The 269071-nt window shown below is 41.4% G+C and overlaps 1 protein-coding gene and 1 pseudogene across 1 annotated transcript; one reads left to right on the top strand and one right to left on the bottom strand.

Annotated features, from left to right (window-relative positions):
• The first annotated feature begins 13991 nt into the window (after nt 1-13991).
• Nucleotides 13992-24471, top strand: LOC119918510 (annotated as a pseudogene).
• Nucleotides 24472-32259: 7788 nt separating this feature from the next.
• Nucleotides 32260-238527, bottom strand: tmtc1 (transmembrane O-mannosyltransferase targeting cadherins 1). Its single transcript, XM_038738692.1, has 19 exons — nt 238111-238527; nt 218346-218523; nt 188892-188965; nt 183526-183702; nt 149468-149549; nt 149118-149221; nt 138506-138695; nt 116437-116558; nt 94713-94880; nt 93763-93876; nt 81890-82033; nt 75448-75556; nt 75134-75236; nt 69923-70058; nt 69189-69333; nt 68868-69005; nt 66218-66340; nt 36987-37064; nt 32260-33987 (listed from the first exon to the last, which is right to left on the bottom strand). The coding sequence occupies exons 1-19, from the start codon at nt 238404-238406 to the stop codon at nt 33862-33864; spliced, it is 2607 nt and encodes an 868-aa protein (XP_038594620.1). The 5' UTR covers nt 238407-238527; the 3' UTR covers nt 32260-33861.
• Between the last annotated feature and the right edge of the window lie 30544 nt (nt 238528-269071).

Raw genomic sequence — 269071 nt, forward strand, 5'->3', positions numbered from 1 at the left:
AAAAACAGGTGAGACAACAATCTCAACAATTTCTTTGAGGTCCATCAATATCTCCCAAGCAGGTTCTTGTTCCGGTATGCTATTTCCAATGAAGAACTCCAATGAAGTAACAGAGTCCAATTTTCATGGCCATTGCCACCTATATAGCTTTGTTATGACCCTGTGTGTTGTGCTTCTGTTGCTGTGGGTGTGTCTGTCTCTCTTCTGCAGGTGGGTGTGTCCTGAGCATGACGTTGTGTGAATCCCGCAGCTGGAGCTGATCAGCAGCAATTAGTGGGGCATATAAGATGAGCCAGTGAAGTGCTCTTGGTGTCACTCACTGTTCCTTGGTTGCTCACATCAGTCTGTGTGGTTTACTGTGTGGTTCGTAGGATGTGATCTGCTGGGTGCCGTTCGAAACATCTCCTTCAGATTGTTCAGTCTAGCTAAACGATCTGTGGAGGCAGCCGTCGGCCCGGTGTTCCCGATCAGCTGGAAGCCGGTGTGGTGAGCGCGGGAGACCTCCACATGTGCTTCCCCAGCATGGTGGGAGCCGTGGAGACTGTGTGGCCTATTGTGTTGCATCCTGTGTAGTTTTAGTTGATTAAACGCCTTTTTTGTTACTTTAAGAATAAATACATTAACTTGACACGTGTTTTGAGACATGCTTGGTTTTTCCACCCAGTTATTTATCTCTTTGTTCGTCCCACACCCCTAGACAAGCCGGGGATGTAACAAGCTTGCTTTACAAATTGGCTTTGGTTTATTCACCCTATCTGACTATTTGAAGGTAGGCTAAATGAAGTTATTGTGCTATTCAGCCTGTCTAAAGTAATAAAGCCTTCTGTAATCAACTTTAAGACACAAAGACAGTTCTATTGGAATAACACCTTCAAAGAAGTCCTGCAATACATCTGGAGGAAAACCAGTGACAGGGTGAAAATATGATAGATGCTTACTTCACTAAAGAAACTCATGAAGTTTTAGAGCAAAAGGAATACTTGGCTCAATAGCGCTGTGACTCTGTCAGCCTGGCTGCAGTGCTGAAAAGAAACCTGGGGTTGTTCCTATTTTCCTCTATTAATGACGAGTAGTACGCTGCTCTGGCATTACGGAGGGCCTTCCTATAAGTTTTAAGACTATCTTACCATGTTAAATTGCTTGTTAACACAAATAGCTAATCAACAGAATACAAAAATAAAATAACTGTATTCCGTTACAGTATAGAAAATGACGTAATATGTAGGCTACTTTGTAAAAACGGACATTACACAAAGGGATTGCTTTAAGGACAAAGTTTCCATGAAACGGAAAGCAGATTGCTATTTGCTGTTTACGTGATTCCTGTAAAAACACAAAGCTAGTGAGGAATTTGTTGCAGATATTGATTGGCGTGTATCCAGTAGTTAAATGTGGTTACGCCCCCATCCCGTCATGCACTCCGACTCTGTGCGGACTGATTCCAGCTCTCAGTGAGTGAATACAGAAGCCGTACCCGTTCTCCTTTTATTTTCACGGACTCCCATCATTGGCTTATGGTAAATCCCTCCTTGTCCCTTCTCACTGGCTCACGGCTAACTCTGTCCACATCCTCAGAGAACAACGGAGGCCAATCTGACCACTGGGAATACAGATGAAGGTGGTTTTATTGCCTGTTTGGCTATGTTCAGACCAGTTCATGTCGTGTTCACTGGGAGGCTTCTGAGCGCAGTTTCGTTGCTCGCTCGCCCGCGGCGCTCCCTGCAATCTTTCCCTGCCGGGTCCCCACTGCCTCCAGTGTTTGAGTAAAGGTGCAAACCTAAACACACACTCTGGTGTTTCAAGGTCCCAGTACAGGCAGAGTAAGCTAATTTGACCAGTAGCTGCAGGCTAACTGAGCTAGCATACAATAATCAGTGGTGCCCAGACACAAAAACACTAATTTTCATAAAATTATAAAAATTAAGAAAGCTTTTTATTGGTCAATAAATGAATAACGAGGATGATTGATCATCATATTCATCATCATCATTGGTGGAAGGGGTTTTCCAGGAAATAACACACTCTAAAATTGGTCCAGATCCTGCCAGTGCACGTGTAACCCTCTGCGTCCGTCTGTAGACTGAGTGTGTCCCTTTTGTGTCTATGGCGTGGAAGGATGGCACGGCCACACAGGACTTGCTCTCACTCTGGTTCCCCTTTTATTCTGGTATAAAAATCAACAGCACACAATCAGTAACTGTGTGTTATGCAACTGCAACCATCAGATCTCTAGCTTGGAAGTGTATAAAATACATTTTCACAGTATTATAGTCTTTTTCTGTCCATACTAGTATAAACCAAACACAGGATCGTATAGTGGTAGTATTATGTATGATTTCTAAAGAGCATCTAAAGAATGAGAGCAATTTTCTTCTATACCCACAATAAAAATCCTCAAACATTCTAAACAAACATTTTGACCATAGCCAATTAATAGAACATCTCATATTTTATACAGTGCAACATGTTACTGTCATATTACAAAAACCTTGCATCGACATCTTAAGAATGAAAAAAATAAGTTTACTTCTACACTTGACCACGTCCTTCTAGAATTCCACAATGGATCATAGATAAAATGTGAAACACCATTAGCTCATTGAAGCCAACAAAAGTTTTCATTTCACACAACCCACATTAAATTCTAATATTGGAATTGCAAGATTTTCATGCAATGACAATATGTGAATCCTACATTTAACAAAGCCTACCTGGTATAAAAATCAACAGCACACAATCAATCAATTGTGTGCTCACACAATCAGTCGGGAGCTAGCAAGCAGGTGATTAGCTGACCAGCTAACGTTAACTCAACCTATGACTGAAAGTGCTACTTATGAATAAAGTTACTATTTCTGCATGTACGTGTCAAGTTACTTTTATATTACATGCTAGTAGTGCTTACAGTCAAAATACATGTTACTGATAGTCATGAAACCAATTTTAAAACATTAAACATGGAAGTATTGATCACAACATTGCTCACGTGCATCTACCTCTAGCTTGGAAGTGTTTCCTTTGCTAGAGGCACGTACGATACGTGAGAAAGAACCCCATGTATGCAGTTGCGCTATTAACCCACCAGGTGGCTCCAAAACTACATAAAGTAACAGTAGCATATCAATTTTGTAGAAATTCACAAGCGATTATTTTTAACTCTGTTACACCCACCCCCACAGAATTTCGCCAAAAATCCTAGATATGCGAAACATTACAGTCACCATAAAACATCAAAAAAAAAACCTTAACCTGATGTGGTCCAACTCAATGAGTATCCCCAAAAGGATGAAGCGGAAAGAAAAATGGCGCCTAACTCTCTACCAGCTTCTGGAAGTAGGATGCAGTCTACACCCCACACAAACCACGACCCATACGTAAAAACAGGCCCTACGCCTGGAGTCAGACTCGTTCATGGTGATGCAATGACATATGAAAACCTAAGAGTACACTGAAATCGACCCACACTTGAGAACCATTAATTCACTGGAATACCTGAAAAACTGACTTAGAAACTTTGTCAATGAACTGACTGGCATCACATGAAGCAAACGGTTAACTGGCCTCACCATGTGCATTGTCTGAGCATACAGATGGTGCAGCGTGTGTGTGTGTGGGTCTGGGTGTCAGCAGAAGAGGCATAAATGCAGCTGTGTCTAGGGCTGATCCCTGTCCCTGACTGTGAGTGCAAAGTGCCCCCACACTCAGGCTCGTCGTCCACACTCAGGGCATCACCAGGCAAACCATCCCCCGCATGGCCATTCGCACATGCATTCGACAGATTGCCGACCCACTCCTGAGTTCTGCTCTGAACATCCTCTTCTTCCACAACAGCCTTCAAGCCATCTGTGTCAGTGACATCGTCCGACTCATTCTCACTGGAGGACACAGTGGTGCTATCTGGGGAGCAGTCCACATCCACAGGCAAGAAGTTAACAAGCATCAGCAGGTTGCGATGGACAACTCTCTCTTGGCCAGTCATAGGATTCCTGATACGATATGTGTGAGTTGAGGCATTCACACTCACAACAGTGTATACCGTGGACTCCCATCGGTCTGCTGTCTTCCGTTTCCCTCTGTCACGTCTGTTTGAGACCAGAACACGGTCACCTGCAGCGATGGGCTTCCCTTTTGCATGGCACGATCTCTAGAGGTGCAGAGGTCTTTATACTCTCAAGAGGTGCCCTCCCCTCTGGATCTGCAGCCTTGCTGATGACACACCTTGGACATTGGCGGACATAGTATTTGACATCTCGGTCTATGAGAGGCCAGAAGAACCTCTGACGGGCCAGATTCAAACTCCTAAACTGCCCCTGATGACCCGCACTATCATGAATGCCTCTGAGAACCTCAGATTTGAGTGAGTCAGGGACCGCAAACTGGTATCTCTTCCTCCTAGAGACCTGATCCTTGGACACTCTGTAGAGGATGTCATTACACGTTGTCATTTTCTCCCAGTGTTTGAGGTATCTGATGACCATGACATGTTCCTTTGTTTTTTCTCTCCTGGATGGGAGCTGGCCACGTTCCACAAAATAAAACACTCGTGAGAGGACAGGGTCACTCAACTGCCCTTCATGCAACTCTCTCTCAGAGAACACAGGTAGGGGATCTTCATCAGGAGGGGTAAGCTGTGGAAGCTGATGGAGAACTTCCACAGCGCGCATCCTGGCACCTGACTCCCACAGGTTGTGCGTCTCGAGGATGGCAGACACCTCCTCTGTGGAGAAGGACTCGGTCTTGACACATTCAGGCCCATAAGGATCTTCCCTGTTGCGGCCATTTGGAATGTCTGAAGGTGTCCTGGCCAGCCAGGAGGTCAAATAGAGGCCTTGCTATGCTGGAGTAATTAGGCGCAAAGTGCTGGTAATAGTTCACCATACCCAGAAATGATCTGACACAAGACTGGGATGGTGTGACTCCATCAGGCTCCATTAGATCTGCAGTGGTCATCTTGCTGACAACCTCCACTTTGGCAGGGTCTGTGGACACACCAGACTCATCAACAACGTGCCCAAGAAATTTTACAGACGTCCTGAGCAGCCAACACTTCCTCGGTGCCAATTTCAGGTTGTGCAGATGAGGACGACTGAAAACCAGCTCCAGTCTTTCCAGAGCTAGTTCCTCCGATGGCGCGAAGACCAGCAAGTCGTCAAGGTAACACAACAAGCTGAGAAAGTTCTGGTCACCAAATATGGAGGTCATCATCCTCATGAAGCTGGCTGGGCGGGTGCACAGGCCCTGAGGGAGACGGTTGCACTTGTACAGACCCATGGGTGTCGTGAATGCAGAGTACTTGCGGTCCTCTTCAAGCAGCGGCATGTTATAAAAGCCAGACATCAGATCCATTGTGCTGAAAAATGCATTTCCGCCCAGGGCAGCTAAGCAGTCAGCTTGGTGAGGCAGGGGATGAGCGTCCTTCAGTGTTCGTCTGTTGAACCAGCGAAAGTCTGTGCACACCTGTAGGTCACCATTTTTTTCCCATACAAGCACAAGAGGCGAGGCAAACTCACTGGTGGACTTCCTTATTATTTCTTTCTCTTCCATCTCATTAAGAACTAGCCGGAGCTTTTGGTATTCAGCAGGCGGGACATGTTGGTAGGGCAGACGAGATGGCCTCTCATCTGTGAGACGAATCCTATGCACAAACCCTGTGGCCTCACCGCAGTCTAGATGATGATGAGAGAAGATGTCTTCATACTTCAGCACAAGGTCAGCCAGCTTTCTTTGCCAATCAGCAGACACGTCACAAGACTCGAGGTCCAGGTTCCCCAGGCCAGCATGCTCCAGTCTCTCCTGCACAGTGTTGACATCTGTAGTCAGAGCTGATTGTCCAGCAAGCTCTACGGATGTAGCCTGGTGAGAGCTCTTGAGCTCTGGGACCTCCATATCTTCCAGCGCAAGGCAGGTGTAGACATCTGCGAGCTTTGCATTCTTCCGCAGGGTAACAGGACTATTTGAGATGTTAAGGATTTTGAGTGGAACCCATCCATCACCCCAAAGAGGTGTCACCACCCTGGCAACCATGATGCCCCTGGGCGAAGAGTGAGAAGAGGTTGGCTCAGTCACGACAGTGGTTCCTGGAGATATCTTAACATTATTAGGAAGTCTCCCCCACATCAGGTATTCACTGCCAGTTGGCAGGGTGACGGCTTGGTTGCATCTGACTGTGCCTACCTTGTCTGGAACCTCGTCACCAGACCAATGTTCCAGGCCAGCTAGTAGAGAGAGGAACAGTTCAAGTTCTTGGCTACCTGAGCCAGATATGGATACGGCTTCCCAGTAGCTTACATTTTTCTTGAACTGACTGATCAGATGCCTGATGACATTTGAGCCAACAATCAAATCATCCTGTTGATTATTCACAACCAAAGTGGGGACTGATACTCTGCATCCATAGACTTCCATCTCAAGATTCACCACTGACTTTGGCTTCACACGAACACCGCCACAACCGACAAAGACAACGTTGGTCACCTCCTGACTGCTCAGATCTACACCAGCTTCTATAAGTTTCATTTGCACTCCTTCACTTAATGAGCAGGCCATTGAGCCACTATCTAACATGGCATCAAGGGTCACTCTGTTTCCAACTGCAACAGAAGTGTAAAATAGACTGTCACTGCTCCTGAATTTCTGTGTGTTTTGAACAACAACTGTCACAGACTCATCCAAATCCTTAATGTTGTTGAATAGTTCAGCAGCATCATGTGTGTGGGAGTATGTTTCATGACCCGTACGGCCTCCCTCAAAGCACAGGTCATTTAGTTTCCCTGCACATTGTCATGAGCTGAGGTCCTGCTGGGACATGAGCGCCTTGATTGACCAGGTTTGAAGCATGTGAAGCAGAGACGAGCAGAACGACAGTGGGACTCAGTAGTGTGGCCTCCATCATCACAGACCTGACAGCCCGTGCAACGGGTAGTGTTGGCCTGGTTCCAACCTAGTCTGTTGCTATGCCGTAAGGGTTGCTTTGCATCTTCAGCTTTCACTTTAGCCAGGAGTTCCCTGAGCATTGACATCATCTCACTGAGCATAGCATCGCCACCCTGCTGTTGACTCAGAGGCAACTGGCACTGTGGTGCAGAAGAGAAGGGGGGTCTCTGGTGCTGCGGCAGAGGAGAGGGAGTCTGTTGTTGATTCCGCAAAAGGTGGCAGGGACTATATAGGCCCTTAGGAAGTGGAGGAGAAGACTGCTGCGGATTCTGGGACAAGACAGGTGAGGGCGAAAAAGCAGGCACAACTCCAAGAGAGAGAGCTGGAGAAGAGGACGAGGTGACACTGGATGTCTCAATGTTACAGGTATTGCAAGGCTCCGTGTGTGCTTCATTGCAAGACAGCGCAGCTGCATGAGTCTTTGGCATGTGTACTTTTACAGGAGACACCCGTTCCCACTGATGTTCATCTATCCTCACCTGAATCTCTTTTGATGACCATTCATGTATCTGCTTGCATTTAAACACAGATGCAAGCTCTGGATCTGGGCAGTGCTTCACAAACATCTTGGCGATTTCTCCTCCCATATCCTCTATGTGTCTGCCTTGACGCTTTAAGCCTTCCTCTGCCATGTCTGCAGCTTTATTAAGGCGTATCCAATAGTCAATGGGATTTTCTCCCTTGTGTGGTAGGGTTGAGTAGAAGTCTTGCAGGGGCAGGTATGAGGAAGTGTTACTGAATTATGTTGTATATTACATCTGGGGTACAAGTAGTGTTAAGCGAGGGGTCGCTCCTCAAGCCTATTTTGACCACATCCCTGGCTTTCCCCATTAACCTCCCCATCACCTCCTCTGTCTGTAGTGAAATATCATAGTTCTGCTTCCTGATGTATGATCTCATTAACTCAACCCATTCAGTCACTGTGTATTTATCAGAATTATCACCCCTAAAAATAACAGGTTCCCTGTCAGATTTCACGATGACATTGAATTGTGTATTCTCACTGAGTGTATTCACATTGCTGTAAGGTTGAGTGGCATGGTTGTGTGAAGGACAACCTTGGTCAATGGTACCAATAACGCCACTAGACATGAGTTTGGCTGCAATAGACTCTCCTATCTGTGAGCCTAACTGGTATATCATGTTGCTGAACTGGTGTAATGTGTCACTTTCACCACTGGGTGTTGAATGAAGTGGCCCACCGCATGACATCTGCCCCACAGGTGAATCAGCCGGATCCTGTCTTGACCCTAAATCCCTATCTCTTGCAGGTAACACAGGTGAAGCACCCACCTGTCTCCCAACAGACCCACTGAACTGTAAATGGGCTCCCATTACACCTCTACCCCTCCCCAAAGAGAAGTGTGTATAGTCAGACATATCACTCGGCTGAAGCTTGTCAGCCATATCGCTATGAAGACAGAGAAAAATAGAAAACACTGAAATAAAACTTAAATTCATTCCCAAACTTCTAAATTTTAGCGGTTCAACCAGAGTCCCATCCAGTCAGTACAATTATTGACAGTCCTGAGTATCTGCCCATAAATCAACTCCGGGACAGATGATCTTCCACTAAGAACGTCTTCCAACCACTTCAGTCCACAGCGCATTCCTGGTCAAGCGATCTTTGTAAGACGGATCTGGAATCACGGAATCACGGCACCAGTGTAACCCTCTGTGTCCGTCTGTAGACTGAGTGTGTCCCTTTTGTGTCTATGGCGTGGAATGATGGCACGGCCACTCAGGACTTGCTCTCACTCTGGTTCTTCTTTTATTCTGGTATAAAAATCAACAGCACACAATCAGTAACTGTGTGTTATGCAACTGCAACCATCAGTTCTCTAGCTTGGAAGTGTTTCCTTTTTGCTCACAAAAGACTAATATAAAATACATTTTCACAGTATCATAGTCTTTTTCTGTCCATACTAGTATAAACCAAATACAGGATCGTATAGTGGTAGTATTATGTATGATTTCTAAAGAGCATCTAAACAATGAGAGCAATTTTCTTCTATACCCACAATAAAAATCCTCAAACATTCTAAACAAACATTTTGACCATAGACAATTAATAGAACATCTAGAAAACCTTGCATCGACATCTTAAGAAGTTTACTTCTACACTTGACCACGTCCTTCTAGAATTCCACAATGGGTCATAGATAAAATGTGAAACACCATTAGCTCATTGAAGCCAACAAAAGTTTTCATTTCACACAACCCACATTAAATTCTAATATTGGAATTGCAAGATTTTCATGCAATGACAATATGTGAATCCTACATTTAACAAAGCCTACCTGGTATAAAAATCAACAGCACACAATCAGTAACTGTGTGTTATGCAACTGCAACCATCAGATCTGTATAAAAAGGAACAGAACAATTATCATCCAAAATAACTACTAAAAACATCATGGTCGGGAGCTAGCAAGCAGGTGATTAGCTGACCAGCTAACGTTAACTCAACCTATGACTGAAAGTGCTACTTATGAATAAAGTTACTATTTCTGCATGTACGTGTCAGTTACTTTTATATTACATGCTAGTAGTGCTTACAGTCAAAATACATGTTACTGATAGTCATGAAACCAATTTTAAAACATTAAACATGGAAATATTGATCACAACATTGCTCACGTGCATCTACCTCTAGCTTGGAAGTGTTTCCTTTGCTAGAGGCACGTACGATATGTGAAAAAGAACCCTGTGTATGCAGTTGCGCTATTAACCCACCAGGTGGCTCCAAAACTACATAATGTAACACAAGCATGTCAATTTTGTAGAAATTCACAAGCGATGATTTTTAACTCTGTTACACATGGTTTTTGGTGCTAGAGGGGCTGGTCTGAGTATTTCACAAACTGATGAATGTTTTCATGTACAATCTCTAGGTTTTACAATGAGCGGAAGCTGTGTGGACGAAAATTGTGTTCCGAGGAGAATGGACAGACTGACTCAAGATGACGGAAAGGCAACAGTAACTCAAATAACCATTTATTACAACCAAGGTATGTAGAATACCTTCTCTGAACGCACAACACGTCAAACCTTGAAGCAGATGGGCTACAGCAGCAGAAGACCACACTGGGTGCCACTTCTTAGCTAAGAGCAGGAACTGAGGCTACAATTCACAGGCACACCAAAATTGGACATTAGAAGATTGTAAAAACGTTGCCTGGTCTGATGAGTCTCGATTTTAGCTGCGACATCCATATGGTAGGATCAGAATTTGACGTAAACAACATGAATGCATGGCTCCATCCTGCCGTCAATGTTTCAGGCTGGTGGTGCTGGTGTATTGGTGTGGGGTATATTTTCTTGGCCAATTATTACCAATTAAGCATTACCTTTCCAGTAGTCTTGTGCTTTCTGGTCCTCCTATCACTTTCTGCAGGTGGTTCTGGAGCTGTGGCTGCCTACATGCTCGACACCCTCTGCTACAATTGTTATTAGTAGTTCTATTGTGATTACTATTGTATTATCATTAACATTATGTTATCGTTAACATTACTATAAATATTTGTACCATTATTCATTCAGTCTGTACCAACATTACCTTTACTGTCTGTACTTCTGTGTGTGTATTGTTTAGGCTGCTCCCCGCTACCCCTCCATCCCTCTCTCTGCCCTATCACTCTGTCTTGCCCTTTCTTAGGCTTTCTCCTGCCCATTCTCTCTCTCTCTCTCCCTCTCTCTCTCTCTCTCTCCCTCTCTCTCTCCTTCATCCCCAACTGGTCGAGGCAGATGGCCGCCCACCCTGAGCCATGGTTCTGCTCAAGGTTTCTGCTTCTTAAAAGGAAGTTTTTCCTTGCCTCTGTCGCCTAGTGCTGCTCTTGGTGGGAATTGTTGGGCTTCTGTAAATAACATCACAGAATTCAGTCTAGACCTGCTCTATATGAAAAGCGCAACTGTTGTTGTGATTTAGTGTTATATAAATAATATTGAATTAAAACTGAATTGAATTAAACACGACCCAACCCAGTACTAGCAAGGTGTAACTAATAAAGTGTGTGTTGCTTAAAAGGAATTGTTGTCCCCTAACCACACACGTGCCTGCTCACAGTATATTTGCTGTGAGATTGGTTTCTCTCCAAAACTTTTGTATCCTTCTATGGGTATTGCCTTTAATATGTGACTGACAGGTCATTTTATAGATTCTTAGACTTTCGTGAGTGGTAGCTTACTGATCTCTGTGTATCAGCTCCTTCAGATTGTTCAGTCTGGCTAAACTATAGAGTGCTAAATTGCATGTGCATTCTAAAATATTGCATATTGTAGTATTTGTTATGGGTGATCAACTAAGAACTGCTGTTTGCAAACACAATGGAGGTGGCAGTATTTAAATGAGGAGTTTGTGTGCTTTAATGTTTTCCGCCATGGAAAGTCTTGGTTTGTTTCATTCAGTGTGTCCTGAGTAAGTAGAAATCGTACCTGCCCATCCTGCCTAAGAGTGCACTAAGTATTTGGGACAGCGCACCTGGAAAACTGCTTTGGGTCATCCCAGCAGAAACAGGTACAGTAATGCTGGAATGACACAGACTCGAGGAAATACCAGTAGAACGCGCTTCATCCAGCCAGAGGGAACAATCACAGACCATCCGCACCGTGCCCGATGTACTACTGCAGCTGGGGGCTGTCTGCAGCGCCACGCAACTTTCGAAACTCTTGCATCTCACGGAGAAAAGAAGTCAGGTCGAAATGAAATTGGCTTTATTGGCATGAATGTTAATACAACAGTATTGCCAAAGCTAAAGGAAAATACAAAAAAATTCTATTCATATAGTTCATCGAATAATAAATAAAAGTATTTGCATGTTACCCTCCCATTACTTCCCCCCAAAGCCCCAAACTGCATATTCATTATTCAAGTCATAAAGGAACAACAGACGTCATTCTCCAAGCACACTCTGTCAGTAGATCTTGATTGACTTGAATTTTTGTGTCTTTAGATGCTATGCACAGCTCATGACATGAAAATTGTACATATAAAGCCATTTTGCTCTAAAACTGTAAAGAGTTTGTGGACCTGTATCAAACGAAAGTGTTTTAGATGATTACCTTTTTTTCCTCACATGGACACATTCTGTTGTTACATGACTGCAAGGCATTATGATCTCATCACTGGACACCTACAGTAGCACATTGTAGCTCAACCATGCTCCCTTGCTCTCAGCAGCAGTGTGTCAACCCTCTTGGATCAGTGACCCTCAAGCAGACCATGAGTGCCTCCTGTTTGGCTTCCTGAATCCCCTGGAGGTCCACGATCTATGCGGAACACAACACCTGTGACACTGTTGACCCAGAAGACCAAATTTTGTCCAGAGGACCTCGCTCACCTGAAAACTGGCCCACTACGCCTCAGGGAATGCACATTTATATTGCTTTGGAAAAAGCAGAGGTGCTACTGTGACACTTAATACTGCGAAGGCAGTAGTGTAGTAGCTGTAGTAGTGTACTACAAGTAATCAAAATCAAATTAATCAGATATATATGTGTCCCAAAAGGTGTATTGCTGTTATTACACTGACTAAGGCACAACAAAAGTATATTTACACTTGTGTAAACTGTGTATTTCTAAAGCATGTGCAGGTGTATATGTTCTAGCTTTTGATGCTTCAAAATATGCTGATTCTTTTTAACCCATATGTTAAACATTTTACTGCACTTTTTCATGCTGAAAAGCATGAAAAAGTGCAGTAGGAATAATACATATAAAATTTAAAAATTTTACATGTATTATTCCTACACATAAGATGTTTTCCCTGCGGGATAATAATAATAATAAATTGAATTTGTATAGCGCTTTTCACGAACTCAAAGTCGCTTATAAGCGACTCATGGTCTTATAAGCACAAATTGAAGCAATGCATTCCAAAAACATGTTGCATGTGACTATTAACATCGTAATAAAAGCTGCAAAATGCTGATAGTACTCATAGCAGTGTCAATATTCAATATGTCCTCATTGTTTAGTAGAAAGAGCTTGGATGTAATTTCAGACAACACGAGAAAATAATGTGCATCAACTAAAATGACTACATCACTAATATTAATTCAACTTCAGACTTCACATCACATCCTGCAAGACTGCCTGCATTAGGTTGCTTGTTGTATCCATAGACTTGAGGAGTTGACAGATGAGGAAGCCTGGGTGGAGCTGAGGTGGTGATAATGCCTGAAACACGGTGAGACCATCTTTAAGTCTTAGTATCTCCTTAGGAACAGCGATCCTCAAACCTACCACCAAGCACTACTTAAAAGATGATACATTAGTTATCTAGGCCTTGGCAGTGAGACCATAGCAAACACCCTTAAGGCCCCGACAGAAAGCGCTTTGCAGGTTTGAAAACGCGAGGCGCACAGCACTGCCTTTTTTGGATGAATTTGTAAAAGAGCAGTGTGCTGCGTTTCTAGCTTTAATAAGACAGAAAACGGAGGGCGCTACCCTGGCATTGTTTGAGGGTAGGCGTACAAACACGCAGGAGACGGGGAAACGGAGCTACGGAGCCAAGGCTGGTGGCTATTGAAGCAGCTGGTGGTACTTCAAGCTTCGTCTTAAAGATGGTTGGTTCAAGGCTTATTTTAGGATGACTTGCGGGCAGTTTGTTGCACTCTCCGGACTTCCGTCACCACAACTGAGTGCCATTCATTCGATTGGACAATGCTTGGTCACATGGACTTCACCTGGGCCCCCATTCCTCAGTTGTACCTGTAGATGGTCTCAGAGACTCTGTGCCTACACAGTTACTCACCAAAGTAAAGTTATAGTCATTTTATTTTGCCGGCCTGCATACTAATGACGCATATAACATACCTAAGAATCCTTAGCAGGGACACATTCACTCGATTCATTTCTATATGATTCAAAGCAGAATAAGCAAACAAAGAACACTATAAAAGTTAATATCATGCTTTGTGTCCTCCTTACCATCTTTATTGTCAAGAGCAATCTCACATGCGATACCGTTACATACGCTTCATAATTTATGCCTTCACAATATGGTCCATGGTAAGTGGTTGTCTGTATATGTATGGCCCTGGGATGGACTGCCGACATGTCCAGGGTGTACCCCGCCTTTCGCCCGATCAGGTCAGCTGGGATTGCCTCCAGTCCTCCCGCAACCCTGTACGCAGGATAAGCGGTTGACGATGGATGGATAGATGGAGGGACGGTATGCCAACTTTTTTTTGGAAACAAGTCTTTAATCCAAGTCTCTAATCCAAGGTACCTATTAATCTTTTACAACAGTTTTCATGAACCCAGTTGTATCCATAGCTAACCAAGCCCTCCAATGGGTATTTGTGGATGAAGTGGCTGCTTCACAGAGTCTCTTATCGAAAATATAATTTTTTCCAAAAGTCTGAGGATAATAAAAAGAAATATATATGTGATCTAAATGTTGTTTTGCTTTCTTTTTTTTTTGCACTGTTTTTGTCCTAAAATAGAGTCAAGATATGTATGAATCCTAAAATATACTATTTAACTGAATTCCTTGGGTCAGATTTGTATGGAAAATTCAACTCATTGATCTCTGTATGTTATTTACTTCAAAAGTGATGCAATTTTCTGTTTTTTCAGTTTCGGATTCAGGTTGACAATAGTACCAGGGTTATAAATAAAGGGTTTAAAAAGCACCATGGGACATTATTTAAGCACTTCAACTATTAAGAAAAAAACAGTGGCGAAAAAAAGCCTCCCATTGTTTGCTAAAGAGGTTAGCCGACAATGGTCACACACAAGGCTAGTCTGTCACAATATCAAATCGAACAGACAGGATAAACCTGGGACATGTGATCACAGTGAGAGTATATCTCTCCCTCCCACTGTGTACAAGCCTTTTCCATCTATTCCAAAACTAATCGCCATAAAGAGGTGATTTTGTAGACAAAGGATCCTAATTACTAACAAAGGTGAAAAGAGGGGGAAATCTCATTCAGGGTGAAAAACAGTGCACTTGGCCGACTTGAAACTGACAAAACTTAGATGACAGAGCCTCACTGACTGAAAAGGCAGTCCGCCATACTCGGGGACTACCAAGACCTGACCTTTGTTCTTACTTAGGTGTTTGACCAAAAGCCCAGTTCTGACACTACATCTTGGGGGGACACCAGATGCCTGGTGCTTTGTTGTCCTGTTGCTCATTGTTTGTGTTGCTTAATTTATACTGAACTAAATGTTTGTCATTCTGCACCCATTTGCTGCCATTTAATGATAAAATGTTATGCACATGAACAATAGGAGAAGCCAGAACTGATGATGTCTGCTCATTCCATATTGTTGAATGTTGAAGGACCAGGTCATTCCTTGTTACTTTCTAACCTCAATCTCCTTTAGGGCAACTTAATAAGTTCTAAATATAGTTTATCACTAAGATAATACTGTGTGAGATGCTGAATTGAGGTGTTGGGGTTAGCGGCCCCAATGTGGCCCCTGAGAAGAACTTGCTTGGGGAAGGTGCTAGAAGAGCCTTTACACACTAAGAAAGGGCTTCTTGTGACCTGTTGGACTTTGGAGTTATATTTAGGTCCCTTTCTGTTGTGTGAGTCAGAACCGTCACAGGACCAGGTGTTTAGTTAGACTTCAGCTTCACATCAACAAATATCAAGTTGATACACCCATATGTAGCTGTAATACACAGTGAGACCATTGTAGAACATGTCTCTAGATGCTATTTTGCCACGGTATGAGGCTGATATGAATTTTGTATTAGATAGATGTTGCAAGTGTATGGTATGACTGAACCATGTTCAGCCACATATGGTTGTATTGACTTGATATTTCTTGATGTGAAACAAATCTAACTAAAACACCTGGTCCTGTGACTAATCTGACTCACACAACAGAAAGGGACCTAATAATACCACAAAGTCCAACATGTCACTAGAATCTTTACTAAGAAATAAGGATTCTAAGGAAGCTTTTACATACTTGAAACTCTCCCAGAAGACTAAAAATGGGAATCCCATCAAGACTCTTGAATCTCCTTGCACCTTCCCCAAGCTAGTTCTTCTCAGGGGCCACATAGGTGCCCAAAATCACACAGCTCAATTCTTCATCCCACACCACTCACACAGTACAAATTCTTTTGTTGTTATAACTATATTTAGAACATATTAAGTCGCCATTATATGCCACCTCTTCAGCCGGGGGGGGGGGTTTCCATGTACTTGTGCGCACATGGAAACGTTTAAAATAACTGACAGCAGCATCTCTAATCATGAAAGTAAATGGTTAAAGAAAACACTCATACTACATTTAAACACAAAATAAAGAAACCACTGCAAGGATAAACCATAGTTTATATTAACACAGCGCAGTGAGAATCCAGACGTTTCATAGAGGAGAGAGTGTCTGTTAACAGACTGGAGTTCCGACACTTCACTCATAAACTGCAGAGCAGCAGAGCAATACAGGCTTCATGATCAGGGATGGTTTTTAGATCACGTCCACACTTCTGTCTATATCCCCTCTCTGCTGTGAGTCTGCAGTTCAATCAGTCAGTTGGTGTTTTTCATAATACGCCATTCATACGCAATGCGCCTGATATGGTCTAGTTAGGCTTAGTTTTATACTCAAGATGTTAGTAGGCTACTACCTGAAGGTGTTTCATTAAAACTAAGTGTGATATTATAAAAGATTGATGGCATCGAAGCAAGCACACGAAAAGGATTAACACAAAATGACCAGCAGGTGTCGCACTGCACCTCCCTCAGCTTTGATCACCTGGAGCCACTTGAGAAAACAGCTCCACTGAGTTAATTCTGCAGTGTTTAAAGATTCATCACACCTGATATGGTCTAGTTAGGCTTAGTTTTATACTCAAGACTGCCAACATTTGAACAAATTCCTGAGTAAGAGAAAGGGGTGTGTTACAACCCAGCTCGTTAGGGTAGGGCAGTAACAAGGTATTTGGGTTAAATTAAGGTGGTAAGGACAACTGAAATCAGGTTGAGTCGAAGTTTAATTAAATGAGTTGTCTCCAAAAAAACATAACAAAAGGAGGCTATGTAGGTACTGACAAAAAAAACACTTAACAAAAGGAGGTCAGTACCTACATGCTGTACAGGAATGTAGTGTAACCAAACAAACAATTTTCCCCCTTAAAGGGTGCCACTCACAATCTAGTTTACAAAGGTTTTTACTGACAAGAGTCACTTAAGCCGGCAACCAACACACAGATCAGATTTAAACACTCAAGACATTCACAGGGGTACACAACCAACAACAAGGCGAACTGATCACTGGCTCACAGTCGCCTCGAACTGCAGGAACACAAACTATTTGTAGGCCAGCTGGTGTTGATTGGTGAGTTCTGGTTGGCAGGTTCGGTAGGATCCTCGGCCACACCAATCAGACGCCAGCAAACAGCAACCAGGAAGTGGGTGGTTCCAGGTCCAGGGGAACCAATCCTCGACAGGTGCTTGCCGTGGGGATTTGCATACAGCTCAGAGAAATCCAAAACACAACTACTCTAAGGCAGCCAGCGGCGGCCGTAACAGGGTGTTGCACCTTTGTAGCTATAGCTAATCATTTAGCACAATTAGCTTCTATCATCCATTCCGTATGTGACAACAAATGTGTGTCACAATTGTTAAGATATTTTGTGTAATAACCTGTAAAAAAGGGGCATAATGTGAATGTATTTTGCACGGGGTTTGAGTAGTATTTTTGAGGGTGTAATTGCTTAACGACGCCACAAGAGGGAGTATCCACTTATGTGAGCGCTAGTAGGGCTGCGCGGTGCTTCTGCTCCTCAGACAGAGAACAGTCTGCTGAACGATCACGAGTGACATCTCCTGTCTCTGCTTTTCCTCTACAAAACAGGTTAGTAATGTGTGATATTTTGCTGCAATACATCTCTATGGACTTTTAAAACCTTTGTTATGTTGTTCTGACAACGTTTGATGTGTAAAACAGTGGTTTATTCAGTTAAGAGACTTTGAATTAAAAGTGTAGCTAGCACCCATGTAGAAAGTGTAACCAACATGGCGGTTTTGTTTATGGTCATTGCTCCTGGACATTGCACTTTTCTTTGTATTTGCGAAAGGTAAAGGTTGAGCTACGATTATTTAAAGTTTGTTGAGTTGAGGATGTGTCAAGTCCTGCATTCAAGTCCTGTCATCGTGATAATACTGAACAATGTAACATGTTGATAAGGTTAAAAAAAACTGTCTCTTGTATAATGTAGGCCTCTGTATTGTTTTTATATGTTGTATGTGAGAATGTTGTGGAAGTGTGAAACAAGTAGGCTTAACAGTATCAAAGCTACTGGATGTGTACGATTTTGGAGCTAGTAAACAGCAGTAAGTGTGAGTTACAGTACCAGATGAGGCTGGGAGAGGTGAATTATTTCTGTTGAACTGATATATAATTTGTAAAATATGTTATTCCAGCGGTTTAATGCATTAACATCCATGCTGTAGTGGGAACCTAAAAGTGAAATTTGTTAAAAGGAATGTGGTCAACGTGGTTTAAGTGAAGGAGGGGGAAAAAGAGATAAATTCTGTTTAATAAAGACAGAGAACAGCCTGCTGATCTCCTGTCTCTGCTTTTCCTCTACAAAACAGGACACAATATCTGTTCACAGGTTGATGCAAGCCAATAAGACAAAATAACCATATCATATTTTATTATTAATTAATATTGCCCAGGTTTTATCGAATTTGCTAATAAAACAGCTGCCATATGGAAACACACTGAACAAAAAGCCCAAATAAAGAATAGAACGTGATAACACAAAATCAGCCTTTGTACATCTCAGGTGTACTTTTATCGCGGAGCGAAGTACTTGGAGAAAGCACAACACCAGATACTAAATGAGAGAGTGAGACAGTTCCATTTCACCACTGAAGCCCTGAATAAAGAATCAGACAACTTACACCAAAAACTGGAAACACATCTGCCCAGCACAGTACTGGAAAAGGTCATGGATCATTCATCAAGATAGCCCAGCTATCTCAACACAACAAGAGCAAAGAAAGACAGACCCGAAAATTCCAAAACCTACAGGCGAGCCAGGAACGCAAACAAAACAGGAGAATTGTCTTGGACGACAACCCAACTGCATGGGAAACAGATAACAGATGGGTGAAAAATCTGACAGAAGTGAACTCACCCAAACAGAGCAAGACGTTTTGGCCAAAGGATTAAACTTTGCCATCACACCACAGCAGAATCGGCCATTAAGAAAAACAAATGAAGTAAAATAGAAGCAGAACAGCTCAGGCTAAATGTATTGGCAGTCCTTTCTAATGCGAAGAAAACTCCTTTCAACACATGGACACAAACACATATGAGACACTGAAGCGCGACCCAACCAGCAGGTACAAGAAGAAGCCCATAGAATGTCTACAACAACTTCAGAAAGACTCCATCACCCGGGAACAGTATTAGGGGAGAACAGGGGCGAAAGTACCATTTTTCAGGAAAACCTCATTTTAAAAGAAAATGTTTCAGACAGATATATTTTTGCTGTGGTCACTAACTCACAGATGTGGTCTATCAATATCAGGTGGTATTTTGTACAAATGTAGAACGACTTCCGTAAATTTCACTTTAAACATAAGTGGCACATTGTTACTTTCGACCCCATCAGGTGTTCAATACAAGCTAGATGTTTTGTGTTACCCTTGTATTTAATAAATCAACATGACTGTGACCTTGTTAATGTGTAACTGCAAACATTTTTTGTCCTATATCTTTAAAAAAAAAAAATTCAAGTTTCAGTTTTAAAAGTGACCTGACAGCTCAAACTTGAATTGTTTAGAATATTTCATATTATATTAAGCATATATTATAAATGTATAATATAAATATGCAAATGTGTGCACCTAAAACAGGGGGGAAATGGTAAGATGGACATTGTTAACGAACCTGACATGATTAAAATAAAATAATATTTTACTGATCCTGCACTGGGGATATTTGCATGTTGCAGCAGTTTCAGAAACAGTGAAAAAATTAAACATAATTTAGAAAGATAAGACAAAAAAGAAAATAAACAATATAATTAAGATAAAAATTAAAAAGCTATTTACAGAATAGGCCTATACAAATTTCACATTTTGAAATGAATTTAAATTTGTTATAGTAAGAACAGTATGAGTGATCTGCATTTTGTGTGCATGTTAATGACACCTGACCACTGACCTCCTTAGGAGACAGGCCAAAATAAATCTCAGCTGCTCTGTTAATTTAAGCATGCAGCTTCCTCTCCTAGTCCAAGGAGAAGACTTAATAATGTGAATCTGTACCTGTGGTCTAGTCTTCTCCCCAATTATCTCTGCCCTCCTCCTGCATTATCTGAAAAAAGCGCATGGCATATGGCATGGGACTTTATCAGCTGACCTGAGACTAATGTTTCTAATAGAGATGTCCAGAAACGCCTTCTCATAAACATATGGCTGAATCAGACCTCTGTCTTTCTGACCCACGCTATTGGCATATTCTGTTGGTATAATATGACATAAACATGTTTTAATAAATGCCTCAACACAGAGAAAGTCACCACATTAGCAGCGGGACAAAACAAACACTTGTGGTCAGGTGTAGCGAGACAGGAACTCCTGACATATAAACACAATTTATTTTTATACTGAAAAACTCTGACAGGGCAAACTTCAGGGTGTGTTAAAGCACTAAATAACCTGTAGATTAATCCTTACTGTGACACATGAAATGAGAGACACAACTAATTCGAAAAACAGTCCCGCTTCAGAAATTTACTTGCCGTGCTCGAAAACAGTTTTCCGAAGACGGCTGTGGGAAACAATGACAAAATCATGCGATATTTGGCAGCTCTATCAAGGGTTGCGTACTGAAGGTGCTGTCACAGCTTGGACTGAAAATGCAGTCAGGGCTCTGAGAAAATCGCCTTGTTACTTTCGTCCCGTGTTACTTTCGCCCCAGTTTACCCCTACCATTTGTATCCTGGAGAAGCCATTCCTTGCAAATATGGACTATCCAAAATACACAAAGAAGGAGCCACACTCAGGCCAATTATCAGCAGCATTAACTCGATCACCTACAACATTGCAAAACACGTTTCTACCATCTTAGCCCCTTTGGTTGGCAACACGCCTCACCACATCCAAAACTCCATTGACTTTGTAAACAAAGTTCGAGGACTGAAACTGGACCCAGATGAAACCATTGTGTCCTATGATGTGACCCCTTTGTTCACCTGCATCCCCACCACGGAGGCACTAGAATCCGTAAGGAAACGGCTACTACAAGACCACACCCTGGACAGCAGAACCAGCCTCAGCCCTGACCAGATCTGTAAATTACTCGACCTCTGCCTAAACACCACCTATTTCCAGTACAACGGAGGATTCTACAGACAAAAGCATGGCTGTGCCATGGGCTCACCAGTTCCACCTATTGTGGGAAACATCTACATGGAAGAAGTGGAGGGAAAAGCCCTCAACTCTTTCAGAGGAACAGCACCGAGCCACTGGTACAGGTATGTCGATGACACCTGGGTCAAATTTAAAACCCAAGAAGTGCAAGCCTTCACAGAACACATCAACTCCGGGACAGTAACATCAAGTTCACACGAGAAGATGTTCACAACAACAGTTTAGCTTTGATGGACTGTGCTGCACACATTGTAGAGGACAGGAGCCTGCAAATTGGAGTGTACAGGAAACCCACACACAGATCAATACTTACTTTTATTTTATTTTTTATTTTTTATTTTTTTTACCTGTCCTGCCCGGCAGCCTGGTATGAGTATGAGGAGCTGGATACCATATTGTGCCAGACAGATTTTACTTTAACAAGAGAGTGTTAATATACTCCTTTGTCTGTATTGTTATTTATTCAAATTTATTTGTCACCGGGCCAGACAGGGGACAGACATGGGGATGGGGAATAGAAACACCACATAAACAGACAGCACAGAGAGAGGGCAACACCTGCAAGAGAACAGGGATGGGGGGGTGGGGACAACGGGAAATAGCAGAAGGAAACACCAATTGCAGAAAGCAACAAAACCTGCAATAGAATGGGGAGGGGGGCTTGGGGCAGAGAAAAAACAAACAACAAACACACAAAATAAACAGACAAAAACAAAGAGACAACCAGCCGAACAGCAGCAATAAACAGCTGACATAGGAAGACAATTGAGAGAGAAATGAAAACGGAAAAATAAATAAATCAGGCAACATAAATAAACAACTCAGCACCGCAGTGAGAGCTGAGATAATAACAATTAATTTAAATAAGTAACTTAATGAAAAACATCAAGAATAATTCTACCAGGGAGAACTTTTGTGTCTATATGTGAGTAGCCAATAGGGGTGGAAAAGAAGTCAACTCCCAACAAATTGCGACGCGAACGCAGAAGAACCCGACCCGACCAGCAAACGCCAAAGACACCAGCCATCCAAATGCCAACTGACAACGCAATGCCGTCGGAACACAAAAGGCAGAACCCGCAGAAGAGCGGCACCCGGACCAACCGCGGAATGGGCAACTAAACCACCAAAATGCCACCCAACATCACCGCACAAGTTACGACCCCAACCCGCACACCACATGAGCACAGCGACACCCACCGCCCGGCAGCCGCCCGCGTGTTCTGCGTGCGAGGTCGAGCAAATGTGAGAAAGCAAGCGGCAGAACACAAAGCCAGCAGAGGAAAAACACCAGCAGCAAGTCCCAGACAAAAACACCAGCAGCAAGTCCCAGCCCAGCAGCAAACACGCTGCCCAGGCCAAGGTGCACCCGCCAATAAAAGTCCGCCGCCCCCCCCCCAACCGCCAGAAAAGTGGGGGCCACCAGCGCCAGCCCAGCATCCCTCATGCACAGCAAACCCTGCCATGCAACGCCAGCCAAACCAGCAATGAGGCAAAGTCACCGCCAACCCACCCACCCGTCAAGGGCCGGGAACCCCAGGCACACATCCAGAACAAACCTGGAGCACACCTCTGCCCCACACACACCCTGTGCATCCAGACAACTAACTACCTCAGTCTCCAAAGGAGTCCAACAACCGGCCGACAGAGAAACAGGGGAGCTCGGATCTGAGGCCAACAAGGCAAACCAGGGACGCAAACTAATCCCCCTAAGCCTACCAGGAAATGCCCCCCTGGACTCCAATGCACAAACCAATGCCCAGCAGCCCCCCAGAGACCCTGCACAGAAAAAATAACTGCATCAAAATGCATCGACAATCGCCCCACAATCCCATCGCAGCCATCCAAACCGCAACCAGACCGACCCGTACCGCACTGCGCCCAGAGCCCCGCCCCAAGGGAGAACAGCAGAGTGCCGTGCCGAGGAACTCTCTGCTGCCAGGGAGCGATAACGCGGGAATACCAGGGCTGACAGTCCCCCAGCCCAGCCGGCGGCATCCCCCTCCAGAGTGCAGGCAGAGCCAGCAGCACCCGAGGTCAGTCCTATCCCCGGATGGGGGCCCAGCCCATCCAGTGAACCACCCCCAAGGAAGAGGTCCAAAACCCACCCCATGTGCCCCATGGACTCCCGAAAGCCCCCCGCTGTGAGAGAGGAGGCAGCGGGAAGCAGCGGGGGGGCCCGACGAGGCCCCAGGTCCCAGGCCCAGGGACACACCACCCGCCCCAGAAATGATCAAAAGCCAAATACCTGAGTCCCCAGACCCCCATGTCCAGAGCGGGCACCCACGCCAGGAGAGCCACGCCCCCCCAACCCACCCCAGGACAGACGAGGCGGACACCAACCCCACGGCACCCTTGACGCCATGGGGCTCCAGGGGCAGGACATGAGGCCAATGAGACCCCCCCCCCCCCCCCCGCCTGCCTCTGTAAATATATTGTATTGTATTGGACACATGTCATGGATTGTGAAGTGTTGTATGGTGGAGTAAAGATAAGGTGTGTGGTAACTAAGGTGCAGTTAAAACTGGAGGGTAGTTGTGACACAATACTCAATACTTACTTTTTGATTCCCACCACCCACTGGAACACAAGCTAGGGGTCATCAGAACCTTGCACCACAGAGCGGACAACATACCAACAAGTGCAAAAGCCAGAGAGAAGGAACAGAACCACCTGAATGGGGCACTTACAGCCTGTGGATACCCTAAATGGACCTTTGTGAAAACAGACACAAAATCCAGGAAGAAGACCAACACTACAGGGGAGGAGGAAAAGAAGGTCAAACCCAACAACATTGTTATTCCATATGTGTCTGGAGTATCAGAGAAACTCAGGAGGATTTTCAACAAACACATCCCTGTGTTTTTTAAACCCAAGAACACACTAAGACAGATACTTGTCCCCCCCAAAGACCACACACCCAAACACAAGAAAAGCAATCTAGAGTATGCGATCCAGTGCAGTGAGGAATGCACAGAACTGTACATTGGGGAAACTAAACAACCACTACACAAACGCATGGCTCAACACAGAAGGGTTAACTCCAGGGGCTAAAGTCAAGACTCAGCAGTTTATTTAAACCTGAAGGATAAATCAACAACTGCAGTTCAGTCAATTGGTGTTTTTCATAATGCGCCATTCATACGCAATGCCCCAAAGTACAAGTGTACCTGACTGTAAAGCTACACCTTTCTTTAATTCGCTACAGTGTAACAACACCACAAACTACATGATCATACAGTTGACTCGCCACCTCTCATAATGATTAATGAAGGGGGATTTGTATTATGTAATTAGTTTTTGCTAATAAACTGTCAACTATGTGTATAATTTTGTGTAGACATTGCATCTTATGGCAAAGAGGGAGAACCACAGCAGTAATGGAAATTCTTTGGTAGAACGTTTATTTTGAAGAGTAGCCTGAAGCATAGACATAACTGGTAGGTCGACGAGAAACGAAAAAAAAGCCGTTCTCCCGTTTTTGGTTTCTGAATCCAAAAACGAAAAACAACTAAACCAAATTCAAATTTGTTTTTTTTAAATTCCTATTTTTATTTCTTTACAGAGTACGGTCTAGACCTGCTCTTTTATGAAAAGCGCTGTGAGATAACTGTTGTTGTGATTTGGGGCTATATAAATAAAATTGAAATTGAAATTTCTCCGTTTGAAGATAAACGTTAAGAAAAGAAAGAAGTAATGGTAAACATGTTAAAATAAAAGCCAAGCTTGTAGAAAGGTCAGATCTGTAACATTATGCAGCACTAAATAACGTTAGACCAGGGTGATGTTAGATGAAAATAAATAAATAAATAAACTTGGACCGAGACAAATAAGCAACAGTAGTTGATTATGCACTATAATATTGCGCATTTATTCAAACAAGAGCAAGCAAGAGTCACGTTTTTTTAAGCGCATTGTTTAGTGCAGGTTAATGTAGGTAAAGCCAAGAAATGATTGTGTGTGCAGAGTTGTTACTGTCAGCGCTATATTTTTAATATTAAATTCATATTTAATGTGGTTTCCACCATAATGAACCAAGCTGTTTCCCCTTTCTACCAGCAGGTGGCAGGATTTAAATGAAGGCTTTATTAAACGTTTTGAATCCAGATTACTGATATCGATCGATTTATTCATTTCATGTGTTTTATGTTTTATTTGCAGCCTAGTTATCATGTTCATCATTCACCCTCAGCCCAGAGTTAAACCTGCATGCCCTTCTGTTCTAACCTGCTTCTAACACTGCTGTCAGCTTCTCAGCAGCTCTGACAACAAACTCACATCAGAAATGTCCTTATGTAGGCCATCTGGCCAAAAGAATGATTTACCAGTGTGCTATATACTGTGTGAATCTTTCTTCTCCATACACATCCCAGTGTGTATAAAATACAACACTCCCATTGTGTCATGCAAGTGAAGAGAATCCATACAAGTCTTTCCATACATAATTTATTCAACATATATAGCACATACATGCTTCAGTATGGCTGCAGAACATTGACTGTGACTATAAGGTAAGAAAATTTTATGAGGTCCTCAAAAGAAAGTCCAAAAACATAATTAAGTTATTAAAAACAGGCTGTCAATGCTGAGTACGTCAGCAATAACTGCAATAAAACATTTTCAGTAACTTTTGTTAACAGTTCTGCTCAATTGACTTGTACAAATCTTTGCCCTTTCCTCTGTACAGAACAGCTTCAACTCTTGGATGTTGGTGGGTTTCCTCACATGAGCTGCTTTTTATGTCAGGACTTAGGGTCAGACCCACCTCCACCTTTATTTCCACACATTATTAGGGCCCGAGCACGACCAAAAATTTGTATTTTATGGGTTTCGTGCATGGGTGTGGCAAAATAGCTCGCTTGCGCCCCCTATAGAGCAGCCCCGGGACAAAGTTTCATCTAAATGTACGAAATTTCTGTGGTAGGTGTATCGTGTCCAGACGTACAAAAACGCCTCTTGGAGCCATTGCCTAAACCCAACAGGAAGTCGGCCATTTTGGATTTAATGGTCTTTTTTTAGCGATTTACACACTTTGTACTTTAACGTACTCCCCCTTAGGGATTTAGTCCAATTTACTTAAAATTTTTACTGTGCAGTCTAAACCCATTGACAATTAAAAGTTGTACAAACGGTTATTATCAGTCGACCAGTTGGACAGCCCGCCACGGGCAAAAATCGATGATTCGCCATGAAACAGGAAGTTGTTGTAACTTTACTGTAAATTGATGAGGCCATGTTGTAAAACTTGTGTGTTTTCGGGTAACAGCGTGGTGGTGGCGTGGCAGTGAAGTTCCATGCTTCATCATGACAGGAAGTTGTTGTAACTTTACTGTACAACTCAGATCTGTACAAAATTTTACACATTTAATAAGACTCCCGCCCTGAACACATGTACATGCCAACATTCACCCATAGTCATAGGGCCACCTGCTGGCACCAGGAAATGACCTTTAACGAAGCAGCCCTTGTGGCCTACATGTATGAAATTTCTGTGGCACATGTATCATGTCCAGATACTGTTCGCTTGAGGATCTGATAACATGCTATGGAGAAGCAAGGATGAGTCATTAGGAAGACGCCTGCAACAGGTCACGTACCACTGAATGTGATCATGGCATGTACACTGTAACAGACTTTTTTATAAGACCAGTCTTTTTGAAAAGTACAATGCTATACACCTACATTTGATATGTTAATCTTTGAAAGAATCATGTTAATCTTTTCTAAAAACTTTACTTTGTGTGTTTAAGTTTTAATGGTGTCAACGTATGCATGTAAACTTTTAAAAAATACAGTGAGATTGAGTTTGAAACCTAATGGTGAATTTCTAATCCAGAGTCTCTAAAAATATAAAAGGCTATATTATAACAGTTAATTAGGATAAAGAACAGCTAAAACTAAACAACTTCAATGAAACAAAGAGGTAGAGAAAGGGTTAAATTTGTGAAAACAATACATGTAAGAAGCCACTAGATGGCAGCAGAGGATAAGAAATTCACCATCAAAGAGGATGCGGTCAGCGTACACGAAGGTGGAGACTAGGAGGAGAGTAGGTAGAATGCCCACCTGAAGGGTGGGGTCTGAGGTGAATATAAGGCGATGTTCACTGACTGCGTATTCAGTTCCAGAGACGTTTTAGGCATTTTTGACAAAGTTTCTTAAAGTGGGGAGGGTTAGGAACAGGCCTTCAGCTGGCCTAGCCCGGCCTTTTCTTACCATACTTTAACGACTTCAGAGTTTTGCTGTTCAGTCTAAGCCCATTGACTATTAAAAGTATACAAACTGTGAGATTTTGTGAAACGGCGTGCCCGTGGCGTGGCATCCGATGATGATTCACCATAAAACAGGAGGTTGTTGTAACTTCAGTCTACATCAGCGGTCGGCAACAGGCCCACCAGCAATAACATCTGGCCAGATTGCTTTGATAACAGAAAACTAAAAAAACACTAAAAAAAGCAGAAAACTAAAACATGAATAAATTGATAGCAGCTGGTGCTGAAGTAAATCTCAGTCATGACAACAATAATTACTCACATAATCACTTCCTCTTAAGTAATTGTGCTACAAAATAAATTTTTTTTTTTGCAGCAATGCTTTATGTTTATTGAAAGCTTTTACTTTGAAAAGCTCTGAAGGACATTTGAAAGAATCTCTGGCTTGCTTGACACATCTCTGGAAAAGCCGTCAGTAAACGTATGATTGGATTCCCAGAATTTCCTCAGGGAAATGAAAATAAGCGTCCATAGGGTTTATGAATGCAGATCAAACGCTGAGATGCACACAAACTATAGAACATGCTTTATTGTGAGCATGTGCAAAAGTTTCCTTTGTGTATAATGTAGTAAGAGTTAGGCTAATCAATTTGTTTAACAAGGGAGAAAAAAAAGTCGCTGGATTTTGGGATTGCTCACCCAATTCCCTACCGACTGAGCTAAAGTGGACATGAGTAGGCTATCCAAGGATTTGAAATAATTTAATAACAATGTTCTGGCCCGTCATGTAATGGCTTGAAAAAAATTCGGCCTGATGCCAGGCTTATTTGCCGACCCTTGGTCTACATGCTCACATCTGAACCAAATTTGGGATGGATTATGAGAGTCTCGCCCTGAAGACATCCACATGCCAATATTCATTCAAAGTCATGGCACCACCTGCTTGCAACAGGAAATGACATGTTTTATGTTGTAATGTACTAGAAATATTAATAAAACTATTAATATTCTAAATTATTAATTATAATTTATAAATAAGGGGCACCAAACTGGAATCAGGGACCAGTAACCAAATATGAGCCAAACATGGTGAGTCCGTACACTGGCCGTGGCAAACAACTCTTACTACATTATACACAAATAATGACAAGCACTTCTTAAAATTATAATAGGATTTATTCAACTCAAGCATAGATAAATGATCAACAACATTATCAAGTAAACCACTATTAACTATTCTAAGCAAAATTAAATAAAGCCAATAAAACAAATCATACAAAAGCATACAACAAACTAGCAAGCGTGTGTGTGAGAGAGACAAAAGAGGGGGAGAGACTAACGTGGATCCGACCACGTGGGTGGTCGCAGATCCGGTTCAGAATGGGTTAGAGGCCAGCTGATTTTGAAATCAAGATGGCGGTTCAAACCATGTAATTTCAGGATGGTGGAAAATCTCTCTCACTTGAACTACAAAAAAATGGAGACGCACTCTGATGCAAGCCCGCTATGGGTTACAGGTGTGGTGAGCTTCTGGTTAGCACAGAGAAAAGCTGTATACAATATACCACAGTCTATCCTACAGCCACCAGCAGTGAATGTTCATTGCTGGCTTTGGATTAGATAGAATGTGAAATTGTATCTGTTCTCAGCCAACAGCAGCCAGCACCAAAAATCCTAATTACTGTTGCTACAACTTTATCAATGAGAGGGACGGTAGTGAACTTGCATTCAGCTACCGTGTTCCTTGGCTTGATAAAAATACTGACACGTTTCCACACAGTCATGGTACTGGTACCGGACACAAACAACGTGCCTAGGTAAATATCCCTTTGGAGTTTCTTAACAGAAATTCACCACATGAAGCTTGTACAAGTTACAATAACAAAGTTATAGAACTATCTGCTGGCCAGACATACTAAAGCTTCTTGCGTGTCACTTTTGGTAGCGAGTAGATGCGTCAGTCCTTTTAGGAAATCCAGCAGAGTTTTTCTCTCGGATCGGTTCTAACGATGCCGGTAGTTTCAACGGCAAAGCTGATTCTTCGGCGGCAGCAACAAGAATTCAGTGAAGTCGACGTTGGTTGAGAAGGTAGAACACAGAGGTGATCTTCTCTCAGTTAAGCACCAAGTTTATCCGTCTTCTTCTGCAGGCATTGTTGAGAATTATTTTAGAACATTGCAGCCTAAATTGTTATCATTAATTGCTAGAGCGAAGGTGGTCTGCATTGGCATCATTTAAAGTATTATTTTAGAGTGTAAAGTTAAGATCACAACGCTGAAACTCCATAGCTCTGAGAGTGTGTGGTCCTCTCTGTGTCTAGCTGCCCAGAGGCAGTAACAGTAGCACATGTGTGTGTAAGCAGGCATGTGTGTAAGGAGCAGGATGAGCACAGCAAGGCATCATCAAAAACCCCAGCAGAGGAAAATGTAGAAGCAGACAGTAATAAATGACAGCTGGGGAACAGTGTTAATTGGTAAAAACAACACAATAACAGAGGAAAAGAAGTTCATCATGAGGAAAGGAGGGGGCAAACCAGCCCGGAAGAGATATATATATAAGGCTGTCTGCAGACCATAGGATGGACTTCATCCTCCGACCTGCTGGGATGTTGTACGGACGTTGTATGTGTTCTGTTTTGGAATAAACTCTTTTGCACCGACTCTTGACCGTCTCCAGAGAAGTTTTTGATTGCAAATTTATTGACTATAATAGAAAGCTAATGGAGTATTTTTTGACAAAGTTTATTAAGTTGGTGAAGGTGGGGACCAGGCTTAACTGGCCCAGCCTGGTCGTACATATGACCCAACAGCATGAAACGTTATCTTGTGTATAACGGTTTCTTTAGGGATCCAAAATTGTGGTGGTAACACAAAGGGGAAAAAAAAAAGAGGTAGGAAAAAGAAGAAAACAAGAGTAGGTCGTCCAGAGAGTAAAATGTGTATTCAGGAACAAAGAAAGTTCAGCGCTGAGAAAGTTGTGTCTCCTATCACCGCTTGCACAGTCGTGGAAAAGACAATGTGCTGGCTGTGCTCAGGTCTACTTATACCAGAGGGGGGCACCTCGCCGGAGCGACCTGCAAGATTACAAGCGCAGCCAACAGTGGCTCTGCTTTTAGATCTGACTCACTATTTCGCAGGTAGGTGTGAAACAGGCTTTGGTGCCTGTTTACAGTCCTTTGTTTGATATAACTCCAATTCAGGCTTTTGGGAATTCAATAGGCTCGGGTCAGGCCTGTAGGATGTCACCAAGGAGGTAAGCCAGGGATTGAAAAGTGAAGCTGACCAAAGCCTGCACGGAGGGCTCCCTGTAGACCCAAAAATTAAGTCAAAACCCTTTGACACCCTGTCGCACTTAAGAATGTAGAATGTATCCATATTGATTAGATTCTAAACTGTCAGCGGATCTAAAATAAATATTCGTCCATCAGTGACGCTGTGTTGGTGTTTGGCAGGTGTTTGACGATCCGAGTCAGACAAACACACTGAGCCAAGAGACTTTTTGTTGGCGCAGCTATGCAGCTACCAGAATTACGGTGTTTCTGCCATTGTTCTATGTCACATGCTCGATCATGCGCAGTAGACGCTGGTGCCAACAGGAAGTAGCCCTGTAGTAGTATTTTATTGGTCCAAAACTGGCTTCACTGCTCTCCATTCAAATCAACGGGGTGGCTATGGAGGTCACAAGGCCCAGTCTTTGTTCTACCAGACTGTGAGGCCCAACAACAGTCACACCCCATATACATCTACATGCCAATATTCAGTTATTGTCATAGCGCCAAGTGCTATGTAGTGCCACAAAGGGGACACAGGAATTGATGATTAACACCTTGTGCAGTGTCTCAAGCGCATGGCAAATTCACAGCTGCAACTGCAGAGCAATGCGGCCGCCTCACACCTTGACACGTGCGAGGACCCGTCCAACGCTGCTTGCAGCTTTAATTGGTAATGAAGGTTTTTTAAAGGAATCCTCCCAACCCTGGGTAACCTGGGGAATTTGTTTAGGAGTACTGTGCATAGATGTGGTGTCAGAATAATTGAAAAACTTATTTCTTGACTGATTCAGCATATTTGGATGACAATGACGATGCTAATCCAACACATTTTTGTAGTATGCTGTGTTGATTCTGACTTAAGCCTAGTTCACACTACACGATTTTTAGCCGGATTTGCCACTCGGCGAGCAGTTTCAGCAACAGCTGATTTCTGACTCACGATGTCAGAAACAATTCCTGTACAATAAACCAGTAATTCTGTCTCTAATCAGCCATTCACATAATCACATTATTTATTCACCATTCTCTATTTCAGTGCTGTTCATACCGTTATATTGTCCTATTGTAGATACTGTATACCAATCCACCTACCTCAAGTCATTACTCCTGCGCAAACTACTTATTTATTCCAGCATCCTTTGCACTATGCTTCATTGCACTGCGTACATGTATGCATGTATATGTACCTGTATATCACATCTGCCTCCGACATGTACATACTCCTGCATCCTTTGCACTCTGCTCACTGCACTATTTGTCAGTATGTCTATATTGTTTTTGTTCATAGCTTCTGTAGTGTACTACACAACGCTGAAAGTCGTGTAGGGTTTAAGAGCACACAAAATCACGGAAGTTGGAAGTATTAGTTTATCCAACTTCCTGTCAGAACCAGCTAAATCCAACATGCTAAATCCAAGGGTATACTGGGAAATGTAGGAAAATTTTGTAAGGTTGCTACACAAGTTGGGTCCAGTGGAGTGTTTTTTCCAAACACCATTTAATCAAACATATACTTTATTTATTTGATGCAAATCAGTCATTGCACTTGTCACTTCACTTTCGTCCAATTGTCATTCCACAACAAAAATTAATCCACAATCAACATGAATGTCAACAAAACCACAAGAAGCAACCAAACAGCAATCTTCAGAGGTTATGGTACACATGAAGCCACAAGTTTCAACTCCTTACACAGGAGCACACTAGCTTATTATACTTGCAGAAGGCTCGCAACATCAGGTCTAATACTGTAACCAGTTCTGAAAATGGAGGTCAGATGAACATAGTATAGTCTAAGGAGAAAGCAACTGTTATGATTACATTTCTAATAAGTCATATAATTGAGAGCTTTACAGATTTTATAATAATAATCCAAATTCAAAAGGCCCACTTAGTAGCTTTTTGGAGCTTTCAAGCATAATATTTAAGTGAATGGAGCTGGCTCAGGTGTCGTCACATGGCCTTGTGACTTCACCTTATTTTTGACTTGATATCAGGTCTATTTCATATGAAAGATTTAAGCTCATTAACTTTAAAGTTTAGGACAATGTCTTTGAACTTGACTCAGAACGTCATTGTCAAAACTTAAGATACCAGTATTGAGTAGCGTAATGGCACTGCATGTAGTTAAGTCCCTAGTTTAAGTAAATTTCCCAGTAGCGCTTGGGTTGCGTAGCTTAAATCATGTAGCAGTAGTGTTGCTGTACCCTCGTCTCTTCCAATGAAGGATCACCTGTAGCTTCAGGAGCAACATCTTCAAGCAGTTTTCCCAAATCTGCCTGTGATTTACAAAACAATGACTTGTCCAACCTCTTGTTTGTTTTGATTTTCTGACTCGTGGTCGAGGATTTAGGTTGATATTTTGGTCAGTACTGACTGAACACTTGTCAGTACTGACCAAAATATCATCATCGTGACTGATGTTTATCTGTGTATGACCCGAGCAAACACCGTTAGCTGAAGAAGACTTTGAGATGTGGATGAAAGGTCTGAGAAGCTAGTAAGTGGACCGTTGAACTTTTATTTTGTTGCACATGGTGTTCTCATAGGTCGAGAATGACCTTTCGTGCTTTTTCCCTTCATAACAATACAATTTTCCATACACTTTCACTGCACTAATGTAAATACATGAATAATTCTCATTGGCAGAGCAGAGCACTTAATTATAATCTGTGATCAAGCGCCAAAAAAAAAAAGACTTCACATTAACCTTAATAATAAATCAATCAAACACAAATGTCTAAAGCAAGAAGTGCATGTTGAAGTAAAGCTGATGCAGACAGGGCAACACATGGAACTGGCCCTTCCCTTCTGCTTACACCAGGAAAGGTTTCTGGACCTGTGGCTTGATCAGTCTCTTGACTCAGTACTCCCTGTCCACCTCAGAACACGCTGCAGTCCAGACAAGCTCACCCTCTTCCTCTGCTTTCAAACAGGCAGGTTGTCTTAGCAACCAGGTCCGTTTTATCCAGCAGCCTGGTGACTGGTGTTTGGGCTCCAGAGGGCTGGGTGGGGCCATGCTCCCCTGATCTGTGCCATGGACGATGCAGCGTCTGGGATCATAGTGTTCATCATAGTGGTCTACGCCCCCCCTGTCAGTCTCCGCTCCAGCCGGTCCAATTTGGCCAGGTTTTCCTTCAGAAGTTTGGAACCGGGGCTCAGATGTAGGGCTCGCTGGTAGTACATCCTGGCTGCCGCATAGTCTCCCTGCATGCATACACGCACACACACACACACACACACACACAAAACAATACACACATTACTATGTGTTAAATCCAGTACTACCTGGGGCTGTTGCTCTGTCAAAAGCTTATAACTGCTGTTTAATTCCATTTAAATGAGGATCTAAATTCATGACCAGTGAAAACTAGTCAAAAGCATGACGTTGATGACAGATGAAGAAGAGCTCAAAGACAACTTGAGACTGAAAGACTGAAAAATGCTAGACTGCTTCCAAGAGCCTGACAGGCTGAGTATGTGACTGATGGCTACATCCACACTACTACATTTTTGTTTTAAAACGGAGACTTTTTGCTACGTTTGCACCTCCCGTCCAGACTAAAACGGCAAATCAGAAGACCTAAAACAGAGAAGTTTAAAATGCTGCCAACAAAAATACGTAAAACAGTAATGAATGTGTAAGAATTTTTGAAAGTGCAGTAGCATCTATGTACATTTAGTGCAGGTGCCGACCATTTAAGGAGGTAGGTCAGATTGTATGCGTAAATGGTATGACAACAATAAAAATCACGATATACAAAATATAGTATATATATAAATAAATAAAAAGTACAGAGATCTATTTTGTGCAAGTTGAGTTCTAATTACAGAGGTAAGTCAGGTGGTGTGCAAAACAGTATGGCAGTAGTGGTGGGAAGAATGACATTTGAGTATACTTGTGCAGATGGAATGGAGCAAAGGAGCTTAAAACAGATGAGGCAGCGGTACAGGTAAAACTGTGCAACTAAGAAAGGGACGTGACAGAGCAATTTTAGTGTGCAAAAACAGTCCGTGAGTGGTGGAGGAGACCTAGCAAGTACAGAGATCGGACAAGAGTTCAGAAAGACGTGCTTTAAAGGGAGTGAGAGGGATGAGGGTCTCTAGCTTGAGGGTTTTTTGTAACTCATTAAGGTCGTTGCCAGCGGAGAACTTGGTGGCGACGTAAGGTGGTATGGGGTTTTGGGGTGACCAGAGAGATGTACCTGCTTGAGCTCGGGCTGCGGGTGGGTAATGATATAGACACCAGTGAGCGTAGGTATTGGGGGGCTCTGCCTAGCAAGCACTTGCAAATAAGTTGGTACCAGTGAGTAAGGCAAGGAGTGTGTAACAACGGCCAGCCAATTAATGCGTAGAGGTCGCAGTGGTGGGTATTAAATGGGGCGCCGGTAACGATGGCACTGTGGTAGACCACATCAAGTTTTTTCAGGAGAGAGTTTGAGGCAGATCTGTTGATGACATCACTGAAATCTAGCATGGGTAGAACAGTCATTCTTACCAAGGCAAGTTTGGCAGCTTGAGTGAAGGAGGCCCTCTTGCGGAATAGGAAACTGATTCTGGACTTAATTTTAGATTGAAGGTGGTTTATGTGGGGCTGGAAAGAGAGGGAACTGTCTATCCAAACACATAAGTGTCCACATATTCTAATTCTGACCCATCTAGCGTTGTGATGCTAGTCAGACGAGCCGGTGTGGGAAGAGATCGGCTGAAAAGCATACACTTAGTTTAGTAATAGATGGAGGTTTCGGAAAGGAGTACAGAATGGAATTAAAGCTCTCCTGGAGGTTTGATAACACAGTGTACAGTGATGGGCCGGATGTATAGAGGATGGTGTCGTCCGCATAGGCAAGCGCAACATCATTGATATACAGAGAGAATAGAGTCGGCCCAAGAATTGCACCCTACGGCACCCCCATAGAGACAGCCATAGGTCCAGACAGCAGCCCCTCTGATTTAACACACCTATCGGAGAAGCAGTTAGTGAACCAGGCGAGGCAATCATCTAAGAAACCAAGGCTATTGAGTCTGATGATCAGAATGTGATGGTTGACAGAGTCAAAGGCTTTAGACAGATCAATGAAAATGTTTGCACAATAATAATTTTTTTATCTATGATGTCATTTAGGACCTTAAGGGTGGCTGTAGTGCACCCATGACCAGCACGGAAACCGGATTGCATGGGGAAAGGGTACGGTGGGATTCAAGATAGTGGGTAATCTGTTTGTTGACTAGGGTTTCAAAGACTTTGGAAAGACAGGGTAGGATAGATATAGGACGGTAGCAGTTTGGGTCAAGGGTTTCTCCCCCTTTAAAGAGGGGAATGACCGGGGATTTCTGAAGATGAGAGAGACAGGTTGAACAGGGTGGTAATGGGGGTCGCAATAATATCTGCAGATAATTTTAGGAAAGAGGGGTCCAGATTATCTAGCCCAGCTGATTTGTAGGGGTCAACATTGTGTAACTCTCTCAACACATCAGCTGTCTGGATAGGGGTGAAGGAGAAGCAGGGGGGAGGGCTTGGGCGTAAAACTGCAGGGGGTGCAGAGCCGTTGGCTGGGGAGGGGGTAGCCAGGTGGAAAGCATGAACAGTTTCAGCAAAAAGACAGTGTTCCCTGATTTGAGAGCAGTGGGCAGCTGGGAGGAGGGGCTCTTGTTTTCTAATTAAATAAAATACCAAAAATTAAAATGGTTTCCATCACCACAGTCACTTTGTATTTTCCACCTTGTTGTTGGTCCATGCAAAAAAACTCTGGTGTGGTTCTTCGCCATTGCTATTCTTCTTTTCCTAACCCTTCAACTGAATTAGCTACCCCAGGCTATAAGTCACTAGATGTGTTGTGAAAGTGATTCCCACTGCAATTCCATGGCCAAAATGTTAAACAACATGAAAATAACTCCGGCAAAGGTTCCTTCCTCATTACCTCACAAAAACAAAAACAACAAAGATTCTCACTGCAATATAGTGATGATGGAGAAGGAGTATGGCCAGAACATGTTTATGTTCTTGCATGTTGTGTGATGATGTTGCATGATTTTAATGTGCAAAATGTTCCATAATACCCTTGAACCCTTTGGTATTGTGAGCTAAGCATGTTGGATTGCTTTTAAGAAAATCAAACAACTCAAAACTGTTGTTTCAATTATCACAGTATGGATAAGTAAGTGTTTGTGTAGTTTGCGTTTAGAAACTGAAAATTGTTTGCTACCTTAATGTGCTGAATCCCTCCCATGTTCATCCAGGCCTGGGACTGGTCAGGTTTGAGTTCCACAGCAAGCTTGTAGCTCTGGTAGGAAAAAACAAAAACATTGTGGTCAGTTTTATATCTTATCAGACCGTCACGACCGTCCACTCAAGGAACACAATGCGTTCTGATCCCAGCTAAGAAACTAAGGAGAGAGCACATATCCAAAAACCGTTAAAAATCATCCAAATCACATTCAGAGGTGGTTCAGGAAGCATGTAGACACACTAGACAACCTTCATCTGCATGAACGGAAATATGTGTACTGTTCCAATGAAGAAAAGTGCAACTCAGAACAGGGTGAAAGACGGATGTAGATACAAACATTGGGGAGATGATATATGCATTGCTGTATACAGTATATGAGGTAGAGGGGAAAACTGACCACAAGTGGTCACTGGAGACAGATTTGAAAGCATGACACATGACACAGATGCATGTACAACTGCAATCAGTCTTTCTGTATCTGGATAAACTGCATACAGATAACCTGAGCTATATCAAATCTTGTTTAAAATGGATCAACCTCAAACAGCCCTATAGCTGAATAGTAATTGTTTTATTTTATTTAACCTTTATTTAACCAGATTTAACCATTTAATGGATCCCACAGTGAATTGGACTTCAGGCTTACTGAATTGGGATGATGGGTTAAAGAACTGCTACATGATTCCAGGACACCATTTTACTTACTATTGTTTGATATAGTATATAATAGTACTCCATAGTAATGTATGTATGTTTATGATTTTAATAAAAAATTATTACTGACACTGCATAACTTACATGTGTTATAAAATGTGAAGCACTGCAGTGTGAAGCATAAAAATAGTCTTCAGGTAGCATTTAGCGTGAGTAAAACACAAGCTGTAGAAAGCTGGACTTATTCAAAATAAGCGGATTTATTCTGTCAGACGAGTGCGAGAGTTTTGCTGTTGCTGCTCACTGACTCTGAAACAAGTCTCTGTGTTTACTCAGAAAGGAATTCAGATGCGTTTTTCAGTAATCTGTCAGAACAGACGTGCTCAATGCTTGCTACAGTAACTAGCACTCTGAATCTATTACCTATTCCAGTATTCACTTACATATCATTCATGTTATTTACTTATGTTATTAACCTTATTGCAGCTGTGTTTACAGTCTGTTCATCACACCTTTGAAATCAAACCTGAATGCTGAAATACGTTCAGTAAACAAGAATGAAAACAGAAAAACGGACAATCCATCCATAAAACGGTGCTTCAAACGGTTTCTCTGTCTGTTCTGGTGTTTGTCTTGCCCTTTCAGGACTGCTCTTTTTAAAGCTGCAGTAATCAGAAATGGCCTCTTTGGCTCTTCCTGTTTTGTTTCCACACCATCTTTCCCACAGTAATCTCTCTTTGGTTTGTCTGCTTTCTCTTTTCAAGCCTTTTTCTCAGGAAGTCAATCAAAGCTTCCTGCAGGAGAAATGCCTTCCAAAAACTTTCTTCATGCATGAATCTAAGCGATGGGTCTTCTGACAAGTGTGCCAACTGATTTGTCTGAATGGTAACTCCCAAAGTGACAGCAAAGCCTATGATAACAAAAAAATAGCCACGGGTTCGGGTCTCAAATTCAGCAGCACTTGGGTGTGTGTATATATACACTGCTCAAAAAAATAAAGGGAACACTTAAACAACACAATGTAACTCCAAGTCAATCACACTCATGTGAAATCAAACTGTCCACTTAGGAATCAACACTGATGGACAATCAATTTCACATGCTGTTGTGCAAATGGAATAGACAACAGGTGGAAATTATAGGCAATTAGCAAGACACCCCCAATAAAGGAGTGGTTCTGCAGGTGGTGACCACAGACCACTTCTCAGGTTTGCTGTGTCTGTCAACGTAGTGTCCAGAGCATGGAGGCGCTACCAGGAGACAGGCCAGTACATCAGGAGACGTGGAGTAGGCTGTAGGAGGGCAACAACCCAGCAGCAGGACCGCTACCTCCACCTTTGTGCAAGGAGGAGCAGGAGGAGCACTGCCAGAGCCCTGCAAAATGACCTCCAGCAGGCCACAAATGTGCATGTGTCTGCTCAAACGGTCAGAAACAGACTCCATGAGGGTGGTACGAGGGCCCGAGGTCCACAGGTGGGGGTTGTGCTTACAGCCCAACACCGTGCAGGACGTTTGGCATTTGCCAGAGAACACCAAGATTGGCAAATTCGTCACTGGCGCCCTGTGCTTTCACAGATGAAAGCAGGTTCACACTGAGCACATGTGACAGACGTGACAGAGTCTGGAGACACCGTGGAGAACGTTCTGCTGCCTGCAACATCCTCCAGCATGACCGGTTTGGCGGTGGGTCAGTAATGGTGTGGTGTGGCATTTCTTTGGGGGGCCGCACAGCCCTCCATGTGCTCGCCAGAGGTAGCCTGACTGCCATTAGGTACCATGATGAGATACTCAGACCACCTGTGAGACCATATGCTGGTGCGGTTGGCCCTGGGTTCCTCCTAATGCAAGACAATGCTAGACCTCATGTGGCTGGAGTGTGTCAGCAGTTCCTACAAGAAGAAGGCATTGATGCTATGGACCGGCCCGCCCGTTCCCCAGACCTGAATCCAATTGAACACATCTGGGACATCATGTCTCGCTCCATCCACCAACGCCACGTTGCACCACAGACTGTCCAGGAGTTGGCCCTCAGGAGACCATCCGCCACCTCATCAGGAGCATGCCCAGGCATTGTAGGGAGGTCATACAGGCACGTGGAGGCCACACACACTACTGAGCCTCATTTTGACTTGTTTTAAGGACATTACATCAAAGTTGGATCGGCCTGTAGTGTGGTTTTCCACTTTGATTTTGAGTGTGACTCCAAATCCAGACCTCCATGGGTTGATAAATTTGTTTTCCATTGATAATTAGGGCCCGAGCACGACCGTGCGAGATCCCTATTGAATTTGTAAAGATTTTTTTTTTGTTTTTTTTCTGCAAAGTAAGCTCCATTTTGGGGACCTGGTTTCGCGCATGGGCGTGGCAAAATGACTTGCTAGCGCCACCTAGAAAATTGGAAAAAATTAGCCCCTCGTTCACGTTCAACCTACATGCACGAAATTTTCTGGGGACATGTATCGTATCAAGACGCACAAAAAAGCCTCAAGAACCCATACCCTAAACTCAACAGGAAGTCGGCCATTTTGAATTTTACGGCCATTTTTGGATGATTTACACACTTTGTACTTTAACGAACTCCTCCTAGGGATTTAGTCTGACCGACTTCAAATTTCTGCTGTGCCTTCTAAAGGCATTGACGATGAAAAGTTGTTCTATTTGCGAGTTTTCGTGGCGTGTCTGTGGCGTCCATGATTCGCCATGAAACAGGAAGTTGTTGTACCTTCAGTGTACATGCTCACATCTGGACCAAACTGTACATGTAGGATGAGAGTCCCGCCCTGAACACATGTACATGGCGACATCCACCCACAGTCATAGCGCCACCTGCTGGCAACAGGAAGTGACTTTTAACGAAGCAGCCCCCGCCACACGTTTCACCTACGTGCACGAATTTTCTGTGGTGCGTGTATCTTGTCCAGATGCACAAAAAAGTATCTTGAAGCCATAGCCTAAACACCAACAGGAAGTCGGCCATTTTTAATTTTACGGCCATTTTTGGATGATTTACACACTTCGTACTTTAACGAACTCCTCCTAGGGATTTGGTCCGACCGACTTCAAATTTGTGCTGTGCCTTCTAAAGGCATTGAAGATGAAAAGTTGTGCTATTTGCGAGTTTTCGTCAATGGGCGTGTCCGTGGCGTAGCGTCAAAGATCAACTCTTCGCCATGACACAGGAAGTTGTTGTAACTTCAGTGTACATGCTCACATCTGCACCAAACTGTACATGTAGTATGAGAGTCCCGCCCTGAACACATGTACATGCTGACATTCACCCACAGTCATAGCGCCACCTGCTGGCAACAGTAATTGACCTTTAATGAAGCAGCCCCCGCTGCACGTTTGACCTACATGTACGAATTATCTGTGGTACGTGTATCATGTCCAGACGTACCAAAAAGCCTCTTGGAGCGATGCCCTAAAACCAATAGGAAGTCGGCCATTTTGAATTTTATGTCAAATTTTGGATGATTTACACAAATGATGATTCACACACTCTGCATACTTTAACGAACTCCTCCTAGGGATTTAGTCTGACCGACTTCAAATTTCTGCTGTGCCTTCTAAAGGCATTGAAGATGAAAAGTTGTGCTATCTGTGAGTTTTCGTCAATGGCCATATCCGTGGCGTGGCGTCAAAGATCAACTCTTCGCCATGACACAGGAAGTTGTTGTAACTTCAGTGTACATGCTCACATCTGAACCAAACTTTACGTGCTTGATAACTCTCCCACCCCGCAGACATCTACACACCAATACCGATTTATATTCATAGCGGCAACTGCTATGTAGCTCCACATAGGGGACACAGGAAGTGACATATAGCACCTTCATGCAGCGTCGGAACCGCGTAGCAAATTCACAGCCGCACCGGCAGAGCTCCAGAATATGCAACTCGGCCGGCTCACACCCGGACGCGCTACAAGTGCGAGGGCCCGCCCAACGCTGCTTGCAGCTTTAATTTTTGTGTGATTTTGTTGACAGCACATTCAACTATGTAAAGAAAGGAGTATTTAATGAGATTATTTCATTCATTCAGATTTAGGATTTGTTATTTTAGTGTTCCCTTTATTTTTTTGAGCAGTGTATATATATATATATATATATATATATACACACACACACTCTCCACAATACCACTGTTAGGTTCATTTAACGGAAACAACAAGAGATTGTCTAGATTTACCGGTGTAACCTGCATGGCTACAAGAGAGGAAAAGGGAAAGAAGTGCTGACTCACGTTAACTTTGAAGCGCTTGTTAAATCCACTCGTTAAGTCCAAATTTGTCCGTTCCTTGATTATTTATCTTCCTTTAGTCTGTAAGGGTCCACCCATCAAAAGAATCAAAACAGCTTTTCAGAAAAATTTATCCAAGTTGTGAATCCTGTCATGTGAAGTCCATCGTTCTCTCATCCTGCACCTGTTGTTGTTTTCGTTAGGTTGCTGCCTTCAAAATAAAAGTGCATAAGCCGTCTGTCGGAGCTAGATCAAATGAATGACGTGTATTTGATATTTTTTCTGTTTGAAATAAATAAACTGTTTCATAGTAGTTTCAATTTTGTGCAAAAAGAATTAAAGGCCTGTCCCATATGGACGCCTCTCTCAATTATAGGCAGGATCGATTCAGTGATTTTAGCAAATAAAAGCCGGGGCTATTATTCAAAGTTTTACGGTAGATATATATATAAAATGTGTGTGTGTATATATATATATATATAGGGTCCTGAAACTGCCTCCAGTACTGCAGCTATATCATACTGGCTCGTCCACACAATCTCTGTTGCAGTCCTCCGCAATGAAAAGGGCTCTGTAAAACTCCACTGCATGTTGTCTCATGTCATCTAGGTCAGTGGTCACCATACTGACAGGGTGGCAGAGACAGACCAATTGTTTGGTCTGAGGAACAGACTTCTCCAGGTTAAAAAAGAAAGAGGTGGGAGCCTCCATGTCTCTTACACCGGTGAACCGTGACCTGACCTAATTCCTCTTTCTTTTGCTGAAGCTTGTGTCTGTCTCTGCTGTTTTGAGTGAGTAGACTGTTTTCTAAATCCCCAATGTCTTTTTCTAAACTTTGAATGACTCTTAACTCTTACAGTGGAATGAATTGTATATCGCTGATGAAAAACTCGTATATGTGCCTTGCCCACTTCCAACCACTGACTCCTCCCATCCTCCAGATTACCCAGAATATCTCAACATGTCTGACAGAAATTGCTGTCCTGAAGCAGCTTGACATTAAAGTGCCAGTAAGAGCTGCCTTTAGTGATTGGTGAGATATAAATATCTAAAGTGACTAAATGATGGTCAGTGAAACCTATTGGGTAAATGTAACTGTTCAATAACCTGTTGCAAAATCTATATGATATGTAAATCCTATGCAGCCTGGCTGCACTCACGATCCCATTTATCCATGTGTACTGCCCAACCTGGGGATGTTTGGCCCCCCATACATCCACCACACCTGACTCTGAAAGATCTCTCGAAGGCTTTGACGTTGCTGACGTACTGCAGTAAGCGTGTCGACTCATTTCCGTTTCCGGTGCTAGTGTGTTGGTAGCGTGTTGTGCTGCTCTCGCTAAATACGAGTCACATTTGTTAGATTACAGCGGCCAACTGTCCACACCAAACACTTATTCTTAAAGTAATTTGTGAATTTAGCGAAGCCAGCGGCCATAGTTAAGTGCATCCCTGGGGCCAGAGTGGGCGACATTGAGTCTTATTTGAAACTACTGGCTAAGGATAAACGTAAATACAGTAAGATTGTTATTCATGTCGGCGGTAATGACTCCCGGTTACGCCAATCTGAGGTCACTAAGATTAATGTTGAGTCGGTGTGTACATACACTACCGTTCAAAAGTTTGGGGTCACCCAAACAATTTTGTGTTTTCCTGAAAAGTCACACTTATTCACCACCATACGTTGTGAAATGAATAGAAAATGTTGTCAAGACATTGACAAGGTTAGAAATAATGATTTGTATTTGAAATAAGACCTTTTTTACATCAAACTTTGCTTTCGTCAAAGAATCCTCCATTTGCAGCAATTACAGCATTGCAGACCTTTGGCATTCTAGCTGTTAATTTGTTGAGGTAATCTGGAGAAATTGCACCCCACGCTTCCAGAAGCAGCTCCCACAAGTTGGATTGGTTGGATGGGCACTTCTTGCGTACCATACGGTCAAGCTGCTCCCACAACAGCTCAATGGGGTTCAGATCTGGTGACTGCGCTGGCCACTCCATTACCGATAGAATACCAGCTGCCTGCTTCTGCTCTAAATAGTTCTTGCACAATTTGGAGGTGTGTTTAGGGTCATTGTCCTGTTGTAGGATGAAATTGGCTCCAATCAAGCGCTGTCCACTGGGTATGGCATGGCGTTGCAAAATGGAGTGATAGCCTTCCTTATTCAGAATCCCTTTTACCCTGTACAAATCTCCCACCTTACCAGCACCAAAGCAACCCCAGACCATCATATTACCTCAACCATGCTTAACAGATGGCGTCAGGCATTCTTCCAGCATCTTTTCATTTGTTCTGCGTCTCACAAACGTTCTTCTTTGTGATCCAAACACCTCAAACTTGGATTCATCCGTCCACGACACTTTTTTCCAGTCTTCCTCTGTCCAATGTCTGTGTTCTTTTGCCCATCTTAATCTTTTTCTTTTATTGGCCAGTCTCAGATATGGCTTTTTCTTTGCCACTCTGCCCTGAAGCCCAGAATCCCGCAGCCGCCTCTTCACTGTAGATGTTGACACTGGTGTTTTGCGGGTACTATTTAATGAAGATGCCAGTTGGGGACCTGTGAGGCGTCTGTTTCTCAAACTAGAGACTCTAATGTACTTATCTTCTTGCTCAGTTGTGCAACGCGGCCTCCCACTTCTTTTTCTACTCTGGTTAGAGCCTGTTTGTGCTGTCCTCTGAAGGGAGTAGTACACACCGTTGTAGGAAATCTTCAATTTCTTAGCAATGTCTCGCATGGAATAGCCTTCATTTCTAAGAACAAGAATAGACTGTCGAGTTTCAGATGAAAGTTCTGTTTTTCTGGCCATTTTGAGCGTTTAATTGACCCCACAAATGTGATGCTCCAGAAACTCAATCTGCTCAAAGGAAGGTCAGTTTTGTAGCTTCTGTAACGACCTAAACTGTTTTCAGATGTGTGAACATGATTGCACAAGGGTTTTCTAATCATCAATTAGCCTTCTGAGCCAATGAGCAAACACATTGTACCATTAGAACACTGGAGTGATAGTTGCTGGAAATGGGCCTCTATACACCTATGTAGATATTGCACCAAAAACCAGACATTTGCAGCTAGAATAGTCATTTACCACATTAGCAATGTATAGAGTGTATTTCTTCAAAGTTAAGACTAGTTTAAAGTTATCTTCATTGAAAAGTACAGTGCTTTTCCTTCAAAAATAAGGACATTTCAATGTGACCCCAAACTTTTGAACGGTAGTGTATGCAAAAACAATGTCGGACACCGTAGTTTTCTCTGGACCCCTGCCAAATCTGACCAGTGATGACATGTATAGCAGCATGTCGTCATTCCGCCGCTGGTTGTCGCGGTGGTGTCCAGCAAACGATGTGGGCTTTGTTGATCATTGGCAGACTTTCTGGGGAAGATTTGGAGAGACGGCATCCATCCCACTTGGGAAGGAGCAGCTCTAATTTCTAGAAATCTGGCCAAGTTTATTAGTGGACCAAATCCATGACAAGCCAGAGTTGAGACCAGGAGGCAGAGTCGCAGTCTAACACACTTCTCTGCCCTTCTTTTTCAGCAGTTACCCACCCAAAACCCTATGCAGAGTCGCAGTCTAACACACTTCTCTGCTCCTTTACTTAGTGAAAATCCTATAGTGACGGGGGGGGCGGCTGTGGCTCAGGAGGTAGAGCGGGTTGGCCGTTAATCGGAAGGTCGGCGGTTCAATCCCTGGCTCCCCCTGGCTGCATGTCAAAGTGTCCTTGGGCAAGATACTGAACCCCGAATTGCCTTGGCTATTCCGCCAGTGTATGAGTGAGTGTGAATGTTAGTTTCCATTTGAGCACTTAGGCTCAGTGTGTGACTGGTGAATGTAGATGTAGTGTAAAAGCGCTTTGAGTGGTCGAAAAGACTAGAAAGGTGCTATACAAGTACGGAGCATTTAATACTCACATTCCTCGAGGCACAGGCCGAGGAGGTGGAGTTGCAGCTATCTTCGACTCTAGCCTATTTATCTGCTCTAAACCTAAACCAAATTATAACTCATTTGAAAGCCTTGTTCTTAGTCTTTCACACCCAAGTTGGAAATCACTGCAACCAATTCTCTTCGTTATAGCGTACCGAGCACCTGGTCCGTACTCTGAATTCTTATCTGAATTTGCAGAATTTTTGTCAACTTTAGTCCTTAAAACGGACAAAGTTATTATTGTAGGGGATTTTAATATTCATGTGGACGTTGAGAATGAAAGCTTTAGTACTGCGTTTATCTCTCTGTTAGATTCAATTGGCTTCTCTCAGAGTGTTCATGAACTGACTCACTGTTTTAACCACACCCTCGACCTTGTTTTGGTGTATGGTATTGAAATTGAACATTTAATAGTGTTCCCACAGAATCTCTCTCTATCTGACCACTGTTTGATAACTTTTGAGTTTGTATTAATGAACTACACGCCATTGGGCAAACATTTCTATACAAGATGTCTGTCTGATAGTGCTGTAGCTAAATTTAAGGATGTGATTCCATCAGCTCTAAATTCATTATCAGATGACAAAGTAAAGGACTCCTCCTATGCTAATTTCAGTCCCTCCCAAATCGATCATCTTGTTGATAGTGCTGCAGGCTTGCTGCGAATGACACTCGACTCTGTAGCCCCTCTAAAAAAGAAAATAATAAAACAAAGACGGTTAGCTCCATGGTATAATACTGAAACTCGCAAATTAAAGCAAATATCGCGGAAACTTGAGAGGAATTGGCGTTCCACCAAACTGGAAAATTTTTGTTTAATTTGGCATGATAGTCTTAAAACTTATAGGAAGGCCCTCCGTAATGCCAGAGCAGCGTACTACTCGTCATTAATAGAGGAAAATAGGAACAACCCAAAGTTTCTTTTCAGCACTGTAGCCAGGCTGACAGAGAGTCACAGCTCTATTGAGCCAAGTATTCCCATAGCTCTCAGTAGTTACGACTTCATGAGCTTCTTTAATGATAAAGTTCTAACTATTAGAAACAAAATTCACCAAGACCTGCCCTCAACTGGCACCGACTTATCTCTAAACTCAGGAACCTTAGAAACAGCTGTAGAACCAGATACATGTTTAGACTGTTTTGCTTCCCTCAATCTTTACCAACTAACTTCAATAATTTCTTCATCTAAACCATCAACCTGCCTCTTAGACCCCAACCCGACTAGGCTGCTTAAAGATGTTTTACCCTTAGTCAGCACTTCTCTACTAGATATGATCAATCTATCTCTATCAACAGGCTATGTACCACAGTACTTCAAAGTAGCTGTAATTAAACCTCTCCTGAAAAAGCCCAAACTTGATCCGGATGTTTTAGCCAACTATAGACCTAAATATCTAACCTTCCATTTCTCTCTAAGATCCTGGAGAAAGCAGTTGCTAAAAAGCTGTGTGACTTTCTACAGAACAATAGTTTATTTGAGGATTTTCAGTCAGGATTCAGAGTTCATCATAGCACAGAGACAGCACTGGTGAAAATTACTAACGACCTCCTCATTGCATCAGACAAAGGACTTGTCTCTGTACTGGTTTTATTAGATCTTAGTGCTGCATTTGATACCATTGACCATCAGATCCTATTACAGAGACTGGAACATTTTATTGGCATTAAAGGAACCGCTCTAAGCTGGTTTAAGTCCTATTTATCAGACCGATTTCAGTTTGTACATGTTAACGATGAGTCCTCCATGCACGCCAAAGTTAGTCATGGAGTTCCTCAAGGATCTGTCCTCGGACCAATCCTCTTCACTTTATATATGCTTCCTTTAGGCAATATTATCAGGAAATATTCCATAAACTTTCATTGTTGATACTCAGTTATATCTATCGATCAAGCCAGATGAAACTCATCAGTTAGCTAAACTTCAAATGTGCCTTCAGGATATTAAAACCTGGATGACCTGTAATTTTCTTAGTTATTGTTATTGTTCTGGGGCCTAAGCACCTCCGTGACGCATTATCTAAAGATATAGTTTCCCTTGATGGCATTGCCCTGGCCTCCAGCACCACTATGAGGAATCTTGGAGTTATCTTTGATCAGGACATGTCGTTTAAGTCTCACATTAAGCAAATTTCAAGGACCGCCTTTTTTCACCTACGTAATGTTGCGAAAATCAGGAATATTCTGTCTAAAAATGATGCAGAAAAACTAGTCCATGCATTTGTTACGTCTAGGCTGGATTACTGCAATTCTTTATTATCAGGCTGCTCGAAAAAGTCCATTAAGACTCTTCAGCTGATCCAGAATGCTGCAGCACGTGTTCTGACAGGAACCAGGAAAAGAGATCATATTTCTCCTGTCTTAGCTTCTATGCATTGGCTTCCAGTAAAATCCAGAATAGAATTTAAAATCATTCTTCATCCTACAAAGCTCTTAATGGTCAGGCACCATCTTATCTTAAAGAGCTCATAGTACCTTACTACCCCACCAGAGCACTGCGCTCCCAGAATGCAGGGTTACTTGAGGTTCCTAGAGTCTCCAAAAGTAGACTAGGAGCCAGAGCGTTCAGCTACAAGCTCTTCTCCTGTGGAACCAGGTTCCAGTTTGGGTTCAGGAGGCAGACACCATCTCCACATTTAAGAGTAGGCTTAAGACTTTCCTCTTTGATAAAGCTTATAGTTAGGGCTGGCTCAGGTGAGTCCTGAACCATCCCTTAGTTATGCTGCTATAGGCCTAGACTGCCGGGGGATTTCCCATGATGCACTGAGCTCCTCTCTCCTCTACTTTCTCTCCCTCTGTATGCAACCTCATCCCATTATTGCATGTTACTAACAACTTCTCCCCTTTCTGGTAGTCTTGTGCTTTCTCGTCCCTCTCCTCTCTCCTCCTATCACTTCCTGCAGGTGTTTCTGGCTCTGGAGCTGTGGAGTCTGGATCTGTGGCTGCGGGTCACCTGCTGCCCCCGTGTTCCTGCTCGACACCCTCTGTTACAATTATTGTTACTACTCCTATTGTTATTACTGTAAATATCTGTACCATTATTCATTCAATCTATAGCAACATCACCTTTACTGTCTGTACCTCTGTGTGTATATTGCGTAGGCTGCCTCCCTCCTCCCTCCTCTCTCTCTCCTTCCATCCCCCTCCCTCTTTCAGCAAGTACTTTTAATAATTTTTTTTATAAATTCAGTTGAGGAGTTGACCCAGAGCCTCTCTCGCAGAACTATAGCTTGATCCATCCATCGTCAACTGCTTATCCTGCGTACAGGGTCGCGTGGGGCTGGAGCCAATCCCAGCTGACATCGCCCTAGACAGGTCGCCAGTCCATCGCAGGGCCACACATAGACACACAACCACTCACACTCACATCCACACCTAAGGAAAATTTAGGGTCACCAATTAACCTAGCCTGCATGTCTTTGGATGGTGGGAGGAAGCCGGAGCACCCGGAGAGAACCTACGCAGACACGGGGAGAACATGCAAACTCCACACAGAAAGGCCGGGACAACTGGGGTTGAACCCACAACCTTCTTGCTGTGAGGCAACAGTGCTAACCACTGCACTGCCCCCCATCAATGATGCCAAACCAATTTTTGGAATAACAGAAATAACTACATTAGAGGTTCAGAACATTATAAGCTCCTTAATAGACTCAAAAGCAACAGATGCTTATGGATTGGATACCACATTTCATTAATCAAATAAGGATGTCCCATTGCTCTTCTGATCAACTTATCAATTAAGCATGGAATTTGTCCATAACATGGGGCTGTTGTGAAACCCATTTTTAAGGCAGGTGACCAAAAAACTGTGGGAAATTACAGACCCATCAGTATTTCACCCATAGTGTCTAAGGTTGCTGAAAGATGGGTAGCAAAGCAGCTGACCACTCATCTGAACACAAATCACTTTCCTTTGCATCCAGTGCAATTTTGATTCCGTTCCAGTCACTCTACCGAAACAGCTGTTATTTTATTGAAAATATAAAATCAAAATTAGATGAAGGTGGTGAATTTGGATCTAAAGAAGGCTTTTTACACAGTAAACAAAGTAGTGAAGTAGTGAACAAGCCAGTGTGGGTTTGATTATTTTATATCAAAAAGAAATAATCCAGAATCTCTCTTTGTCTCTCCCTGAGAGACAAGGACGGAGGGTGAGATATCAACCCTCAACAGACAGCTGAAGTACATTCATTCCACACAGACTGATATATTTCAAGTGTTCATTCCTTTTAATTTTGATGATTATAACTGACAACTAATGAAAACCCCCAAATCAGTATCTCAGAAAATTTGAATATTGTGAAAAGGTTCAATATTGAAGACACCTGGTGCCACACTCTAATAAGCTAATTAACTCAAAACACCTGCAAAGGCCTTTAAATGGTCTCTCAGTCTAGTTCTGTAGGCTACACAATCATGGGGAAGACTGCTGAGAAAGCTGTCCAAAAGACGACCACTGACACCTTGCACAAGGAGGGCAAGACACAAAAGGTCATTGCTAAAGAGGCTGGCTCTTCACAGAGCTCTGTGTCCAAGCACATTAATAGAGAGGCGAAGGGAAGGAAAAGATGTGGTAGAAAAAAGTGTACAAGCAATAGGGATAACCGCACCCTGGAGAGGATTGTGAAACAAAACCCATTCAAAAATGTGGGGGAGATTCACAAAGAGTGGACTGCAGCTGGAGTCTGCTTCAAGAACCACCACGCACAGACGTATGCAAGACATGGGTTTCAGTTGTTGCATTCCTTGTGTCAAGCCACTCTTGAACAAGACACAGCGTCAGAAGCGTCTCGCCTGGGCTAAAGACAAAAAGGACTGGACTGCTGCTGAGTGGTCCAAAGTTATGTTCTCTGATGAAAGTAAATTTTGCATTTCCTTTGGAAATCAAGGTCCCAGAGTCTGGAGGAAGAGAGGAGAGGCACAGAATCCACATTGCTTGAAGTCCAGTGTAAAGTTTCCACAGTCAGTGATGGTTTGGGGTGCTATGTCATCTGCTGGTGTTGGTCCACTGTGTTTTCTGAGGTCCAAGGTCAACGCAGCCGTCTACCAGGAAGTTTTAGAGCACTTCATGCTTTCTGCTGCTGACCAACTTTATGGAGATGCAGATTTCATTTTCCAACAGGACTTGGCACCTGCACACAGTGCCAAAGCTGCCAGTACCTGGTTTAAGGACCATGGTATCCCTGTTCTTAATTGGCCAGCAAACTGGCCTGACCCTAACCCTATAGAAAATCTATGGGGTATTGTGAAGAGGAAGATGCGATACGCCAGACCGAACAATGCAGAAGAGCTGAAGGCCACTATCAGAGCAACCTGGGCTCTCATAACACCTGAGCAGTGCCACAGACTGATGGACTCCATGCCACGCCGCATTGCTGCAGTAATTCAGGCAAAAAGAGCCCCAACGAAGTATTGAGTTCTGTACATGCTCATACTTTTCATGTTCATACTTTTCAGTTGGCCAACATTTCTAAAAATCCTTTTTTGTATTGGTCTTAAGTAATATTCTAATTTTCAGAGATACTGAATTTGGAATTTTCATTAGTTGTCTGTTTTAATCATCACAATTAAATGAAATAAACATTTGTATATTGTAAATATATCAGTCTGTGTGTAATGAATGAATATAATATCCAACTTTCACTTTTTGAATGGAATTACTGAAATAAATCAACTTTTTGATGATATTCTAATTATATGACCAGCACCTGTATATTCTCTAAGTAAGAATATTTAACAGCCAATATTTTCCAGGAAGTATTTAGTCAAGATGCTCTTTCATCTGCTGTGATCCCTACAAAATGTTTTAACTATTTTTTTTTTTTAAATTAACTTCTATTGAGAAAGCATGTTAAATTTTACAATTGTTTGACATATGAAGTACATTACGTTGCTTTACCATTGTCTATATAAAGTTGAGAATATAATGTCTTGTAATAATCCAGAAAGCATTGTTGAATTTTTTCCTGTTCAATTTCTATTCGATCCTTTAGGGGATTCTTAATTTTGTGAATAGTCTCTAAGTTTCCTAAGCTTATAAGAAAGAAGTTTCAATGATTTCCCCCGTACCTCATAGTACTGTTGCTTTATAAGAAAGAGAAAAGAGTTTTTTCTGTACGTCCATGGTTCAAATCATCTATTTCTTTGTTCAATTTTATTATATCCGATTTAATATTACCATTATGAGACCCGGAGTGTTGGTGTTGCAGATCTAACAACTTATCTTCTAAGTGCCGGAGTTTTTGCTGACCTACTTTTTTCAGGTGAGAGGAAATACCAATTATTTTCCCCATAATCACTGCCTTAAGTGCATTCCATAGTATTCCCGGTGACACCTCATCCTTATAGTTATATTCTAAGTACTCTATTTCTTTCTTCAAAAGCTCTTTAATATTTGGGTAATTAAGAATGTTTGTGTTCAACCTCCATAAGGTAGATCTATTCTTCCTGTTCAGGCAGATATCAGCGTAAACTGGGTTATGGTCTGATATAGTACAGGTTCTAAACATGAGTTCTAAACATGAAGATATAGTCTAACCTTGAGTAGACATTGTGTGCGCGTGAATAGTGGGTATATTCCCCATCAGTTGAATGGCAGTCTCTCCACACATCAACTAATCCTAATTCGTCCATCAGGTGTACCATTCTTTTCCCAATATTTCTTGCATCACCTTTCCCGTTCGAAGAATCTAATTTGGCATTTAATGTGAGGTTAAGATCACCGCCACATAATAAAATTCCCTGACTCCTTGTTGTTGTTAATTCTAGGATCTGTTTATACAAGGACCAATCCTGGGGGAATATACATGTTTAAGAGACTCAAAGTAATACCATCAATCTTACCAGTTACCATTATATATCTACCCTCCTTATCTTTATATTTTGATATATGTTCATAATTTAGAGCGCCGTACACCAAGATCGCCACACCTCTTCGCCTCCCCGAACTGTCAGAAGAATAAAAGACATGTTTAAAACCAAGCTTGTTCAAGTTTTTCATGTTCACTATCAGACAGATGTGTTTCCTGCATAAAAACAACCTGAGCTTTATCTCTTTTAAGTTTAGACAGCCACCTTTTTACCGGATTATGTAAGACATTAATATTGATTGATACCATTTTCACTGATCTGCTACTTATCTAAATTATAGAACGAATACACACATTTTAATATGCTCCCCGCACACCCTTGTAAACACTGAACATGGAATACGTGAACAAATAACATAAAAAAAAGACAAAAATCAAACTGAGGTAGTTCTAACTTCCAAGGTAGGGGTCCTTGGGGTGGACCCTGCTTCGCCTTTAAAGGCAACTTCTTCATCAGTCAGTGGAGGAGGCCCTCAATGGCTAAGGCCTCACTGAGAAGAACACCCTCCAAAAACCTTACTTATCTTCTTATCACACACCATTAAACTGAATAACAGTTTTTTAAGTGGTGAAAAAAAACAAAAAAAAACCAAGGGGGAAACAACAAAGTGGGTGAACCTCAATTTCCCGAAGGCGTAGGTGAGGTCCTCCTGAAGGCTCTGAGTTTTTCTTTGTAACCGGGTTCCTGCCTCTTGTTTGCTGCGCTGCTCCCCGCTCCTCTGCCAACTCTGCTCCAGGTCAGCTGCTTCAGTTGCTCCAACGCTGTTTCTGGTGATGTGATGACCTTCACCGCATAGCCTCTACTGGACATTCAATTCAATTCAATTCAGTTTTATTTATATAGCGCCAAATCACAACAACAGTTATCTCACAGCGCTTTTCATAAAAGAGCAGGTCTAGACCGTACTCTATGATGCTATTTACAGAAGCCCAACAGTTCCCACCAAGAGCAGCACTAGGAGACAGAGGCAAGGAAAAACTTCCTTTTAAGAGGCAGAAACCTCGAGCAGAACCATGGCTCAGGGTGGGCGGCCATCTGCCTCGACCGGTCCGACATATCTGCAGTATTTGCATATCTGCATATCTGGAAAGAGAGTCTGAAAGGGGATCTGCTGCTCTTTCAGAATTTTGCGCACCTCTGCGTATTCTCTGTGTTTCTTTAAGGTGAGGGGTGGATAATCATGGTCTAAACTTACTTGTTTGCCATTCCAGGTAAATCCATTTTTCTGCCATGCCTTAGGGAGCACAAGTTCTTTGGTCTTAAAACTGAGGAATTTCACAATAATAGAGCGTGGGGGTGCATCGTCTGGCGGTGGTGGGCCTAGAGAGCGATGCGCCCGTTCGATGCATATGTCAAGCTCATCTTGGGACAGCTCCAAGCCATCATGCAGCAGCTTCTCCACAAAATCACTCATTGTTGGAGAGTCCCGCTCTGCTGTCTCGGGTACACCGTAGATGCGGACGTTTTCCCTTCTCGTACAGCTCTCCAAGTGCATTAATTTATCCTCCAATCTTATTTGTAACTCTATTATTTCCGTATTGGCGTCCTCTGTGTTCTAAATCCTCTCCTCCGCCTTCTCAATCCATCCTTCAGCCTGGTCCATTCTCGTGCTCATCTTGGACATTTCTTCCTTAATTTCCCCTAAACTCACATTGTTTTCTTGTGGAAAGTCCCTCAATTCCTGTACCACGTCTATGTTGGCCATATCGTCCGTTACTGCGAGCGTTTTTCCCGCAACTACCAGCCAGCCAAAGGACTCCGGATAATCCATCGGCAAAACCCGCTCGAGAAGCCGTGTGCTGTGCCAAGCCACGGATGCCCTGACCACACGAATGAGCTAAGCCGACGGTGAGCCTTTGTCAGACGGTGGATAAACTGAGAAAAAAATAAAACAACCTACATTCTGTGGTCGAGATGATGTCCTTTAATTTTTATCCTTTATCATTTATCATAACTTACGTTCGTACTTTAGTTCTCTTTCTCTCTTAGACTCAAATGCTTTAACAATAGACCAGCTAAATTCACACTGAACTCCATCATCCTCATTGATTGCATTCTATTTGTTTAATCATTATCTTAGTTTTATTTCTTTGATATATTTAACCTCACTCTGTATTCACTTTAGTTAGTTAATAAATTTCACCGTAATCACAGGAACTGTGTGTGTGCACTGTTTAAATCCAAGTCACTGGACGGAGGATTCACGACTTTGATATCAGACTGACTCATTGATTAAACTGATGAATGATTATTGGCAATTATTAACCAACTGATCACTAGTAAATGATTGTAATTATTAATGCTATACCCAAGGAGTCCTAAAGCCTTGGGCAGACAGCAAATTTTAGGTAGTGCCCCAAAACAACGAGAGTTTTATGAATTACAGTGGGTACGGAAAGTATTCAGACCCCTTTAAATTTTTCACTCTTTGTTTCATTGCAGCCATTTTCCAAAAATCAAAAAAGTTCATTTTATTTCTCAGTAATGTACACTCAGCACCCCATCTTGACAGAAAAAAACAGAAATGTAGAAATTTTTGCAAATTTATTAAAAAAGAAAAACTGAAATATCACATGGTCATAAGTATTCAGACCCTTTGCCGTGACACTCATATTTAACTCAGGTGCTGTCTATTTCTTCTGATCATCCTTGAGATGGTTCTACAACTTCATTTGAGTCCAGCTGTGTTTGATTATACTGATTGGACTTGATTAGGAAAGCCACACACCTGTCTATATAAGACCTTACAGCTCACAGTGCATGTCAGAGCAAATGAGAATGATGAGGTCAAAGGAACTGCCTGAAGAGCTCAGAGACAGAATTGTGGCAAGGTACAGATCTGGCCAAGGTTACAAAAAAGGTTCCTAAGAGCACAGTGGCCTCCATAATCCTCAAATGGAAGACGTTTGGGACGACCAGAACCCTTCCTAGAGCTGGCCGTCCGGCCAAACTGAGCTATCGGGGGAGAAGAGCCTTGGTGAGAGAGGTAAAGAAGAACCCAAAGGTCACGGTGGCTGAGCTCCAGAGATGCAGTCGGGAGATGGGAGAAAGTTGTAGTAAGTCAACCATCACTGCAGCAATCCACCAGTCGGGGCTTTATGGCAGAGTGGCCCGACGGAAGCCTCTCCTCAGTGCAAGACACATGAAAGCCCGCATGGAGTTTGCTAAAAAACACCTGAAGGACTCCAAGATGGTGATAAATAAGATCCTCTGGTCTGATGAGACCAAGATAGAACTTTTTGGCCTTAATTCTAAGCGGTATGTGTGGAGAAAACCAGGCACTGCTCATCACCTGTCCAATACAGTCTCAACAGTGAAGCATGGTGGTGGCAGCATCATGCTGTGGGGGTGTTTTTTCAGCTGCAGGGACAGGACGACTGGTTGCAATCGAGGGAAAGATGAATGCGGCCAAATACAGGGATATCCTGGACGAAAACCTTTTCCAGAGTGCTCTGGACCTCAGACTGGGCCGAAGGTTTACCTTCCAACAAGACAATGACCCTAAGCACACCGCTAAAATAACGAAGGAGTGGCTTCACAACAACTCCGTGGCTGTTCTTGAATGGCCCAGCCAGAGCCCTGACTTAAACCCAATTGAGCATCTCTGGAGAGACCTGAAAATGGCTGTCCACCAACGTTTACCATCCAACCTGACAGAACTGGAGAGGATCTGCAAAGAGGAATGGCAGAGGATGCCCAAATCCAGATGTGAAAAACTTGTTGCATCTTTCCCAAAACGACTCATGGCTGTATTAGATCAAAAGGGTGCTTCTACTAAATACTGAGCAAAGGGTCTGAATACTTATGACCATGTGATATTTCAGTTTTTCTTTTTTAATAAATTTGCAAAAATTTCTACATTTCTGTTTTTTTCTGTCAAGATGGGGTGCAACTGAGAAATAAAATTAACTTTTTTGATTTTTGGAAAATGGCTGCAATGAAACAAAGAGTGAAAAATTTAAAGGGGTCTGAATACTTTCCGTACCCACTGTAATATTTCAGAATATTAATATTCATAATTTAATACACAATTAAATGGATGAACTCATACTTAACAAACAGGAAGCAAAGTGTACATATTAGCAATGCTCAATCTACACTCCTAAACTGTAATATTGGTGTTCCCCAAGGGTCAATGCTGGGCCCATTTTGTATAAATGTAAATGCTCCGTATTTGTATAGCGCCTTTCTAGTCTTTTCGACCACTCAAAGCGCTTTTACACTACATCTGCATTCACCATTCATACACTGAGCCTAAGTGCTCAAACGGAAACTAACATTCACACTCACTCATACACTGGCGGAATAGCCGCCAGGGGCAATTCGGGGTTCAGTATCTTGCCCAAGGACACTTTGACACGCAACCAGGGGGAGCCAGGGATTGAACCGCCGACCTTCTGATTAACGGCCAACCCGCTCTACCTCCTGAGCCACAGCCGCCCACGTGTCTCATTTTAAATACTTGGAATCATTATAGATTCAAAGATGACATTTAAAAAGCTGGTAAAAAAAATCATCAACATGATTAAATTCAATTTGGCTAATTTTAGACATATCAGACCAACAGAGGCAGCCAACCTCTTTATGCATGCTATGATCTGTTCCTGTATAACATTGCTTTACAAGCTGGTCTCAAACAAACACTACAACTCTGAAACCAATTGAGTCACTGTACAAACAGACAATAAAAACTCTTGATAGAAAGGTCAGTAGCTATTATCACTGTCATATAATAAAAAAATACAATCTATTCAGTTTAGATAATTTAAAAAATGTTGCTTCTTTTTAAGGTGTTACATGGGCTAGCCCCTCCCCAACTAAACCAGTTCATAAAGCAGAAATATAGCAGAGGTAGTGTAACAAGGGCAGTTGTAGAGGGGACTGTATTTGGGCGGCTGTGGCTCAGGAGGTAGAGCGGGTTGGCCATTAATCAGAAGGTCGGCAGTTCAGGATGCATGTCGAAGTGTCCTTGGGTAAGATACTGATACCGCTTTGAAAGGTGCAATATAAATATGGAGCACTTACTACACACGTAGTAAGTTTGGACAGATGGCATTTTCAGTTAGAGATACCCGTTACTGCAATTGTTCACCTGTTTAATTGAGAGCATGTTTAACTGTTTAACTTTTAAACAAACTTCAGACATGGCATAAATCCAAAGATATTTACATAATCAACGTTTTCACATACTGTACTTCTGTCATTTATGTATTATCTTGTATTTCTTCTTTCTTGCAATACTTGTTTAGGTACTATACTGATGATATTTGGAACTAAACTGTGTTTTTAGGGCCCGAGCATGAAGCATGTGAGGTCCCTATTAGAACTGAAGGGATTATTTTTCTTTTTTTCTGCAAAGCAATTTTGGGGACCTAAACATGCTTGAAAACTCACTAAACTCAGGCAGGGCGAAAAATGTTGTATTTTATGGTTCTTGTGCATGGGTCTGTCAAAATACCTCGCTAGCACCCCCTACAGAGCAGCTCCCGGACAAAGTTTTACCTACATGTACAAAATTTCTGTAGTATATGTACCAAAAAGCCTCTTGGAGCGATGCCTAAACCCAACAGGGAGTCAACCATTTTTAAATTTATGGTCATTTTTGGATGATTTACACACTTTGTACTTTGACAAACTCCTCCTAGGGATTTAGTCTGACCAATTTCAGATTTGTGCTGTGCGGTGTAAACCAATAGATGATTAAAAGTTGTACAAACAGTGAGTTTTCATGGAACAGTGTGCCGGTGGCGTGGTGTCAAAAATTGATGATTGGCCATGAAACAGGAAGTTGTAATAACTTCAGTGTACATGCTCACATCTGCACTAAATTTGATATGTATAATAAGAGTCCCGCCCTGAACAGTCATAGTGCCAAGTGCTCCGCAGCGCCACAAAGGGGACACAGGAAGAGACGAACAACACCTTCGTGCAGCGTCCGAAGCGCGTAGCAAATTCATAGCCACACGGGCAGAGCTCCAGAATTTGCAACATGGCTGCCTCACACCTACATGCACTACACGTGCGAGGGTCCACCCAACGGTGTCTGCCCCCCGAACAATAAAAATTATTTAAATCAAAGGTAAACAGAAGAGGAGCTGTGCATAAAAACCTCATAAAAATTAAAACCACAAGAGCAATAGTGCAAACGAATAGGAGAATTAAATGTGGACTCTTAAACATCAGATCTCTCTCTTCTAAAGGTGTACTAGTAAATGAACTAATATCAGATTATGATATTGATTTATTTTGTCTTACTGAAACCTGGCTGGGTGATGGAGAATATGTTAGCCTAAATGAATCCACCCCTCCCAGTCATATTAATACTCACATTCCTCGAGGCACAGGCCGAGGAGGTGGAGTTGCAGCTATCTTTGACTCTAGCCTACTAATCTGCTCTAAACCTAAACCAAATTATAACTCATTTGAAAGTCTTGTTCTTAGTCTTTCACACCCAAGTTGGAAATCACTGCAACCAATTCTTTTTGTTATAGCGTACCGAGCACCTGGTCCGTACTCTGAATTCTTATCTGAATTTGCAGAGTTTTTGTCAACTTTAGTCCTTAAAACGGACAAAGTTATGATTGTAGGGGATTTTAATATTCATGTGGACGTTGAGAATGACTTGAATGCTTTAGTACTGCGTTTATCTCTCTGTTAGATTCAATTGGCTTCCCTCAGAGTGTTCATGAACCGACTCACTGTTTTAACCACACCCTCGACCTTGTTTTGGTGTATGGTATTGAAATTGAACATTTAATAGTGTTCCCACAGAATCCCTCTTTATCCGACCACTGTTTGATAACTTTTGAGTTTGTATTAATTAACTACACGCCATTGGGCAAAAATTTCTATACAAGATGTCTGTCTGATAGTGCTGTAGCTAAATTTAAGGATGCGATCCCATCAACTCTAAATTCATTATCAATTCACAAAGTAACGGAGGACTCCTGTGCTAATTTCAGTCCCTCCCAAATCGATCATCTTGTTGATAGTGCTGCAGGCTCGCTGCGAATGACACTCGACTCTGTAGCCCCTCTAAAAAAGAAAATACTAAAACAAAGACGGTTAGCTCCATGGTATAATACTGAAACTCGCAAATTAAAGCAAATATCGCGGAAACTTGTGAGGAATTGGCGTTCCACCAAAGTGGAAAATTCTCGTTTAATTTGGCAAGATAGTCTTAAAACTTATAGGAAGGCCCTCCGTAATGCCAGAGCAGCGTACTACTCGTCATTAATAGAGGAAAATAGGAACAACCCCAGGTTTCTTTTCAGCACTGTAGCCAGGCTGACAGAGAGTCACAGCTCTATTGAGCCAAGTATTCCCATAGCTCTCAGTAGTTACGACTTCATGAGCTTCTTTAATGATAAAAAGCTATTAGACACAAAATTCACCAAGACCTGCCCTCAACTGGCACCAACTTATCTCCAAACCCAGGAACCTTAGAAACAACTATAAAACCAGATATATGTTTAGACTGTTTTGCTTCCCTCAATCTTTACCAACTAACTTCAATAATTTCTTCATCTAAACCATCAACCTGCCTCTTAGACCCCATCCCGACTAGGCTGCTTAAAGAAGTTTTACCCCTAGTTTAAACCTCTTCTGAAAAAGCCCAACCATGATCCAGATGTTTTAGCCAACTATAGACCATTTCTCTCCAAGATCCTGGAGAAAACAGTTGCTAAACAGCTGTGTGACTTTCTACAGAGCAATAGTTTATTTGAGGATTTTCAGTCAGGATTCAGAGTTCATCATAGTACAGCACTGGTGAAAATTACTAATGACCTCCTAATTGCATTAGACAAAGGACTCTGTACTGGTTTTATTAGATCTTAGTGCTGCATTTGATACCATTGACCATCAGATCCTATTGCAGAGACTGGAATATTTCATTGGCATTAAAGGAACCGCTCTAAGCTGGTTTAAGTCCTATTTATCAGATCGATTTCAGTTTGTACATGTTAATGATGAGTCCTCCATGCACGCCAAAGTTACTCATGGAGTTCCTCAAGGATCTGTCCTTGGACCAATCCTCTTCACTTTATATATGCTTCCTTTAGGCAATATTATCAGGAAACATTCCATAAGCTTTCATTGTTATGCAGATGATACTCAGTTATATCTATCGATCAAGCCAGATGAAACTCATCAGTTAGCTAAACTTCAAATGTGCCTTCAGGATGTTAAAACCTGGATGACCTGTAATTTTCTCATGTTAAACTCAGATAAAACTGAAGTTATTGCTCTGGGGCCTAAGCACCTCCGTGACGCATTATCTAAAGATATAGTTTCCCTGGATGGCATCGCCTTGGCCTCCAGCACCACTGTGAGGAATCTTGGAGTTATCTTTCATCAGGACATGTCGTTTAAGTCTCACATTAAGAAAATTTCAAGGACCGCCTTTTTTCACCTACGTAATATTGCGAAAATCAGGAACATCCTGTCTAAAAATGATGCAGAAAAACTAGTCCATGCATTTGTTACTTCTAGGCTGGATTACTGCAATTCCTTATTATCAGGCTGCTCGAAAAAGTCCATTAAGACTCTTCAGCTGATCCAGAATGCTGCAGCACGTGTTCTGACAGGAACCAGGAAAACAGATCACATTTCTCCTGTTTTAGCTTCTTTGCATTGGCTTCCAGTAAAATCCAGAATAGAATTTAAAATCATTCTTCTCACCTACAAAGCTCTTAATGGTCAGGCACCATCTTATCTTAAAGAGCTCATAGTACCTTACTACCCCACCAGAGCACTGCGCTCCCAGAATGCAGGGTTACTTGTGGTTCCTAGAGTCTCCAAAAGTAGACTAGGAGCCAGAGCGTTCAGCTATCAAGCTCCTCTCCTGTGGAACCAGGTTCCAGTTTGGGTTCAGGAGGCAGACACCATCTCCACATTTAAGAGTAGGCTTAAGACTTTCCTCTTTGATAAAGCTTATAGTTAGGGCTGGCTCAGGTGAGTCCTGAACCATCCCTTAGTTATGCTGCTATAGGCCTAGATGGCTGGGGGATTTCCCATGATGCACTGAGCTCCTCTCTCCTCCTCTTTCTCTCTCTCTGCATGGAACCTCATCCCATTATTGCATGTTACTAACTCGACTTCTTCCCTTTCCCGTAGTCTTGTGCTTTCTCGTCCCTCCTCTCTCTCCTCCTATCACTTCCTGCAGGTGTTTCTGGCTCTGGAGCTGTGGAGTCTGGATCTGTGGCTGCGGGTCACCTGCTGCCCCCGTGTTCCTGCTCGACATCCTCTGTTACAATTATTGTTACTACTCCTATTGTTATTACTGTAAATATCTGTACCATTATTCATTCAGTCTATACCAACATCACCTTTACTGTCTGTACCTCTGTGTGTATATTGCGTAGGCTGCCTCCCTCCTCCCTCCTCTCTCTCTCCTTCCATCCCCCTCCCTCTTTCTCTCTCTCTCTCTTCCCCCCAACCGGTCAAGGCAGATGGCCGCCCACCCTGAGCCATGGTTCTGCTCAAAGTTTCTGCCTCTTAAAAGGAAGTTTTTCCTTGCCTCTGTCGCCTAGTGCTTGCTTTTGGTGGGAACTGTTGGGCTTCTGTAAATATCATCATAGAGTATGGTCTAGACCTGCTCTTTTATGAAAAGCGCTCAGAGATAACTGTTGTTGTGATTTGGCGCTATAAATAAAATTGAATTGAATTGAAATGCAAAAAACGGGAAGTGATGTTGTTTTTTGGGACCTTATGTGTCATGCCTTCACGAGGGGCTGTGTGAAATTTGGTGTCAATCGGCCTCTAGGTGGTGCTGTTCATTTATATCAAATGACACTCCCATAGACATACATTAATTGTATATCGTCATAATCACAAGTCCCGTTAATGTAAAACTCAGGTAATTCATTTACCACCAGCCCCCATTGCCGTGTGCAACATTTCATGCAATTCGGACAATAGGTGGCGCTGTTATTGCAAACTCAAGGGTGCAGGAAAATATAATTTCAATACACAGGATTTTCACATTATGCCGGCAATGTCATTCGTCAGCTTGGCTCCCTCGTCGTCCACGGGGTGCCGGGGTGGGCTTGCGCGGCCTCTGCGGGGCAGGGGGCACGGTTCGCGTCGTGTGGCTTGGACCCCTATCACAACTGCTTGCAGTTCCAGTTGTCTTTCTGGCTGTGTGTCTCCTGCAGGAAAACTATGTCTAATCTCTTCAGTGTGATCATTTCTGAAATGACCCACCATTAATATTTAAAGGGCAGACCCTCACCTTCATAAAAGACAGCGAGAAAGAGATGAAATCAGGAGGTAGAGAAAACGATAAGAGGAAAATCAACCTATGAAACACATTAGTGACTTATTAAGTCTTAACCGTTTTGAACCTTTTCTTTTGTTGGTCTGGAGCATCTTTCTAAAACTTTTCACATGCTTTTTTAGGCGGAAACGCCTTTTCTCATCTAAATAGTCAACACCAACCACTTTCTGCAAGGTCATCACGCTGTAATGAACTTCTCTAGATCTGGAAAATACCCAGAAACTTTTACAGATTTTCTGTAAGTTTCATCCAGGAAGTCGTTTATTTCCTCCAGCGTGTGCCGATCTCACACGTGTGAGTGTGATTCTGCAACAGAGATGCAGTCAGAATCGGTGTTGTACTCCATCTCCTCCTCACCAGCTACACTCTCCACAACACACAACCTCCCCTCCCAATCCATCGCACCAGCCGCCTGACTTCGGTCAGATTTAGCTGCCGGTGTTCTGTTGATTTATGCTACCTATCGAGATGTGCTACTCTGCGCATGCACATGACCCACAAGTGTGGTCTGTTTCCACGGCCATAAATCCGTGCAACCTTGCTGTTGGCCATGCTGTTGAGACAGTGGCTGATCATCAGCAATATCAAAATATAATCATTATTAGTCTATCAGAATACGCTACCCCTGATATCTTACATGGCATCTAAACATGGCTTAATATAGTAGCCTATTTCAAGATGCTCCACATCTCTTTACGGTAGCTACACATGGAGTGAGTAGTGGTGCGATACAAAATGATTCTGCAGTGGGAGGATTATTTGATAGGGGATATTAGTCTGTCAGAATACGCTACCCCTGAAATGATGTTATAATATCATAAAAAAACAGAAGATATCTTATGGGATTAGAAATGGGAACACATGTGGTGGCATTTTTCGATAGGGCAGAGTGACTTGATAGACTCTGCCATCAATTAGTGCTATGGTAGCATTTTTGACAAGGCAGCATATATTGTCAGAACACCGGCTCTTTCATGCTACCCTCTCCACTCTGTCCGATAACTTTCTATGCTCCTTTCCTTTTTTCTGCTGTAACCCTGTTAACCTGTTACTGCCTCTCTGCCTGAATCAGCTTACTGTTCCCCAATCTGACTGTCTGCCTGCCCGCTGTATCTAGGGTTGCCACCTTAAAATACGGAATCGGCCCGTATTTGAGAACTAACTAGCGTGTTCCGTTTTGAATCAATATCGGGGTGCGTTTTGTCCCGTATTTCCGAGTTGTCTTTAATGCAGCGTCCCAGTCAAATCATCCCACCCACATTCTGAGAAGACTTGTTCTTTTCTACCCCTGACTGGGTAATACTCACTGCCATTGATTTGATTTTTAAAGTTGAGGTATACAGTCAGACACATAAGCATTCATTTAATAAGAGAAAAGAGAGAGATATAGGTTATGCTTAACCAATCTACAGAATTGCATCCTTCAGTAGAATTAACAATAAATAAGGCTGAATAAATAAATACATAAATATATTTACTGACCAATCATAAAAATGGTAATAAATTAATTGAGAAATGTTTGTAGATATTTTAGCCAAAATCTGTGTTTACACCACCCTTTACAATTACTCAAGTTCATTTGCAATTATTTACCCTGTCCATCAACAGCCACATCATAAGCATCGCAGCATCCACTGGTTATGTGGAAAGGATATTTTCCAGAACGACCAACACAGTGACTGCAAGAACAGGTGTGGAGCTCATTAGGAGCTCTTGATCACTCTCAACTTTGAGAAGTCCTGTTCAGTTAGTTTTACTGTAGCTGTTTGAAAGACAACCAGCTACTCAGTGCTGCATGAGTCTTAAAGAGAAAAGAACAAAAAAACATTTATAAAAGGATGTATGCTCCAATACTGCACACAAGGCCTACTACTTCTAATCCACTGATCTTCATGATGTTCATGGAAAATCCCTTGCAAAATCGTATCAAAACATTTGTTTTAGCCTGTTTACAGTTAATTAGTTATGGAGATGTTGATTTAATAAGTTAACAAAATACAGTTCACATCCTATTTTTTGTATTGTCGCTGTCACACATTGTTGGCCTATGTATATTATTGTCGTAGCTGTGTATTCAGCTATGACAATATGACCACTAGTCTGTTGAGTTGTGACAGAGAGAGACTTTCCTGAAAACATGTTTTAAGTTATGATTTACCACCACCATCGGGGCTGTGGTTGCTGGGCCCCTGAGGAGTGTGGCCCCCGCTGCGGCAGGCAACCCGTATTTTCTGTTTTGAAGGTGGCAACTAAAAGCTGTATCCCTCTCCTGTCTCAGGCCCAGTCAGCGCAAGACACGGTCCGCCAATCCAGCAGTACGCGCACCCTCCTGTGTTTAGCGGCCGATCCGGCCTCTGGCTCGGAGCGGCCCTCCTTTGGCCTATGAGGACATGCTGTCCTCTTGTGCAGTAACGTTACATCCCCACACTCAGAACGATTCATGCTGCCTGTACTGGCATACACCTTTGTAGGCCTACTGTCCTTCCCCGTGTTTTAGATTTAAGGCATCGTCCAGCGTCTGTGACTGACAGTTCAGAGACATGAACACCTGTCTCCTGAAAGACTGGACATGTTTAAGTTTATTGCTCTTATAGTCCAAACCCACAGTCCTAAAGCCACTCCCTAGCTTCCTGAAGCACTGCAGCTCTCGCTCCAGTGCCTCCAGGAATTTTGGGCTCAATGACAAAAAAATCAAATAGGGCCCCCCCTGCGAAGTTGTTGTCACCACATCTTTATCATCAAAAGCTTTATATATATATAATGTGACTATAAAGGCATGCAACTGTCTTGCTTCTTGTACTTCAATACTAGTACTAATATTTACATGCATTAGATACAACAGATTTTTTTTGTGTGCACGCGCGTGTGTGTGTGCAAGCTTCTCAAATAAATTGCCCTTCATGATGGGAATAATAAAGTCTGTATCGGGAACAGATGGGTTGAGCTGGACCCATACTCCATGCCTCAGAGACAGGAACGGCATCTCAGAGGACACCATCTGCGCCATGAAACACGGTCTGCCGCCCACCAAACACAAAGCAAACACACACCAAGCTACACTAACACTAAGAACAACAGCTACAAAACACTCATACAGTGAATACAGGACGAGAAAAATACAAAAGTTTGAAATCACGCAACTCTCAGCCACACTCACCCGCTCTCCACCACCAAACCGCCAGCATGCAGAGAGAGAGAGGGAGGGGGGAGAAGGAGGAGAAGAAGAGAGAAGTACCTCAAAGGCTCGGTCCAGCTGGTTCATCTCTCTGAGCTGGTTTCCTTTGGAGAAATACAGCTCTGCTCTCACTGTTAGATCACTGGGGTTCTGCTGCAGTGCCCTGTCCAGAGCATCCAGAGCCTGGCACAGACACACACACTAAGTACAGGCTAACACACAGAAATTAGTATACACAGAAAAAGAAACTTGCTGTTTGAGTGTACTTCCTGGCATGACGGGTTAAGATTCACTGCTGGTTTAGACCAGACATCACTAAAAGCCCCCTTCACTATCTGCTACACAAACCATGAAGACGTCTGAAGGAGAGAGGGATGGAGGAAGGAGAAAAAGCAGATGATATGATAAGTCTAAACTGAATTAAAGAAGAGCTAGCCAGACAGACAGAGTACGGAGATGAAGAGCACGATAATGTATTCCTGTCTCTCTGTGCTGAGTAAAGGTGTGTTCACACTGAAAGTGAATCCAGCGTTTTGGGCGGCTTGATTACATACAAAGTCAATGCAAAGACGCAAATTCCTGCGAATTCGCTCTGAGAGGCATGAAAGAGGTGTTCACTGGTTCGCGCAAGTTAAAATTTTTCAACATGGGCGAGAAATTTGCTTGGTGCGATTTTGCGAAAGATTGTCCAAAAGTCACCGGTGGCTTCGGAGCGTTGTTTGGAGAGGACCTGGCGAGCGGTGTAATGACAATCCGCTGGCCAACGGAGAGCTGCTAAAGAACGGGATAGTGTACGGGGAGCAGTGCTGCAGTTTTTGAAGAAATAAACACCCGTAGTCGGTCTGGATTCTGCTCTGACAACTACGCCGTTTACCCGCGGAGGAGCTCAGAGTTAACTGCTTTTAAATTAGCTTTTTACTTTAGTTTTTGGGATTACAACTTGATTTATCTTCACACGCACTTCTCCGCAGCTAGCTTCCGTGAACATCCGGTTCCACTGTTGTTGTTAGCGTCAGATGGCACCAGAGTTCTGCTGGACTGCTACTTCATATTTATATAAACTGGACAAAGCTGGACATTACTTGGAGAAAAGAAAGCAAGTGTAGTGGCGACAACAGCGAGGAAGTTGGAACTACCTGGTGAGTTCAGAAAATGTGTGTCTGTCACTTTATTCCAGCTATCGTTGTACTTGTTGTTGTACAAACATTTTAAAAGTTGTTGTCCTGCTGTCTTGCTGACAGACCTGAGAAAGCATGAATTGATATGTCTTACAAATCGGAATCATATTGTAGCAACAGTTTGATCCGTTTATTGTAAATCACAGCAAAAGTTTACTTTGGGTTCATATAGCTGTATTCGCAAGTTGTGTTTATTTACTTCGCGTTGTGTGTGAACACCCAAAATGTCCAGTTGTTCAAACTCGCGCGAGTAAAGCGAGGCGAATATTAACTTCGCTTTCAGTGTGAACACACCTTAAGAGCAGTCTCAGCCAGGGCTGGCAATTAACACCCACCAAGCACCAAATGCGGGTAGATTTTCCGTTTGGCGGCTAAATGTTGGAAGACTACTCGCCACATTGGCAGGTAAACGTATTCCGTACGATATTGCTATGTTTTTTGTTGTGTGTCGCACTGAAATTGGTTCTCACTGTAACCAGGGATCTAAAATCGTGTAACACACGGATTAGGGGCGTTCATTGGTTGCTGCTATGTTCATTTCAGGTTTCTTGTGTTCGATTGGCGTAGATTTGTAGGGGGGTGGGAGTTTGGGGGATTGGAGTTGGGAGCCGTCAAGTCGTGCTTGGACTACCCAGAGTGTTTTTAGCATTTAGCTAGCTAGCTACCACCGTAATGTGCATACCTGTCGACCATCCCGTTTCCCCCGGGCCTTTGTATGTGTGCCTCCCACTCACCTTCATGACTCAGTCACTGCCAAAGTCAATGCCCTCAAGTATAATTTCAAAGCCCTTGTACCTTACTTGAGTATTTCAGTTTTATGCTGCTTCATTAAACCCTTATGGGTGTGTAATGTGCTCACACTTACAGACAGGTGGCTATGCGTAGCATCAGATTTTCAACATATGTCACATATTGTACATACACGTACACTTAGGCAAGTCCAATCACACTGACACAGCTCAAACACAAGAAAATATATTCTTACATTATTTTAGTAACAAATGGTCCAGTCCGGATTGATTTTGGTTATAATGTGAAGTAGTTTTCATTGGTCTTGTTGTTATTTCTTGGACTACACTTATATACTGTGTAAATTCTGGTCAGTTGTACGCACAGTAGCTCCTCCATTTCTGCTATGAAAGCATTACTGGGCAATAGTGACAATAATGTTCACCAATACTACACTGGATTTTAGAATGCGTGCTGGCATTTTATCGTACTGACTTGTGAACACTCTTGACTCAGTCTTATTCACATATTTACTGTGAAAATGGGTCGCAGGGAAAGTGAAAGACAGACAAGCACAAGTGCTGATGCTGGTGATAGAACAGAGTGGGAGGATGAGTGGCAGCTGCTTGCCAGCAAATGGCTGCTGGTCTGATGTATAGCAGAGGTGATCAGTTTCCACAGTAACTGTTGGAGGGGAAAACATCTCCTGCTGAGAGTTGATCATTCCTGACTGCAACAGACACCAAGGCGATTAGACGCACGCACACACACACACATTTACTGTCACACACACACACACACACCTCTGTGTAGTTGCCACGCTTGCTGTAGATTGCGGACAGGAGGCGGTAACATTCGATACAGCTGCCTTCTCTGGATATGATGTCAAGGGTCATCTTCTCAGCCTCTTTGGGACGACCTGCCATGGCTAAAACCTGAGCCTGGGACAGATATACAGTGTGTGTGGAACAAGAGAAACAGGTTTTTCAGGATTTGGCAAAATGTGTGTGGCCAGACAGATGTTGTTTTGGTGACTGTCCAGGATGTGGCAGCAAACACACACCCAGATGTCCTGGCATTCCATCATTCAATGAGTGTGTGTGTGTGTGTGTGTGTCTATTCACCAGAGCCAACCAGATGTCGGTACTGTCTGGCTGCAGGGAAGTTGCCTCTCTGTACACCTGCAGGGCCTCCTCGTAGCGTCCTGTGTTGTAGTACAGAGCTCCAAGTGGAGTCAAAATGTCCACCTTCCTCGTCACCTGCAGCGCCCTGTAGGCAAAGGTCAAAGGTCACAAGATGCCTGGCTCACAACAGAACAGAACAGAAGTACAGAACACAGATTGAGAAAGACTTATGCGGTGTCCAAAAAATTCTCCTTCTTTACTATTTAGTGCACTACATTTACCCTTCGCCATTTAATTTCAGGAACAAATATAGTGCCCATGGCATGTACACGTCTTTCTGCTAATAATCCCACAACATGTTGTTGGGTGACTCAATTCATATTATATAATTATATCATAATTATCCAAAATCCTACCGAGTATATGTTTTGTAGTGAGTAGTGAATGAGTAAATTTTACATACAGAACTAGTCTATTTGTGTCTCTGTCTCAAAATTAATCAATAGATAATTAATTGATGCTAAGATAAAAAATAAAGCGGGGTTCGAAAGTACAACACATTAACAACTCTGTAAATTTCCCGACTCCAACATTTTAGGAAATAAACATCTTTGCTTTCTTGCCAGGAGTTAGATGAGAAGGTCAATCTTCTGGGCTTATAAATATTTTTGCTCCAGGTCACCCTGAGTAGAAACCTGACTTAAGCTGCTGCTAAAATAGGATCCTTTCTTCACCTCTTGTACCAAGACTCGGCTTCTTTGTTCTCATTGGAGGATCGGAGCAGGCGGCCCAGGTTCACCATGGCAACGTAGTGTGCTGGTTTGAGTCTAACAGCTTGCTGGTAGTGAGCAGCTGCCAGCTCACCTTCTCCTTGAGGAGAGAAGAGAGCAAAGACAAAGAGGAAGGAAAAGAAGCGGGTGGACAGAGAAAAGGCATCAAGGAATGGGACAAGAGTGGTAGAGAAATCAGGAAAAAGATAAGAAACATGTACAGCAGGGAAAGAAAGATGATAGAGATAGGTATAGAAAAAAACAAAGGTGAGGTAGTGAGGCAGGAGGCAGATGGAAGGAATGGTGGAAGACCATCTATTAAATGTATGTGACCAGAATTTCCAAATTGAATACCATCTACTGCTCATTTATTATGGAAGCTTTTATTATAATATAAGACTATTATTTGAAACCCACAAATTTCAAATTCAAAGTACATTAATCTAAAGTCAGAGTAAAACTAAAAGTGACCCTAAGTAGCCTCTACGGGTTCTATATTTATGGCGGCACAATGACCAGCAGAAGCAGTGCTCTGACAGTTTGGTTCTTTCCTGTGGTCCTCAGGAACCTTAGAAACAGCTGTAGAACCAGATACATGTTTAGACTGTTTTGCTTCCCTCAATCTTTACCAACTAACTTCAATAATTTCTTCATCTAAACCATCAACCTGCCTCTTAGACCCCATCCCGACTAGGCTGCTTAAAGATGTTTTACCCTTAGTCAGCACCTCTATACTAGATATGATCAATCTATCTTTATCAACAGGCTATGTACCACAGTACTTTAAAGTAGCTGTAATTAAACCTCTTCTGAAAAAGCCCAAACTTGATCCGGATGTTTTATCAAACTATAGACCTATATCTAACCTTCCATTTCTCTCTAAGGTTCTGGAGAAAGCAGTTGCTAAACAGCTGTGTGACTTTCTACAGAGCAATAGTTTATTTGAGGATTTTCAGTCAGGATTTAGAGCTCATCATAGCACAGAGACAGCACTGGTGAAAATTACTAATGACCTCCTTATTGCATCAGACAAAGGACTTGTCTCTGTACTGGTTTTATTAGATCTTAGTGCTGCATTTGATACCATTGACCATCAGATCCTATTGCAGAGACTGGAATATTTCATTGGCATTAAAGGAACCGCTCTAAGCTGGTTTAAGTCCTATTTATCAGATCGATTTCAGTTTGTACATGTTAACGATGAGTCCTCCATGCACGCCAAAGTTACTCATGGAGTTCCTCAAGGATCTGTCCTTGGACCAATCCTCTTCACTTTATATATGCTTCCTTTAGGCAATATTATCAGGAAACATTCCATAAGCTTTCATTGTTATGCAGATGATACTCAGTTATATCTATCGATCAAGCCAGATGAAACTCATCAGTTAGCTAAACTTCAAATGTGCCTTCAGGATGTTAAAACCTGGATGAGCTGTAATTTTCTTATGTTAAACTCAGATAAAACTGAAGTTATTGTTCTGGGGCCTAAGCACCTCCGTGACGCATTATCTAAAGATATAGTTTCCCTGGATGGCATCGCCTTGGCCTCCAGCACCACTGTGAGGAATCTTGGAGTTATCTTTGATCAGGACATGTCGTTTAAGTCCCACATTAAGCAAATTTCAAGGACCGCCTTTTTTCACCTACGTAATATTGCGAAAATCAGGAACATCCTGTCTAAAAATGATGCAGAAAAACTAGTCCATGCATTTGTTACTTCTAGGCTGGATTACTGCAATTCCTTATTATCAGGCTGCTCGAAAAAGTCCATTAAGACTCTTCAGCTGATCCAGAATGCTGCAGCACGTGTTCTGACAGGAACCAGGAAAAGAGATCACATTTCTCCTGTTTTAGCTTCTTTGCATTGGCTTCCAGTAAAATCCAGAATAGAATTTAAAATCATTCTTCTTACCTACAAAGCTCTTAATGGTCAGGCACCATCTTATCTTAAAGAGCTCATAGTACCTTACTACCCCACCAGAGCACTGCGCTCCCAGAATGCAGGGTTACTTGTGGTTCCTAGAGTCTCCAAAAGTAGACTAGGAGCCAGAGCGTTCAGCTATCAAGCTCCTCTCCTGTGGAACCAGGTTCCAGTTTGGGTTCAGGAGGCAGACACCATCTCCACATTTAAGAGTAGGCTTAAGACTTTCCTCTTTGATAAAGCTTATAGTTAGGGCTGGCTCAGGTAGTCCTGAACCATCCCTTAGTTATGCTGCTATAGGCCTAGACTGCCGGGGGATTTCCCATGATGCACTGAGCTCCTCTCTCCTCTACTTTCTCTCCCTCTGTATGCAACCTTATCCCATTATTGCATGTTACTAACACAACTTCTCCCCTTTCTGGTAGTCTTGTGCTTTCTCGTCCCTCTCCTCTCTCCTCCTATCACTTCCTGCAGGTTTTCTGGCTCTGGAGCTGTGGAGTCTGGATCTGTGGCTGCGGGTCGCCTGCTGCCCCCGTGTTCCTGCTCGACACCCTCTACTGCAGCGACTGTTGTCGCTGGTCTTATTGTTATTATAATCATTAACATTACGATGGTTACCATTAACACTATTATAAATATCTGTACCATTTTTCATTTAGTTTATAGCAACATTACCTTCGCTGTCTGTACCTCTGTGTGTATATTGTGTAGGCTGCCTCCCTCCCCTCTCTCTCTTACATCCCTCTCTCTCTCTCTCTCTCTCTCTTTCTCTCTCTCTCTCTCTTTCACTCTCTTCTCTCTCTCTTTCTCTCTCTCTCTCTCTCACCCAACCGGTCGAGGCAGATGGCCGCCCACCCTGAGCCATGGTTCTGCTCGAGGTTTCTGCCTCTTAAAAGGAAGTTTTTCCTTGCCTCTGTCGCCTAGTGCTTGCTCTTGGTGGGAACTGTTGGGCTTCTGTAAATATCATCACAGAGTATGGTCTAGACCTGCTCTTTTATGAAAAGCGCTGTGAGATAACTGTTGTTGTGATTTGGCGCTATATAAATAAAATTGAATTGAATTGAATTGAATTGGTTAAATTGGCATAACTATAAAAATAACATTTCATGTGGTTAAAGCAGGAATGTCAGTAAATCAAGCTGCATTTATCTATAAATGAATAAATGGTTGTCCATAGCTGATTTACAGCCTACTGTATGCAAAGTTTCTCCTTCAGTTCATTAAGTCTCTGCTGCCTCTGATTTGAGAAGTGCTGCATCAGAGTGCAGTGTCATCACATACAGCCATCTACTGTATTTACCGTCATTAAATAACATACAATTCCACACACGTCAGACATGTATAACTTGATATTCTGGTTGTTTATAAGGACATGTTGGATAACTGTTGCACTAGTTGTTACTGAGCAATTAAAATATGGCCCTATTAGTCTAAACAGGTCAGTTTCCATGACTGAGGAACGACCAAAGCAAACTGAGCAACTTGTCATAATAAACATATTTGCTAGGACCAACAGCACTGATATATCACAGTTCACCTGACACTCAAATGCCTCTTTCTAACCCTAACAGAGAGCTGACCTGGAACACAGACACCACCTGCATCCTGTCTAATCTACAAGGAGATGAGACATGTGACTTCCTCCATAAAAGCTCCTGTTGCCTACATGTACACTAAATAATCCAGTTAGTCTCTTCTGACTGAAGTATACTTGGGAGCACAGGCTGTTGCTTGGTGGTGTGTTAGGTAGCTTTGTCTTTGGAAGATTTAGAGTCTGTGGACACAAAGCATTATAATCACATGCTATCTTGCTGGAAAGTAAAACTGGATATTGTGATAAAAAACAGCAACAGACTTTTCAACAAGCATGTCCACTCTGTGGCCACTTTATTAGGAACACCCATACCTAATGCAATTCAATTTCAATTCTGCCATAAACTCTACTTTACAGGGTTTATAAGGTTTACTTTTTGCTGACATTGTAGAACATGTGTGTTATGATATGTTTATTATTAAGGTCATAGTTAAAGATAATGTTGCACTACATCATATTTAGAGGTTTTTCTAATTTCTTTGTACAGTAAAAACCATCACCAACTATGACCTCTATGCTAAAATATTTAATATTTAATAAAACACCTTGTGATGTAAATTCTAATTACCCTCAATTTAACTTTAATTAACAACCAACACAGTTTGATTTTGCATTTAGGTTTATTATCATTTTTTGACATGCATCATTTCTAGAAGGAGGGCACTTGTTATGTCATCTTTAAGCTGCATTGAAATAATTTTCTTTCTTTTGAGGTGCTGGTCCCCTCAATGTAAAAGACTCACTGATACAATGGGTCTGTACTGAATTGGTGAATGGGTGAATGTGTCATGTCACATTCACCTGTTCACACACATTGACAAACTCATGGCAGAGGTGCAGACTGCGCATCAGAAAGGAACTAATCATTGGAATACTTTGGGGTTCAGCACCTTGCTCAAAAACACCTCGACATGCAGACTGTGGTAGCTGGGGATTGAACTACCAAGCTTCTGATTAGTGGGCGACCTGACCCTGCCCCAGCACGGGGATTTTGGGGAGAGAGCCTTTTGTTTGTAAATTGTCTATGTAGTGAGTATTTGTAGTTAAGAGAGTGATTGTGTTTTGTTCACCTCTTGTGTATGCTAAATAGTTTGACCTGCCATTATATATCTTCCCCTCCTGTCATTAGTTATGTCAGTTTTGTCTTTGTTGAGGTCAGAAGTCAGAACTGAATTGGATGAACTGACCTCAACAAAACAATGTATTTTCAGTTCAGTTCTGTTTTGTTGACCTCTTTTAGGAATTTTTTGATAATCTAATTTTGGCAAAACATCGTGCAGACTAATTGTTGGCTCTGACAGATTAGATCTCTGCAGCCAGTTTTAGTTCTCTGGTAACAAGTTGATTTGTATAATGTAATATCCTGAACTGAACTGAAGTTCACTGAAATCAGTGGCTCCCTGAAAGGTAGAACATTTTAAAAACATCAGCAATGCTTAACAAAATATGCACTTTACTATTAATGGGCCAAATCAGCAGTTAAAATTAAATTAGGATTAAAAAACAGCACAGTCCTTTAAAAAAACTATGAGGTATGTAGGAAGTGGTTGAATATTACTGTAAACCTGTGTATATCTATGCATTATAAGGCTATGGTGTTAAAGGGAGCCTGAGTTTACCCACCAGCCCTGGGGCCAGAGAGCTGCTTGGTTCAACTCACCCGTATCCACCAGAAACACTCCGTAGTTATTATGCAGGTCAGAGCTGTCTGGACAGTTCTCTATTCCTTTCAGATACACTTCATTGGCTTCAGCAAAGCGTTTCTGTGGGAGAATAAAGATAGAATGAATACAAGACACGAACTAGACCATGGTTACAGGAAGCTGTAGTTTGTGCAACTGCCAAACAGATTAGCCAGCTACATATTAAGTTAATTTAATTCAGGAGTTATGAAGTAGTGATAAGTTACAACCCGCCTTCAGGCACATAAGTCAAATGTGCTACTAATTTATATGTATGAATGCGTTGTTTCACCTGCTCAGCATAGAGTGATGCCAGACTAGAATAAGCATCAGCGAAATGTGGACCATAACGTATGGAGTCCTTCAGCAAAGTCTCAGCCTCTTTCTCCTTCCCCTGGGACCTGGAACACAGCATCATCATCATCCTGATCATCATCAACAGCCCTGTCATCATATGTTCATCATCATCATCGTTTCCATCAACAATATCATTAGCCATTAGACAACTCCCTACCCATCCGTGTGTATACATGGCAAGCTTGAGGCGGAGACCAGCAGTAAAGACCACCCAGGGTACAGAACAGAGCAGGCATTAATAAATTGCATTACATTTACTCATTTGGCAGACGATTTTATCCAAAGCGACTTACATTTGAGGAACAACTTACAACCATCAACAGAGCATCAATACAGCACGAGATCTACAACTGACAACACATACTAGTAAGCAATAAACACTAGTAAGCGCTAATAGCACATACATTACGGCATCAATGGGAGAGTTAACAAAAAAGTGCAATCGATATAAGAGAATTAGAAGGGGATAGAAAAAGAAGAGCACAGGAAGTCCATGTTAGAGGTTAAGGGTTAGAGGTGTATAAGAGAAAGTGTTCTCGGAAGAGATGAGTTTTGAAGAGCTTCTTGAAGTTAGAGAGACACCTCTGCTCTGATGGCATGTGGTAGCTCGTTCCACCAGATTGCTTTGTATGAAGGGTGAATTTGATTCAGGAGGCCATGGGTAGCCAGTGGAGGTCACACAGTAATGGAGTGACATGAGTCCTTTTGGGCTGATCAAAAACCAGACGTGCTGCTGCGTTCTGAATCATTTGTAGGGGTTTCACCGCACAAGCTGGAAGACCCACTAGGACGGAATTGTAATAGTCGAGGTGAGAGATAACCGTGGCCTGTATCAGAAGCTGGGTGACATACTGAGTACACTGTAAAAAAAATTTTAATTTTACAGTTTTATTGCTTTTTATTTTACAGATTTTTTCCTGTATTTTTGAACTACATGAAAATATCAAAAAATTGCAAAACAAAAAAAATAACATGAAAAACCTGTAGCTGTGAATAACAATAACATTCATGTTATTTTAAAGAAAATATTAAATCATTTTTTTTGATGTAAAAAAACTGTTCCAATACATTCAGGATTGTATTTTCACAAATATTATTTGTCTTATTTAAGACACTGTTAAATTTAAGTTTAATACTGTAAAAACATTTCTTAAACTTGGTACAATTAGTAACAGTTAACCGTAACAAAAAACATGTGTTCTGTAATTTGACATAGATTTGCTTGTTAATTGATACATATCTCCTATAATTATGGGTATTTGGAATATGGAATTTGGAAATAAAAACATTGAATAAATGTTATTTTAATAAGTCTATAATGTCTACAAGCATTTGATAACTGAAAACAGCCACAATCCATCGGAAGATCCACAGGGGTCGGTACCTTGACGGACCAGACCCGGGTGGCAGAGGCTGGCTCTGGGGACGTGGAACGTCACCTCTCTGTGGGGGAAGGAGCCGGAACTTGTGCGGGAGATGGAGCACTACCGATTAGATCTGGTGGGGCTGACCTCCACGCACAGTCTTGGTTCTGGAACTGTACTCCTTCATAGGGGATGGACACTATTCTTCTCTGGAGTTGCTCAAGGTGTGAGGCGCCAGGCAGGTGTGGGGATACTCACAAGTCCCAGCTGAGCGCCGCTACGTTGGAGTTTACTCCGGTGAACTAGAGGGTTGCCTCCCTACGCCTTCGGGTAGTGGGGGGGAAAACTCTGACTGTTGTTTGTGCATATGCACCAAACAGCAGTGTAGAGTATTTGGCCTTCTTGGATGGAAATCTCCTGAATGGAGTTCTGTATGGGGCTCCAGTAGGGGACTCCACAGTTCTGCTGGGAGACTTCAATGCGCATGTGGGTAATGATGGAGATACCTGGAAAGGCGTGATTGGGAGGAACGGCCCCCCTGATCTGAACCTGAGTGGGTGTTTGTGCCTCTGCTGTGGCAGATGCAAAGCAGCGGGTGTGGGAGAAGTTCGGAGAAGACATGGAGAAGGACTTTCAGTCGGCACCAAAGTGTTTCTGGAGAACTGTCCGCCATCTCAGGAGGGGGAAGCGGGGAACCGTCCAAGCTGTGTACAGTAAGGATGGGACCCTGTTGACCTCAACTGGGGAGGTAATTGGGCGGTGGAAGGAACACTTTGAGGAACTCCTAAATCCGACTGACACGCCCTCTCTAGTAGAGGCAGAGCTGGAGGCTGATGGGGGTTTCTCGTCAATTTCCCTGGTGGAAGTCACTGAGGTAGTCAAACAACTCCACAGTGGCAAAGCCCCAGGGATTGATGAGATCTGCCCAGAAATGCTAAAAGCTTTGGGTGTGGAGGGGCTGTCTTGGATGACACGTCTCTTTAACATTGCGTGGAAGTCGGGTACAGTGCCCAAGGAGTGGCAGACTGGGGTGGTGGTTCCCCTGTTCAAAGACAAAGGAAGTCTCTGTGCAGGAGTCCAGAAGTTACATCCCCTTCCACCCATTGTAGCAGTGTGCCTTACTTCCATCACTGTCAGGACATCTGATTGGATAAGGCAGGGTACATGTGCATATGTGCATATCAAGATGCTGATCAGACAGCATGGGTATTGCACAGGTGTGCCTTAAGTGTGAAGTTTCACTGTATTGATTGTGAACTGTGGGTGCCAATTACAGAGGTATCACACTTCTCAGCCTCCCCGGTAAAGTCTACTCTAAGGTGCTGGAATGGAACTCTCACAAGGATCCTGGAGTGGGCCCATCCAGTCTACATGTGCTTTGTAGATCTGGAGAAGGCGTATGATTGGGTCCCCCAGGAGATACTGTGGGAGGTGCTGTGGGAGTATGGGGTGAGGGGGGCCCTTCTCAGGGCTATCCAATCCCTGTACATCCAAAGTGAGAGCTGTGTCCGAGTACTCGGCAGTAAGTCAGACTCTTTCCAGGTGAGGGTTAGCCTTCACCAGGGCTGCGCTTTGTCACCAATCCTGTTTGTGATATTCATGGACAGGATATCGAGACGTAGTCGTGGCGAGGAGGGGCTGCGGTTCGGTGGACTTGGGATCTCGCCACTGCTTTTTGCGGATGATGTGGTCCTGATGGCATCATTGGTCCGTGACCTTCAGCTCTGGATTGGTTCGCAGCCGCGAAGTGGTTGAGATGAGGATTAGCACCTTTAACTCTGTGGCCATGGTTCTCAGCAGGAAACCGGTGGAGTGCCAACTCCAGGTAGGGAATGAGTCCTTACCCCAAGTGAAGGAGTTCAAGTACCTCGGGGTCTTGATCACGAGTGAGGGGAGACTGGAGCAGGAGATTGGCCGGAGAATCAGAGCACTCGCTTTACCGCACCGTTGTGACGAAAAGAGAGCTGAGCTGTAAGGCAAAGACAGGCATTCTGTGCCTGACCTCACAGATGCGCTTCTACAAGAATGGTCAAAAATTCCAATGGACACAATCCTAAAAGCTGATTACCAGTTTAAGAACAGTATTTTGACCTTTTTTAAATGGAAAATCTATTGTTTGCGAGTCATCATTTTTTTAGATTAAACATTGATTACATTTACAAGATTTTTATGTAAAATTATATAATAAAACTTCCACAAATGATTTGTATTATAGCGGTGTTCAACTGTATTTATTGGTAATTTAATTGTTTTTACAGGTGTATATGTTCTTCAATAAACATTAAAAGCCCCAAAATATTTTTTGTAAAAAGAAAGTTACAACTGTACTGTATTGTCATCATGGAATATTACCGTACTTTTACGAGTTAGTTATTTACTGTTATTTAACGGTATTTTTCTGGCGCCCCAGCTGCCGGAATATTTCCTATTTTTCACCTTTTTTTTTAACAGTGTAAGATGGGACCGGATTTTTCTTATGTTGTATAGAGCAAAGCGGCACAACCAAGAGACAGCAGCAACATGGTCTGAAAAGGACAGCTGGTCATCAATCATGACACCCTAGTTTCTTACCACCTTGGTTGGAGTGATGGTTGGGGAGCAAATTTGTAGTTTGTTGTTGTGGTGGATAGATTGCTTGGCTGGAATGACCAAGAGTTCAGTCTTAGAGAGGTTTAGTTGAAGATGGCGAGACTTCATCCATGCAGATATGTCCGAGAGACGCGCTGAGATGGTGGGATCGTCGGCAGGAAGGATAGGTAGAGTTGCGTAATCATCTGTGTAGCAGTGGTAAGAGAAGCCGTGCGTACTGGGGTGAGGTGGTGTAAATTGAGAAGGGGACCTAGCACCGAGAGTTGGGGAACCCCTGTGGAGATTGAGTGGGAAGAAGATAATTATCCTTGCCCCAAAACATTGTAGGAACTCCGAGAGCCAGGATTCAAACCACAGGAGTGCTTTACTCGAGATGCCTGTTGCTGAGAGTGCGGGTAACAGGATCCTGTGATTGACTGTGTTAAAGGCAGCTGATAGGTTGGCAGGATAAGAACCGAGGACTGGGCTGCAGCTTTAGCTTCTGTGACAGACAAAAGTGCCGTTTCGGTAGAGTGGCCACTCAGCCAGACTGTAAGTACAGAAAGACATGACTAATCAGATACGGCCTGCAATGGAGTGGTGGATGGTGGCGGCAGATTACAAGCTGCTTGCAGAGGAAGCAGCAAGGGCAGGCAGGCTATAGCAGCTTAAATAAGGCGCCTTGTATGGAATTTGCCAATGAATGCTAACAGAGTTATCAGCTGTGAGCTGAGCTGGACTTTGTTGCCTCCCTGAACTAACGCTATGCTTCATTTATTATCATCATTAGCAGAAATTCGATCGTGGTCTCAGGTTGTCCTAAAACAAATCATTGTCAGTACTAGCTTTCCCCTGACTATAGCAGCAATATTTCTTACAATCATCCTGATTAGTAGAAGCTATAATAGCATACTCTCATCACCATTATCATCATAATCATCAGTAGGAGTTATATTATTATAGTCATCATTATCATCATCTTCACCGCTGTCATAATCAACATCATCATCAACAGAAGCAAAATTAGCAATTGTACACAAATCAACACATGGACAAACAAACACACAGTGCTGTTGTGGGCTTGCAGCAGTGGATCGATGGTGTGTTTGTTCTCACAGCTCCACTGATAACACAGAGGTGGTCTGAGCCATAATAATGGACTTCGTTTCAACTGCAAATATTGATGTAATTTTCTATTAGTGCCAGCAGAGCTCAGGTCAGTCTATGCTGTTTGACCGACCAAACAAAAGACTCCCCAGCTGTATAAACAGCTGGTCTGATTACAGTGGCGGTGTCATCACAAGTGTTGCATTATTTTTTAGGCCCGACAGCCTCTGACCATTTATTTCCAGCTATGTTTTATGTTTTAACATTTCTCTTAATTCTGTTTGTGTCCACATTGACAGACCATGACTCCAATGTAAATGCTCTGTACTTGTATAGCGCCTTTCTTTTTGACCACTCAAAGCGCTTTTACACTACATCTGCATTCACCATTCACACACATTCATACACTGAGCAAACGGAAACTAACATTCACACTCATACACTGGCGGAACAGCTGCCAGGGGCAATTTGGGGTTCAGTATCTTGCCCAAGGACACTTCGACATGCAACCAGGGGGAGCCAGGGATTGAACCTTCCGATTAACGGCCAACCCGCTCTACCTCCTGAGCCACAGCCGCCCCGGTTCAGTAGTGCAATGAATCATGGTCAATGAGTTTAACAATGGTTTGTTGATTGAAAACTATGTGGGTGACCTGAAAGCAATCCACAACAAAAATGTACTAGGCAGAGAGTTGACTTTCCAACCCAGGTCTGATATTTCTAGGGAGACACTGACATATACAGGTTTTTTCCTACGTTCCATCCTCCTCCTCATCATCATCATCATCACCACAGGCTGCAACAGTCGCATTTTGTAACCATCTTTGGACACAGTGCTACTAAATGTTATACCTAGGAGCAGCACCAGTAGCTAACGCTAGGCTCTTGTCATCATGACAATTCAGGATGGGCAATTCTACGAAGGATGTCCTCTATATCTGGTCCATAAGTGCTCTTGTTTTTTTCCATAATAACAGTATGGGGACAGATGCACTGATACAATTGAACAGCTTAACAATTAAAGATGTTTTTTCTGTTGTTGTGATCATTCTTGGGAGCTGAGGGGGAGAAAATATACTTAAGAAGTTGTTGTAGAACATTAAGAATGTCACCAGCTGTTAGGGCCACTTTTGGGAGCTCTTTGGAGAGCTGAAAAAATACTTTCTTTCCACTAGAAAGATGTTAACATGATTTCTGCAAAGTCTCCAGATGTGGATAGTGTCTTTCGTTTCTGTCACATTTCACAAAGTGACGGTAAAGCAGTACCGTGTGATCAAAAGTGGGTGCTATCACCGTACAGCTGTTCTCCAATAGCTTTTAAATGTGAGTGTGTCTTACTTGAGGAGGTTTCCAAGGTTAAACAGAGCTCGGTTATGCTGAGGGTTTGTGTCCAGTGCTCTCCTGTAGTAGCGCTCAGCCTCCTCTGGGTTGCGAGTTAGAGTGCCGAGGTTGTTCATGGCGCTGGCATGGCGGGGGTATAACCTGAGAGGGAAGAAATGGACACAAAAAAAACAGGAGAGGGGAGGTTGGAAAGAGGAGGAGAGAAAATAAGGAGACAGAACAAGAGTCCAATTCAATTGATAGTATACAGTCTGCAGAATAACTGCAAATGTTTGACTTAAGTAAACCTGTAATAACTGACTTTTTTCCCAAGTAGTGAACACAACATTGAAATATACATACATACACACACTTTTTAAGTTGATATGGTGAACAAACAATAGCTTATTTACACATGCAACATTCGCTTGGAGTGGTGTTGAAAGTCGTCTGTAACAAGCATTACAGTCAAACTATGTTCATATTAGGAACCACTAATGGCTGCACACTTCCAGAGGGAAGCATAGCATAACATGATCTTGTTTGGACAAAGTGCCTTGTGACAGTGATAAGGATTGTCTTAAGAGCAATTGGTGATGATAACTCAGCAGCAAGTGTGGGGAATCTGCGTCCAACAGGCTCTCTGCTGACATTTACTGCTGCTCTCCATCACTGCAAGACCTCTGTGTGATTAAAATACACTTTTATAGTTAGTGCCCATTATGGTGACTCAAGCCTCAAGACACAGTGGGCAATGCTCTTCCCTGTTCCTATGGTAACTTTGTTACCCCCTTTTTAATGGGTTGGCATTGCCTTGTGCAGAAAAAGATGCAGTCGTGGAAAAACCTGAGAGAAGCCAGCACTGATCAACAGAGGGAGAGCCGTCACATAACACCAGTGGCAGCCTTAAGCATCTGGAATGATGAATGACCTGTGGAATGATGGACCATCATTCCACAGTTCACAATCAATACAGTGAAACTTCACACTTAAGGCACACCTGTGCAATACCCATGCTGTCTGATCAGCATCTTGATATGCACATATGCACATGTACCCTGCCTTATCCAATCAGATGTCCTGACAGTGATGGAAGTAAGGCACACTGCTACAATGGGTGGAAGGGGATGTAGCTTCTGGACTCCTGCACAGAGACTTCCTTTGTCTTTGTTCGAATGGGGCCTGATGCTGTAGTGACAAGCTCTTAAGTGCAGAGACACAGCTCATGCAAGGTTAACGCCTCCCAACATTCAAGTCTATTGTCCACAGCTTTAATTAAATTCTAAGCTAGTTTCAACTAGCTGTACCAATTCAAATCAACACAAATGCTAAAAGTTCTAATTGAGTTTCTGTACTCACCAATGAGGTCAGTTACAGCTTCCTTCTCCTTAGAGCCTTGCTGCTAGCGTGGCTAAAAATCACCAAAATTAGGAAAACTAAGGAAACCTAACCTAACCTAAGGAAACAGATGTAACAGCATCTGCTTACATCCCTATGTCATATACACTTCTGGAGGAGACTTAAAGAATTAACTTATTGACTTCTTTCAAGTGCTCATTATGTGTCCTTGTCTCCTCGCTTCTCTATACAGCAGCCTATGACCTGGAAATCAGTCAAAGGATGCCATTAATAAATCAATACCTTTAGGATTTAGTCAGATTTCTCTACTTCTAGTTGATGGATTATGTCTGACTTTGGGAATCAAAAATTGCCCTGTTAATTAAAGTAAGTTTGAGAGGTCGGGTGGGTTTGAGGTTAATTATGAGCTGGGATGTGGTTTGGCGCTGGATGAAAGCTATTGGGGCTCTCTGCTCAGGGTTGGTAGGCTGGATTAGCAGAGAGCCATTGTACCGTGAGTGCATCGCAGCACACAACTCTGCTGCTACAGGAAGATGCAGAGAATGAAAAGGAGAGGTGGAGAAGAAGAGAAAAAAGATCTACGTGACCACCTCAAGTCAATTTCAGACAGGTTGCAATCATGTAGCGTGATAGTTGTCAAGTTTAAATGACAGACAGTTGGTGGACAGAGTTCCATTAAACTTGTAAGCACATCATATTGTAATGAAGACTGATTACCATCACCTGTGTTAGGGGGTGGGCAGGATCATGCAGTGATAAAGGGAGTGTTTTGAACGGCCCAATTTGGCTGATAGAGAGACTAAACTACTTTAGTCTGTGGCTGTGGTGGGAGGGTGCTATTCGCTACTTTTAGTGTTCCTGGCAGTGAAGATAGCCGGCAGGGGGTCTGTTCCTGTGTTAGGAGGGGAGGCACGCGCCTTTAGGTAGAGAGGGACCCGGATCTAGTAAGTGCCTGTGTCTGTGTTTGACTGTTTCTCAAGTCGACATGCCAATCCAAGTGATTTTCCGCAGCCAGGGTTTGAATCCAGCTTATGGTTTGGAGTGGTCTTATTATGTGTTGCATTTTTATATGGTGTCTCGGCAGTTTTTCAGGGTACAGGTTGCTGTGTGGTTGATACAGTATGCAGTGGTCCTCTCGGGTACAACCATCAACAAGAGAGGTATAAAATTCTACTCATTGTCACAGATAAATAGCTGCCAGATTACAGATGGACTAATCTGAAAAAAGGACAGAAGGATGGAGGCGTACACATGAGAGAGGAGAGGTTGAACCACATCTCTGTGGTTCCTCAGGAAGCCTCTGCAGTGACAGGAACAATTAATGGACACTCTCCTCATCAAGGCAGCCTGTGTGTATGATAGATGAATAGAGCACAAGCTTGCAGCTGAAACCAGGCCATAACGTGCATGAACTTGCTCCAATTAAAATGCATTATTCTGAAATAAATTAATTGCACTTTAATCAATTAAGAAACAATAGACAAATTAGGCAACAATATTGTTGTTTAAATGAAAAATTAACCCACATATTTGTTGCACATTGTGTTTTTGCACCAGGGAATGTTATGCACTTTCTTGTGTTGGGTGATGAGATAATAAAATTGAATGTGAAATAGACTTTTCACTTACAAACTCTTAATCTAAAAAAATTACTGCAATTTGGACCTTTGCAGTTGAATTTGAATTGTGCCCTGATTTCATGACAGGATTACACCAAGCTTCTTTTTGGAAATCTGGCAACAGTATAAAAATGGCCATGAAAAATTTTGTCATAAAAAATGTCATTTTACATTCAGTTTCATTATCATTACGACAGTGTTGTGTTTAGGAATACACTAAAAATTGTCAGTGAAGTTTTCCTTACACCTTTTCATTGTGGCAGTAATTATGCATTTTCAAAAATGAAAAGACAACAAGAGCTCATGCAGATTTTAGTAACAAAAGTTTTGTGTGACAAATGTATTTGCATAAAATCCCTATAACAACCCTTGCATTTAGGTTCCAATGTCACAATACTGTATGACAATGTATTACAAAAAAGCCCTTATGCTATTTTAAACTTACATTGACTCTACCAAAGACTGTGTGCAAATTCCTGCATGGAAATTCTACGTCGCAACACATTTGCTTTAAATTGTCTGCTTAATCAAGAAATGTGTATAAAGCTATGTCACAATATATTTGATTTAAAGGGATAGTAAGTAGTTGTAATCAAATACACTTCATGTTAAATAATACATAATATATGGAGCAAAGGAAGGTTCTAGCAAATGTGTTTTGACATACTGTGATTTATGCAAATAAAAACCAATTAATGGTGACATAGGCACTTGTTATGCAAATGTGTGTGCATATTCTGGAGTCCAATGAGCTTAATAAAAGATAACATTTTGGTAAAGATTGAGTCGTGTTTTGAGACCTTGTGTAGTATGCAAAAGAAGGTCATCAAAACCTTCCAGGAATATGGAAACTTGAAACAGTGATTTATGACCATCATAACCAATCATTTCTGCAGTACTAAATTAAACTGATGGCTCATACAGCTCCACAGATATTGCACAGATTCATGTCGATACAATTCAGACAGAAGTTATGGAAAAACAAGCCACTTACTGCATTATTTTCTATACCTTCAGCACAATTCTTCGGGGCCTTGGTAGCTGTTTGACTGCTCACATTACATGCAATCATTTTTATTTTTAGCCAAACATTTTAGGGTTTTTGCTGGGCATTCAGCTGTAGCCTAGGGCTGGACGAAATGCCCAAAAATGTTATCACGATAAAAAGTGTCATATTTTTCAATATCGATAATTATCACGAGAAGTATCAAACCGTTATTTCTTTCTGATTTAAAGGCTGATTTTTGCTCCTGAGTTAAAGTTAAAGGAACCTGATGGTTAATTGTGGTTTAAACCAGGGGCATAGGAGCGACTTTGAACCTGGGGGGGATGCAGAAGGGCTGGGGGGGTTCGGGTGCATTCCCCCCCGATTTTTTTTTTCATTTCTAATGACTTTTGAAAACAGAATGTATTTATTAGTGTGGCTCAAAGAGGGTATTTGCAGTGACAGAAGATGGAGAATAGAATGGAGAGGGGAGATTATGAAAACTCTGGTGCAGTTTAATATAACTTGAACAAAACCGACTACATACCATAAAAACCATGGAACAGCTGCTAGTTAATGTAGCTAGCCACAGTACAAATGTATTTAGTTATCCTAATGTTAGACTTGTGAGCTGTCTGTGATATTTCCTGTATCTAACTTGGCCCTGACTCTCCCTGTAACAAATGTTTGTGAACACAGAACTGTCTTCAATGCAAACTCTGATGACATGCCAATGGCCTAACAAAATCTTTTACTATGTGAATATTAGAATATACAGTATGTCTAGTAGCTATCCATACAACTTACAAGCTCATCCTACTTTGTTTTTTCTACTCCTACTCCTGTGACCTCTGACCTCTTCCTCTTAAAATACTGCAGGATGCTCGTCTCTGTGTGACAATTTTGACTACTTTTAAATTGTTTATGGACACGTAGCAGAGACACATACACACCTCAGGACACAGGGTTTTAAGGTCAAGGACAGGCACAAACAAATGGCCCAGGAGTTTGTCCCTGGTCAGCCCACTCTCCAGACAAAGCATTTGCTGGGGCCTCTGGGTCTTCAGAGACCTTTATTCCTGCATTCTTGAGAATTTTATGCAATTACAGTACATAACTAAATGAGCCTTTAAAATACATTTTCAAAACTAGAAACTCCTCTCTTACTCTCCTAAAGTTCTGCTATTGCCCTCATCTCTGCTGTCTGTTGCATGTTCACCATATCAGAGCTAGTAGTGGTGCCGCTGGCCAGTGTTGGGTAGCTACTCAAAATCTCTACTCAAGAAAAAGTACAATTAATCCCATAAAAATTCAATCAAGTAAAAGAAAAAAAATGACAAACCTACTCAAGTAAAAGTATAATATATTTAATAAAACATTTAATCTGCTGTTCATCAGGTTAGAAACAGCTGAGCAACAGGGTTATTTCTGGAAATGCAATTTGCTGTGCTTGTTGATTAATTTAGCTTTTATTGTGGCAGTAACATGCAGCAGCTCATTGTTGAAGCAGGTAAACCTACATACAGAGGAAGCTGCGCGTCATGCATAAAGCCCAACAGGACTGTTTTATCCACCATATTTTCTCTCTCTCTCTCTCTGCGTGAGTTAATAACAGCGGGAAGCTGCTGAGTGAAAGCCATGATTAGTTTCACCTGCAACATTCTGTTTACGGACTCACCGTCGGACAGCGCTAAAACAAATAGTAGCCTAACTTATGTGAAATAACAGGCTAATGTCTATCAAAAGAAAGCGATGCTCTTTTCAACAACAGGATACTGTTAATATATCAGAGTCAATCTGGTGATCATCTGGCTTAGATGTTACAGAGTGAAGTCTACGTTTGCTCTGCAAAGAATACGCTTTAAATGCGCCGTTAATGGAAAGTGAAAGTACTTTTTACCGGTTTGTTAAAGAGCGACGCATGAAGCTTTCCAACACGGCCAGCAGTGCCATGGTGTGCTCTCACTAGATTTCAGTCGTATTAGTAGAACAATAAAGCCTTAAAATGAAAAGACTTGCCTGATTTTCTAAATGTTTGCATCTGCCCAGCTCTGTGACTGTGACAAGCACCCGACATCAGCGCTCTTCTGCGTAACTGCACACAGCCTGGCTGACCGCTCATTTCGGTTAATGAGGCCGGATGCATATTACAGACTGGTTAAATTATGAAGGTATCAACGAAAATGTAGCGCAATTAAAAACTGATTACTGGCCTAAAGAAAATCCTAGAGTAAAGAGTAAAAGTTTTAAAAAAGGATCATGAAAATGTGCCAATGACTTTGTTTATTTTATTTATTCATTTTGCAAATTTGCGTTACTCCTGCTGCATGCGTCCTCACTACTGTCTTCAGGCAAGTAACAGCAGCACAAAAGAAAAGTCTGTAATATCAACCCGCTGCACCAGCCTCGAGTGAACTCTTTTTTTCCTCCCTTGAGTTTTCAGCACCACTTTTGTGTGGTGTCGGACTTTTTCTAGAGGCCTAACGTTAGGCTACATGTTTTTTGTCCGCGTTTCAACTATTTAATCATGCCTGATACAGAGTGTGATTGATTGACTAGTCACTCAAACCGCACCTGCTATGAGCCAACTCCGAAATCGCCTGAAAAAAGTGAAGGGGACAAAACATCGATTTTGAAATGTGGGGGGGGGGGCATGTCTTACACATCTTATTAAAAAATTAAGTCCTAATTCGTGTATAAAAAAGTGAATAAAATCAAACATTTATTGAATATTTATTGAACATTTATTATATTGTTATTGAAAAAAAAAAATCGATAATTATTGATATTGTTTTATTGTCCAGCCCTACTGTAGCCTGACTAGGGTCTACTAGGGTGACTGTCCGAAGGAGGAATAGTCGTAAGCATTCAAAGTCCACGGGGCACCATCAACCTGTTCACATTTCTAACAGATTTTCCCCACTCAGCGACACACCCGCTGAGAAACCAACTCTGATCATTGGCAGCTCCATTTTGAGAAACGTGAATTTAGCGAAGCCAGCGGCCATAGTTAAGTGCATCCCTGGGGCCAGAGCGGGCGACATTGAGTCTTATTTGAAACTGCTGGCTAAGGATTGTGGTGTCCGAACGATAATGCTGCGATGATGTGTTGAGAAGAAATCCGCTTGACACTGTTCTTGATTATAAAAGTTTATTACATCAAAGAATTCAGCATCAATTACAAGCTCTGCAGCAGCTTGGAGAGTGACCCAGCCCGATGGCCACTCTGTCTCTCTGTACATCAAACACAGCTTATATAGGACATGTTTAGGTCTCTGCTAAAAACCATATAAGGGCACAGTCCCTTCATACACACTAATCTCTACTCCCCCTACCACTGGGTCAGAGGTCAAATTCCATAGAAGGGTTCACTCTTTGCACACCCATCAATCATTACTTCCCCATAAGGGTTCACTGTCCCCAGCTACAGAGCATTATGTTAAACTGTAATGGTCAAATGCACATATGTTATACCACAGGATAAACGTAAATACAGTAAGATTGTTATTCACGTCGGCGGTAATGACTCCCGGTTACGCCAATCGGAGGTCACTAAGATTAATGTTGAGTCGGTGTGTACATATGCAAAAACAATGTCGGACACCGTAGTTTTCTCTGGACCCCTGCCAAATCTGACCAGTGATGACATGTATAGCTGCATGTCGTCATTCCGCCGCTGGTTGTCGAGGTGGTGTCCAGCAAACGATGTGGGCTTTGTTGATCATTGGCAGACTTTCTGGGGAAGACCTGGTCTGATTCGGAGAGACGGCATCCATCCCACTTGGGAAGGAGCAGCTCTCATTTCTAGAAATCTGGCCAAGTTTATTAGTGGACCAAATCCATGACAACCCAGAGTTGAGACCAGGAGGCAGAGTCGCAGTTTAACGCACTTCTCTGCCCTTCTTTTTCAGCAGTTACCCACCCAAAACCCTACGCAGAGTCGCAGTCTAACACACTTCTCTGCTCCTCCATTTCAGGAGTTACTTAGTGAAAATCCTATAGTGACGGTGTCTGCCCCCGACCATCGAAATTATTTAAAAAGGTAAACAGAAGAGGAGTTGTGCATAAAAACCTCATAAAAATTAAAACCACAAGAGCAATAGTGCAAATGAATAGGAGAGTTAAATGTGGCCTCTTAAACATCAGATCTCTCTCTTCTAAAGGTGTACTAGTAAATGAACTAATATCAGATTATGATATTGATTTATTTTGTCTTACTGAAACCTGGCTGGGTGATGGAGAATATGTTAGCCTAAATGAATCCACCCCTCCCAGTCATATTAATACTCACATTCCTCGAGGCACAGGCCGAGGAGGTGGAGTTGCAGCTATCTTCGACTCTACCCTACTAATCAGCTCTAAACCTAAACCAAACTATAACTCATTTGAAAGTCTTGTTCTTAGTCTTTTGCACCCAAGTTGGAAATCACTGCAACCAATTCTCTTCGTTATAGTTTACCGAGCACCTGGCCCATATTCTGAATTCTTATCTGAATTTGCAGAGTTCTTGTCAACTTTAGTCCTTAAAACGGACAAAGTTATTATTGTAGGGGATTTTAATATTCATGTGGACGTTGAGAATGACAGCTTTAGTACTGCGTTTATCTCTCTGTTAGATTCAATTGGCTTCTCTCAGAGTGTTCATGAACCGACTCACTGTTTTAACCACACCCTCAACCTTGTTTTGGTGTATGGTATTGAAATTGAACATTTAGTGGTGTTCCCACAGAATCCCTCTTTGTCCGACCACTGTTTGATAACTTTTGAGTTTGTATTGCTGAACTACTCGCCATTGGGCAAAAATTTCTATACAAGATGTCTGTCTGATAGTGCTATAGCTAAATTTAAGGATGCGATTCCATCAGCTCTAAATACATTATCAATTCACAAAGTAACGGAGAACTCCTGTGCTAGTTTCAGTCCCTCCCAAATCGATCATCTTGTTGATAGTGCTGCAGGCTCGCTGCGAATGACACTCGACTCTGTAGCCCCTCTAAAAAAGAAAATACTAAAACAAAGACGGTTAGCTCCATGGTATAATACTGAAACTCGCAAATTAAAGCAAATATCGCGGAAACTTGAGAGGAATTGGCGTTCCACCAAAGTGGAAAATTCTCGTTTAATTTGGCATGATAGTCTTAAAACTTATAGGAAGGTCCTCCGTAATGCTAGAGCAGCGTACTACTCGTCATTAATAGAGGAAAATAGGAACAACCCCAAGTTATCTCTTAACTCAGGAACCTTAGAAACAGCTGTAGAACCAGATACATGTTTAGACTGTTTTGCTTCCCTCAATCTTTACCAACTAACTTCAATAATTTCTTCATCTAAACCATCAACCTGCCTCTTAGACCCCATCCCGACTAGGCTGCTTAAAGATGTTTTACCCTTAGTCAGCACCTCTATACTAGATATGATCAATCTATCTTTATCAACAGGCTATGTACCACAGTACTTTAAAGTAGCTGTAATTAAACGTCTTCTGAAAAAGCCCAAACTTGATCCGGATGTTTTAGCCAACTATAGACCTATATCTAACCTTCCATTTCTCTCTAAGGTTCTGCTGAACAGCTGTGTGACTTTCTACAGAGCAATAGTTTATTTGAGGATTTTCAGTCAGGATTTAGAGCTCATCATAGCAAAATTTTAACGACCTTACTAACGACCTCCTTATTGCATCAGACAAAGGACTTGTCTCTGTACTGGTTTTATTAGATCTTAGTGCTGCATTTGATACCATTGACCATCAGATCCTATTGCAGAGACTGGAATATTTCATTGGCATTAAAGGAACCGCTCTAAGCTGGTTTAAGTCCTATTTATCAGATCGATTTCAGTTTGTACATGTTAATGATGAGTCCTCCATGCACGCCAAAGTTAGGCATGGAGTTCCTCAAGGATCTGTCCTCGGACCAATCCTCTTCACTTTATATATGCTTCCTTTAGGCAATATTATCAGGAAACATTCATAAGCTTTCATTGTTATGCAGATGATACTCAGTTATATCTATCGATCAAACCAGATGAAACTCATCAGTTAGCTAAACTTCAAATGTGCCTTCAGGATGTTAAAACCTGGATGACCTGTAATTTTCTCATGTTAAACTCAGATAAAATTGAAGTTATTGCTCTGGGGCCTAAGCACCTCCGTGACGCATTATCTAAAGATATAGTTTCCCTGGATGGCATCGCCCTGGCCTCCAGCACCACTGTGAGGAATCTTGGAGTTATCTTTCATCAGGACATGTCGTTTAAGTCTCACATTAAGAAAATTTCAAGGACCGCCTTTTTTCACCTACGTCATATTGCGAAAATCAGGAACATTCTGTCTAAAAATGATGCAGAAAAACTAGTCCATGCATTTGTTACTTCTAGGCTGGATTACTGCAATTCCTTATTATCAGGCTGCTCGAAAAAGTCCATTAAGACTCTTCAGCTGATCCAGAATGCTGCAGCACGTGTTCTGACAGGAACCAGGAAAACAGATCACATTTCTCCTGTTTTAGCTTCTTTGCATTGGCTTCCAGTAAAATCCAGAATAGAATTTAAAATCATTCTTCTTACCTACAAAGCTCTTAATGGTCAGGCACCATCTTATCTTAAAGAGCTCATAGTACCTTACTACCCCACCAGAGCACTGCGCTCCCAGAATGCAGGGTTACTTGTGGTTCCTAGAGTCTCCAAAAGTAGACTAGGAGCCAGAGCGTTCAGCTATCAAGCTCCTCTCCTGTGGAACCAGGTTCCAGTTTGGGTTCAGGAGGCAGACACCATCTCCACATTTAAGAGTAGGCTTAAGACTTTCCTCTTTGATAAAGCTTATAGTTAGGGCTGGCTCAGGTGAGTCCTGAACCATCCCTTAGTTATGCTGCTATAGGCCTAGACTGCCGGGGGATTTCCGATGATGCAATGAGCTCCTCTCTCCTCTACTTTCTCTCCCTCTGTATGCAACCTCATCCCATTATTGCATGTTACTAACACAACTTCTCCCCTTTCTGGTAGTCTTGTGCTTTCTCATCTCTCTCCTCTCTCCTATCACTTCCTGCAGGTTTTCTGGTTCTGGAGCTGTGGAGTCTGGATCTGTGGTTGCGGGTCACCTGCTGCCCCCGTGTTCCTGCTCGACACCCTCTGCTGCAACGACTACTGTTGCTAGTCTTATTGTTATTATAATCATTAACATTACGATTGTTACCATTAACACTATTATAAATATCTGTACCATTTTTCATTTAGTCTATAGCAACATCACCTTCACTGTCTGTACCTCTGTGTGTATATTGTGTAGGCTGCCTCCCTCCCCTCTCTCTCTCCTTACATCTCTCTCTCTCTCTCTCCCTCTCCTTCACCCCCAACCGGTCGAGGCAGATGGCCGCCCACCCTGAGCCATGGTTCTGCTCGAGGTTTCTGCCTCTTAAAGGAAGTTTTTCCTTGCCTCTGTCTCCTAGTGCTTGCTCTTGGTGGGAACTGTTGGGCTTCTGTAAATAGCATCATAGAGTACGGTCTAGACCTGCTCTTTTATGAAAAGCGCTGTGAGATAACTGTTGTTGTGATTTGGCGCTATATAAATAAAATTGAATTGAATTGAATTAGCCACTCTTTGGCTGATCAGCAGCACAGTGGAGAGGAGTGGAGTGTACATTAATTGACTCAAGGAGTAATGTCTCAAGGCAAGGTTTTGTAGCATTTGCAACATGAATTGAAGCTCAGGTTTTTTGTAAAATGTGAACAAAAAGAGCCACAGGACTAAACCACAGTGGCATCACAACGAGAGGGAAACTTTGTGTCTTTGTCATTTAACAAGCTGATGTTTAGAATTTGAACAGGAACATCAATGAAACAGTTCTATTAGCAACAGGAAACAGCTTTGACTTAAATGGAGGGGGATTAGTACAGTTTAAGAGAGCTTTGAGAGCTTTGGCTCAGAGTCAGACCTGAGGGCAGTGGTGTAGTGGTGAATGGCCTCCTGGTGCCGGCCGCTGTCTTTCAGGAAGTTGGCGTAGTTGTAGTGGACTTTAGCATTGTGAGGCAGAGTCTGGATACCAGAGCTGAAACAAGGAGGAAGAGCGGGAAGAGGAGGAGGCATGAGGTCGGGCTGTAGAAAGAAATGGGTTGCAGACATCTGAGCAAAATAACTGTGATGAACGGAAGCCTGCAGCCCCACTGGGACTGGATATATGTGTGTGTATGGGGGGACACATTACTTGTGCTAGTCAGTGACCTTAACCTGTCCAGAGCGCCTTTTTGGGTAATTTTTCACGCCCACCCCAGTAATAATTACAGCCACAATGACCTCTTGTTTTTCTGTGAACTGGCTGCTCTTCCTGTCATTTAAATCCCATCCAGAGGAATGTCCTCCTGTTTCTAAGTGTCTTATCAGCTCAGAGTGAAATTTGAGTTTTGTGTGACAACATGCTGTTGCTACTCTGAGAGATGGAAACATGCGAACACCAACATATAGGCTTATCCTGGAACCAATATGACAATAGAACAAAAGTAAAGCATTCAGGAGACAGCTATTCTCTTTACAGCCTTGTTTTTTAGCCGATACATGGCTTGCTGCTAGGTGGGGATGGTGGTGGGGCTTTAAAACATAAATGCCTAGGAGCCCTTTGTCTCATAATCCGTCCATGACAACATTACATGATCATATGAGCACCTGTAACTCTGACAGGGAGCTTATTCCATTCTATAATAGCTTTAAAAAGGGTAGATAGAGCAATGCCATGATAATCTGTTTTTTTCATCTGTGAAAGAGGTGGGTAAAAAAGTTTTGGCAGGATAATTTTTTTTCTAAGTTACTATTTTTCACCTGTGAAAACAGGCCTTAGCATATGTTAAGGAAGTTCTCTCATTCTCGCACATACCCACAGTATCTCCTTACCGGAAGAGGGCCTCCCTGGAGAGCCAGACGTGGTTCTGCTGGACGGTCTTCCAGGAGAAGAGCAGGAACAGAAGTAGCATCGAGACACTGAGAACTGTGGTGCCCCAACGGCCCACCACCGAACACAACCGACCAAGGCCATGAGCTACCAGGATACAGTAACCCATACTTGAAGAGGAGAGGTGTAGGAGGGAGGATTTAAATGAGGGGAAAGGAGGACAGAGGGGAGAGTGAGAGACAAAAAGGCAAAGGTATTATTCATGGCCCATGAGTTCTTCTTGATCTGTTACTGCAGTCCTACATCCTCTCAGTGTTGCTGTCATTACTCAGCACGTGCCTCTTCAAACCTGTGTGACATCATGTCATTGCCCCCGGGGGCCTTTCATCCAAATCACTTCAGGTCCCACGGATGGCTGCTGTGGCCTAATAATAACAATCCTGTAGTATAAAGGTAATTTCCACTAGACCAAATGCGCATCTGCCTCTTGTGAAAAACAGACCTGTGGTTGTGTTTTGTGTTTGGAATTGTTGGGTTTCTGTAAATAACATCACAGAGTACGGTCTAGACCTGTTCTTTTATGAAAAGCGCTCTGAGATAACTGTTGTTGTTATTTGGCGCTATATAAATAAAATTGAATTGAATTAAATTGTTTTTATGTATAAATATAACGCCCTGAAGACCTTATTGCTGACAATGAGCTAGACTGCCTATTTCTTACTGAAACCTGGTTGGGTGAGGATGCACCAGCAACACTTACAGAAGCCTATCTCACAATTTATGTGTTCTTCCATTCCTGTAGAGAAGGTAGGAAAGGTGGGGGAAAAGCTGCAGTACTCACTGAACCTCTAAAGTATAGAGACGCTGACCTTGGAGTGTATTTTGAGAATAATGCAGTAACCTTGAGCTGTTACCTGCCATTGTTGAGACTAACCATCTACAGACTGCAAAACTCTCTTTTTTGCTGAATTCTCTGAATTTCTCACATGCATTCACGTTAAATATGATCAATAATAATACGTTCAATTTTAATTGGTGATTATAATATACATGTTGATAACAGGAGAGTTAATAAAGTGAAGCACTTTTAATGTATTAGAGTGTATGGATTTTAAACAGCATGTTAATGAACCAACTCATAATGTAGGTCACTCTTTGGACCTGGTATTATCATATGGGCTGAACATAAATGTTTCTTGTATTGTTCACTTGGCTCTCTAAGAACACCACTGTGTATGTTTTATTTATTTTATTGAAAAACAAAACAACCAACATCTGTCAACTCCACAAGGCCATAACAGCTGAAGACACACCCAGCATACACTGTGAAGCCCTGCTGGACAGTTTCAGCCTGGTTGACATGCTCAGGGAAGTGGTAACAACAATTAAGTCCACTCCACATGCACCCTTGACAGTTCTCAAAAAAAGGTTTTTAATTTGGTGTCTTAAGCATTGGCATATACAAAACAGCTCGCCTGTGGTCCAGCCCTTTCCCTTTCATCCCTGTGATGTCACAGGGATAACAGCAAAATGCACGATAATGCTCGCTAAGCATGCTCACTATGCTGCTGTAGGCCTAGACTGCCTGGGGACTTCCCATGATGCAATGAGCTCCTCTCTCCTCTACTTTTTCTCCCTCATTTAAAACTTACGGATGAAAGATACTTTTGTTACAGATTAAAAACTCACCACTCTCAAATTCTTGCTCCATTCCACGTTGCTAAGCTGGTAAGGGGATATACAGCTGAACCGAAGCCATGTTTACCAGCTTCTCACTGACTGCCCTTCTCTGCTTCTGATTGGCTAGGTTCAGTGTGTAATATTTCTGAGGATCTATTGAAAGAAATGCAATATAATATCCATAACTATGTTTTCAGTGGTGTGTAAAGACCTTACATAATGAACCATTATGTTTTTATTACCTTAGAATGAGGTATTTTTATCTACATAACCATGGGCACCCCCTTCTATGGAGGTCGCTGTATTTTGTCGTCATGTTTCTATTGTAGCTGTCAACGAACAAACCATCACCGCGTTCTTCTTCTGCTTGTATAATTCCAGCTGTGTAGACGCCCATCACTACATTGAATACATACATAGAAGAAGAAGAGGGAATAATAATAATAATAATAATATAAAGTCTCTGAGTAGTCTTCTGGTTTATTAGAGTTAAGAATAGAAGTGACATTTGGACAAATGAAGAGCACACGTGTTATTTAGTACGAGAGCCAACAGCCTGTGGATCTTTATACCATGAAGCCAGAGTCGGGACAGATGCAGACAGCTGACGGCAGAAATCACGGATGTTGTGGATTTTCCCAGATGGAAGACTATAATGTGGGACAGATGTTTTCAATGCGGTGCTGAAGTTGTCTGTTTTCTGCTGGACAGGTAATTAACTTAAGTTTGTCAGACTTTAGCGATGCAAATGAAAGCTGTTGTTTGATAGCTTTAGCTTGAAGCTGGCCATAATCACAGAGAGCCGTGAGGTGTTTCCCCTGTTAGTGGTGTGAAATATGTAGTTGCATTAATTTCATGTCGCCTAGTTATTCTCCAGCCTGTGGGTTGGCTATGCCAGTTACATTAGCAAGACAATCAGCTGATTAATTCGCAATAAAACCGTAACATTAGCTTAGAGCATAGAAGCATCAGCCAGCTAAACTCTGCGCTCTGTTTTGGCTTTGTCGGTTATGTTTGTGAGACAATCAGCTGATCACTAATTGGCAATAAAATGATAGCTTCAGCCAGCTAAACTTTTGCACACAAATGTGTAACTTTTACTTTCACACGCTAAATGCCCATTAAAAATGTAGCACCGTTTTACCACAAGCTGCAATTATGGCTGTCAGTATTACTTTGTGTTTCTGTAGTATTTTAAAAAATTCAAAAAGACATTTTAGTAAGATTTGCATGCTTATCTAATTAAGCAAAGTGAGAGGAGCCTTGATCCTCACCAGCCAATGCCTTTGTAAACTTCATGTATTATGTGGTTTATAATGGACTATGGTGCAGAAACAGTGAGCTTACATTGTCCTGTTATCTGTCAGTGGTCAGACTTGATGCACTAGATGTGATAGTTTCTGAGATGTTACTTTGGTATGTTAGTCCAGATGAGCCAACCCTCCCAAGTTGTAAAATACTGTATTACAGGAGTATGAGAGCACTTCATTTCTTGATGTGGCTGTTGTTGATTAATGAACAAGTAATAATAATATAAAAAAATATATGGTTTTACTGAATAATTAAGTAAATATAATTCCTTAATATACAGTATCTATCTACAGAAACCTAATTTCTTGACTGGCAACTCTCTACTATCTCATAGATGACATCTTTGCACCGTAGCTATACAACTCTCTTGGATAGGGGAGGGGGGTGCAATTCGCAACCCTCACCACTAGATGTCACTAAAACGTACACACTGAACCTTTAACTAGTAATTGGCATGTGCAACTGCCAACAAAGATCATGTAGAGACAAGATGTATCAATCCATAGCTAAAACAAAGCCTTCAACACACAAGGTGAAAAGAGGAGCTGCAGCAATGCGCAGTATGACAAAAATATGGTGTTTTTTGAAAATTAACCTATGTAAACCTGTTCTGGTACAACCCCTAAATAAGATTATGAACCTGAAAATGAGCTGTATGAATTTCTTGCTGGCTAAATCAACAGTGGTCCACAGGATGGTAATATGGGTGGCGTTAGTTGGTGAAGTAATGTGGAAAGCATATAACTTTGCACCGGATAACATTAGCGACTGCTCGGTTGTTCCGACCCGGCGTCCCCACATTAAAAGCAGAATAGTGGCTGATGCAAGCAATGGAGAAAACAAGTGAGTTTTGAGCCCATTGACAATAAGGCAATGAAAATTGGATTAATTTCATTGAAAAATTTACATATAGTCCCTTTAATATCTTATTTATAGGCCTTATTATTATACTTATTTAATTAAGTTGCAGTCTTTCGTGATTTGAAGAGGGCACAAAGCCAGATATTATTTCATTTAACAGATCCTTTGCTAAAGCAATGGCGTAAAACAATGTTAGAGAACATTTTATGTTTTAAGTTTGTGAATGTTTATGCTTCATTATGAAACTGTGGCGGAACTATTTAGACTATGGCAGGCCGCACTGGACTGGGAAAATGGGAAACACTGGACTATATAAAGTCATATCCCTATTTTGGCTACATTCAAACAGGTGGTAATTTTAATGTGACTTTATAGGCGTTAGCATAATACTTTTTCTATTAACATAGTATGTATGATTGTATGGGAGTATGGCGGCTCTCTGCTGTTCTTCCTTGGGGCGGGGTACAGCTTCCCCCGGGACATGCGGTCTGGGGTCCTTTGCGCTTTGGGGGGTCGCAGGGTGCCCTGGCTTCTGGGGGTGGGGGTCTCTGCGCGGGTTGATCCGATTGCGGTTTGGTGGGCTGCGGTGGGATTGTGGGGCGATTGTCGATACATCTTGATGCATTGTGCTTTTTCCCTGGGCAGGGTCTCTGAATGGCTGCTGGGCGTTTAGTTTGTGCATTGGAGTCCGGGGGAGGCATTTCCTTGTTGGCTTGGAGGGACCTGTTTGCGTCGTTGGCCTCGGATCCGTGCTTCCCCATTTCTCTGTCGGCCAGTTGTTCTGTCGGCATTACGTTGTCAACTGGCATTTGGGTCGGGGTCTTCCGCGTTTGCATTGCGGTGCATCTGGGAATCTTTGGGTTTTTTTTGATTGATTTATTCTTTTTCTTTCTCCCACCCCTATTGGCTACTGGGGCTCTTGCCTGCCTGTTGCTGGGGTAAGTGTGGCACAGTCGTGGCGTCCCACTCTCACTAACAACTACATTCTTTAACAGGCTTATGCGCACACACATGTACCCACACACATACAGACACATTCACCCACACGCACACAGACACACACAGACACAATCAGTCTCACACATAGACACAAACAAATTTAGGTTGTCCCTGGTAGAATTATTCCTGATGCTTTTCTTTCAGTTACTTATTTAAATTAATTGTTATTATTCCAGCTCTCATGGCTGTGCTGTATTGCTTATTTAGTGTGCTGGACTGTTTCTTGTTTTCATTTTTCTCTTAGTTGTCTTAATATGTCAGCTGTTCATTGCTGCTGTTTCGGCTGGTGGTCTTTTACTATTATTATTATTTTTATTGTTTGTTTTTGTTTGTTGTTGTTTTTCTCCTCCCCAAGCCCCCCTCTCTGTTCTATTGCAGGTTTCGTTGCTTTCTGCAACTGGTGCTTCCCACAGCTTTTCCCTGTTGTCCCCACCTTCCATCCCCCTTTCCCCCTTCTCTTACAGGTCTTGTCCTTTCTCTGTGCTGTCTGTTTGTGCCCCCCCATCCCCGTGTCTGCCCCCCTGTCCAGCCCGGTGACAAATCAATACATAATTAAATAAATAATAAAACAGACAAAGGAGTATTTTAATACTGTCTTGTTAAAGTAAAATATGTCTGGCACAATATGGTATCCAGGTCATCATACTCTATACCAGGCTGCTGGGCAGGACAGGTTTATAAAAAAAAAAATAAAAAAAAAAGATGGCGCTGAGTATAGCTGCCTAGGTGTTAGGTGCTTGGTTTTGTTTTGTTTTTGTGACTTAATTCAGTTTTCGGCTGTGATTCCCGATACTCTTTCACCAGGGAGGAGCTCATGAACATCAGGGGAACAACTCCAGCAGATTTAATTCCCACTTTTCTTGCGTCATCAGTGGAATTATTGGACATTTTGGTCAAGGGCTCGCTTGCTGTCGTTTGCGATGTGAAGCGCCGCAGGAGAGGGAAATGAGCAAGGGTCGCTTCGCCGGCGGGGAATCCGCACACCCCTACCGGCAATATTTCTCTCCAATGTGCGCTCACTGTGCAACAAACTTAAGCTTCTGGTGGGGAAAAACAGAAACTTGTATTCATCTTCTGTTCTGTGCTTCGCGGAGACGTGGCTGTGTGAACTGATACTGGACTCCGCACTGCAGCTGGCAGGCTTCCAACTGTGCAGAGCGGACCGCGACACAGAACTCTCCGGCAAAACAAAAGGTGGAGGTGTCTGTTTTTATATTAACAATGGCTGGTGTACCAACATGACATTGATTCAGCAGCACTGTTCTCCTAATCTGGAATTTCTTATTAACTGTAAACCGTTTAACTCCCCCCGTGAGTTTGCTTCCTTCACTCTGGTCGGTGTTTACATGTCACCACACGCCAACATTCAGGATGCACAAAGCATGCTGGCCGACCGGATCCTGTGTGTGGAGCAGACAAACAAAATTACGATACTAATGTCATAATATGTCATAATGAGAGTTCATAATATTTTTATTCTAGCTGGCCTCTACTCTGCTGTGCATTACCTTATTGATCCGCTTGTATATAGCCTATCCCCTTTAGACCATTAGACCAACACAGTTTGGGACAGCATGCTGCATGTGAACCCGAAACAAACCAAAAACACTACAGATTAGGCAGATAGGCCTTTCTCACCACAAATCCACAGGTTAATTTCAACAGCCCCGATAAAGTACCGCTCACAGTCCAAAACAGCAAGGCTGCGCTTCAATTTTAAGATTATTAAATTGCATAACTGTAGCCTACCAGTTATGTTACTGTCACAGCGCGAGCTGGACATCATTAAAATTGCCGGGGTCACATCAGCTGGGCAGAGTTGATTTGTGCCAGAACCTCTTGCGGCGCAGTATGTAGCCCCCTGACATTTTGCAGCCCTTTCAGATATAAAGCGATTTGTGCTGCGCCGGACGTGGGATTCAGCGCCATGGGTCGGTCCTGGTGCCTCTGCAGCTGGGGACTATCCGCAGCAAGCTGAGTCACAGTCAGTCCTGTCTTTGAGCCACCTGAAAACGTGATTCTTTTTTACTCAGTAACGGCTGTGATTTAAAATGTAGCGAAGTACAATACCTCAAAGAAAACATGCTTAAGTAAAAGTAAAAATACAGATTATAAAAATGCTTTTAAATATTAGTACACAAAAAAATCCCTACTCAATTACGGTAACATGAGTAAATGTAATTTGTTACTTTCCACCTCTGCTCTACATGGAATCAATCTTCCCTCACCATTTTTCTGTGTGTGCGTGTGTGTGTGTAGTCAGGGTAATAAATTGTCTATTAAAAAAGTTGAACACAGTGCCAGCCTTACGGCCAAAGCTTGTTTTTTTGTTTTACTACTTAATTTTTCAAACATGTGAGCAACACAGATTCACCAGACATTCATCATTCATAAATCTGACATGCATAAATATCGCTCATTCTGACACAGATTACAGTCAAGATTTTGGTGCACCCATTAAGGCCATGACACAGACCAGGACTTGCCTTAATGGGTTTTCCTGGGTAAGTGTTATGTCTCAGAAGTATTAAAAATGGCTTATTCCCCAACATGCCCTCTCCCTTTTCACACCCAGTTGTGAAACTAGTGAGGAAAGCCAGACGCCAGAGAAGGACACAGCCTCAAATTCCTTTGTAGACAAATAAATATTGTCTCCTTATAAACTTGCCTATTACCTTGTTTGAATTAAATAATCTTTGTTAAGTTACTTAGTGGCCTACCACTTTAATTTCAGTAGTTCTATTACCATGCGTGGGGCCATCCATGCCACCTGGCAGCTGAGAAACCAACAAGCAGTAAGGCAAACTACATTCTGTGGTCAGTTGATGTCCATTAGCTTTTAATCTTTTATTTTTAATCCCTTAGCCTAAACTCCTAGCCAAATTGAAGTTATTATCATAACTTGCGTTCATTTGTTCCCTTGTTCTCTTACACTCAAATTCTTTCCACAATAGGCCAACTAAATTCACCATAAACTCTGTTATTCTCATTGTTTGCATTCTGGCTGTTTAATCATTATTGTTCTGTGTCTTTGATATATTTAACCTCACTGTGTATTCACTTTAGTTAGTTAATAAATTTCACCGTAATCACAGGAACTGTGTGTGTGTACTGTTTAAATCCAAGTTACTGGATGGAGGATTCACGACTTTGAGACTGACTGATTAAACGGACTCAAAATGATTAGCAATTATTAACTAACTGATCACTAGTGAATAATTGTGTAATAATTAAAGCTATACTCAAGGAGTCCTAAAGCCTTGGGAGGAGAGAAAATTTTAGGTGGTGCCCCAAAACCAAGAGTTTTTATGAATTAATATTTCCAAATATTATTATTCATAACTTACATAACAGTAGTAGGTTCACTACACAAGTTACAAAGAGCAATCAATGTAAACATTTGCATCACACACAGTGGTGTGCAACAAATCAAACATAAAACAAGTCCATGTACCATTAAAGGAAAAATAAATCAGAACAATAGATCGCTCTTATAGTAGTATATATATTACTTGAGTTTCGTGAACGCAGCAACAACAAAAAATAAGTAAAAGCTTCTAAACCGGGGTCGAGGCGAAGCAGAGGAGGGAGGGCTGCCAGGGTCCGAGGAAGAAGAGGCAGGACGAGGAGGACCAGGTGCAAGCCGAGCAGCACATACCTGCCTCGAGCTTCACACTCATAACAACAACGGCATATGAACAGGTATATATATTTTAATATTAGTCTATTATCTCCCAGTGTGCTTGTCTCAAAGTTTCTCTGGTGTTTCCCCCTAAGCCCTTTGACTGTCAAAAATAAAGTGCTTTATAAATGTAATCCATCACTATTGTTATTACTTTATTATCGTTTACTGATTACTACAACTAACTACAGCTCTGCTTCAGCCATGGGCTCATCTGTGTCATGTACATTGACCTGGTGTGTAATGTAGACACAGAAGTCCCGTTAGAGAACAACAAACCCCTGTTCAATAAAAATATCTGATTATGTTCATGAATGTTGTCTTGTTACACCGATCTTTCCAATTTGGGGTTCTAACAACTATATATTCCTTTACAGGCCAGAATCTGAGGACTGTGGACAACATCCAGACTACAGTGTTTCCATGCACCACACATGGCTGACCTTCCAGACCCAGGACAGAGTAACAGACAGTTCAGTCATGCAGCATACAGACAGTTTGTAGTGTGGCAGTGTGGAGCACTTGGTCACAGAGTCGTGATACTACGTTGCTGTTTCTGGAAGATATGCAACTGTTCTCCTGATCCACCAGGACAATACAGAGGTATAATCCTAGCAGGGTGGAAGATGTAATGTCACTAACTGCTACACAAATAATTCTCTCCACTGTGTGAATAAATACCTGTACATTGTTTTTGTTTTATTCCCAGGAGGGTAGAGAAAATACAAAGTATATTTTCCCTGTAATATTTTCATTATTTTTTAAACAAAACATTGAAAATGATAAATGCCTTTTCTTTACACTTGCAGCGTAAACAATCAAGCAACTACATTTATGTCTTATGTCTCCAATAATGACATCCAAATGTGGTATAACACTTGTTTATTGTTATTAAATACTACTAAAACTACAACCTATAACACAAATAGATCATTTTAAACATCATTAAAATAAGTATATACAGGAAGAGACAAGGTGTGTCCAGATGTATCGACTGATTATGAAGACAGTCCAGACTTTACTCATAGCATCATATCACTGCTGTGGAGATGATTAAATATATCAGTCACCTCTCTGACATGATTACCACATTTCAAAACCAAGCATATTACTTTTTGATTTATATTTTGCTGTATCTAGCAACACAGTTGGGGCAGGGACACCTGAATGAACCCCATGTTGACAGGGATCATCAGGTCTCCTGGTTCTGCTTCTAGGCATCCCCTCAGGCACTCTGGAGGTCTGCGATGTAACTGTCTTTCTCCACTTTCAATGAGTACAAGCTCCACTTCCTGGACTTTTTGTTGTACACCTTGCTGTACCCGATAATACAGAAAGGAGGATCGGCTTAGTGAAAAGTTTCTAACACCTGACATTGTTCTCTTATAGAGTAATTAGTAAACTATTTCCACATAAAATGCAATCAATAACAATAAATCAGCACCATCTATCTGTATTCCTCATACTGTTTAATATTTTTTGACTCATCACTTATAAATGTATTGAGTAAAATGCATAGGAGTAATAAGAATGCACCATATTGAACTGTGTCATCAGCTTTTCTCCTGGCTGGACTGTAGACACGGTGGTTGTAATCCAGGCCAGCCAGCATTGTCCGATCAGTGTACTGGTGAGAAGCACAGGGCTATGGAAGATTGCAGGTGACCTGAGGGCACAGTAGAAATAAAACATACAGGATTTTTTACTTCTGGTAAAATAAGTAATGGGATAACAGCACCAGTTACAGTAAAAGGTTTTCACACAGTAGATTTAGCTATGAAAAATGTCAAACTATATTATAGGTAGCTTATATACCAGAAACACAGATACTTGGGGACCTTTAGCCGTCATTTTTTATGTACAGTAACGTTGAAATGTCTTTCTCATAACTACAAACACACAGCTACATCATTTGTAAAAGAGTAACATACAGTCAAACAACGCCTGCAGACACAAGATAATTACACAAACATATTAGATACAAGGTGTAAAGATAGGTGTAAACATAGTATAATAAACCCAGATAGTGAATAACTAAACTGGCGCAGTCTACACCTACACTGTCTAACCTAATATTAGCATTGGAAAACACAGCTTGCGCTGCTGTTCCAGCTCACCTACAGCTAGATATAATTCATCGTCTCTTCTCTGGCTCCTACACCAGCCTGCATTCGTAGCAACAGTTAGCTGAATGCTAAGTAGGTAGCTACCGTTAGCTCTATGCGTAGGTAGCTACGTTTGCTAGCGATGAAAGTAACAATTACCATCAAAATGATAAAAGCCAGATTACCTGTCCATCAGAAATGAAGCCACTACGGTGTGTCAGCCCCTTGGTGTTCCTCAGTTTTCAGTCACTATCGTTGAAAAGCCACGCAGATATCACCCACCAGTCTGACCGCTTCGCTCGTCAGGTCTGAGAGCTGACCAGGTGCGCGCGCGGGGGCAGCTCCTGTAGCAGCAGGGCTGGTAGCCATGGCAACGAGGGAGAGTGACAGTCAGCCAGCCAATCATTGCATTCGGTCCGAATGAAACGTAGCTGTGTTTACTGCAGCCCTGAGAGGACTACAGACAGCCGATTTTTATGCTCTCTTTTTCAGAGAACGCTTTCCGTTTGAGCACTTTGGCTCAGTGTATGAATGTGTGTGACTGGTGAATGCAGATGTAGTGTAAAAGCGCTTTGAGTGGTCGAAAAGACTAGAAAGGCGCTATACAAGTACGGAGCATTTACATTTACATCTAACTTTTTAATATGCATTGGTGTTTATAGACAGTAAATATGACAAAAAGTGTTTTTGAAGCAACTTGCCTACCCTGCCTTTAAGGTGTGATCACACTCTTGCCTCAACTGTTAGCAATCTATCCATATTTCAGATTTTAAAATCAGTTACTTTGCTGAGCAGTGTTAATACTGATAGATATGATGAAAAAACTACAAAAAAGACCCAAGTAGTAATTAATCACGACTTTCTTTAAAAAGCAATAAAATAAAACAGTGAAAAGTCTTGAAAAGTCTTGAAAAGCATGTCTGCATGATGCATTTCATGGCTCAGCTGTTCAAGATGTCTCAGTCCCTAATGACTAATGACACTATGAGTGGTCGAAAAAACTAGAAAGGCTCTATACAAATACGGAGCATTTACATTTACAATGATATTAGTCATTAGTCATTTGGGATATTAATCATTTGAAAGATGTAATGAGGTGAGAAGCACTCACTTTAGCTGCGCTTTGGTGCGTGCCTGTGGGTCCTCATACACTCTTACACAGCAGTATCACTCTCTACTGCACTTCATTCTCAAGTCAAGAGCCTCTCCACTCTCACTGGAGAGTCTCTACTTATTTTGTTTTTGTGCTCTCAATGGCTCTCTGTCTTCCTTTTCTCTGTCAGTTAATCATTCCCTCTGTCCTTGAATTCCACTGTCAATCTCTCTCCATCTTGCTCACTACTACCACTCGCTCAAACTCCAGTAGGCAACTCTTTAGAGGTGATTGTGACACAGAACTTTCTGGCAAAACGAAAGGTTGAGGTATCTGTTGTTACTTGAACAGTAGCTATTGTGATGATGTGACAGTGATCCTACATCACTATTCTCCCCCTGTGAGTTTATGTCCTTCATACTGGTCAGTGTTTACATACTCCTGCAGGCCAACGTGCAGAAGACACAGGGCATGCTTGCCAACCAGATACTGTGTGTGGACCAGACAATCCTGGACTGCCTAGTTATTGTTCTTAGGAACTTTAACAAAGGTAAACTAAGCCACGAAATCCCCAAATAAAGACAGTATATCAAATGTCTGACCAGAGAGGAGAATATTCCTGGGGGATATACAGGTTAATGCTAAACAACTTTACTTTTGACAAACTCAACAACAGCAGTTATCAGCAAATTCTCAAATTCATCCTCAGCAATGCTCCATTGACTACAGTTTATTTGTTTTTACCATTTTTTAATTGCTTCTATATTAATGTATATTGTCTGCTATGTAGCAGAAGTGAGTTACAAACTCAATTTCACCACTTGTTATATTGCAGTGTTTCCCACAGGATTATAAGAGACTATGGTGGGTGGGCCTCGGACACTCTCGGCGGGTCCGGGGGCATGTACCCCCGGAAGAAAGTTTTGTACATTTTAAAGTTAAATGCATTAATTTGGTGTTCCTGTTCATCTAGCATTACCATAGTTACCTGTTCTCTCCACTGGAGAGCAGCGAATCTTTCAGAAGTAAAAAAGTACCAGGAAATGAAAGCTGAAATTCTGAACTCTTGTCTCATCTTTTGATCTTAAACCCAAATGTCTTCAGTGAACAACAAAAACAAAGGAAGTGGCCTTACCGTACCAATACGTTTGGACGGGACTGTATTTATTTAAATGGGTAACATTACAATTTCAGCTGGCTCTTTGTCAGGTCAAAATGTTTAAAAATATACCGTAATAGATCATTTCCTGCACGGCTAATAACTCGTGGATGTTAGGAAGATTGGAAGATTACACTTTTTCAGTTCTGACTGACATACCAACAACTGCCCAAGCCCAAGAGAAGGAGCATCATCACCTTAACCATGTACAGTGGGTACGGAAAGTATTCAGACCCCTTTAAATTTTTCACTCTTTGTTTCATTGCAGCCATTTTCCAAAAATCAAAAAAGTTCATTTTATTTCTCAGTAATGTACACTCAGCACCCCATCTTGACAGAAAAAAACAGAAATGTAGAAATTTTTGCAAATTTATTAAAAAAGAAAAACTGAAATATCACATGGTCATAAGTATTCAGACCCTTTGCCGTGACACTCATATTTAACTCAGGTGCTGTCTATTTCTTCTGATCATCCTTGAGATGGTTCTACACCTTCATTTGAGTCCAGCTGTGTTTGATTATACTGATTGGACTTGATTAGGAAAGCCACACACCTGTCTATATAAGACCTTACAGCTCACAGTGCATGTCAGAGCAAATGAGAATCATGAGGTCAAAGGAACTGCCTGAAGAGCTCAGAGACAGAATTGTGGCAAGGCACAGATCTGGCCAAGGTTACAAAAAAAATTCTGCTACACTTAAGGTTCCTAAGAGCACAGTGGCCTCCATAATCCTCAAATGGAAGACGTTTGGGACGACCAGAACCCTTCCTAGAGCTGGCCGTCCGGCCAAACTGAGCTATCGGGGGAGAAGAGCCTTGGTGAGAGAGGTAAAGAAGAACCCAAAGGTCACTGTGGCTGAGCTCCAGAGATACAGTCGGGAGATGGGAGAAAGTTGTAGTAAGTCAACCATCACTGCAGCAATCCACCAGTCGGGGCTTTATGGCAGAGTGGCCCGACGGAAGCCTCTCCTCAGTGCAAGACACATGAAAGCCCGCATGGAGTTTGCTAAAAAACACCTGAAGGACTCCCAGATGGTGATAAATAAGATCCTCTGGTCTGATGAGACCAAGATAGAACTTTTTGGCCTTAATTCTAAGCGGTATGTGTGGAGAAAACCAGGCACTGCTCATCACCTGTCCAATACAGTCTCAACAGTGAAGCATGGTGGTGGCAGCATCATGCTGTGGGGGTGTTTTTCAGCTGCAGGGACAGGACGACTGGTTGCAATCGAGGGAAAGATGAATGCGGCCAAGTACAGGGATATCCTGGACGAAAACCTTTTCCAGAGTGCTCTGGACCTCAGACTGGGCCGAAGACAATGACCCTAAGCACACCGCTAAAATAACGAAGGAGTGGCTTCACAACAACTCCGTGGCTGTTCTTGAATGGCCCAGCCAGAGCCCTGACTTAAACCCAATTGAGCATCTCTGGAGAGACCTGAAAATGGCTGTCCACCAACGTTTACCATCCAACCTGACAGAACTGGAGAGGATCTGCAAGGAGGAATGGCAGAGGATACCCAAATCCAGATGTGAAAAACTTGTTGCATCTTTCCCAAAACGACTCATGGCTGTATTAGATCAAAGTGGTTCTACTAAATACTGAGCAAAGGGTCTGAATACTTATGACCATGTGATATTTCAGTTTTTCTTTTTTAATAAATTTGCAAAAATTTCTACATTTCTGTTTTTTTTCTGTCAAGATGGGGTGCTGAGTGTACATTACTGAGAAATAAAATGAACTTTTTTGATTTTTGGAAAATGGCTGCAATGAAACAAAGAGTGAAAAATTTAAAGGGGTCTGAATACTTTCCGTACCCACTGTAGGTTATTCTCCCACATGGCAAACGTAACTTGGTTTTGTCCACATTTATAAAACTCATAAATGCTGTCTTACAAAGGAAATTTTTCAGTGTTCTAGTTGTACTCTCTGCTGTCTAAACAGACTGAATGCTGTGTTTCTACACGTCTAAACTAACTGCAACTCCACAACTTGCCCATGGACCCTCCTCTTTTGTCTAGCTGTGAAATTTAACATGCAATGGTCTGGGGCTCATGGAAAAGGGTTTGTTAAAGGCTAGGAAAAACAGGAATATTGAATGAACAATGATTAAAGATTTGTTTTTAGCTAAACATATGTAGTGAGCTACACATACTGTTGAGCATGCAAAACTTGATTTTTTTGTTATGTACATTATAACAAATGTCAATGGTATTTTGAGTGAGGTTTTGTTACTTCTAAAACAGAAGAAAGAGGGGAAAAATCAGCAACAAAGCCATGAAATTCAGAAAAACACAAAGGCTAATTCCAAGAGCTCAAAGCAGCTACTTGTGCCTTACAGGCCTTTCTCTCTCTTTTTACACTCTTTCACACCATCCGTCCCTATCACTATTCATCACTAAAGTGGCAGGTAGACATTAACCAGCTAAGCCACTTCCCCCACTCCCTCTGTTCTTCACTGTGTGCAGTCATCATTCATTGTGTCTGATGCTGTACGATGTGCTTGTGTGTGACTGATTGTGTTTTGTTGTGTATTTCTCTTGTATTTCTCCTGCTATACAAAATAGATTGTGATCTCAATGAGACTACCTGGTTAAATATTGGTTATAAAAAATAATTCCCAGAGGCCGGTAAGTTTCAGCCCAGTCATTCCCAGGGTCCCAGTGTAAGGTCTGTATAGAAAGGGTTTGGTTGATACTAGCATACCAACATATAGTATCAAAACGTGATACCATACCAACATCAAATGGGTCACTAGGATCTTCCAAAGTCAGATATTTTCTAATTCAACAGGAAGGGCCTTTAAAAAATGAGCTGAGCTGACCATAAGAACTAAAGTCAGAATGTACACCAAAAGTTAGCTAAACGCATCACTTCACATAGATCCAGTCAGTGTGGTATTGTGATTCCTGATATGGTATCCGTGTTATCTGGCATTGACCATCCTTGGTTTATTTGAAAAACAAGACAAGGAATCCCTGTTCTCTCCCCACATGAAGAGTATGGAATGACAGTGTTATTGTGTTTACTCTTCTTTTCCTCATCACCTGTAGTGTTGATGTTGCTCCTGGATTGTGTGGCTGTTTTCACAAAGGTCCATTTTGGATATACACAAGCTTTAATTGCATCCTTAAGGTGATGATGCTCCTTCTCTTGGGCTAGGGCAGTTGTTTGTATGTCAGTCAGAACTGAAAAAGTGTAATCTTCCAATCTTCCTAACATCCACAAGTTATTAGCCGTGCAGGAAATGATCTATTACGGTATATTTTTAAACATTTTGACCTGACAAAGAGCCAGCTGAAATTGCAATGTTACCCATTTAAAAACATACAGTCCCAGTCTGAAGTGTTCATTAATTAATTTGGGATTATTTGTAGCACCTGAGTAGGTTCTAATTTGTGGGATTTGGTGAGAGGACACTGTCTGTCATAAGTAGTGAGCAAGGAGTCAACTTGCTTTATCCCCATGCTCATAGTATGTGGATCTGGATTTCAGCAGGAGGTCTTCAACGTGAGCAAAAGCAAGAACATCATATTCTGCTTTCAGTGAAAGCCGTTCTTTAAAAAAATGAGGTGATGGGGAAATAGCATAGATATTGTCAAGCTGAATTATCTGTTGCTTCACTACAGACAATTTTTTCTTCCAATGCTTGCTTTCATAGCTTGAAACAAAATAATTTCCCCTCGTAAATAGGCCGTCAGAGCTTCCCAAATCACAGACATGGAGACATCAGCAGTTTAATTTAGTGATTGAAAATAGTCGTTTTGTAGTATTTGTTGTGAGATAAAACTCACAAAAGTTTCATTGGATAGGAACCATGTGTTAAGACGTCAAGGAGGACGCGCAGCACTGTAGTCCTCAAATTGAATTTCCAAAATAACAGGAGCATGATCTGAAATTACAATAGCATCATAAAAACAGGAGTGTACTGACGATAAGAGATGGTTATCCAACAGAAAGTGGTCAATCCGTGTAAATGTGTGATGCACATTGGAAAAAAAGGAATATGCTCTCCCTGAAAGGTTGAAAAGGCGCCAGAGATCTGACATGGAAAATTCATCCATAAAGTATATGGCTTTGGTTGATTTTGAAATTGCAACATTTCTAGTGGAGGAACGATCTAATGTTGGCTTCATCCAACAGTTAAAGTCACCTGCAAGTATGGGGAGATACGAGGGCATGTTGGTTGATTTAGGGTACTAACTGGAAAAAGGCCTTATTGTCCCAATTAGGGCCATAAATACACTGCTCAAAAAAAATAAAGGGAACACTTAAACAACACAATGTAACTCCAAGTCTGTCACACCCCTGTGAAATCAAACTGTCCACTTAGGAAGCAACACTGACTGACAATCAATTTCACATGCTGTTGTGCAAATGGAATAGACAACAGGTGGAAATTATAGGCAATTAGCAAGACACCCCCAATAAAGGAGTGGCTCTGCAGGTGGTGACCACAGACCACTTCTCAGTTCCTATGCTTCCTGGCTGATGTTTTGGTCACTTTTGAATGCTGGCGGTGCTTTCACTCTAGTGGTAGCATGAGACGGAGTCTACAACCCACACAAGTGGCTCAGGTAGTGCAGCTCATCCAGGATGGCACATCAATGTGAGCTGTGGCAAGAAGGTTTGCTGTGTCTGTCAGCGTAGTGTCCAGAGCATGGAGGCGCTACCAGGAGACAAGCCAGTTCAAAAAAATGATGCATGATACATGATATACATGTCCCCAGCGTCCCCAGTGTAAATGACACTATGACCCTATGATCTCCCTGCTTCCTTCCTACAGGTTGAGCTACTCCATGCTTACCGCTTCAGCTCTACTCTTCTCCTGCTCACTCAGTTACAGTGTTCGCTAACACACACCTCCTCCTCTGCTTAGCAGTAGCCGTGACTCTCCTTCACTCCTTCAAGTGTCTGTGCCTGCACTACGTCGGGTACTGCAGCTGATGTTGAAGCTACTGCAGCCCCGGTAGCAAAGATATTGGTCTGATGTTTTTGACCAGCAACCTTTTACAGTCTATGCCAGGGGTCGGCAAATACGTCTGGCAGTTTTTTCAAGCCGTTATATGGCGGGCCAGAACAAAGTCATATTATTTCAAATCATTGGATACTTGCGTGCACGTTTAGCTCAGCTTAGTTAAACAAATTTATTATAAGGACACTTTTGCACATGCTTACAATAAAGCATGTGCTGCAGTTTGTGTTGTGTTGTAGAAGTACACGCATATCGAGGAAGTGTGTATGAGGTGCAGTATGTGACTCCATTGCTCATCCGACATAGTCATCCTGAGGTCCTGGTCCCAGACGGCCCTCAGGAGTCCAAGCATACTGGATGTATATTAAAAATATACTGTAATTATATATAACTGAGGTGATCCCCCTTCCGTTAGTGTCAAGTGTCAGGAAAAAGTCCATCATGGAGTCTGGGGGGCGGTTGGGGAAATGGGGAAATTGATTTTGTACGAAGTGACGAATTTGAAAAAAGCGTTATAGATTGTTATTTGGCAAGCTGAGTTTTACTGACAGGTCCACAAATGAGGTAAAGATACAGTTAGTGTACAAATCATTAATGGACTGGAGGCCCCTATGTGACCAAATCTGAAAAACTGGATCCGAACAGGAGGGTGAGAATAGGTGGTTACGAAAGACAGGCGCTAGTCCAGATGGGGTGTGTAGACCAAACTGTTTACTGAATTGAGAGGTAACTGGGAGCAAACTACCAACCAAAGTGAAATGCAGAAAGAGCCTGTTTCCATCAAAGCCCACTGAGGCTGTTTACCTGGTGCCAATTTAGTGTTCCAGAAAAGACGTTGACAGGCCACCTTCAGGCCACCTTCAGATCTGGGGAGTTGAAGGACCGATCTTTTAATACGTGCACGTCTGTTACCCCATAGAAACGAGTTTATCATTTGATCAAGTGTGGAGAAGAAAGATTTATTGATTAATATTGGAATATGTTGAAAAGCATATAACTGTGGTAGCACCACCATTTTTATCAAGTTAACACATCCCATTAGAGAGAGGAATGGAGGACCATCTGGCCAGGTCTGATTTACAGCGGTCTAATAATGGGCAAAAATTTCTAACAAAAAACTCAGTGGTCGATTTGGTGATGAAGATCCCCTCAGAGCCCCTCAGCAGGTGAATTAATGGGGAGGTATTTAGCTTTTCCCAAGGTTGAGCTTGTAGCCGGAAAGTATTTGAAACTGATCCAGGATGTTTAAGATAATGGGAAGAGAGGATGACAGATCTGAAAGGTAAAGCAGAAGGTTGTCTGCGTACAGGGAAAGCTTATGTGACAGACCGAACCGAGTGTTACCACTAAATCCCTCCTCCTCACGGAGCCAGATGGCCAAGGGCTCTACAGCGATGGCAAATAGCGATGGAGTAGCGGGCAAACTTGACGGATTCTGCACGCAGGAGAGAACAGGTCAGATTTTACTCCGTTGACATTGACTGCTGCGACAGGAGTGACTCGAGTCACATGACTTGGACTCAAGTCAGACTCGAGTCACAAAAATGATGACTTTAGACTCGACAAAATCAAAGAAGACTTGACTTAACTTTAACACCAATGACTCGTGACTTCACTTGGACTTGAGCCTTTTGACTTGAGATGACTTGCCACTCCCCATGCCCAACTATAAATTATGATAATTATAAAAAATTGTGCAGCGCATCAACATAGGTGGCGGTGCTCAATTAGATGTGGCTTCCTCCAGCAAGAGGGAACAATCACCGACCGTCCGAAGAGCGGCCGGCCGCACTGCAATCTCTTGTCTCTGGCCCTGTACACCCCAGCAACCCACTCCCTCTCCGGTACCTTCAGTGGGTTGTGTAGTAGGCCTACTACCAGCGCGCTGTGAACTGTTTGTGATCGGACCCTCTGGCTGGATGAATTTTACGCATAAATCATGCACAACAGCTGCAGCGCCACACAACTTTCTAAATTCCTCCATCTCACGGAGAAAAGAAAGGTCAGGTCGAAAACGTGTAGAGAGACTGCTGCAGCTGTTGTGTGAAGCTGCTTCCACCAATTATAAAACAAGTTAATTAAGATAAAACTATAATAGCGCTGGGTGCTGTTTCACAATGACACTTGTTTTGTTTTATAAATCCAGCGCACCTCTTTCCTTTACAGCTGAGGCCCTACCTAAAAGGTGTGTTCAGTGTTGCTTTACCTGATCGGTGCTTGTAAAATATCCACCGTGTCTGCATCTTCTAACGTCATAGCAATTTATAGTTTTCTCACCGCTGGTTTCTGTCACTGCATCTCCCGAAAAAACACCACGGTTGTATTTCAGTGTTCTGTAACGTAACTTTGTCAACTCGAGTAGCTCACCTGTCACCTGCTCTGCTCCCCTCTGTGTACACACACACACACACACACCTACACAAACATACACACACAGAGCCCCCTCAGTGACCCATCTGTCACCCAAAGCTGAAACTGTGCTGCTACCTCTTGTACTGTAGATGCTGCAAAGTTAATAATGTTGGATTATTGTTTCTTATTTCATGGGCTATATGAGATTTTGGAGTAATGCATATAATAGTTTTTAAGAATAAAGTATTACATTTTAGAAGTTCAATAGTTTAATGTTTCCTAAGGCAATGAGTAATCCTGTTAAATAATTGTGATCTCAATATTGACCAAAATAATTAGCAGCCCTACATGAACATTTAATTTAATTCATGAAATTACATGAATCACATCTGTTGTGTGAAACTGCACCTTTACCTTCTTTCTGTACATGCTTCATTCAATAAATTTTTTAATTTATAAAAACTTTTGAAATGGTTTTTAAATTTGGTGAAGAGCGCATTATGACTTCTTTAGGACTCGAAACTCAAAGTTTAAGACTTGGACTTGACTTGGACTTGACTAGGACTTGTTGGTCCTTGACTTGAGACTTGACTCGGACTTGCCAGTCATCATCGGTCTGGCCTTGGGATTCGACTTGGGACTTGAGTGCTAAGACTTGAGACTTGACTTGGACTTAACGATGACTTGGTCCCACCTCTGATAAAATGACATTTAACAACCTCCTGGTATTAGAAAACGAATGCCTACCAGGAATAAAGCCAGTTTGATCAGGGTTAATAAGGGTCGGCACAACCTTCTGGGGACGGCCTGATTCTAAGCTAATAAAAACATAACGGTTCATTATGGAAGGTCTTTATACAACACTGAAAACATGGTTATGGATATTATAATCCTTATTATATTATATATCCTTATATTGAATTTCTGTCAATAGATCCTCCCAAAAACTACACACTGGACCCCTAAGCTTTGCGGGATCACCGCCATTTTGGATCACTTTGCTTTATGTTTAAGGACCAAAAAAAACATTAAAAAGTGAGCACAAGTGACTGACGATTGCAGGATTTTTGGTTCCCCCGAATTTTCACGCCGCTGTCTTTGGTTGGCCCAACTCAAAACTGGCTGTCGGTGGACAACTTTTGCTTGGGACAGCCCAGAAAACCATGAATAGGGGGCAACCAAAGTTTGAAAACTAGCTGTCCATCCTTTCTTGAACATGCTCTCTTTTCTTGTTCTAAGAAAAACAGATCTTAAAGTGGTAATCTGAGATAAAGTGACTTAAAAAGTGATTAATGTATTACACAATGTGTATCCGGTGTGATCAGGGCCTACAAATACGATGGAGCAAAACCCCTTAAGTTTTGTTGAAAAGTTGACTAATAAACCTAACTAAAAAGACCAACCATATATTTCAAATTATTTTAACTTACTCTTTATTGAAGAGTGGAAGTATCAGTGCAAGTACATGCACACATTCACTTACCCCCCCCCCACACACACGGCTCACCTTGGCATGTAAAGAACCCTCTCGGCCACAACAAATCCCACCCTGAAGAAGAGGTTACTGGCAGGAATGAAGGGAAACACCAGAAGCAACATGCCCACCAACACCTCCCTGCTGTCCTGTCTCTGCAGAGAGAGAGAAAGAGAGAGAGAAAGACAAACACGGATATATGAGCACATTCACAGCAACATCTACCATTCAGACTATGCCAACACACATACACACACACACTTACATGCATACATGCATCGGTCTTAAATATTAACAATCATCTGTGCAACAGAGAGGCAATGAAGGCAATCAAATTATCTATTTAGTTAATTCTTCTTTCTATAAAGCCCATATGATGATGCCATTCATATAGGTTGGTGATGGGGCAGTGGATACGACACATGCCTTTGGTGCCTTTGGAGACCCGTATCCGATTCCCACTGTGACACATCAACCATTGTGTCCCTGAGCAAGACCCCTAGTTGCTCCAGAGGCGTGCGACCTCTGACATGAATAACAATTGTAAGTCGCTTTGGATAAAACCGTCAGCTAAATGCAAATGTAATGTAAAATGTAAATTTCGTAATGGTCTGAGCTGGCTGCTGATATGACCTGATCCTAACCATAAACAAACATTACACCCACCCCCCCAGTGAGGCAGCACCCCACACACAAACCCCCGCCGTCCCCAAAAGGAGAAGGATAGCAGCCACGCTGTGACAGCAGCAACAGCCCTCCAACTTCCAGGAGGCCACCAGACGCACCCAGCCACTAGGACCCACCTACCAGCCGCACGGGACCCAGAGCAGCAAGGCAATGCATGGGACCACTCACTGCCGCAGAATTGATCAAGGGGGACCACAAAGAATGGAATTCTGCCAATTGTTTTTTTCTTTGGAAGCAGACACTCTCTCCATGCTAATGTGGCCTAACAGGAGATTACTATATTTGGTGATACTTAAGTTCTTTTTGGCCTTACAGTTCATGAGGATAGTTTTCTTGGCGATGCATAGAGCAGTGAGAAGCATGTATGATTTCTCAACCTTTATGCTAACGTTGTTTAGGTCCACCAGAAATTGGGATAGAGTAATGTAGCCAAATTGATAGGTCTTCACATATCTTCTGCCAGAACTTTTGGAAAGGTGCACATCGCCACATAGCATGCATGTAACTATAACAGATGTTACTTGAGCAGTTCAGGCACATGTTTGACTGCATAAGTCCCATTCTGAACAACCTTTGTCATGTATAGTGTGTTATGTGGAGAGTTTTATACTGTATGAGTTGTAGACTGGGATTTTTAGTCATTCTAAAAGTATTTAAACATATTTGTGTCCAGTGGTTTTAGTCTGGACTAATGGATAGATCTTCCACTTTAAGAATGGGAGAGAGACTGAACCATCTGTTTTCAACAGTAACATGTTTATATTTGACAATAGCTTTGGGGGCTAGAGTTTAAGAAAGTCAATTATCACTGGAGGTAGATCTAAGTCCGTTTTGTTATACTTAAATATCGCCCGAATTATGGATTTAAACTGTTGATTTTCAAGAAATGTATTATTGCTAATTCTATATTGTGCCACTAGATCCTGGAATGGAATAAAGTAACTGCCCTGGATACATGCTCTAGACATTTTATCCCTTTATCGTACCACAGTGGGGAATTTAACGTTTTCTTATTTAGGAAGATGTCAGGATTGTTCCAGATTGGAGTAAGTCTGCATGGGATAGGTGAAGACCTAGATATTTTGAGAAATTCCCACCAGGCTGCCAGGGAAGTGCTTATTCTAATGCTTTTAAAGCAGGTATGATGTTTGATACTGGGACTGATGAGTGGCATATCACAAATTTTAGTTTGTTTTATGTTCATCCATAAGTGGTCCAGTGGGCTCTGATTGATCCATTTTGAGATATACTATATTACCAAACGTTTTAGGACACCCCTCAGAATAACTGAATTCAGGTGTTCCAATCACTTCCATCGCCACAGGTGTATAAAATCAAGCACCTAGGCTGCAGACTGCTTCTATAAACATTTGTGAAAGAGTGGGTTGCTCTCAGGAGCTCAGTGAATTCAAGCGTGGTACTGTGACAGGTTGCCACCTGTGCAGTCCATTTGTGAAATTTCCTCACTACTAAATTTTCCATGGTCAACTGTTAGTGGTATTATAACAGAGTGGAAGCAATTGGGAACCACACAAACTCAGCCACAAAATGGTAGGCCACATAAAATCACAGAGTGAGGTCAGCGCATGCTGAGGCGTACAGTGCGCAGAAGCCGCCAACTTTCTGCAGAGTCAATAGCTACAGACCTCCAAATGTCGTGTAGCCTTTGGATTAGCTCTAGAACAGTGCATAGAGAGCTTAACTGAATGGTTTCCATGGCTGACCAGCTGCGTCAGATGCAGTGGTGTAAAGCACGCCACCACTGGACACTAGAGCAGTGGAGATGTGTTCTCTGGAGTGACGAATCACGCTTCTCTGTCGCCAAAGGACAAATCTGGGTTTGGCGGTTGCCAGGAGAATGGTACTTGACTAACTGCATTGTGCCAAGTGTAAAGTTTGGTGGAGGGGGGATTATGGTGTGGGGTTGTTTTTCAGGGGTTGGGCTTGGCCCCTTAGTTCCAGTGAAAGAAAGGAACTTTAATGCTTCAGCATACCAAGACAATTTCATGCTGCCAACTTTGTGGAAACAGTTTGGTGATGGCCCCTTCCTGTTCCAACATGATATAGCACCAGTTCACAAAGCAAGGTCCATATGTCATGATTAGGCCTAGCCTCCTCTCACCTCCTAGTGTTTTCCCAGTTTTCCCTCCCCTGCTGTCTCTGTCAGTCTTGTTTGTCATGTCCTGTCTGTGTGTGTGTGGGCGTGTCCGGTCCTGGCTCTTTACCACCTGCAGCGTATCGCACCTAGTCTCACAGTGACACTGAGTGGTAAAACTGTTATCTACAACATAGACGTAATTTAACGGTGCACGTAACGAACAGTAAAGTATAACGGGCAGATGAAATTGTAACATTATAACTTATATACGCGTAGGAGCCATTATCCCCCTCATATTTCAAAATCTATGTTTTGAACTTACACATAGTTGGTACAACCCAGTGCTGACCTCAACCTGATAAAACACCCTTGGGATGAATTAGAGTGGAGACTGCAAGCCAGGCCTTCTACTCCAACTTCTGTGCATGACCTCACAAATGCGCTTCTAGAATAATGGTCAAAATTGCCTATGACCACACTCCTAAACCTTGTGGACAGCCTTCCCAGAAGAGTTGAAGCTGTAAAGTGTGGGCCAACTCCATATTAAACCCTTCAGATTAAAAATGGGATGTCATTACCCTTCATGTGCATGTAAAGGCAGGCGACCCAAAACCTTCCACAATATAGTGTAAATTGTAGTTCTGTTGGCCTGGAAGTAATGGGCAAAATTTGATAGTTCTTAACCACCACAATCTTTTCCTTTTTGTAGAGTTTTTAAACTGATTCGTGGGGGTTTATTTTCCAGAAGAACTGAGAGATGTTTGAGTCCACTGACATAAACCAGACAGCAGAGGGTTGGGTAACAGGTAATTGATTTTGGATAGGACCATCATTTTTATGGTGGCGACTCTTCCCATGAGTGATATGATAAGTATCTTAGAAACTTTTAAATCACTGGGACTGTCCTCTATTAAGAAAAAGTAGGCTATTGCCATACTTTAAACACTTTTATGATCTTAGTGCTACGTGAGTGCGGCCTATCAATAGCACTAGCCTGTACTGCAGTGACTGGAGTTACAGCTAATGCTAATTAGCAACAAGATGCCCCCCTTCTCCACGGACGACTTCCACAAACTTCTACAGAAAATTACAGTGCTGGAAACCAAGATCCACAGGTTAGAAGTGAATGTGGAAATGAATGGACTATGTGGGAATGACACTACTTTACCATGGACCCAAAACAGTGGACAAGAACCTGCTAACACACAGCTAATTAGCACCAAGAAGCAGGAGGCCTGTGTACTGAGTAATAAATCTGAAAGTTGTAGTCCTCCCTGGAACTCTCTTGGTGCAAAGCCTAAAAGTAAATCATTTCCTTAGGAAATGAGAAGACAAGTAACAGGCAGAACCCAGCTCCCGGAGATTTGTGATGCGACTGGCTTGCCTGCATTATCATCCAGGCAGAGTGCCTCTTCAACCCCTGTTCTTAGTAGGACACAGCCATGGACAGCTTCAAAAGGGACAGTTAGCAACAAACCTCCCCAACAACCGAGTGTGCAACAGCAGAACAGATTTTCACCACTATTGCAGGACCCTGGATCTCCGTCTGATGACCTGGATAACATCCCATCCTCACACAGAAGGGTAAGGACTGAGAGTAAATCAGAAAGTAAAAGTCTGCAGGGAAAGCTAACGACTGGGCCTCAAACTCTGACTGTGGGTGATTCTGCTCTAAACGATGTAAGAAGCATGTGCAGTAAGAACACCAAAATACTCTGTTTTCCTAAGAATACGGTGTCTGACTTGGCAGAAAGAATCCTGCATATCGTGGCTGAATATCCTATTCATTTCATGGACACAAGACCTACAGAAGACCACCTGATACCAGAAAAGTAGCTGGGCTACGATGTCCCAAAAAAGTTTCCAAGGAGACGTGTCAAGAGGTTAGCAGACACAGGAAAGTTAAAGCATGTTTAATTGCTACGCAAGGTAATGCTAACTCACATAAAGCCAACTGTCTTTTAAGTTTGTTCTCTCTGTATATTTATTGATTGATATATCAATAAATATTTTTACAAATGTCCTGTGCTACCAGTGATGAAAATCACTTCTAGCACAGGACATTTATAAAAATTGGAAGCAATGTATGCAATATGATTCTTTGAATTAGCACCAATACTGTTGCTCTATTAGTTTGGTGTTAACGTAGTTCTAAGTAGTCGAGGTATGTTTTATATTGTTTGCTAAACTGGTTGTGGGCTTATTTGGACTTGTGTTTGGTAGATGACAGCCGATGTGATTCAGAGGCTGACCAGACCGTTTCACAGTCAGTCACCTATGCATAAAGATGCTGACACTCAGTGGGAGGTTCAGGCACTGATGGATCACATATTAGGAGAAATGATGAAGGATGTATGCCACAGAGAAACACAATGTGGTGGAGAAGAAACCCTTGCACCATGTCATCCTGAAGAATGACACTAGCTGTATGTTGTACACAGGCCTTTCTCTCAGTGCCTTTTTTGATCATGTTAAATATCTGGAACAGTTCTATAAAGCAAACTTTAAGATGCACGTAATGGATCAAATATTGATGACAATGATGAAACTTAAGTTGAATCTACTCCAGGGTGATCTCGCAGAACGCTTTGCTGTGTCCCAGGGGTTAGTGAGCAGAATCCTCTCCTACTGGATAGACACAATGGAGGAGCACAAGAGAATCTACATTCCTTGGCTGCCACGGGAGACAATCCGGAGCACAATGCCTCAGTGCTTCAGGGAGAAGTTCCCCAACACCACCTGCATCATTGACTGCACTGAGACCACCCTGCAGAAACCACACAATCTTGACTCCAGAGGTGAGTCATACAGCCATTTTTATTCCAGCAATACTATATAGTATTTAGTTGCTATTGCCCCGCGTGGGCTTGTTATGTTCATTTCTCCTGCTTATGGAGGCAGGTGTAGTGACAAGTTCATCACTCAGGAGTCTGGCTTCCTGGAGTATCTTCGTCCCGGCGATGAAGTGATGGCAGACGGAGGCTTTACCATCAGAGATCTGCTGTTCAACCAGCGTTCACTCATAAAGGAGGGCAGTTGTCTGATGAGGATGTAACTGCCACAAGGAGGATTGCAAATGTGCGCATACATGTGGAAAGAGTAATCAGGAGGCTCAGAGTGTTCAAAATAATCTCCCAGACTGTACCCAACAACTTGGCACACAAAATGGACAAAATTCAAATTAAATTTTTCAATCTGTTTTAATTTTAATTGCTAATGTTATTTGTTGTATTTAGTCATATTTTGATTGAGTGGATGTGGTTCTAACCACATGTAAAGAACTTTTTTTAAAAAAGTGTATTTTATGTACATAAACTGGCAAGAAGATACATGTCATTTGTTTACATTGAATGTAATTACAGTTATTCACTTTTAAAATGGTAAAACATCACTAAATTTAAACATTTCACTTATGGCATTATTTGTATGCCATTTAATTTATTATACATATTAATTTCTAATTATAATTACTCTTAAAATAAATGGTAAAACATCACAAAATTTTTAAACATTTGACTCATGGCATTAATTTAAGCCATGGAAGTTATATATATATACACATTTATCACAATTACTATTAAAATGGTAAAACATCACCTTCACATGTAAAACTGAGCACTAGCTATAAAAAAAACACCAAGGAACTAGCCTAACAAATGGTCAGCGGAACAATTATTAACAGTTAGGTATCATCACACATCAACACAGACACAGGAAGGCTGGTGTCTGGCATGCCCATACAGCACGTTAAAGACTAGAACCTCAGCCTATTTACACATATGTACATATTGATGGCGCAGTGTGTGTAACGGCCCTCGGTGGGTTAAGCAAGATGCAGAGAGTCTCGACTGATGTCTTTACAGTTTCTTTATTTCTCTCTCCAAATGTCGTAGTGCATGGTGAAAACTATAAAAATATACAAAATATATAAGTACCTTTATACACATTACTTTGAAAGAATCTAAAATCAAACATACAAAAACGTAGACCTAATTAAATACATAAATTAAACTACCATTACTTTATACCAATAACCTTTAAAACACACAGTTGAATTATTACATCAAAGCTAATTATCCAACGAATGTTAAAATCAAGGGCAACTGGACTTGGTTGAAGATACTAGAAGACGTTTCGTCCCTCATCCAAAGGACTTCTTCAGTTCTGACTGACTGGCAGGGAAACTCAGCTATTTAACCTCAGTGGGGTCTTTGGCCCGGGTCATCGATACCGCTGGTTCGTTAGTGTTCCTTGTTTCTGTGACGACAGTCTTTACAGTCGTTAAGACTACCTGTGGCCAAGACTGAACGACCATCGTTGGTATCTTCACCTGAGGCCAATAGGTTAGTACAGTTTCCTGTGATGAAAGGACAGCATTGTAAGTGGGGGATAAGTGGTGGCGTAGACCCCTGTAGATGGCTTCCTTGACACCTCTTTCAAACAGGGGAGGGGGTCTACACCACCACTTATCCCCCACTTACAATGCTGTCCTTTCATCACTTCCCAGGAAACTCAACAAACGTAACCTACAATCCCTGGCAGCAGGAGTTTAAAAATGAGAAGGACTTGAGTTTAGGTAGAACTTGTGAACAATACTCCAAATCAAATGGCACATCAGTGACAACTTTCTCAGATGGAGCCCAGACAAGCAGCTTGCATCTCTCTAGTCTTGTACAAAACATACCTGTAAATGTAAATGCTCCGGTTTTGTATAGCGCCTTTATAGTCTTTAACCACTCAAAGCGCTTTAACACTACATCTGCATTCACCAGTCATACACATTCATACACTGAGCCTAAGTGCTCAAACGGAAACTAACATTCACAAACTAACAATGTCATTCATACACTGGCGGAATAGCCGCCAGGGGCAATTCGGGGTTCAGTATCTTGCCCAAGGACACTTTGACACGCAACCAGGGGGAGCCAGGGATTGAACCACCAACCTTCCGTTTAACGGCCAACCCGCACTCCTGAGCCACATCTCCTGAGCCACAGCCGCCCAGAACAGGACATTTAATCTCCAGTAGTTCTGTGGAGTTAACCATGCCATCTGGGCTTGCAGAAAGCCATGGTTCAGTGACACTAACTACAGTGCCTCTCTTCTCAACTATAAACCCACAGCTCTCCATCCATGCATAGGCCGCCACCTCATTCTCTTGGCCGTACTTGGTTGCAGTGTTCCCATGGAACCTACGAAACAGGTGCTCTCTAAGAAAATTATCTGGCTTAGTAGATGCACGCACAGGGACCTTTTTTGCAGAGCTAGCAGTTACTCTTAATTTACGTGCATCAAACCACAAGTGGGAGGCACTCTGCATTTTAGTGAACTCCACCAAACTGGCACATTTATCCCCATCTAATTTAATGTACATATCATAAAATGACATGCATTTCTGGCACTGTATGTCAGTGCCATGCATTGTGCAAATGCATTTGTGCAGAAGGCTGCCAACTGGAACATTGGCAATTTTTAAGCTCATCTTCAGTGCTTTGTTTGAGCTGTAGGCAGGGGTTAGCAGTAGAGATGGAGAGATGGGCAGGGTGTTCTCAGAGAGAGCAGAACTTTCTTTGTGGTGCTTGAAACATATATCGTTCAACCTTTTGGGGACTAAATTGCGTGTCCCTGAGTTCCAGTGGCGCTGGACAATCCAGTCAGACCTTTGGACACAGCAAAATGCACCTTTAACAAATTGTAACAGTTACATATTTTTAATGTATTACAGTCCTTGGTTTCACAATACTTATATAGAAAATATGGACAGTTTATAGTGACAACAATAAACTGTTCATTTTTTTCAACTTACCTTGATGATGTACTTACCAAAATTGCCATTTGAGATTAGAGTGGTATGAATTAAATTGGTATACTTACCTACACAGAAAGGAAGTGGTTTTCACCAAAATGTGGTGTGCTGACAGAATATTACCTTTACCCAAACTTGAATGACCTTACCTTTACCCAAGCAACATCAATGAACAAGAGATTAGACTTTTACTTATCTGGAAAAGGTGCACAATCTGTTGATTAAAAAATAAAAATGTTAGTCATATACTAAATTTTATTTCACAAATGCCTTAAAAGCCAATGTTTTCATCAGCTCTTTAACACTGATACCCAAACAGTACAAATGAAATTACAGCTTCAATGTAAATCTAACTTAAATTTTAATGTGACAAACTTGTATCAAGAGCTCTGTGACTATATATCAGATTGGTACAATGTGTCAAACTTCAAGCCTAAACATTATGAGGTAGGCAACAATTTAGTTAATGTTTTGATATCCAATTGTAACGTTAGTTCAATCCCAAACATTTAGCTCTGCTATCTATGTAAGATAAACTGACTAGGACTCTAATCACAACGAGGCAACAGCTAAAATGCACTGAACAGACAATTCATTAGCCTACCTTCCATAAGATCGTCGCTGCGTGACTGCAGGACTTCCCCTGACCCGCGACACAGGAATACCCGGCCGTCCCAATAGTGCCGGTTGATGTAGTCAGGATCCATGCAGAGTGAATGTCAGACTTGCTTTGGCGTGGTTGTACATCAGTCTTCAACAATACCAGGTCATCGATGTTGTTATTGATTAAAACCGTGCCACCTTTTCCACTGTGGAGGTACAAACGCCTCTGTACTTTTGTAATTGCGCATTGTAGACCCATCCGCACCAAGTGACAACACGAAATAGTTAAAAATGTCGTCGTACGTTATATGAGGCCACTTCCTCATATCACTCCTAAGAAAGAGCAATCTGGACAGGTCACTAATGAGCAATTATATGCCCATATCAAATCTCCCATTTTAAGTAAAATTATTGAAAAAGCTGTTTTTCAACAGCTTTTCTTGGCACTAAATAACTGTTTTGATGTCTTCCAATCAGGATTTCGACCACACCACAGCACTGAGACGGCTCTTGTTAAGGTCTTCAATGACATCCATTTAAACACCGACAGAAGCAGAATTTCAGTCTTGGTATTATTGGATCTCAGTGCTGCATTCGGCACGGTTGACCACAACATATTACTAGACAGACTTGAAAACTGGTTGGGACTTTCTGGCACAGTACTAAACTGGTTTGAATCCTACCTAAAGTACAAGGACTACTTTGTGTCTTTAAGGAATTACACATCTGAGCTAACAAAAATTATGTGGAGTTCCCCAAGGCTCCATTCTGGGGCCTATTTTGTTTAACATTTACATGCTTCCACTGGCTCAGATTATGAAAAACAACAAAATATGTTACCATAATTATGCAGATGATACACAGATTTACATAATGATATCTCCAGGGGACTATGATCCCATAGAAGCGCTGAGTAACTGTATTGAACACGTCAACGGTTGGATGTGCCAGAATTTTCTTCAATTAAACAAAGATAAAAACTGAAGTTATTGTTTTTTGAGCCAGGGAGGAACGACTGAAAGTCAGAGATTAGCTTCAGTGTGTAATGTTAAGAACCACAAACCAAGCCAGAAATCTTGGTGTAGTCATGGACTCAGACCTGAATTTAAGCAGCCACATTAAGACAATTACAAAGTCAGCCTACTATCACCTGAAGAATATATCAAAGATTAAAGGACTCGACTACTGTAACAGTGTCCTTACAGGGCTCCCTAAGAAATCCATCAGACAGCTGAAGCTGATTCAGAACGCTGCTGCTCGAGTCCACACTAAGACCAAAAAGTGGATCACATCACTCCAGTTCTGAGGTCTTTACATTGGCTTCCTGTCTGTCAATAATTGATTTCAAAATCCTGCTAGTTTATAAAGCACTAAATGGTCCATCCATCCATCCATCGTCAACCGCTTATCCTGCGTACAGGGTCGCGGGGGGCTGGAGCCAAATCCCAGCTGACATCGGCCGAAAGGCGGGGTACACCCTGGACAGGTTGCCAATCCATCGCAGAGCAGCACTAAATGGTTTAGGGCCAAAATACATTTCTGATTTTCTGCTTTGTTATAACCCAACTAGACCTCTCAGGTCACCTGGGACAGGTCTGCTTTCTGTCCCTAGAGTCAAAATGCTCCGTATATCTGGAACAAACTCCCAGATAACTGCAGGTTTGCTGAAACTGTCAGTTATTTTAAATTGAGACTGAAGACTTTTCTTTTTACCACTGCCTTTAATTAAATCAAATTTAATAAAGCCGTAGATTGGTAACTTTCACTGCACTGTAACGTCCTGTTTTCTTTTTCTTTGTTTTTAGATTTTCAGTGAACACTATTTACAAGGTGAGAAATGAGTAGGTAATTGAGTGAAAAGATAAAGAGGGTAAAATTGAACAGAGTGAAGGAAGTGGTCTTTAATCTCGCACCTGAGTGATTTGCAGGACCCTCTGTCCAACAGTAAACGCGCAAGTGGGTCCAGAGTATAACTGGATCTAAGTGGCCTGCGGACAGACATGTCCTGGTTTCTTTGTAGTGTCCGAGGGTTTTTTGAGGTTTCCAGTTGATAAGTTGGGTTTGCAACGCGTAGCCTCAAACATAACCAAACTCAGCGGACCCAAATATTGCTATGGACCCGAGTACAGACTAGCTAGAGAGAGTAGATACTTTTCTGTTTATTCTCTTTTCAAAGACAAAAAATAATTGTAACTCAATTATTTGCTCAACCCCTCAGCCTGTGTTTATTTTCTATTTCACCCTTTTCAAAATTATATTTTAATGTGTTTCTTTTTCAATTTCCCTGTGTTGCTTTTATGTTTGATGTAAAGCACTTGGAAAAACAAAAGCTGATGTCCATATCCTTGGAATATGGAAATCAGCTTTTGTTTTCCTTATTTAAATGGGGGTGATCCAGCTATTCTAAATAACTACAGGCCAAAATTCTTCAAGCTCTTGGGAGTGATCTACTTAAGTTTTTATACTTCAATGCTTTTTATCAACATATCAGTCAGGCTTTACAAAAGTACACAGTACCATCACAGCAGCTGCAATGAAGTCGATAAATTACATTTTGGTTGCATTTGACAACAGCAACATCCAAAGCTTTCGACACTGTTGATCATGATGTTTTAAAACTTAGACTTCCTATCTCAGGACTACCTTAGCAATCTGTCTCTAGAAGCAGGTGCCATATAGCATACAAAACCGTAGCAAAATATAGCTGGGGTCAAGAAATGTAACCACCATGCTCTGAACACACCTATAATAAACACTAGCAAAAAGTAACATTTGCATTTTGGAACATAAAACAGCAACTTAACAAACCACTCGGTCCAGCACTGCGTGATGTGAAATGCGGGCTGTCACTACTATTCAAACCGTCACTATTACACACCGGAGCAAAGAGCAGCACACTCTGCTCCACCTAGGTTACAAAATGTAGATTCATATATATTCAATGCCTTATTGGTAATCAACCCCACATTTATGTACTTTATCACATTAATGCAAAAATCATATAAAAATCCAATATAGCAATAAAACAGTCCTACACAATCACTTACAAAATTGCCTATAATGGTCTTATACAAAACGGTGATATTAAGGGGATTGATACCATGGTATAGAAAAATCTGAATGTTGACAAATTTTTAATGCCCAATCCGACTATAATCACATACAAATTCTGTCTACAGACAGAATGTCCAGAAATTGGTAAGGAAAGTGCTGAGACACAGTTGGTTGTTATTATCTTTCAAACCAATAAAATAGTGCTTGTATGACTGACACAATTTCTCAGTACCGTTTTTGCTAATTCTTCTTCTCTTTCCCTCCATCCATTGACCTCTTTCTTACTCTACAATAATGCATTTCATTGCCATTCTTCCCCTCACGCTTTGCTCTCTTCAGTCCGCATTCTGCTACTCCTATTTCGCCATCATCACCTTATTTCCCTGACTTCAGCAACTCCGCCCATCTACCCACCCTGCACCTCATTTCCTCATCAGCCACTCATAAGTCCCTTTTCCACAGGATGGTACCAGCTCAACTTGCCTCGACTCTACTCGCAGTTTGCCTCTTTGTAGGGTTTTAGGTATCGCCTCTGTTGAGGGTCAAAGTGAGCTATTGTGCACCAATCAATATTGTGTGCGCCAGACAGGGTGTCCTGAACAAACTAACCATTTTAAAATATTTTAGCCAGAGACTGAGAGATAGTAACTATAACAATACTCACTGTACTTTATAACTTTATTATTGTTAAATTTTGTAGTACATGTCGTGTGTGGGTCGTGTGTGTGTGTGTGGGGAGTACAATCACGATGCCAGCTCAATATTGTGATGTCCCAACCCTAACTTGGTTGTAGTGGTAGAGCGGGTTTACCACTTATTGGACGATCCGGAGTATTGGACGCGGCTCCTCCTGTCTGTATGTTGAAGTGTTGTTCCAGATGACTGTGCTATCGGTGTATGAATTCTGTTTCTGCTGAGCAGTTGCCACCTTAGCCTCTGCCACCAGTGTATTAATGTTTGTGGATAGCTAAATGTGACATGTAGCGCAAAGCCGCTTTGAGTGGTTGGAAGACTAGAAAGGCTATACAAGTATAGACCATTTACCATCTGCCTGCTTCTGTCCTTATTTGGGTCCGGGATGTGACAATGACATCTGAGAGTGGACCCAGCTGCACCATCCAGGAAAAGAATAACAGCTGAATGAAGACCTACTGCCCACACTGGAGAGGCTAGGCTGAACCACAGATGGCCTTGCAACTCACACACATTTATAAACAAACATGCAGAAACTGACCACTGGCTCTTAACACCCACATACAGGCCCAAACACACTGACAATAGCTCCAAAGACATAAACAGGCACAGATAAGATGGACACACACACAAAACTAGAGCATGCTGTAGCCATACAATCCTTGACCACTGTGCTGAAGTTGCTGCCAAATTCTTCCAGTGCACTTCTATGTTGCCAGTTTCCAAACATAATTCTGTGTGTGCATGTGGGATCCAGCAGGTCAGTGACTTCCTTTCTGCAGAGCACATGGAAAACAGAATGGAGCTTGATTTTTAAAGTGCAACCTTACCACTCCTTCAACACAGGAAGGAAGTCAAAATAGAATCCACTGAGGCTCAGGACTTGCCTGAGGTCGTTAACATCCTGCCAGTCACATCACAGGGTCGAGGGAGAGGGCAGAAAGGTGCACGCTGGAGCACAAATTACTTCCTGAGGTTGCAGTGGGGTCAGAAGTGTGTGTTTTATAGAGCTGGACTGCAGCTGCAGACTGCAGTGAGAAAAGGCTGCAAAGGTCAAGAAAAAATATTCAAACTCACAGCTGCATGCAATTTGGGAGAGATGGAGTGTGTGTGTGAGAAACTGACTTTTAATTAATGAAACATATGGCCAAAGTGTGGCGACCTAAAAAATCTCTTCTCCCTCCTTCTCTGTCATACACACATGCAACAAAAACAATATTGGCAGTGCTGACAGCCCTCACAGCTACAATTAACATTCAAATACAACCCATCACACGCTCCTTTCCCATCCTGCAACTTTCCTTCTTAGAATATCTTTAAAATACAGAATATCTTTCCAGATAGACTATGTTGGTGGCTCTGCATGATTCAAAACACCTCACCTGAGATGCTTTATAAGAAGCACACAGAGTTCTAAGACCAGCCTGTCACACTAAATGAAATTATTGTTGGAGCGTAGAGAAACTGAATGAACAGTGATGGAAAAATGTATCTCTTTCGTCTGGTTTTATTCAAATCTGAACAGCCTGCTTTGACACTAATGGACCAAACGTAGGTGCTAAGTTAACAATAAAATCTGATTCAAACTTCAAAATATTACATCTGATACACTTGAAACTGCACTCTCTTACAAATGAGACTGACTGGCCTAAACTGGCCACTATAATTAAAGAGGTGGTATTATGCTTTTTGGCTTTTCCCCTCTCCTTTATTGAGTTATAAACCTGTTGTGCATGTAACAGGTTTGCAAAGTGAAAAAGCCCAAAGGGAGTTCCCATCTCCCACAGAAAACTCTGCTCTGAACTGCCTGAAAACAGCTCGTTTGTAGTCCAGCCTTTACTTCCCTTTCATCCCTGTAACATCAGAGGGATGAAAGCTAAATGCGCCTCATAAAACGCTCGCCAAGCGGCTAGTCCGACATGCCCTCAAAAACACCAGTGGAAAAATTGTGAGCTGCAGCACACCTCTCCTCTCCCTTCCAAACACTAGCTACCCTCCAGTGGACATAAAGTTGTTACTGTGATGTAGAGACAGAGCTCAGTTAAACTTTATGGATGAAAGATCCTTTCGTTACAGATTAATAACTCACCACTCATTTAGAGACAAGATGTATCACTCCATAGCTAAAACGAAGCCTTCAACACAGGGTGAAAAGAGGAGCTGCAGCAATGTGCAGTATGACAAAAAATGAAAATTAAACCATGTAAACCTGTTCTGGTACAACCCCTAAATAGGATTTTGAACCTGAAAATGTGCACAATACCTCCTCTTTAAAGGTCACACCTACACCTACACTGCAAGTCTGTTTGACATGAAACTTGCTTCACAATTCCAGCTGTCCTTACTTGCCTGAACTGATATAGTGTTGCACAGCTTACTTGTATCAGAGACAATTTAGAGGAGACATGCCATTCAATCACATCCTCAATACAACTCTATGGGGAAAGCCCATAACGGCAAAGATGGCGGTTATCCTGCCCCTCTCTCTAGAAAGACAATCGTCTGCTTTTAACAGCCAAAGCGGGAATCATATTTCAGCCAATCGTGTGGTTCCACTGACGTAAGGGTCCGTATTACTTGTACTGCATTATCAGATTTTAATGCTGATTCTATTCATTCAGGACTATTTTATGTCCTGGTGACCTGCATAAGTGCAGTTCTGGCTCTCTCCCCATTCATTTAGATAGGAGCCTGGTCTTGTTAGTCCGAAATAGCTGCCCAGAGGCATTGCCAAGATGGCTGCCGAGTGGCAAGACTTGCCTAAAAGGACTTTTTTTTCTCCATGTATGTTCCAATTTTAGCTGTTGAAGAAGACTGGAAACAGTCCCTGGTGACTGAGTGGCTGAATCCAGGTCGCCAGTCCATCGCAGGGCCACACATAGACAGACAACCACTCACAATCACATCCATACCTAATTAACCTAGTCTGCATGTCTTTGGATGGTGGGATAAAACCCACATGGACACAGGGAGAACATGCAAACTCCACACAGAAAGGCCGGGGCAACATAGGTTTGAACTCATGACCTTCTTGGTGTGAGGCGATAGTGCCAACCACTGCACCACCGCGCTGCCCCAGTAGCATTGCCATACTACTGAATAAAACTACTCCAATACAATGAAATATCCTGCATAGTAAAAGTACAGAAGTATCAGCAACAATATCAGTATCGAAAGTAAAAGTAGTCATGATGCACAATGTTCACCGTCAGTGTTATATTATTGGATCATCAGTTTTGATGTATTGATATGTAAGCAGTACTTTGTGGTTGGTCAAGGTGAAACTAATTTGAACTATCCCATACTTCATTTATGTTGCAATTTGTAGTTATTGCTTGTTTGTGTAGTAGTTTTTAAACAGATCACATTTTGTATGTAAACTCTTAATCTAAAGTATCTAGTAACCACAGCTGTTAAATAAATAAGAGAATATAGTTGAGTAAAAAGTACAATACTTCCCTCTGAAATGTAATGGAGTAAAAGTTTAAAATGAAAATACTCAAGATGTGGAATGGAATGATCTGGGATCCAACCTGAGGAATGGGCACATAGGCATAATGGGTCATATCGAGCACTATGTAACATAGCTAAAATTAGGTATTTTCTGTCTTTGGCTGATGTAGAGATCCTAATTCACACTTGTTTCATCAAGACTTCATTATTTCAATGCTATCATTTAAAATCATTCTGCTCACCTACAAAGCTCTTAATGGTCAGGCACCATCTTATCTTAAAGAGCTCATAGTACCTTACTACCCCACCAGAGCACTGCGCTCCCAGAATGCAGGGTTACTTGTGGTTCCTAGAGTCTCCAAAAGTAGACTAGGAGCCAGAGCGTTCAGCTATCAAGCTCCTCTTCTAAAATGTAAATGCTCCGTATTTGTATAGCGCCTTTCTAGTCTTCTGAGCCACAGCCGCCCTGTGGAACCAGGTTCCAGTTTGGGTTCAGAAGACAGACACTATCTCCACATTTAAGAGCATGCTTTAGACATTCCTTTTTGATAAAGCTTATAGTTAGGGCTGGCTCAGGTGAATCCTGAACGATCCTTCTGATATGCTGCTAAAGGCCTAGACTACCAGGAAAACCCCATGATGCACTGAGCTCCTACTGTAATTTTACTTGTTGGTCAATTCTGTACACAACATCTATTTCTTTATTTAACGGGTGGTGATGGTGCAGTGGATAAGACACATACCTACGGTGTGACAGACCCGGGTTGAAATCCACTGTGACACACCAATGAGCAAGACACTTAATTATGAATGAATGAATGTGACTCTCTGTTCATCCTGGGAGCGGGATCCCTCCTCTGCTCTTCCTGAGGCTTCCTCCATTTTTCCTGTTAAATGAGTTTGTTGGGGGGGGGTTCCCTTATCCAAAACAAGGCCCTAAGGACAGAAGGGGTGGTGTAAAGCTCCTTTAGATGAATGTGTGATACTGGGCTGACTAAATAAAATTGACAGCAACGACGAATGAAGAAAGTGCTGGCATGCTCCCAGCTGGATAGCATGTTAGCAGTTAGACTGGTAGCTACCGTACTCCACCAACTAGCCCTGCGATGGTCCCTACATCACCATGTGAACAGCAGCTGAGGCAGACTTTCTGGAGAATCACAAAAATTTCAGAGAAAATGTGCATGCAATCTTTTGCTGATTTGCATCTGCACTTTGGACTTTATGAGTATGTGTCCATACAATCCACGTCTGCAAGTGCTGGGAAGTCTGGAAATTTAGACATACAGTAAATATGAAGATCAATACCAATTTCACTTCTGTGTAGTAAGTACAAAGCTAGAGCCAAAACCAGGCTGGCTTTGTCCAAATGCATATTTGGAATATATTACATGGATCCTATGCGATTCTGCAGAGAGTTTGTTGATATTTGAGTCCAACTGCCAAACAAACATTCCCCTCCCTTCACTGCTCTTTCAGAAGCTCCTCCCCCCAAACACGCATTGCCATGGTAACCAGTCCTACTCTGCTGAAATATAGCAGAATCCACAGCCTCAATAAGAGGGCATGTTTTAGCAGCACTGTAGAAGGTGTGACAACAAGCCTGTCAATATTTAAAAATGTACTGAAGTAAATTACTTTTCTAAGCCTAAATCTAAGACACGGAGTCTAGTTTATTTATCGATAGGATTATCAAGATTAACTTAAATAGTAAAAAACTAGAGAGTTATTTGAAGTAGTTTTTTTTTTTTAAATACAGTGACTGATAAGAGCACAGGAGCGACTGTTTTTCTCCAGGTCCAAGTCAAAGCTAACTTTGGGGCTAACCTCCTTCACTTTATTCAACAGTTGACAGCAACACACAGGAGCTCCTCTTTAGTCCTGAGAAGCTGCAGTCTTTATTCACCAGCCACTGTAACTTCTACTGTACATTTACTGCTGAACAAGGTGCTGACCCGTTTCTCTCTATTCACCTGGGTTCTGTTCAGACATGCGCTCCGTCTATTTCTCCCCTACTGCCACCTGCTGCTCACTCCGAGCAGCTTTGTTTGTGCTCAATGTACAGACCCAGGGCAGTGAAGGAAAACAAGGTTTTGTTTCTGAGCACACGAAAAACACAGAGCTAGCGACCCATGAGGAAATATTTGCTTAATTGAACAAAAAACGTATTTGATTAGAATCGCAAAGCATCCCTTTAAAGGAGCCTGTTCAAGCAGAAGTGGTTTATAAAGTTGCTCTTTATAGTCTATGATCATATTAGGGTTACATTCAGGCTATAAATTATGTTGTGACTCAGAGCTGCCTACTTATCTTAAGATTCAAGGAACAATATTCCAGTACAAAATGTTCTGGGAAAATACAGTGATACTGTTTGTACATTCAGAAGCACAGAGCTCTCTCTCCTAATCCACTGAAGCTCAGAAATGATTTTGAATATTTTTACATCTCAGACTGCAAGGTCCACAAGCATGACAGAAACGTGTTTTTTTCATTATGGAAAAAAGTTACTAAATATGAACAGAGATCTCCAGAAAAAAACAGCCTGCAAGAGAGTAGCAGCAACAAATGGCAACATTTAGTTTGACAAAATGATATTTTCTGCCAAGAAACATTCTGTTTGAGGAATGTTTTCTCCCCATAAACTGCAGTGCAATTTGTTGTAGCCAATTTTGATGTGTGCTATATGTTGTGTTTGTGGTAAGTTGTATAATGGTGACCTCCACCTACACACCAGGGGGGGCATACGCAGGGAATCACAGTGGTTATATGGGCTATATGAGGGAGTCACAGGTGAACAGCTTGGGGGAATTAGGATCTGTGGAAGCAACACAGTTTTTCAATCTTACATGCGTACATGTCTGTTTTTATTACTGATTTTGTCAAATCCTACCATGTTTGTAGTTATTGCATACGTACGAGGTCATTTTACATCAGTCATGCAAGCAACAATGTTTTATAGGTCATTTTTATCTGCTTAAAATAAATTGTTAAACGCCTGCCATGGCAGACCTGATTTTTGGAGAAGACTTCAAATTCCCTATAGTACGATCGCCACTACACAATTCAATATAGACTCAGTGAACCAAATATCATCAGAAATGTACGCTGAGAGGCATTGTGGGAAAAAGAAATTAGAATGTAAAATGCTCTAAAGGAAGGACAAGAGATATTACAGAAAGGTGGTGCTGATGAGAGAGTAGAAACCTCTTCCCCACAGACAACACAACACTGGAAAAAAACCTTTATACACAAACACACACTTTTGTTTTTCAGCAACCAGTTGTATGTTTGTCTACTTGATGCTATTGTATTTCTATGCATTTTAAACATAGAGTGGGTTGACTGTGCTGACGTGTTCAGCACACTTGCCTTTAACAAAGCACTAATAAAGAGTCTCAATGGGATGTGAAAGCTCACTGATTAACAGCTCCTTATATACACATTGTGCTCTTTAGTGGAACACTTGAAAAAAAAAGTCATGTCAACAGAGCAATGACGAGCTGTTTTCACTTCAATCAATCATTCATCAATTCAAAAACTGTCTGTGATAAACTGTCACACAATGTCACTGAGCACTGTAGCTTACACTATCAAAAGGCTTTTGAAGTGAGAAGACTACTGAGTGAAAAGGTTTGTTAACATGACTATGCTAGATGTGTTTCAGTCACATGTTTCAATCAATCCATGTCATGCACCTTTAAAAAACTCCAAGGGATTCTTTGCCCCAGGTACCACTGAGATGATAAAATAAGATCCAGCAAGACCAGGTTCAGTATAGACTCCGGTAGACACCAGCATTTAATGGCACAACACTGTTTTCATTAAAATAACATTTTTTTTTTTATGTATCTGCCAATTTGCAAAAATAGTGTCAAATTTTCACTGAAAAATGATTTGTTATATTTATAACAATAACTTTAATAAAACAGAACAACGGGAACATGTTGCTCTCAGGAGGAGGTGCCTAGAAGCAGCACATATACTCAGGCTAAATCTAAATCTGTCCACTGCACATGCACTATCCACAAGCTGGAGGAGTAACTAGTATAAATATAAATTAGTGTGTATATATATATATATATAAGTATAATGTTAATATAATAGTATGCTTTTAGTATAATATTAACATATACATTTTATTACTGTATTACAATATTCATTAAAATTTCATATAATAGTCTAGTATATAGCGTACCACTAGTATAATTAATTCAATTACAGCAGTTTAATTTGTGTTGATTGTTCTCATTCATTAAATCCTTGTGCAGAAAAATGGTCTTTTTTGTTTTGAGTCTCTAAGGCTACGTTCAGACTGCAGGCCTTAATGCTCAATTCTGATTAGTTTCCCAAATCCTATTTTTTTGTTTGTTCACATTATTGCTCAAAGGTGGCCCATATCAGAATCCAGTGTAAATTGTCAGCGGCCTGAAAGTGACCCGCATGCGCAAAAGAATAACACGACGTCACACGCGGCACGCTGTTGTACAGAAGTAAACAAGGAGCCACAGAGGTTAGCTCATACTAGCTAACCCTCCCAATTTTCACCGGAGACTCAAGTTTTTCATTGTCCTCTCCTGGGTCACATTTCTTGCGAATAATGACAAGTGTTCACAACTATGTGTCCTTACGGTTTCTGGCGCTGTAGCTACAACGCAACTTCCCAACTCACGGACATGTAACATGCACATAACTCAGAAGAGAGCTCCCGGTCCGGTGGATTTCAGGTGGAAGAAAGGGAATTTGTGAGCAGATGATAGCGAGGTAAAGAAGAAAGAGAGCCACATGTTTAATTATGGCACTTGTGGAGCTTTTTCATTCACCACGGCTCCATCTACAGCAGAACTGTGACAACAGCTGCTCTAGAGTGACGTCAAAGTCGCATAAATTCTGACCTGAGTCTGGACACTCAGGTCGGAATTTAAAAAGATCTGATCTGAATCGGATGTGGACCACATACAGAAGTGGCCCAATTCCGAACTGGAAAAGATCAGATTCCGTATGACTTGGCCTCCTCACACAGTTATGAAAAGATCAGATCTGAGTCACATATGAACAAAAAAATCTGATTTGGGTTACATTGGCCTGCAGTCCGAACATAGCCTAATTAATGCTAAATACTATGCAGAACAATGACTTCAACATTTTGAAAGTTTGCTCTAGCACATCAAACATTTTTTAATGTCCCGCCCCATCCAGGGCATGATTGGTCAATTCACAAAAAGTGAAAAATTGAAGATGTTTCAACAAAAGGCACCAGATATAGGTAAATGCCAGCCAAGTCCAAACCTGGCTTAGCATATCCATGTTGTTTTCTGTCTTACCGCTTCAGCTAATGTTAGGTCTTCACTCGCACACTGTGCTCATAAACCATTTTTCCGTTTCGCACATATTTTTAGGGGTATATGCGAGTGAAATAGATTTGTAGAGTCATGATTTGCAATTAAAGAACAATATTCACTGCTTTATATTTATTGCTAATTGCTACATTTCAGAAACCTTTAACTGTCACTATAACTTTCTTGATATAACCATTGGGCTTTGTTTGAACCTTGTTGCTGAACCTTATCTAGAATGTTACCAGCCCTTACACATCTTAACTTCTCTTCAAATGATGCAGATATATGATGTAATAAGGAAAGACAAGCATCAGGTTAACAGACTTCATGGGAAATGTCTTAGGCGCTTTGCAGCTACTTTATTGATTTTACCTGCAGTGAGAAGATGCAGCGCAGGCAGAGAGCGACCATCACCACAGCCAGCAGCACGGTGGCCACGTTGCGCACGTCGCCCAGCGATTCCACCAAGGGTATGCTTCCCACCTGCCAGTCGTAACACAGCATGATGGGGGCCAGCAGCAGCCAGGCATTGAAGGACAGCAGGTAACAATAGGTCAGAATCCTGGGGAGAGAGGGGAGAGAAATATGGATGATGTGGAGAAAGGGAGAAGATGGATGTAAGGCAGATACAGATGGAACCGAGGATGGAAGGAAGAAAAGAAAGAAAATCATTTGAATCACACAGCTACGCTATTTATTGTCACACCTAATCAGAATTTCAATCAATCATGATAATCATCCCGTTTATCTCAATGCTAAAGTATATGGCAGTTTGCCAGAGGATAAAATGAACAGAAGGTTGTTCAAGGTTAAATATTGATTGGGAGTAATTTTCTAACCTGACATTTAGAGACCAATCAAATACGCCTATGCCAAATATATTGAATGCTTTTTCCTCCACCTTTCTCTCAGTGGGTTTACAACCTACCTACCTTTTTGTCCTTATACTAGAATGATAATTAGTTCAGCCAGACCTTTCTCCAGTGCTGGCACAGAGCTAAAACCAAGTGTGGAGATGGCCTGGCTATGCAATACTACTTGGTCTGGCACATACTGAAGAAGAGTAAGTAAGTACTAAGTAAAGTTTATTTAATATAGCACCTTTCTGTCATACTTTTGGTAAGTTTCTGATATTTTGTCCATTCCTGTTTTACTCTTTGCCTCTGTGTTCTTGTTTAGGTTTGGTTAGTTGATAATTGGTTTCTTGTTCTCTGTTGAATCTGGTTTCATATTTTCTTGTGTAAGTAGTAGTGTGTGGTGTTCTTGTTTAGCTTTGTTTTCCGGATTTCCGGATTGTTCTTTTGTTCTTGGATTACTCTGCATTAGTTGGACTTTACCCCTGTGTCTGGATTACCTTGCCTTTCATTTGGACATTTCTGTAAGTAACTGTTTCTGTTAAATAAACCGCCTCACTCAGCTACAATCCTTTAGGACATTTCTTTCATCCGGACTCATGCAGAGACTCATGGTTTATTGGAGAGAGAACCTCCAGGAAGTCCCTGCTCCAGTTGGTGAGTGAAATTCCTGTATTTTATTTATGTGTTGTTAACAATATTTAACGGGTATCGCTGTTGGCATATAGCTTGATTTTGCTACGTATTGTTATGGAGTCAGTTAGATACTAGTCAGATACTATTTTAAGTGGCTGCACCTGAACCGGAGGGACACGAAGGGTTTAAAGGCAGAGAGCCGAGGGGGGAGCGGCTGCAGAGTTCTGCCTGCTCGACGAGGAGAGCCGTGCACCTCCAAGTGTACTGTTCAAAAATGATATACTATTCTTTGTGGGGTTCATCAGTGGGGATGATTGACTCAAAGTACATATTGAAGGACGTTTAGAGTCATCAATAAGTTATTACACCTAGATGTAGCATTCCTTGAGATTCAGCAAACAATCTGAGGTGATGTCTGAGTTTGATCAGTGACGTTTCTGATAAGGAGCTTAAGAGGTGGATGCCACGTTTTTGTCAGCATATAATGAGCGTCATGCCTGTAGACAGGTAGCTGCTAGGGCAATGGTTTAGTTAAAGTGAGAAATTAGGTGTGTGAGAGCCGCCTCTGAGTTTGTTTGGATTAGAATTTGCAGATGCAGATGTGATTTGTTGTGTCCAGCTCTACAGGAGAGAACAGCTCCAGCTTCCAGATCTTTCTTTTTACTCACACCTGAACACTACTGATGTGAAATTATGACACTGGGTTCTTATCAACAGATTTTATCATTATAATAACTCTTACAACACATTATTTCAATTTATACAAAACTACCTTTATATTTGTGACCTTTTAATATTGATGTTTTCATGAATGCAAGACAAGAGTTTAATTTGTTAAACTATTGCTTACGTATTAGGAATACTTTGTTATAAAATCGATCAGACTAATTATACTTAAAATAAATTTACATTCTTCATTCATCATCAGTTTCCTATGTTAATGGTAAATAGTATTATCTAAACTCAACAATATATTATAGTTAACAGCAGTAAATGAAAATATTAAAATGGAAAGTAAAAAATGAAAGGTTGATGTTATATACTGTTTTATTTTGACATTTCTTTAAGAGACAAATGTGACATTGACTGAGAAGTTACTCTGTAGTGAAAAACTAAGAATTATCTGCACACTGAATAGTTTTGAAGCCCTGCAGGTGGTGTAATTTACTGCGACCTCTTAGAAAGTTTTGTGTGGCTTACATTGTATAGATGCACCTACTTACTACAAGTGCATTCGATCAGCTCTGAGACCTCAGTTTGCAAGGTCACATTAAATACCACCTAGTGGGATTCATAATTACTCTGTGCAGATCATTCTTTGTTTCAGCACTTACCCACAGGATGGTTTGGATGTGCCCACATTATTCTGTTTAAACTAGACTTATATCAGAGCAGCAAACAAGGCACTCTTCACAAACTTCAGGCTACTGGGTGTATGGCTCCTTATTTATAAGTATAATGTAGAAAGTAAAAATACTCCTGCACACACAGAAATACACTGCATAATTACTTTTCAACATTTCATGTGAAACACGTTGGGAGTATTTTCACTTTTCAACTTAGACTTTAGCAAGAGTTTTAATGCTTTAATGTTTCATGTTTTAACTGTGGTATACAATTAGCTTTTCAGTACGTAGTAAAGACAGGGAGCGCTAATATACATAGAATGTATTACAAGTGAACCATTAAACCATATCTTTTTTAAATGTATCTGTGATACAAACATGGACAATATTTAAAACTCAAAGAAAACAGAAGGAGAGAACGCCTGTCCACATCAGTCCACGCTAACAGCACAATAAGGCTTCCCAGGTCCCTTTAGCTCTCTGTTCTGGCATCAGGTGGGACATCTGATCCACAGTGTGACTCTGGGAGGAAAATGTGTATTAAATGCTTCTGGTGATAAAAAATATAAAGTAAACGATACAGATGAGTCTTTATAAAATAGAATATTTTGGAGAAGTTCGTTTTCTAACGTAATTTAATTCAAAAAGTGAATCTTTGATATATATATTATATATTTTACACAAAATTAAGTATTTCAACCCCTTTTAGTTTTCATCTTGATGATTACGGTTTACAGCTCATAGAAATCAAAACTCCAGTGTCTCAAAATGTATAAAAATTTTAGAATAAATACATTAAGAGCTCTCTAATCAGCTAATTAACTCAAAACACCTGCAAAGGTTTCTGAACCTGTAATCTCTGTCTGGTTCTGGTGCTCACAATGAACTTTTCCACAGTATTAAAAATTTTTGAGATGCTCCTCTGTGTTTTAATGTTGACAGCACTATTATGTCACATAAGTGGGAGTAAATGGAACAAGGGAGACCATCTTTAAACGTTATGTAAAAGGGTTAAAAACGGTTAAAAACAAAAAAAAGGTATGGCTGACAGGCAGAGTGTGACACTCTCGTTCGCTCAACCTCGTGCGGGATACATGGGGGGCTGCCGGGCATTGGGTGTCGCCGTGCTTACGCAGTGTGTGGGTTGGGCTCATCATTTGTGCATCGATGTTGATGACTGCGGGGGCGTTTTGGTGATTTGGTTGTTCACTCGGTGGGGTGCTGCGCGGGGGGGAGCACTGGTCTATGTTGTGTGCGCGCCGCGGCCGGTCCGGGCGCTGCTCTTCCGCGGGTTCCGCCTTTTGCATTTTGTCAGCATTGCGTTGTCGATTGGCATTTGGATGGTCGTTTTTTTGGTTTCTGTTGGTTGGGTCGGGGTCTTCCACGTTCGCGTCGCGGTGCATTTCTCTCACCCCTGTTGGCTACTGGGGTTCTTGCCTGCCTGTTGCAGGGGTCGGTGCCGCACGGTTGTGGCATCCCACTCTTACTAACAACTACATTATCTAACAGGCTTATGCGCACACACATGTACGCACACACACACACACACACACAAACAAATTTAGGTTGCCCCTGGTAGAATTATTCCTGATGCTTTTCTTTCTTTCTTTCTTACTTATTAAATTAATTGTTATTATTCCAGCTCTCGTGGCTGTGCTGTGTTGCTTATTTATTGTGCTTGACTGTTTCTTGTTTTCATTTCTCTCTTAGTTGTCTTCCTAAGTCAGCTGTTTATTGCTGCTGTTCGGCTGCAATAAACTGCAATTGGTGTTTCCCTCTATTTCCTGTTGTCCCCACCCCCTAACCCCGTTCTCTTGCAGGTGTTGTCTGTGCTGTCCGTTTGTGCGATGTTTGTGCCCCCCCATCCCCATGTCTGGAGTGACAAATCATTACATAATTAAATAAATAATAATACAGACAAAGGAGTATATTAATACTCTCTTGTTAAAGTAAAATCTGTCTGGCACAATATGGTATCTAGCTCATCATACTCTATACCAGGCTGCTGGGCAGGACACGGCTCTTCAGAAACCAACGGGTTACGTCACGGACACTGCATCCATTTTTATATACAGTCTATGATTCTGACATCATCAACTCAAAATTCTCTACAGTCAACCATCTCCTTCAACCCCCTGTTAACCGGCCAGCAGACATCTCCACCGGACAAAGCAATCAGTTCCTTTCATTTTTTAACTCTAAAATCCTTATCAGGATCAGGATGCTCTCACAGAAGCCTCTCTAATCATTACAGTAAATTGTTAAAGAAAACACTCAATAAAGACAGACAGAGATGTGACCCAAGATCATTTTATCATAGTTTGTAATAATACAGCGCATTGAGGATCCAGACGTTTCATAGAGGAGACGGCATATGTCTGTATTTTAACAGACTCATGTCTGCAGTGGAGTTCAGACACTTCACATAAACCACAGAGTTGCAGAGCAACATAAGGCTTCATGATCAGAGAAAATTTTTATATCATGTCAACATTTAAGTCCATACTCACACACTCACAATCTCACTCGTCCACTTGAGCTCTTTCTCTCTGTCTCTGCTGGAAGTCTGCATAACAGGGTCAATCTGCTTTTAGACCGGACCAGTCAGAGCAGAGCTGGATATCACTGTCTGATTTATTTTTTATTAATTTATTATGATTTTTATAAAGTGCCATTCATGCGCCATTTAAATACCAGCAATGTGCCAAGGTACAAGCACACCTGGCATGTAAAGAGAATACATGCCAGGTGTGACAGGATGGCTGGAGAGGGATCAAGGAGACACCAGAGATCATCATGTCTCAGCAGATTAATGACACCAGGTTCCTTTCATCGGCCATTGCTAGTCCTTTCCCACAACTGACTTTAGCATATTCAAGCACCACTCCAAGCTGATTTTCCTTTCCGACTCGACTGATTCTGACAAAGGCCATGTTGGACTGAATTCTGAATAGTCAGACCAAGCCGCAGGTTAGGTATTGATTTCCTTCAGGTTGATCTAAAAGAAGAGTCTGAAGGTCAACATGGCTGTGAAGCCATCTGCAGATGGGGCAGGAGGGGGAGGGGGGGGAGGGGGGGGAGGGGGGGCATTGACTATGACAACATGTTAAGACAACGCTGCTACCGTTTCTTCTTGATCTCTCCGCTGTCGTCCTTTATTGCCCCAACTTCTCTTCAGATTGGCTATTAAAGAGACTGATGGTTGGATAGAGACACAGGAGACAAAGTTTGAAATAAACAAGCTCTGGTCAGTAGGCATACAAAGACTTGCAGAGGTTGTCTTGCTCACACACATGTACACACACACATAAGGCAGTCCTCCAAGGTGATACTGACAGGCTGTTTAGCATGCAGCAGAATGTTCTCCACCTGCCGTCATCTGATGGGTCTGGTCCATAAATTCAATTCCATTTTCCACACTTTTCAAGGCTCTCTAACCACAAATAATTACACACCCACACACACATGTACGTCCGCATACACACACACATAGACAGAGGCTCAGACAAGAAGAGACAGAAGGTAGAAGGAAAAAAGTAGCGAGGGATCAGGAAGCAGAAACAGAAAATTAGTCACTTGTCAGGTGGTGCATGGGCGTTCTGCTCTCCTGAGTCTTGTCTGATGGAAAAAGGATCTGGACTTCAGGAATGAAGCAGTGCTTTCAGCTGTTCTACACCTCCTCACACACATAGAGAGCCAAGTAGAACGTGATTATTCAGAAAACCTCTACCTCAGTGGCCTGATGGTCCGGTGTTGTGCAGAATTCTTCATGCCTGCCGAGAACTGCATGCACCTTGCGGGTGATAACGGTCATTTATGCTGAGAAAAGAGGTGGAAATTATGCATCCACCTCTTCAGGTCCTTTTCAGACAATTTGCTCTGCTCATTGATCAAATGCCAAATATATTTATTAAATGTTAAGCAATGGTACTTCTAAGTGTATTAAAATATTAAATACTCTGAACGTTCATAAAATATATACTTCGAATCATTTATCACCATTGATGAACCCCACAAAGAATATTATAGCTTTTAAAAGCAGCATTTGGAGGTGAATGCAATTCTCGGCAGGCAGGCTATTTGGCAAAAAATATTTGGCAAACTATGTGGGTAATCAACATTGTAAGCAAATGACAATGAAAATATGAAATATCATAGAAATGTCAAAATACACTGGAGGGGGGCTTTAAATAACTACTAACTGCGGCTAACTATCTAATCTAATAAGCTAAGTCAGCTGTACAATTAGTGGTCATAGCTGACTCAACTGGGCACCGAGCCATCTCAGCTCTTGAATGAAACAATGAAGATACCTGAAGTGCTTGGAATACTTTCAGGTATCTTCAATCAAGTCCAGTTGCCCTTTATTTAACCCTCCTTGATTAAAACACCAAGATTTCTTACTTGGGCCTTCGCCTTTATAGTTCTGGAATCAAACAAAGCAACAGCTTTCAGTCTTTTCTCCTTGCTGTCAAACACAGTTATTTCTCTCTTGTCTTTAATACATTGAATCTAAGTAAATCAGGGTCATCTGTATAGCTAGGATAAGAAATATTATTATCTTGCATGATTTAGCCTACAGGAAGCATATGCAGGTTGAAAAGTAGAGGCCCGGAACACACCCTGGGGTAAGACAGGACCATAAGTCATAATTAGCTTTAAAAAGCTATTTTATACTGTATTTCTACCTGCACACTGCCAATGTTGAACAGCAAAGACAAGAACAGGATGGAAGGAGCGAGGACACAATGACAGACATGGTTACACAGAGAGGTGATATGGGAATACTTGATACTCAGCAGACATAAGGGGGGAGAAATAATGAGAAGAGAAAAAGAAGGCGGGGAGGAAGGACAGAGCGAGGGATATGAGAATCCGCTTTAAATTTCCCAGGTGGCCGAGGGCGAGGAGATCTATTTTTTACTGCTGAGAGGACCGCCAGACCTCGATACTGTCTGCCAGCACCCTTAATACTAACTCAATATTATCTCATTACTGACTCCTATTTAACTCAGTGTTAACTAATTTTACCTGTCCATTCATACCCTGTTGGTTTGTACAGACAGTCAGAGGCAAAAGTGAAGTTGACCTACTGGAACAAAGAAACCAGACTTAACGTCTACAGCCAGGCTAGCAGGTATGTGAGGCTGTATTTAGGCACGATGGTGCTTTGAGTGAAATGCTAATGTTCCCATATTAACCATTTTAATTTAGCATGTTCACATGCTAACATATGCTAATTAGCAGTAGGGCTGCAACTAATGACTTTTGATAGTGGAATAATCTTTCAGTTATTGAATCGAAGAAACAACTATTGGGATTATGAATCGCAAAATTACTATACTATAATGGGAGACTAATGTGTGATTGTGACACTGAATCTGTGTAAACGTAACAGTCCAAATATCTGTGTTATCCAGACTTGTGGGACGTGTCTCTGTGGGATGATATGATTGACCCTAAAGCTGGATAAATAATAGGCTCACGGAGCTCTCCTCACTCATTCGAGCATACATGTATACATGTATGTGTGTTGCTGTGAGTCCTTCTGCAGAAGACTTGAATAAAATTCACAGAAAGACCAGTGTTTGCCTGAGCTGTATATTTGAAAACTGGAATTGCCATCACATAGCCAGGGGCGCCGAATAGGGGGGAAAAATTAGGACAATTCCAAGGGCCCTTGACTGACAGGGGCCCCAAAAAACAGGTAAAAACTAATATCAAATTATATTTATATAAACCATCATCATTGAGTATTTTAAATACAATAATACAATTAATGATCTCTTTGTTTTTGGCAATAGAAGTTAAATATCCCCATTGACCAAAAAGTAAACATCTATATTGACCAACCACCCCCCTGTATCTGCATGAAATCCTGCCTTAGCGCACTGATCAGTGACGGTGTTTAATTGCAGTCAGTAGATGCGCCAGAAATACAGTGATCACAATATTGCATAGTAAACCAAAATCTGGTTTTCAAAAAAGGAAAGAGAAAAAAGAGAGAGAGGAAAGACAAAGGAAAGGATGTCACTCTGTAACCCAGTTTTTCACCACGAAAGGTGGGTATACATTCTCCATCTTCTCAGGTAGGCCAACGATTTACATATTTTGCCGCTTGGAGCAAGCCTCAAAGTGGATTACTTTCAGGAGAAGCGCTTTGTTCTCCAACGTAATTTTCGTGCATGCCTGTTCAATGAGCGAAAGGCGGCGGTCATAGTCGGAGCTAGCATTCTGAACCTCTTTTATATGGTTCCCCAGACTCACTAAAGATGCCTTGGTAGATGCGAGAGATGCCTCCAAATCATTAAATTGGTCAGTCTTCGTCTTACTTAAACACCATACAGCAGAGAGGATATTCGTCTCTGTCCCTGTGTCAGGCTTGTTGACACTACCCAACACCGACACTGGGCCACAGAGCCAGGTCAGCTAGCTCCGGTAGCGCTTAGTCATCTGCATGGGTTTTATCCTGCTTCTTCCCCTTTTCGGCTTTCGGTTTTGTCATCTTGAGGTTATCAGGCAAAGTGAACCATGAAAGAAAACTGGAGAATCAAGTAAAATATAATATGAAAGACCGAGTTATTTCAAGTATGGAGAGGAGATCCCGAAAAACACGTCTACTCCATGAATTGAATTGAAATATCTTTAATGTCCCCGAGGGGCAATTTAGTTCACAACATGTAGCCAACATATACACAGTCGTACACATAAGAACACATAAGAACATAAAAACATAAGATAATAAATAGATAAAAACAACAAATACACATATCCCTATAGTTTGTTGAGAAACCCAACAGCTAATGGTACAAATGATCTCAGATATCTGTTGGACCTGGCATGTTTTCGGTAAGTATACCTCCTTCCTGATGGTAGTAGGCAAAACTCAGAGTGTAGTGGGTGAGTGATGTTAGCCAAGATGGCCATTGCCCTTTGTGTGGCTCTGGCCTCAAACATATGCTCAATACTGTTGAGATCGGTGCCAATTATTTTTCGACATATGCTTACAGTTTTTCCCAATCTGTTTTTGTTAATTACACTCAAATTGCCAAACCAGCAGATCATAGCATAAGTTAAGATTGACTCAACAAAGGATGCATAAAAGACTTTCAGAAGTGATCTATCTACGTTAAACATATTCAAATTTCTTTAAAAAAAAAGAGTCTCTGATTGGCTTTTTTACATATATAATCTGTATTGGTGTTGGGCTATCACTTTCCCTCAAAAGTACCTGTTTGCGAGTACAGAAAGTATGAAATTGTGTAGTGTTCTCTAAACGTGTGCACTCGGCAGCAACACATTCTGCAGCTGTAAACATCTCTGCATCGTTTATTTTATTGTAAAGTCAGGGCAAATCTGGAATGTGAACAGGATCGTTGTGTATAATAATAATTTTCTACTCTCAACATTAAAAATATATTGAGCAAGAGAAAATGTATTGAAAATATCACAGCACATAAAGGATCCACAAAGTTATTAAAATTCGCCTTGAACGTGGAAAATAAATCTGTAATGTAAATGCTCTGTATTAAGCGCTTTTACACTATATCTGCATTCACCAGTCATACACATTCTAAATGCTCAAACGGAAACTAACATTCACACACATTCATACACTGGCGGAACAGCCACCAGAGGCAATTTGGGGTTCAGTATCTTGCCCAAGGACACTTCGACACTTGCAACTTGCACTGCAACCAGGGGGTGCCAGGTTCCAGGGATTGAACCGCTGACCTTCCGATTAACGTACTGAAGAACTAACTGGTTTGGTCATTTACAATAATTTCAGAAATGATCAGTCCAATCACTCTCCAAATCCACCTTGTCTGTCATTGTAAAAAGTACAAATTAACTACTCTAATACTAATACTAATATTTACAGTTCGAAAAATAATAAAATGAAATACCAGTCCGTATTATTAATTAAATTATTTTCTCAGTAGTTTTATACCTACTTTTGTGTGCTTTTTCATCTTTCATCATCTAACACTAACACTACTAGGCATGCCCTGATAAAAAGATGCTGTAGTATATTTATGGCTTAGTATTAAATGCACTTTTTTCCACTTTAGAACACATTTTTAACATTATTGAAAGATTATAAATTCAGTTTGTGTGTGTATGTATGTGTGTGTGTTTGTCACTGACCTAGTAAGCAGGTGAGGGGAGAAGGAGGCAGGGTTGTCCTGTTCAGAGAAGAGAGGCATGGATCCTCCCATCAGCCACAGTCTGACTGACATGATGATCACCACCTGGAGAAAAGGGGAAATACACAGTGCAGTCAGTGCAGTTACAATTCACCAACAATTTCTTGTTATGGCAGCCAAATTACCTCCAATAGACCATTTACAATACACACTTAAAAATGGAAGCCAATACTGAAATCTAATATAGGATGAGAACAGGGCAGGGCAGCAGGACGACACTCAAATGTAGTAATTAGCAATGCATGCAGGACCACCACTATGATACTTTTCAACATAAAATAAAATACTCACATATCCAGAGATGAGACAGGCTCGTTTGATGAATGGGCTGCAGATATGGAAGAGGTCCCTGCGTCTGGAGCCAGACAGGTGACTGAAGGACAGTTAGACATACAGAAGGTCAGTCTGACTTTTATCTGCAGGCTTAAGTCAGCAGTGAGCACTTTCAAAAATAATTGTATTTAACTTTTATTTTAACCATGGTTAAAATAAAAGTTAAATACAATTATTTTTGCTGTTTAAATTAAGGTTACATTAAAAAAAATAAAAAAATAAAGTCAGCAGTGCAATACAATCAAAATTTAAACCTTCATGTTCTCACAGGCGATATGACAGAATTGAGACCAATGAAAAAAAATTCAAAGTATGAGGAGGATTTTGTTGTCAGAATTTGTTGATATTTTTGCAACAGTGTTTTTTGGTGCTCTTAAAATAGTCAGCTCCTTCACTGTGAACAGAGTAAAAATGACAACCTTTTTTTATTCCAGTATATATCAGGGCCCTTACAGCGTGTTCCATGTTCTTACATTCAGGACTAGTTCAGATTTTAAGGAATTTTAAAATAATTTTAAGTACATGGTAAATCCCTTAGAGCTTATGTTTCCGAAAACCACCTGTAACTTCATGTAAACAGGAACAGCAATTTAATAAAAACGTAAAATGTGACATGTTATTTACTTAAGACTAACCACCTTTTTTTTTAGAAAAAGCTGAAATAATGTTGACATGAGCTGTTACTTGATCTCCTTAGATGGCCAGTAAATGAGCTTAAATCCAATAAAGATTTAATAAACAACAAGCAGCACTAATAAAATAATAAAGCATCAACAATCACTTGAAAATCGATATTGCAGTATAGAATAATATGCAGTGAGGGGGAAGAGAGTTCTAACGTTTGGATGCAGCGTAGGAGAAGGCACCCATTCTGCTGAGGGTGATGGCTAGTGGCAGCAGACCTGCTGTGGAAGAGCGAGGTGGAGTCGAAGTCTGAAGGAGGTCTGTGTGGTAAGCAAGGGATGGATTGTGGAGGGCTCTGAATATTAATAATACGATTTTAAAGTGACTCCACTGGGAGATACAGGGAGCTAGTGCAATTGAATCAGCTGGGGAGTTGAAGTCGATAAGTTTATTGGGGATGCCTGACAGGATTGCATTACAGTAGTCAATGCATGATGTGAGAAAAGCACTGACTGTGACTTCTATAAAGTGTTAGGTTAAAGCAGGGCGTGGTCTGGAGATGTTTCGCAGATGGAAAAAGGCAGACGGGGATACTATGTTTATTTGTCTGAAGAAAGAGAGGGTACTGTCCAGGTTGATATGGCAACCGGCAGTGCTTGTAGAAGCAGCAGCCTGTAGCTCCTTTAATCTTCGCTACACTTTTGTTTTTTATCTGTTTTTTTCCGGTTTTATTGCCAAAAAATGTGTTACCTCAGGGTTTTTGGATTAAAGAGCAGCAGACCACGATCCACCTGGCCCAAACAACCAGACCAGGCGCCACGGCAGGTGTGGTGTGATCGCTCAGAGGAGAGGAAAGAGAGCCAGGAGAGGGGCCATGCTGGCCTAACTTGGATTTGATTCTGCTCCTAAAGAGCTGGTTTGGACTAAATGGGACTCGTGTTAACCAAACAACAGAATTCAGAGACTGTTGTGCCCACATTGTTGTAGAGATCTGCCCCATCAACATCCCGGATCAAGCACTCTGCAGGTGGTTCATGTTCCGAGCTGTCAGCGCAAGACTCTGGCAAGATGAGAGGAAGTGGAGTCTGTCTTTTACATCGATGATGCTTGGTGCTCAACCGCAGTCAAGTTGGACTGTTTCCCAAGTGTCAGACTCTTTATTCATAGTTTTCACGTGACGTCACACTCCAATGAAAATGCTCCCTTGGAGGGTAAAAAGACGTTAATTTCCGTTGCCTGCCAACCAATAGGCCTATGCAAGTTTTAAACTGTTACTTTGAGTTTGTTACTTTTACGTTGCCAGAATGCTGGATGATTGTTGTGCTTTCGGATTTACTAATCAAGGAGACAAGCCTGGGCTGTGTTAGGTGAGGGATTCCCCAGAAGTAAAAGCAAAAACATTGCTGCAGTCCGAGCAGCGGCAGGGAGCTGGCAGTTTTTAACGGTAGAAATGCGGCAGCGGATGCTGTAACATTATACGGATCAGATATGCCTGATTCTGTTTATAAATAATAAACAGAAGTGGCTCTAACACTGAACCTTGTGGTACTCTGTGGTGAACTCTGGATGTTTCTGACCAGTAATTTTGAATTTGAACAAAATCTGAAGTCTGATCTGCAAGGAAGGAGACAAACCATTGATACACGGTGCTAGGCCTGTCACAATAACTAGTCCATCAGACATGGTCGCAGCGGGCCCCAGAAGCGGCTCTGCACTCCACGGAGAATACGCAGCAAGTCTACTTTTGACTACACGCACCACGGAGCAGATCGAGAGTCTGGTCAATTTTCAAAATAAAACACCCCATGCTACTTCCAGAGTTTCAACAACTCTGCCTATGACTGCTATTCCTGTAAAAACCTTCATGCAGACTTTGTGCGGACTGATTCCAGCTCCCAGTGAGTGAACACGGCAGCCAGACCCAGGACCAAGCACAATTTCCGAGACCGACGGAGTCTGACCACTGGGAATACAGTACGAAGGGCGTTTTCTTGCCGGTTTGGCTTTTGTGACCCCAGGGCTGAGTCAATTAACGTAATGAGGCTGTGTTTGGTTCTGTTCATGTCGTGTTTACTTGGAGGCTGCTGAGCGCCCTCCTGGTGTCCCTCTGCCCCTGGCCTGAAAACCTCCAGTGCTTAAGTATAGGTGTAAACCTAAACACACACTCCGGTGCTCTGAGTTCACAAACGGGCAGAGTAAGCTCATTTGAGCTAATTAGGTAATGGCAGCTAGTTAGCAGCAGTTAGCTGACTTGCTACATCAACAAGTAACGCAATCTATCAGGGAACTCCACAGAGCAGAGCAGCCAGGAAACATCAGAGAGAAAAGTTGCCGTTTGAAGTATTGAGAGGCAGAGTACACATTGTCAATTTTGGTATTTTCATGGTATTTGTTGACAATAAGAAAATATTGAATAACACCACCAGCCTATATTTTTAAAAAATACCTGGCTGCACAAACCCAAAACACAATTTCTCTTACTGGTAACAAAATGTGTTACGTCCTCAAGTCTGTCCTCTCCATCAAAACTCTGTTGACGAATCGGGCCCCAGGCTATTTCAAATCCTACCTTTCAGATTCATTACCTTTTTCATTTGTTTTGTGACCTCTCAGTAGCTTTGTCATTTATAAAAGTCCATAATTTATAACATGTGTGCGTCTGCTTTTCTGCAATTTTTAGAACAAAGTCTACCAGGTTACCACCCATTCACCCATATTTTTATCGATCCAAAGATCCAGCCATGGTCATTTATTAACTCTCCCTCCAGACCACATGGTCCTATCCATGAGCCTGAGGTTGAAACTAAAGATGAAGCTCTCACTGTAGAAAAAGGCAGCAAGAGAATAAAATGAGGGGGATCAGTCAGATAGGTAGTGAAAGGAAAGCATGGAGAATCCATTCAATACCCCATCACTTTGAGATGTTCCCCTTGTGCAGAGCTTTCAAAGCATTGCAGAGACGGTGAAGAGAAGAGCTCTCACAGGAATTCTACAGACATTCTGTCTGTCTCACAGCCTGTCTCATTTGTTTCATCGCTGCCTCTCTCCCCAGCTCTCTACTCCCTTTTTCACCTTTTCTATATTTGTCTTTGATGATGTCTTTGCTCTTTCTGTTCTGCTGAGGTTTGCGGCACCAAGAGACAGAATGACAAAGAGGAGTCAGACTCTGCATTCGCCTGAGTTACCATGAAAGAGTTTGGTCCAAAAAAAGGAGGCTGTTTTCCCTGCCGATTACCACTTAAGTTGTTTCAAAGGAAGCACTGTGCACTTAATATTTTTAATGGGCTTAAAACTCACACAAAAATGCTCTCAATACAAATATCTAAAGGCAAAAATTGTTAAATGGTCTGTATTTGTAGAGTGCCTTTCTAGTCTTTCCGACCCCTCATAGTGCTTTACACCACATCACATTACCCTTTCACACATTCATACACTGACAACAGAGGATAAGTTGCGAACTGCAAATCAGAATGGAAATATCATTTATGCACATTCACACACCAATAGCACAAACACCGGGAGTATTTTGGGGTTCAGTGTCTTGCCCAAGGACACTTCGACTGGGGGAGCAGGGGATCGAACCACCTTCCGCTTAGTGGACGGCTGCTCTACCCCCCTGAGCTACAGCGGCCCCAGTGACATGCACTCATAAAGAGATTCCAGGTAAAAGCACTAATCCCTTCATGATTTGGGTTTTTATCCTATACCAGTCATAAGGAAGGAGATATACTAACATTAATAAGTAAAATAACTCAATAGGGAAAAGTCCCTACTATAATGTATTTTTGTTTTTATTTTTCATGACAATTCTATATGTGATCAAAGCTGTAGGAGGCTGAGGTAGAGTTATATCAGCTGACTTATGCTAAACACACATCACAACAAAAATACATCAAATTCCTTGTATGCTGTTTGAGCTTGGAGATAGACATAGTTAGACATCAAATGCCTGAGGGGCTAAATAATCCTCCCTATTAGAAGCACAAGCAGAAATATTTTATTGATCTCCGAGGGGAAATTCCTTTGTCACAATTGCTCAGCTTGCCTGTCAAGGAACAGATATAACATAAAGTAGGAAATATGATGAATAAAGTAATTTAAAATATAAATATAAGGTAGTGTGCAAATTTCCAGTATTTTACAGCAAGCAGAAATGTAATGATAAATAGTGATGAATTAAATAGTAATAGCAATCATGAATGGATACAAATATAAATATAATGAATGTAATAATAATAATACTAATTTTACTAATAATTTACTAAAGGGTTGCGTGAGTAAAAACGTGTGCAAACCTGATATCACCCGCAAATTAGCACGTAAGCTGATCTACTAATGGTGTGCACGCAGAATGACGTTTTTTAAAAGTGCAAGATAGCACCTGTTGTTCATTTACTAATTTGGCCTTAATGAATATGCAATTTGGGGTTTAACATGCAAATACATTTATTTAATACACGCAATGTGATCTACCAAGCCTAAACGCAATTTCATGTGAGTGCAACAGCATCTGTGTTTAATGAGTTTGAGAGGAAGGTGCAAACCGCCAAGTGTTGCAGAGATGGCTGCTGTTATTGTTGCCAGAAGGAGACACAGCCTTAATGAAAGAAAAGGTAGAGAAATTAACAATATTAGAGAATATTATTCTATATCTAATATGTAGAAATAAAATTATTTTATTTTATTTATTCGATGAACTATATGATAGAATATTTTTTGTATTTTCCTTTAGCTTTGGCAGTACTGTTGTATTAACATTCATGACCTGACTTCTTTTCTCCGTGAGATGGAAGAGTTTCGAAAGTTGGTGGCGCTGCGGACAGCCCCCAGCTGCAGTTGTACATGGATCATGCGTAAAATTCATCCAGCCAGAGGGAAAGACCACCAACTGTCGTAATATAGCGACACAACCCATTGTAGGTATCGGAGAGGGAATGGGGCGTTGGGGCGTCCGGGGCAGGGACAGGAGATCACGGTGCGGACGGTCGGTGATTGTTCCCTCTGGCTGGATGAAGCACGATCTGCTGGCATTTCCTCACGTCTGGGTCATTCCAGCATACTGTAGCTGTTTCTGCTGGGGTTTCCCAAAGCAGTTTTTCAGGTTTGCTGTCCCAAATACTTAGTGCACTCTTAGTCAGGATGGGCAGGTACATACGATTTCCACATACTGGGGACGCAGTGAACGACACAAACCAAGGTTTTTACGCTGTGGCTGCTTTCCCTGCCGACTCTCCATGGCGGAAACCATTAAAACACGCAAAACCCTCATTTAAATACTCCCACCTCCATTGTGTTTGCACCTGTTGTCATCTATGCAATAATTCTTAGTAAATCTCCCTTAACAGGTACTAAAAGAAGAATGCACTCTTTATTCGGGATGTTATTAAATTGGGCCCTATGTTGGGTACTGCACTTGTTACTGACGAAGAGACTGTGTGTTTGAGATTCTGGAGGAGGAGTAACAGAGTTTGATGGCCACAGGCAGGAATGACTTCCTGTGGTGCTCTGTGGTGCATTTTGGGGGGATGATGAGTCTTGTACTGAAAGTGCTCCTGTGATTGACCAGCTCGGTTTTATTTGCGCATGCAGCATAAATAAATACACATACATTCACATACTATACTGAAAAGCTCACACACATACAAGTGAAATGCTTTTACATACATGACTGAAACGCTCTCACACACACAAATGAAATGAATGTTGTTTAAAAGCATTTCAGTATGTTGTATGAGAGGATTTCAGTTGAAACGGTTGTACGACAGCATTGTGTTTATTGCTTCTGACAAGCATTGGCGCATAGTTTGATTTCTTCCAAAGTATATGCTCCATTTCAAAGTAATCAGATGCCCACTGCTAGTTATCAAATGCCAGCACACCAGCGCTGGGAGGCGGCATAGGGAGGCGCACTCTGACCAGACAAACTCTTAGCAGAGCTGTAGAAGGAGAGACGCACACTTGAGCCAAGTAGGGTTGATAGATAAGTAAAGCAATCACTCGACTGACATTAAAAAGCTATTTTGTTCATTATGTGACATTAAATCAAGCATAACGTTATTACAGTCAAGTGCCGTTGTGCCATACTGTTAACACAGGCCAGAAACCGGATCATCTACTACCTAGCGTAAGTTAGTTTAACTTAGAAGGTATTTAATGTTAGCTGTTGTTGCCCCTTATTTGTGCAAAGGTAGTTAACGTTAGAACTGATAGGAAGTGTTCCCCTAGCATCCATGCCTACAGTTGTGAAGGCGGACCAGCAATTTCACCAAAGTAAAAGAAAAATATTACATGTGGATTGTTTAATCTATCGTTTTAGGATTGGTTTTTTATTAACAAGGTTTTGCAAAGCAAGCAACGCCTGGCTCATCTGTCAAAATAAATGGTTTTATTCTTCTGCAGGCTAACGTTACATGTTATCAAACTTCGTATTATTTATTGCACTGAATTGAGAATGTCTAAACAAGATGACCATATCTTCTCCCTCATAAGGCAAACATTTATTTTGCGATTGTCGGACGATTTTATAATTAAGACGGAGTTGATCCCTTGGTCATCATGTTACTGTTTGGAAGCTAGATCCAGACACAAGTTAACCTTTTGTAAGTGAGGTGCTCCGACAAATAGCTACGCGATCTATGCTATAAAATCAAGATCACGGTAACACATTTCCCACCTCAATTACATTTTGCCTACTTGACTCGACATGTACATTGAACTAAATGCAGCATTGTAGACAACATTTTTTCCTTGTAATTCACATTTCCATTGTAATTAATAGCCTTTACATATTGTTGTAAATTGTTCTGAATCCCCCCTCCTTAAACGGTAAATTTATCATAATTATTTAAATATGCATTGCATTGAAATAGCATTTTACATACACACAAAGCAATTACAGTACTGTTCCTAGTTTGTGCAGTCTGCCAAAATATTTATCCCCCTCAATAATGCACAGAAGAATAAAATAAAAACTTTTGACAGATGAGCCAGGTGTTGCTTGCTTTGCAAAACCTTGTTAATGAAACAACAATACTAAAACGATACATTAAACAATCCACGTGTTATAATTTTCATTTACTTTGGTGAAATCGTTGGTCCACCTACATCACTGAATGCATGTGCTGCGATAACACATCCTATCAGGGGTAACTACCTTGCCACGACACCCATCATGCCAACATGTTAACAAGCATTTATTTGTGAAACATGGCAATATTTAATGACCAACTGCGCCGGGCATTGGCTAGAACAAGCACAAATTTTCTTGCTGTCACTAAAGTTTTTACTACTGGTTGGCTATTCAGCTAGTTTTAGTCAGGTAGTACCCTGTCTGTATGTAAGTAGCCTATAGCATTTTTTCCCTGATAATGCTTTTGTGCACAACAATCTGTGTCAGAAATAACCTAGCTGGTGTATCGTCTTATCTCCAAAGAAACAGACCCGGTCATTAAAACATTAAACACAAATTAAGAAGTTTCATCCTAAAAAATGTATGTCTGTTCAGCGGACACTGGGCATCAGCGAGTGCTCGCATGCTGGGAGTAAAGACACGTGGGATGTAAACCATCTTTCTCATGTAAGACCTGTGACAGCCCAAGCTTATCTGCTTAGTGTGTGTGCTTTGTCAATAATGGTCTACCTGCATTGTGTTTTGAAGTGCCATAGGAGCTGAAAGCAGTATCCATCCAAACGTGGCACACCTGGATCCAGTACTCTACAGGATATACAAGTCATAGCTTTCAACGTGGCTTGCTCTCTTGTCTACCTTCTCCTGCTTTGTTTAACTTTTACTTCACAACACCTAATCGCACAATATATGACACTGATTTCAAATATTATATTATGACACTGGGTTCCTATCCATAGGTTATTTTATTATAATTACTGTTACAGAAAATTATTTCAAGTCATAGAAAACAACATTTACATTTGTACACATTTCAAATTTATGTTTACATGAATGCAATATATTTTAATGTTGTTGAATTGTTGCTTGTGTATTGGGAATCATTTTTGTTATATAAAATGTGTAGAAGTACATTCTTCATTTGTCAGTTTCTTTTAACTGGAAATAAAGTGGTGATCTACAGATGTAAATGAAATTATTAAGATGGAATTCATAGATTAACAATTTGCATAAATGTTGTAAAATAAAACAAATGACGTGCTGATATTTGGATATTTCTGTAAGAGACAAAAGTGACATTCACTAAGTAACATTGAAAAATACAAAGAATTATCTGCACAATGCATAGTTTTGAAAATCTATAAATGGTGTCACAAATGAGAGTGTCCTCCAGCCCACTTGATGTAATATCTACAAAATTTTTACTGAAAGTAATAGATTCTGTTGGGCCCCATTTGATCTCTGTTTTCAACAGCTCCTTATCTACTGGTTGTGTCCCTGATTATTTTAAAACGGCTTGCGTGAACCCACTTTTAAAGAAACCTGGTTTAGATCCCTCCCTCCCACATAATTTTAGACCAATTTCAAAACTGCCTTTTATTGCAAAGATTCTAGAAAGAATTGTGTCCAAACAGTTGCTCACTGTACTGGAAAATAACAAAATATTTGAAAAGTTTCAGTCTGGTTTCAGGAAGTACCACAGCACTGAGACTGCCCTGCTTAAAGTCACCAATGACCTTTTAATGTCTGCTGATGAAGGCATGTGCTCAGTCCTGGTACTCCTGGACCTTAGCGCTGCTTTTGACACCACTGATCACAACATCATGTTAGACAGACTGAGGCACTGGGTGGGGATCTCTGGTACCGCCCTAGAATGGTTTTCATCTTACCTGTCAAATAGGAAGTTTTGCGTGTCTGTAAACAACTATGTCTCCTCATTCTGTCCAGTTAAATATGGTGTGCCTCAGGGGTCGGTCTTAGGACCCATTTTGTTTTCCTTGTATCTGCTTCCCCTTGGACATATTATCCACAAACATGGCATTTCTTTTCATATTTATGCTAATGACACACAAATATACTTGCCCGTCAAATCCACAGACCCTGGAATGCTGAGTTCACTTAATAACTGCCTTTGTGAAGTTAAAAAATGGATGTCAAATAATTTCCTCCAGCTGAACTCAGACAAAACAGAAATCCTGGTCATCGGGTCTCAGCAGATGGCAAATCAAATACTGCCATCTGCTGGTTTAGTAAATCACATTAAGCCTGTGGCAAAGAACCTTGGTGTTTGGTTTGATAGTAATTTAAATTTCGAGCAGCACACCACAAAGCTTGTTCAATCATGTTTTTATCAACTTAGAAATATAGCTAAAATTCGATCTATGTTAACTTTTGAGGACACCGAGACCATTTTACACGCCTTCGTCTCATCACGCCTGGATTATTGCAACAGCCTTTTCACCTGTTTAACCCAAAAATCTATTGATCGACTCCAGACTGTCCAGAACTCAGCTGCCAGGCTTTTAACCAGAACAAAGAAATATGACCACATTACCCTATTTTAGCTTCATTACACTGGCTCCCAGTATGTTTTAGAATTGACTTTAAAATTTATTGATCACTTTTAAAGCTCTTCATGGCCTCTCGCCTTGTTATATTTCTGACCTTTTAGTCCCATACGCACCAGCACGTACCTTGAGATCCTCGGGCAGAGGTCTGTTGTCTGTTCCAGAGTCTCGACTGAAAACTAAAGGGGACAGAGCGTTTGCTGTCAGGGCCCCGAGGCTCTGGAACAGCCTACCCGAGGAAATCAGGTCGGCTGAGTCAGTGAACTCTTTTAAGTCCCTTCTTAAAACATACTTTTATAGGAGAGCTTTTCCCGATCTTATTTGACTTTATTTTATCCCTTTTATTTTATTGTATTTTACTAATTTTATATTAATTTTCATGCTCTTATCTTGTTTTTTTTTTGTATTATTCTTTACACTTGTTAAAGCACTTTGTAACTTGTTTTTGAAAAGTGCTCTACAAATAAGGATTATTATTATTATTATTATTATTATTATTTATTTCGAACTTTGAGTAGGTTTTGTGGATATTACATGTGTTTTGTTTGGCTTTCTGTATACTGTGTGAGGCAAAAGGGGGGAAAACAAACAAAACACAAAGCACCTATTTGCTACAAGTGCATTTGATCAGCTGATTGTTTATTATAATACTATTATACTACTATGTAAGCCTTTCCTCTGTGTGGACTACTTGCCTGAGAAGACCTCAGAGTTTGCAACACTGCAATTAATGACACCGCCTAGTGGGATTCATAATTTCTCAGTGAGCAGGTCTTTGTTTAAGCTCTTTACTCAGTTTTGTTTTGATTTGTGCTCATTCTTCTGTGTTTAAACTAGACTAACTGTATATCAGAGCAGCAAACAAGGCACCTTCTCTGCCTCTAGTTGCGGGTGTAAGGCTCCTATGTTATCTTCAAGTATAAGGTACAATGTTAAAATATTCCCGGTGTTCTGTCAATTTATGCTACCTGTCGAGATGTGCTACTTAGCTGTTCTGCGCATGCGTATGACCCACAAGCGTGGTCTGTTTCCACGCCCATAAATCTGTGCAACCTTGCTGTTGGGCATGTCGTCGAGACAGTGGCTGATCGTCAGCAATATCAAAACTAAAAATCATTATTAAATCATCATCAGAATACGCTACCCCTGATATCTGCAACATGCATTTTACTGATGGCCGTTTCACCAATGCATTGGCGGAGGAAATGGTGTCAGAAGTCTGAAGCTGAGGAGCGATGCGATTTGCTGAAACAGTAAGTTGTGCACTCAAATGATTTATTCAGACTAGCGAACTAACGTTAGTTGACAAAGTAAAAATGTTTATTAATTAACATGACATGTTGCCTGTGTGTGAGTGAGTATTACATCCTAATAATTAATTAATTTCAATTCGTGAGGCAGGTTTGAATCCAGCCATGGACTTATCTTTGTGGAGTTTGCATGTTTTTTCTGTGTGTTTCAGTGTATAATGTGATTTTTCAAAATGTGTGCTGAGTTTTGTAGATTTTCAAGTTAATTAGTTTTATGAAGGGAGCCCTCATGGCTTTGGCCAAGCAAGAGGCAAAGATGTGACAAGAACAACTGCACAATCATAGGTCGTAGCTACTCTGATGATGAAAACCTATATACTGTATCAACCTATATACGGCACCAAAAGTGTGTGGCTTCTCTGCTTGTTTTTGTTAACTAGCAGCTCATTAATATGGAGGTCCTGAGCGCACTGAAACTTAAGAAGACACATTATACATACATATTATTTAACACATCTGAGACTGAACATCAGCAGAGACAGAACATTATAAGCTTCGTAAAGGTCGATCTAATGGCACGACTGGTGGTTGTTCCGTTTAGGTTGGCTTTTGTTATAATTACATTTTCTTCTTTACAGAAAGGAAGGACCTGAATCTGTGGAGGCCAGCCATTATTAAACATCTGCAATCAACTGCAGCTTCATGGTGAACCACGTTCAGAGCATCCATGAACACAGCACGCTGGAACCAGTTACGACATACTTTATACGTTTGTGGTTAAAAATGATTAGTTGTCAAGTCTTCAGTGGTGCTGGTTGGTGCCTGGTTTAATTTGATTTCAGTGCCTCCAGAAATAAATATTGTGCAGGTAAATTTCCCAGATAGTGCAAAGAATTAGAATTATTTTATAAACGGAAATGCATCACACCAACATTTGTACTGAAGTAAATCCCACCTAATTCTGTAGAGTAAATATTCTGTTTTGAAACAGCCATTTTGGAGATTAAGAGTAAAAACACATGGACAAGAGATTTTACAAATTACAAAAAATATTAGTAGCTTTATGAAGATATAATTTATTGCAGGGCTGTTTTACTTGACAGCAACAGTTTTAGCTTGGTGTACCTTATTAACAAAAACTAGTATTTAATGTACATGGTTATTCTGTGCAAACAAAAGCTAATGCCACTTTTTACTCTCAAGGTGGCAGCGTAGGCTCACAATACAAGAAGAATTTAGTCTTACAGATCGGCCAAAAGATCCTCATGGATGGATGAGGCAGTCGGCCTTTGTCGGTTAACGGTTTAACACAGGACATTAATGTGAACCAAGCACAGAAGTCTTGGTTTGCAGTTTTCAGGTTAAGATATTTATTAATGAATCTTTGGCCAAAGACGTACTCATTCACATTTTTCTATTTGTAAGATATCTAAAAAAACATGTCTAAAAGAAAGATTTAGATGAAATCTGGTAAACAAATATGTCTCAGCCAACGCTTGAGGTGTGATTTTTGTTGTTCTCAACATTGCAAGAAAGTATTTAATTGTGTGAGAGAGCGTTTCAGTTGTGTACGTGAGAGAGCGTTTCAGTTGTGTGTGAGAGAGCGTTTCAGTTGTGTGTGAGAGCGTTTCAGTTGTGTATGTGAGAGCGTTTCAGTTGTGTGTGAGAGAGCGTTTCAGTTGTGTATGTGAGAGCGTTTCAGCTGTGTATGTGAGAGAGCGTTTCAGTTGTGTGTGAGAGAGAGCGTTTCAGTTGTGTGTGAGAGAGAGCGTTTCAGTTGTGTATGTGAGAGCGTTTCAATTGTGTGTGAGAGAGCGTTTCAGTTGTGTATGTGAGAGCGTTTCAGTTGTGTATGTGAGAGAGCGTTTCAGTTGTGTATGTGAGAGCGTTTCAGTTGTGTGTGAGAGCGTTTCAGTTGTGTATGTGAGAGCGTTTCAGTTGTGTATGTGAGAGTGTTTCAGTTGTGTATGTGAGAGAGCGTTTCAGCTGTGTATGTGAGAGCGTTTCAGTTGTGTATGTGAGAGCGTTTCAATTGTGTGTGAGAGAGCGTTTCAGTTGTGTATGTGAGAGCGTTTCAGTTGTGTATGTGAGAGAGCGTTTCAGTTGTGTATGAGAGAGCGTTTCAGTTGTGTATGTGAGAGCGTTTCAGTTGTGTATGTGAGAGCGTTTCAGTTGTGTATGTGAGAGCGTTTCAGTTGTGTATGTGAGAGAGCGTTTCAGTTGTGTATGTGAGAGAGCGTTTCAGCTGTGTATGTGAGAGCGTTTCAGTTGTGTATGTGAGAGAGCGTTTCAGCTGTGTATGTGAGAGCGTTTCAGTTGTGTGTGAGAGAGCGTTTCAGTTGTGTGTGTGAGAGCGTTTCAGTTGTGTATGTGAGAGAGCGTTTCAGCTGTGTATGTGAGAGCGTTTCAGTTGTGTATGTGAGAGAGCGTTTCAGCTGTGTATGTGAGAGCGTTTCAGCTGTGTATGTGAGAGCGTTTCAGTTGTGTATGTGAGAGCGTTTCAGTTGTGTATGTGAGAGAGCGTTTCAGCTGTGTATGTGAGAGCGTTTCAGTTGTGTGTGAGAGAGCGTTTCAGTTGTGTGTGAGAGAGCGTTTCAGTATAGTATGTGAATGAGTTTGGTTTTATATGTGTATGTGAGAGGAAGTACATGTGTATGCATGGTAATTAAATAAATAAATGTCCCTAGGGGCACCTCATACTGTTGAAGTCATACTGTTTTCTAAACACCCTGATATACCATAATACCGTGATACCTCCCGAGCCAGTTGGTGACCCTGTCCCTTGCTGGTGAAGACTCAATGGGTGTCAAATGGGAGTTGAATTAGCCACTGTGAGGACCCTGCTTTCAAGGTAGAAATTTAATTAAACCTAAACAATAAATATAACATTTTAATCCCCCCAAAAATTGTGAGAGATCTTTCTTAATTGCTCTGACTGACTGCTGTGAACCTGGAAAACGTACAAACCTGAAAGCATGTTTTATTAAGTGCTAACAATCTAGCTGCGGCGCAATGGCCTGCTGTCAAAAAACAGCAGTTGAAAGAAAAATGGTTACTCCTAAAACAGCAGTTCATTCTATACATTAGTTAATTTACTCCAGCTTTTCTGGATTTTTCTGTCTACTTCATATTTATTATTACTTGCAATGTTACCTATTATTAATATTTAAAATGTATTTGTGATTTTGTATTTTATCTTTACTCTATGTAAGTCTTCTGGGTATGGTTATTCATTCAGGCTTCTACCACACCCTCACATGTATTTTTTTTTTCTTTTTAAGATTTCCTTAATGTGTTTAGTGTCTGTGTGTGAAGTTTTAAATAAATAGATGAATAAATAACAGCACAGGGTTAAATATTTTAATGTTGATGATTATCGCTTGTTTCTTCTGTTTGAAAAACGAGTTCATGTAATTTTTTATTATAAATGTACAAGTAAAATAAAACAAAAATAGAAATTCATAAATTTTGTGGCACCCTTGGCCCATCCACAATGTACGCCAGCAGATCAGTGTAGTATAAATATATCGTTTAGACCAGGGGTATTCAATTAGATTTCAAAGAGGTCTAGTTAGAGAAAATTTCCTGAAGCAAAGGTCCGGAACATCAAAACGACGATCATTCAGTACTATAACCTATAGTTGTATCAACACATGTTTTTAGTCAACAACGGACTGTCAAATTAAATAATATTTCAGTCAGTTTTCACATCAAACTGGAAGGATAATAAATAATAACTATTCAAATAATAAATTCTAAATTTAAGTCAACTAAATTAAAGTGCCTAATTTTTAGAAAAAATGTAATAAAAAGTGTAGCTTGAAGTGATGAAGTGTAGTCTTAACCAATTTTATAATAAACACTCATAACAAATGAACAGCTGTAATGCCTCCTCTTCTCTTTCATTTCCTCTTACAAAGCTACCACTTTCCTACTTTCTGTTGTTCAGTGAGAAACGTGAGCTCCAGCTAGCATATTGGAGATCTATGAGATATTCTGGTTTTGAACTGCCCGTGGGAGGAATGTACATGTAAAAATCTGTACATTCTTGATTAAAAGTCACGTGAAATCTCTTTTATCTTTCGTCTCCTCAATTCGGGTGTGTTTCCAAAACGTCTCTGGTGAATCTCGCGGACTCGACTCGCAAGCATCGGTATGCACAGATTTGATTGGCTGAGCAGCGTCACATGAGACGATTGGAGCACATGCGATTAGTCTGTGAGTTTCCTGGTCCTCTAAACCAGTACAGTAAATGCTAGAAAAGCTGCGCGGGTTAAAATAGAAACGCTCCGTCACGAGGTAGTAAGTCTCAATAATAAATGGGCTGTAGGTCGGCGGTCCGGAGAGGACGGCAGCTGGGTCCAGATCCGGACCGCGGCCCGCCTATTAGTGACCTCTGGTTTAGACTCTTAAGTAGTGTTTTGCAGCTTAAATCATACATTTACAGTACTTGAAATAGATTAAATTACTGTCACAAGGCCCCTGTAACAAGTGTATGGCTTTAATTATGTGTTGCTGAGCTGAAAGAGATGAAAAGCCGCATGCTGTCTGACAGATGCTGTGGCATGATTGCATCTTTTCTGGGTTGGATGACTAAAAATCCACCTTCCTGAGGCTGAGAGAGGCTGTAGTAAAGACAGCTCTCACCAGGACTGGAAATGCAAAGCAACACTCTATGTCAGGGGTTTTCAAAGTCTGAGACTGTGGGCCTCCCATCAGACAAAGCTTGGGAAACGGCACCCCCCCCAACCACATCTTTAGTTTACTTGGTAAGTTTCGCTCAATTCCTGGATGCTTATGGAATCATGATTATATTATCTGATCCCATTGTAGTGAACAACAGTGTGGATTTGTGCATTTTATATTGAATAACTTTGGAGCTACTCTAAATTCCTTTCTCCTCCCCAGAGAAGAAGGGGAGGGGTCAAAGTTGCTTTCTCTAAGTGCTAGCCCGACCATAAAACTGGCGCCTTTTTGATTCCGAAGCTGATAATACGGGGCCTGACTGTTAAACTGACAAAGGGACACGAACCAGCCATTGGCATCTCCCTGAACAGCCTATCAAAACTGGCCCCCCACACATGTTTCCGTGGCAACTGACCTTATTCTTTGTTTTATTACCACAAAAAGGAAAACCCCTGTCTCACCCAAGTGTGACATGGTCCAGACACTGAACTTTGAATGGCTAAGGACTGCAGTCTCCAAAGACTCAAAGCATTTAATTAAATCTTTAGTTACCTGATTACGTTTGCCTCTATTTGAGTAGTTATGTTAACTGTTGTTGCTATCTGTTGTTGATATTAGTGCTGAAAAGAAAGTTACTTGTGCAGTGTTTTTATTTTCAGCAAGACACTCCTTCATCTAATGTAATCCAAGCTTTCCTCATGTAACCTGAGCTCCCCCAAGTGGACGAAATAAGTATTACATGCCCTCGTCGGAAATGCCGTTAAATGTATAAATATCCTGACCAATAATGTGACAATTGTTTTTTTGTGACAATTGTTACCAAATGCCTAGAACAGTACAACCGTTCAACCATTGAGGTTCGATTGTGGAAAATATTTGATTATAATATGTGCAAATAGATTTCTTTTCTTTAAACATTAAGTTTAGAAAGGCAGTCCCTCGGGAAACCTGAGACGCCCCCTGGGGAACCACGCCCCAGGCAACAAAAGAGCGACACGCGACCTCGCTTAGCTCTTCTCTTCGCTGTTGGCTCTCTTCCGCATTTTAACTCCTAAAATTATAGCATTTCATTAGCTCTTCTATGCCGTATGAGTCAAATGCTTCCCACAATTGAACCTCCAGGCTCATTGTTCAGCAAATGTTTATGTTCCCTCTATCCAACCATCTTTTTATCACCTTAGTTAGAGAATAAATTCACTGTAATATAATCAAGAGCTGTGTGTGTTGCCTATTTCTAGTTCCTGCCAAGAGAATTGACCCTTTAGATATGAGACTGACTGACTGATTATAACAACTCCGGTGGTGCCCTGAAACGAGGAATAAATTTTGATTTTATGAATATTAATTCATAATTGGATATCAATTCTCATAAATTTATTAAATTGCATGACTAAAAATAAGGTCTGCTACACCATAGATACTCAACATTTGAGCCAAAATAGCCTAATATTGCTGTTTGACATAACTTTAAATCTACTGTATCTCTGAACTTTCACACATGCAGGCGCTCAGTGTGATCTCCTTTTGATAACTAATGCAATAAGTAATGTAATATTGTTTCACTTCCATTCACTGAGCCTCCCCTGAAACTGTTTGGAGCCCCCCTAGGGAGGCCCGCCTCACACTTTGAAAACCCCTGTTGTACGTCCCTGGGAAAAATCACTCAGGTGGAGCAACGCTGAGAAGATTGGTTTCATGCTGGAAAGAAGAAACACCCCCGCACCCAACACACACACACACACACACACACACACACACGGGTGTGAGAGGGAGAGGAACAGACAGATGTTGTTGGTCCTCATTTTTCCCCACAGAATTCCCCATAAAGAAAGACGATTCTGTGTGTCTACATAACAGGATGCTAATTTACAATGACAGCGGTGACCGTCGCAACAGAGAGGATTAGTGGAGGGAGGTGTTGGAGTTAGGAAATAAGACAGAGCACTTTTTGAGTTTGGTTGATTGTTTTGAAGAATGTTGGGTATCAGCTTTCTCACACGCATGAAAAGTAGGCGGTTACAGACAATGATAAAGTACAGTAATTCTGGCTGCTCAGCCTCACGCTAAACTGTATCTCATTTAAAACTATCAATGCTCCACTCACAGCTGAAATTCCTTACATTCTTTCCTCTGAGTGGCATTTCCTTTATTCCTCCTCTTCTTCCTCACTGTGTGCCACAGTTATTTACACCCACCCAGCCACTGTGGCTGAAACACGACAGGGCTGCCACACAACACTCCAGGCTTAACCGGAGGAGTGAAGCTGCAGTGGCCTCTCCACACACACACACACACTCCTGACCAATAACCCATCTAATGTTCTGTAATTCCTGGGCATCGCAAACCCAGCAACTGCCACATCCTTTCTTTTTTCAACCAAATGCATCCACAGGCTAAACAAACGGAAAGCAAAAGCTAATTTGTTTGGCTATATTTTGTATTCAAAATGAAAAGGCGAAGGTTAGCCAGGCTAGAAGGTGACATATTTAGTGTAAAGCTGGGCCATTTATTAACCCGTCCTGTCTAACTAAGTATCATCTTACCCAACATTTGCTTTACGTTGTGAACACAGCTTAAAGACAGGATAAACAGCGTATACTGTGTTTGAGAGTGGCAGTGGAAGAGGACTAACATACTGTTTTCTTGTGCCATAATCCAGTCAAACAGCAGCGACATGCTGCTAGTCAGTAAAAGTAGCATGCCACGAAGAATCAGCAAAAGTAAAACAAGAGTGGCACACCACTGGTAAAAGTATTACCACATTTGGATGTGTGGATTCCCATTTTTTGACAACAATTTAGAAATTGTCTTTCACGTTGTGCAACACTTTAACAGAAATATAACTACACACACAATTACCCGCTGCAGTGACCCACGTACTATCAGACAAAATCTACACAGAATAAAAATATACTGTACACATTCAAATGCATAGGAACATTTCTTTACTGTTTTACAGAGTGCTCTGCATTTTACCTCAGACAGGATTCAGACTGCAAACTCTCTGCTGTGTGTGCTGTTTTTTTTTCTTACTTTCTTTCTGTCTCTCTCTCAGAGTTGATGTCAGGGCATGCAATGTCCTATGATGTGTGATGCAGTGTGAAGGACAGCTCCAGGGCAGTCACAGAACTGAAACGCTCTCCGACACTCTGCCTGCATACTATCTGTGCCCTTTTTGTCATTTAACTCAGTGTGAAAAGCCTTACCTCATCTCATGTTTGTGTATCTTACTGAATGCATACCACATAAGCCTCCATCTGAACCTGGACATTTCAGTCCTGGCACTGCTGTCACTCTGCTAACAAAACAGTCACCAAGGTTGCAATTTTAGCACTTAAAAAAGATGATTATTCACTCTCAGAAGCAAAGAAGAGCTGTAATGTCGTTGTACCACTGCAGAACCTCATAGGGAGGAGGTCTGGATGGATAGTTGAGTAAACAACGCATCTGACCTCGACACCATAGACTGGTTTGCATAACACAGCCATCGTTGGTTTCTTTTAATCATGAAGACAGTATGTTGTCTAACCTTAACCACAACATAACAATGTGTACCTTGTGTACTTATATGTCCTATCTCAGAATATGTCATATTTCAAGATTTTAAAATTCTACTTCATTCTCCACTGTATTTTAGTGTTTACTCACTACTTGAATCGGCTTACCTTACTTTAACCTTAAGTTCGCTTTTCCCCACACTCCTGCTCTCACTGCAAACACACCGGCTTGCCCCGTCTCTTCCTGTCTCCCTGTGTATAAGTAAGTATGTAAGTCTGCTGACAGCAGCAAGTGCACCATATTGTAAAAAGTAAAAAGTGAGTACACACCTCACATTTTTGTAAATATTTGATTACAACTTGTCATGTGACCATAGAAATGACACTTTGCTACAGTGTAAAGTAGTGAGTGTACAGCTTGTATAACAGTGTAAATTTGCTGTCCCCTCAAAACAACACATCACACAGCCATTAATGTCTAAACCGCTGGCAACAAAAGTGAGACAATACAAAGACAAAGTCCACACTAAAGGTTTCAAATTCATCATGTACAGCTAAAATTTTCTGCTGTTGCTATGGCTTGAAATGCACTTTTAATCTTTTTATAATCACCGCCTCCCCCCAATTTCCCATATTTTGCGTCATGATCACGGCTATGTGCTATGTGCACTGGAGCGTACACACTCCCTCCCAAAATCACACTCATCCACCTGCCAGATTAGGTCAAATGTGCATTGCATAAAACCCAGGACAGGATTACTATCAGACATGGTTATACTCTCACAACCTCAGAGATTTCTCTGAGAGGGAGAGCTTTTCTCTGTGTGTGCATGTATTCCTCCCTGGAAGATACAGCCGGAAGTGGCCAAAGAACCTGCTCATTAATCAAAGAGCCATTCTCTCTGTCTCTCACACCCTCTCGCTTTCTCTCCAGTGAGAGCTCAGGAGCCGTTCCTCAGAGTTAGAAAGAACACTGTCTTCATATTAAAGACATCCATCTTCAGTAAGAACTGATTTTATTGAGCATCTTTATGGAGACATGTTGCTTTTCTGTTTGCAATCTCCTGAATCCATAACAGGAGAGGCAGTCCAGGCTTATGGAAGTGTGTTGTATAGACAGTGAGACTGATGAACATTATGTTTGTGCTCACACACAAAGTGTGCAAAAATAGGATCTATATTCATAATTGTGCAACAGCTGATTGAATTAAATAAACTCTAAAATGTTTAAAGACCATCAAAAACCTATGACCACAGAAAATGTAGAAGTTGATTTCAAAGGCCTCCTTGAGCTGAAGATAATGCTGCTAGACCACAAGCACCCAGGAAACCCTCTTTGTTATATCTCAGTCAGCTTCCTGAGAGAAACTGCTGTGGGAAATCAACCTGTTGGTGAATTGACTGATTAAAGCCCCATGTGTAGAATTAGAACATTTCTAACTAGCATTATTTTTCTACAAACAGAAACATATTCCATCATAATAGTTTTCTATAATCAAAAAAGGTTCCACAGATCAGGGTGATGAAATGATCCTGTAGATAAAAAAAAGTGTATGCAACATTACTTGAATGCTCCAAGTACAACTCTTCGGCATATATGGGAATCATTTCTGTATACATTAGCCAGTGGATTCTATGGTGATTGATGATTTCAATTCAATTCAATGAGAAACAAGTGAGCGTCAAAGCAGAGACAGAGGGAGGAGGCAGCGGTGGAGGAACTCTGAGCCACAGTCTCTGTTGCTCCTCAGCTCGCTTCTCTTCAAAACAAAATGCTTCTCACATCTCCCTGATGTCCTCATTACTGCCTGTCTGCTCCTGAGCCAGCAGGAAATCTCCTCACATTTCAGGGAAATGTAGAGTTGGGTGCAGAGGAAAGCGTGGTAGGAGTTATGCAGCATGTGAGAGGTGAAGAGGAAAAGACAGGAATGAGGTAAGGAATGCAGCGGAAAGACTGATGCATAATGCATGCTGGACGAAGAGGACAGACAGAAGCCAAGGCAGAGAGACAGAAACAGACAGGAAGTTAAGCAATAAAACTGCATAGTTGAGAGGGGTTTTCAGGTGGAAAGGGCCTTTGTTCCTGCTGTCCAGAATCATGTTTCATTATTTTCACCTGTTCTTGGCCTCAAGTCAGGAAAATCCCCTGCTGTCATCTTAAGTGTTGTTCAATATCTCTGAAAACTTGAGTACACTATAACCTTTCATTATCAGTGCTGTGTACCATCACTTGCATATGGGCTTGCTTGTATCATTTGCCAGCATCCAACAACAAGTGACAAGTATTATCCAATCATAGCACAATAGGGCGGGGCTTGTCGAAAAGGCAGGGGGAAAAAAACACAAATCAACCAGAGCGAACGGTACAGCAACGGCACTCTGAGTGACAGGAAACAGGGCGATGTGGACACTGCAGCGGTGTGTGTCAGCTCGCCGCCATGCGAATTCCCTCCTGTTGATGTCCTATTTAGTAAACAGTAAGAGATTCTGGAAACTCACAAACAGCGAGGATCAGTCTCTTCCAATGATTAGTGCTGCGTGTTGCGTACAAAAAGTTGAAGACAATTCAACTTCGGCAGCAGGGGGGCATGTGTGTGAAGCGACCGCTTCACCTCACTCTAACAGGGACACTTGCTACTGAACACAGACTGTTTCTGCTGCTCCCTGATAAAAGAAAAATGTTTCTGCTGATAGCTGTTCAGAAAAAAAACAAGAAAACAGATTTATATAGCATATGTTAACCTGTTGCTCAGAAGGTGCCTGGCAGTGCCAAATAGCTTTTATATTTGATTTGATTACATTAATGCTTAAGTTAAGACTTACAAGAAATATTGTTGGCCATATTGCCCAGCCCAGAGGCGTTACCAGGATGGCTTCCAAGTCGCATGACTTGCCTATAAGGATTTTGGTATGGGTTAAAAGCCTGGCAGCAGCGTTTTGTATAAATTTCAGTATTTAGATGTTTCACCGGCTGATACTAGAATATGGTGTGTTTCAGTAGTCGAGTCTGGAGGAAATAAAAGCATGGAGGACCCTCTCTAAATCTGGAGAGGAAAGGAATGACTCACTTGGGCAAAACAGGACTGCACCACAAAAGTCACTTAAGCATCAAAGACAGCTCTGAGTCAAAAAGAACAACAAGACTGCAGGCCTCTTTTTTAACATTAGATAAAGCACCCAGACTAGACCAGTGTTAATAATGCTGGTGCCAGAAGGTGTCATTCAACCATTTCTGTTTTGGAAATAGCTCATTTCAGCGAGGCAAGACGTGTACCATTAAGGTTTTTCACTGGACTTGATCTACTTATATTTCAATACAAACTAGAGAAATGGGGTTGGTCTAAAAATTTTGACCGGTACTTGCAGAGTTCCTTCAAGGGTGGTCACATCTAAAATGGATTTGATTTAGATTTTTCTTCTGTTCACTCACATATAATCTATTTATCACACCTGCCTAAATCACCTGCACATCCTAAAAAGGCATTCATTATAAATAATCAGAGCCAAAGAGGGATTAGGCTGTAGCAGCAGGGCAGACACTATGTATAGTAACTTCAGAGTGAGACAGTGAGAGAAAAGAGAATATCTGACAGGCAGAAGGAGATAAATCCTTGAGAACAGTAGTGTACACTCTGCCTTCCCTGTTGCTAATTAGCCACGTCTGGGAGGAACATTGAGCAGATGCTCCACTGAGCTGCAAAAACAAATATGGCCCTTCTAACATCCCCCTTTCACTCCTTCATCTCTATTTCCATCGCTCTCTGTTTCTGAGTGAATGATCACACACTCAGTACATAAAAAATAATGAGGCAAACCATATTTATTCACACAAACAAATACCAAACATGTACACATGCAGTAGATGATTAAGATTTACTGAAGCTAGAGTTCTTGTGTCTTCATGCCTGACCAGGTGTTTGGAGTTAGAGCCACAACACAGCCATGTAATATTAATAGAGGTAACTGCAGACAGCACTAACCATTCTGCCATCTGTTGGGCTGACAATAAAAGAGCACTGCTCACATTAGATCACAGCCAAATTTTGTTTTGTGGCATTTTCAGCTACCTTCTTTGGCGCTGACAGTCAAAGCAGCAACAGATGAAACAGAATGCCAAGCAATAAAGGTCCAGGTGAGTTCCAAAATCTGGATGTTCAGATTACGTGTTATGCCCTGTGTCTGTTCCATGGATTATTGCTCATGAAGAAGTAGGCTACTATAAAGTGAGGGTGTTTGGATTACTGGGGTGAGATTAACTATTATACTACTACTTTAGGGATAGGGTTTAATTTAATCTATGTTAAAATAGTACTCGGCAATTCCATTGTGTAAGTAAAAGAGATCAAACAGATGGCCTTGATCAATCATTATGACTATAAGTTCACAACATATAAACAGCGAGAGTTTTGTTTGATTTGAATGGGTGCCAGCACACCAGATTAAAGAAAAAAAAAAGACTTGGAGCGTTGAGAAAACACAGGAAGACACGTCACGTGAGTCCATGTGAACTGTTACATTTGAGAAAATGGAAGCTTACATGTTCTGAGACAGGCAGAAGACAGCAGTCAGGGGGTTAAATCATCTCTGTTCTTCATTCATTGTGTGAGATATCTGCCATTACTGATCTGACTGTGACTGTACTATGTGGATTATGGAAGTTCTTTGTCCTTTGACCTCCAACTATTTCTTTATTCATCTGCTTCTTAGTCCAGCAATCACATCTTCTTGGACACAAAACAATCTCACAACTCTGGTATTTTATGTATCAAAACAAGGCGACATGTTTATGTTAATAATAGTAAATCAAGGTTTCTGAGGACTGCACCTTTCCCAGGGGGAGGATGTGTTTACTACCATCTTGTTCTAACATGGCTACACAGTGGTCTATTTGTGACATGCCTTGAACAGTTTTGGGAAGCTTGCTGGTGAAACTGCTGCTTTGCCTTTAAGCATGACTGCAGGGCATCCAGTGCCAACAGCTTTGATGTTACTGATGGACAAGTAAGGCCATCCCATACTAGTATGTTGCCTGAGCCACCAATTCAAGGTAATTGGATTTGGATTTAACCATGCAAGCATTTTAATCCAACTGGGAAAAGTGATAATGTGTTTGCTGCTGAAGGAGATAATATGGTGTTCTTTGTTTCACACAGCATTGGTTTTACGTCATCCTTTTTTGTTTGCACAATATATGCCGAGGTTTTTAGAGCTGCATTGCTTTTGTTGTGCTCACAGCATTTCATCCTTAATCTGCTTGTAAATGACTCAAATATTTGCCTGTGTCCGGTGCCATGTCTGTATTTGCAGCAGATGACCTCTATTTTAGAGTAAATCTCAGAGGATCAGAGCACACAAGCAACATATGAATTTACTTGCATTTCCCATGGTAAAAATGTGCAAATGGAGCCGAGTCTGCAGTCCTATTTATACAGGAAACATCCCATTTAGATCAACATATAAACACATAAATCAGGAAAGAATTAATACAAGTCCAAAAAGAACAGTTTGAGTAAGGGACTCCAGGTGTACTCGTGTACTCCGGTGAAGACTTCTGCTGGACAAACTGGTGACCGTTTCCTATCTATGGCATTTCTGTCTTTCAGTTTCTTGTCTTCTTGTCTGACATTTGTGCCCATACTGATATATCTGATATATCAGCGCTATATCTGATATAGCTCTGTGAGATAACTGTTGTTGTGATTTGGCGCTATATAAATAAAAGTGAATTGAATTGAATTGAATATCTGCAATGAGCTGATATTGGCTGATATATCGTCCTGGGTGATTTTTCTCTCTACCACAGTGGATATTCAGAGAAGGCGAAACAGTATGGAAGATTTCATTGGACTAATATTTGTAAATCACAGAAAACAATCCACAAATGTGTATTTTTATATTTGTGACGTTTAAAATCATATCCACAAAAATACAAAGTGACTTCTACACACAAAACTGTTTTTGCACATTTTCTCAAATGTAACAATTCACATGGACTCACAACGCCAAGTCTTTTTTTTCTTTACTCTGGCGTGCTTCCGGTCAATTTGTAATTTCCTTTTTATGCATTTGTGAAATTTTGTCCAATGTGTACTGTGGAGAAATGTAAAAAATATACACAAATATCTCAATACCCAAAACATGTATTTTTACATTTGTGTAAAATCATATGCACAATTTACTCTGTACACACATATTTTAATTTCACAAAAAAGTGTTATTTAAGCATTTGTGGATCTATGTTTACACACAAAACAGTTTTTGGACATTTGCTGATCACTGCCTGTCAATTTGCAGGTCACGACTGGACACTACTTTGTCTAAACTTTTCTGTACAAGTGTATAGTTTACTATTGAATACATTATCACAGTATTTGTTTTACATTTATATTTAAATAAATATGGGCCTTGCAGTATTATGTTTAAAATATGTTACATCTTCCTGTCAGGGCTGTGAAAGAAAGCTTTGTAAAAGCCCCCTCGCTCTGAAATCTCTCCATGTGTTGTGCATGTGCATGTGTGTGTATCTCAGACCTGTGTGTGTATAACATTCACAACAGAGTGAAAAAACACTGAATTTCCCCTTGTAAGATTAATAAAGTATGTCTTCTTCTTCATTAACCCCTTGCATCAAGATTAAATCACCCTTAATATTGTTGCCATAACAGCTGTGAAGGAGTGGAATGTTTTGATATTCACTAGCTACACAGTTTACCCAATACTGCTTACATTTATATGTATTGATCTGTGGGATATGTTATTGGACTTTACACTTTCTGGTGGTTACTGATTTGATTCAATGTAATAGTGTTCTTGAATGCACCACCATTGCCAATGATCCCTGCTAACAACTGAACTTCCATATGATAAACTAAAATGTGATATGCCATATATGCAAGTTAATTTTCATAGTGCAACGAATTCATATGACACAAATGTCAGGAAGGAAATCTGATGGTATGCTCTGGAAAGTGGTCATATATACTTTATTTATCAAAAAGTATAAACCTTTTGTGAAACCTTCTTAAACCGTTGGAGTTGTCCCTTCTTTACATGTAAACTTTCACAATGTTGTGTTTATAGGGGTGTGCATCTTCACTGGTCTCACAATTCGATTACGATTATCAGGTCAACGATTCGATTTGATTCCTCGATGCATGGAATTTCTAGGCACCTCATTACGATTATGAGTGCTACGATGCGATTGTAAAACGAATAGGATAAAGATGTATTTTTCTCACTGTTCGACTAATTGTCACTTTAAAGTATGTGTCCAAACAAGTAGGTAGTAACGAAATGCAGACATTTAATGTTACTTCATATAAATGTAGCTAACACTGAATAGCATTATTACATTATTACAGCATTATTACCAGCCTCTGCTGCTGCTACTTTTATTTATGATGCTGCTGTTATTAGTATAGAGTCAGATGGGGTTGAACTACGCACTTTACAATGCTTCAGCCAAACCACATTCACTCCACCTTAATATATCTGTTCCTTTTTTTTTGTCCCGTCTAGTGTAGTTACATGTTTGTGTCTTGTAAGTTGATTATTGTAATCTTGTATTGAGCACCATGGGCCTTGAGAAACGGCATTTCGTTCATTTGTGTAGTCTATATGTGGTTGAATGACAACAGATGAACTTGAATTAGCAGGCAAAAACATCCTGCTGCCTCTGTTCCAGACCGCAGTCTGAAGAGGAGATGTTAGTTAGCACTGCCTTCGCAGCTGCCTAAACTGCCGGACTTTAATTAACAGACACACTGTGACCTGCACTGTACATTTACTGCCAGACTGAAACGTAGCACTCATATTTTCCTCTGCTCCGCTGCTTTCACCATCACCTCCTGCCTACTGAATGAGGAGAGGACATTTGCTAAGTGCTGCCGTGCCGCACAGTGTGTGAGTGAAAATCATTAACATTAGTTGCGCATTGATTTTATTGATCATGTGAATGTTTAGTAGCAGCAGTCATTCATTTATTCAACAGCTGTCTGTCTGTGCCGAACAGGGAGAACCACACGTCTCCGTTGTGTGCACACCACATTCTGGAGCTGCACTTAAGCATTACTGAGTTACGCTTTTTTTGTTTTCCATCAACATTACATTATCAATTATTGATCGATTATTGATTGATTTGTGAATCAATTCATAATCGTCCAAGTCCGCATCGAGATGCATCTAAAAATAAATTATTTTCCACACCTCTTTGTATTTAGGTACATGTAGACATTGAACCATCACATGATGTTCCTGGTCATATGCAGGGGACTGTATTGAGAGTCAAAAAAGATTGCTGCATGTCTTCATACAAATAAAAATGTGAAATCAAATTAACTTGAGAATATGTTTTCAACATAAATTAAATAAAACAAATTGTATTCTGACTGAGCTTACAGCCACACATTCTCACACACACACACACTTTTACACTGCATTTCTTTGGGACTCTTTACAGACTTTACACTGCTGGATGTTCAAAGGTTTCTGTCTGAACAAAAAGGACTCTTCAAAGTGTTTTGATCTCATAGAACTCACAACACTCTAAATACACTTCTGCAACACTTACACTGACACACACACACACACACACACACACACGAGTGCACACACACTTCCGAGGCCGGCTTTCTTGCATTTTGCCTTATTGTCACCATCTTGTCATTTCTTTAATCTTAAAAACATTTGAAAAAAATAAATTCTGACTAATCTTTTACAGAATGTAATAGCAGATAGCAACATTTGCTATTTATTTTGCAGACAGTTTAAAACTACTGTACTGTTTTGAATATTTATCTTAAAAGTTAAGTTAAATAGTGGTGTCTGCTTTTATTGATATTGTGTTGTAATCCAGTGTAGACATCCCAGTGTTTCCTATACATTGATTTATTTGTGGCGGTCCACTACAATATCAACGCTGAGCACCACATATTGATTTTCGATGGTTTTTAAAATGGGTAAACTCATATGAGCTGCACACAGCGCAGATATTCCCTCAGCCCCTCCTCTCACTTGCTCCATGTCTCTCACAAACACAGTAGCCGCTTTCATACAGACATCCTGCAATAAACGCGGAAAGAATATCGATATCAGGCATTCACTCAATCATACTAAAGCAGCATTTGCAGGATAATCCCACAACCATGTGTACTTTCACATAATCCACAGAAAAACACCGTTTCGGATACAACACCGGCACATGGCTGCGTTTCCGGCTCAGAGGCGGATAAAATCAGACCCTGCTTTACAGCTGCATACCGTTCATACAGAGCAGCAAGAAGGCATATTCATACAATCCTCCTGGAAAATAAGGCAGTGAGAAAGCGGCTATTGATAAAAGACTAGGGCTCTGCATTATGACTAAAATTTCATATCCCGATGTAGGTCATTTCATATCCCAATAACGAGTATAACGAATATTCAGTTGGATAGTAGATTTAAGCTGAATCAAAACTTGATCATGTACTGAATCAATGTTGAGTTAAATGGTTAGTATCGTGAACACAAAGCTGTCAATCTCTGAGACTAGCTCGAAATGACTGTTAGCCAAATGTTAGTTAGAGACAACTGAGAGCTTGAAACGACTGAGAGCTGGATGTTCGTGCTATCATCCTGTCTCAGTCGTTTCGTGCTATCATCCTGCTCTCAGTCGTTTCGTGCTATCATCCTGCTCTCAGTCGTTTCGTGCTATCATCCTGCTCTCAGTCGTTTCGTGCTATCATCCTGCTCTCAGTCGTTTCGTGCTATCATCCTGTTCTCAGTCGTTTCGTGCTATCATCCTGCTCTCAGTCGTTTCGTGCTATCATCCTGCTCTCAGTCGTTTCGTGCTATCATCCTGCTCTCAGTCGTTTCGTGCTATCATCCTGCTCTCAGTCGTTTCGTGCTATCATCCTGCTCTCAGTCGTTTCGTGCTATCATCCTGTTCTCAGTCGTTTCGTGCTATCATCCTGCTCTCAGTCGTTTCGTGCTATCATCCTGTTCTCAGTCGTTTCGTGCTATCATCCTGTTCTCAGTCGTTTCGTGCTATCATTCGATGATTGAGGACTCAAAAACAACTGAGCTCAAAATGGTCGACCAGATATTAGCTCGAGCAACTGAGAGCCGGTTGTTAGCTCGAAACGACTGAGGTTGGAACGACTGAGAGCTCGATGTTAGCTCGAAACAACTATTGGCATCTCGGTGTCCGAAGTCCTTACTGACGCACTCTGCAGAGGTTAGTGGTAGGGTTGCGGAGGGGGGAGCTGGCATCTCAGTGCCAAACCTCCATAGCTGAAGTTGCTGATAGGGTGCATGTCGGTGCTGAAAACCCATACCGCAGCCAGCTGCTGTGGTTGCTTTAAGTGTAATTGGTGTGTCGATTACTGTGGTTGGTTGATAGTGGACAGCCGGGGGCGCTAGCATCCTGGTGCCTCAGCCCCTCATATCAGCTGCTGTGGTTGTTGGGAGTTGGCTGTGGGGGACACTGGCATTTCAATGCCAAAGCTGCCTCTGAAGCCGGCTGCTGTGGTTGGTGGAAATAGATTTCTGGTGGCGCTGGTAAATCGCTCTAATAAAAGATTTTTACAGTTTATTTTACAGTTGTTACAGTGTTACATTAAATGGAAAGTCAAGCTGTCTTGTGGACAGTTTTAAACACATTTAGGACCAAAAATGTTTTAATTGTCGTCGGGTCTGTGGCTCTGAGCAAGAGTCTGTAATTAGGAACCTACTAAGACTGAGTGTGTGGGATTCCAGAGGTTAATCTGGCTGTAATCAAATTATTAGCTTAACATGTGAACACACTAAAAGACAGAGAGAGACAGAATTATCTGTGGCTCCCTGCTGAAATGACAGGGTTACTCAGAATTCACACACACAGCGTGGCAACCTAACTCAGCTGTGCTTCACACTATCTTGGTGAGGACAGGTAGTGTGTGTCCTTCATCTGGGTTCCTATCCCTTTGTTTAAGGTCCTTCCATCATCCCACTAGGGATATCACTAAACCCGATACGCCGGTGCCAAGTGGATGCCAAAATTTGTCAAAAAGTAAAATAGTAAGCCTTGTGTATGGTAACTGGGTGGAGTTAGTTTAATATTTAACATTCGTCGTTTTTTGCAGCCATTACCTTCAATAGCTCCATGGCAAAGCCTCAATTTCTCCCAGTTGTGTGATATTTTGGACAGCTCACTTAGGCAGACATTTCACAGTTTTGATCAACTCAAAATCACCAAAGACGATGCAGTTTGCAGCGCAAGACCTGAATGTCTGTTCAATGCGCCTGTTACTGTAGGTGGAGTTAGGGAGTTAAATTCAATCCATTTCAAATCGTCAATAACTATTTGGTTTTTCAACATAGAAATCTCAATTTAGATGATGACCACCGTTACACATTTCACACCGGTGAATTTGTAAAAACAAGTTTAAAACTATTAATTAAGCACTTTGCAAGGTTGCAATTTCAATAGGGTCAGTTGTGGTTACTTGTGTACTGTGTAACACAAGACTAAATCTTTTCTGAGACTGTTGTGGTTTTGTTGTTGGTCCCTGATCCCTGGTTGGTGCCCTGTAATTATTAATCCTTGATTATTATTTTGTGATATTAATAATTTTAATAATATTGATAAATATCTTTGATATTTGCTAAGAACTAAACCTGCCCTACCAGATTCCCAACAGTTGTCTCAGGAAGCTGACCACTGTGCAGCTCAGTGAAACCAGGAACCAAAGACTGCTTTACTGTTGCTACCCTTTAGCGTTCTTGTCATTTTGGCTGAGGTTGGTTTGTTTAACAGGACTTTTGCTGCACATCAAAAAGAGACAAACCAAAAGATCTAAATCATGCTGAGAGACATCTGAATCCCTCCACAGACGCGGCAGCCTGCTTCACACTGACATTATAGCGGTGCAGCAGCCCTTTGCAAGCTCACACCGCTACCACTGCACAGGGTTATTGCTGTGTGTCTGTGCATGAGTTTTAGAGTATTAAGGGTTATTATAGCAGCTGGGGCTAATCTAGACGAAGACATAAACAAAGAGCTGAGAGCGGAGACAAGTCGGGCGCCAGCAGCTGTAGCCCATGCTGGTCACAGACTGAGGGACAAGAGGAGCATAGTGGATCAGTGTGACATTGCATTAAGTGCGCGCGCACACAAACACACACACACACACACACACACACACACACACACACTCTGATGTCATAGCTGGATGTTATGTCTCAAAAATGTCTTTACTTTTCCAAAACTAAGAAACAAAGCCTTGCTTTGAGCTCAATGAAAAAGTGATTTAGCATCTCGATACAAAAGTGTGTCATGGATTATTCTGGTTTATTACAACTTTGATACTTTGGGCCATCATGTCTATTGGTAATAATAACTAAAGTTAATCACTGATTCAAGATTGGGAAAAATTGTGACATCACTGTTAAGAGTCAGTCAGTCTGCACCATTCCGTACAGGCTTGCGTCTCAGCTGTGTCATGAACATCGCCGTGACCTGAAAAGTTTATTTTGCTTCAAGTCTATTTTTTCAACAATATGCAAGTAAACGCGAGGTTGATACCCAATAAAAAGGATTGAATGTTTGTAATGAGTCTGTTCAGAAGACGGTGCTTTATCTTGCTAAGCTAATCATTTGTTAAATAGTTTCAACCATTAGTGAGGTGGCTGGTAAGTTTCCTGACTCCAGCTGCATTTTCCAGCAGTTCCATACACTTTTCACCTGCTTTTGTTAACGACAATAAAGACAGCTTTTGGTAAACTATTATTTGAACTACATTTTGTCATCAACAATACTGAAGTTAGTGTTTAGTGACACTGATGCCCCCCTCGTCTCAGTGATGGTAGAAAAGTACCATGAAGTAAAAAGACAATGAAGTACAGTACATTGTATGGCAAATTAAATAAAAGTGGACCTAACCTCAAAAGGTTCCTGGGTTTCTAAAAATCCGGCTATACCCTCATTAAAGTCCTGTGATTTCATTCAAGTTCAACAGTAAAAATAATCAAAATCTTACTTATAGATTCAGATTATGGACATAGTGTCACATGATGTCACTCACTGAAGAAAATTCCAAAATGCCAATTCATGAAACAAACATGCATGTATGGAGATACATACTCAAACTAAAACACACACATTCTCATAAATCACGCTAACTCTAGCCCTGCAGCCCTCTGCATGTTTGCCATATTTCTAAGTGACATCCTGGGGTATGTTGCCTAAATTAACCTGTAATACATATTAAACTCAATACACACCCACACAGACACACAACTCCTTAAGCATGCAGTGTTTCAGTGTGTTATCAGCTCACCCAGAACAGCAGCAGCAGGCTAATTCTGGAACATTCCAGGCTGGCTTACGCAGCAGGGAAGCTCCCAAAACATCCGGACCTGGCTTTGTTTGGCCAGATTTGCACTCTCTCTTGGCTTCAAGCCCAAGTAGTTTGACCCTGTGCATGCACGCAAACACACACACACACACACACACCCCTCACTCCCCAATGGGACAGGGGGAACTCTTTATCAGGTTTAGGGCAACATGTGGACACAATAGGCGTTTTGGGACCAAACTATTCTAGGGAGTCCCTGAGAGGATCTGCCCACAGGGGAGCTCCCCGAGAACTACATACCTTTAAGGACTTTTTTCGGTTTGCATTCACACTGCCAGTAGGAACGCTGCAGTGACATAGTCGATCGACGGCAGTTGACATAGTAACAAACATTCCATATGAAATACAACAGCAACTGTTAACACGTAGGAGGACGCCATGGTCGAAGCTGTGTGTTTGTTGTACATCGTGGGTTTCATGATAATAATGGAGTTGGTGTGCAAATTTAGACACAGCAGGCACAACGTCATTTTAGTTTATGTCATGCGAACAAAATATTTCAGGGGAAATACCTAGGGATGGGTACAAGGCTTGAGCGGTATCAATGTATACCAGGCTATTTAGAAATCGTGACGGTCTGACTTTCAATACCATTACAAATAGATGCTCCTCTTTCTATTAAACTGATACGGTCATGCTGTACTCAATTGATTGTATTATCATATATGCCCTCAACGTATGTGGACGACACCACATGAAAATGTCTGACCTCTACAACACGATAACCCCCTTCATTTTTCCAGCAGCTGGTTGAGCTGTAGCTGCAGCCTTTATTCTTTGACAGACTGTAACCTACACATTTCCTGTTGAAAAGGAAGGCCAATGGGGAAACCAACTCTTCATCACTCTCTCCCTCATTATGTCTGGGACAGACCACCTTGTCCCATCTACTCCTGCCCACAGCTCCAGAAAAAAACACACTCTTCATCTCCAAAACAAATTGTCTGTGGTGGCAGTGGCCAGCTTCCAGGTGGAAATGAGTTTAGCTGTGAGAATATAAAATCAAACATTGCTTAAGAACTGTGTGCAAGATCAGCAGACAATTGCTACATAAATCAAGATCAGAAAAAGACAAACAACACATAAACAAAACAAAAACCTTGTGTGCTTACTAGATGAGAGGCTTGCGGCAGAGCACCAGGGCATCGTAGAGCACGCACACTCCGAACACAGTGATGCCCGTCTCCTTGACCAGCATGGCGCAGGTGCCCAGCAACAAACTGACAAGCAGACACCACACTGACACCGTGGAGGGCAGAGCGTCCTCAGAGACATACACCCCCACACTCCTGAGAGACAGAGAGGACGTAGAACAAAGGTGATTTAAGTTGACAGATAGTAACAGGTAAGCCTCAGCCCAGTCGCAGAGAGAGGATGGCAGGAGGACACCACACTTCCTGTTCATTTAGTATGATAGTCATGTTGTAGGAAGATTAAAACAATTACAATGATTTGCTTTATTGTCATTTAAATTTGTGTCTAGGCTACAAACACTTAAATGTTTATACTCAGGGATCAGACACAATAGCATATGCATTTGTTCAACAGTAACCGAATCATAGATACAAGCACTGCTACAAAATTAGCGGCATTTATCAGAAATAAAGGAGGTCTGACGGCTCTTTGATATGACAGATTTCAAAGCTACATGATAAGGGCTGCAACTTATTATTTAAACTATTCATTAACCAGCCCAACTAGAATTTCAGCATTCCACACACTGCAGCAACAGATGGGTGTACCTCAGCTATCAACTACTCCTATTCCTTATGAGCAAAATGAGCTGTCAGGCTCGGCTGTAATTCCCAGTCTAGGTGTTGACCCTTGATCCCTCTGAAGTCAAAAAGGTCAGTGACACATTCAACTTGAGTCAAAGTTTTCTCAGGTTGTTCTTTTTGTTGTTGCACTGTTGTTTAAAGACCATAGTTCATATGTCACCAAAAACTTTACAAATTTGATTCATTCTTTGGATCACCAATCTGTATTGACCCAACATTTTACTAGGACAATCTGTATTCTAACTGATATAAATGAGCAATTTAGAAGAAAATAGTGATTTGGTTAGCCTGGGCCTCTCAGGCAGATCATTCCAGAGCTTAGGTGCTATAATTAGGGATGCAACAATTATAGATTTTGTTGGTACAATTAAAGTCAGAGGAATAATCACGGTTTCATGATTATCACGATTATTATGCATTAATTAATTTAACAACACTAGTAATTACTTTACAATTATACATCTATAATATTTAAGTATTATTATGAATATAAGACAAATATTAAATGTATTTAAATTGTTATTAAGGAGGGGTATAAACTGAATTGTTTAAGTCTCATCCATACATATGAGAAATTCAGAACATCTCTCATGCAGTGTTATTAATAACTGAAATGCAGGTAATTAGTCCTGGAAGTCTATAAGCTCCTGATGTTATGTTAGTGTTTTACATCTGGCAACATTTTCTCAACACAGACAGGAGAGGGCAACAGCATGTAATGTTAAATGTTCAGTGACTGAAGGTCTTGAGAGGACTACGCTCTGTCTTTCATAAAGGCCCTTTTAGAAAAGAAGCGATTTGCACTTCATGAAAGCTGGGTTCAGCGCAAAAGTTCAACTTCTTCGACGCAGCAACAAACCACCCTGGCGTGGCACAAGCCATTGAAAATAATGGGTTTCACAGCACAGCAGCACTGTTGCTGCAGTGGGTAAGAAAGTTTACATGCTGCTTTGTTTGTTTACATTGCACTGAAAGCCCAACTCTCATCACTACAGCATCGATTGTAAGTGACACGTTTATATTTAATTCCCTACCAACTTTCCACATTACTTACACTGCATGAAAAGTGGGATTTTCGGCAGCTAATGGCACGTTAAATTGCCGTGGAAGTTTAGGGTGATGGCTGCACACGGGAATTTTTGGCCAATACTGAACTGTCCAAGAACCAACCAAGAACTGTCAGGAACTGCTGGTAATTGACGTGGATTTTGTTTGTCAGTGTTGCCCCTGTGACCCCCTTTCCCCTGGGTCCAGGGGAGGCTTTCACATGTAAATGAAAATGCTGTGAAAATGCTTGATACAAATACAAATCAGGTAAGCCCCCACTGGTTAGAGGTGACACCTTTTTCTATCTCTTATCTCATGTCTGTCTGTGTTTCTGTAAAAACTGCAGGTGTGGAGATGTTTCTTTGTGTCTAAATGTTGTGAAAATGTTATCTTGTCCATTCAGCGTATGCTGTTGGATGAGCTGTTATATTTAGCTATGGTTGCTAAATGGAATTATAGATGCTGTCTAATATGATTTTAGTGCATCTAAATATAAGAAAAAAGCCTGGTGTGTTTCTTGGTCTGTATTAATTTATTCTTTCACTAAATCGCCTGCTACTGCGGAGTAGACCATCTGCTTCATGTTTACACTGGCACACGCATGCCCAGTGAAGGCTACCTGAACGGCCACTAGATGTGTGTTTTCAGTCGTTCTAATATAGCCAGAGATCAACTCTGATACGCAGCTGAAACGCTGCTGTGAACGGAGAAGATCATTTTCGTTATGAAACTGTTTTAAAAACGTAGCAGTGTGGATGTAGCCTCACATTACCCCACTCCTCTCTCTGCTCCTCTCATGTCAACCCTCCCGTTTTCCCCGAGATTCTCCCGTATTCGTTCTCACCCGTTAAATGTTTCCCCGTAAATCTCATGTATATTTAACCTTTATAAAGTCAAATAAAAACCTTCTGGCCGTATTTAAAGTGTTTGCTACTCTCCCTCTGGTAAAGTCGGTGGCAGCATGTAAGATATGTAGACTGTGCTTCCTGCACAAGGATTAAAAATTAAAACAATCCACTGAAATGATATAAGGCCTATAGCCTACTAATGGCAAACCATATGAAATTAGAATGAATATAGTAGCCTATGTAATATTAACAGCCTATTCTTATTTTTTAAATTTTCCTTATTTTCACTGAAGGCAGTTTTGACTCCTCTCTGTAGCCCTTGTCCCTCTCTCTGCTCCTCTCTCTCTCTCCTAAAACCCACAGAACCGGCTTGAGCTTTCCAGAACAAAAAGCAGCTACTTCAGAGTTTATCATCGACTCATGATGCCTGTGCTCCTTTATCTCCTAAATATTTTGGCTACAGCCTTTTTTGTTGCAGTTTTTATGGTTGTAGTAAATTTATAAAGATGCTGTTTGTTCTGTTTTTGTAGTTTATTCCACAGTAAAGCTATATTTATCCAACGAAGGGAACTGAAGAAGTCCTTTGGATGAGGGACGAAACGTCTTCCAGTATCTTCAACCAAGTCCAGTTGCCCTTGATTTTAACCTTCGTTGGATAACTATGACCTGGATGACTGAGAATCTTCATAGACATAAAGCTATATTTGTTAAGCTATAAGATGTTCACAGTAACCAGGCAAAGGCTGCTATGGTTTAAGTCTCTAACACAGACGGAGTGGAATTTGTTGCCCATGTTTCCTGGCAATAAAATAAACACTTCATGATACTTTATCATCTGTTAACTTTAACGCTTAATACGTTGTTTTTAGGACCAATTTAATAAATATACAGTATATTGTATAATGCTACATGATAAATAAAAGGCTCCAAATAGACCCAGTGATCGATATCGGCCGATACGGCTTTCAGCGATCGGTGATTGGCCCAAAAAATCCTGATCGGAGCACCGCTACCGCACATGTCACATGACTGAAAACTATGAATAGCATGAAAACAACATGTAACATATCACCTGAATATAGTCTTCAGTAAGTGCAGTATTTATTTAATGCAGGGTTATTAATTATATACATTATTGTTACTGCAGTACTGTAAAGAGCCGATAACTGCTGGGGATTAGTGGGATTCAAGGCAGTTCACAGGGACGAAAATCCCACTTTTCATGCAATGTTAACTCAGTTATTATGTATGACCTTTACTTGGGCATCCAAATCTGGGTGGTGATCCCGCAGGTGTTGCATCAAATTTGATGTAGTATTCGCTCCTTTAGCAGCAACCTTTTAACGGCTTGTTTTTGAACAGGTGATCCGCCATCTTCAGTAACGCCCCAGTCTGCTCCCACACTGCCGACTTCTGCTTGTTTCTTTGGTGGAAATAAAGTTTCACAGCTTGGTCCCTCTGCCAGTGTAAAGTAGTTGCCTCCATGTCACTGATAAGCATGGCACTTTAAGCTGGTGCACCGCTCGTGTAACTTTTAGTTTTCGTTTTGTGCAAGTTGCAACAGTTCCTTTCCCTGCAACAGAAACACTTGGTGTAGCAGAGCCTTTACGATTAATTAAACGTGATGTTTTAAATCGCAGTTAATAGTGAAATGTGGTAATCATTGCATTTCTAGCCATGATAGCAATGGCAAGATCCCCTATAGTCTTAACTGTAGTTAAGTGGAAAGCAATTCTGAAATTCTGAAATCTAATCTTAATCATTCTTAATATTGATCAAGTCTGCAGTACAAAGCTCCTTACAACACTCCCAAGGGACTGCTTTGGTCATTCTTTATGTTGGCCGATGTTACAGTGTCCATACATTCAGAGCTCCAAAGAGACAAAGTTCAACACTACATATTATTTAAAGAAGCACTATGTGACTCAACAATGTAGACAATTACAGACCATTAAATAGTAATTTGTTTTTCTGTTGGGTTTTTTAAAATAACAATAATAATAATTATTTTTGTAGTTTTGTCTGTTATTTCTATCATTTCTTCATGATCACATTGTGGAAGGGGAACAGTCAGATGATCAGACAGGCTGTAAACAAGCCAACAGTTTATCCAGATTATCTAAACCACTTTATTTCAAACAAACTGAAAGTGAGCACATCTGAAACATCACTAATACTTCCTCATTCCACAGGAAAACTGTGTTTACATAACCATGAGTTAAAAGCAAGAAGTGATCTGTAGTTTACTGAATTTTGTGTTTAATTAGGAATTTCTGTCTATTCCTGCTGTTGATGTGAGAGATGCTAAATGTCAATGTGACAATGCTGAATGGAATCAATAAAAAGTTAATGAAAAACAAATAGCAAGAAGTGAGTAAACAGCTGTAATTTACTATTCACTTTCATTATCTTTTCAGAATAAGTTTGACAAAAAAAACATGTCTGATCATCTGACTGCTTGTGTACAAACTTATTTTGAGCAGTGTCTGTGTGTTTCTAGATCTCAGCAATTGCATTTGTTGAGTACAATGTTCATCAGTACAGATACAAAGGATGGCCAAACAATGAAAATAAGTCCCAAGTAATAATAAACCAGAATTATCCTTTAATACAGAGCAGACAGGGCACTTTGTCAGTTTAGGATAATTCTGATATTAGCCTGTGAGTGCACAGCTTCTCTGATCACATGGTCTGAACATGACAGTCTTTGTGATAGGTAAACCTGTGTCCATGAACAGTGTGTGTGTGTGTGTGTGTGTGTGTGTTTGTGTACACAAAATTTGGGGTGGTACAAAGTCATCTTACCTGATATAGGAGAGGAACGTCAGCAAGAACAGCAGACAGGCCAAGACGTCAGCCCTGCCCACGATACCAGACACCTGCAACACACATACACACAGTATGTGTTTTAATCAACATGTGCCTCATTAATGAATTTATCATGTTCTTTATAAATTCATGTCCTTGATTAGTGTAAGCCAATTCATAGTTTTCATGTGACGTCACACTCCAATGAAAACGCTCCCCTGGAGGGCAAAAGGACGTTAATTTCCAATCAATAAGCAAGTGATACACTGTTACTTTGAGTTTGTTACTTTTTGCGTTGCCAAAATGCTGGATGATTGTTGTGCTTTCACATGTACTCATGTGTCGGACAGCTCCGGCGAGGAAACAGTGCAGGATCTCCATATGGTGACCATTATGTTGCTATGCTACAGTGACGCTACACAAACTCAACCAGCTGCGCATCACTGTCTCTATGGAATCTAGTCATTACCAACACCTGAGAGCAGGACTACTGTGATCCTTATTATAGCCAAGGAGTATTAAAGCTTTTCTGTACAGGCTGCCCACACGTGGTTTTTGAGAAGTTTTCTTTGAAATTGAACATTAAAAACTGGGAGAGAACATGATTGTAATCAAGCTTGTCTCTGCCTCAGTTCCTATAGGATCTGCTAAAGAATGACAGAAATAAAATGACATTGGAAAAGGAAGATAAGGCTTTTGGATTAAAACCATGATCCACCCGGCCCAATCAACCAGATAAGGCACCACAGTGAGTGTGCTGATCGCCCAGAGGAGAGGAAAGTGAGCCGTGATAGAAGCCATGTTGGCCCAGCTTTGACTTGAGGCTGCTCCTAAAGGTCCGGTCTGGACCAAATGGGACTCAAGCAACAGAAATCAGAGACTCTCAGAGACCAACATCTTTACAGAGAGGAGGGGGTGTGTTTGCATCAATGACGCTTGGTGCTCAAACACAGCTAAGATGGACTCTATTTCCTAAATATCAGACTTTTTAATGTGAAGATGAAACCATATTATCATCTTGGTGCTGCTGTTTACATTCACCCCAGATACAAAATCAAAAAATGCATTGTGGAAAGTTATGGGTATATACATGTATGTGTATATAAATAACTGTATAACTGCATAACTGTGCCTCATAATAATAATAATAATAATAATAATAATAATCTTTATTTGTAGAGCACTTTTCAAAAACAAGTTACAAAGTGCTTTAACAAGTGTAAAGACAATAATACCCAAAAGACAATAATACAAAAACAATACATGATAAAAGCAAGAAAACATTGAAAAGATTAAAATACACGTTTAAGATAAATATAAAATAAGTAAAATAGAATAAAATAAAAGGGATAAAATAAAGTCAAATAAGATCGGGAAAAGCTCTCCTATAAAAAGAAGGGACTTAAAAGAGTTCACTGACTCAGCCGACCTGATTTCCTCAGGCAGGCTGTTCCAGAGCCTCGGGGCCCTGACAGCAAACGCTCTGTCCCCTTTAGTTTTCAGTCGAGACTCTGGAACAGACAGCAGACCTCTGCCCGAGGATCTCAAGGTACGTGCTGGTGTGTATGGGACTAAAAGGTCAGAAATATAACAAGGCGAGAGGCCATGAAGAGCTTTAAAAGTAATCAATAGAATTTTAAAGTCAATTCTAAAACATACTGGGAGCCAGTGTAATGAAGCTAAAATAGGGGTAATGTGGTCATATTTCTTTGTTCTGGTTAAAAGCCTGGCAGCTGAGTTCTGGACAGTCTGGAGTTGAGCAGTAGATTTTTGGGTTAAACAAGTGAAAAGGCTGTTGCAATAATCCAGGCATGATGTCATGAAGGTGTGTAAAATGGTCTCGGTGTCCTTAAAAGTTAACATAGATCGAATTTTTGCTATATTTCTAAGTTGATAAAAACATGATTGAACAAGCTTTGTGGTGTGCTGCTCGAAATTTAAATTACTATCAAACTAAACACCAACGTTCTTTGCAACAGCCTTAATGTGATTTACTGCTGGGACCCAATGACCAGGATTTGTGTTTTGTCTGAGTTCAGCTAGAGGAAATTATTTGACAACTTCACAAAGGCAGTTGTTAAGTGAACTCAGCATTCCAGGGTCTGTGGATCTGACGGGCAAGTACATTTGTGTGTCATCAGCATAAATATGAAAAAAAAATACCATGTTTATGGATAATATGTTCAAGGGGAAGCAGATACAAGGAAAACAAAATGGGTCCGAAGACTGACCCCTGAGGAACACAATATTTAACTGGACAGAACGAAGAGACATAGTTGTTTACAGACACACAGAACTTCCTATTTGACAGGTAGGATGAAAACCATTCTAAGGCAGTACCAGAGATCCCCACCCAGTGCCTCAGTCTGTCTAACATGATGTTGTGATCAGTGGTGTCAAAAGCAGCGCTAAGGTACATGCACATGCCTTCATCAGCAGACATTAAAAGGTTATTAGTGAATTTAAGCAGGGCAGTCTCAGTGCTGTGGTACTTCCTGAAACCAGACTGAAACTTTTCAAATAATTTGTTATTTTCCAGTACAGTGAGGGGCTGTTTGGACACAATTCTTTCTAAAATCTTTGCAATAAAAGGCAGTTTTGAAATTGGTAAATATGATAGGTTGCAGCCCTCCAAGTTTAAGAGTGAGAACTTCAAAGGAGTTAAATTCATCACAGCGTACTTGATGACATTTAAATTTTTTCCAATACACGCTCACCACCATGACCACTGACCCTCGGTTGACTAAAACAATCATACTGAGGCGGACACAGTTCAGCTAGCTGGCTATAGTCACTCATTTGCAACCAGGATTCAGTAAAAAACATAAAATCTAGATTTGCAGACAAGATAAAATCATTTAAGATAAGTCTTACTTGTGATCTCACATTGAAGAGAGTCATTTTAAATGAGTTGGTGCAGTTGTCCTAATCCTTATAAGATTACTATGATTTCTGTGTGGGATGTGCACATTTCGGTTTACTGGTCTATGCGTGATGATGACAGGAATAGAAGTATTTGGAGCAGCGCTGGGAGCAGACGGCTTTACATGCCAGCAGGTGGAGACAGTTGTTAGTGGCAGAGTTCTGTTCAGTGACCGGTGGTGTGTCCAGGTGTGCTGCATGAATGATTAGTCATTCACGTAAGTCATGTGTGGAGGACCGCACCACATGCTGTATGTGAGCAGCTAACATTTCTGAGCCCCGTTTGTCCGGGTGAAGTCGTCTGTCTTAAACAGAGACATTCTATGGCAGAAAATATTAACGTTATCGACATAACACACACTGTGAGCCCTGCAGGCGGACTGGACGGTTAAAATCTGATTTTGTCAGCTCAGACTGCTGAAGAGCTGTGTCATTTGTTCCCACATGGACTGTCACTCTTGTGATGGAGGACGGGAGCGATGGCATTAGGTCCTGGAGTTTTTTTTAAATGTTAGCCGTGGTAGCATTAAAGAAGTGTTTGGGGAAAAAAATGGGATGAGGAGATGCCGGTTGTGGGGTTCCAGAGCAGGACTGAGCAGAATCTGCTTCAACACTGCGTGCGGACTGAGGATGGAGTGTGTGAGCTGCCGAGTGTTGTGTTGGAGTAGCAATAACAGACCTGAGAGAAGGGCTACCCAACGGTGCAGGATAGAGACGGCCTCCGGAGCGTCTGAGCACAGCCTCTTTCAGGATCCTACGTCGGGAAGCGGAGGTTTTTGTCCGGGATGACGGCCGCCGATCAGGCCCAGCGGCAGACCGGCGGCCCAGTGCAGGAGATGTAGCCAGTGTGCCACCACAGGCACTGTCCACCGAAAGGGATCTGTATCAGGGAGACTCGAAGCCGCAGGTGCATCTGCTGGATGGACCGGAGTGTTGTCAGACAGGGCTGCATAGCGCTGGAGAGGCAGCCCCATCCCTGTATCTATGAAAGTCATCGGATGTCTTCCATAAGGTCAGCAATCTTTTTGTTCGCTTTCTAAAGGAGTATGCAGTCCTCATGGGGCAGAGATTTCTCGGCTAGTATAACGTTAGTCGCCGGAGCTTTGTTGTGATCAGTAGTGTTGATAGCAGTAGTAGAAAGACCTATAATGTGAACAATTCAACTGAAAAACTAATTGAAATCTTTGAGGGGGAAAAATGAGAAATAAAACCCCTCAAATAACCTGGTTGCATAAGTATGCACACCCTTAGACTAATACTTTGTTGAAGCACCTTTTGATTTTATTACAGCAGTCAGTCTTTTTGGGTAGGAGTCTATTAGCATGGCACATCTTGATGTGGCAATATTTGCCCACTCTTCTTTGCGCTCCAAATCTGTCAGATTGCGAGGACATCGCCTGTGCACAGCCCTCTTCAGATTACCCCACAGATGTTCAATTGGATTCAGGTCTGGGCTCTGGCTGGGCCATTCCAAAACATTAATCTTCTTCTGTTGAAGCCATTCTTTTGTGGATTTGGATGTGTGCTTTGGGTCATTGTCGTGCTGAAAGGTAAACTTCCTCTTCATCTTTCTAACCGACGGTTGAAGGTTTTGTGCCAAAATTGCTTGGTATTTGGAACTGTTCATAATTCCCTCCACCCTGACTAAGGCCCCGGTTCCAGCCCCAAAGCATGATGCTGCCACCACCATGCTTCACTATGGGTATGCTGTTCCTTGTGTGATGTGCAGTGTCGTTTTTGTGCCAAACATACCTTTTGGAATTATGGCCAAAAAGTTCTACCTTGGTTTCATCAGCCGCGCTTGGATGCTGTCGCATTCTTTGTGTCAAGCCACTCTTGAACAAGACACAGCGTCAGAAGCGTCTCATCTGGGCTAAAGACAAAAAGGACTGGACTGCTGCTGAGTGGTCCAAAGTTATGTTCTCTGATGAAAGTAAATTTTGCATTTCCTTTGGAAATCAAGGTCCCAGAGTCTGGAGGAAGAGAGGAGAGGCACAGAATCCACATTGCTTGAAGTCCAGTGTAAAGTTTCCACAGTCAGTGATGGTTTGGGGTGCTATGTCATCTGCTGGTGTTGGTCCGCTGTGTTTCCTGAGGTCCAAGGTCAACACAGCCGTCTACCAGGAAGTTTTAGAGCACTTCATGCTTCCTGCTGCTGACCAACTTTATGGAGATGCAGATTTCATTTTCCAACAGCACTTGGCTCCTACACACAGTGCCAAAGCTGCCAGTACCTGGTTTAAGGACCATGGTATCCCTGTTCTTAATTGGCCAGCAAACTGGCCTGACCTTAACCCTATAGAAAATCTATGGGGTATTGTGAAGAGGAAGATGCGATACGCCAGACCCAACAATGCAGAAGAGCTGAAGGCCACTATCAGAGCAACCTGGGCTCTCATAACACCTGAGCAGTGCCACAGACTGATGGACTCCATGCCACGCCGCATTGCTGCAGTAATTCAGGCAAAAGGAGCCCCAACTAAGTATTGAGTGATGTACATGCTCATACTTTTCATGTTCATACTTTTCAGTTGGCCAACATTTCTAAAAATCCTTTTTTGTATTGGTCTTAAGTAATATTCTAATTTTTGGAGATACTGAAATTGGGATTTTCATTAGTTGTCAGTTTTAATCATCACAATTAAATGAAATAAACATTTGAAATATATCAGTCCGTGTGTAATGAATGAATATAATATCCAAGTTTCACTTTTTGAATGGAATTACTGAAATAAATCAACTTTTTGATGATATTCTAATTATATGACCAGCACCTGTACTTGCCAGAAATTCCTGCAATTCCTTTAATGTTGCTGTAGGCCTCTTGGAAGCCTCCCTGACCAGTTTTCTTTTCGTCTTTTCAATTTTGGAGGGACATCCAGTTCTTGGCAAAGTCACAGTTGTGCCATATTTTCTCCACTTGATGATGACTGTCTTCACTGTGTTCCGTGGTATATCTAATGCTTAGGAAATTTTTTTGTACCCGTCTCCTGACTTATGTCTTTCAACAATGAGATCTCTCTGATGCTTTGAAAGCTCTCTGCGGACCGTGGCTTTTGCTCGGAGATGCAACTAAGAAAATATCAGGAAAATCCTACTAGAACAGCTGAACTTTATTTGTGATTAATCAGAGTCACTTTAAATGATGGCAGGTGTGTAATGACTTCTAGTTAACCTGAGGTGAATGTGATTGGTTAATTCTGAACTCAGCAACATCCCCAGTTATAAGAGGGTGTGCACACTTATGCAACCAGGTTATTGTAAGGTTTTTATTTTTCATTTTTCCCCCTCGAAGATTTTGTTTTTCTATTGAATTGTTCCCATTATAGGTCACATTAAAGGTGGAAAAAGGTCTGACATGATTTATCTTTGTCTCATTATTTTACATCATAAGAACCTGGCATTTTAACAGGGGTGTGTAGACTTTTTCTATCCACTGTAGCTTAAAATCCATGTCGGATGACTAAAACCCTTAACCCACATAAAACTTGAGTTAAAAACTTAAGTTAAATAAAAGGATATAAAAAATGTAACATAAAAGTGTGGATTAAAAAATAAATAAATAAATAAAAGTCAGGTTTAAGACAGGGCTTCCGACAGGTAGCTACAGACCCCAACGCATGCGCAGTACTGACTCGTTATGTTGAGTGCTTAAAGAAAAAACTAAAGAATTCTATGCAGTCTTTACAGGCACTTGGGAACTCATCAAACTGGAGGGGAAAACACTCACACGGCTCAATGTCCTCCTTCAGTTGCTCCTCGAGATCCCCTGCCATGTGACATATACCAGGATTATTGTACTTTTGTTATTTATTTATTTTTTGGCTGGTAATGTTTGCACTGAAGACAAGACAGATGGGCTTTAACTTAACTAGTAAACAAAAAAACACTCATCCCATTAAGAATGAAAAGGATAGGTTTTGATATTTTGGCTTTGCCAAACTTAGCTAGCAAGCTAGTCAATCACATGGCCATCTCTCAGCTTCTCCAGTTTGTCACTGACCGTAAACGGTGACAACAAGTGCCTAGCAACGCAAAGTGCCTAGGACAGTGCCAGGACAGTAGCTGGCACTGTTGCCCAGCATGCATTGCCAAAACATTAATATTGTGAATTCTAATTGATTGCATGTAATGTTTATTGTGTTCAAGAAAGAGGGAGAGACAGTTTAGTGTTAGTTTAGAGCTATTTAGTTAGATTCATCTGGTGTGCAGACTGTCGCAAATTCACATCATATCTCTGACTTGCAGACTCCAAGATAGCGCATGGATTCCCCCAGTACCTGTTGGTGCATATTCGATATGTACCTAGGAACATTTTGCAAGCCCTGGTTTCTCGTTTATGCCTGTTGTCGCAAATTTGCATCATACCTACACATACCTGAATTTATATCTATGTTCTATCGACAAATTAACAATCTTCACTTAATTTAACATCAGCTTGAAAGCAAATGAAAACACGAATAATTTTTTTTATTTTTTGATTGTAAAAAAAATCGTTAAGAGTGGTGCCCTCAGGTGAATTTAACTTTAAAGTTCTTCTCTTATTTATTAAACAATAATTATAATAACCATTATTGTATTATTTAATACAAATTTTGACCCTAGTCCCCAACACCTTACAAAAAAGAATTTAGAAATGTGAGGGTGATTACCCAGAGAAACTATGTAATATATATTGTGTGCATGTGTCTCGAGTATGTGTATAATACCATTTGCTCCTAACTCAAACCCCCCACAACCCTTCACTATTTTCTCAAAACTTCATTCACAAATGATGGTCCCATCACCTACATTTTTCCAGTTATCCACGAGGAGAAGGAAAAGTTACCACTAAACAAAAAATTGAGATAGAAATGCAAAGCACACCAAAAATCCAACTGTGTCCAAGTCATTTAAGTTGGATTATTCCTCTGAAGGTAAAATCAAAGCCAAATGTCCCTTAGTATTTACAGAGGAAGGGTGTGTCTCCAAGAGACTTCTATTAGAAGCAGCTGCAGCCTGGAAAAGGGGAGATGTGTGTTTCACACACATTTACAAACATACACACACACACACACACACACACACACACACAGGTTTTAAGCTTTTACTTTGGTGTCCCCTGTTTTGTGTGTGGAATTTTGAAAAACATACAGAACACACACACACAAACCTACATATACATACACACACCAGAGGCTTAAACCTCTGGAATCAGTGAGATGAAAGGAGATGATTTACATCCTTAAGTGGACGGTTTCTGAGAGTTGAGTTAGAAGTGTGTGTGTGTGTGTGTGTGTGTGTGTGTGTGTGTGTGTGTGTGTGTGTGTGTGTGTGTGTGTGTGTCCTAAAAAGGCAGTGCCTAGTCACCCACAAATACCATGGATACAGATGAAAGGGAAGAGAACAGAGGAGGAAGTGAGGGATGAAGAATGATTGAAGGAGAGGTAGAGAGGTGCAAGATGAAAGGACAAGTTGGGGGGTGGGGGGGGGTTGGTATCAGTGTGGAAAGCCTCTTTCTCCCTCGACACATACACAGACTGAATAATAACATGTTTGGAATACAAGCAGCAGTAAACAGATTCTGTCCATTTAGATATTGCGCGCGCACACACATTCACGTAAATCTTTGAGGGGTTGTTGAAATTCAGACATGTCAGATAAGTGAAAATGAAAGAAGTCCTAAAGAGTAAAACTCTTCCTTAAATGTGCCAAACAGAGCATGAACACTGACATCTGATTACCTGGGATTAATAAGCATTCTCGTTATCAGGCCTGCCTGCATTGCAGCCTCAATATGCAAATTAGGTAGGCAAAGCTGGCAGACTTGTCAACAAACATGGGGCATCTCAGGTCAAGGGAAGCCATGTGGGTTACTCCTGAGCTACCGCTACAGTGTGCTGGGTAAGAAGGAGGTCTGGCCAATATGATCGCAATATGTATCCAGATAAAATAAGACCTGTTGACACACACACACACACACACACACACACACACACACACACACACACACACACACGGAATGGTTTTGGAGGTGGTGTCCACAGACAGCTTTCTCCTCATCCTTCCTGACTGACTGGTCTCTAGTTTTGCATTTGCTAGTGTCCTTGTCACTACTGGTAGCATGATGCGGTACCTGAGCACACAGTTGCACAGGTAGTCCAGCTCCTCCAGAATGGCATATCCATATGTCCCATATCAAGGTTTGCTGTGTCTCCCAGCACAGTCTCAAGAGCATTGAGGAGTTACCATGAGGCAGGCTGATACACAAGGAGAGCTGGACAGGGCCGCAGAAGGGCATCAACCCAGCAGCAGGACCGGTATCTGCTCCTTTGTGAGAGGAGGAACAGGAGGAGCACTGCCAGAGTCCTACAAAATGAACTCCAGAGAACTACTGGTGTGCATGTTTCTGACCAAACTGTCAGAAACAGACTCCATGAGGGCTCAACGTTCAACCACATCCCAAAGTTAGTCTGTTGGAGTGAGATGTGGTGACTGTGGAGGACATTGGAGTACAGTGACCTCATTGTTATGTTCAAGAAACTCTTGGAGAAATGCTCCACACCACACAGCAAGTCGGCCATTTTGGATTTAATGGTCATTTTTGGCGATTTACATACTTCGTACTTTAATGAGCTCCTTCTAGGGATTTAGTCCGATCAACTTCAAATTTTGGCCTTGCAGTCTAAACCCATTGTCGATTAAAAGTTGTACAAACGGTGAGTTTTCGACGACCGTGCCCGTGGTGTGGCATCGAAAATTGACAATTCGCCAAGAAACAGGAAGTTTTTATAACTTCAATATACACGCTCACATCTGCACCAACTTTGATATGGATAATAACAGTCCCGCCCTGAACACATCCATATGCCATAAGTCATAGCACCACCTGCTGGTAACAGGAAGTGTCACATTTTACGCTACGATGGACTACTCCTAGTAGGTTGGCCATATCAACTTCAAAACTGTCCCAGAAAAACCCTTAACACATTGATGAGGTCATGTTGTAAAACTTGTGAGTTTTTGGTTAACGGCGTGGCGGTGGCGTGGCGGCGAAGTTCCACGCTTCGCCATGACACAGGAAGTTGTTGTAACTTGACTGTACAAGCTCAGATCTGTACCAAAATTTACATCTTTAATAAGAGTCCCATCCTGAACACATGTAGATGCCAACCTTTACCCATAGTCATAGAGCCACCTGCTGGCAGCAGGAAGTGACCTTTAACGAAGCAGCCCCTGCCGCACGTTTGACCTACATGTACAAAATGTCATGTTCAGATAATAATAATAATAATAATAATAATAATAATAATAAATTGAATTTGTATAGCGCTTTTCACGAACTCAAAGTTGCTTTACAGAGCAGATAAAGAAACATGACAAAAAAACAAAAAAAACAGCTACGGATAGGCAGAGGAGAAGAGATGCGTCTTAAGGCGGGACTGGAAAATGGTGAGGGACTCAGAGGTGCGGATCTCATGGGGGAGGGAGTTCCAGAGCCTGGGAGCTGCCCTGGAAAAGGCTCTTTCTCCAAAACTGCTGAGCTTGGACTTGGGGACGTAGAGGAGACCGGCTGAGGTGGATCTGAGGGACCGCAAAGGTTGGTAGGGGGAGAAGAGGACAGTGAGGTATGAAAGGACCAGGATTTTGTAAGTGATCCAGTGAGAAAAGGGAAGCCAGTGTAGTTGTTTTAGGACTGGAGTGATGTGGTGCCAGGATTTGGAGCAGGTGATGAGTCGTGCGGCTGAGTTCTGGACCAGTTGGAGTCTTTTTATGTAGACTGAGTTGATACCAAGGAGTAGTGAGTTGCAATAGTCCAGCCGTGAAGAGATGAAGGCGTGAATGAGTCTTTCAGCAGCAGAGGGTGTGAGTGAGGGTCTGATTTTGGCAATATTTCGAAGGTGAAAGAAGGAGGTTTTAATGACATGACGGATGTGGGGCTCAAGGGAGAGGGTTGAATCAAAGATCACACCGAGGTTGAAGGCCTGGGGAGATAGGGAGACAATGGTGCCGTCGATAACGATGTACAGATGTACAAAACAGCCTCCTGGAGCGATGAGGAAGTCCGACATTTTGAATTTAATGGTCATTTTTGAATGATTTACACACTCCATACTTGAATGAACTCCTCCTACAGAATTAGTCCAACCAACTTCAGATTTGTAGTAACCTTCTTCAACAGACAGGACCACTTTTGCGCATGTGCAGATAGGGATCCAGCAGCTTTAATTATAATTGCTTCTATATTAATGTATATTGTCTCCTATGTAGCAGGAGGGAGTTACAAACTCAATTTCACTATTATTATATTATTAATATGTTATATTGTGACAAAATAAATCTACCTACCTACCTACTTATTGTGATCTTCTGCTGCTGGGAGGCCATCTGCTTCAAGGTTCAACGTGTTGTGCATTCATGAGATGGTATTCTGCATACCTTGGTTGTAACGTAGTTATTTAAGTTTCTGTTGCCTTTCTGTCATCTCAAATATACACACACACACAATTTATATATGTTTGTGTGAGTGTATTGTAAGAGTACAATTATAAATAACTTTATAGAGGTGCAACAACATGATGGAATACTTTTATCTGATCAAAGTGTTTACATGACAGATTTTAATTGTAAGTCAAATGTTAGTCTGATTATTACAGAAATAAAAGGCTCCCTATGGATGCAGCCAGTGTTGCAATAGGGGGAGGAGGAGGGGGAAAGAAACATGGCGATTTGTCTCACTTACCCCACTTCCTATATCTCTCTCTCACTCTGATTCGGGCCTATTACACAATTCCGCAGGAATCTGAGCTCAGCTGCAGCTGCCTCTCTGCATCCGAACCCCAGCACAAGGGGAAAGGAAGTGTAAAAGTACTGGTTGGTTAAACACATCTATACACACATACTAAGCATGTGTAAATTGTTGCAGGCAGACTATACCCCCGGGAACATTCTAAGAAGAGTTGTGCATTACCAGTCGCCTGTCCCACAGCTCTGTCTGTCCTGGCCTTCAGAGACAGCCTAAGACAGCTTTTGTGTGTGTGTGTGTGTGTGTGTGTGTGTGTGTGTGTGTGTGAATGCCCACAGCAACCCGGCACACATATGGCTAACGGGATCCACACATGGGCAGCATGCTATCTGCAGAAAGAGGAGAGGGGGTATGGGTGAATGGAGGCTTTTCAGCTCTGAAACAGGAGCCCCATTCACTGGATGTGGACCGACTGACTAACTGCCAGACCAGACATAGTGGACACAGAAAAAAATAGAGGCAATCTGAACCATAGACACACTGATCCTGGTTCTGTTGAGGTTCAGGCTGAGTTTATTTGCTACATAATAATGATAACCAACTGGAGGAAAAAGGAGACATTCATTCTTTTCCCAGTGACAGTAATCAGAGACATTGAAGTTTTGCATACCATCACAGTGTACAGAAACTGAACATTCCCATGAATAATTTGTAAAAGTGATTGCATGTAGTGGATATTGAAGAGCAGCTACGTACAACGTGCTAACCTCAGCAACCCGGCTGTATTATAACATTAACATAGCTATCCTTATTAGCTTGTGGTGCACCGAACAACCGACACTGCCACACCTAGTAAGAAAGCCTGAGTGAGACTGTTTGATCAGTTAAGCTGTCCCTTCATTAACAGACTTTATTTCTGAAGCAGGTTATTACCTATGACAGAAATATATTCATTTGCATTAAAGTGTGGGGTTTGTAGTAAGTGCAGTGGGGATCACTGCCAACGGAATCCTGACCACAAAGCTAGACCAAGTGCGGGTGAAGAGGGAGATAACAGCAGGGATAAGAGCTAAGCTAACCCAGGTCAGGCCACTGCCTAGCCTGCTTCTGGCTAATGTCCAGTCGCAGTACAGTGTTTCCCATACGTTTATTTATTTGTGGCGGCCCGCCACAACATCAACGCTGACCGCCACATATTGTTTTTCAGTTTTCTGTCTCTCGTTCACCCGTCCCTCTCTCTCTCACTCTCTCTCATGAACACAGCTGCACAAGTCTGTCCAACACCAGGGGCGTTTCCAGGCTCTTGAAACATTGGGGGCTTAGCCCAGCCCAGAAATCTTTCATGTTTTCACCCCCCACCACCCCGTTGCTGCCTATCCAAAGTACATCTGTAAAGCAACAGTAAATGACCTCTACACAGTAACTCTAACAACTGTCTCATTTATAGTTAACAATAATTAACACTGATAATATTAACTTGACAAAATTTTGGCCTTTAAACACATAATTTCCTGCATTCTGGTGATTTGTCTTGCACCAATTTATTGAGGAAATGTCTGCAGTGACAATTCAAAATAAAATAATTTAGTGTAATATAAAGCAGTAAGGCTGTCAGGCATTCTGCTTTGCTGTCAGATATGTTTCTCCTGTAGATCAACTTTTCTCATAGATTTTCATCCCAGCTGAGTCTACATACATGCTGGCATGCCTGAAGTAGCCTCAAGTCTTTTTAAATGTGCATATGGCACCTTTTCACGTCAATGATAAATTAGCTTAATTAATTTGAATGTAGTTAAAAAAACAATTGATGAAATGTTCGATAGTGGGGTCTGGGGTCCTCCCCCCAGAAGATTTTGAGCATTAAACACTTAATTTCCTGCATTCTGGAGACATTTTCTGCACTCATTTATGGTGGAAATGTCTTTATTTTATAAGGGGAAGGACAAAATGTAGGTGGCTGGTGACAATTCAGAATATAAAAATATAATAGAATGTAATGCAATAATCAGTAGCTTATTCTTTTTTTACCCTTAAGTTACTTTTTTAACATAGAGATTTCTTCTATATTTACATTGCATTGCAGGCTTATTGTGCAAATAAACCTTTCTCATAGCATTTTTTTTTTTTGCTAATTAACATTTCTTGGTGCAAGCTATTTTTCAGAACATTTTTAGCAAATGCTTTCAAAAAGTGGTGGGTACATGTCCCCAGCGTCCCCACTGTAAATTACCCTCCCTCCCTGCTCCCTCCCTACAGGTTGAGCTACTCCATGCTTACCACTTCACTCTCTCTCCTCCTCTCTCTCTGTCCCTCAGCCCTGTCACTTTGTCACTCTGTTTCACTGTCTCAGGCCTCCTCCTCTGCCTGCCAGGGGCCACGGCTCTCCTTTACTCCTTCACGTGCCTGTGCCTGCACCGGCCTGCACTACGCAGGGTAGGCTATGCAGCTGATGTTGAAGCTATTGCAGCTCCAGTACCAAACATATCAGTTATTTTCGTGCATTTGGCGATTTGTTTTGGTTTTCTTTGGTCCACAACACAAGAAACAGCTCGAGCAGAGGGGGAGGGAGTGGGGTCTAGTAAGAGATGTGATTGGGCCAGACCAATATCAGTATAGGCCGATGCTTTATGTCTGGGACTGTAGCCTAGGCCTACTCGATGAGACGAGCGCACTGCTCTTCATCAGAGGAAGAAAACCGAAACTGAAAACACTTGGGATCAAACAGAAATATCACCACAATTCCACACAAATATTCACTTGATCAGCTCCTCTGATAAAGTGCAGCTCACAGCCGCTTCAGAGGGAATGAAGCATCCTGGAGACAGTAAAACAGTAGTGTCTCACAGCGAGTGAGAGAGGCTGTGTCATGAAGATTATTGCATATTAACATGGAAAATATTTTTTTTGCTGTTGATTTACATTCGGGTCTACAGTCAAAACATCCGGGGCTTTTGACAACAGACAGACAAGACTGTAATATATGTTAGAATACAGCTGGGTTTTCAAGGCTAGCACGCCTGGAACCTGGAAAGTTGAAACATTCAACAGGAAAATTCTCTCATTTTAGACTTGGAGGACTTAATGCTGCTTTGATTGAGAATCTCCCATGCAACAACCACATCAACTTATTTCTAGAAAACTTCCTGATTTTTTCTAAAATGTTATTGGGTGAGCAAGGAAGGAGCCTACTGGAGAAAATAAACATGTTAAGTCGAATTGCATGGGTGGAAAATGTTTTGGGCCTTTCTATGTCTGTTTATTTGTCTCCTCCAAACTCATTCTTTATCATGATAAGAAAAATAAACTCCATCTTGTCTTAGTGACAGAGCCAGTTTTAATTGAGGTACAGTCTGAGATTCATCAAGCCGTATGTGCCTGTGTGTGTATAGGCGCGTTTCCATCCGCTTTGCTTTTAATAACATTTGCATAACAGTAATTAATGGAAACTGGACACTGTCCTTAAGTGTGAACATTTAGATTGAAGCATTAGGATAAAACTTAGATAGCAAGTTATTTTTTTAATACAGTTTCAGGTTGGCGGAATTTCCACATTTCTGAAACTAAGAGTAACAAATGTTTATTTGCAAATTGAAATGACAAACAATAGCAGCCTAACGTTTAAGTGAAATAAGGCAAGGTAGCCAGCTAACGCTACATTAGCTCAGACCGTTCAATTTTGATTTATTATTCTGTCACGTTAGTTACAGTATCGTTTTACCGATACTTTAACTAACATGACCCACATAACATACAAAAATGCCAAAAAATGGCGACAACCGCACAGCAGAAGTACCATCCACTACATTAATGTTACTTACTGCTGTCTAAACTGTTACAGCAATCTCAATCATTTCTACTATTCAGTCAAGCTCACTAACCGTTTTGTTATCATCCAATACATTTAGCTGTGTTCACATTACTGAACCTCCGGTGAAAAATACACAGATAGTAAAGTTAGTCACTGAAAAGCAGCAGGCGAGGTAACGCTGATGTAGCACGTCGGCTAAAGGCAGTAAATGTAACGTTATCATGTAACGAGCATGGATTAGTTCAACCTCAAGCTGATAAAAATATTACTGTAACGTTGCAGTGGGAGTTTACCTGGGTTTCCAACATGTTGTGTGAAGCCGTCACCCTGTCTCTCTAAAGCCACTCTCACACTGCCCTTTTTCCCCAGGAGTATTGTGCCAATATGCGGCTCGCTGCACTGAATGAAAGGTACGGAGCCGGTGTCAGCCTCTCAGCAGGGAATGTTAAAGAAATGGAGTATAAACATGTCTTTGTGAAAAGCCACAGCCGGCATGCGGAGTGTCTATGTTTTATTGCATGTTTTATGAGTTCAAGCGAGCACGCGTACGAGCACACACCTGGTTGCAATCGTTGAAAAATCCCCTCATGCCACTTTAAATAACAGCTTCAGAATAATGTTGATGGAAGAGTGATTGTAATAGGGAGAATAGCATCTCTGTTATTGCCAGTGACACTGAAGCGCCAGGTAGTGCAGCTTTAGAATCTTTCAGAAGCTACGTAGCACTGGAATCCCGGGCAGGAAACCTAGTGTGAAAATGGCATAATGCTATACAGCGCCACATCACCGGTGTTGGGGGTAACGCGTTACAAAGTAATGTAATCAGATTACTTTTGTCTGTAACGCAGTAATGTAACACATTTGTTGTTGATTGTTGATGTATATTTTTATGTTGTCAGTTTATATATTTATATGTACACAATATTCTCTTCTGTTGCATTACTTCTGCACGGCACAGACCCAGAACAATGCACGTGTGTATATCTGCAACGTTGTTCTTCCATTCCACATTGTCAGGATTTGGCGTGTGTGCTGGCAGGAACAGGTTTTAGGACCCAAACGCAGGACACAGAGGCAGAACAGGTACAGTTTCTGGGTATTTATTTAAGCCCACAGAACTTACGACAGAGTTCAGAGTTCAACAAAGGGTAATCCAAAAGCGAGGCAGAAACAGGCAGGCAAGCAAGACACATGGCAGTGGACGAACATACAATGAACCAGCAACAGCTAAACAGAAGCAACAAACATTTAAGCACTGACTAACGAGGAGGGCGGGAACACAAACAGGTGATACTAATAATCAAAGCAGACAGACACAGACAGGCAGGGAGAGAGCAGGGGAAAACAGAGAGACAGCCAGGCAGAGGAACACTGGAGGAACAATCAGAACACAGGTTACAGATCAGAGCAATATAAATAACAAACGAATACAGACAGATAACCAAAGAACTACAACCAACAATGAAAACAGACTGAAGCTGCGATTAAAGAGAACACAGAGCAGACAAGGGCAAAATAACACAGAGGAAGACCAAAAGTAAACACTAACACATGAACTGAGATGCAGAACTAGGAGTTAAGACACAGGGCTATCAGAACACAAGACCAGGAACCGAACCTCAAAACAGGAAACATGACAAGTGACTAACAGAATGGAGTAGGAAACAGAGACGGAACCAACTGGGAAAATGGAACAACACTAAACATGGAACAGAACAGCAAATAAGAGAAACACCAAGACACAACAGACTATATAACAATACTGGACAAAGGACAACTGATGGGACAGAACCCAAGACTCAACAACTCTAAGACATAAACACTGGACTGGGAACAAAGACATGGAACCAAAACACTAAATAACAGATACGGAAGGGACTATAAATAACAGGACTGACTGAGAACTAAATGAACAAATCAGACAGACGCCCACAGTGTGACACATATTTATATATTCCTACATTTATTTATGTCGACTGTATGTTTGTCTACGTGTAGCATCTTAACACCACAGCAAATTCCTCGTATGTGTAAAACACTACTTGGCAATAAAGCTCCTTCTGATTCCGATTCTTTTGATTCATTACTGTTAATAACTTCAGTTATCACATTACAGTTACTAATAACAAAATCGTTGCATTACTTGTGTACTGGTTCTTCAACTATCCGTATAATGGGAGGAGCTCCAGTTCATGAGGATGCAGAAATGGTAGAGCTGCTAAAGATGTTTTTTGAGGGGTGGACTGATAAGCATGTCCAGTAAGAGGGAAAAATCTAGTTAAAGGCATAGTTCGGCAAGTGAGCTACAGTAAGTTTGTTGTGTGGGTTTGACCTGTTAACTGCACAGTTCAAATTACATTACATATGCTTACATATATAAGTTTTTCCTTTGAAGTTTCACCATCTATCATCTGATATTTTGATGAGGGCCAGTGTCTTTTTTTTTATATTATTTTCAACAAATTAATATTTGCACTGGTTGGAAGGACAACCTATTTTAAGTTATGTTGCATTGTCATGAAATTCATTATTTAAAAAATAAATGTTTCCAATAAAATGCCAATTAAAGTTTTAAGCATTATTATATAGCCTTTCTCTTCTCTTGAGAATTTGTAATATTAAAGAGCATAAAAGAGAGATCATGTGTATGGTCTCATTATAATAAGGATTTGAGTTGATCTGGGCATATATGAGGTGTAACTAGTAGTGTTACTAGTTACTTTCAGCTGTGAGTAATCTGGTAAAGTAAGGCATTACTTTAAGTAACTACTAATGTGTAATATATTACCTTTTTTGAGTAACTACCCCAACATTCCACATCACAAGATGCAAATCTCCCGTTCCACCACATCCCAAAGATGCTTTATTGGATTGAGACTGTGGAGGCCTTTGGAGTACATTGTCATGTTCAAGAAACCAGTTTGAGATGATTTGAGCTTTGTGACATGGTGCATTATCATGCTGGAAGTAGCCATCAGAAGATGGTACACTGTGGTCATAAAGGGATGGACATGGTCAGCAACAATACTCAGGTAGGCTGTCGTGTTTCAACAATGCTCAGTTGGTACTAAGGGGCCCAAGTGTGCCAAGAAAATATTCCCCACACCATTACACCACCAGCAGCAGTCTGAACCGTTGATACAAGGCAGGATGGATCCATTCTTTTATGTTGTTTACACCAAATTCTGACCTACCATCTGAATGTCGCAGCTGAAATCGAGACTCATCAGACCAGGCAACGTTTTTCCAATCTTCTATTGTCCAATTTTGGTGAGCCTGTGTGAATTGTCAGTTTCCTGTTCTTAGCTGCCTGGAGTGGTGGATTGGTCTTCTGCTGCTGTAGCCCATCTGCTTTGAGTGTCGACCTGTAGTGAGTTTGTACATTCTGTATACCTTGGTTGTAACTAGGGCTGTACATAACGATTATTTTTTTCGATTAGTCGATTAATCTAACAACTAATTTTGTGTATTCTAAAGAAAACAAAGTTGCCTATTACATATAACATAGCCTAGCAATTTATCCAAAATAAATATCAAAAACATGTCTAATCAATAAATCAATGTATATTTTATTCAGTCATCCTGATGAAGCACATTAAAAAAATGACAATAGTAACGTATCTTAAAATGAATCAAATTTCCACGTCACTGATAATAATGACAATATCAGACATAAATTAGGCCACTTTACTTAAAACTTTAAATGTTTCTGACAGATTTATTTCAATATTGAGTAATGCAGTATGATAATCAAATGTATTTCTGCTTCAATGTGGGGCAAAGAAAACAACTGAAAGGATTCACAGACTGTACAGACAGCCACAGATTGGTTAGTTTCAGCCGTTTTCTCGCTCATACATGGCCGTTAAATAAAGAGAAAATATGAAACGGCCGAACGTTAGATGACACACGGTATAACTTTACGTTACCATGACAGCAGCAGGGCAGAATTTACTTTTGACATGAAGGCCGTGAAGAAATACTTAGAAAATACATTTTAACGGACTATGTGTCCCTGTGCTGATAATGTGCCGTGCTTGTGTGAAGTAAACACGATTTGCGGTGCTGCCATCAGTGCTCCGGGATACTTTCGTTTCATGTGTTCATGCTGCTTCACGTATTTGTGGACAGCAGTTGTGCTGCAGTGAAGCTATTTCCAATTCACAGAGCTCATGGAGCTGCACTTTAGATGGTTGGCATTCTCCTCTGACATCAACAAGGCATTTTCGTCCACACAACTGCTGCTCACTGGATATTTTCTCTTTTTCAGACCATTCTCTGTAAACCCTAGAGATAGCTGTGTGTGAAAATCCCAGTATATCAGCAGTTTCTGAAATATTCAGACCAGCCCATCTAGCACCAACAACCATGCTACGATCAAAGTCCCTTAAATCCACCGCGGCCCCTCATCGCCAAATTCCTGAACTTCTGAGACAAAGAAAAAGCCCCTCGACTGGACAGAAGTAAAGGAGAGATGACATACGAGAACAAAAGGATATTGTTCTACAGCGCAGACCTGCAGTGTAGGAGAGACAAGTTCCGTGACGTGAAGAGGACACTGCGAGAGAAGGAGATGGAATACGCGCTGATCTTCCAAGCCCAGCTTCGCGTCAAACATCTGGGAACAGTCAAGTTTTTCGCCACTCCAACCGAAGTGCAACACTTTTTGAAAGATCTCCTAAGTGAGTAGCATGAATCTAACCAAAGTGTCTGCAGTACATACTACACCGCTATAGACACTGATGAGAAGGGTTGTGATTCAAGCTACAACATGATAGCCTAATCCTGTTATCTTCAAATGTTCAAAATAACTGGGACCATGGCTGATGATAAACTGTAGACCCTACGTGCAGGCTAATGAACGTGAAATTATGGTTTACACCACAATGATCGAATGGGATCACACTTCATTTAACCAACTTCTCTATCTTGTACATATTTCTGCCTTATCTCTAATATTGTAAAACAAACTTTCCCATATACAAACTGTTATGAGTGGTTAGTTTTTAATTATCAGCAGTTGCTGGAGCCACCTCTGTTGCTTAAGAGAGTTACCTACCTAATGTGTTTTTGTTACAGGGGTTTTACTAGGCAGTTTTTTACTTTAATGTTTTGGGGTTACATATGGTTTCTCACAAAAACTCGAATTTCTACTTACACACATATCCAGATTACTCTCAGGTTCAGATTCTTGTCTTATCATTATACCCTTGTTCGTTATGTAACTACCTCTAAACTCAATGCAGGAGTGTATTCAGACATCCTTAGAGGCGAATAGAATGGTACTTATCCTTCTGAGACATCTATATGAAGAACTTATATTATGGTTAAATTAACATGTATATCTTGGAATATAAGAGGGGTCGACTCACCAATTAAGAGGAAGAAAATGCTGACATATTTAAAGAGGCAAAATGTAAACATTGCCTTTATCCAAGAGAGCCACCTCACTGACTCTGAACATTTAAAACACAGCGTTAGAGTGGGGTGGGTAATGTTTTCTATTCTTCTTACTCCTCAAAAACAAGAGGCGGCGCCTTGCTCATTAGTAAACACCTGAACTTTAAATTAAATTCAGTTGAAAAGGATAAAAACGGCAGATTGTGAAATAAATAGGAACAAGATATCCTTAGTGAATATATATGGCCCAATTATGACGACCCGTTGTTCTTTAACAATCTGATTATGAAATTGGCTACAATTGGGGTTCAATGTGTTGTGGGTGGAGACTTTAACTTAGTCTTAAACCCTCTTTTGGATCGATCATTACCCAAAACATCTTCACTATCAAAGGCAGCAACAGCACTAAACCAAGGTATGAAAGACATAGGCATAATTGACGTGTGGCGAAATCTTTATCCAAAGCAGAGGAATTTCTCTTTCTTTTCACCTATGCATAATACACACTCTAGTGCCACAAGTTATAATAGCCACAGTGATAGAATGCTCCTATCTAGCAGCTACCTTCTCAGATAATAATCCCATCCAACTCTCCTGGTTGATTGATACTCCACAGCCCACAACCCGCAGGTGGAGATTTAAAAATGACACGTTGAAAGACCCTGAGTTTATTTCATATATGACTACCAATACTGAAATATTTCATGATGCCAATTGAAATTCCTCTTCACATGCCAACATTTGGGAGGCTCTTAAAGCCTATATGAGAGGTCAAATCTTATCATACAGTGCCCATAAGGTAAAACAAATTAGAGAGAGACTAACCAAACTGGAAAGAGATATTAAAAAGCAGGAACAGGAATACATTGCCACCAAAAAGGAAGAACACTTTAATACACTAACAAAAACAAGGATGCAATATAATAATCTATGCACCAGCAAAGAGGAAGCAGCTATGGCCAGAACTAGATATCACTATTATGAATTCGGGAACAAAACAAGTAAACTCTTGGCTTGGCAAATTAAAAAGGAAGCATCTGATAAATTTATACACTCAATATTAACAGAAGACGACAGACTCCTTGATAATTCACCATCCATTAATGCAGAATTCAAACTGGGCAGGACGCTGATAATATTGGAGCTTAAAAGGTTCATGGATGAAATAACTCTTCCAAAATTGCGATGAGGATAGAGATCTGCTTGATGCAGATATATCAGAAATGGAGGTAATTAATTAATTATTTACAAAACAACAAGACTCCCGGACCAGACAGCTTCCCTGTCGAGTATTATAAGGTCTTTTCAAAAAAATTCCACTTGCGAACATGATTAAAGAAGCTCTAGAAAATAAAAAATTACCAGACTATAATAATGTCTATGGATGCAAACAAAGCATTTGACAGGATTGAACCAAGCTTTCTATTTCGGACTCTAGAGACTATGGGCTTTGCAGAGAAATTCACTCAATATGTTAAAACACTTTTTAATGCCTCCAAAGCTAATATATTAACAAATGACATTCTATCTAACACTTTCTCATTATCCAAAGGGTGCAGGCAAGGCTGTCCAAGCTCCCCCCTGCTCTTTGCATTTGCAATTGAACCATTAGCCATCACCATCCGCTCTAACACTTCCATAGCAGGAATTAAATGAACAGAAACTTTCTCTGTATGTAGATGATCTCCTATTATATACAAACCCGATTCCAAAAGTTGGGACGCTGTACAAATTGTGAATAAAAACAGAATGCAATGATGTGGAAGTTTCAAATTTCAATATTTTATTCAGAATACAACATAGATGACATATCAGATGTTGAAACTGAGAAAATTTATCATTTTAAGGGAAAAATAAGTTGACTCGCAATTTCATGGCACCAACACATCTCAAAAAATTTGGGACAAGGCCATGTTTACCACTGTGTGGCATCCCCTCTTCTTTTTATAACAGTCTGCAAACGTCTGAGGACTGAGGAGACAAGTTGCTCAAGTTTAGGAATAGGAATGTTGTCCCATTCTTGTCTAATACAGGCTTCTAGTTGCTCCAACTGTCTTAGATCTTCTTGTCGCATCTTCCTCTTTATGATGTGCCAAATGTTTTCTATGGGTGAAAGATCTGGACTGCAGGCTGGCCATTTCAGTACCTGAATCCTTTTTCTACTCAGCCATGATGTTGTAAATGATGCAGTATGTGGTCTGGCATTGTCATGTTGGAAAATGCAAGGTCTTCCCTGAATGAGACGATGTCTGGATGTTATTCTAGAACTTGAATATACCTTTCAGCATTGATGGTGCCTTTCCAGATGTGTAAGCTTCCCATGCCACACGCACTCATGCAACCCCATACCATCAGAGATGCAGGCTTCTGAACTGAGCGCTGATAACAACTTGGGTTGTCCTTGTCCTCTTTAGTCCGAATGACATGGCGTCCCAGTTTTCCAAAACAAACGTCAAATTTTGATTCGTCTGACCACAGAACAGTTTTCCACTTTGCCACAGTCCATTTTAAATTAGCCTTGGCCCAGAGAAAACGCTTGCGCTTCTGGATCCTGTTTAGATATGGCTTCTTTTTTGACCTATAGAGTTTTAGCCGGCAACAGCGAATGGCACAGTGGATTGTGTTCACCGACAATGTTTTCTGGAAGTTTTCCTGAGCCCATGTTATGATTTCCATTACAGTAGCATTCCTGTATGTGATGCAGTGCCGTCTAAGGGCCCGAAGATCACGGGCATCCAGTACAGTTTTCTGGCCTTGACCCTTACGCACAGAGATTGTTCCAGATTCTCTGAATCTTTGGATGATATTATGCACTGTAGATGATGATAACTTCAAACTCTTTGCAATTTTTCTCTGAGAAACTCCTTTCTGATATTGCCCGTGATCCTCTGCCCATCTTGACTTCTGAGAGACACTGCCACTCTGAGAGGCTCTTTTTATACCCAATCATGTTGCCAATTGACCTAATGAGTTGCAAATTGGTCCTCCAGCTGTTCCTTATATGTAATTTTAACTTTTCTGACCTCTTATTGCTACTTGTCCAAAGATTTTTGGCTCTCATATAATCCAAAATGTGCCAATATTTGGTATGACATTTCAAAATGTCTCACTTTCAACATTTGATATGTTATCTATATTCTATTGTGAATCAAATATAAGTTTATGAGATTTGTAAATTATTCCATTCCTTTTTTACTCACAATTTGTACAGTGTCCCAACTTTTTTGGAATTGGGTTTGTATAACTGATCCACAAACATCTCTCCCCCCCTCTATTAAAATGCCTCAAACATAGTGCTTTTTTGGTTTAATTTAGAAAAGAGAAAAGCGCTGCATTTTTTAAATGTGGAAGGGGGGGGGGGGTCGCAAAATATTTTCAACTTCAAAAAGGGGTCGGACTGCCAGAAAGGTTAAGAACCCCTGCTTTAAAGGATATTCCATTCATGTAAATGTAAATGCTCCGTACTTGTATAGCGCCTTTCTAGTCTTTTCGACCACTCAAAGCGCTTTTTACACTACATCTGCATTCACCATTCACACACATTCATTCACTGAGCCTAAGTGCTCAAACAGAAACTAACATTCACACAGCCGCCAGGGGCTATTCGGTGTTCAGTATCTTGCCCAAGGACACTTCAACATGCAGCCAGGGGGAGCCTCCTGAGCCACAGCCGCCCCATAGGCACAAAAAATGTTTAGCCACACTCACAAACAAGAATCTCACTCACTTCTCGACACAAATATTTCTTTTCTTAGAAGGCCACCTTTGTGGGGGGAAAGAGAAATCCAAACAGTTGCTGACTTATACATTGATGATACATATAACTTCCAACAACTAAATGAAAAATTCAACCTCTCCAAAGATAGTTTCTTCAAATTCCTACAAATTAGATACTGGGTTAAGGAGAAATCAAAAGAAACATTCCCATATATCCCAAAAGAAACTTCTCTTGAAACCCACCTATGTAACAAATTACACGGATCAACAAAAGGGATAATATCTTCAATATACTGTATCATCAATGGAGCGTAACCGGATTATGATAAAACATCTACAAGAGAGAGAAATGGGGATAAGACCTAGACTGTATTCATGAGGAGGCAGATTGGCTTCATCTATTGGAACACAAAAACACAGGCAAATTCAATTTAATATATTCCATAGGACATACTACACACCCTACAGGTTACATAAAATTGACAGCAATTTCCTCTAAATGTCAAAGATGTAAAGTGACCAATGGTGATCTTATACACATGCTATGGAGTTGCCCAATGATAGAAGAATTTTGGAAATGTGTCATTGAATTAACCTCAAGGGTAATAGGAAGTCAAATTGAACAGGACCCAAAACTATGGATCCTCGGGGACACAAGCTCTATTAATGCGAACTACTACAAGAAATACTTTATCTTACTTGCGAGCACTGCAGTAAAGAAATATATTCTGATCAACTGGAAATCTGACAATTCACCATCAGCAAGACATTGGATTAATGAGCTTGAGTCTTATTGCACACTCAAAAAGATATTATATAATGTGAGAGGGAAGCATGGAGCCTTTAGAGAAATCTTGGGCCCCTTCACAGACATTGTGCCTTCTCTGGAAACTTCCTCATCGATGCATTTGCTGTGAGTAATGTGTAGATTTATATGTATACAGATGACAGATGAGTGTATATATAAGATGTATATAGACTGTTTAGATATATAAATGAAAGGAAACTGAGAACCATACATAGGAACAGGGTGGGGGTGGGATGGGAAAGGTTGTGTAATATTTGTGTTTTTGTTTTGTATTGATCTTATTTATTTAGCGTTATTTATTTTTTCTTTTGCTTTTGATGTTCAAAATTGAAAATCATCATGCCTGTAAGGTGTGTCTGTGGGGTTATACATTTGTGTACATTCCTTTTGTAAAATGCGATTTTCAATGTATCAAACTGTGGACCCTTCCTACACACAATTAACATCTTGTAAGAGCTTCTATTAATAAAAATAAATAAAAAAAACAAACAAACAATTAAATTAAAGATATGGTATATATATATATATAGGATACCTTCTGCCTGATAAGCTTTATTCCATTGACTTGCATCAAAATGTCCTTCTCTGGTTTAATGCTGATCTTCATGGGAGGCATCAGTGTATTGTTTATCACGGTTCCCAGTCAGATTATTTACTGCTTGATAAGGGAGTTCCCCCACTTTGTCACGCCTACTTTTTTTCTATTTTCATTAATGATGTATCCAAAAAAAAAAAAAAAGTTTTATACAGTTATTTACACCTTGGTCTCCTTGGATATATTAAAAATACCATTATATACAATTACCCTGTCCACGGTGTACCCTGCCTTTCGCCCAATGTAAACTGGGATTGGCTCCAGCCCCCCGCGACCCTGTACGCAGGATAAGCAGTTGACGATGGATGGATGGATTATATACAATTACAATTATATACAGTATTAACAATACAATACAAGCTGATTTCAATTTGGTCAAAAACTTGCCTTACATTAATAAAATTGGTAATAAATAATAAGGTCCTGCAGCATGTTGTTTGGAACAAGGCGTAACTGCACAAATATTTTACATCTGCATATTAACTTTGAGGGTGGTCTCTCATGGATTAGGTGGATTCTTTTAAATATCTTGGCTTTTGGATTGACCCTAAACTCAACTTCAAATTGCACATAGACTTCATTATAAGTTGTTTAAGTTCTCTTTACCAATCAATACACTGTTTTACACTTCAAGTCAGAAAAAAAATAATCTCTCAGTTGATACTGCCGATTATAGATTATGCTGATATTATCTACAGTGGGTACGGAAAGTATTCAGACCCCTTTAAATTTTTCACTCTTTGTTTCATTGCAGCCATTTTCCAAAAATCAAAAAAGTTCATTTTATTTCTCAGTAATGTACACTCAGCACCCCATCTTGACAGAAAAAAACAGAAATGTAGAAATTTTTGCAAATTTATTAAAAAAGAAAAACTGAAATATCACATGGTCATAAGTATTCAGACCCTTTGCCGTGACACTCATATTTAACTCAGGTGCTGTCTATTTCTTCTGATCATCCTTGAGATGGTTCTACGCCTTCATTTGAGTCCAGCTGTGTTTGATTATACTGATTGGACTTGATTAGGAAAGCCACACACCTGTCTATATAAGACCTTACAGCTCACAGTGCATGTCAGAGCAAATGAGAATGATGAGGTCAAAGGAACTGCCTGAAGAGCTCAGAGACAGAATTGTGGCAAGGCACAGATCTGGCCAAGGTTACAAAAAAATTTCTGCTGCACTTAAGGTTCCTAAGAGCACAGTGGCCTCCATAATCCTCAAATGGAAGACGTTTGGGACGACCAGAACCCTTCCTAGAGCTGGCCGTCCGGCCAAACTGAGCTATCGGGGGAGAAGAGCCTTGGTGAGAGAGGTAAAGAAGAACCCAAAGGTCACTGTGGCTGAGCTCCAGAGATGCAGTCGGGAGATGGGAGAAAGTTGTAGTAAGTCAACCATCACTGCAGCAATCCACCAGTCGGGGCTTTATGGCAGAGTGGCCCGACGGAAGCCTCTCCTCAGTGCAAGACACGTGAAAGCCCGCATGGAGTTTGCTAAAAAACACCTGAAGGACTCCCAGATGGTGATAAATAAGATCCTCTGGTCTGATGAGACCAAGATAGAACTTTTTGGCCTTAATTCTAAGCGGTATGTGTGGAGAAAACCAGGCACTGCTCATCACCTGTCCAATACAGTCTCAACAGTGAAGCATGGTGGTGGCAGCATCATGCTGTGGGGGTGTTTTTCAGCTGCAGGGACAGGACGACTGGTTGCAATCGAGGGAAAGATGAATGCGGCCAAGTACAGGGATATCCTGGACGAAAACCTTTTCCAGAGTGCTCTGGACCTCAGACTGGGCCGAAGGTTTACCTTCCAACAAGACAATGACCCTAAGCGCACCGCTAAAATAACGAAGGAGTGGCTTCACAACAACTCCGTGGCTGTTCTTGAATGGCCCAGCCAGAGCCCTGACTTAAACCCAATTGAGCATCTCTGGAGAGACCTGAAAATGGCTGTCCACCAACGTTTACCATCCAACCTGACAGAACTGGAGAGGATCTGCAAAGAGGAATGGCAGAGGATACCCAAATCCAGATGTGAAAAACTTGTTGCATCTTTCCCAAAACGACTCATGGCTGTATTAGATCAAAGTGCTTCTACTAAATACTGAGCAAAGGGTCTGAATACTTATGACCATGTGATATTTCAGTTTTTCTTTTTTAATAAATTTGCAAATATTTCTACATTTCTGTTTTTTTCTGTCAAGATGGGGTGCTGAGTGTACATTACTGAGAAATAAAATGAACTTTTTTGATTTTTGGAAAATGGCTGCAATGAAACAGAGTTTAAAGGGGTCTGAATACTTTCCGTACCCACTGTATATGAACACCACGGACACCAATCTTAGGCCTCTTACTGTTGTTTTTTATTTACTTTGTAGATTCATTATGAGGTGTCCATTTAACACTGATCACTGCTCTATGTATGAGTCACTTTTACAGCCTAAAGTAAGAAGGGAAATTCACTGGATAAGGTTTATTTTCAAATGTGTCTTCCACACTTCAAACAAGTTTTAGTTCCTTGTAGAGTCTATATCCACTCAGACAAATGCAATATCACTTTTTTATTATACCAAGAACTGTTTTACTGTAGCCGACCGAAAATCATTTCAATATAAAAGCACCACTTGATTTGAATAATCTTCATCCTACACTAAGATCTATCAGCACTATCAGCTCTGCTTCTTGTCGTCTTTAGCTCTGTCTCTTAAAACAGGATGTTCATGTTATTAATGCTATCAGGTATAATTACATCCATCCATCCATCGTCAACCGCTTATCCTGCATACAGGGTCGCGGGGAGGTATAATTACATTGGTTTGTTATATATTAGCCTTACACACTGAAAAGTAATAACTTGATTTAGTTTTGGGTGGAATGTTGATGCTGTTTTTCCATTGGTATAATTTAATTTATTTGATTTATTTTGTTGTTTGATTGTTTTAACCTGTTATTTTATCCTTGCATTAACTGATTAACTAATGTTATCTTTAAAAAACGTTATCATGTTGCTGCATGTCCACAACTTGGGGCACCCTTTCTCTCAAGGGATGGCCTCTTAGTTTGGCTTCTAAAGTCAATTGAAGGTGATAGAGGGAAGGCTGATTAATACCTACGTAGATGGCATTTCAGAAATCTTAGGAAATTAGGATTGGGCGATGTCTACAAAATCGCTATCAGACAAGGTCTACAATGAAAAAACGGGATGGACGGTGCCATCTGGTGGGGTGCGGGGATGGGGGTGTTGTGGTTGTCTTATAAAGGAACTTGTTCACTCGCATTTAGTCTCAGTAAAAACAGATCGCAGGTGGATGGACGATGGCATTGTCTATCGGCCCAACCCTACAGTACATTATGTGTATTAATTGACCCAATGGCAGCATACTGGTACATGGAAAACAGTAAATGACCCGTTAATTGGCAGGGCTCCAGACTAACTTTTTGCAATGGATGACAGTCTGTGTGTCATGTACTCACAGCCTCAGTGTGAACGGGGTGCACAGCAAAGAGGAGTGCCGTGACGAAGGCCAGCCGTGAGTCTTCGAATGTCCAGCTCTCACACATGTGCATAAGCAGGCACGTTACGCTGCAGTGCAAACACACGTTGACGATGTGGAAATAGAGAGGTGTCATGCCGCCCAGCAGGATGTTCAACCTGACAGACAGAGAGAGAAATATTCAGCACTGTAGGATGAGAGCTGCAGGTAATCTGTTCATGTGTAAATGATGATGAAATGATAGATGATTGAAAAGATTATTAAAACACATACAAAAAAGACTGAAACAGACTGATACATAAGTACAGTCTGTGTCATTCAATTTCCCAGAAACACTAAGCGTATGAAGAAAAAAAAACATTCAACCTTATCTATAACAATCACTCAGCTATATACCGCTGTGGATTTACTGTGGGAATCTCTAAAGAAAATTAGCATTTATATTTCCTGGATGAAGTGATTGTTTTATAATCCTGAGCAGAATCTCAATCCATTTTCTACACTGCCATGAATTTCAAATGAAAGGAACAGGATTGCTTTGAGAAAATATCAGATTCCTGCCATCTAATCACACCCTGCTTAAGATCTTCCAACAGCTAATCCCTCAGTGAGGAATAACAGTGAGATATGCAATTTTCACTTAGTTTATTATAATAAATATATACAGGTATTACGCCGTGACAATTCCCTCTTCACCCAACACAATATCAACAACCTGATAATAGCAAACCCAGAAAGAGTGACGCATTACAGTGGTTTTGGTTCCAGCTGTCACTCCATATTATATTTTAGACTTTCAAAAACATGGGTGGACTCAACCTCACCTAAGGCTGAATGATCTGAGTAAATGATCAAACTGTCATTCTGATGATTCTTGCTATTTAAATTAAACCCTATTAATTAAAGTCCACTCAAAAAGGCGTTTTGCTTATTGTTACTTGACTGTGATGTTCGATCGTCCCTGTGCAGAATGACTAAAATCCTCATCGAAATTATTCAGATTCTACGGTCACAAATATCAGCCCATAATCATGGTCCAGTATGTAACTAAGTGTGATGTGGAATCACCTGAGGCCAAGAGGAAGTGCCCCCTTGAGGTGTTTCTGTTCCTTCTCTCTGGCTTTTGCACTTTTTGGTATGTGGTCCGCTCTGTGGTGCAGGGTTCTCGTGACCTCTAGCTTGTGTTCCAGTGGGTGGTGGGGTTTCCTGTACACTCCAATTTGCAGGCTCCTGTCCTCTACAATGTGTGCAGCACAGTCCATCAAAGCTAAACTGTTGTTGTGAACATCTTCTTGTGTGAACTTGATGTTACTGTCCCGGAGTTGATGTGTTCTGTGAAGGCTTGCACTTCTTGGGTTTTAAATTTGACCCAGGTGTCATCGACATACCTGTACCAGTGGCTCGGTGCTGTTCCTCTGAAAGAGTTGAGGGCTTTTCCCTCCACTTCTTCCATGTAGATGTTTGCCACAATAGGTGGAACTGGTGAGCCCATGGCACAGCCATGCTTTTGTCTGTAGAATCCTCCGTTGTACTGGAAATAGGTGGTGTTTAGACAGAGGTCGAGTAATTTACAGATCTGGTCAGGGCTGAGGCTGGTTCTGCTGTCCAGGGTGTGGTCTTGTAGTAGCCATTTCCTTACGGATTCTAGTGCCTCCGTGGTGGGGATGCAGGTGAACAAAGGGGTCACATCATAGGACACAATGGTTTCATCTGGGTCCAGTTTCAGTCCTCGAACTTTGTTTACAAAGTCAATGGAGTTTTGGATGTGGTGAGGCGTGTTACCAACCAGCTCAACAACTAACTCCTTAACTCCTCAGGTCAAGACTCAGCAGTTTATTTAAGGATAAAGGACACTCGTTTGACGACCACCAGGTTCACATTTTAGACAGAGAAGACGGATGGTTCAAAAGAGGTGTCAGGGAAGTCATTTACACCCGGATTGAGAAGCTGTCACTGAACAGAGGAGGGGGTCACCACTTATCCCCCACTTACAATGCAGTCCTTTCATCACTTCCCAGGAAACTAAACAAGCATTTCCTCTTGGCCTCAGGTGAAGACGCCAACGATGGTCGTTCAGACTTTGCCGCGGGTGGTTGTAACGACCATAACGACTGTCATTACCACAGCCAGGGGTACTAACGAACCAGCGGTATCGACGATCCTAGCTAATGATCCCAGAGGTTAAATACCTGAGTTTCCCTACCAGTCAGTCAGAAGAAGTCTCTTGGATGAGGAACGAAACGTCTTCTAGTATCTCCAACCAAGTCCAGTTGCCCTTGACCTCAACCTTCATTGGATAACTATGACCTGGATGACTGAGAATCTTCACAGACAACAAGAGTTAAACTTTTGGGGAAAAACTGCATAATCAGAGATTCTGGATTTTTCGATGAGGGAGAAGGAACAGATCTAATTTTAGAATATTAAATGAGGTAATTGACTTTTTTGTTGTGGACAAACCATATCAGACATTTTTTTTACAAGCATAGTATTTTTATGTTTTAAAACTCTATAAGATGCATTACAGATGACGGCTCAAGATTAACAATCAAGGGGATCACCAAAGTTACTACAATTCATCCTGAGGAGAAATCTTGAGATATTTCACTCAAAACCACAAATGTCAACCTCATGGTGGTTCTAGAGGAAAGTTCAGGGGGTCACCACAGTCAGTAGGATTCATCCTCTGAAGACCATGAATGTATGTATACAATTTCATGACAGTCCATCCAAAACCTGTTGATATATTATAGTCTGGACCAAAATGGTGTACCAAAAATCCATCTGAATGACACTGCCATCCCTAGAGAATATGATATATTTTGCTCACATTGTTATTAGTGAAGTGCTTATTTTGTGTCAGGACTGTTATATTGACTAAAGCTTCAGGCTTGGGTTGGGTTTGGGCTTGGTTACTTTCAAATGTGTCATATGAAAATAAATCCTCTCTTTCTGTTACTTTACCAATTGTTGGCATCTAGTGTCATGTGTAGCATTTTGCAGTAGCAGCGAGGTTCTGTCCGGGTTAGGTCAGACATGCTGCTGGTTTGAGTCACATTTTCAAGTCTGTGCAGAACCATTTCAAGACCTTAACTCACAAAAGTGTTTTAAATTTAGTAGCGATGCAAAGGTACTAAATATGTTAGGTGGCATTTTGGGGATACATGTAGTATTTGTATTTTAAGCAGTAATCAAAAACATCAAGATTTTTTATTTAACTCTGGGTAAACATCATACAGCTTCAGTGATGAACAAGATGAAGAGAGAAGAGAACATATGTGATACTGTCAGTAAGTTTATATTTAGAGTGTACCTCCAAAGCAAGGCTTTCCAGAATGGAGAAAAAACAAACAGGGACGAGCTGAACAGATAAACATGGCTTCACATCTGAACTCCTTATCTCTGACTGTAATTAGTTCTAACGGGGTCCTCTGTGTGCCCTCATCCAGTCCATTATGTGATAAAGGAGACCCTGGCCTCCACTATCCCTCTGATTCATAATTCAATGAGGATGAATACGCTGTCTTGGTATGCATTATTTAGCTGACACTTTTATCCAAAGTGACTTATCATTTTTATGCACAACTCTGGAGCAACTAGAGGTTAAGTGTGGATGTGTTACAGTGGGGAATTGAACCCAGGTCTCTCACACCAAAGGCATGTGTCTTATCCGCTGCTCCACCACCACTCCCTTACTGACTGATAATGACTGATAAAACCTGCTTTAACTTGCAGAGAGAGCCTTAACTCTCATCATTGTCTCACCCTGACCTTAGTTGATGCTGACACACCTGAATAAGTTCTAATGCTGACTTGAGTCTGAAGGAAGTGAAGAGATGAGATTAATTTCCCAGAGAGCCCAGCCAGGGTCCGGACCCATCCATGCTGTGAAGGCTTCAGTGGAATTTAAATTTCTCATTTGAGGCATTTAGCTGATGTGCTTATCCACAGAGACTCACAACGAGGGAGCAGGTCAGGGTTCAGTCTCCCGCTCACTGACATTTTGACAGGAGACATGGCTGCCAGTGGATACATGTACAGAATACACAAAAAGAATTTCTAAGCAATAAAATGCACTGTTGCTCTGTTCAGTACAACTACAACATTACCTGACCAGTAGCTTACGGTGTGTCATGTTTGCAAATGTTCTCAAAGATAGATATAACTCAAGGTCCACTTATTGGCTTTTTCCAAAAACTATTTGCAAGGTAAGGAGGACACTCAACTGGATAGACGATGTTTTTAGGCAGCAAGTTTCCCTGGAAGATCCCTATGCAACTAGCTACAATGGCTTATCCAGGGGGCCAATTTATGTGTTTACTTTAGTCCGACCCAGAGACTTGCTTGAATTGTAGGGCTGCAGCTAACAATGATTTTAGTATTCGAAGCTTCTATAGATTATTTCAACGATTCATCAATACATCGTTTAAGAAGTACTTATGCTTGGCGGCGGCAGCGCCCCCCCCCCCCCCCCCCCCTCCATACAGTGTGTCATACAGTAAACATCAGACCAACAACCAGACAGCTGCTTTACAAACACAAACATCACCCGAGTGATATACAAGTTATACTACAGGCTCGTGCAGACTACACGACTTTCAGCGTCGGCCGATGGCCGTGCAGTTCACACAACTTGCCGTAATATGATGGCAGTCTTGAAGTCGTTTTGGCATTCACACTACTTGACTGATCGGTGACAGGGGGTCACCACACACACTACAGGAGCTGTCAACAGCAATGGCACCCACGGCTGGTTTCCAAACCACTTTTATCAAAAAAAACCACACGTGAAATGTGAAACGGGAAATGAGCGATCCTGCACACGAAACAGCTGCTTGTTATTATAAAGACAGCAATTATAAAGACAAAGAATCTGGGTGAAAGGATGGATTAGCACACGCAGGTAGCAGGGATTGTCTGAGCTACAGAGAGAGCTGCAGGGGAGTTAAAAGGTGCATCTCCCTGACACCCAGTTAACTCCTGACTGTGAGGTTACAACTCACAGCCCAACCAGGCAACATAAGTTTCGTTTTACGGTGGACAGACGGTAACATTACAGAGTTGTTTTCTTTAGCTTGAAATAATCCCATACTTTGGACACTTTCTTCTTTGTCCCTCACTGTTTTCTCTCTCTTCCTCCACTTTGCAAACAGTGCCATCATAATCACGCCGTGTTGAAGTTTATTTGAAAGGTAGGACACTCGAGCTGCTTCATTACATTCTATTCTGTATAATATCAAAAATGGCACGAAGAAGAATCTGGTTGAATATTTCCTTTTAAAGCAAGGCTGTTTCAATAAGTTCCTGGAAATGTGTGATTCTTACATTTGTTCATCAGACAGGTTTTCAGTTAAACCAGTGTAAGCTTGCTGGCTCCACAGTAGCCACACAGCCAGCCACCACTGCCACGTCAGTCTTATCTGATCACTGTAATGCTAGTATTTCGGGCCTGTGTGTGTAAAAGTAGAAACATTTAACATTCCAAACAGTATTAATAAAACCATTCTTCTTAGATCTTCTTCTTCTTCTTAATAACAGTTAGACACATTAACACTAAAACACAAAAGGGCCTGCTGTTTAACTAGCTAACCCAGTATTGAGCCTCAGGATGGTAAGTCAGGTGATTGCTCAACACTGTGAGCCAAACCAACATATCTTGACAACTACTGGTGTGAATCATCCCCAAAGTATGATTGTTCATTTTGGTGACCCCTTGCCATTTCATCTATTGCTAGCGTCAGGGCAAAATTTCATGAATGCAAAAGTTATAAGACTTCTCAAAAATCTCAGACTGGCTGATCGTGTGTGTGTGTGTTTGTATATATAAGAGATGCTGTACATGCAGGATATGAATTTAAACCTAGTAACACAGTTTATTATGCATTCATCACTAAAGTAGATGATACTGAGTCCCAAGCCACGCTGGAAGCCAGTTCTCCACCGAACACTCAAAGTGGAAAAAAGAAACCCTGTTAAGGCTCCTAAGCTGCTGCTCCCAGTCATTGATGCTGCACCATCCGTGCACACATGAATACAGGGCTTCCAATACAGATTGTGCTCTGAGAAAAAGGTGTCGATAACGTGAAACACATCTTTACCCGTAGTGTCCCCCGTTAGCTTCTTGCAGAATAGAATGTGCTCGTTAATTTCAGAAATTTCTCTGTATCGCACAAATGCAATAAGCTGGGCTTCCCAGCTAACATCTGTTGACTCGTCCAACTGCAGCACGAATGAACCAGAAAGTTTTAACCTTTCCACTACTTACATCAACAATATTAACGGCCATGTCGTCAATCCTACGGCACACTGTGAAAACTGTACAATGGTACAGTTTTCAGTGCATCAGCTGCTTTCTTATCAATCATTGTTTATGCAAGAATTACAGCAGCAGGCAAAATTAGTTCCTCAGCAACAGTAAATGGCTTTTTGGATTTAGCCACAAGTAGCGACACAGCATATGAGGCCTCCAATCAGGGTACCCCCAGGATTCTCAAAGTTAAATTTAAGACTTTTTAAGACCTTTTTAATACCACCTAAGATGAAATTTAATACCAACTTCACCGCCGTATAATGGAAAATCTGTATGAATTTTAAGCCCGAGAAAATTATTTACGAAGTTACATGAATTTAATAAAACATTTATTATAATACATTCATCTTTAACACACTATAGCTTGGGGTGTGTTTGTACTTAAGATAAGACGGAAGATGTTATGGCAGAAAATTGTGTCCTCTTACATTTAATCTTTTATGTATGATCTTTTAATATTATTATTATTACTGTTCTCATTATGGCTTATAGATATATGTATTGTGTTTTATTCTTAACCTTTCCTCTCCTAGACTCCTTATGTTAGTCCGTCCACATTTACTAGGGTTTAGTTCAGAGCTGTGAGATGGTTTTTGGTGTTTTCCTCTCTTGTTGTTCCTCTCCTCTCCTGGAATGTTCATTCAAGGCTGAGAGAGGATCTCTGTTGCCCAAAATATAGAAACCTAGACTGTGTAAATGCCGCCCTAGACGGTAGGTGTCTGGACCAGCTGTATATGTATGTTAGTACTTCTCTGTTTATTCTCTTTTGTTAAATAAATTCTTCAAAGACAACAGTTGGTTGTACTCGATTCTTTGCTCAACCCCTCACCAGGAATATCATTTCCACGACAGAAGATAAGATAAAATTAATCAAGGACGTCACTTTGTGTGAAAGTGGTGGGGACATAAGGGTTCAGATTAGGGGTGTGATGATACACTTAGCTCAAATGCACAATTCACAATATTGGGTTCACAAGAACAAGGCAAGATATTTTAACACTATTTGATGAAATATTCAGTGCTGAAATATATTTAAAACGGGGGTCTGGGGATCCTCCCCTAGAAACTTTTGAGCACTAAACACTTAATTTCCTGCATTCTGGAGACATTTTCTGCACCAATTTATGGTAGAATTGTCTTTATTTATATAAAGTGATTCAGGTGACACTTCAAAGAATATAATAGAAAGAATATAATGCAGTACTCAGCAGCTTTTTATTTTAGCTTAAGAAACTTTTTTTAAACAATGCATATTTGTTTCTTCTATATATACATTGCATTGCATGTTTTCTTATTGTGCAAATAAACTTCTCAAAAAGTATTTCATTTGTTTTTTAACATTTCTTGTTGCAAGCTATTTTCAGAACATATTTAACAAATGCTTTAAACAAAGTGATGGAGACATGTCCCCAGTATCCACAGTGTGACATCAATGAAATGAATACAATATTTGTGCACTAAGAACTCTTAAGGGGTGAAATCAAAAATACAAACAAATTGTGTGGTGTGAGTTGTTGCAATTAGTTACACCTTGGCTAGATAAAGTAATGTAATACAATATGATAATTGCTTCAGTGATTATTCATTCTATTCTGTGTTTGCATCTAAAGGCTGCTTCAGATACAGTATTATATAGTACTGGCTTGAAAGAAGCGGGATAAGAGATTGGGCTCCAATTTGTTTGTTTTTTCCTCGCTGATGTAAGTTTAATGTGCGTTAGTTGGATGTTTCCATTCACATAACATTAGCCTACAACAGCGGCACAACGGCGACACACAGACACCGTCCTTATACACAACTGGCTCTCCGTTGCTGTGGTAACATTCAGTGGGTCTTCCAGCTCTGCTGTTCCATTGGCGCTCGCCATAGCGTGACTGACTCGCAGGCCGATCCACTTGCACTAAACTCAGCGCCACTGCCCTCAGCCTCGTCCCGCAACTTGTCCGTGTCTCTGGCTTTCTGAACTTCAGACACTTGCCCATTCTCAGGCGACAAGCTAGCGTTAGCTTGTTAGTAGCACGTCAGAGACGTTTTGTTTTCTTTCCCAACAATTGACTGATTTGCCCACAGCTGGATGCCAGAGATCGTGCACCGTGAACACTCCACAGTTCAGAGCATAAAGCTAAACACTGACATAAAGAGTAACATTACCGTTACCTGTACTGTGCCTTATAACACATCAAATGAAGTATAAAAGTCACACACACAAAAAGTATTTATTTATGACGTTACGGCATTAATTTAATCCTACGAAAGGACAAGAACAAATTTAAGACCTTGGTAAATGCAATTTAATACTTTGTAAATGAAATTTAATACTTTTAAGACCCCGCGGGTTCCCTGTCCAATGCTTGGGTTGACACTGCTGTCGCTTTCTTTGATTTCTCTTGACTTCCCTTAAATTCCGATAGTTTTCTTTGAAACAAACTCGGCCTGCGGTCTTACCGACACAGGAAAGATGCTTGGTACTTAGGTGTCGTTGTAAATGGGCTGGTTTCAAGCTATTATTATAGAGCACATCTCTGCCACGTCGAGTTTTTGCAACCGGAAAGTGCCCGGAAGTGACGATACGGCAGAGCTAAAGACCGTGTGCGGAGCTAGCTAGCTTGCTTAGCTAGGTGCAACTGTTACTCACGTCATTTTAACAGGGCTGATAACTTTGTCATAATAATAATGTTCCCATTATTTCTAATGGAGCTGGACTTCTTCTTGCAACCAGAAGAGTCTAACACATCGGGTTCATATTGTAGACCGGAAGCTTCCCACTTGGTGTCGACATGAAACCGAAAACAACATGCTGTTGATGAAATTGCCGGTACTGTACTTATCAGCTTTCTTTTTTTTTTCATGGGTTCACTTGAGCTGCCGCTAGCACTGCTGGTTGGGCGATGTCTACAAAATTTCCATCGGACGATGTCTACAACGAAACATCAGGATGAACGATGTCATCGGGTGCACGGGGAAGCGCGGGGGGGTAGCAGTCGTTATGTGCACGTGTTCTCGCACAGACTTCGGTAAAAAAATTGGTAGACTATTAACTTACGTTACAAGTCGTGGTGGATATTTTAGTCACAGACCAGGTAAAGCAACGGTGAACACATAGAGTGCAGTTGTTTGTTTCAGTTGTTGTTCAGGGTGACTTCACTGAATGGTTTCCATATTATAATATGATTATAATGTTTTGAGAACCATCCCACGTTCCCCCTGGGGACTGCTCACGTACCCCTAGGGGTACATGTACCCCCGGTTGGGAAACACTGCTCTAGATTAAACAACAGATGCATTGTGAGTGTGCACAAGATGCAGTGGGACAGTTTGCAGTGCTTGAGATGCACCTCCATTACCAAGGTTATGACAGAAACATTGCTCCATCGAGCCAAAAGAAGCCAATTTAGGTAACTCCAGCATCTGACAAGGATACTTCTGGATGCCTCGTTTTACAGTTTTCAAGGCAAGTCCAGCTGGGAGTAGACTCTGGAGCAGATACGGACCTGCTGGAGATATTACATCTGATATCACATACAGAGTAGCGATTTAACAACTTCACCTAACAGCAAGGTGCATGGAGATGGGAAAAAGTCCATAGCGGTCAAAATGCCAAGAACGCTTGTTGTATAAAGCAACTTTATTGCGACACCAATGCGTCTCAGATTGTGGCCTTCATCAGGGACTTATTTGGCATACCATAGAAAGAGCTGGAGGACAGTCTGGGGAGGAGGAAATCTGGGCTACCTCGTTTAGCCTGCTGCTACTGCAACACAGACCCCGAAATGTGGCCAAAAATGGATGGATGGTGTGCAACTTGAAATGAAGACAGACACATTAAAGAACAGGTCAGGAAGTTGCCACATTTATTGGGCATCATTCTGAGAACCCCAAAGAATATCCACAGCAGTTCAAGGGAATCTTACCCGTAGTCATTATAGATTTATCTGCAATTTGATAAACCAACAACTCTTCTCTTAGAAAAAAAGGAAAAGGATCTGACATGAGCAACAATGTCAAACCGAGCATGCTCAACCCAGTGTGATCACATCCAGTAAGACAGCTGCAGAGTCCTCTGTGACTGTTGGACTGGAGAGGTGAAGGAGACACAATTTAACTCTCTGTCTGTCTGCTGGTTAGTGATGCAGCAGCAGCAGCATGATGCCTTCCTGTCCTTTACTCTGATATATGACAGCACATCCCTGACAGGATCCGTGAACCTGAGGTAACTTTTTTTATTCTGAAATAGATAAACAGAAATTGTGAAGTCAGCTTCTCTCTGACTGGAGCATCATCATCTATCACTTTCTTACCCTTCTTTTTCATTTCTTATTTTTCTTCATCTCCTACTGTCTCTCTCTATTATCTGCTGTGCCCGTCCCAATGCTCCTTCTCTCCTCATTTAGCACAAGAGCATCCACCACAACTTATTTTTTCTTTCCCCGTCTTGCGTTATCTGTCCTTGTGTTTCTATTTTAATCAAATAGCCTCTCGCTATCGCTCTCTCCCTACTTCTTTCTTTCTCTCGCCCCATCTCCCTTGTTTCCTCACCACAATCACTGCACAGTTTGTAGTGCACATCAGGGCTCAGCTATAAAAAGTGCCTTGAGGTTGCATTGTGTGTATTTACTCATTCTGTGTGTCCTTCACCATCACCAAAAGCTTACCGGCACAGAAAAGACAATGCGGGACTGACTGCACATTCCCCATAGGAGAAGCTGACAAATATACACAGAAGTGACCCCCAGGCCACATGTGTTGGAGGAGTGCACCCATCTGTTCCTCTGCATGCATGAGATGCATCTGATCCTCATGACTCATTTCATGTGGTGTACAAGTCAGCCAGAGCTGTCCAGGCTGAGTAAGGCTGGTTCACACCTAAAGGTCCACTTCCTGAATCATGTTCAATTTTCCAGTTTGTATTCACAAAAGCAAAACTCAACAAGTCCAGAAATTGTACACAAAAACCATGTGGTGGAAATGTTGCTTGATTATTGCTCAAACCGTCAGTGGGTGAAATAAACAAATTCCTTCACATTTTTACCTATAAATCCTACATCATGGAGCACTGTCAGGCTCATGTTGGTGTTGGTCTGGAGTGCACATCTGCAGGGCCGCGCATATGAACGTCTTGATAAAGAGTGGGTATTACATTTTTTAATAATGCAGGTATTTGGAGGAAGACGCTTTGCATCAGATGGTCCTATCCCAGATCAAATAGCCAATAGGCTAGTCCAGGATAAAGGATAGCTTGAGAGGTTGTAACGCCAGTGTTTCCAACATATAGACTTGGGCAGGCAGCCCACGTACAATATCTTAATGGCCGCCAAGGTATATTTGGCAACCCATTTAACATGTCATAGAGAAACACAATGTTATGTGGTATTGCCGTCAGAGAGCTGCAGGTGAGTTAAAAGGTGCAGCTCCCCGACACCCAGTTAACTCCTGACTGAGGTTACAGCTCACGGCCCAAAAAGGAGAACAACAAACGCACGTGTGCATATTTACAGCTGAGGACTGCAGCTTACTTTGGCTTCAACTCAACAATAAGTCATGACTTAAGTTAAATGCTAAAGTTGCTGTTACTGTTACCTTGTCTGTGGTCCGCTGGCAGAACACCGGCTGCTTTCTGATAAGGCACTGTCGTGCTGTTGCCGAGGCAACATAAATTTCGTTTTATAGTGGACAGAGATAACATTACAGAGTTGTTGTTTTCTTTATCTTGAAATAATCCCATACTTTGGACACTTTCTTCTTTGTCCCTCACTATTTTCTCTCTTCCGTTACTTTACAAACAGCTTCATTATAATCATATGGTGTTCACAGCGTAAGTGCAATGTTCGACAGTAATAAATGTCCCCAAATTCTTTGCAACGATGCATTTTATTAATCAATTTTATCGATTTAATTGATGAATCGTTTCAGCCCTAGTCACATATGCGACCAAAATGTCCGCAGTCGGGAGCCCTGCTACAGTATACAGTATTTCTGAGCTGGCTATTGTTCAAAGTAATTCAAATTTGTTGAAATCTTGAATTTGAATTATTTATGTCAAACCTTATATCAAACCTTCTGCTGCATTTCAGTGAGCATTTGCACAAATGTTCCTAGGAGAGGGGAGTCTCAAGGGACCGAAACAAACTTTTGAGAGTCAAATGATCAATGGAGGGTTACTTTAGTACTATATAAACCTTTGCGTGTCAGACAAGAAAGCAAATAGCTTACTAACAAGACTAATGATCACTTCAGTTGGTCATGTGTCTCTAATTTACTGTTAAATACACGGAAAGGCAGCAAATCCTCACTAGCTATTGAAATATATGGAATTGACTTAAAATAACAAATAACATAATCACATTTGTACCTGGTCACTAGGGGTGTGAAATATTATGATATTAGATCACGGAGGATTAAAATGTCTCCACAATCTGCCTTTTCAGAGAGATCGTTAGTATAGAGGGTATGCATTGATGTCACTTCCCCTGCTGCGTTTAGCAAACTGGGAGTAAAACAAGTGATTATTTGCTCAAATTAAAGGCGGTCTGACTCAACATCGGTCCTTACTTCTTACCAAAGAACCAGTGGTCCAGCTCTTTCCCATTTTAGATGTGTTGTTTGTGTTTCAGCTGATACAATCTAACACTGCTGCTCGTCTTTCTGCCACTTAGTGAGCGTAACTGTGTTCTGTGACGTCATGTGCATACCCTCTATAGTGCTACAGTGCACAATCTATCAGTTTAATTATGTGGCTCATACATGCAGTTGACAGCTGCTCTGTCAGGTGCCTCGTTGCCTGTATCCTCCGCTGTCCTCAAAGGCAGCACTGTAACTGTTGGGCGTCATAAAATTAACAATAAATGTCCCCCAGCTACTCTGCCTCAACTCTCTGTGATTTACAGACGTTGCTGATGGACAGAAAGTGCTACTTGTTGCTAAAGAAACCGCTAACTGCAGCTAACTAGCAGCTGTTATCTAATTAGCTCACTTAGCCTAGTGGTCATAGCTATCTCAGCCCAGACTGGGAGATCGAAGTACCTGCAGAGTGTATTGTGTTTAACGTTACACCTCTACTCAAGCACTGGAGGTTTTTAGGCCAGGATGTCGTCAGCGAGCGGTGCTGGACTGGGAACCAAGCAGTCAACGAAACCGCGCTCAGCAGCCTCCCAATGAACACAGCATGAACGAGACCGAACACATCAAGACAACACAAAGACCAACAGGGAATATAGTACCGAGGTCATTTACAGAGTTTCTTGAAGAACAGACACATTTACTTTTTGCTAAACCGCAAACAGCTAATGTTACTACCTGTACCTGTCTGTATCAATAACATTAGCTAGTGAGCTCGGTTAGCTGGCAAGCTAGCTATCCAAGCTGAGTCAGCCCAAGAGCCAAACCCGGCAAGAAAACCACCTCGGTCCTGTATTTTCTGTTGCTAACCTGGCCTCTGCCGGTCTTGGAGGCTGTGTTGGGTCCCGCTCCGACCGTAGTGTTGACTCAGTGAGAGCTGAACCAGTCTGCACAGAGTGGGGTGGGGGGCGTAACGCACATTCAGCGCTATTGGCTACTGTAAACACCAATCAATATCTGCAAGTCCCTCCTTGTGTTTTTAAACATGCAGAAGCAAACAGCACATTCATTCATGAGAAAATCAAATCAAGAAATGTACCGGTATATTAAAATCTTTAAAATGTTATAAGAACAAAATGAATCAGTTCTTTGTTGTTGTGAATGAATCATTAGGCTACATTGTATACGATTTAATAAAGTTATTATATAATAACTTATAAAACTTGCAAAACAGTCTTAAAAAAAGATCTTGAATTGTGATCCTCCCTGAAATAAATCGTGATATAATATTTTTACCATATCGCTCACCCCTACTGGTCACCATAGCAGTACACGTTTTCCATCATACACTGTCCCTTTTGTAATAAAAATTCCTTAATAACAATTAATCAGTCTGGGTGTGTATGTCCACTGTAACAGTTCAGGTCCGTGTTTTCTTGGTAGAGCTAATGTTAGTTAAGAAAGGGGCAAAAGAAACATGAAGCAAACTCACAGGCACACTGGTTTTGGGATTTTCACGATGCTCGTCATTCATTGCTAACACATCAACCTTACTAGCCTGGTTGTACAGCTACTGTCCTATCATACATGAGTAAAACAGAGGCTACATGTCTTCCAAACGTTACTTGTGAGTTGAGAGACTAACAAAAAAAACAGGAGCTCAGCAACAGGCATCCATTCACTGCAGGCGTTGTCACTCACATGAGACAGACTAGCCGCTGTCTGATGGCGTTTCTCTCGTATCTAGGCAACATTTCATAATTTCGGATGTTACACCACATGCAGTTTGTCAGGTCTCAGTCACCTGTCTTCCTGGTTGAATGAAGGTGGCAAGCTCACCGACACTCTGTTTCAAACTTTGCTGGTAGCAAGCATTCGCCCTGCTGCTGCTGCTGAAGTGCCCCTGAGCAACACACTGCATGGCTGCTCTTCTGTACCTCAGCCTGACCTATGACCTCTGTGTTGGCAGTACAGCCGTTGTTGAACTTTAAATTAATTGCTGGTGTGGTAGAAATGTAATTGACATAAAGGAATGTGCGCTCTCCTTCACACTTGGTCTGGAGTAGGGATGGGGATTGATAAAGGACCCGGTTCCAAAATTTCTCAAACCCAAATCAACAAAGGTCCGAGCTTACAGATACTGCTATCGACACAAGCGTGTCCTATAATATACATTACATTATAGTATATTTAGTATGTCTCGAGCATCAAATCTGATTTAACTTGAAACGCGACAGATAAGAAAGCAAGGTATCAAACAGGCCCTGTTTATCATCAGGCTGCAGCCTCTGCTGCTCTCTGACGGCTCCTACATAGACACACACAGCGGCCAGCAGAGAGAGAGGCTAAGTTAAACTTAGCTCCAAACTACTCGAGTTGCCGACAGCTACACTTGTTACTGTAAGTACGTGCAATAAAACCTTCGCAAGTAAAAATACATTACTATCTCCACACACCTGTGTGTAGGGTAAACATGTAGAAAGGTTTAATCATCTCTGTCTTCAGTCTCTCATCCTGTATGTTTTATACAAGCACAGCTATCATTCTCTGAATGTGTTTTAATAGCCATTTATCAAACAACTGTTAAGCAAGCAAAACATATACTTAACTACGACGTCTTGACTTCCAGCAGTTACCTCTCCTCTCATCCACAGCCACTGTATTTTACACATGCAGCAGGCGCTGGATTAATAAACCAGCTGCATTGGTTTGCCTGAGCCTAAACGCTCTGATATGAAGCTCGCGCTAATAGCAGAGATGACTTCCTGTTTCCATTTCTCACAATATACAAGCCGTTTGTGCTTGAAGTGTGCCAGTATTCACCGGTACTGTCACATTTACATTTTACTGTGTGTGAAACAGCTGAATCTCAACTAATAAACTATCTGTAGGCAGATAATCCAAATCAAGTGTAACCTGTAAATATATTACTATACTAACATTGTACTATTTAATATTATAATATTTATTAATACACTAATTTATACCTTTACTCCTCCAGGTTATGAAAATATTTTTATAATATTTTGCAAATGGTCAGAAATAACAAATAAATGCATAGATTTCGGTCATATGGTAACTCATTTACTGTACACGTACTGATCATGCTTACTGTCACACGAAGTCACAATTAGCCAAATGTTACAAACTAACTAAATAGAAAGCTGATTGTCTGTACCATAGACTGGTTTGTAGTCTTAAAATTCAGCACATTGTTGTAAACTCAGCTGCTGGCTGAGACAAAACACCCGCTCCTCCTTTTACCAGATAATGTTACCTGCATGCAGTGAATAACAGCAGAGAGGAGGAGGAGGAGGATGCTGACTGAGTTTTATATTCTTTATAAACGTCACTAAGTATTGTGATGTCAGATATTGAGTTTATTTGCTGTTGTAGACATTAATGTTGCTGCTCTAGAAACAACAGTTGTATTTAAAATATTAAATTCCAATCCTATAAATAATTTAAAAACAACCAGGCAGTTAACAGTAAGACCACTACAAGGAGGGTGGTCTTTGCGAAGCAGTGGGCCAGGAGCCTGGCATTTTTGTGACCCAGCTGACAGTGAGCGGCGTTCTTCACAGTGGAAAGCCCCAAGAGCAGCTCGACATCTTCAGCATCAGCGCCAAGCACATTGCCAACGCCGTGCGTAACCTTTGCAAACTATGAACTGCACCTGGTTTCCCGCTTGCTGCTAAGGTTGGGCCGATAGACGATGCCATCGTTCATTGGCGATGACTGACAGACATCACAACGTTGAGTTGGAAAACCTCCGCCCCCCCAGCATTTTTTTTTTAAATGTTCACATTATACCACCCTTTGAAAGCAGGTTTTAATATGCACGAACATTCTTATTATAGTTTTTAAGTTTGCTTTGCACCTGCCTCGGAATTCTCTTCTCCCCACTATGACACACTCACACACCTCAAGTAAACACCCCGGCTTACCCCGCCTCTCTCTCACCCCGTCTGCTCCATTTTCAGCAATATGTTTTATAGCTAGAGTTCTCAAACTTTTATACAACATTCCCACTTTTGTTCACTACAAATGGCACCCATTCAATCCTCTACAAGAATGTCACAGACCTTGTGAGTTGATGTCAAATGCATTGTGTTCCCCAGTAGGTTGTAACACATGCTGGGGTAAGTTGTAACAATAAGACAAAAGAAGCAAAAATAGATGCTACACTATATGATATGCTTCAAAAACAGGTATAGTGAAATAAAAGAACAATGTTTGTCTCTCACTGTAACAGACTTTGTCTGACTGACTATCATACATGTATGTTTATGTAAATTAGTCTATGCAGTGTTACCTCTATATCCATTCAGCCGCTGCTGAATCATGACCGCCGCTACTAAAACTCCCCATGATTAAACTATGCGCTACAAATGTTTTCACTCGCACACTGTGTGAGCACGGCAGCCCACAATGCTCGGCTCGCTACTTGTCCAATGTTGAGAACATCAGGTACAAACTTAGACTAAACTGACGTAGCCTGCAGCTCTGTCCTGTACAGACTGACTAAATTATTTCAGTTTTCAGTCTGAAAAAGTGGTTTTGGAAAACAAAAGACAGAGGTGACTGGAGGAGCTGAGGTTAGTAAAACTAATTAGTGATGCAAACTAGTCCTTTTAAGCTAATGGAGGAGTTTTTGGATTTTAATGTGCAAATAAAACACACTTCAGAAGGAAGGAGATTTGTCATGCTGCCTATTTTTATATTAATGTCTACAGATAAATGTCAGAAGCTGTAAAATGCATGAACAGTTGTATCTATAATGATTCTGAGGTCATATTAACAGGGTTTTCCTGCCGTTAAGGCTTAGGTTTGTGCCATCACTATAAAATCACTGGAGCAACAGAACCAACCAAATTACTTTCTCCAGATCTAAAGGTTGTAGTTCCTCCAGTAGACTGATCTTTGGCTGTTTTATATTTATTATCTGCTCTAGCTTTTCCAACTATTTGTTCAGAGATATGGTGAAAATAATGGCCCAATATGATGTGAAATTACATATTTTTCATTTCATCACCCCCAAACCCCCCGACCAACACCAAAACATTCATCTAAAGCTCACATTAAACCGGGAAAACACTGCAGTTTTAAGCTATTCTAAGGTGCATCGCATGCTCGTGGACACAAGAGCAATGTTGCTGAGACATGTTGCTCCACCTCTGCTGCTACAGCTCCATAAAATATCAACTGCGACTTGTAATAAGTTAATAGTCTACCAATTTATTTTACCAAGTGAAGTCTGTGCGAGAACACATGCACATAAACCTACTGCTGCCCTCATTTTAGACATAATCCAATGGAAATTTTGGAAACATCGCCCAACCATACTTGCTGCTCTGTTGCATCACAACCAACTTTGTTCCCAGGCAGTTAATATGCAAACTTCATCCATCCATCCTGCGTACAGGGTCGCTGGAGCCAATCCCAGCTGACATCAAGCGAAAGGCGGAGTAAAATAGGTCGCCAGTCCATCGCAGGGCCACACATAGACAAACAACCAATCACTAAGGACAATTCAGGGTCACCAATCAACCCGCACGTCTGTAGGCGGTGGGAAGAAACCGGAGCACCCGGAGAGAACCCACGCAGACACAGGGAGAACATACAAACTCCGCACAGAAAGGCCGGGACAACCCACAACCTTCTTGCTGTGAGGCCACAGCGCTATCCACCGAACCACTGTTCCACATACGTCAATGTTTGTTTATTTATCGCAAGTCATATGTCATCTCAGTATATAACAAGGTCATCGCACACCATGCAGGTCTACCTCATGCCCGTTGGGTCTGGCCTTACCAAATAAGCGTCACCAAATACAAGTAAAGTATCGATAATGGTATGATAAAGACTAGACTAGTTAAGCAGTCTCAATAAGGGTATTAATATCAATAACAATGAATGATCCCTAGTCTGGAGACAAAGATAAGATGGAGACCTAGGAGATGTTCCACAGTATTACACACAAAACTCCAACCTCCATTGAATTATACAAATACAGGAAAAAAGAAAGGTGGAAATCTCAGAGCAACCATTTCACTTTTGCATCAGCAGGCTGAGTCTGGACTCCTCTATCATTTGGGAACACCATGTGAGCTTGTCCTCTTTTTCTCATGCAATCACTGCAACATAATATCATTCATTATAACACAATCCCACCTTGATCTGGATGCTTGCCTGGTTCCTCCAAACACGCCCTCTTGGAGCAAAGCGCTGCAGAGCCTGTTTCCCCTCCTCAAACGCTGTTCCCAGAACTTTTCCATCTCTACTTTCATGAAACTCCTACAAAGCTGCGTAAAAACTTCCTACATAAACACTTCTCTCTGTGTATTTTTGGCTCCGTGTCATATGAATTCATTTAATACTTAAACCTCAAAGAAGAGTCAAAGAATGTGCTGGGACAAGTTGAAGTGCAGCTGGCCGGCTGAGCTGCTCTCACTCAGTACAGTGAAAATGGGAGCAGAGGCTTGAACGAAGGTCATCTCTCTAATACTGCTATCATGAGCTACTCTTTCAGCGCATCTGTGACTTTATAGCAACAACAGCACCTAGTGGTACTTCATATCGGAAACCGCTTTAACGCTCTTTAAGGGGTTATTTTATGAAACATTTAGCTTGTATTATTCTGAAGTTAACTGTTAGGCTACGCAGCGTCTCTCCATAATGGGCCGGCTGTATGACGTCAGCCTTAATTGTGCGTTCACTAGCTTTCAGGCGTTTAACGGTTGGACTTACACCCCGGGGTAATACCACCAACACCCCGGGGTAATACCACCAACACCCCGGGTGAACTAGCATAAAGTGGCTGTTTTCAGAGCTCCAGCTGAGGTGAAACTCCGCGGCTGGGAAAGCAGGGAGAACTTACTTGAAGGTGAGGATGCACAGCGGTCTGTAGGACTTGTGGCTCGTATTGTCCGCCATCCTCTTGCCCCAGAAGTCGTTGCTGAAGATGTTTCTGAAGCTGGAGCCCAGTCGGACGTCCGGGTTGTTGACGATAGCCCACACATCGTCATGTACCAACTCCCCGTGGAGAGAGTTGCTGTAGCACAGGGCGCACAGGGCGGCCAGCACGGCGTAGCGACCCGCAGCCCACACCGCCTCCGGCCGGACGGTCACCCGCGGCTGCTGGCGCGCTTTCTTCTCCCGTCCCGGCACTGTCATGTCGGGCCTGGCTTCTCCCGCGGCGCCGCTGGGCTGAGGGTGAAGCTGGGAGCACCGGAGGATACGTCCATTCCGCCTGGCAGGTAGCGGCTGCGTATGCTGTGGACTGCGGGGACTGCGTTCATGGATTGTGCTGCCTTCAGGTGCAGTCGGGGAAGTGAGGAGTTTACGCCTTACAGTAGAGCACCGCTGTCTTATGTTTTACTTCTTTTTTCTTTCCTTTCCTAGACAATTGCATATTTATTCGTCTTTATTGTAACCTATTTTATTATTATAACATCAACTAATATATTGAACGATTGATCAACGTTGGAATAGGCTTTAAGTCTATTTATTATTTAAATAGCCTGACAGGAAAAGAGATCATATTTCTCCTGTTTTAGCTTCTTTGCATTGGCTTCCAGTAAAATCCAGAATAGAATTTAAAATCATTCTTCTTACCTACAAAGCTCTTAATGGTCAGGTACCATCTTATCTTAAAGAGCTCATAGTACCTTACTACCCCACCAGAGCACTGCGCTCCCAGAATGCAGGGTTACTTGTGGTTCCTAGAGTCTCCAAACGTAGACTAGGAGCCAGAGCGTTCAGCTATCAAGCTCCTCTCCTGTGGAACCAGGTTCCAGTTTGGGTTCAGGAGGCAGACACCATCTCCACATTTAAGAGTAGGCTTAAGACTTTCCTCTTTGATAAAGCTTATAGTTAGGGCTGGCTCAGGTGAGTCCTGAACCATCCCTTAGTTATGCTGCTATAAAGCCTAGACTGCCGGGGGATTTCCCATGATGCACTGAGCTCCTCTCTCCTCTACTTTCTCTCCCTCTGTATGCAATCTCATCCCCGACTTCTTCCCTTTCCCGTAGTCTTGTGCTTTCTCGTCCCTCTCCTCTCTCCTCCTATCACTTCCTGCAAGTTTTCTGGCCCTGGAGCTGTGGAGTCTGGATCTGTGGTTGCGGGTCACCTGCTGCCCCTGTGTTCCTGCTCGACAGTCCTATTATGATTATTATTGTTATTATTATCATTAACATTACTATTTTACTAGTATCTGTACCATTATTCATTCATTCTGTACCAACATCACCTTTACTGTCTGTACATCTGTGTGTGTATATTGTGTAGGCTGCTCCTCCCTACCCCTCCATCCCTCTCTCCCTCTTTATGGCTATCTCTCTCTCTTCTTCAACCCCAACCGGTCGAGGCAGATGGCCGCCCACCCTGAGCCATGGTTCTGCTCGAGGTTTCTGCCTCTTAAAAGTTTTTCCTTGCTGCTGTCGCCTAGTTCTGCTCTTGGTGGGAAGTGTTGGGTTTCTTTTATCACAGCTTATGGTCTAAATCTGCTCTTTTATGAAAAGCGCTGTGAAATAACTGTTGTTGTGATTTGGCGAATTGAATAATTATTTTTTCAATCTTAAAATATGAACTTAATGTGCTTGAAAGCTCATTCTGGTCATCCTCAGCAGATGGAAGAGCCAGTGGCTTTTTTGGGAGTTCAGGAAATAGCTAGTATGATTTTTTTTTTCTTTATAGTAATAAAAACTTGATGTAACATGGCTAGGTTACAATTATGATAACACAGTAGCAAAAACACAATAAATGAAAGACATGGGACACACATAGACTTTAGTTTTAGACAATAGATAAGTAAAGTGATTCATGTAAGTGAACAATAAATGACTTCTCATACACTATAAACAGCTGCAAAAATAAAGAAGTACAATAAACCTGGATAGCTCCAAATATGACGTCTGTATGTAGACACTAATGAAACTCCCACTTACAATTGGCAGACATTTAAATACTGGCATTAAATATTACGGATATGAATTATTTTATGACAACAACTTGGACTTTATATGGGAATAATGAGAGGAAGGGATTGACAAATGTCTGTGGTAGGGTATAATGTTAGAATTTGTATTAAGTATGAACACTGGACAAAACGTATGCTTAAGCCATGAGTCCTGGATGGACGAGTTTTCTATGGAGTACTAGAACGCGACATCAGCACCGAAAACCCGCCTGCGGACGCATGCGCAGGAGTACGCTGCCTCGCCGACAAAATCATCTGCTGCAAAAAATCAATGCAGATCAGCGGAAACTGCATGAGCGCGTGGGGACCAGGGGCGAGTTCAGCGCCAACAAAACGTTTTGAGATTGAACCCGAATCTGTCCTCCCTACATTCAGAAGAAAGAAACTAACGACTAAATAGCGGTGATAGTGACGGCGGAGCCAGGAAACACTTACAGAGGCAGGAGGTGCATAAGCAGGGTCTGGTCTGACTTTCAAATCATTCATTTGGTTTACAGCTGCATATTCACCGTCTTTGAGCTTAAAGTCCACTCTAAACATGTTTTAAGACAAATTAAAATAGCTATTAGTCTGAGAGTTTTTTGTCCAACAAATAAAATAAACTATAAATTCTTAAAAGCACGCCTATTCCTTCTCCCAAAATGAAAAAACCTGAATATATAGCCCACATGTGTAAATAATGCACAAAATGTCTCCTACAGTGTTTCAGTCCTAAAAAGAGAAACTGGCAAATTACCTGAGCACAATAAAATGTCCTAAACTAAGAAAAATGTTGACAATATCCAGACTGCGTGAACACAGCCTGGCCATAGAAAAGGGTCGCCACAGACAGAGCTGGCTACCACAAGAAGACTCTGCTCCCACTGTGACAGAGGACATATAGAGACAGAGCTGCACTTTCTAACCTCATGCCCTAAATATAAAAAAAAGAGAAAGAAAAAAGACAGCAAACTTTGCAAACATTTCCCAAATATACCCCGAATTCGAATTAGACACACAGAAACTCCCCTATTTACTGGGAGAAATGCCAGAATGTCAAATAATTGCTGCAAAATATGTCTCCTCATGCCATGAAGTGAGGACAACCAGTGGAAACTCAGACTGTACTAATTTTCAAATTATTATTATTATGATTGTTTGATATTTTATTAATTGTTTTGTTTTTAAATTTCATATTTGATATTTTTTTTAAATGAATTACTAATTATATTTTCTATTAATACACACACGTTTACGGTTTTATCTATTTATTTTATTTTAATTTTTAATATATTATAATAACACACATTTATTTCTTTTATTGTTTTATTTTTTAAGCATACACACGCTCACTGTTTTTTAAATTTATTTTAATATATTATTTTCATTTTCTAACACACACACTTACTGTTTTATTTATTTACTTTTATTTTTAATATTTATTTGTTTGGAATTTTTATATATATATATATTTTTTTTTTATTAACAAACACAACTTTTACTGTTTTATTTACTTATTTAATGAAATGTATGAAATTAATTGTTCTTGTGTAATTTATAAGTAGCTTTGCAATATTGTTGTTATACATTCATGCCAATAAAGCTGATTTGAATTATTGTCAGGAGTGCATACAGGCAGGTGGAGGCTGACCACACTACTGGGTCACATCATGTTGCCGTGATGAAAGTCACGCAGGCTGGATCAGCCTTTGATTTCAGTTTCTTTACTTTGATTTTTGGTGTGATTTTGAATCCAGCCCTCAATCGGCTGGTGATTTTGGTTTTCATCAACCGTTAATGTCTTTTGTTCCCAACAAATTATACAATTTATAGTAAAATTTTGAACTTTGAACTATTTAGTTAATATCTTATGTGTGATTTTTCCTTTCATTTTTTGAGCAGTGTATAATGCAAAAGAGTAAAAACAGTCTTGAATCAACACCTCATTTACAGTCTCAACAAAAAGGTTGCATCAAATTGCATTCAGTTGTACATGCGTACCTGATAAACTGGTAAAAATTAGGGAATAATGTTTGTTTACCAAAGAGTTTAGAAAAAAATCTCTCTCCTTGATTACTGTTGCATTTGTTTTCCCTAGAATTGCAATCATTTTAAGGTCACAAAGCAAAATAAAGAGAGATTTGAGAGAGAGACCTAGAGAAAGAATTTGTGAGGGAGAGAATGCCTGAGGGCAGACAGCAGAGAGTCAGTCAACAACATGCTGAACATCTGGTGTGTCCCCTCGCGGCCTGAACAACTCATTGCGATTCCTGCTGCGTGGTGGCCAGCTGGTCACTGAGTGCTCGGCCTGCTGCTCTGAAACAGAGCCCATTTCAGTCTAAGGCACTACAACACACTGCAACAGCTTCTCACACTGAAAAGATGAAAGTGAGATCAGTCAGTCCGCACTCTGTAGTTCATGTTAACACAGCTCTGGATTACCTGTACCTCTGACTATGTGACTATGACTGTGTGTAATGTGGAAGGACTCACTCATTTTGAGAAACCCACACTAACTGATCACCGACTGCAGCCTTACTGACCTCTTTTTACTCGTTTGATTTTACAGGACATTACTGTAAGCTTCAGCTTCAGCTCTCTCATCAGCCCTTTTTTTCTGGCAGTGGCATGGTTCCAGACTTTTTCTACTTGCATCTTCATTTTCAGTGAATCAAATATGTCTTTGTAAGTGGGATTTGAAAAGCAACATATGGGGTGCCCCAATAGTTCACCTGTTAGAGCACATACCATTGAGGCTGAGTCTTTCCTGCAGTGGCCTGGGTTTGATTCCAACCCATGTCACCCCCTCTCCTGTCTATCTCTGCGGCTGTCACTATGAAAAGTAAAATGGTCAAAACATGACATATTCTATTCTGCAAACCCAATGATGGATTGTTTTGTTACTGTGACAGAAATTATGTTTTTTTTGTAAAATACAGGGTAACACAGAGCCCTGGTTGGTATTTCTACTCCGGATCTATTTTTCACAGATGATGAATATCAACTGTTATGTAACATTTCTTTATCCTGGGAAGACTGATGAAGCATCTATGCACTAAATTCACTTCTCTGTTGACATTCCACAGTGGGGTGTGTGTTCGTGTGTGTGTGTGAGGCTGAGAGTGACTGGTTGTAGCAGACAGATCAGCAAGTACATGAGGGGCACTGGAGCAATACATTCTGACAGACCACCTGCCATCCGTGACTGCTGCTGGGACAAGCCACCACTCTGCTTACACACACACACACAATGAACTGACGGTGGAGAATAGGAGCTTTGTGTGTGTTTATAAGCTTTCAGATAATAATATATTATCTCATACTCATTATCCAGGTTATTGTACTTGCAAGATGTTTGTTTGTTGAACAGAAATGTCATATTTCCATCATGTTCTCCACATGGTTCTCCATTGTTTAAGCTTTGACTAGAGCTCTTTAAATAGGTGCATGTGACTTTATGCGGCGATTCGCAGCGCTCACTTAACGTGATGCATGCTGGATCTACGATAAGGCATGCTGGTTAGAAATTTTGTCTGACTTTCGCCAGCATTGCAAACCGAACCATCTGTGGGACAGAATAGAACTTTAGTTCTGCAGTTTGTCATTGTAAAATAAGTAATACCCTTGTAGGTCATGTTTTCTGCCAAGATGATGCCACTTTTTTTTACAGTAGCCTAGGCAAATTTAATATATATTATGTATAGTACACACATTGGAGGCGGTTGAAATGAGTCCCCCCCACCTCACTCTGAAGCGCTTCGAGTTTCTATGATAAAGCACTATATATATGTAATGCATTATTATTATTAGCATTAATTTTTGTAGATTTTCTGGAAAAAAATGGTTAAAATGTGCTCTATATTTAGATGGTAACCTGACTTATGCATGTTTTGTTTCTGTTTCCAGGCTGTAGCCTGTGCCCTGGTTCTTCTGAAAGTTTTTTAATTTGGACGGGCTTGAGACAACATCCCTTCATCCTCTGCATAAGGCAGTTTTCAAGTAGCACTCTAGAGGCACAGGCCACCTTCAGAGTCTTTACGATGAACAGTTCTTCTTGTTGTCACATACTTCCAGTGTGAATACCTTCACTGAAAACGCTGCCAGCTACTAATTTTTGCTTACATTGCTGGTTGTAAGGACAACCCTGTGCACTAGAAAAAAACGCTACATAGGCCTGTGACTTATTTGCAAAAGCAAATGGGTTTTGAAGGAAACATAATGCCACTGGCATTAGGTTTTATATATACATGAACAGGAAATGTTAACCCTTCAAAGCATGAATTATTAAATCCCAAAGTAATATTTTTATGTTTCTTTTTACTTTTAAACAAATAAAAAAGTATGTCCATAATTTTTTTTGTATATTTTATTTTGCAATTTGTCTTCTGTCTATGTCAAACATTTACTATGCGCAAGTGGTACGAATACTTAGAAAGCTAAGTGCAAATCATATCATCATTTTAAATAAAACATACAAAATAAGACCAATCTACATAGGCAAAATAAACTATGGTGCATATTATCTAGTTGATAAATTGTTTTTTTGAATGTAGACTTGCTTGTGTTAGCAAAGTTGTAGACTTGCTAGATTTTAACCATTAGTAGTGTAATTATAACAAATGCACTTGAACAGCTGTCCTTCTTTACCACAGCAGGGAATTATACTGTAATATGATAGGGGAGCCAAATCATACAAAAAACTAATCTTACATAATGTTGCCGTAAGAGTTGGATAAGAATTTAATTCAACTGAATTAAATTTTATGCTTTCTATACCAAATCATAACAGATGTTATCACATTGCACATTTTAATATAGAACAGTTCTAGACTATACTCTTTGAAATATTATTTACAGAGACAGTTTCCCTAATGGAAAAAGTCTTCCTGCTTGCTGAGTGCCCTATATGTCCTGTCTTTTATGGCCTACCAAACTACTAACTCTGCTCGACTGTGGCAATTATTGGTAGTGTAACTGAGCCTTTTTCCCAATTTGTTGACTTTTTTGCTAAGAAATGTATCTTAAGTATCCCTTCTTTCCTTGGGGACACTGTTGATATACTAAATACTATTAAAGATGTCCTGTTAACCTGATGTGTAGAGCCTGTATACATGCATACCTCATGAAATTTGTTTTGATGCATCATGGGAATTCTGAGGGACGGACGTAGGCTACTATGTTCCATCCCAGACTCACACAGGCACGGTATTGTTCCGTCCTCTGCCTGGCGTCAACTCAGACTGGAAGCGTCTCAGCAGCATTTCAGTATTGGAGTCACCTTGTGGTGCTTCCACTACCTTCTTCATAGATCTCTGTGACCCGATTTTGTTTCATGGTCTGCACGGCTGCATATCCCACGGGGAGCTGTTCAGAATAAGATTGTTTTGCCTAACTGATTTTGTTGACATGTTTAGATTTTGTTGATTTGGTGATTAGTACTTTGTTTGTGCTTCTACTATGATAAAGAAGACTACGTAGTAAAATTGTCTCTTTTAGCTGTGTTTATTGTTGAAAATTGACCGTTATTTTGTGAAAAAGTGTACAAGGAGGGAACAAGAACAAAGAGAGAGAAGAGAGAGGTAGGCATTTTCAGGAGAGAGAGAGAGAGAAGATGGAAGAAGAGATGAAATTGCAGACCAGCAGCCTTCTACACTCCACTCTCCTCCTTTCATCTCCTTACACTTACCCCATCTGGCCTGCTGCCTTCGCCCAGCTTTCCTCATCAGTATCTCGTTAGGGTGAAAGCTGTTCTGCTTCTGTTTGGCGCTGTTTCCTCCCAGGGTTGGTCAGCCTTGCGTTTCCCCTGGCAGAGAGATAAACCTGTAGATAAGTAGCCCCACAAGGCTGCATGTTCCTATCAAGCTCTCTCCTGTACTAAAAGCCTCTGTAATCACCACATCAACTATTCAATGTTCTATGAATCAGCAGAGACCCAGGGAGTGAGGAAAATAAAACACTTGCTGCCTCCATCTCTCTCTGTTCTCACGGCCTCCTGCTGGGAACTGCCAGGAGGAACTATTCTACTATATCATCAACTGCTGATTTCTGCATTTGTTGAAAGAGATTTTGTGATTTCAAGGTCTTGTGTGCAGCTAAACTGCAAGAATGTGGAAGGAACTCTCAAACTGCTTGTTACCTGAAAGATGCTAAGAAACTTAACAAATGCTTCAAGTAAAGTTATTGTATTGACCGAACAGCTTTTAGCGGTGCTGCTCCTCTCTCTGGTGACTTGCCAGCTCAGCTGTGATATCCAGTTCATTACTTCCTGGTTAAAGTCAACTGAAAGAAAGCAAATGCCACAACATGATGTGATACATTTGTTGCTGAGCTGTTAACCATTATGTAAGTCTAGTTTTGTATTGGTCTGAACGAAACAGCAACAGACTCAACTCCAGCACAGTGGTGTGATCACTTATAGATATGTGCACTGATGTGTATTTGTGTAACAGTGATGTGACTGGTTAGCTTATGCTGCGTAAAATAAGTATATTTGCCTGTATTTATTATAGGCATTTGTCTACACTGCTGACTTATAACATGCACACAATATTGTGTCAGTTAAACTTCAGGGATATTAATCTGTCCAGTAAAGAAAGCATAAGAGATTGTGAATCAGTTTCACCTGTTTTTGTGCAAATGAAAGTGACAACAGGTGCACTGGAGAGGCAACAGCAAGACAACATCCAAAAAAGGAATGGTTTTGCAAGTGGTGTCCACAGAAAGTTTCTCTCTCCTTATCCTTGCTGACTGATTGTTCTCTAGTTTTGCATTTTGCTGGTGTAATTGTCACTACTGGTAACATGAGGCGGTACCTGAATCCTCCGGTATCTGCTCCTTTGTGTGAGGAGGAATAGGAGGAGCACTGCCAGAGCCCGACAAAATTACCTCCAGGGAGCTACTGGTGTGCATGTTTCTGACCAAACTGTCAGAAACAGACTCCATGAGGGCTCAACATCTTCTAGTGGGATCTGTGCTCCTGTGCAGCTCAGCTGGCAACAGAGAACACCAGAATTGGCAGGTCTGCCACTGGCTCCCCGTTCTCTTCAGAGATGAGAGCATGTTCACACTGAGCAGATGCGAAAGAGTCTGGAGATGTTGTGGTGAATGTTATGCTGCTTGCAACATCATCCACTATCAGTTATGGTCTGGGAAGGCATACCCTTGGAGGGTCGCACAGACCTCCACATGCTAGCCAACAGACTGCTGTTAAGACCTTATGCTGGGTGATGAAGGCATCTGTGCCATTGACTGGCCATAACATTCCACAGACCTGAATCCCATTTAGAACCTCCAGGCCGTTCAACTGTATTGGTGCATCCAATGCCGCCAAGTAGCCCAGTCTTCAATCAGTTAGTGATTTTGATTTCCATTGACCGTTGTTACGTCATTTTGATCTCAACAGTTTGACAATATCTGAACTATTTAGTTCATCAAGATCTAATGTGTGATTTAAGTGTTCCCTTAATTTTTTGAGCAGTGTAGTACAACCTGTTCTGCATGTACATTTATGTCAAAATATGTTGCCAGTAAGTAGCTGGTTCCAGTAGTAGTAGTTGGTAAACAATCTCATCTCATAAAAAAATTTATTAATAAAAAATATTCTTTAATAAAAATAATTTTAAAAATTGGGTGGGGTCTAATGAGGTTGAACAACAAAATGTGAAGAGTGGTGTGAAATTGGGGGTTTGTATTTGGGCATGTCTGGGGTTATCCTCTAAAAGCGGATGTTGAGGTTTGGGAGTGGCTTTAGCAGTCAGTTGTATAAATAGCAGGGTCGTTTTTGTCTTACATCTGACCGAGAGCATGGAACAGGGTGCCTGAACGATTTTTGGGTGAATCCACATCGGACAGAGCTATCTTTGTGCAGAACAACAGCGCCATCTTTGCAGCATCACAATCATGGACGTCACAGGTAATCAACTGGGAGTAATGACTCCAAAACGACGTATAATTATAGATCCTGTTGCAATGAGTATGGCTCCTAGAAAAAAGACTCCCCCAACAACATTGGCTGATTTTCTGGACTGAAAGACTTGGGCGCCTCAGTTTGAATGGGCGGTGGAAGATTTTAGAATGTCGGGATTCTTGTTTGAGCACGGATCAGTTCATCTTTATACAAGAGAGCTTGATGAAATTTTTCTTTGTGAAAGCACACCGCACATTACTTCAGAAACAAAGTCTGTAAAGATATGAGTGCTTCAAAAGGAGTCTACATCACGCAATGGTGCGGCTCTGTGCCAGGAGAGCTCTACCGTATAGAGACAGACCTTGAAGTCTATGACCCAGAATCCTACATCTTTTTTAGATCATGCAAGGACGATTCTATCATTCAAACAAAAAGGCTACCCCATTATGTCTAAAAAGTGGGAGACACTCTGGACTGTTGCGACAAGGACACATCTCCTAACACTACTACTAGCAGTATTATACAGATAACCGTAGCTTATTATTTACACGACATACTGCAACAAAAAGCTAAGCAAACGTGTGTGTATTGCGCTTGTACAGACGAATGTAGCAGAAAACAACCTCACACCTGCACTGACACGCTACCCTTCTTTTAAAGGACATAACAGAGAAATTACGCAGAAGCTTTTTAACAAAAATTTCGCTGATGCTCAAAAGTACATCCTGTGTGGTCTTGGGTTGGTGCCAACGTGTAAGTGCAGGACTCGAGACGTTGCAGCAGCTGCTCTACAGATTTGGCTGAGGAACCCTTTTCTCATTGCTTCGCTTACACAGGTAGTTAGAGTGGAGGACAGTGTGAGCACAATAGTTAAGAAGGGGGAACAACACTAAAAACAATGGGGAATGTGTCTATTCTACTAAACCATGTCAAAAAGAGATACATCGTGTATAAGATGAGAACACTGTTGTGTGAAGCTGTTAACAATGCAATATGTGACACAGATAGGACACTATGTTGGTTCTAGATTTGAAAACAGAATGTGTTAGACGAATGACCTCTGGATGGCGTACCATGGTACAAATGACAGCGGATAAATATGCAGATGTGAAACTACTCTACTCAATATAGCAAACGTTTTTCCCGTGTACGATAATGAATTTCATATGGGTTATGTGTTTTGTTTTTGTACTTTTAGCATTAATTTGTGTGTTTCAATGCTAACCAGAAAACAACATGTCGATGTTGCTGATGTGATGTATTGCTTAACTGAATCTTTTGTTTGTAAGAACATAGGTGCTTGTACTGATTTTCTGAAATGTGTATTCTTGTAATCATTGCTGACAGATATGTTGCGTATGTCGTTGGAAATAAAATACTTGAACACAGACGTTGAAGCGTCAGTCTTTGTAACAAAGATCATGGAGGAGGTGATGAGGAATATATACTATGTGAGAGAAAACGCAGGGGAGGATTAGGGCCACATGTGAAATTTTTTCAGAGTTCTGACTTTAATCTCAGAATTCTGACTTTTTTCTCAGAATTCACTTTAAACTCAGAATTCTGACTTTTTTCTCAGAATTCTGACTTTAATCTCAGAACTCTTAAAAAAAAATTCACATGTGACCCTAATCCTCTTCCGCAGGTTACGGAGGCATGCAAAAACTTAAAAAGGCCATATTTGACACTACTGGAGGTCGGTATGCAGATTCAGACGTAGAAAACTGGCTCATGAAGCAAGATGCCTATACTCTACACAAGACGGCTCCAGTGCATTTTAAGAGAAACAAGGTTTTAGTGAATTCAATAGATTAGCAATACCAGCTAGATCTAGTTGACATGTCCGCTAATTCTACTGAAAATAATGGGGTACGCTATTTATTAACATGTATAGATTTGTTTTCAAAACACGCATGGGTGCATTTAAAAAATAAGAGCGGTAAATGCGTCACAGCGTCCTTTAAAGATATCTTAGCTGAAGGTAGAATACCGCATAAAATTCAAATAGACAAGGGAAAAGAGTTCTTAAACAAAGATTTCGATGCGTTAATGAAATGAGACTAAGGCATCTGTAGTAGAGCACTTTAACAGGACTCTGAAATCTAAAATGTGGCGTTATTTAACAGCCAATAATTCTAAACGATAGGTAGATATATTGCAGGGTTTAGTCACCTCCTACAATGAATTATCATCGTAGTATTAAAATGAAACCGATTGATGTAACAAAAGACAATGAAGATATCGTATTTAACAACTTGTATAAAAGAAAAGATACAAGAGTAATTTGTTTTAAATATGAGGTGGGTGATACTGTAAGAATTTCAAAACTACGCGGCCCTTTTAAAAGAGGTTATGAGCAAAATTATACTGATGAATATTTCACTGTAAAGGAATGCATGTCAAGGGACCCTCCTGTTTACAGGTTAAAAAACTTTGACATTTTATGAGCAAGAGATGCAAAAAGTTATTATAGATAAAAGCAAAACATTTAAAATAGAAAAGATTTATTGAAAAAGAAAAGACAAGGCCAGGACATGGTGTTAGTCAAATGGGTCGAATGGCCAATAAATAAAAATAAAACTTGGTAAAACAAGTCATTCAGCTACCTTAGCAGATTACAAACAGAAGTATAAATGGATACAGAGGATTTTTTTTGTCACCCAGCCCAGCAACTCGTCTGCATTATGTTACCCGAGCAATACAATAGCAAACTTTAGAATGAAACTATTCATGCCTTTACACTTTAAATCAGCATACGAGTTGGGTTTGATAGAAATACAATATCCAAAAACATGGAAATCATTTTCATCAGAAGACTCAAAATTTGTTGTGTTAGATAAAAAATCCAACAAGAGGATAGTTCTATCAACGACACACGGGTTCTATACAACAATGTCACAGATAATAGCTGAACTAAACAGCTGTTTATCTGAAAACGACATGGGTCATATTGAGCTTGATTACAACAACATTACCAACAGAGTAAGCAACCAACGAGAGATGTAGCGGTTTTTAAAACTCACGAGGGAATTGCAACATTTAGATCTCAGCCGCAAACTAACACAGTGTTGACACAGATGCCGTATTTGGCGCCACATCCTGCCGATGTTAACATAGGGATGTATAATATATTTGTTTATACCGATATTGTTGATCATCAAACGGTAGGGGATAGTAACGTCCCTCTTTTAAGAATAGTACATATACCCTTTTAAGTACAGCAAAGTTATAATAAAGCTACACTTTCGGCCTGGGAAATATCTGTATTAGACAAGGAGCAAACATGTACCATCCATATGCTCACAATGCGGACAAGTACGTTGCATATTATACAGCCCAAGCGGGTGGTGATTTACCAGGATACAGCGGGCTCGGGGCTCAGTATGGTGCAGGGTTAGGGGGTATCTTTAGGGGTCTGTTTAGATTAGCATTCCCCTTACTCAAGGAAGGATTTACATTTGTTGCCCCTCAATTAACATAGCTATGGATGTTATTACTAACATCAACAGACGTCAACAGGGGTCGGGTATAGTGGCCGTGGCCCCCCGACCAATAAAACGACCTCCTCGTAAAAGAAGGAGTTCCCTACCAAGGAGGCGTAACCGAACAACAAATAAGAAGACCCACACTAAGACTAGAAAAAATAAACAAGCAAGGAGAAGCAAGTCGTAAGTCAAGACAAGAGACATTTTCTATGACACTGGGTCAAGACAAGAGACATTTTCATTTTCATGAGAATGTCATTGGTACATAGCCTGTCGGAGTTAAACCTGTTTATGGTGCCGTTAACACAAACAAGTATTGAGAAATGTGTCTACATCCAATTCCCTCCTCTAGCAGCGGTATCAGACTCTGCACCCCTTGAATTTTTCATTCCAGCTAGTACAGAGGACTACCTGGATCTAAACAATACGTTTCTGTACACGCACGTAAAAATCACCAAAGCTAACGGCGGAAACCTGGATCAAGCAGACGAAGTGGGCTTTATCAACTACCCTGGATGTACATTATTTTCACAGGTCGACATATCGCTGGGGGACCGACTCATAATGCAATCATCAAACACATATCCTTACAGGGGTATAATAGAGTGCCTTTTGAACTATGGAAAGGACGCTCTGCAGACAGTTTGGATCCGGACTATTTTTCATGGATACAGCAGGTCATATGGACGACACAACGGCTGGAGGACGCAATGAGGGACTAGTTAAAAGAATGGAGTGCACACAAGGCGGCCGTGTAGAGGAGCTAATATCCCCTTTACATTCTGACTTGTTTTACAAGACAAGTTAATGATAAATGGCGTAGACCTCAAGATAAAATTCATAAGAGCTAAAAATGCAATGAATGCAGAACACTGTAGACGACTTTCGGGTTAACATTATGTCAGCAAGCCTGTTTGTAAAGAAAGTCACCGTATCTCCGGCTGTTAAGCTAGCGCACGCTAAGGCATTAACGCATGGCAACGTTAAATATCCCACAGAGTCTTAAAAATTTTAGCGTCCCAACGGGCACTCGTGTTTGTAATCAAGAAAATGTATTCTTGGGACAAATACCTAAATTTATTGTAGTAGGATTTGTAGATCAAGAGGCATTTACAGGTAGTTATGCGCGTAATCCGTTTACATTTAACCATTATGATATAGAGTTTTTATGTTTATACGTTGACGGCCAACAAAATCCTTCAAAACCCTTTCAATTTTATCTTTCAATATTCAGTTTCTCTCGCGCTCTCTGCCCCTGTGGATCCTGAAATTATCAGATGTCCAGATCGAAATTATGAGAGCTCACTGAATCTACAGTGACAGCACAAAGAGGAGCAACACTGACAATTGCACGCTGATTTTCAGTGTGCTCCGTTACACAACCAGACAGGCAATACTGCAGGCTGCGTGGAGATCCCCACCCGTGGTTGCGGGCAGAAAGATCCGCTTTTCCCCAGACTACAGTGGCTTCACGGTCAAGCGGTGCCAGTCTCCCCAGTCACGGATTCAGCGCGAGCCAAATGGTTAGATTTTTTCCTGATCTATCCAGCCACTTTGAAGATAAAAGACGGCCCACGATACAGAGCTTTTACCTCCGCTAAAGAGGCTGAGGATTATGTGGCACGCGCTGCTCTCCTTCGGACTGCAGCAGCAGAGACGACCAGCATCGCAGAGGACGCTATCAAGGAAGCTCAGGCTTCCCATCAAATCCCTGGGCTTTGATGGGATTCCCCTTGAATTCTATGCAACATTTTGGGAACAGTTGGGCCCTTTCTTTCTTGACATGATTAACTTCTCAATTGAAAAGGGCGAATTCTCAAGGGATGTTAACACAGCCTTAATTTCCTTACTCTTGAAAAAGGATAAGGACCCTACAGAGTGTTCTAACTATCGACCTCTAAGTTTGCTTAACGCTGATATTAAAATCTTTGCAACGCTCCTAGCCCGTCGTTTGGAGTCTCATATGGCAAAATTAGTGAACCCTGACCAAACAGGATTCATAAAAACGAGACTTAACCGGACGCACCTCCTCCTCTTTATTTCCAGTTTCTAGATCCTCCTGCCAAGGTTACCCCTTGAGTCCTGCACTATTTGTCATTTCTCTGGAGCCTCTAGCTCAAGATATTCGCCAATCAATTATGGTGTCACTGAAAAGCATTTGTAGTACACAGCATCATCCCTCATTATTTGCGGACTTGGTTTTTTTTAGAGGACCCCTCTCGTTCTCTCGCTCACCTTCTATCATTATGCAAGGAGTATGGAAGCTTATCAGGCTTTAAAATTAACTGGTCAAAGTCCGCACTACTTCATTTAAATGACTCTGCCATCCAACCATCCCTGCTAACATCCCCATTGTTAAGCAGTTTAAATATTTGGGCATCAAGGTCTTTCCCTGCTTAAACCAGATTGTGAAACATAACTATTCTGTTGCTCTAAATAATGTTTTGAAAGATATGGAAAAGTGGATGGGTCTCCCCATGTCTATTCAAGCCCGTATCTCAGTGGTTAAAATGAATGTGTTACCCAGGATTCATTTTGTGAGCTCTATGCTACCTCTCTCCCCTCCTGCTGGCTACTGGTGTAAATTACAATCAGCAGTGTCTAAATTCATCTGGAAAGGCAAGCGGCCGCGACTTAAGATGTCCACCTTACAGAGGAGGAGAGAGGACGGTGGCCTTTCTGTCCCCAACTTCAAACATTACTTCTGGACCTTTGTGTTGAGGCCCCTCCTAACTTGGTTTAGCCCAGATGTGTCTGTCTGCTGGCGTGCCTTGGAAAGTGCTATTACAGAGCCTTGGTCACTCCATGACGTTCTCTTTGCCAATGTTTCTAGCAAACAGTGCCAGCTAGGTTTTGGCCCCATTATCTCTCATCTTATCAAAACTTGGAGGTTGGCTGAAACACACTGCTATATAGCTTGTAACTGGCACATGTTTTCCCCTATATTCAATAATGCAGCACTCCTGATTGGGGAGAGGCCAATAACAGCCCCACAATGGGAGCAGATGAGACTTCGTTGTCTAAAACACATTTTTAACGATGTTGGCTTATTGCCTTTTTCTGTCTTGCAGAACGCATTCAGTCTACCACATTCCTCGTTTATCTTTTACCTTCAATTAAGATAGGCATACGGTGTCCCTTGGCAGAGGCCTTTGCCCACCCATCCTATCCGGGAGTTATTTACTGTGCACCCTAAAAACTGTGGGATTGTATCTAAGCTTTACCAGTTCTTAGTGATATCTGGCCGCTCTGCCATTCCTATTGAGAGGATCTGGGCACACGATTGCCCAGGCCTGAGTATCGATTTCGACTGGCATGATGTATGGTTGAACATTCCAGAAGTATCACGCAATCCAGACCATCAGCAGATTCACTACAATTTTATTCATAGGACATATCTCACCCCTGTGAAAATGCACCGCATGAAAATAATTAACAGCCCGTTATACACCCTCTGCCCAATAAAAGCACAAGGCGTGTATTTTCACATGATCGTCAGTCGGTTCTGGAATGTCTGTCAATGTTTTTGAATCAATCAATTTTGAATGATTTGTCTGCCTTTCAACTCTCTGGAACTCAGAAACGTGCTGTATTTGCTGGACTTACAGCTGCAAAAAAAATGATTGCAACTCGTTGGAAACCACCTCACGACCTGTCTTTCCACACATGGACCATTTCCTACTTGGACGTAGTGTATATGGAGCTGTCCACGGCGCGTGTTAATGGAGCGCCAGGAAGGACCCTGGACACTTGGGTGAACAATGCTGAGGCTGTAAAGTCCAGGCTGTAGCCATGTTTGGTTCCTTGTCTTGTGTCTGTCTGTGTGTGTGTCTGTTTCTGCTTGTTGTTTTTGTCTCCCTCCCTCCCGTCTGTCCTCTTTGCTCCTTTTTTTTCTCCTTTCTGTCCCTGGAACACGTTCTCTGTCTCAGTGTATTGTTTGTAGTTGTTTATTTCTTTTAATAATATAAAAAAAATAAAACATTTGATCACAAAAAAAAAACTTTTAACCCAACTTTACCAGAGGAATGCCATCAGGGAGTATCACCAATTGTACTTGGCAACTGGAAAGTATTTTAAAAGCAACGCTATGGCCATAACCCGCAACAAATTTTGTAATGGATATAGGCTGTTCTGTTTTAACCTGAGCCCTGATGAAGGATGCGGAGACCATATGTCACACATTAAAAATGGCAGCGTTATATTAGAGGCTCGTTTTAGAACTCCGCTTCAACGCACAATAAATGCGGTCATTTACGCCACATATGATTCTATAATTGAGATATTATCAAGAAGACGGGTTCTCATTGACTTTTTCTAACTTTAACAAACGATAGTATGAATACGATAGAACTGTCAAAAGTACTTGATAAGGTAGTATCACGATCCTGTCCTGAGTGCTGTGTTTTTGGGTTATCATTCTGAGGGTTTGGTTTTGTAGCTGTTATTTAGTCTGTGTTTTGGTTCCATCTCTTAGTTCCTATTCTGGTGTTTATGTCTTAGTATTTACTCCTGGTCCTTGTACTTCAGTGTTGTTGTTTTGGTCTGTCCAGTATCTTTCTTATATAGTTTGTCTGTGTTTTGGGTTTCAGTCATGTCTTGTGTCTAGTTTACTCTGTGTGTTTGTGCTGGTTGGTCTGGTACTGTCTGTGTGTCTGGTTTTGTGGTTATGATCTGTTTAGATATGATTTTGTTCATTCGGCTCTAGTCTGTGTAACCTTTATTATTATTCATCCACATCTTTAAGTTACTTAGTATCTGTGTTGTCTTGTATCTTAGTTCTTAGTCCTGTACCTTAGTTTATGTCTTAAGTGTTCACTCCTGGTCTGTGTACTTCTGTGTTTTGCCCATGTCTATCTGAGTTCTGTTTTATCTTTGCTTCAGTCTGTGTTACTTGTTATGTATCTGTGTCTCTCTGTTCCCCCCTGCTGTCTCTCTGCCTGCCTGCTTGTCTCTGTTTTCCCTGCTCTCTCTCTGCCTCGTTAGTCTCATGTCTGTCACCTGTGTTGCTCCCGCCCTGATCGTTAGTCCCTGTGTGTATATATACCTGCTGTTTCTGTTCATTCCCTGTTTGGTCATTGTCACGTGTAGATGCTCTGTCTTGTGATGTTATGTTTGCCTGCCCTGCCCATCGTGTCACCATGTTTCTGTGGATTTCTGTTGGATCAATGGTTTATTTTGGATTGTTATTTTGGATTCAGCCACTCTGTAGTAAGTGTGCTCGCCTTTGTTTGTATTAAAACCCCTTTGAACTGTACCTCCTCTGCCTTGCGTCCTGTGTTTGGGTTCTCCAACCTGCCTCACCACACACATCCTGACAGGTAGTAAAGCAAAGTGTTTTTCTTGGAGTATTTCCTAGTGACCAGCTTCCTAAAATCAGTTATTAAAGAGACCCACCATGTTGGTGGTAAACACAGACCCCTCCCACCTGGGAGGACAACACTGGGTCGCTATCTACATTGACAAGCAGGGTGTGGGATCATTCTTTGACAGTTTTGGGGACTCTCCGGTATACTCACATTTTCCAGAATCCTTCTCTGGCTTTCTCAACAGTAATTGTAAGTCCACGCAACATTCTGTTAGACAAGTATAAGATGTGGGTTCTGTAGTGTGCGGTCAGCATTGTTTTTTTCTTTACCACATGGATAGAGGGTTATCTTACGACAATGTAATGACTAAATATAGTAATAAACAGTCATGCAATGATATTATGGTGTGCAAATCTGTGAAAAAAAAATACGACCTTCGGTAGCTTGTGGGCAAAGGTCATTTTTGCTAATGGATGCCCTCTGGTAACAAGAGGTGTAGATGGTGGTCCAGTAATGAGAGAAGATTCTCCAGAAGTCTTTCTCTTAATCTCGTCAATTTTTCTTTTGACCTGTTTTGGTACAACTGATAAAGGTATATTCAATATAGCCATCGATTGCAGATATTCATCCCAACCTGTAGGTCTCTGGCTGTCAGACATGTTGTGAGAAGCAGTTACTCCTTATCAAATCATACACATGAGACCTTTAATAACATTACCGTTAAACACAAACTCCCCACGTTCAGTCCATGCAGACATGTTTTTTGAGGACATTTTATCCAAAATATGCTGTTTTATTGGAATGTTTTTTTAAAACTTCTACAAAAACAAAGTCTCTTCCTTCTTGATTCTTCTGCTCTGAAGAGTGAGAATCCTCAGCGATCAGCATAGACAAAATTGGTATGTTCTGATCTCTTTCTCGTTTTACAATGGTGAGAAATCTCTGCAATGGAATATTTTTTTTTGCTCTTTCATGAAGCTCTTTGGTCTCTTGATCTAAAATGTCTTATATTATAAGATCAAGTTGTTGTTTTTTAGGTACCAGAAACATTTTTTGTGTATACTCCATAGTTATCTAAGTTTGTCTTGAAGCAATAAGACTTGTTCTAAAAGGCACAGCGATACTCAGGAGGGGGAGAAGAAAACCGCCAGACTGTTTAAGCAGCGTCTTTTTCTTTGAAAGACAAACCTTTTTATTGGCGAGCAGTCTAATCCCCGCCTCTTTTTTTCATTTTTGATACAGTGTCTTATTTAAAGGAATTTTACCTTTAACATTGTGAGCCGGCCGTGTTGCATATTCTGGAGCTCCGCCAGTGGGGCTGTGAATTTGCTACGTGCTTCGGACGCTGCAAGAAGGTGTTATGTCACTTCCTGTGACCCCTTTATGGCGCTACATAGCACTTGGCACTATGAATATAAATTAATATTGGCGTGTGGATGTCTTCGGGGTGGGACAGTTATCAAGCACGTAAAGTTTTGTTCAGATATGAGCATGTACACTGAAGTTACAACAACTTCCTATGTCATGGCGAAGAGTTGATCTTTGACGCCACACCACGGACACGCCTGTCATGGGGCTACCCCATGCCTTCATTTAAGCCAGCAGTAGTATTGGTCTTAGCATGCTAAGCTAACCTTAGCTGAGCATGAGCATAGGACGGTTACCTTTAGCATATGGGCTAGCATCAATGGACACATGGCTTGTCATTTCATGTCAGTTCATTTAAGTACTAGTCGGAAGAGTTGAAATCATGGTTAGATATATACAAAACATACACAGCTCATTTCAAGTCATTTATTTTAGCTTATGGGATTTACCCAAGGTCATCCAAATGTTTGCATGTTTTTCACCTGTTCTCATCCTCAAGCAGGGATCTGGGCTGAAGGGGCAAACAGGAAGTGATGGAGTGTGGAGTCATTTATAGGGGGGAAGACCTGGAATGGTCCAAGTGTGAGCCAGTACAGAGGGGTGTACTGGAGTACCTTAAAGTTGCTGTTTTGAGAAGCTTTTGTTTAGCATGTAACATTTCATTTCTGGTTTTATAGTTGATGTGTATTGATGTAGCCAGAGATGTGTTGGACTGTTGAGATAACATAATGGTGTTTAATTGATTGTCAATGAACTTTGGTTTGTCTTGTAGGGGGGGCATCTGGTATAAAGGAAGGAGGCAGAGGCTCCGCTGGGGAGAACAGCTTTGGCCTGGAAGGGCACATGTGCTAGAGCCCAATAGTCCGGGCCTGATATAGGTTTATTTTTTGTGTTGTGTAATCTCAGTTTTTAACAATAATTTGAATAGTTTATACTTCCTCATTGTTTGTTTTGTTAATTTTTGATATATTTTTACAATAATTCACTTGCACAACTGCACTTTCCACGTATCTGGTGAAAAAATAAATTGAAGCACCATGTCCTCCTCCTTCCACCATGGGGCTAAACATTACAACGCCCATTGACGAAAACTCACAGATAGCACAACTTTTCATCGTCAATGCCTTTAGAAGGCACAGCAGAAATTTGAAGTCGATCCGACTAAATCCCTAGGAGGAGTTTGTTAAAGTACGGAGTGTGTAAATCATCCAAAAATGGCCGACTTCCTGTTGAGTTTAGGGTATAGGTTCTTGAGGCTTTTTTGTGCGTCTGGACATGATGCATGTCCCCAGAAAATTTCTAGGTGGCGCTAGCGAGCCATTTTACCACACCCATGCGCAAAACCCATAAAATACAAAATGCCGCTGCCGTGGCCTATAAGTACAGGTGGTGATGCACCTGTGTCAGTCTCTTTCTTACCTGGGTTGGGCGCCTCGGCTGTTGGTGACGGTGATCCGGCGTTGTGGTGTGCTGATGCGAGTGCTGTCACAGCTGTTATGGCCTGCAGTGCAACAGTTTAGCTGGTGGTTAATACCCCTAAACCTGTAGAGTCGCCGGTCTGCGTCCTGTATGCACGCGACATTGCTCTCGGTCCGTGTGGTAAGTGTGCTTGCATGCTGATGGAACTGTCTGCTGTGTGCAGTTAGTGCATCGTGGTTAAACACAATGCTCCCTTGATTGTTTTAGAGCGAATCGTTTGCTGTGCGGGCTGTCTCGATCCGGCCTGTGGCTGATTATGTGTGCGCTGTGGAACCGTGGGGGTATGTATGCATGTCTCTTGTATTGTATCCCATTTGATTGAATATATACCATGCAAAATATAATATTATTACTATACAGTTGGCATTTTGTTGTGTGTGTGTATTTTCAATTTTCTGTTTTTCATTTTGGTTGGTTTGAATTAATTGATTTGCACGTTTTGATTCATTTTTGGTGTGTTTTGCTTAATCCTTTTAGCCACTGTGTATTTAAAATGGTATATTGTATATTAAATTATTAGGCCCATACTTTATCCAGTAACGGCATGCCTTCTTAATCGGTATATGTAGTTGGTATGGTTTTTTTCTTTTTGTGAAGTTACTTTTGGTTTGGTTGTTTCTAATTAGTATTTTGTTAATAAAATTATTTGTTTAAATGTGAAACCCTGGCCTTATTTCATGCGAACCTGTTTGACCTATCAATATTATTTCCTAGGGTGAAATTCCCCATGTGGCGTTGTTGGCAACTTATTTAAGTTATTATTACGTATTTAAATCGTCGTCTTGCTACACTGCCTTGCTGAAAAATGCTACCTTAGCGCAAATTGATAGACTGGACTCTACTCGGCCCTGCTCCGTTTTCCATTGCAGATAGTACCCAGAGATAGTACGTAGCTTGTCGTCATAGCGACGCCACACACAACTGCCGCGACGTAATGTTCACTGCGACACACACACCAGCGATCCACACAGCTTTCTCTTTTTTAAGTTAAAACGTTTCAACATTCCTCAGAATGTAAAGACAGATAAGCGGTATGAAAACCTTCCAGCTGTGTTTTCCTCTGCCGTTGTTGCTGCAGCGGTCTGTGTGACGGCGGGAGCAGAGGGCTCTGTGAGCGGGCGGCTGGCCGGCCTCACACGCTCCTCCCGAGGGTCACAGCAGGCTTCCCCCACAGCCACTCGCTGAGCTCCTCAACTCCAAAAACTTCTCAGAAGTGGATTTAGTGATGAAATTCCATACGAAAACTTTAAAATATAAAACTTTCTGTTGCTGGCCTCTGTCTGGTGCAGCAATGATGATGCAGTGAATAGTGAATATTCTCTCTGACCAATCAGCAGTCTGTCGTGTTTTCACGTTACATTTTAGTATCCCTCAGCTCGCTTGGAACCTCACTGAGGTGAGGTGATACGAAAAAAAGTACCTGGAAGCAGGTACAGGTACAACATTTCTACAACGGAAAACCAAACAGAGTCGAGCCAAAGGGCCTCCACTCAGACTAGCTTGGTTTGAGGGCGTGTCTGACCCCGCGAGCCGCTTGGCAAGCTTTATGACGCGTTTTCATTGTGAAGTCACAAGTAAAGGAAGTGAAGGGCTGGACTACAAACCAGCTGTTTTCAAGCAGTTCAGAGCAGAGTTTTCTGTGGGAGATGGGAACTCCCTTTGGGCTGAACTTTGGGCTTTTTCACTTGGCAAACCTGTTACATGCACAAAAAAGATATATAGCTCAATAAAGGAGAGGAGAAAAGCCAAAAAGCATACCACCTCTTTAAGCTCAACTTCCAGTGGAAGCTGAAGTGTTTTAGCACCTGAACATCAGCATGCTTTTACACATGCATGGCAGTAGGGGGTGGTAAATGAGCTGTCTATAACTTTTAACTTCTCTGTCAGCCCCCATGTTCTCCACCTCCTCCTCTCCCCACCCACTTAGCCTGCAGGTCCCACATACCCTCTCCTCGCAGTTAAAAGGAGACACACAAAACTTATAGATAATAGTAGCCCACTGATAAAACGGGGTCGTATTTTAATACTAGGCTATCATGTTTATAGACATTGTTTGCGCTGTGAGGGTGGCTCAGAGGTTTTAACGACACACTCACGCACACTGTTTTAATGCATGACAAAATAAAAACAACCACGATGTTGGCTAGTTATAAATAAATAACTAGACTTTGTGTAGCTACTGTTAAATATTAAGAGGATATTATATGCACATGCAGTACTGCTATCTAATAAATATTTTAAATACTTAAGATGTTGTTTTACTAATGACATCTATCTTAAAATGAGGTAGGCTATAGCTTAACCAAATGAAGCTCTTTTGTCTGACAATCAGTCCGCCAACCCTTATAGCAGGGGGCGACTATATTAACGATTGTCACCTCTCTGTGATCGCCATCTGTTTTTTCCCCCCGCATAAACCCGTCCCGATTCACCAACTCTGGCGTTTTCTCTTTGTAACATTTAGTTCCTGATATTAAGTATTGCATCATAATAAAGTAGGCTATATTCCAATGATTAAGATAAAACATCAGTGGCTCTAGATCCGTAATCACGCTTTCATGTCAACCCGGCAGCTGTCTGGCTGTGATCCCGTCCTATTCTATGGCCCTCAAAATATCTAAAACACATAGGAGTCCTTACAATAAAACGGTTTTATCTTTTAATAGACCTACTGCTATATCTACATTGTTTATAGACATTGTTTGCGTCATGAGGATGACACAGGTTTTAAGGTTCACTCATGCACAACTGTTTTGAGGTAAGCTATTAACACAGTATTTTAGATTTTAAACGAAGTCACAATTCTATTTGTTTAAATAGGAAAAAGTATCCAGTGGATGCCTAGCAGCCGGGATAACTTTAGGACTAAAATAAGTGTTTTTTTTTTCTTATCCTGATCAATAGGAAAATCACTTACACATTTGAAACACTTCGTTACTATGCGTAACTTTGGGCCAAAGTCTTTTTTCCGGCTTCCGACATTAGGATGTGATTTAAGCTGAGATAGATGTCACCCAATCTACTATCCTAACAGGAGACCGTTTTAAGTAGTGTTTTTTTTCTCCTTTCTATGTAAGTCACCATGTTACTTCAATAAAATTTTTTCTCCTCTCTGGCAACGTGGCATGTTATTGCAATTTCTGTCCTTAAGAGTCACACAAGAACGAAAAGAGAAAATAATCACCTACACGTTTGAAACATTTTGTTACTGAGAAAGTTTAAAACAAGAATGAAAAACAATGAATAAAGTAAATAATCTGTTTAAAAGTTTAATTATCATTATTATTTGATATAAGACAAGAGAGCGCACAAAGCTGCCCCTAATATACTACTAACATTTACTGACTTCTGATGTAGCTAAACAGGAACACAGTTGAAGTTAATAATGTATATTTATGTCACTTATTCTGGCCAACTTTGACTGAAAGCATTAGAACAGAGGTTTTCAAACTGCTCAACAACAGTGGCTGTGACACACAGCTCCTGAAGGAAATTATGATTTTTTAAACATACATATCCACTTAGACATCATAGCATAGACATCACATCTATAATTTCAGAAGTTTCCTGAGAATCACGTTTTTAAGTTTTCAGTGTCAAAGTAATCTAGTGATGTCATAAATAGTCCTTGAACTTCTAACTGTATTGGTTCAGGCAGAGCACATGCTCACATCAGCTGCTTCACACGTGTTTTAAATGTAAATGCTCTGTATTTGTATAGTGCCTTTCTAGTCTTTTCGACCACTCAAAGTGCTTTTACACTACATCTGCATTCACAATTTACAGGTAAATGACAGAAAACTATAGATGTTACACTGCAAACCTAAAATTTACACCAAATCTAAAAATCATGCTGTGTGTGTGCCATTTCATAATGACAATGATGATAATGATTACTTCAACTAAGGTCAATGATAATAATATAATCATAACATCATAAAGTGAGACCTTTGTCGCCTACTGCTGGTGATCACTCACTGCCAAACAGTGCAGCATGAGCTATTTGACATTGTTTATGTAGTATAGTTCCTTAATGCAATCAACTTTGTCTAACTGTCCTAATGGCTGACATTATTTTGGAAGCATTGCGTTGGCTAATCACTCACACATCTCTGATGATATGTGGCCTACCACTTCATGGCCAGGTTCCAGTTTACATGCAAAAACTGCACACTCTACTCTGTTTGCATGAATGTGTAGACTCTCAGTTATCTTCTGCCTTCATCTCCAGACTATGGAAAGATCAGGATTTTCTTTGACATCACATTTTGAAATAAAATTTTTAGGCTTTTTCAGATGATGTCTTATTGCATTCTTTTTTGTTTTGTGTCTTGTTAAGATTTATTTAATACACTTCATCACTGTTCACTATCCTGCCCTAGGCATCACCATTAATCATTTAATGAAAGTTTAAAACAATAATATAAATAATTTGGGATTTAAGTTACTACATATACAGTTAACTACTGTGGCTGTTTAGCTGGAAGGAAGGGAACAAGCATGTGTCCTCCACTGTGGTATTTTATTTCATTATTACAGCTGGCGGGCTGATTACCACTAAACGACTCGTTATGACACGACCTGCCATCCACAAGCAAAAGAGGCCTGTTAAATATTACCCACAGTGCTATAGGTTGAATAGGCCATTAGAGGAAAGGGTGATCACAGTGGCACTGAGCTATGAAGAGCACAGAGATGCCTGTACTTGACGAGACCCTCAGAGATAAAACACAGGAGACAGGCGATCAAAGCAGCTGGATGAGGAAGACTGACAATATGCAATCACACGGAGTGATTAACAAGGTTAATGCAATTAAGCGCTACATAAAGCAAGCTGCTGAGGAGATGACTGTAAAATAATAAATGCAGCCATTATGAGGTGAAGATGGTTGATAAAGTTAGGCCCAAAGAAGCACTGTTTAACAGCCACCAGAGGGTTCGTCTTGAGTTAAAGGAATGAAATGAGTGCATGTTTAAAATCTGAGACAGATGAATGAGCTTGCAAATCCGCTGTATGAAACTGGTTTGGGGCATAATAATTAGCATAATAACTGGTCTATGTGAAGCTCATATCGTCCAACTATCCAGTCATTTCCTTTTATAAAGGGGCTATGTTTCTTCAAGGTCTTTTGAACTAGTGAAGAACTCATGTATTGTGCTGTGTCACAGAGTTGTTCAAAATTAATTTGTTAGCATTTAATGGCAGCATCCGTGAGTTTAGACAAACCAGTGCACTGTCCAAACCACATGGACTCTAAAGCTGCTTAAAGTTGCACTAATCAATACTTTTATATTAAAGAATTTTCATACATATCTAGGATGCCTTTCATGCTAGTCTAGTTGTAGTGGCCTGGAAGAGAGCTCATCAGGTGGATTAGATGGTGTTTTACCCTGAACCAGAACACTCTTCAGTTGGTGGGTCAGCACTGGAGGCCAAATCACTGCTCCTCTCCTGGTTTCCAGCTCATTTCCTCCATTTTATACCAGAGCCGACAGGAGGTTCTTTCCAATGCCTCTCCCAACCTCCAGACTGCTGTTTGTCTCTGATTCCTTCCCTTGTCAGAAGACTCAACATAGATTATAGCCTGTATTAGCCCACCTCCAGTGGGAACTAGGTCTACCAGCCTTTTTCCCTGCAGTCCAGCTGTTGGTATTTACTGGTCTTCCGCTCCTCTGCCTCTTCATAGCCTTTGTTACATGGTACAGTCAACTCCACTAAAACGATCTTCCTTCCTTCTGTTGACGAGATTACCATGTCTAGCCTCAGGGTGGTGGTCAGGACAAATTTGGAGAAATGGAGCTTTCTTCCTAGGCCCACTCTCATCTCACATCCAGTGGCTGACAAAGGTAGGGTAGCTTTGGCTGAGTTTCTGTTGTGGTACTGCAGTATCTCCCCACTACCTTGTATTCTTTTGTTCCCCCCTTCTTTGTGTTTTCTGTCTGTCTTCCCTGTCTGTCTCTGTGTCTGTTTGTCTGGGCATGGCTACACTCTCTGGCTCCTGCAGCCAAGCTCCATCCTCCTCACCATTCTTCACCAGATTGTCAGTTAACCACACGTGGTACATGTGTCAAGGCCTGCAATCAACTCAAGTAAGATTCTTTGTGCTTTCTGTGTGCTCCCCGGATTAACCTGTATTTCTCTGTGCTCAGGATCACTCTTCCTTTGGAGATTCTGCTGAACGCCACGCTCCGCTCTGCTCACACCCCGCCAGGACAAACCACCCCTCCGTGCTTGCCACTTTGTCTTGTTGGAACATATCACCCAGCCTTCTGTTGCACAACTCAATAAAACCCTGTGTTACCCTTTCTGAGCTGTTCCGAGTCTGCCTTTGAGTCCAAAAGTTCTCACATTATGACAATATCAAGCTGAGGGCATTTCTCCTTCCTTGAAAAAAACTGATGGTGTGGAATGGTTTTCCTTTTCCTTTGATAATGTCTTGTAACCCAACGGGATGTGTGCCATGGTCCTCTTCCACCACACAGCTTGCACAGGAGGTCTTCCCTCACTTCACTCTTGGCAGGAAAGATCTGTGGAATGGCAACTGCCAAAGTTTGTCCATGTGGCTTGATAGCTGTCTTCCCTTCCTCCTCCTAGGTTTCTCACTTCGGCCTGGACCATGGTTGCTCCCTTGGACTTGCCATTGCTGGAAGTTCGATTTCTAGTTTCTAAGCACTTTACTGGCAAGCCACACATGATGGACATGAGAGAGGGTGTTGTACCACTTTCATGTGACTGGATTTTTCAAATTTGACGGAATTGTTTCCCCTTGAATAAGCAGCTTGAACATGTTACTTTCCTGTTTCAGATCACCACTCCTTTCCTGGAATTGAAAGACATCCTGGCCGAAGTGGCCGTTCAGTCAAGCTGTGTCAGGACCCATTTTGCTCGGTCCATGAATCAAATTACACTGTAATGTGAAAGAGGTCACTCGTAGAGATGAACTCACATGAATTATCACCAACTCTGCAGTTCCCCCCCTCAGCTGGACAGAGCCTTTAGCCTCTTTTTGCTTATTCTTTTGTTTTTTTATCCCACAAAGTCTGCTCTATCTAAAAAAAACCCCACCCCTTCTCAGCACCAATAATACATTTTATTTAAGGTGCCTTTCTCAGCACTCAATGACAGCGTACAGGGATGCAAAGACATTTAAAAGTAGCAAAACTAAGAACATTGAAACAAGCTAAAAGCAAAGAATTTACATCAAATGAGGTAGGCACACATGTGTTTTGAGTTGCGATTTAAAATGGGAGAATGAATCAATGTTTCTAAGTTGGGGTGGTAAAGAGTTCCAGAGACGGGGGGCAGAGCGGCTGAATGCTCTGCTTCCCATTGTGGTGAGACGAGCAGGGGGGACAGACATGTGTATGGAGGAAGAGGATCTAAGGGAGTGGGTGGAAGTTGGACCCTGCAGGAGATCAGACAAATACGGAGGGGCAAGGTTGTGGATGGCCTTGAATGTTAACAGAAGGACTTTGAATTGGATACGGGACAGGACCGGGAGCCAGTGAAGCTGTTGGAGAATAGGAGTGATGTTGTGGATGGAGGGTGTTCGAGATATGATGGGGGCAGCTGAATTATGGACCAGTTGAAGTTTATGAAGGTATTTGTGAGGGAGGCCGAAAAGGAGAGTTGCCGTAGTCCAAAAGAGGTGACAAGACTGTGAACAAGAATGGCGGCAGTGTGGGGGGTAAGGGAGGGGCGGAGGCGATTAATGTTTCATAGATGGAAGTAGGCAGACTGGGTAATGTTATTGATGTGGGACTGAAAAGATAAAGTGCTGTCAAGGATGACTCCCAGACTCTTAACCTGGGGGGAGGGTGAAACGGAGGAATTGCCAATAGTAAGTTTAGTTCCAATGAGGAGGACCTCGGTTTTATCACTGTTTAATTTGAGGAAATTATTGGTAAACCAGGTTTTTATTTCCAAGATACAGTCAGTGAGGGAGGTGGGTGGGAGAGAGGATGATGGTTTTGAGAGGTAGAGCTGGGTGTCATCAGCATAACAGTGGAATTGAATATTAAATTTGCGGAAGATATTGCCCAGGGGAAGAAGATAAATGATGAAAAGTGTGTAGCCCCAGGGCTCTGTCCTGGGGCCCTTACACCTGAAGTGACGGGGGAGGGACAGGATTTAAAAGAATTAAGTTGAACGAACTGAGTGCGGCCAGAAAGATAAGATGTGAACCAGTCTAACGGAGTGTGAGTGATGCCGATAGAAGATAACCAGTTGAGGAGAACAGAGTGACAGATGGTATCAAAGGCTGCACTCAGGTCGAGGAGGATGAGAATGGTAAGTAGTCCAGAATCAGCTGCCACAAGGAGGTCATTGGTGATTGATAAGTGCTGTTTCAGTGCTATGAAGTGGACGGAAGCCAGACTGGAACTGTTCATACAGGTTATTGTGGGATAGATGGAGTTGAGAGGCAACTGTTTTTTCAAGAATAGACAAAGTTAGCTACTCATTGGTGAGAATAGCTGAGCATTTAGCAGCGAAAGAGCCAGAGATTTTGTCAGAGGAGGCCAAAACTGAGCTAAAAGGAGAACGCATATTGGACTTATATTCATTAGGTGGCAAGAAACAGTAGCCTACCTTAAATGAAAGCTAATATTGAGCTGTGTGTGGTGAATGTGTGTAGGCAACTGTTTAACATGTTTATGAATGCAAATTCAAACTCAGTATTAATTAATTAATGTCAGATGTTGTGGTTTTATCTTGTTCCTATGCCCATAGTGGCCAAAAATGTTTAACCCAGCTAGTAATGGAGGGATTTGAAGCTCAGTGCTTTTGCAAAATCAGGTTCTTCTGTAGAATGTCACTGGGAGTACAAATGTCCATTTAATAGCTTAATAAAAGTGCCCCATTAACCTAAATCAGAATTAAGTAAGTGATACTTGTTGGTAGGATGACACAAGAACAGTTTCTTTCCACACACCATCACTCTGTTGAACATTTAACATCAGTGTCAGAAACAATCCCCATCTAGTAACACAACACACCCACTATACCAAATTACTGTTTTATTATTTTGTATTATATTATGACATACTATCAGTGGTGCTGTACATACTGTCATGTCCACCTACTTCTACACTCACCGGCCACTTTCTAGTTTACAGGGTTCCTGCTTCATTCTGGCTGGATAATCTGATTTATGAAGAAACACTATTTCTTTAGGATTAGTCTTTAAAAAGGTCAAACTGAGCTCTAAATAAGGCTTCCATTGCAGATATACACTCACTGGCCACTTTACAAGGTACACCTTGCTAGTACTTTCAGACCTTCAGAACTGCCTTAATTCTTCGTGACTATTGTTGAACATCATTTAAATATCTTTTTA

The sequence above is a fragment of the Micropterus salmoides genome, unplaced genomic scaffold (genome assembly GCF_014851395.1).
Source record: "Micropterus salmoides isolate LMB-PRFRI ecotype aquatic unplaced genomic scaffold, ASM1485139v1 Ms_hic_scaffold_23, whole genome shotgun sequence".
NCBI lineage: Eukaryota > Metazoa > Chordata > Actinopteri > Centrarchiformes > Centrarchidae > Micropterus > Micropterus salmoides.

Bases quoted from the DNA above. Each gene is read 5' to 3' on its own strand.
- tmtc1 (XM_038738692.1), bottom strand. From the start codon at position 238,406: ATGACAGTGCCGGGACGGGAGAAGAAAGCGCGCCAGCAGCCGCGGGTG. The intron at 183,703-188,891 runs GTAAGATGACTT...TCTGTCTCTCAG, and splicing joins ACGTTCCTCTCCTATATCAG to GAGTGTGGGGGTGTATGTCT. The intron at 70,059-75,133 runs GTGAGTTGAACC...TCTCTCCTCAAG, and splicing joins AGTGTTTCTGGTGGATACGG to GAGAAGGTGAGCTGGCAGCT.